The sequence below is a fragment of the Bufo gargarizans genome, chromosome 7 (genome assembly GCF_014858855.1).
Source record: "Bufo gargarizans isolate SCDJY-AF-19 chromosome 7, ASM1485885v1, whole genome shotgun sequence".
In the NCBI taxonomy this organism is placed as follows: domain Eukaryota; kingdom Metazoa; phylum Chordata; class Amphibia; order Anura; family Bufonidae; genus Bufo; species Bufo gargarizans.
The window spans coordinates 145,082,645-145,299,454 of record NC_058086.1 but is presented as its reverse complement, the minus strand read 5'-3'; the positions used below and the strand labels follow the sequence as shown (position 1 = coordinate 145,299,454).

Here is a 216,810-nt window from a genome sequence, read left to right as displayed (position 1 = left end):
GGCCCCGTGTCGCTAGACCACAGGTTGCGCAGGATCCGCTTCAAAGGCAGCAGAGTGGGGCTGGCGCTGTCTGATTACGTGGTGAGGCATACACCAGCAGTGCAGCCTATCCTGGACCTAGTACCAGCACTGCCGTACAACATGGTGAAGTGGCGAGCACCAGAAGGGCAGTTGAAGCTGGTACAGTGGCACGTGCAATAGTTACCCCGTCGCAGCCACCGCACAGACAGGCCCGTAGACCCCCTAGAATCCCTGAGGTGCTGGCAAATCCTGATTGGCAGTCCCCAACTTCAGCCGCACCATTAGTTCCCCCTTTCACCGCCCAGTCTGGAGTTCGGGTTGAGACAGCTCAGATCGGTTTGGCACTGGGATTTTTTGAGCTGTTCTTGACTGCGGAGCTCTTAGACATAGTCGTGGCAGAAACAAATCGGTATGCCACTCAATTTATAGCCGCCAACCCGGGAAGCTATTATGCCCAGCCTTTTCGGTGGAAACCCGTCCAAGTTTCCGAATTAAAAAAAATTCTGGGCCTTCTCCTTAACATGGGTCTAACCAAAAAGCATGAATTGCGGTCAAATTGGTCCACAAACCCAATTCATCACATGCCCATGTTCTCTGCTGCCATGTCCAGGGCACGATTTGAGGCCATCCTGCGTTTCCTGCACTTTAGCGACAACACCACCTCCCGTCCCAGAGGCCATCCAGCTTTTGACCGGCTCCACAAAATTTGGCCCCTCATAGATCACTTCAACACCAAATTTGTATACCCCTGAGCAAAACATCTGCGTAGACGAGTCCCTTATACATTTCCGGAAGTACCACACACAGGTACACTTAGCATAGGGATCACATCTCACAGGACAGGTACACAGGGCTATTAGGACCCATTCACACAGAGCTGCTGCAAACCTCTCCTTTCACCTGGGACAAAGTGCATAATGTATTTCGCCACATCTATGGGCGATTTGCGCTTTGCACATTGTCACATGGGGAAGGAGAGGTTTGTACTATAAAGGTAAAAAAATAAAAAATAAATCACCAGTAAGCAAAAAAGTTAACGTTCTGTTCAAAAAGTTAAATAAAGTTTATATGTTCTGTTCAAATGTTATTATAAAGTTAATAAATTAATTGCGTTGCGGCCTGGTTTTTTCTTTTTTGTTTTGTTTTTTTTACCTTCCAGGTGGACCAACCGATCGACTAGCTGTAGCACTGATGTGCATTCTGACAGAAGCATTGCGCTGCTGTCAGATTACACAAAAGTCGGTGTATGCGGCGCTGCAAGACATGATTTCTCCTCTGCAGTAAAAGATACGTTTGCCGAGGCATATGAGCTGAGGAGGCGGCGGTGTTCATATGCTTTGGCAAACACTTTGTATATAAAAAAATAAATAAAAAATCCTGGCAATGATTTATTCATCCACATCGATTGATGTGAATGGAGAAATCGTGTTTGCCAGGGCATACGAGCTAAGTGGGTATGGATGTTGGGCGGAGCTCCTATGTCCTGGCAGACGCCTTTCCCCTCCTTTTTTTTTTTTTTTTGGGCAGAGATTTTTTCATCCACATTAATCGATGCGAATGAAGAAATCTGTGCCGTTCATTTTTTCTTTCAGCCCAGAGGCTGAACGAAAAAAAAAAATCTCATTACCCGTATGCTCAATATAAGGAGAATAGCAGAAACTCCTAATGCTAACCATACATGTAATGATTGTGGAGACCCTCAAATGCCAGGGCAGTACAAACACCCCACAAATGACCCTATTTTGGAAAGAAGACACCACAAGGTATTCGCTGAGGGGCATATTGAGTCTATGAAAGATTGACATTTTTGTGCCAATTTTTTTTTTTTTCTATGAACTCGCCATGCCCCTCATTGAATACCTTGGGGTGTCTTCTTTCCAAAATGGGGTCACATGTGGGGTATTTATACTGCCCTGGCTTTTTAGGGGCCCTAAAGCGTGAGAAGAAGTCTGGGATCCAAATGTCTAAAAATGCCCTCCTAAAAGGAATTTGGGCCCCTTTGCGCATCTAGGCTGCAAAAAAGTGTCACACATCTGGTATCGCCGTACTCAGGAGAAGTTGGGGAATGTGTTTTGGGGTGTCATTTTACATATACTCATGCTGAGTGAGATAAATATCTTGATCAAATGCCAATTTTGTATAAAAAAATTGGAAAAGTTGTCTTTTGCCGAGATATTTCTCTCACCCAGCATGGGTATATGTAAATAGACACCCCAAAACACATTGCCCTACTTCTTCTGAGTACGGCAATACCAGATGTGTGACACTTTTTTGCAGCCTAGGTGGGCAAAGGGGCCCACATTCCAAAGAGCACCTTTAGGATTTCACAGGCCATTTTTTTACAGATTTTGATTTCAAACTACTTTGCACACATTTTGGCCCCTAAAATGCCAGGGCAGTATAACTACGCCACAAGTGACCCCATTTTGGAAAGAAGACACCCCAAGGTATTCCATGATGGGCATAGTGAGTTCATGGAAGTTTTTATTTTTTGTCACAAGTTAGTGGAATATGAGACTTTATTAGGAAAAAAAAAATCATAATTTTCCGCTAACTTGTGACAAAAAATAAAAAGTTATATGAACTCACTATGCCCATCAGCGAATACCTTACGGAGTCTACTTTCCGAAATGGGGTCATTTGTGGGGGTTTTCTACTGTCTGGGCATTGTAGAACCTCAGGAAACATGACAGGTGCTCAGAAAGTCAGAGCTGCTTCAAAAAGCGGAAATTCACATTTTTGTACCATAGTTTGTAAACGCTATAACTTTTACCCAAACCATTTTGTTTTAATAAAAGACATGTAGAACAATAAATTTAGCGAAAAATTTATATATGGATGTTCACAACTAAAAGTGAAAAATGACATTTTTTTTTTGCAAAAATTTCGTTAAATTTTGATTAATAACAAAAAAAGTAAAAATGTCAGCAGCAATGAAATACCACCAAATGAAAGCTCTATTAGTTAGAAGAAAAGGAGGTAAAATTCATTTGGGTGGTAAGTTGCATGACCGAGCAATAAACTGTGAAAATAGTGTAGTGCAGAATTGTAAAAAGTGGTCTGGTCATTAAGGGTGTTTAAGCTAGGGGGGCTGAGGTGGTTAAACCCTTAGTGACCACCCACCCTGTTTTGGGCCTTAAAGGAGTTGATTCACTTCACCAAATGGCATTTGCAGAGTGCACACCTTTTCCTATAGTGTGCAAGCACGACCACCGCTCCTGGATTACGGGGTGGTTATAACCATAGAAACGAGCAGTGTATAATGTGATGGAAAAATGATTACAGCCAGCAAAGGTGGCAATATGGACAATTACAATACATTAGTAAGTGCCTTATATTAACCCCTTAAGGACTCGGCCCTATTTCACCTTCTGGACTTGGCCATTTTTTGCAAATCTGACCAGTGTCACTTTAAGTGCTGATAACTTTAAAACGTTTTGACTTAGGCCTCTTTCACACGGGCGATGCGGGAAAAGGTGCAGGTGCGTTGAGGGAACATGCACGATTTTTCCGCGCGAGTGCAAAACATTGTAATGCGTTTTGTACGCGCGTGAGAAAAATTTGCATGTTTGGTACCCAAACTTCTTCACAGAAGTTCGGGCTTGGGATCGGGGTTGTGTAGATTGTATTATTTTCCCTTATAACATAGTTATAAGGGAAAATGATAGCATTCTGAATACAGAATGCATAGTACAATAGCGCTGGAGGGGTTAAAAAAAATAATAATAATTTAACTCACCTTAATCCACTTGCTCGCGCAGCCCGGCATCTCTTCTGTCTGTCTTCTGAGCTGTGTGCAGGAAAAGGACCTGCGGTGACGTCACTCCGGTCATCACATGGTCCATCACATGATCTTTTACCATGGCGATGGACCATGTGATGACCGGAGTGATGTCACCACAGGTCCTTTTCCTGCACACAGCACATAAGACAGACAGAAGAGATGTCGGGCTGCGCGAGCAAGTGGATTAAGGTGAGTTAAATATTTTATTTAAATTTTTTTAATGCTATTATTTTCCCTTATAACCATGTTATTAGGGAAAATAAAAATGATCGGGTCTCCATCCCGATCGTCTCCTAGCAACCGTGCGTGAAAATCGCAACGCATCCGCACTTGCTTGCAGATGCTTGTGATTTTCACGCAGCCCCATTCACTTCTATGGGGCCTGCATTGCGTGGAAAACGCACAATATAGAGCATGCTGCGATTTTCACGCAACGCACAAGTGATGCGTGAAAATCACCGCTCATGTGCACAGCCCCATAGAAATGAATGGGTCTGGATTCAGTGCGGGTGCAATGCGTGAAGTGAACGCATTGCACCCACGCGGAAATATCGCCCGTGTGAAAGGGGCCTTATCCAGGCCATTCTGAGATAGTTTTTTTGTCACATATTGTACTTCATGACACAGGTAAAATGAAGTAAAAAAAATATCATTTTTATTTATTAAAAAAAAATACCAAAGTTACCAGAAATTTGTAAAAAATTGGAAATTTCCAAGTTTCAATTTCTCTACTTCTGTAATACATAGTAACACCTCCAAAAATAGTTATTACTTTATATTCCCCATATGTCTACTTCATGTTTGGATCATTTTGGGAATGATATTTTATTTTTTGGGGATGTTACAAGGCTTAGAAGTTTAGGAGCAAATCTTGAAATTTTTCAGAAATTTTCAAAAAACCAATTTTTAGGGACCAGTTCAGGTCTGAAGTCACTTTTGAGGCTTACATAATAGAAACCACCCAAAAATGACCCCATTCTATAAACTACACCCCTCAAGGTATTCAAAACTGATTTTACAAACTTTGTTAACCCTTTAGGTGTTCCACAAGAATTAATGAAAAATAGAGATTTCAAAATTTCCCTTTTTTGGCAGATTTTCCATTTTTATTTTTCCAGTTACAAAGCAAGGGTTGTCCCATTTGAAGCCCCCCTGAAGCACCCCTAGAGTAGAAACTCCATAAAAGTGACCCCATATAAGAAACTACACCCCTCAAGGTATTCAAAACTGATTTTACAAACGTCGTTAACTCTTTAGATGTTCCACAAGAGTTATTGGTAAATGGAGATGAAATTTCTGAATTTCAATTTTTGGGCAAATTTTCCATTTTAATCCATTTTTCCCAGTAACAAAGCAAGGGTTAACAGCCAAACAAAACTCAATATTTATGGCCCTGATTCTGTAGTTTACAGAAACACCCCATATGTGGTTGTAAACAGCTGTACGGGCACACGGCAGGGCGCAGAAGGAAAGGAATGCCATACGGTTTTTGGAAGGCAGATTTTGCTGGACTGTTTTTTTTTACACCATGTCCCATTTGAAGCCCCCTGATGCACCCCTAGAGTAGAAACTCCAAAAAAGTGGCCCCATTTTAGAAACTACGGGATAGGGTGGCAGTATTGTTGGTACTAGTTTAGGGTATATATGATTTTTGGTTGCTCTATATTACACTTTTTGAGAGGCAAGATAACAAGAAATAGCTGTTTTGGCACCGTTTTTTATTTACAACATTCATCTGACAAGTTAGATCATGTGATATTTTTATAGACCAGGTTGTCACGGATGCGGCGATACCTAATATGTATACTTTTTTTATTTTATTTTTTTAATTTTTTTTTATTTAGGAATTAGACCAAGTTACCCCCGTCTCTTCACAGACTTTCTACATGATATACTTTTCTATAATAATAATCTTTCTTTATATAGCACCAACATATTCCGCAGCGCTTTACAATCTGATGTTTAAGAAGGCCCCGCCACTGAGGATGGCCATCAGTATTAAAATTTTTGAAAACCGCTTTAACCCCTTAGGGACCCATGACGTATCGGTATGGCATGGTTCCCGAGTCTTTAAGGACCCATGAGATACCGATACGTCATTGAGCAGGCACCTCTGCTAAATGTCGGCGATCTAAGTTGCGGCGGTGGTGCCATCGGGTCTCTATGGGGCTGTGGGGGGGGACCCAATGGCATGGAAGGCAGCACGATGTCTAAGGAAGGCATCGCGCTGCCTTCCGGTGACGAGCCTGTGAGATCCAGCCCCCTGGATTTCATAGGCCGGAAGCTGTATGAGTAATACACACAGTATTACTCATACAGCCAATGCATTCCAATACAGAAGTATTGGAATGCATTGTAAAGGATTAGACCCCCAAAAGTTCAAATCCCAAAGTGGGACAAAAAATAAAGTGAAAAAAAAGTTGAAAAAATAAAGTTTTCCCCCCCAAAATTAAAAGTTTCAAGTAAAAATAAACAAAAACGTCATTTTGCCCAAATAAAGTTAAAAAAAAATTGGTAAACAATAGGGGGGAAAAAAGTATACATATTAGGTATCGCCGCGTCCATATCGACCGGATGTATAAACATATCACATGACCTAACCCCTCAGACGAACACCGTAAAAAATAAAAACTGTGCTAAATAAACCATTTTTTGTCACCTTACATCACAAAAAGTACAACAGCAAGTGATCAAAACGGCGTTTGCCCACCAAAAAGTACCAATCTAACCGTCACCTCATCCCGCAAAAAATTAGCCCCTACCTGAGACAATCGCCCAAAAAATAAAAAAAACTATGGCTCAGAATATGGAGACACTAAAACATCATTTTTTTTTGTTTTAAAAAAGATGTTATTGTGTAAAACTTACATAAATAAAAAAAAGTATACATATTTGGTATCACCGCGTTCGTATCGACCAGCTCTATAAAAATATCACATGACCTAACCCCTCAGATGAACACCATAAAAAATAGAAACTGTGCTAAATAAACCATTTTTTGTCACCTTACATCACAAAAAGTGTAATAGCAAGCGATCAAAAAGTCACACGCACCCCAAAATAGTGCCAATAAAACCGTCATCTCATCCCGCAAAAATTATACCCTACCCAAGGTAATCGCCCAAAAACTGAAAAAATTATGGCTCTCAGACTATGGAAACACTAAAACGTGATTTTTTTTTTTTTTGTTTTAAAAAAAGAAATCATTGTGTAAAACTTACATAAATAAAAAAAAAGTATACATATTAGGTATCGCCGCGTCCGTGACAACCTGCTCTATAAAAATATCACATGATCTAACCTGTCAGATGAATGTTGTAAATAAAAACGGTGCCAAAACAGCTATTTCTTGTTACCTTGTACCCTAAACTAGTACCAACAAAACTGCCACCCTATCCCGTAGTTTCTAAACTGGGGTCACTTTTTTGGAGTTTCTACTCTAGGGGTGCATCAGGGGGGCTTCAAATGAGACATGGTGTCAAAAGAAACAGTCCAGCAAAATCTGCCTTCCAAAAACCATATGGCATTCCTTTCCTTCTGCGCCCTGCCGTGTGCCCGTACAGCGGTTTACGACAACATATGGGGTGTTTCTGTAAACTACAGAATTAGGGCTATAAATATTGAGTTTGGTTTGGCTGTTAACCCTTGCTTTGTAACTGGAAAAAAATTATTAAAATGGAAAATCTGCCAAAAAAGTGAAATTTATAAATTGGATCTCTATTTTCCATTAATTCTTCTGGAACACCTAAAGGGTTAACGGCGTTTGTAAAATCAGTTTTGAATACCTTGAGGGGTGTAGTTTCTTAGATTGGGTCACTTTTATGGAGTTTCTACTCTAGGGGTGCATCAGGGGGGCTTCAAATGGGACATGGTGTAAAAAAAAAAAAAACAGTCCAGCAAAACCTGCCTTCCAAAAACCGTATGGCATTCCTTTCCTTCTGCGCCCTGCCGTGTGCTCGTACAGCAGTTTACAACCACATATGGGGTGTTTCTGTAAACTACAGAATTAGGGCTATAAATATTGTTTGGTTTGGCTGTTAACCCTTGCTTTATAACTGGAAAAAAAATATTAAAATGGAAAATCTGCCAAAAAAGTGAAATTTTAAAATTGTATCTCTATTTTCCATTAATTCTTGTGGAACACCTAAAGGGTTAACAGCGTTTGTAAAATCAGTTTTGAATACCTTGAGGGATGTAGTTTATAGAATGGGGTCATTTTTGGGTGGTTTCTATTATGTAAGCCTCGCAAAGAGACTTCAGACCCGAACTGGTCCCTAAAAATTGGGTTTTTGAAAATTTCAAAAAAAATTCAAGATTTACTTCTAACTTCTAAGCCTTGTAACGTCCCAAAATGATCCAAACATGAAGTAGACATATGGGGAATGTAAAGTAATAACTATTTTTGGAGGTATTGCTATGTATTATGTAGAGAAATTGAAACTTGTAAAATTACAATTTTTTTTATAAATTTTTGATAAATTTGGTATTTTTTTTTATAAATAAAAATGTTTGTTTTTTTGTCACATATTGTACTTCATGACACGGGTAAAATGAAGTAAAAAAAATCTCAGAATGGCCTGGATAAGTCGAAGCGTTTTAAAGTTATCAGCACTTAAAGTGACACTGGTCAGATTTGCAAAAAATGGCCAAGTCCTTAAGGTGAAATAGGGCTGAGTCCTTAAGGGGTTAAAACTTGGAATGAGGGCCCTGCACAAGAGCTTACAATGTATGTAGGTTGGTGATAATTGTCTCAGAAGCATGGCTGGTGGTTTGGTCCTGAAGAGCATACAGAGACTACTTCTATTCACTGACAGCTAGCGAGGAAGGGTGTGGCTGCTCAGCCTATGTTAGGACAGACACCAGCACGTTCTTCCCGCCGTCCGATCATAGTGGTGACGTATACGCCCCGCCCCCGAGTCTGCATCTCCGCTCTGCACCGCCCCCTCACATGCGCCGACCCGAATCCGGATGTTGACGTGAAGCACACGTGATCAGCGGGTCAGCCAATGGGCGGGTCGCGCGATTTGACGTGAGAAGGTGGAGTGTACGCAACATGGCCGCTGCGTGAGAGGAACGGCGAGAGGGGAGAGACTGGAAGGTATGAAGGGAAATGGAAGTGGGAGACGGAAGACTGGTGTGAGGACGGTGGGAGAACTGGGAGAGGCATTACATGGCGGTGTGATAGGCGCCACCGCAGCAGGAGGTGGGACAGGTTGTTATGAGGAGGTAGCGGAAGCTGTGCTTACAGGCTGGTGTCTGTCTAGGTGAGGTGCCACACACAGCACTGCCAGCCCCCACTGAGGGTATCACAGCCTACCAGTGCCAACATAGGGAAGGCACTGCCCTCACACATTTATCAGGGATATGTTATTGCTGGTGGGAGAGCACCAGCCATGACCCTGCTGTCAGTGAGGGGACACAGGCTACATAACAGCTGCTGCTCTGCCAGGAGGCTAAAGGGAACGGAAGTATATATTAGGGAATTTAAAGGGGTTGTCCTGTGTTTGCATATAGATGGTCTATCCTCAGGACAGGTCATCAGTATCTGATCCCTGGGGGTCTGACACCCAGGACCCCCTCAGATCAGCGCAGCTCACCAAGCACAGCGCCCTGCAGTGGCTGTGCATAGTATTGCAGCTTGGGCCCATTCACGTCATATGACCAATGTACGCAATGTCACTGGCCTATGAGATGGCACACCACAGTCTCTTCAAACAGCTGATGGGCAGGGGTGTCGGGAGTCAGACCCCCCCCCCACGACTGGATATTGATTATCTGGACTTGGGTCATCAATATCAAAATCCCAAACAACCCATTTTAATATTTGTGTGAATTCCTAGTGTATCTAATTAGGGGGTAGGTTAATACTTCTGTTGAACCGATCCGGCAGAGAGCAGCCTAGCCGGATACTGCCGTTCTCTGCCGCCACATTTCAGTCAGTAGATTTTGGCAGGACATAAACGCTGCGTGCACTGGTTTGTCTGGTCCAAACGCAGCATTAATGGATCTTATTCTAGTCCGTATCCGGCTAGGCTAGATCCGGTGAACTCTGGCGGGCTCTTCTCTGCTGAAACTGCCTGCCTTATCAGACCCCCACCTCTCTGTTGCACCTGGAATTTCTGAGGCTCCAACCAAGTTATGCCTGGGGGCCCCCGTCGCACAGCCTGGGCCCTTCAGCTGGGAAGGGCCCCCATGCACCTGAACTGGCTGCACAGACTGTATATGTTTCACTTTACTTGTTTTTTTTAACCAACTACTTGTGACCAGAAGGGGATCCTCTGATCACTGGGGCCCCAAGCATTTGCTAGGTTTGTGTGGTGGTAATCACTCCCATGTTTGGGGCTCTTGTGTATTAGGGCTCATGCACACAGATTTTGATGGTTTAGATATGGACCCATTCACTTCAATAGGGTCACAAAAGATGCAGACAGCACATTGTGTGCTAGCCGTATGTCTGTTCGTGGCATCCAGAAAAACATAGAACATGTCCTATTTGTGTCCATTTAATGGACTGTTCTGTAGAGGCCATGATGTTCCGGTATCCGTGTTTTGTAGGCTACGGACGTGTACATGAGCCCTAAGGTAATTTGCTATGACGTCTCCGTATGTTCCAGTTTGCAGTGCAGGCAAATGACCTGAGCTTCCATCTCTCTGCTTTTCTGTATTAGAGTGTTTCCGTTCACTGACAGAAAACAGGGCTTTAAAAGGCAGAGTTTTTAATTTCATGTCTATATAGTACACTGCGTCTTTGCCCATGATCTGCCCTATTAAACCGTGTATATAGTGAGGCTGACTGGTCCTGTCAATCTCGCTAGGAGGGGGTGAAGATGGAGCAATGCTCCGAGGAGCTAGGCCAGTCCCTTGGTGCGCCACACATCTCATTTACGTAAAAGTAAGAATTTCTCTGCATCTGTATTACTAGTTAAAAAGTAAAGGGGCTTATTTTAGACACCATGATCAACCCTACTCTTTATAGGGGTTGTGTCACTTAAGCAAACTGCATTTATCATGTGGAGAAAATTAATATGAGGCACTTACTAATGTATTATGCATGAGTTCTAACATTGTACAGCATTTTCATGGCGGCAGGTCCCCTTTAAAGGGAACCTGTCACCGGGATTTTGTGTATAGAGCTGAGGACATGGGTTGCTAGATGGCCGCTAGCACATCCGCAATACCCAGTCCCCATAGCTCTGTGTGCTTTTATTGTGTAAAAAAACTGATTTGATACATATGCAAATTAACCTGAGATGAGTCCTGTCCCCGACTCATGTCACGTACAGGATACATCTCAGGTTAATTTGCATATGTATCAAATCGTTTTCTTGACACAATAAAAGCACACAGAGCTATGGGGACTGGGTATTGCGGATGTGCTAGCGGCCATCTAGCAACCCATGTCCTCAGCTCTATAGACAAAATCCCGGTGACAGGTTCCCTTTAAGATACTTGGCTAGTGTTTAGAGGGTCAGTTTTCCTTTGGATTTGGTTGCCGGTTTCTAATTTTCCTATTTGCGGCTTTGTCATTCTGAAAATCCTGCAGTCGCTGTTTGTGCTCCTGATAGTTTCTTGCCGTCTGCTGTATTGTCTTGCTGTTGTTGGACCTGTCAGTAGATAGATGCCTCTTTCTTTTGCGTCACCCTAGTGTCATTATTTATTTATTGTTTGTTTGTTTTTTTGTTTTGTTTTGTTTTTTGGTATTGATTTATGTTGAATAACTGGATCCTGTTGCTTTGGTGATTGGATGTTGTGGTGCATTTTAGGGCCCATTTTCATTGAAACTCTATGGCTCTTCTCTACCAGTGAGCAGTGTCATTGTGCATTGTAAAAGGGGTTGTTGTCCGGCCTAGGAGCTGACAATGTAAAGCGGTTGGAAGGTGTGCCCCTAAAAACACCTTTCCACATTCCCACTCTTCCTGGTCTCAGCGGCTTCAGATTCCGGTTGGTCCTGTGACCGCTGGAGGATGCGCCTAATTTATGACTTAGGGTACTTTCACACTAGCGTTTTTCTTTTCCGGCATAGAGTTCCGTCACAGGGGCTCTATACCGGAAAAGAACTGATCAGTTTTATCCCCATGCATTCTGAATGGAGAGTAATCCGTTCAGTTTGCATCAGGATGTCTTCAGTTCAGTCGTTTTGACTGATCAGGCAAAAGAGAAAACCGTAGCATGCTACGGTTTTTTCTCCGGCGAAAAAAACTGAAGACATGCCTGAACGCCGGATCCGGCATTTTTTCCCATAGGAATGTATTAGCGCCGGATCCGGCATTCAGAATACCGGATCCGTCGTTCCGGCATGCGCATGCGCAGATCGGTAAAAATGCGAAAAATGTACAAGACGGATCCGTCGGTCCGCATGACAAGCGGAGAGACGGATCCGTCCTTGCAATGCATTTGTGAGACGGATCCGCATCCGGATCCGTCTCACAAATGCTTTCAGGCAGCAGCAGATCGACGGAACTGCCCGCCGGATCACACTGCCGCAAGTGTGAAAGTAGCCTTAGCATCTTCTGTCAGTCTGTGCTGCTAGTGAGAAATCCACGGACGTCAGAACCGCAGTAGATTTCTGTCTCTATTTGGATGGTGGAAATGGAAATAAATTTGTTGCAGCTAAAGGTCACACTCCGTCGTAAAAGAGCTGGGGGTGGACAAAAAACTCAAGTTTCAGAAATAGTGTCACAATGGCATCTAAAAAGTTGTAAATACGAGACTTGTGACTTTTTTTAAAGCCTGAAAACAGGTGCAAAGAAGGTGATTAACCTCCCCATTTGTGTATACAGTACTTTCTGTGTGGAGATGGCCCCGCCATGTGGATTTTGCAATCTGCAGCATGGTAATTGTTTCTGCTGATTTTAATGCAAAGGGTAAGATTGGGGCAAATAAACATCCCGGGCATCATTACATGTTCTAGTAATGTTGCGAACATCAGTCATTTTTACAGTGACTCGATATGGAGAGAAATTGAAACTGACAATCGGACACATACGGATACCTCCACGTGCGGATAATTTGGTTGCAAAAATTTCTGCAACTGAAAATCAGTCCCTTTTCATCTGAATATGAGGGAATCAATGTCCTTGCCACCAAATCAGCCCCGCTCAGGTGAATGGAACAGATTTTGACCCGTAGAAATTTCTGTGGTGAAGAACAAGATGGAAATCACGGCAGAGGAGGCTGTTGTGGGTTTTGCCGTGGATCTGCGGTAAAAAACGGCATGTGTTATGTGCGGGTGTTTTTTTTTTTTTTTTTTGGGCTGTACAAGTGGCTGTGGATTTCACCATCTCCATTGCCAAAGGTAGAACTTGCAGTGGAGAACTGTTAGGCCTCTTTCACATGGCCGTTGCAGAAACATGTGCGGGTGCGTTGTGGGAACACCCGTGATTTTTCAGCGCGAGTGCAAAACATTGTAATGCGTTTTGCACTCGCGTGAGAAAAATCGCGCAAGTTTGGTTCCCAAACCTGAACTTCTTCACAAAAGTTCAGGCTTGGGATCGTTATTCTGTAGATTGTATTATTTTCCCTTATAACATGGTTATAAGGGAAAATAATTGCATTCTGAATACAGAATGCATAGTAAAATAGCGCTGGAGGGGTTAAAAAATAAATAATAATTTAACTCACCTTAGTCCACTTGTTCGCGTAGCCGGCATCTCCTTCTGTCTTCATCTTAGCTTTTTGTAGCAACAAGGACCTTTGGTGACGTCAGTCATCACATGATCCATCACCATGGTAAAAGATCATGTGATGACTGTGACGTCACCACAGGTCCTGTTACTGCACACAGCTAAGATGAAGACAGAAGGAGATGCCGGCTACGCGAACAAGTGGACTAAGGTGAGTTAAATTATTATTTTTTAACCCCTCCAGCGCTATTTTACTGTGCATTCTGTATACAGAGTGTTATTATTTTCCCTTATAACCATGTTATAAGAAAAAATGATAATGATAATGGTCGGGTCTCCATCCCGATCGTCTCCTAACAACCGTGCGTGAAAATCTCACCGCATCCGCACTTGCTTTCGGATGCTTGCGATTTTCATGCAACCCCATTCTCGTTTATGGGGCCTGCGTTGCGTGGATTATCGCACCGCAACGCACAAAGAGGAGCATGCTGCGATTTTCATGCAACTCGTAAGTGATGCGTGAAAATCACTGCTCATGTGAACAGCCCCATAGAAATGAATGGGTCCGGATTCAGTGCGGGTGCAATGCGTTCAACTCGCGCATCGCATCCGCGCGGAATACTCGCCCGTGTGAAAGGGGCCTTAGGCCTCTTTCACACGAGCCTGACTGATTGGCTCCGGATGCGTTCAGTGAAACTCGCACCATTTTGCAAGCAAGTTCAGTCAGTTTTGTCTGCGATTGCGTTTTTTTAGCGCAGGTGCAATGCATTTTAATGCGTTTTTTTTAACACTCCTGATAAAAAAACTGAAGGTTTACAAACAACATCTCTTAGAAACCATCAGGGAAAAACACATTGCATCTGCACTTGCTTGCGGATACAATGCATTTTTCACTGAAGCCCCATTCACTTCTATGGGGCCACGGCTGCGTGAATAATGCAGAATATAGAACATGCTGCGTTTTTCACGCAACAAAGAACTGATGCGTGAAAACAAACGCTTATGTACACAGACCTATTGAAATGAATGGGTCAGGATTCAGTGTGGGTGCTTTGTTTTCACGTGACGCATTGCACCCACGCGGGAAAACACGCTTGTGTAAAAGGGGCTTTTTGGGTAACTTGCACGTTTTCAGTGCTTTTTAAGACTGTTCACATCTGCATTGTAGCTTCCATGGCCATCTTTAAAGTATTCTCATCTCAGACATTTAGCCCTGTTTTAGACAAGCGTGTCTTGTGTGGAAATCGCGTTGTGTGTGTGTGTGGTTTCACAGGAGCACACACTGTTATAATGATTTATAATGCTGTGCGTCTCTTCATGACCTGTATCTACTGAATTAGGGCTCGTTCACACGACCGTTTTCAGTGTTTTGCGGGCTGTTTTTAACGGATCAGTTTTTTAGTTTCAGTAGTGTTTCCGCTTCTATTCCCTTTTTCCGTTCTGTTTTTCCTTATGGCATATACAGTATACAGTAATTACATTAAAAAAATTCGGCTGGGCATAACATTTTCAATAGATGTTGCCTTTTTTTTTTTTTTTTTTTTTTTGCGGACCCATTGACTTGAATGGAGCCACAGAACGTGATTTGCGGGCAATAATAGGACATATTCTATCTTTGAATGGAAATACGGAAATGGAATACATTCAGTTTTTTTGCGGAAACCATTGAAATGAATGGTTCCGTATACAGAACACAAAAAACGTTTTGGTGTAAACGAGCCCTGATACTGACATAATGCTGTCACTGTGGTTCTGTAGAAGTATGGTCATGCAGAGAGACACAGCATTATAAATCATTATAACAGTGTGTGCTCCTGCGAAACGAGCAGTGTCCATAACTGGAAACCACACACACACACAGAGCGCGGTTTCCGCACAGAACACACTCGTCTGAAACGGGGCCTTATGGCCTATCCACATGCCCCACCTATCTCGAGGTTTTGACCTATCCAGTTGGCCCCTTCATCTAGGCTGTGATTGTATGCAGAGGTGGTCAGGATTAGAGATTAGCGAATTTCTGCTTGTGAAATTCGTTTGCGTTTCGTTTACTGGTAAAAGTTGAATTGCGTTATGGATTCTGTTACCACGGACCATAACGGAATGCCTTTAGAGGAATTCTGTTATTCATTCCGTCATAATAGAAGTCTATGGGCTGCATAACTGATCCGTCCCGTTTTCGTTATGCAGGGGAGGACTCAGGATCAGGAGAGGACTCTCCTGCATAATGGAAACGGGACGGATCAGTTATACATCCCATAGACTTCTATCATAACGGAATGCCTCTAAAGGCATTCTGTTATAGAATTGCGTTATGGTCCATAACGCAATTCACCTTTTACCAGTAAACGAATCGCAAACTAATTTTAAAATATGAAATTCGCTTATCTCTAGTCAGGATTATGGACAGTGCTGAGCTTACTGTACCGCACTGTAACTGTCCAGCTATTTTCCACTGCATAATACGGCTCTGCATTTCTTGCCTCTACTTGGTTTTGTGTGGAACCCACTTGTTGGAGCAGTGTCAGCAGTGTGGTCAAGTGGCCTTCATCATACCAGTTTGGCGTAATTGCAACCTCCTAGGATGTGGTACAAAAACAAATACCGGGGACTAAGACCTCCTGCATACGACTGTAGGTGTCCCATTGCCGTATTGCGGACCGCATTTGCAGATCCGCAATACACGGGCACTGTTCTGTGTGCATTCCACATCACTGATGTGGACCCATTTTACTTAAATGGGTCAGCAAATCCAGAGATGCGGAATAGTGCGGAGCGAAAGCAGGGAACAGAACCCTATGGAACCACTACGGAGTGCTTCCGTGGGGTTTCGTCCCGTACTTCCATTCCGCAAAAAGATACAACATGTCCTATCTTTTTGCGGAATGGCCGTATCGCGGACCCATTAAAGTGAATAGGTCCGCTGCGGCTGCCCCACGGTCGGTGTTCATGCATGTTCGTTTGTGTGCAGGAGGCCTAACTAGTAGTAAAATGGAAAGTCCGAGTTGAGTGCAGTTGAGCTAGTTGTTGCAGTAGAAATTAATGGAAGTTACTGAGACTGCCTAAGGCCTCATGCACACAAACGTTGTTTGGGTCCGCATCCGAGCCGCATTCACTTCCATGGGGCTGCAAAAGATGCAGACACCACTCTGTGTACTGTCCGCATCCGTACCTCCGTTTCGCGGCTCCACAAAAAAATAAAAAAAATCACGGACAAGGATAGGACTTGTCTTTTTAGGACCAGACCTTCCTTTGCACATAATGTGGAACAGACATGGCCGGTATCTGTGTTTTGCAGATCCATGATTTTAGAATAGATATTTTTTGGGTAATGCAAGTAGTTACTAACAGACATGTCGGAAGAGCTGATGGGTTAGCGTACACTGCGGTAGCCTCTGGTGGGGTATATTCATACATGGCCGCTCCTGACCCTTTCATCTGAATGTGGCCTGCAAAAATTCAGACACTTGCCACTAAAACAACCCCAGTCAGATGAATGGAGCTGACTTTTAGTTGCAGACATTTCTTCAACTGTGAGTATACCCTATAGTTCAGAGCAACTTTCATAGTGCTGCCGGCTTCAGAGCAGAAAGCTCCCAGCAGTCTTTACTGGATCAGTCTCAGTACCGAGACAGATCAGAGTGGCTGAAATACGGGTTTGTCTGTACTGTGTAGTAGTTTCACCTGGGTAAACACTGCCTGTCCTAATGCATTTTAGGGGCACCGTATAAAATATGAGTTGACAAACTTGTAGACTGTTTCCAGTAACAATCAGCAGAATTTTGAATGCAGCTCTGGAGTATACAACAGATTGTAACACCTGATTAATAGTAGCGAAATGAATTGTATTTGCATAGTGACTCATCGGTAAATGTAGATCTAGATCAGTGTAAACTGTGAGATAGTGTTTAAATGTGAAACTCCTCTTAAGGGCTTATGCACACGAACGTATTTCACATTTTGTGAGGACCAATTCACTTCAGTGGGGCCACAAAAGATGTGGAAAGCACTCCATATGCTGTCTGTTCTGTGACATCCACAAAAAATTGATGTCCTATTCTTGTTCTATAGAGGCCAGAACGTTCCAGCCTGCAAAATATGTAACGCACACGGCCAGTATTCGTGTTTTGCATACCGTAAAACAGGTTATGGTCATGTGCATGAGCCCATAAATTGTGCATATCTCTATAATACAAGATATAGATAAATGAGGGATATTAGGTGTCTTCAGTTTACTGATTTGTTTTCTTATAGGTGAATGTCACCAGGACCCTAGTTATGTGAAAATGACTCAGGGCAAGAAAAAGAAAAGGGTGAACCGCAGTGTTCTTCTTGCGAAAAAAATCATCATCAAAGATGGCGGCTCTGTAAGTTCACCTGTTGTACGGTTATCTGTGGAGATTTACATCTTTAAAGCATTCTTACAAAAGTTGTCACAAAACTGAGAAACATTGAAGTATTAGGCTAATACTGTACATTTTCTAAAAGATTGTACATTGAAATGTATAATCTCCCAAGACTTGTTGTTGGCGCAGAGTAGGGAGGCCCCCATGAGACCTTTCACATTACACACTCAGCCTGATGTACCTAGGACAGCTCTTCTGATGCAAACTCACAGCAGCAATGTGATTTCTGATACTGTGGGTCCCTTTCTGACTGCAGGTCTCCTGTACTCACAATGCTTCAAGCACAATACAGTGACCCCCATTCAGGCTGGAACTCACAGCATCATAAGTCGTGATGCTATGACTACCATTCAGAAGAGCAGTGTTAAGTTGGGAAATACTCCCATGAAATAGAGCGTGTTTCCTGGACTGAACAACGCTTGTGTGAAAGAAGCTATACTCTTTAGATGGCCGATGGGTTCAGCCAACTTTCAAGGGAATCTATCCTCTGGATAGGTAATCAGCTGTTTGAGAAGGCAGCGGCGCTGGCAGAAGCACCGCAGCCTTCTTGCTCTGACGTCACGACTAGTATCAATGGCCCGGGCGGGGCTAAGCTCTGTTCACTTGAATGGAGCTTAGCCGCGCCCAGGCCATTGATACTAGTTGTAATGTCACTGGGTCTGCGCCTGTGCGGTAAACAGCGAGAAGGCTGCGGCACTTCTGCCAGCGCCGCTGCCTTCTATAACAGCTGATCGGCGGGGGTCCCAGGTGTCTGACCCCCGCTGGTCAGATGCTGATGATCTATCCAGAGGATGGATCATCAGTTTAAAAAAAACTGTAGAACCCCTTTAATATAATGTGCATGGCCAGCTAAAAGTGAGCAAGTATCTCATATAGACACCAGAAAACATTTTCTGAGCAGCAGAAGTCAATTAATTTGTTGAACAACCTTGTCATCACTTCCCCTGTTTGGGCTGGTGGAGCCACCTGTAATGTTTATTGCCCCCCCAGTTGGCAGGAGGCATTTTACATATTATCCCGATGTCCTCACTTTCCTTTTCTGAGAGTTGTCATTCTGCTTTATTGTAAAGACTGTAAATCTCTAATGCTGTCATTCTTTCTTCAGCCTCAGGGCTTTGGCTCTCCCAGTGTGTATCATGCTGTCATCGTGATCTTCCTTGAATTTTTTGCCTGGGGTTTGCTCACTGCTCCCACTTTGGTGGTAAGTTCTGTTTAATCGCAGCAGTACGTTTAAATAGTTTTTCCCGAGATATACTGATGACCTATCCTCTGGACCACCGCTGATCAGCTGTTTGATAAGGCAGCAGCGCTCACAGTAGTGCCATGGTTTTCTCGCAGCTTTCCCTAGGCCATGTAACGTCACATCCATTGTCACATGGCCTAGACGCAGCTTAGTCCCATAGACGTCAATGGGTCTGAGTGCAATACCAAGCACAGCCGCTGTACAATGTACAGAGCTGTGCTTGGTGAGCAAAGAGAAGCCGCTACCCTACTGCAAGCGCCACTGCCCTCTCAAACAGCTGATGGGTGTCGGACCCCCACCGATTTAGTAGGAATATCTCAGAAAACCTCTAACTTTGTGCATCAAAAATGTGGCAGAGAAAACGTAATTTTTTAATTAATTTTTTTATAGCACTCCCTTATTATAGGGCTACAGGCCTGGGTGCTCAATTTCCCCATTATTGCTAACATTGGCTAATAATAATCTAGTAGAGTATCGCCCTCCTTCAGGATGTAATAGTGTTGTATGTCCCAGCAGTATAAGACTCTGTGCACACGTTGAGCCTCAAGAATGGGCATTTCTATAATACCCAGAAAGCACAGGATTCACGCATTCATGGTATCCATATTATGCAGAACTGTAATTTGCAGACCGCATAAGGATACGGTCGTGTGAATGATCCCTTATGCTGCAAATTCACATCATTTTGCTGGTTTATGGTACGTGTGTTTCTGCAGCAGAATTGTGAGATGCTGAATCTGATTCAGTAGTATGATTCTTTTCTGCTGCTTGGCCAGATGGACAGTGACAACTGAAACTACAGTGAGGGGTCGGCCGCTGTTGAGTACATTTTGACCTTTTACATCTTTTACTCATTGGTGTACATGGTGGATAACATGATGCCTTAGTATCTTACATAGAGCATTTTTTTTCTGCAAAATTGTCTCATCCATATTCATTAGTTGATCATATTCTTCCAATGTAGATTGCTTCAGCAGGGCAGGGGCTGCATGGCTCCACCATTATTTCACATCACAGTGTGGGAGAGTAAAATCCTGGGCACTAGTTGTACTTCTTCAGTTGTAGCTGAATCCACAAGATGCGTCACAGCCTTTTCCTGTCTTAATAGCAGCAGGATGCTGTGTAAAACTGATGTATTTCACCATTTGTCTATTACTTGTGCAGGTTCTACATGAGACCTTCCCAAAGCACACGTTTCTTATGAACGGACTCATCCAAGGAGTGAAGGTAAAATAGGAACACTACTGAGATCTCTGTATTGACTCCATATAATCTTCAGCAGTTTTGGAATTACCTCGTTAGCGTGCCATTCTGAACTTAACCCTTTATCACACGCTGTTCATGTCCTTCAAGGCGTTAGAGGCCTGTACCAAGTAGTGTTTCTGTAAAGTGCTTTTCCTTTTGGCATGTTTCAGCTGAAATGTTCTGTAAAGCTTTCTCTATGCTGCCCTCATTAATCTCTGATTAGTGAAGCGGCCAGACAGACGTATTGCAGTCTCCTTCATATCGGCCATAGAAGATTTGCCACCCTTGTTGTAGTTACTGTATTTTTCGCGTTATAAGACTCACCTAGGTTTTTGAGGAGGAAAAATATTTTGAACCAAAAAGGGGTGCTTTTGCTGGGTTTTGAACTAAATTCAGTGCCAATATTTAATGGAAAAAGGAAAGTCGACTGCAGCTTCTTTGAGACACTGCCCTGTACAGCTTCATGAGACAGCTAAATCTAAGGATCTGACGCCCCCAGACTTACTGTCACAAGTGTCAATATGAATTTGATTGCACAGAAAGTAAACACACAAAATACATAAGAGGTAAATAAATGGATTAGGCATTTTTTAAGTTGGAGCCCAAGGCTAAGACATGACATGAGCCTCCCAAGTGCAGTCATATACAAAGATGTGCGGTAAAGACTCCTGAAGACAATGAAGAACTCACCGTTCTGTGCTCACAGCCCTCACAACCTGCTACAGACGACCAGCACTTGTCATCTACCGTCCCAGCTGCAGACAAGGACTCTCAAGTCAGAAGTCACATGCAAGGACCTGCTATTAATGCCTAGTCGGTAACAGCAGGGTAGAGGCCAATGGCCGTGTCATCTGCAGAGAGTCACTCGTATGCAGAGGGTGGCATCCTTGACACAATGGCACGAATACTGGTCATAAGACCAAAAGGGCAACTGGCATAAGACATTCATTCACAACCCTAGCTTTCTGCTGGCAAAGAATGTTAACCCTTTCCAAGCACAGTAGATGTCCGCTAGCCTACAGGAAGGAAAGTTCACATAATGACTATAAAAGCGGGGGGGCAGGCCGGCAGCGTAACGTCACCTACTCAGTCACGCTCCTGCTCCGCCAGCTTCATTAATGAAGTGGGAGGAGAATTATCGAGCGAGTGAGTGACGTTACGCTGCCTGCCGCTTTGATAGTGAGTACTACTACAGACGATTACGCTAGTTTAACAAACCAGAGCCACTGATTGAGCATTAAATAAACAAACTTTACATGTAAAGACTGGTGTGAGCGGGGCCCGGTGTAATGGAGTACAGTCACCGGGTCCCTCCGCAAGTGCAACAGCAGTTGCCGGCCTCCAGCCCCTCCTCCCACCCTGTGTGATAGGGGTTTACTGTAACTGATACATCGCAGGCCGCACTGTGCAGTATAGCGGCTGCGGTGATGTATCAGTGTTGGACAAATTGCACCATTTGCACCAGACACACTGCCATTCACACACACACACACACACACACACACACACAGTGCTCGTGCCAGAGCTTCCTCTCTGCACATTGTACATGATTATGCATCAGTAGACAGGAGTTCTTGCCTCTGCTTTATACAGTGTAGGAGCCATTGTACAGCAGCATCACTCATTCACATTTTACTTTCACCGAAGAGCATGCGTGGACAGGTCAGGGGTACAGATAACTTCTGAGGGAGGCGGTGCAGAAGGGACTGGGCTGTCCTAATATACTATCAGCAGAGCAGAAGCCACGTGTCCACTATCGGCAGCACAGACCGAAGGCATGGCGCAGGAGCCTTGTCTTTGATGCTGGTAAGTAATGCAGCTGCCCGGGGTCACCAGTTCTGTCCTCCTGCTACTAATAAGGTACTCAATAATAAAGGCACATCACAATTACAAAGTGTGAACAATTATGAGGGAGAGTTGTCAAAGCTCACTATCCCGTGCAGGTCTATGTAGAACCTGGTATCCAGTAGAAGGTGTCCATAGCTTTTAAGTTTGCATCCCGACCAATGTAATATGGGTCTGAATGGGAGTTGTATATTTCCGAACAGTGGAGAAACCTTTCCAAAACACAACCTTTGGGGAAGATTTTCTTACAGTGTCCTTAGTGAATCTGAGCTTGTTCTTGACACTGAATATTATACAGCAATCGCCTAATTAAACCTGACATGTGTGACTTAGAGTGTTTTATTAATAAGAGATTTTTATCTGTTTTTGTGATATGGCTTTAAAATGACATTTTTATCAAATATTAAATGTGACCTGATTTTGCTGTTCATAGGGGGGGAGAGTACTGTATTTACCTCTCTTTCTCTCACTTAGGGTTTGCTGTCCTTCCTCAGTGCACCTTTGATAGGGGCTCTCTCTGATGTTTGGGGAAGAAAGTCTTTCTTGCTGCTAACTGTGTTTTTCACATGTGCTCCTATACCACTGATGAAGATCAGTCCTTGGTATGTAGTGACTAGTACATTTTAATATGTCTACAGTATGTGTAATACACACACACACATTGCGACACCATAAAGGAGAAGCCGTAGGGTTATGCAAATTGAGGAAGTAGCAAGTGTCGCAAAGATCTGCAATTGATCAAGTTTTCAAGCACCCAGCTCCAATCTCTGGCATGTGAGAGGGGCATGAAAGCTAGATTTGTTTTCAAAGTGGTTAGTTTATTAAACAGAATGATGCTATATTAAGTGTAGAGCTGGCACAGATTGTGGCTCAAAGGTCCTTTGCGCCACAATCTGCGACTTCCCCGCTCTTGCCAGGTCTAATGAAGTGGTTGTGGTGGGGAAGGGGGATCAGCTGGCAGGCCCGTCTCTTTTACCATTTCCTACGCTTGGTGTAGGCGTGGAAAATGGTTTAAATGTAATACAACTACAGCATTAGGCTTTTCGCTCTTGAGGGTAGAGATTTTTATTTGACATGTGGCAATATTCATGTTACGTTTCAGCACGCAGGCCTTCAGACACTATCCCGCAGTAATGAAGGAAAAGATGGAAAGACGCAGTTAGGGTCCATTCACACGTTGGTAGAAATGGGTCCGCATCCGTTCCATAAATTGTGTAACTGGTACGGAACTATTTATTCTGTATGGAGATGGAATAGATAGTGTGCTCTCCGCATTTCCGGTGCGCGCCGCCGATCTTCCAGTCCGCGGCTCCGGAAAAAAATAGATCATGTTCTATTCTTGTCCGCAATTGCTGACAAGAATAGGCATTTCTTTGGGGGTGCCGGCCGGGTGTATTGCCGATCCGCAATGCACTACGGACATGTGAATGGACCGTTAAAAGGTAGAATGTGAAAACTCATATGGGAGAGAGCCTCTGACAGACGGCCTGCGTGCCGAAACGTAACATGAATATTGCCGTATGTCAAATAATGAAAATCTCTAACAACGCTGTAGTTTTATAAATTTTCATAAACTGGGTTAGAACCCTGCTTACAGCAAGTTCTACGGAGTGCGACAAAGATTTACTTAAATGTAAGACAGCTAGAAAGCCTCTTCATAACGCCGGCGGATCCACCACTGGCTATGGGGCATATGAAGTTTAAAACGGTGGTCTTAATAAATGTCCCCCAAAGTTTTTTAGCCACACGAAAACTCAAAAATCAGTTCAAGTTGTCTGTGATGCCTCCTGTTTGTAGGCATGAGTTATTGCCATTTGTCACAAACGGAGAGGGACAGAATCCTTGAACTGAGAGACCTTGGTTAATCACTGCAGCAGATCGCTACACGCCTAGGCTGAGATGTCAGCACTGTTCAACGTTGTGTGTCCCTGAGGTTGGTAGAAAAACAATGTAGTGTAATGATCGCAATAAGTGCACAGAGGCGACCCTCTGCATTCTGTACTGCAAGTGAAATTGGACGTCACATCCTAAGTCAAGAGTGAAAATTAGTATCTATATAAACCATCAGAAAGTGTTTGCATAACATTAGGCTACGAGCCAGACATCCAGCTACAGGTGTTACATTTACCTCACGTCACCACTCTCATTGGCTGTCATGTGCATGGCAAGATCTAAATGGAGGTTTATCTGCTTTAGCGATGAATCCCGCTTTTCTCTCAGCTACTGTGAGCAGCCTGCTTGGCCTAAACATGCAGTGTCTCTAGACTTGTCTCCCATAAAGCACACCTGGGACGTCGCTGATCAGCAATTGCAAAGGGAACTGCCAGCAGCGGATCTTGATGATGAATATTTTGTTTCCATTTTTATCATTTGCATATCATTAAGGCTACTTTCACACCTGCGCTAGGTGCGGATCCGTCTGGTATCTGCACAGACGGATCCGCACCTATAAATTCAAACAATGGTATCCGTTCAGTGCGGATCCGTTTGCATAACAGCTTTTTCAGATCTGAGTTTTCACGATCGTGAAAACTCAGATCCGACAGTGTATTCTAACACAGAGGCATTCCCATAGTGATGGGAACCCTTCAAGTTAGAATATACTAAGAACTGTGTACATAACTGCCCCCTGCTGCCTGGCAGCACCCGATCTCTTACAGGGGGCTGTGATCCGCACAATTAACCCCTCAGGTGCCCCCAGTATTAAATGCATTTGTGGTCAGTGCGGCCCCCTCCCTCCCCAGTATTAAAAGCATTGGTGGCAGTGGCCACGGGCTAACAAACCCCCCCCCCCCCCCCCCCAATCACTATGGGAACGCCTCTGTGGTAGAATATGCTGGCGGATCTGAGTTTTCACGATCTAACTCAAATCCGATGGTATATTCTAACATAGAGGCGTTCCCATGGTAATGTGGACGCTTCAAGTTAAAATATACCATCGGATTGGAGAAAAGTCTGATCCGATGGTATATTAATAGGGACTCTTGACTTTACATTGAAAGTCAATGGGGGACGGATCCGTTTACAATTGCACCAATATTGTGTCAATGTAAACAGATCCGTCCCCATTGACTTACATTGTAAGTCAGGACGGATCCGTTCGGCTCCGCACCGTCAGGCGGACACCAAAACGCTGCAAGCAGTGTTTTGGTGTCTGCCTCCAGAGCGGAATGGAGGCGGAACGGAGCCAAACTGATGCATTCTGAATGGATCCGCATCCTTTCAGAATGCATTGGGGCTAAACTGATACGTTTGGGGCCGCTTGTGAGAGCCTTGAAACGGACCCTGAAATGCGAGTGTGAAAGTAGCCTAACATGCCTATCGATCCTGTGATTTCCAGAATTACACAACTTTTCCTTTTTGGTATTGCAATTTCATTGTTGATGTTGATGTATATATAATTGCACCCCATAACTCCTATTTTAATTTTTATTTTTTTGTCTTTTTAGGTGGTACTTTGCGGTTATTTCTGTATCTGGTGTATTCGCTGTTACCTTTTCTGTAGTATTTGCTTATGTAGCAGATATTACCCAGGAGCATGAAAGAAGCATGGCATATGGATTGGTAGGTGGATCCTTCAAGACCACATTATAGTAAAGTACTAAACTAGTGACTAAAACTCCAATTTTATATGCAGCTGTAAAAGTTCGATTTTAGACTATTCTGCTGATTTTCTAAATCCATAATATCATTTTTAGTGCAGATATCCTCTTTTAACACTTGCAGAATTGTCCTGGATTCCTAGTAGGCTGGGGTAAAGTACAAGGCAGAAAAAAAAATGTCAGAACTTTCTCTTAGGCCGCTTTCAGACGAGCGAGTTGCACACTCCAGACTTGCAGCGCGAGTATAAGACTCTCGTACAGAACTCCTAGTACTGCCGGCTTCCGCATAGCATTATATTGATTTATGATGCTATGTAACCCTTAGAGGTCTGGAATGTTTTGAATAACACTGACCTAATGCTATCTGTGTTATCCAAAACATTCCACAACTGTAAGGGTTACATAGCATCATAAATCAGTATAATGCTATGTGACCCCGGCAGTGCTAGCAGAGCAGCTCCCGTCCTGACCTCAGAGTCCGGAGTGTGTAACTCGCTCGTCTGAAAGCAGCCTTTAGGGCCTTGTACGCTTCATGTAGCAGTTGGCCGATAGTGTTGCCTTTCTCCATTTACAGTTTACATTTCGTTTGATCAGTTTCTGTATGGATTAGTCTAAGGACTCAATCGTTATTGTTGCTCATCAGTGATTGCTAGCCCTCTTGACTGTACAGTATGTATAAAAAAAGGTTAAATCCTGTATTCTAAGAGGGCTGAGAGGGTGATGGCACCAGCAGCTGTTTGATAATGAAATCCAGGAGTAGATTCTATGGGTGAAATAATCCTCACAATATGTTTGTCCAATTCTAAAATATTATGATATTTTACATGTTCATGACATATCCACATGATATCTGATAGATGTGTCGTGCCTCCCAAACCAGCAACCTACATTTCTGTAAGAGACCATCTTGTGGCTGCTTTTTCTGTGCTTGTACAATGGAAACTGCACAGACTCTTGGTGACGTGTGGTCATTTCTATGTGAGGTTACCACCAGCCTTGGTTAATTATTTCCATAAACACCTTCACATTTTCTGGAAGGACAACAAAGTAAATCCCCATGTACACACAGGAGGAGATTTGGGCTTTGCAGAGATTCTGCTTGTGTAAATAGCGCCCAACAATTTCGGGGCATGAGTGGAATATGATATGTGCAATGCCATGCTATTTACAGAGGTACACCTCCTCACATCCCTATCTCACATTGATTCTTAAAGGCCCTCTGTCAGTAGATTTGTACCTATGACACTGGCTGACCTGTTACATGTGCACTTGGCAGCTGAAGGCATCTGTGTTGGTCCCATGTTCATGTGTGCCTGCATTGCTGGGAAAAATTTAGTTTTAGTATGTGCAAATGAGGATCTAGGTGCAACGGGGGCGTTGCCATTACTCCTAGAGGCTCAGCTCTCTCTGCAACTGCCGCACCCTCTGCACAGGACCAGGGGTGATGACGTTTACACTGCTTGGCCCTGTCAAAGTGCAGCAGATTCAAAGAGAGCTGAGACTCTAGGTGTAACGGCAACGCCCCCATTGCCCCTAGAGGCTCATTTTGAATATATTAAAACACATTTTCTCAGCAACGTGAACACATATGAACATGGGACCAACACAGATGCCTTCAGCTGCCAAGTGCACATGTAACAGGTCAGCCAGTGTCATAGGTACAGATCTGCCGACAGTGGGCCTTTAAAACAGATTTGTCAACATTTGAGCAAAAGTGATATTAGCTGAATTTATTTTTTTTTTTATAACACACACACACACGTAGCTTACAGACCACTGCTATATATGTAACTGCTTCTTTTTAACATTCCTTATCACTGCCATTTGCAGGTTTCCGCCACATTTGCAGCTAGTTTGGTCACTAGTCCCGCCATCGGGGCTTACCTAAGCCATGTGTATGGAGACTCACTTGTGGTGCTGCTGGCAACGGCCATTGCACTTCTTGACATCTGTTTCATCTTGGTGGCTGTTCCAGAGTCTCTTCCAGAGAAAATGAGGCCGGCATCTTGGGGAGCTCCAATTTCCTGGGAGCAAGCAGATCCATTTGCTGTAAGTGAAAAAATTACGGTGTATAAATTTGTAAAAAAAAATGAATTGTATAAATTCTTGGTTGTTATGAGTTTTAAAATGAGAGCAGATTAATTTGGTGTTGGCCCTCTGTGCATAGAATACAGCAGAATCCTAGCGACGAGTCCTCCGTTCTCATGGGGAGTACTTCCTGGCTCCGCTCAGCGGTGGCTGAAAGCCTTCTGTATATTGGTGCCTGTATCCTTTCAGCTGTTTCCCCTAATAGAACACACTTGTTCCTGTAATATATGGCCCTTACATAGGGTATATGGCAAATACACTTTAAAGGAGTTTTCCAAAATTTTACATTAAAGGCCAATCATTGAGGTGTCCATACACATAGGCACAAATTTTTGTGGGAGCCTCTTATGTGTATGGAGGTGTGCTGGCTCTTCCCCCAACAAGCGATGTCAAGGGAAAGATGGATCAGATAAACTAAATTTCAACACGTTCCTTTTTAATTATGAGGGAGATACGCCTCTGCTACACTTATTGGGGGTATATGGGCACCAAACAAAAGGGGCTTTTTGAGGGCTGAGCGGCACCACCACAAACAGCTGCCTGGAGAAGTGTCACTGTGGTGGTACTGCAGGATAGGGGTCTCAGCAATTGCCACTTCATTCTCTTGTTCTGTGGAGGTTTGGACCACCACAGATCTAATTCTAAGGATCGGCCATCATTCTAAAATTGAGTTTGTTTGCAGAATTGGTTCCATTTCTTATGCTTTTATCACAGTGACAATCCTGCTTCAGTGCGATGAAATTTAGATCCGTCTAAACTGTCCAAATTAGCTCATTGTGGAGATTTGTGTTGTGATGCACGGGCACTTTCTTTGCCTTTTGCATATCCCTTTGTACATAGACAATTAAAGGTTTTGGACACCTTTTGTGCATGAAAATTGTTACTACACTGCTGTAGGGAAAAAAAAAAAATGTGCATCTGTTTTTTTGCAGTGAGCTATCTTTTCTATGCACACAGCAAGCCTTATACTTGGTTTTCAACCACTTCTACACTCTGTTCTGGCTCTGCGGGCGTTCCCTCCAGCTCTGCTGTCCCCTTATCCTGCAGTATCTGGGCCCACATAACCCCACCTATTCTAGTCAGCCCTGTCCCCTTGCAGGTTTATGTAGAACCCACTCTTCTACATAGTCCTGCATGGGACCATTGCTCACGTTTTGTAAGTGTGATGTGTCTTCATTATTAAGTACCCCATTAGTAGCAGGAGGACTGAGTACTGGTGACTATCGGTAGTTGCATTACTTGCCAGTATTGCAGACAAGGCTCCTTCTCCATGCCCCTGGTATGTGCTACTGATATTAAAGACACAGCCTTCATCAGTACTGCTGATAGTATATTCATCTCCCATACAGGACTCATCTCGGGTTAATTTGCATATGTATCAAATTTTTTATTTTATTTTTTGACACCATAAAAGCACACAGAGCTATGGGGGCTGGGTATTGCGGACGTGCTAGCAGCGATCTAGCAACCCATGTCCTCAGCTCTATACACAAAATCCCGGTGACGGGTTCCCTTTAAGTTAGAAAAAGCAGAGAGTTTTTTACCAATTTATGTATTTTTACCCCACTTAAAATATATATGAATCTGCTCAGCTCCTCCTGCCCTGTAGCACGCTGCCCGCAGATTGCACTGCACTTTCATGGCGAAGAGTTCCCTTCATTAACATAATTTACTATCGATGGTAAATGACATCTTTTCCCATCCTTTTTGCCCACTTCCTTTGCCCGGCCCAGGGGTCTGATTGTCCTGTTAGCTAGCTATGTCATTACTTTGTCTAGCTGAGAAGCATTGGTTCTTATGTAAGGGTCCGTTTTGCCCAAAGCAACAAATCAGAGCTGAGCTTTCACTTCAGCAAAGCAGTTTGGACTGTTAACTCTTCTGCCTCCTTGGTTTCTTCTGCCATTTTATCGGATTTCTTGGTAGTTTGTGTTGGTCTCTATAAAGGACGCACCTAGATTTTCCCAATTTGCTTCTGTTTTTGGAAAGGCTCAATAAGCTTGAATATTTTTTAGTAGAGGGTATAACTTAGGCTACTTTCACACTTGCTTTTCTGGATCCGTTTGTGAGATCCGTTTCAAGGCTCTCACAAGCAGCCCAAAACGGATCAGTTTAGTCCCAATGCATTCTGAATGAATAAGAATCCGCTCAGAATGCATCAGTTTGGCTCCGTTCTGCCTCCATTCCGCACTGGAGGCGGACGCAGTGTTTTGGTGTCTGCCTGGCGATGCAGAGCCAAACGGATCCGTCCTGACTTGCAATGTAAGTCAATAGGGACGGATCCGTTTTTAATGACACAATATGGTGCATTTTAAAACTGATCCGTCCCCCATTGACTTTCAAGGTAAGTCAGGACGGATCAGTTTAAAAAAAAAAAAAAGTCTAAAGAATAATGCAAACGGATCTGTTCTGAACAGATACAAACGTTTGCATTATCGGTGCGGATCTGTCTGTTCAAATACCAGACGGATCCGCACCGAACGCAGGTGTGAAAGTAGCCTTACTTGGATTGATTTGTATGAGATGTAATGAGAGAGATCTCACACAACCTATTTTAGAAATCCTAGGTGGCTTACTTCCTTAATGGAGGGCTCGAAGGTCGGATTCTCCAGCAATGGAGCGTGGGTTGTCAATTTGTAGCCATCAAGCCGGCCTTTCTGCTCCATATAAGTCACTTCCCCCAGGCATTGAAGACGTGATGCAAGAGTCACATAGCCTATATGATTTATGTGAAGCTTGCTGCTCCTTTTGGAATAGGAAATGGAAACCCTTTACATTTTACTGTTCAGTAAGGGTAGCTTCACATGCAGAGGTAATTTTTTTATTTTTTCATAAAGGGTCACTCAGATTTCATAAAACTTTTGATGTCATACCAACATATGAAAGGTTTTGATTGCTCCTGGACTTAGTGCAAGGACCTGAGACAGACTCAGCAAAAAGTCTATGGGCCCGTATCGCCTTTGTCCCTTGCAGTGAAGAGAGAGAGCATGATATACGAGCACTTCTCTCTCTCTCCGTTCCAGCAATTTGTGGGGGGGGGGGGGGGGGGCTCTGCACTTAGACCCACACTGATCAACACCTTTGGTATGTCCCCACGACATATGAAATGTTTTGTAAAAGGCCAGTGACCCTTTAATGTTGTTCCTTCAGTTTTTTTTTAAACCAGAGCCAAAAGTGGATTAAAGAATAATGAGGGATATAAATGAAGAGGACTCCTCCTTCCTGCTGGATCCACTTCTTGATGTGGCTCAAAAACCACATCAAAAGCTGCACTGGCATTTTACCCTGACCAAGTATAATGTGTGATGAGGTTCCTGCACTGCTGCAGACAGTATCAACCCTGCTGCAATGTGTGAATGAGACTTCTAACTCTCCGACTCACTACATTGTAACGCCTCCCCACTACGGTCAGTGTACTGCAGTGGCCAAAGCAGAGAAATCTGTCAGTAGTGAGCATGGAACTGTAAGGGTACTTTCACACTTGCGGCAGAGGAATCCGGCAGGCAGTTCCATCGCCGGAACTGCCTGCCGGATCTGTTAAAACATATTCAAACTGATGGCATTTGTAAGACTGATCAGGATCCTGATCCGTCTTACAAATGCATTGAAATGCGGGATCTGTCTTTCTGTTGTCGTCTGGAAAAACGGATACGGCATTTTATTTTTTTTATTTTTTTGGTCTGCGCATGCGCAGACCAGAAGGACAGGTCCGGCATTGCGGTGTTTTGACTACCATATCCGGTACGAATACATTCCTATGGGGAAAAAAAGAACTGATCAGTTTTATCCCCATGCATTCTGAATGGAGAACAATACCTTCAGGATGCATCAGGACGTCTTCAGTTCAGTCTTTGAGATTTTTCATGACGGAGATAGTACCGCAGCATGCTACTGTTTTATCTCTGGCGGATCCGTCAAGTTGTCCGAATTTTTGGCCATTTTCCAGTATAGAGCCCCAAGGACGGAACTCTATGCTGGAAAAGAGAAACGCTAGTGTGAAAGTACCCTAAGACATGAGAGACGTTGCAATGCGAGATGTTAAACACTTTTATAATTCTGTTTGACAATGTGAATGCTGTTTTAGTGTTTATTAAACCTTTTCCAGGCCTAGTTTTACCAAAGGTAAGCCGCTTGTGGGTTGTGTAGCTGTGTGGACAAATCGGTGTGCGTGCAAATGAACCACTCCCCCACCCCCTTAATACAGATGGCACAGGCAGTGATTTAGATCAGAGCACCCTCACGCTGTGCACAGCCACAGAGCCTTCACCGCCTCGCGGTCCTCTGGTACTAATCAGTGCTTCCGTAATGGACGCGCTCATTAGTTTTCGCTCCATAAGTAAGATGCTGTGGCATTTTTCCCCCACTTTTTGTGTCTTAAGAGGTGAAAAAATACAGTGTGTGTGTATATATATATATATCTAAGCATGTTAATTAGTGTTTTTTTCACAGTATATTGACAACACTGCACAAGTTACAGAATCAAGGGAGTATTAGAAGCATAACCATAGAAAACAAAGCTCCCTAACCTTCCCATGATTATATCTGTCTTGTATGACACTATATACTGTGTATACCATTGCCTTTACTGTAACGCTGGTGGAGGCTAATACATATTCACAGTGGTTGGAAATGTTGTAAATGAAATAAAACTTCATAGTTTATTAGGTATACGTTAAAATAAAGGGGAGGGTATGCGAGGCCTACCTCAATGTGTACAAACAAACAAAAAATTGACAGTAAACTAGTCGATACTCTGAACTGTAGATGCGGACCACCAGGTATCCCCTCATAGTTCCCTTACGTAACGACAGTGTGATTGTTGGCTGTACACGCTGCGGTATAGAATAACTGGGATCTATTGATGAAGCTGCTGTGACGCAGTGTGTCTTCAATACATTACCAGCCACTGTCAGTTCAGAGATGGCATGTAACCAGACACCTAACTACAAGGCCGGGATCTACTTGACTTCAGTGGGTAACATAATGTTAGCCTCTCCACCAATATTATATAGTGCCCTCACTGCCTCTATTATTGTGCAGTAGGATTGTCTGGCTACAATACCTGCTACAGTGAATAGGGCACAGGTTTAGCGCTACCCCTTCATGGAGACATAGGGTAGATAGCCGCTATGTTATTTTGTGCCCTCGTTGAAATGAATGGATTCGCATTCGCATCCCTATTCATACGGTCGTGTGAATGAGCCTTAATATAAATACTTGCTCCATTCATGTCAATGGAGAGAGTGTTTGTAATTGCACTCCCCAGGAGACGACTCTGTGTCATGACTAGGAAGCTTTCACGCCTCCTCCTCATCAAAGAGCTGATCAGCGGGGGGTGTCCTGAGGATATGGCATTAATAGAAGTCGCCGCACAACCCCTTGCTTGGTCAGCCTATGTTTTGCTTCTGCATTGTTTGCAAGCTGCTGGACTTCATGCAGTGAAACTGATGCTTTCTGCTTGTACGCTAAATGTGCTTTATGATCAAGAGACACAAGCAACCTGTCCCAGGGTCCAGCCCCTATTCACACAGAGGAGCAGATACCAATCAGAGCATGCTGGGGGAGGCACAGGTTAGAGCCTTGCTTTCTAAAGAGACAAAGCATTTGTTCTTACATCCTGATTGACAAACTGGATTGTGCCCATGGGTTTAGCTTCACCTGATAGGGCAGAGTACCCGGGGACAGGTTTCCTTGTACCTCTGCTGTCTTACATGAATCTGACACTAGTTTTGTTCCTGTAATATTCTCTCGGCTGTTACTCTGTGCTGCCTGTACCTGCTTTAGCTGCTGTCTGTATTTAATAGATTGCTGTGTCTGAATAGTTTGTATTGTGTAGAGTTTTACAATTGCTTCTCTTCTCACTCAGTCTCTGAAGAAAGTTGGCCAAGACTCGATTGTTTTGCTCATCTGTATCACCGTGTTCCTCTCCTACCTCCCGGAGGCTGGACAGTATTCCAGCTTCTTCTTGTACCTTAGACAGGTGAGCATGTCCCAATGATGGTGAGTTGGTGGCAGCCAGTCATTTTTAGGTTTTTACTGATATTTATTTTCTCTTTACCATCAGATCATGAAATTTTCGCCAGAAAGTGTGGCCGCCTTCATTGCAGTTTTGGGAATTTTGTCCATTGTTGCTCAGGTGAGAAAATACAGATGAAACGTAAGTGTTCCGATCGGTTTCTCAAACTGCTGGTATGTCATAGAGACATGTCAGAAGTTTTATTGATTGGTCAAGGTCAAAGTGCTGGGAACCCCAACAGTTGCTAAAACAAGGGGCAGAAGCGTTACAAACCTCGCTGTGCTCACCGAGGAGCAGTAGACAGAGCTGGGCAGAACCAAAGAGGCAAAGAGAGAATCTTGATTTACAGATTGAAGGGGAATTTGGCACCTGCACCCACATCATGTATCTGTAGTATGACATATCAGTAGTTTATGAAAATGATATATACCCTTTCAACGCAAGTTATGGTTGCAACAGGTTATTGCTCGAAGACCCAACTCACTTGTCTCTAGCTAGACAAAGTTAACACAAGGCACTTACTAATGTATTGTGATTGTCCATATTGCCTCCTTTGATAGCTTCATTCATTTTTCTAGCACGTTGTACACTGCTCATATCAAGGGATTACGACTACCCTGCAATCATGCAATGGTGGCCATGCTTGCACACTGTAGGAAAAGGAGCCGCCTCTGGTGGCTGGGACCATGGGAACTCACATAGGCACGCTTGCACAGCAGGTTCCTTCTTTGCCACCTTGTATCTGTGCTGCAGCAGTGACCGTAACCCCTGGATATAAGCAGTATATAATGTAATGGAAAAATGAAGGAGGCAATATGGACAATATATTAGGAAGTGCCTTCTATTAACTTCGTCTACATGATAAATGCCATTTGCTGAACTGAGACAACCCCTTAAAGGGGTTTTCCCATCTTGTTAATTCGTCCTCACCTGCAGCCAGCTCTGCTGTTCACTTCCTGGATTCATGCTTCTAGGGCTGGGCAGGCTTAGGCAGTTTGAGTGAAGCCCTGCCACGCCTCTTTCTTACATCACACGCCTTGCGTGCTCGTTCATGCGTTTCCTATGGCCACCACTTCTCTCCCGAATCCCTGGGCTGCGCTTGCGCAGAAGACTATTTATTTTTCACCCAGCCGCATGCGCAAAGCATATTTCTTTAGTGCCGCGTCTCATACAGAGCTGCACTGCATACAGGGCATGCACGGCTCTGTGTGAGATGTGGCACTGAAGAAATAAGCCTTGCGCATGCACGGCAGGTTGCGCGTTCATGACTGCAATAAGCGGCCGGCTGGGTGAAAATAAAGTGTTTTCTGTTCAAGCGCGGACCATGAATTCGGGAGGCGAGCGGTGGCTGTATCTATGGGATACCATAATGACATGACAATACCATGACAACAATGAGGTAGGAGGGAAAGAATTTTATCAAGAAGGGTGGGAATTTGCCAATACAATATATTTACAAAAATGATCACTGGCACATCATTAAAGAGGACCTTTCACCAGAATAAAACATCTAAACTAACTATACAGACATGTAGAGCGGCGCCCAGGGATCTCCCTGCACTCAGAAGTTCTCCCTGCACTCAGAAGTTATACCTGGGCGCCGCTCCGTTCTCCCGTTATAGCCCCCGGTATCTTCATAGTTAGGCTCCACCCAGGGGAACCTGCCAGCGTCTACTTCTCCCATTCTGTAGCGCTGGCCAATCGCAGCGCTCGGCTTATAGCCCGAGAGGCTTTTTTTTCTCTCAGGCTATGAGCTGAATGCTGCGATTGGCCAGCGCTACAGAATGGGAGAAGGAGGCGCTGGCAGGTTCCCCTGGCTATAACGGGAGAACGGAGCGGCGCCCAGGTATAACAGTAAGTGCAGGGGGATCCCTGGGCGCCGCTCTACATGTCTGTATAGTTAGTTTAGATGTTTTATTCTGGTGAAAGGTCCTCTTTAACAGATTAAACAGTGATCATTGTGATAGGAATACCCCTTTAAGGATAGATAAACTGTGTGGTCATTGGGCTTAAAATACATTTAACACTAAAAGTACAATGTGTGGACAACCTGTTAGCTGTCCTCATATTTCTATGTTGGTAAATACTAGTATAACCCATGCATTAATAATGCTGGAGCATTCCTCAGTTATTCCTTCTGGAAGTGTATGAATAAATTGACCTGTGTGTTACAATTGTCAAAGCCCCTTTACAGATGAGCATATTGAAATCCGTCAGTATTCTGGCTCAGGATCCTGATATACCATCAGTATTGTCACCAGGATTGCTTCAGGATTTACATGGGCATTTCTTCCTTCCTTCCTTCCTTCATTATTTATGCACTGCACATACTGTAATGTGCGTATTGGGAAACAAAACCGCACAAAACTCGGACATGCTGCGGATTTCAAATACTGACAGAAATTATACGCCCATGTGAATAACTCATTCATTAACATTAGCAGCGGATTCTGGAACAAAAAATTCAGACTATATACGCATTGCTCGTCTGAAAGTGGCCAAAGGGTATGTCCTGACACTGCCCTGATTGGCCAGATTTAAGGGCCTATTTGAAAGTGATCATCGCTTGAATTCTCCTATAATGTTCAAATCTCAGAAGTTATGGTCACCTGTAATAGCATGCAGCAATCAAACGACTAACAATAAATAATTTAGTTTTCCAAGGATCAGACAAACCTGCCTGATTGAAAGATTATCGTTAGTCACAAGCAAGTCCTCTTATCTAATCCGAAACCTGCCAGTCGTTAGCAGTGTAAATGCTCTAGGGGCAAATGAGCAATAATCACAGTAAGGGTCCATTCACACGTCCATGGTGTGTTGTGGACTCGCAAATTGTGGCTCTGCAACACACCCGGCCGGCACCCCCTATAGAAACGCCTACTCTATATTTTGCGGAGCTGCGGACCGGAAGTTTGGGGCCGAAACCTGGAAGTTCGGGGCCACGCTCCACAAATGCTGAAGCGGAGAGCACATAGAGTGCTCTCCGCTTCACGTCCTCACCCATAGAGACTGAATGGGTCCGCACCTGTTCCACAAAATTGCGGAACGGGTGCGGACCCTAACGAGCAAATAGAGAAAAATATTTAGCAATTGTTTTGTGCTGAATACAAACGACTTGCTAAATTGTCGATCATTGCTTGTTAACTGAAATTATTTTTTATTTTTTTGTCTAATTGGACCCTTAGAGCGTGCAGGGAGACTTACTGTTGACAAAAAGAATCGTAATGTCCAGTTGTCATTCATACATTTCTATGATTAATAACAGTTATTTTATGGCGAATGGAAGTATTTATAATAACGGGAGAGTCGGCACCTCCTCTCTAATACATTGTACTGAAAGCTGGTTCATGATGATTTGCAATGTGCCCAGGGGTCTGTTTCTCTACAGGTTCCCTACTTAACAACGGACATGCGGCAAAATACCTATGCAACACACATACACATAAATACACCATATATACACTACACACACATACAACCCAACTTTTAAAAAGCCTAAGGAGCTAAACTATGGAATGGAAGTGCTCATCTCCAGCTGCCGCCGCCAGAGCACCAGACTGGGATTCAGCCGGTAACACAGTTCTCCGATCCAGCTGTAATTTTAACAACCGGATCTGGAGAACCTGAGGGAACTGGCTGAATCCCATACCTGAATGTGCCCCATCAGTATAGGGCTGCTTGGCTAGTCACCTATTTCTAGTATTTGAATACACAATTACTAGTACGCTTTACAATCATGTACGTGTCATATATCATTTTCCTTTGTTCTTTTGTACAGACGATTGTGTTAAGTTTACTCATGAGGTCAATTGGGAACAAGAACACGATTCTGCTGGGTCTCGGTTTTCAGATACTGCAGTTGGCCTGGTACGGCTTTGGATCAGAACCTTGGTAAGGGCATGGCTTATGATGGAGCAGGTGCTGCTGGATGCTTGTTTTGCACTGATTGCAGGGAAGGTCTTTCAGTGCTGTGTCCTGAGCTCACAGTCTGTTAATACAAATAAGCACATCCTGAAACTGGAGAAGGTGGTGAGTGAGCCGGCACCGAGTCCACGTGTTCCCTGAACAAGTCTGCCTTAGGCACATAGATAGAGGTGAAATCACCGTGTGCTCATGGAGTCAGCGTGTGCACTGCTGTCAGATATTCTGTCGCGAGTCAGTCTGATGGAATGGTATGATCTACTGTAAGGCCTAATGCACATGGCCGTGTTTCAGTCCATAAAGAGATTCTCTAAATACAGATACCTTCTTGATTCATTCCTTATTTATTGCACATCCATCTATAGAAAAGGCTGTTCTTGTCTACAATACAGACAATAGGACCAGCAGAACGGCCACCAAAAATATGGATGTTTGCATCGCCCCTTAGAAATTAACGGGTCATTATGCTATCGGCAGAAAAATACAGCTAACCATGTTTTCATCCGTGTGCTGTGTTCGTGGAGCCCAAATATCAAAGGGTTTGTTTGGTTTAGAATAGAGATGAGGGAATCGATTTGTACAGATAGATTTGTTCATCAAAAAGGCTTCTTGAGCTGTGAGGGTCTGTCCCTGCTGCTCAGGAGGCTCCCCCCGGCCACTTGATTGACAGGGCTGGTCACCTTGCCAGGTCCTGACAATCTCGCTTTTGTGCTGCCGCTCCAAGTAGCGGTGCAAGCACAGGGGGATTTGCTGCTCTGATGGTGATCGTAGCAGCCTAGTCTCTGCACTTGCCCGCACTACTTGGAGCAGAGGCGCAGGAGTGAGAGTATCGGGGCGTGGCAAGATATCCTGTCAATCAAGCGGCAGGAGGGACCCTCTTGAGTAGCAGGGACAGCCCTCACAGCTCAAGAACGCTTGGACGAACCCAGCGATTTGCACAAATGAATTCACTTATCTTTAACCCCAATTGTATATCTCCCAAATCCTTGATGATATTCCTGCTGTTGTAGCCCCCAAAGTTAGCTTTTTTTTTTGTTTGCAAATTGAGTCACGATTCTGGTGTGTTTAGTTTAGTAAATGTCCTCTGCTGTTATTTAGCACAGCCTCCAGTTGTAGTGTACAGGAAGTAATATACGGTTGGTAGGTCACACTGTACAACAAACTCTTCCACATTCATGGCTGAGATTAGAGAAGCTTCAGACTAATACCAGATGTTTAAAGGGATTGTGCCAAGAAAGAAACGTATCCACAGGATAGAGGATGAGTGTCTGGTCAGTGGGGTCCGAGCGCTGAAACCTCAGCGGACATAAGAACAGGGGTCCCATGTATGAATGGTGAGGCTGCCTGAGGCATGCTGCTCGGATCATTTTGGGGACTACAGGAGACTGACAAGTACAGCGTTCTGCTACCTCCGGCAGTCCCACAGAGTGGCATTTCTATCTTGGCAAAACCTCTTAACTGTTTAGTAGTACTTGCAGTATTTTTAAAGCAAGTGCAGTCCCTTTTTCTATTGTAAACCCCAGGAAATGAATTGTTACACTTACTTTTAGGTTTGAGGTCTTTGTTGCCTCTTGTAACTTTTTTTTCCATATGCTGTCACTTGCAGGATGATGTGGGCTGCAGGAGCTGTGGCCGCTATGTCCAGCATTACTTTTCCTGCAGTAAGTGCTTTGGTGTCTCGGACTGCCGATGCGGACCAGCAAGGTAAGTTGATTGGAATTCGGGTATACCAGTGGCATCTTCTGATTGGTTGCATGTGGTTGTGTTGCTGTTTGTACCTTCTGTATGTAGATGACACTGCCTGAATCATGAGCTCCCTGATGGTATTTTGACTGTACTGTACAAATATATTATCAGGAGTTTGCTGCTACTGTAAGACATCAGATATATATATATATATATATATCATAATAATAATTTTTTTTTTTAACAAAACACAATAGGAACTGACACGTGGGAATCTGAATGATGTGGACAGCAAACTGTTCCCGATGGTGGTTTTATCTCTCCACTAAATTGATTGGGAGATGGAGTCCACGACCTCCTTGAAATTAATGGGCTCTTTGCAGTTGGATTGACATCTCATAAATCTGACTTCCTTAGACAATTGTAGATAAAAAACAAAGTGGCTCTGGATTGTTTTAACCTGACTCAGGATATTAACTTTTAACAGGTCCTGGTTTAGCAGTTAAACAGTTATTCCCATCTGGACATTTATGACAAACCCACAGGATTCCCCCTCTGGAAACCGCACCTGGCTCAGACTTGGGGCCCCATAGTGCGCTGCTAGGAATAGAGAGGAGGCTGTGTAAGCGTGGCTTACGCCATTCACTACTATGGAACTTCCAAAAGTGGACGTATAAGCAGCTATTTTTGAAAGTTCCCTGCAGTGAATGCACTGCTTCCTCTCCACTCCTATGGGGCGCTATGTATTTAGACAGGTATGGATTCCAACTCTGTAATTCTGTCTGCTATTTATAGCCTCTGAATACTTCATCAGTGCCCTGATGGACAACCTCTTTAATGGAACTTTCTGTAAAAACAAAAATGTAAATGACATGCAAACATTTATTATGGTGCACAACCTTAGAGAACTATTCCAGTTGTATGAAGTTATCCCCTATCCACAGTAGGGATCGACCGATTATCGGTTTTACCGATATTATCGGCCGATATTCAGGATTTTGATCGGTATCGGCATCTATTTTGCCGATATTCCGATAACGTATGGGGAACACAGATCGCGCTGCTGACAGCGCTCTCCGTGTTCCCCTTAGCAGCACAGGGGAGAAGGAAGCAGTGTCTCCTCCCCCTGTGCTGCTGCCGCCAATGGGAGGACAGGGGACAAGAGAAGGGGAGGGGCTGTGGCCACTGCGCCACCAAAAAAGAGAAATCTCTCATTTATTCAAATTGAACAGGAGGCAGGAGTTGGCTGCAGAATCACATAGCTGGCTCACGACCTCTATAAGCAATAGCTGCGATCTGCAGTAGTTAACCCTTCAGGTGCCGCGGATCGCAGCTACTGCTCATAGAGGTTGGGAGCCGGCTATGTGATTCTGCAGCCAGCTCCCGCCTCCTGTATATGAATAAATGAGAGATTAATCTTCATTGGTGGCGCAGTGCGCCCCCCCCAAGCCCAGTATTAGACATTGGTGGTGCAGTCGTCGTTCCCCCCCCCCCCAACCCCAGTATTAGACATTTGTGGCGCAGTGCGCTCCCCCCCAGTATTAAGCATTGGTGGCGCAGTGCGCCCCCCCCCCACCCCACAGGATCCCCTCTCTCCTGCTCCTCCAATCGGAGCCCCAGCAGTGTCATGCTGGGGCTCCGATCGGTTACCATGGCAGCCAGGATGCTATTGAAGCCCTGGCTGTCATAGTAAGCTCCATGCTGCTGTGTGCACAAAGCACAGGGCAGCAGGGAGAGTGTAAGGTACTATTCACCCTGATAGATCTGGCTAAAAGTTAGTAAAAAAAAAAAAAAAAGTTACAAAAAAAATACCCTACACATTAACAATAAACATTAATTTTAAGCAGATTTGTGTAGGAATTTTTATTTTATTTTTTTAAATGAAAATTCCCAGAATATCGGTATAAATTATCGGCTATCGGCCTGAAAGTTCACAAATTATCGGTATCGGCCCTAAAAAATCAATATCGGTCGATCCCTAATCCACAGGATAGATGATGGCTATTAGATTGGTGGGGGTCCTACTTCTGTGACTCTCGGTAATCAAGAGAATGGGGACCCCTTACCCTGTAGAGCCAAAATGAATGGAATGGCTGGTCAAGCATGCCCACAGTCGCTTAATTATTTTCTGTGGGAGCTCCAGAGATAGCTGAGCTCTTTACCTGGCTATCTTTGGAGCTCCCATAGAAATAAATGGAGTGGTGGCACGCATGCTCGACCAGCCAATTCATTTATTTCAGGGAGCTCCACAGGGTACGGGGTCCCTGTTCTCATGATCGCCGTGGGTCACAGCAGTAGGACCCCCACCAATACCCTATCCTGTGGATAAGGGATAACTTCATATAACCGGGATACCCCTTTAAATGGAATCTGTCACTAAACCACTAAAAGATCCTCTAAGCTAAAGATTGAGTGACTTTCTTTAACAGACCCATCCATTTTGTAAAAACGGTATTGAACCGCTTCACCTACACAGCACAAGCCAACGATTTCTGATATTCATGAGGACTCGGCTCTCCCCACCCTCAATACTGATTGTTTTGGGGCCAAAATATGTTAATCAGAGGCTGAAAGGTGGAAAGAGCTGACTCCTCATGAATCTCGGGACTCATCCCCTCAGATACAGCTTTTAGCAAAACGCAATATGACGCAGTTTTATTATGTGAGTAAGGTAAGAATCATTAAGATGTAAGTTCAGGTCAAATGAGCCATGGTCAGTCCAGGACACCGGGCTGTCACATTTTTAACAGATGGCACACTGCTATCTGCCTCCAGCCGAAATGGGTGTCGAGATTTATGACTTTGCCGTTTGGGGGGAGAAGCCTGGTGATGAGCATGAAGCAGCAAACATATATATATTTTTTTTTTTCCCTTCCTTTTGCAGGTGTTGTGCAGGGAATGATCACAGGAATCCGAGGATTGTGCAATGGACTTGGGCCTGCTCTGTATGGTTTCATATTTTACATTTTTCATGTGGAACTAGATGAAAACCCTATAGGAGAATCAGAGCTGAGGGATAAGGTGACAACAACACATTTGCAACAGGTGCTTTACTGCTATTTCCACATTCACATATGTGAACACTGGTTTTATTGTATATATTTCTGAGAAATTTCTGTAAAAAATCTGCTGTCTGAACATACCCTAAAGATAATATACTAGTTTATATGGTCTGTCTAATTCGGGTCAGCCCTTTCAAAATGTATGCTCCGCATCGATCAGCTGATGTGTGAGTCCTGCTCCTGCCACCCCAAGCAAACAGCTGGTTTGCTAGAAGACGTGTCCCAACGGACATGCCCTTATGCAAAGCAATTTGCGGTAATTTAGAAGAATTGCGATCCATGTGATACAAGGATGGCTCTAGTGTGCAAGAACGGAGGATGCTCATATAGAATGGCTCTCATTTGTGGCTCGTAGGGAAAAGGGAGTCCCCTGTGGTCACTCTCCTGCTCAGGACTCCAGTTTTCTCACATAGGACATATGGACATAGGTTGTCTTCATATCTTAAAGGCTCTGTACACTTTCGGTATTGAATTTTAGGCTAAAAATTAGGAGATAAGGAGCCATCAGCTGAGCTGCCTGACAGAACACAGTGAAAATTCAGATCCTGCTACTAGATAAACTTAAGGTTGCACAAAGACAGTGGCTTAAAATTTTTAATAAAGGCCAGTTGTAAAAAATTTTTTTTTTTTGCTCAATACGAGTACAAAGCAATATTTAAACAAAAATTCCCCCAAAGGGTTAGCATTTAAGGCTAGATTGACACATGCAATTGTATGGTCCAAACAGAAGAGTGAATACGAAGGAGAGAAGCTGAAATCCTTTCTTCTTAGTTTCCTTAGTTTTTTTTATCCACCCCAGGTGTTGGCTAACTGCACTAAAAACGGAGCAGAACTATATTTAATACAGCTTTTCTTTCTGTTTGAGTGTTACGAACATCTGGTAGGAATGTAAAACTACTAAATTAAATTTCTTGACATCCTCATTTAAGTTTCTCTTTTTCCCTTTAGAACTCTATCATCCCTGGACCTCCATTCCTGTTTGGAGCCTGCTCTGTGCTTCTTGCTCTACTTGTAGCTTTGTTTATTCCAGAACATACCAATATGAACGTTCGCAGCGGCAACTGGAAAAAACATGGAGCAGGGCACAGCCATCCCCATAGCCCCCCAGCACCTGGGGAGGGCAAAGAACCTCTTTTGCAGGACACAAATGTATGACAAATGCCTAAAAGACTGGCTTCTGCTGCTCATGTAGATGCATTCCACTTGGTTATGAGCTGAGGCACCTGCAGGACCAATTTATTTGTATTAAAGGAAAGGTCAACCAAGAGTCCTCTTCACGGACAGGACCAACTTCTGGCCCAACATGACCATCTTGCGTCCTCTATTCAAGCAGGGCCAAATCTCAAGCCTTTTCTACTTACAAAGATATTGCAGGAGAGTGTGGATGTAAAGCTATTCCATCTTCTAAGTGCCAGATTGTTGTAGTTAAAAAAAAAAAAAAAATCTCTACGTACAGATGCAAATGGTGCAGGTCGAACCTGCTGGAACGGCACCGGATACGCGCTTCGCTTCTGAAGAGGCTCTGCAGTCAAAACTATTTTATTGGGCAACAATGTTTACATAAGGGCTAATAGCTGTGTTACTGCCCGCTGACCATGGTATATGATAGTCAAGAGGGTAGATAGCCCAAAGTGGGCCACATAACAAGTATACTAAGGCTACTAGCTGTTGTGTATGTGGTTGCTCAATCATTTAGTGCAACTTTGTGTTCTCTCCAGCATTTTTTATTTATTTTTAAGATTTGAAAGTACACGCATCTACTTTGCTTACTCCATTGTATTGCTTTTTTATGCCATTGCAAGCATTTATCTTCCTATTCCAGCTTATTGTAAAGGTAGGTGATTTAGAGCAAACCTTACATGTTTACAAAATGACACCACTTAAGATGTACCGAGAAACTAGTTCTACCAGTCTGGGAGCTCTGCTTCTCCCAGAGCAATTGGAATCTAATTAAATGCCGTTCAACAACTCGTCTTTTTATGTAAACCACTAAGCCTTAAAGGGAACCTGTCACCATGAAAATGCATTACAATCTGCAGGCAGCATGTTAGAAAGCAGGAGGAGCTGAGCGGATTGATGCATAGTTTTATGTGAAAAAGATTGTTAGGCTACATGCACACAAACGTATTTTTGTTTGTGTCCGTTCCGTGTTTTTTTTTTTTTTTGCGGCTAGGATGTGGACTGATTCATTTCAATGGGTCAGCAAAAAAAAATGCGGACCGCACGCCATGTTCTGTCCGCATCAGTATGTCTGTGCCGTAGCCCCGCAAAAAAAAATAAAAAATAGAACCTGTCCTATTCTTGTCCGTTTTAGGCATTGTTACAATGGATCCGCAAAAAAACGGATGTCATCCGTTTTTTTTTTTTAGTTTTTTTTTTTGCGGATCCGTAATATGCGGACCGCAAAACACATACAGTTGTGTGCATGTAGCCTTAAACTTGTAATATACATTTAAAACTGCTCTCCTCAGATCTGTCTGCTCTGTTGCAGATTGCACTGTATTTCGTGGTAACAGGTCCTCTTTAACTGAAGCCCAAGTGAACTTGTCAGCCGTAAGTTGTAAAAGCAGAACAATACTGTTGTATGGTGTGAGAGCAGGCAAACGTGGTGCCTTTAGTTCAGCAAGCAATGCTTCAACTCCATTTAAACGGATAAAACAATGGAAAGTTGGATGCTCTAGCTAATAAATTACAGTCTTCTTATAGGGAAGCCCTTCTGAAGGCTGTTGTACTCACTGCTTCTCAGTATGGCAAATAGATAAGAATATACATTGTCAAACCAAGCATTATGGCTACATAACAATAGGCAAAAAGTTATCACACACTCACAAACATATAACAGACTGCACCTCCTTCCTCTTCATTACTACGCAACGCAATGCAAAGCAAAAACGGACAAAAAAAAGCACATAAGCATAAGTCCTGATTCAGACAACAGTCCTTTCCTTCCATGGGCTATCCAGTCTGCACATCACCCAGACCCGGTGAAGGGTGCAATCCATACATTGACCCATGCAGGGAAGCTCACAACATGCACCATTCTTATCCATTTTCCGAGTCTCTGAGAAGCATATGGATGTCTACATACATACGTGTCCTAATGGCCACCTGAATTCAGCGATTGAGTTGAAGGACAAAGCCAGCAATGTAACAATCCATAGGATACTCTGTTGATGCAAACGAACACTAGATATATGCAAAAATGCACATAGTGCAAAAAAAAAAAAAGCAAATATATATAAACAATTGAATCTGAAATTAAAAAGGTAGTTCATAAGTAAATTATCTCGGACGTAATCACACATGCTGTATTGACACAGAACAGGCTTTCAGGGGTCAGTTTACTTACAAATACCTTTTTATATATTGAGATTGTTTAATTAGATTTTGTGCTATGTTTCTACTATATGCTTTCTGTATATGTAGTGTTAGTTGGGGTTAACAGAGTAGCCTATGGCTTATTACACTGCTTTCATGTGTGGCAGGAACAACCTTCTCCTGAACCAGGGTTAAGACTTGGGTTATGCACGTGTTGTTGTGGTCTGGTTTGGTTTTGTATCCTACTACGTTGCGTAGTGAAACAGGGGGTAATAAAAAAATTGCCATTGGCAGTTTGTATTGCCTTAGGCCTCTTTCACACGGGCGTCATGTTTTTTGCCCGGATAAGAGGCGGGTGCGTTGCGGGAAAATGCGCGATTTTTCTGCGCGAGTGCAAAACATTGTCATGCGTTTTGCACTCGCGTGAGAAAAATCACGCATGTTTGGTACCCAGACCCGAACTTCTTCACAGAAGTTCGGGCTTGGGATTGATGTTCTGAAGATTGTATTATTTTCCCTTATAACATGGTTATAAGGGAAAATAATAGCATTCTGAATACAGAATGCTTAGTATAATAGTGCTGGAAGGGTTAAAAATAATAAAAAAAAGTTAACTCACCTTCTCCTCTTTTTAGCGTAGATCCCGGTCTGTTCTTTAGCTGTGGACTGAATGACCTGAGGTGACGTCAGATCACATGCTCCAATCACATGGTCCATCACCGTGGTGATGGAGCATGTGATCTGACGTCATCAAAGGTCCTTCAGCCACAGCTAAAGAACAGACCGGCCTCTACGCGAACAGGAGGAGAAGGTGAGTTAACTTTTTTATTATTTTTAACCCTTCCAGCACTATTATACTAAGCATTCTGTATTCAGAATGCTATTATTTTCCCTTATAACCATGTTATAAGGGAAAATAATACAGTGAATAGACTGTCACCTAGAACCCATGCGTGAAAATCGCACCGCATCCGCACTTGCTTGCGGATGCATGCGATTTTCACGCAACCCCATTCATTTCTATAGGGCCTGCATTACGTGAAAAACGCACAAAGAGGAGCATGCTGCGATTTTCACGCAACGCATAAGTGATGCGTGAAAATCACCGCTCGTGTGCACAGCCCCATAGAAATGAATGGGTCAGGATTCAGTGCGGGTGCAATGCGTTCACCGCACGCATCGCACCCGCACGGAAAACTCGCCCGTGTGAAAGGGGCCTTACTGCTGCACATGTTTTTCTGTGAGTGTATAATGAGAAGAATGGAGTGTTACAATGGAAGACATTATAGCAGGGATGGCCAACCTGAGGCTCTCCAGCTGTTTCAAAACTACAACTCCCAGCATGCCCAGACTGCCTACAGCAGGGCATGGTGCGAGTTGACGTTTTACAACAGCTGCAGAGCCGCAGGTTGGCCATCCCTGCATTATAGGAAGGAATGGTTGTTTTTACATGTTCAACAATGTTCATCTGTTAATTCCCCTGAATAATATATTTTAGCCAAAAGGTTTACTCATAGTGAAATCTATTATTCTGAAAGGACCTGTAGTAAGTTTACACGACCTGATTTTTGGGCAGATTATCAGGGACAAACTTTTTATTTTGTCCTTTGACCATTTTATTCCTGATAATCTGCCCGTCTAAAGGTGCAGCAGCTTGCTCAATGAACGAGCGAAATGATTGTTTCTGGGCAGTAGATTGTGCTGGGCAAATAGCAACCTGCTGTCCAGAAACAACGCAGCTGTATGAGGAGGACCGATCACAGTAACCATTGATCACCTTCATACTTCATAACGCAGAGCTTCACCCCCACTGAACGAGCAGCCATTTGTCAGGAAGGAACGCTTCCTTCCCAGCAATCGGCTTCTCCTCGGGCCATGTAAATCCACCATTGGTCTCTTCTTTGGTTCTGTGTTCATATTTGGGCTACACGGTGAGACAAGATCCCTTACATTTAGGTGCTCAGTCAACGTAAGTTGTATATTTTTATTCTCATTAAATGATTGCACCATATAATGTTGAGCAACTTGCAAAATATTCATTTCTACTTAAAGGGGTATAAACGGGGACCCTCCTTAGTGATGTATATATGGGCAGGGGTTGTCTTCATGACGCAATCTCTTTTTAGGCTACTTTCACACTAGCAGCAGCCTGCCGGATCCGTGCTGCCACTAGTGCACGCGTGCTGCCGGAGGTCCGCTCCGGTCCCATTGACTATGACGGCGGGCGGCCGTACGGCAAACATGCCTAGAGGCGGCCGGAATAAAACTACGATATCTACGTTGTGTAGATTCAAGCTAAATAATGCTATATGGCAAAGATGTATTACCTCCAAGGGTTAGAGGCTATGCACACCTTCAGGGGCAATATTGTTTAAGATTTCATTTTGCTCATTTTGGGCAAAAATAAATAAATTCTGTTGGTCTTTAGTAAAAATATTGAGCCGTTCTGTCACAAAGATTTAACAGGTTTTTTTTGGGGTTTTTTTTTTCTAGCTGTGTGAGGTCATCTAATAACCCTAATCTCTAAATTTACTAAAGGGTCATAGGCCACATTATTATCAGAAGGATAAGAATTGAGCTCAGTGTTTATAAGGTCAGGGATAAGGAGTTGTCAGCTGAGCTGACAACAGGGTGAAAATTAGCATCCTGATACTAAAGAAACTCAAGGCTGCACAAAGACAGTGGTTCAAAATTTTTACTAAAGCAATTGAAAAAAAAGATTTTAGCTCAAAATGAGTACAATGCAATAATTAAAAAAATGCCCCAAAAGGTGTCATAGCCTTTAATTTTGGTTTTGTTTAGTGCAATATAAAGTTGTACTGTATCCAGGGAGCTGCTGATAAAAGATATGTTATGATGTCCATTGGTCCCTGGGCACAGAAGCCAAGACTGTGGATAACACTTCTTACAAGTGCATTCACAGGTTTAACCTGTCAGTGACTTATATTTTCCGGGTATTTGTTGTTGCTCATGTGATCATCCCAAATATGTTTATCAGAGACCATTTCATTCATTCATACCCTGAATTCCATAGTCAAAAACTTCAGACAGGTTGCCCTTTTATGTAGCAATTTAGTAAATTGCTCAAATAAAAGTTGCTAGTCTACAATAGTACAGAACGTTCAGCATGTTATTCTTTCCAGTAATGCTCTGTTCACATCACATTAAGAGCCTTCACTGGATGTAGCTATAGGACTCCAGTCACCTGATAGACGTCAAAAGAATGTCTTTTTGGCCTGTGTCAGGTAGGGTTCTATGAAATTAAAGCCCACAGATTACCATTCATCTGTATGAATAGGTATTTTAATAATATCTTAAAGGGGCATTCAGGGAACTTTACTATTGATGGCCTGTCCTCAAGATAGGCCAGGAATATCAGCAACCCTCGGCACTCCAGCTGTTCACAAACGATAACTCCCAGAAGGGTTAATTCACTTTTATGGGAGTTAAAAGAACAGCGAGCATGTTTGCATGCTGGAAGTTGTAGTTTCACCGCAGCTGGAGTGCTGAAATTTGGCAATCTCAGAGAGGCCATCACTATCAGATTGGTAAGGGTCCAGCACCCGGCTGATCAGCTGTGCAAGAACATAACTCCATCCATTATGTAATGGGTGAAACTGGTTACTATAGTGCTGCTTCCATTGATTTTGATGGCAGCAGCCCTGCAATAACCAGCTTCATCCACTGCACAATGGACGGAGCTGTTTAGTTCTGGAGCTACTCTCGAGAACAGCGATCGGCTGGGGTTCAGATCCCAAACTATTCTCCAGATCAGTAGTTAAATCCTGGAATATTTTATTTCTCCTTTTAGGGTCCATTCACACGTCCGTATGTATTTTGTGGATCCGCGAAACACTGACACCGGCAATGTGTGTTCCGTTTTTTTATTTTTTAGCGAAACAGAAGTGTGGATCCACAAATGCGGACAGCACATTCCAGCCCCATTGAAAATGAACGGGTCCGCACCTGTTCCGCAAAATTGCGGAACGGATGCGGACCCATTTTGCGGACGTGTGAATGGACCCTTAAATAAAAAATAAAAAAATAATATATATATATATATATATATATATATATATATATATATATATTTTTTTCAGATTACCACCAGGAAGGTATCCTTTCTTGCAGTATTATGGAATAATTTGGTACGCTATTCCATACAAAGGTATTCAGTGGAAAAAAAATACACTGCACAAGACGTTAATTCTACAATGGGACCCCATTGAAAGCGCCTCTTACTGTATACAGTGGAATGTCGCAGCAGGGGTGTATGCCATGAGATCCTCCTGACATATACCTCCACTGGAAGGCTCATAATGTGATGGAAGCATTATATGCTGTACCACTATCTGATGCATGTTTTTAATCTCCAAAACGTGAATATACAGCTCAGGAAGTGCAGCCTGGTATACTGAGACTGTACATTACTGTTGTGGCCTTTATTTCCCCCTCCCTTTACATTTGCCAGAAGCTGGTGTGTAAGGCTGTATTCACATAGCCATGTGCGGTTTGTGGGATGGCCACGTTTCCCAGACCAACCACGGCTCATGTGAGCTGAACCCGCTGCATCATAGTGATCTGGGATGGTGTGAATTCCAGCCCATACTCACGGTATTATGGGTTGGTATGAGACACCGCCATCACACCCCCATGGGAATGTAGCCCCCCCCAAATGTTTAAACAGTAGACCTTTTATGAGGATGAGCTCCAAAAAAATAAAAGCTTTATATAATAACGGATGTGAATTTCCTTTAAAATGATCTATACTTTGTATATATTTTTGCTTGGTTATTTAAAGTGTTTTCTTTGTACAGTACAAAGTGTTGTATAATTTAATAGAATCACTTTTGTTTTGCTTGGTAATTTGAACATTTCTTATTGGCTAAGATCTGAATGATGTACGTTTATGAATAAACCTAAATATTTTTATATTGAATCCTGAAATGGACTTCATTTTACCTTGAAAACCTCCTATTATAAGAGTTTACTGCCAGAACTTGCAGTTCTTTATTACAATGTTTCCTTTACTTTTTTAGACAATAATGGCAGTGTGTAATGGATGACATTATTGGAGCAGGAGATCCTGGCAACAAAGTACAAGTGTTAAGGAAATCAATTTGTGGGTCCCCTCCAGCGCTGATGGATATAAATGCATGGCCCATGATTTCGGTCATTATCCATTGCATCATTAAGAATAACCACCCTTTGATTAGCACATTATCACTTCTGCAACCCTTAACCACCTCAGCTCCCCTAGCTTAAACCCCCTTAAGGACCAGACCACTTTTTACAATTCTGCACTACACTACTTTCACCGTTTATTGCTCGGTCATACAACTTACCACCCAAATGAATTTGACCTCCTTTTCTTCTCACTAATAGAGCTTTCATTTGGTGGTATTTAATTGTTGCTGACATTTTTTGTTATTAATCGAAATTGACCAAAATTTTTGAAAAAAAATTACTTTTCACTTTCAGTTGTAAAATTTTTCAAATAAAACTACATTTCTATATAAATTTCTCTAAATTTATTGTTCTACATGTCTTTGATAAAAAAAATGCAATAAGTGTATATTTATTAGTTTGCGCAAAAGTTATAGCGTTTACAAACTATGGTACAAAAATGAGAATTTCCGCATTTAGAAGCAGCTCTGACTTTCTGAGCACCTGTCATGTTTCCTGAGGTTCTACAATGCCCAGACAGTAGAAACACCCCACAAATGACCCCATTTCGGAAAGTAGACACCCTAAGGTATTCGCTGATGGGCATAGTGAGTTCATGGAAATTTTAATTTTTTGTCACAAGTTGGCGGAAAATGATTATATATATTTTTTTTCTTACAAAGTCTCATATTCCACTAACTTGTGACAAAAAATACAATTTTACATGAACTCACCATACCCCTCACGGAATACCTTGGGGTGTCTTCTTTCCAAAATGGGGTCACATGTGGGGTATTTATACTGCCCTTGCATTTTAGGGGCCCTAAAGCGTGAGAAGTAGTTTGGAATCCAAATGCGTAAAAATGCCCTTTGAAATACTGAAAGTACTCATTGGAATTTGGGCCCCTTTGTGCACCTAGGCTGCAAAAAAGTGTCACACATGTGGTATCGTCGTACTCGGGAGAAGTAGGGCAATGTGTTTTGGGGTGTATTTTTACATATACCCATGCTGGGTGAGAGAAATATCTCTGTCAAATGACAACTTTGTATTAAAAGAAAATGTAAAAAGTTGTCTTTTAGAGATATTTCTCTCACCCAGCATGGGTATATGTAAAAATACACACCAAAACACATTGCCCTACTTCTCCTGAGTATGGCAATACCACATGTGTGACACTTTTTTGCAGCAAAGGGGCCCAAATTCCAATGAGTACCTTTTAGGAGGGCATTTTTAGACATTTGGATTCCTGACTTCCTCTCACGCTTTAGGGCCCCTAAAATGCCAGGGCAGTATAAATACCCCACATGTGACCCTATTTTGGAAAGAAGACACCCCAAGGTATTCAATGAGGGGCATGGCGAGTTCATAGATTTTTTTTTATTTATTTTTTTTTGGCACAAGTTAGCGGAAATCTTTTATTTATTTTTTTTCCCTCAGTCTCCCTTTCCGCCAACTTGGGACAAAAAGTTTAATCTTTCATGGACTCAATATGCCCCTCAGCGAATACCTTGGAGTTTCTTCTTTCCAAAATGGGGTCATTTGTGGGGTGTTTGTACTGCCCTGGCATTTGAGGGTCTCCACAATCATTACATGTATGGCCAGCATTAGGAGTTTCTGCTATTCTCCTTATATTGAGCATACGGGTAATAAGATTTTTTTTTTTTCCGTTCAGCCTCTGGGCTGAAAGAAAAAAAAAAACGGCACAGATTTCTTCATTCGCATAGATCAATGTGGATGAAAAAATCTCTGCCAAAAAATGTAAAAAAGAAGAGGGGGAAAGGCGTCTGCCAGGACATAGGAGCTCTGCCCAACATCCAATGCCTCGGCAAACGTATCTTTTACTGCAGAGGAGAAATCTCGTCTTGCAGCGCTGCATACACCAACTTTTGTGTAATCTGACAGCAGCGCAATGCTTCTGTCAGAATGCACATCAGTGCTGGTCCACCTAGAAGGTAAAAAAAACAGGCCCCAACACAATCAATTTATTAACATTAACTTTATATAACATTTGAAACAGAACATTAACTTTTTTGAACTTTTGGAACATTAACTTTTTTGCTTACCTGTGATTTTTATTATTTTTTTGCCTTTGGGACAATGTGCATAGCGCCCAGAGATGTGGCGAAGTACATTATGCACTTTGTCCCAGGTGAAAGGAGAGGTTTGCAGCAGCTCTGTGTGAAAGAGCCCTGTGTGCCTATCCTGTGTAATGCAATCCCTATACTAAGTGTACCTGTGTGTGGTACTTCTGGAAACACTCCCCTAAGTATAGGGCAGGGTGGTCAGGACAGAAATAGCGGTTGTCACTTTTTCCACTTTCACTAGTGATTGACAGGGGTGATCAAGGGGTTAATCTGGGGCTAAATGTGTAGTGTTTTGTGCACTTAGTTATCTGTGCTCTCTGCTGGGACCAACTGATGAAAAGGACCCAACAGGGAGCACAGAAGCCATTTAACACACTATATTTATAAATATAGTGTGTTATATGGCTTGTGATTTGATTTTTCAAACGTCACCAGCCTGCCAGAGATGATCATTGGCTGGCGACGAACTTCTACTGCGCCGATTCCCGCGAGATGACACACGGATGCGTCCAGGAGGAATAACCCGACCGCCCGCAGGATGCATCCATGTGTTAGGCGGTCGGGTAGCGGTTAAAGAGGACCTTTCACTACAGTAAAAGAAACTCTCAGGCTATGAGCCGAGTGCTGCGATTGGCCAGCGCTACAACCTGGGAGAAGGAGACGCCGGCAGGCTCCTCCCAGTTGAGCCGAAAATCTGTAGATACCGGAGCCTATACCAGGAGTACGGAGTGGCGCCCAGGGATAATAGTAAGTGCAGGGAGATCCCTGGGCGCCGCTCTCCATGTCTGTATGCTTAGTTTAGATTTTTTATTGTAGTGAAAGGTCCTCTTTAAAGCACATTCACAGGCCCAGATGAGCAACAGATTGTCGTGAAGGAAGTGTTCAGTGAAACTTGCACCATTTGTCAGTTTTGATGTGTGTGTTCTCCTCCACGTGTAAAAATTTTTTTTTTTTTTTACTAAAGCCCCATTCACTTCTATGGGGACAGGGCTGCTTGAAAAACCTCAGAATATAGAACATGCTGCGATTCTCACACAACGCCGAAATGATCTGCTACCTAGAAATTGTCATTTGCGCAGACACCTAAATTATAAGATCACCCGATTGAGCAAAAGACTCATTCAATCGGGTGATTAGTGCCACCTTTACATGGGCAGATTGTTGGGAAAGAGCATTCGCAGGAATGTTTGTTCCCAATAATCTGCCTGTCCTCAATGCACCTTTAACAAACACTCATCTGATAATTGGCCCATCTAAAAAGGTGCCACGGGTCACCCGAGAAATGAGCGAAACACTCGTTAATGGGGTGAAGTGACACCTCAATCATCGTTCCTGAGCAGCAGATTGTGCTGTCCATACAGCCATCTGCTGCTCAGGAGCAATGCTTGTGTATGAGGATGAGTGATAGCAGCAGCGATTACTTCCACAGTATGAGAACGCATAATAGCAGCAGTCACCTCCACTTAACGAGCAGCCAATCTGCTGCTCATCTGAAAGTTATGGGTTGTGAGTATTATTTTTTTTTCTGGATAGGTCAACAGTAGCCGTTTGGCGGAGCACTGACACAACCACCGATCAGTGCACAGGAGCACCACTGCCTTCTCTCTGCTTTTCCCTAGGCTGAGTGATGACACGTTCATGTGGCTTAGGAGCAGCTGAAGTGAATGGGGCTGAGCACTATACCAATAAAAACAAGAATGGATCTCAGACTGAAATGGCTAAAATTGATGCGCAGGTTTGTTTGCTCTTCTGAAGGATCCAAAGAACTGAAAATGAAACCGTGATGTGAATCCAGCCTAACCTGTCAAAAGTGGCTAAATTGTCACAATCTTGCTCCAATAAAGGATTGGTTTAGAAAGTGGAGTAACCTCAAGACTGAAGTGTTAAATTAGTGCATCTTGTCCATCAAACATTGTGCAAGATTTTATAAATTACAGGAACAGACCTCCAAAACTACAAATTCCCTTCATGATAAACTTACTTTAGTTCTAGACCATCTCTTGTGTGTTAGGGTAACTGTGCAGATTGAGAAAAACTGCTGCATGATACAGTACCTAAATCTCATACACTTTGTTTCTTAAGTGCAGAAATTGAAATCTTGTGTGGATTTCACCCTTTTTAATAGAAGAGCGAGATCTGTTAAAAATCCAAACCAATAACTGCAAAAGGGGGAAAAAAAAGTGCAGATTTTGTCCACTTTTCATCAGTGAAGGGACCATCTGTCCATTTATTTTTATTTTTTTCTGCTCTGTGTGTCACTCTTATGTGGACACTGCACAGATGAAAATGTATTTCAAATGCACTGATCCAGTGGTTATAAAAAAAAACTTGCCATCCATGTTGTGTCGGTGATTTTCATAGATCGATTTGACTTCAATGGGCACTTTTGGTAGTGCATGCCTTAGGCCTCTTTCACACAGGCGTCCCGGATTTGCTCCGTATGAGTTGCGTGTGCATTGCGGGAAACCCACGAGTAGGCACGCATTTGCAGTCAGTTTTGTCTGCGATTGTGTTCCGATTTTCAGTTTTTTTCTGTGCACGTGCAATGCGTTTGCGCATTTAGTCATTGGTGGTCCAGCGTTATTTACTGTAAAAAGTAATTGGTGCCAGTTTTTTAGCAAAAATAAATAAATAAAAATGGTTATGCATGTTTCTAGGAGTGCACAATTTTGCTAATGTACTGTGGCTTATATGTATGCATTCATTGGTGGCAGCAGAGCCCCTGCAGAAGGGAGCAAGCGCCGTGTGAGGAAGAGAGAATACTTACTGACCTTTCCATTCTGATGCCGGGCGCGGGCGCGTTTGATACAGGATGTCGGGCGCATGCGCAGTGCGGCGAAAGTAAGACGGCGCGTAGTACGCGCGGCAGCCGGGACCGCGCTCCTGCCGCCCTTTACTGCGCATGCGGCCGTTGAGCGCGGTCCCGGATTCGGAGTTCGGCTGTCAGTAACAGAGGCAGGGGGCGGGGAGAGGGCCATGTAAGACGCCGAGGCCGCTGCCCCCGTGACTTCAAGCCTGACTTGAAGCACGGGGCAGCAGCTGAATATAACATCGATTTCTGAATGAGCAGACATGCGGGAAAACGAACAAAAAGTGCATCAAGAAACGAGTATACAGCACTATAAGGTACTGTAAACAGCTTAATAGGCGATTTTTGGGTGACAGGTTCCCTTTAACAGACAGCAGAAGAGTACAGCAACTGGGAGGATAGAACGGTTACTAAGTATTCTCTCTTCCCCGCATGGCTGAGCCACAGTGCACCACTATGATTGACAGCCCTGTCTAAAAGGGGGGGGGTGAAGTATACTGAGCACCAAGAGCTACTCTGGCCTAATTTGCATAAGTATATAAGTCCACATCTCAGCAGCAATGTGTTTTATTCAGCATGATCAACCCTACCAGGTGATATTTGGTTTAATAGGGTCGACCATGCTGACAAAGGCTCTTTAACAATTGTATACAGCATTTTGTTTTCTGTATCTCAATTTTCATTTTGGTTCTAGATCCCTGGAATCCTGGTACGTTTTTAGTTTACATGTAAATGACCTGCTTGACAAAATTGTACAGTTAACTATGGACAGAGTGTTTAATGGATATATTACATACAGTGTAATTACAATCAATGAGCAGTCTGATCACAGCACAAATATACACACGAGGTAGTATAAGCATTTCAATATTTCTTTGGAATAAAAGTACTAAAATGTTAAATAGATTTGTCATGATAAGCAAAGTACAATATTAAAAGGGGTTGTTCCATCTCGCCATTTCCTCGACGAGAAAGGACTAAGCGCTAGCAGCAGGTGGTCGGGCTTAAGTAAAGGGTCGAGCAGGCTGGCGTTCTGCTGTTTCCGTCACTCCCGTTGCACAGAACAAGCTCCTTTCGAGTTATGGAAACAGCTTGCTGTGCTACGCTACTTGCCTAGCACCTATTCACTTCAATGGGAGTTACAAAAACATCAGAGTGAAGCCCGGCCAGGGCTTAGTCCCATCTCGCTGTGGAAATGGCGAGATAGGACAACCCTGTGTGCGATTTCAGATCTCTTAGAATTCCGCACAGACGCTATTTTTTTATACTCCTGTCCATACAAGATTCCTTGCTGAAAGAGCTTTAGAGGGCAGTGCGTGAAACCCTCATAGCGTTATTAGTACCACGCATCAATCACTGTTACAATAGAAATAAACAGATGTTCACACAAACATATCTGAACTAGCAACTGACCAAAACAACCATTTCCAGTCCTATGTGGTCCACACAGGAAGATGCTGTGGTCTGTTAAATATTTCTGGAGCGGCCATAAATGCTGTTCCCGTAGGCTCAGCCATTAACAAGATTTCCATCCCCCAGTTACAAGGGCTTTAGACATGAAACCATCCAGCTCGCCACAAGGAATCAAGAAGATGACACTTGTCCAGGAAAGTATGCAGATTGAATCGGAGGTCCAGTCTTTGCTTGTGTTACTGTACGCAAAGAGGCTTTATGAGGTTCTGTAACCGAGAAAGTACATAGATTTAAATCGCATTGGTAAAATACTGAAAAGGCATTTATACACAATGTCCAGAAAGCATCCGACACCTGAATGGGTGTCCTAGTAATACTGTCTTTTTTTCTCACTGACTTGAACGGGCAAGTGTAGCATTACAATCAGACCAAACCGTGCATGATGTGACTCTCTCAGGCCGGACCGATGGTTCAAAGAAAACAGGTCATGTGACTCAGCCCACTGACTCATGTTTTAGTGTTCAGTCCATAAGCTTTCCATTCTACACCCCATTTTAAATAAATGGATCTGAATAACCATTTAAACTTAAAGGGGTTGTCCAAGTTATAGTTATTGATGACCTATCTTGAGGATATCAGATGGGCTGGGGCCCAACAGCTGGCACCCCCGATCAGCTGTTTCAAGAGAAGGCGCGCGCCGTGCCAGCGCTGCTTCCTTTTCATTGTTTACCTGCTCGCTGTTGCATCTGCAGCTGTGAGCAGGTGTAATTACACCCAAGCCGTCCCATTCATTTATACACTTGTATAGGAGCGATCCGTACCATTGAAATGAATAGGATGGCTTGGGTGTAATTGCATCTGCAGCGGTGAGCAGGTGTAACGGTGAGCAGGTAAACAATCAAGAGGAGGCAGCGCTGGCTCTTCAAACAGCTGATGGGCGGGGGTGCCATAAATATAACTTGGACAACCCCTTTAATTGTCTCAGGTTAGTTTCACATCTGCATTTAACTGTTCCAGCAAGGGAACAGCATGCCACAGTTCACCGGATCCGGCCTACCTGGAAACCACCGTTCACTTGCAAATACTGGTGCTCCGATAGCCAATTGGGTCCGGAACAGTTAAAAGCAGATTCATGACTAGCCTAAGCAACAAAATCTGCCTGCCTCAAGGATCTGCATTTTGATTGACAGTGCCAAGCAGTGAAAACATCACCATGCCTGGCCCTGTCAATCAAAGAGACAGCAGAGCCTCTAGGTGTAACGGCAACACCCCCATTGCTCCTAGAGGCTCATTTGCATATATTCAAACATCATTTCTCTCAGTAATCCTCTCAGTGAACATATGAACATGGGACCGACACACATGCGCACCTGCATCAAGTCAGCCAGTTTCATAGGTACAAGTCTGCTGACAGATGCCCTTTAAGCATTAGACAGTTTCCACTGAAGTCAAGGGGCTATTTGTGTAATGTAATGATGTGCATGGACGCCCAGAACAAAAAAGAGACTGTTAGTAGTCATTCCACACCCCAGCATTTATTGAGTATAATTATATATGTATTGGTAAAGGGCTATACATTAAGACCTCTCACCTGGCGCAGTGTTTTGGCTAAGGCCTTGTAAAGGGAGGGCAGTCTCTCTCTTCTTCAGATACTTAAGATCCAGGCCTGTAGGTTCTCCACTGAAATAATAAATCATTGAGCCATCTGAATATAAAATTGGTATATTGAAATAAAGTATATTCCACATTCATACAAGACTGTGAAAGGCCTGGCATGTAAAGGATGACTTACTTCTCTTTATTTGCACCCTGAGGTGGTCCTGGCAAATTTGCCTTTGAGAGTGGATTATTGAACTGAACCTTTAGAAAAGGAAGTATTTGGAAATTAACAAAAAATGTCCATACATGAACACCAGAAGTCTAATATTTATACTGTATATAAAAAGCCTCCTTACCCGTGGACCTGGGCGAACTACCTCCGAGGGCTGGTGTAATGCAGAACGTGCCATGTGAGGTATGACCGAGGAAGGAAGTGGATAGTTAATCCGGGAGCTATGGAAAGGTATCCTGTTTTCTAGCTGCAACACAAAGAAACATTGTTAAATAAACATTATATAATTTAGGCTACTTTCACACTTGCGCTTTCCTTTTCTGCTATTGAGACCCATCATAGGATCTCAATAGCGGGGGGAAAACGCTTCAGTGTTGTCTCTATTCATTGTCAATGGGGACAAAACTGAACTGAACGAAACGGAATGCACCAGAATGCATTTCTTTCCGTTTGGTTACGTCCCCATTGCGGACAGAATAACGCTGAAAGCGTTACAAAATGTAAGTCAATGGGAACGGATCCGTTTTCTCAAGACACAATAGAAAACGGATCCGCCCCCCATTCACTTTCAATGGAGTTCATGACGGATCCGTCTTGGCAATGTTAAAGATAATACAACGAGATCCATTCAGAACGGATGCAGATGGTTGTATTATCAGTAACGGAAGCGTTTGCCGATCCATGACAGACCCAGCAAAAACACTGGTGGTAGTCTAAAAGATACTGACCCACATTAACTATGGTAAGCTCACCACTTTCTTGGCATTGCTTGCACCTTATTTTAGACTTAAAGGGGTTCTGCAGTTCTTTTAAATCGATGATCTATCCTCTGGATAGATCATGAGCATCTGCTCAGCTGGGGTTCGACACCCGGGACACCCACCAAATAGCTGTTTGAGAAGGCAGCGGTGCTCTAGGAGCGCCGCGGCCTTCTCTCGGTTTCCCTCAGGCCCAGCGACATCACGACTAGCATCACTGGCCTGGGCGCGGCTAAGCTCTTTTCACGTGAACAGAGCTTAGCCCCGTCCTAGAGCACCGCAACCTTCTCAAACAGCTGATCAGCAGGGGTCCCAGGTGTCGGACCCACGCCGATCAGATGCTGATGATCTATCCAGAACTGCAGAACCATTTTAATATACAAATGCACCATAAAATTGACACTTCCTGGTTTTTATGTGGGTATGGACAGATTTTGTCTACCTTTTGGTTAAATATATAAAGCTGAAATCCAAGATTCTGGCAAATAAAAGCTGCACAGATTAGACCAACTTAGAGTCTCTCTAAAGTTTTTTGGTGGATGCACTTTCGGTGCAAGCTAGGCCATGAAATAGGTGGTATAAACTGCATTAACCACTATGCTAAATCTGGCAGATTTTCAGACTCTACTTTTTTTTCCCAGCTACACATTAGTCGTGATTAGTAAATGTGGGCCACTGTATGGATAATGCAGATAGGGGAAAGAAAATTACCATTTGGTTGGGTGACACTGTTGTCTTGAAGGCAGAACTGCTTGAATTGGAGCTCACTGACTGGTTCTCATTCAGTTGCTTATTCAACCACGATATAACTGCAGGAAAACAAGGAAGAAAAAAAAAAATCTGTAAAATATTTTATCAAGCCTAGTATCTTTTATACTTGTGGCCTGTTTAATTTTATGCAATGGCGAAGGAGCCATCCTGTAGAGGAATTCTTAGCTGCCATTCATTAGTGAGCCGGTATTCAATATAAGTATTCATGCAATATCAAGGAAGCACAGTAACACCAACAGCTAAAAGAGAAGTTCTGGGAGAGCATTGCAAAGACCATTCTTTGTTCCTCACCATTCTCATTTGTCTTGAGAAGCTCTTTACTTTCTTCTAACTTCTTGTCTGTTTGCTGAAGTTGTTCTTGCAGTTTTTCTGCCTAAAAAAACAAACAAAACAAAAAATATTAAAGATTAACACCTTGAACCAGGACATTTTTTTGGAAACTTGACAGGTGTCAATTTATGTGGTAATAACTTCAGAATGGTCTTACTTATCCAAGCCATTCTGAGACTGTTTTCTCGTGACACATTGTACTTCATGATAGTGAAAAATTTTAGTCAATATAAAATCACCTTTATTTATAAAAAAAAACAAATTTACAAAGTTTTTGGAAAAATCAGCAATTTTCTAAGGCAGATCGTGATATATCATAAAAAAAAGTTATTACTTTACATTTCCCATATGTCCACTTTTACGTTTGCATCATTTTGCAAATGTAATTTAATTTTTTAGAATCTTATAAAGCTTAGAATTTTAGAAGCAAATTCTGCACCACTTCAATTCTGAAGTCACTTTGTGGGGCTTACTTAGTGTAAACCACCCATAAATGACCCCATTGTAGAAACTACACCCCTCAAGTTATTCAAAACTGATTTTACAAACTTTGTTAACCCTTTAGGTGTTCCACAAGAATTAAAGGAAAAAGGAGATTATAAATTTATAAATCTCAAATTTTTGGCAGATTTTCCATTTTAATAAATTTTCCTGTAACACATCAAGGGTTAACAGCCAAATAAAACTCAATATTTATTTACCCCGATTCTGCAGTTTACAGAAACACCCAACATGTGGTCGTAAACCCAGGTTTCACTGGGATAATTTTAAGTTGCCATATGACATTTAAAGACCCCTAGAGTAGAAACTCCCAAAAAGTGACCCCATTTTGGAAATTTTAGGATAAGGTGACACTTTTATTGCTACTATTTTGTGGTATATATGACTTTATTGCTCTATATTCAACTTTTTGTGAGGCAAGGTAACCAAAAATTGTGTTCACCAAACGGGTTGGGTCATGTGATATTTTTATAGAGCAGGTTGTTATGGACCTGGCAATACCCAATATGTCTGTTTTTTAAACAATAAAAGCATTTTTGAAACAAAAAAAAACTAGATTTTTGTACTTCCAGTAAAATATGTTTCTCTTCCGTTCATTGAGGGACACAGGCCTTGACCATGAATATAGCTGTTGCTGCTAAGAGGCGGACACTAAGCACACAAAGTGTAAGCTCCTCCCTCTACAACTATATCCCTTCCTGCAGGGACCAAGCTAATCAGTTTAGCGCAAAAGCAGTAGGATAAGCCCGACAAGAAAATCACATTATGTGCAAACGCAGAACCACATAGGCCCGAAAAGGCCCATTAACAAAAAACTGGAGGGGAGCCGTGTCCCCCAATGAACTGAAGAGAAACCGATTTTACGACAAGTACACAAATCTAGTTGTTTTCTCATCCGTCTCATTCGAGGACACAGGCCTTGACCATAGGACGTTCCAGAGCAGTCCCTGAGGGTGGGCTTACCTTCAACCACCCCCCCTGCCAATCAGAGAACCGCTGTTTGCAAAACTCTACGCCCCAAAGAAGCGTCAGAAGATGCAAAGGTGTGCACCCTGTAAAACATATAAAAGTATGCAAAGACAACCAGGTTGCTGCCTTGCACACCTGAAGGGCCAAAGCCCCATGATGCACCGCCCAAGAGGCTCCCACTGCCCGAGCCGGAAGTGCGGGGCTCGGTCCTTAACACGATACGCTTCCACAATAGCCAAACAAATTTATCAAGAAATGGAAGTGTTCGATGCTGCCAGCCCTTGTCTCGGCCCCTCTGGAATCATGAACAGGGAATCTGTCCGCCTAAAAGATGCCATCTGGGACAGATAAATACGCACTGCACGCACCAGATCCAGAGTATGGAGAGACTGTTCGAGGATGAGGCGGGTCCGGACAAAATGAAGGAAGAATAATCTTATTTAGATGGAATGTCGACACCACCTTCGGCAAGAAGGACTGCACAGGGCGAAGGACCACCTTATCCTGAACAGGAGACAGCCATCTCCGCTCGCACCAACTAAAGTAGGACTTCCAAGCCCGGTGGTAGATTCTGGAAGACGATAGCTTCCTGGCACGAATCATAGTCTGGACCACTGCATCCGAAAAACCCTGAGCCTTCAGCACGGCAGCTTCAACAGCCGTGCCGTTAAATGTAGCGACCCTAAATTTGGGTGAATGATCAGCCCCTGCGACAGTAAGTCCTCCCGAAGAGGAAGACGCCAAGGATCGTTGGAAGGAAGTGCGACTAGGGATGCGTGCCACACCCTGCGCGGCCAATCTAGGGCCACGAGAATGACGGGCAGTCCCTCGGATCTGATCTTCCTGAGAAGCCGCGGAATGAGCGGAAGAGGTGGGAACACGTAAGGAAATGTGAACCGACTCCATGGGATCACCAGTGCATCGCATGCCAGGTCCCTGGACCGTGAGACGAGGTTCTCGACCTTGACCTTGTTGTTGAAGCGTGAGGCCATGAGATCCACATCCGGCTGACCCCACCTCTCGCAGATGTCCCAAAAGACCTGCGTGGTATGTGAACTGCAGATAGCGCCTGAACCTGTTTCTCAGCCCAGCTGAAAATCAGCGCCATCTCCTCCATGACTGTTGGGCTCCAGGTGCCGCCCTGGTGAGGTCTAGAACGGGATGGACCAGTCCCACTCTTTTTTTGGAACCACAAAGAGATTGGAGTAAAACCCCTGAAAATGGTCTTGTGCAGGAACCGGAACAATCACACCTTGCTGCAGCAGCGTGTGAATTGCCAGAAAAAAAAATGAATCTGCGGCTGCCGGAGAGGTCGGAGGATATGACCGAATAAAATAAATAAATAAATAAATAAATAAACAAACACAGGCCTGAGGGGAGGATTTGAAATCCAGCTTGAAGCAATCTGCAATGACCTCCCTCACCCATGCATCTGAGACACGAGCCAGCCAAACATGCCAAAACACATGAAGCCAGCCGCCCATCCGAACAGAGGGCGCCGGGAGCTCTTAGGGTTAAAAGACTTGGAGCCCTGTTGACAGGAATGCCAGGAAGGCCGCGTCTTAAAAGGAAGGCTTTTTCCCTTGGGGCCGGAAAAACTCTGAAAGGGACGAAAAAAAGGCTTCCGCTTTTTTACCTTATTAGACTGCCCCCTGTTCTGTGGTAAATGGGTGCTCTCACCACCTGTAGCGTCCGAAATGATCTCATCCAGGCGCTTACCAAAAGGTCTGCTGCCGGTAAAAGGGAGGGCCATCAGGGGAGGCCTGGGTTGTAGATTTAGGAATAGACAAGTATTGATTATATAGTCCACCTTGACGAGTGGTTACAGATGAGCAGACTTTGTGCCTTATAGCCCTCATTTTGCCTCTACGCAATACTTTTTCAATCAGTTATCTACTTACCTACCACTTGTGCGAATGACTGGACTTCCTAAAGGAAACACGCGTGCTGGCAGATAACGGAGCTGGATCCTCAACCTGCAACGTCTCAATAACTGCTGTAATTAAATTGTCCACCATGGAGTTTCAACTGAGGACATGTTGAAGTGAGACTCTCTAGCAGGAGGAGAGGCTGAGGACACGGGAGACACAAAACCCCTTTTGGGGGAGGAAGTTCTGGCCTATCTTGTGGGGCGGTTGCGATGGGCACGAGCCCCATGATCGGACAGGTCAGAGGACTGCCTCAAAGTCTTCTGCCCCCCTAGCTCCAGCCGGATCACCACCTTCGGTGTGTGGCCCCTTGGTGAGGGATGCTACACCAAAACAGAGGGGACTTTCGCTGGGGCGGCCATGGTGATGCGATTGCTGGCAGGAGACAGAGGTTTTTACGGGAACCTCTGGTCCTCCTTTTCTTCCGGAGAGTGGAAACGAGCAGGGGGTTTGGGTCTCCCGTCTTCTGCCGACAACAGCCCCAATATATCCACAATAGCCCTGGTCTCCCGTCTTCTGCCGACAACAGCCCCAATATATCCACAATAGCTTCGTTGGTATTGGAGACATCCTATACCACCCAAGACAGGGAACACGCCCATTCCGGTTCTTCCGTAGATTGCGCAGTGGGAAGCAATGGGTCCAGAGCAGAACCACTTGATGGCGGCGCAGCACACGCAAAGCAGAAGGAGTCTGACTGAGGGAATGGAAATATCGCACGACATGATGAGCAAGCAAAATGACGCACCAAAGGGACCGCCTGCTTCGGGACCTGGGGCCTGACATAATGACACCCCTGTCACCCCGAAAAAGCAAATGGGAGGGTTAGGCCCTGCCAGAAGGGGAAAAACAACACTTACCCAGCCTGTGTCCCTCCAAGCAGCCAACACCATCAGCGTCCCGCCAGATGCTTTAAGTCCTGGAAGTGGGCGGAGCGCAATCTCCCTCTGCTGCCGGTGTGGGGGCAGGGCAATCACAAGCCCCTCCCCAAATGTCCCCTTGCTCTCAGGCCCCGCCCCCACACTCGCCGGAACACACGTTGGCATTTCCGGCCGAACCCAGACGCCAACCAGGGAAAACTAAGCCGCGGGGAAGCCCCTGCAGGAGTAGGCCGCACAGAAGCCGGGGCCTAAATTAATAATGGCCCCGGCTGCCCCAGCAGAAGATCCGACCAGAAAGTGGCGCTAAGGAGGAAACTCCGCCCCCTCTCCCCAGCGCGTTCAGCACCAGCCGGATCACCACCTTCAGTGTGCGGCCCCTTGGTGAGGGACGCTACACCGGAAACAGAGGGGACATTCGCTGGGGCGGCCATGGTGATGCGCTTTCTGGCAGGAGAGAGGTTTTTACATGGACCTCTGGTTCCTCTCCTTTTCTTCTAGAGAGCAGGAACGAGCAGGGGGTTTGGGTGACCCGCTGGTTTCCCGTTTCCCAGGTGGGAGTGCAGGCAGTTTTTACCTGGACTGCCTGAAGCTTCCTGCTAGACAAAAAAAAAAAAAAAAAGACTAAATTTGTAAATCAGCAGATCTGCAACGCAGGAAAGTCTGCTAAGCTAAAACTGATTAGCTTGGTCCCTGCAGGAAGGGATATAGCTGAAGAGGGAGGAGCTTACACTTTGTGTGCTTAGTGCCCGCCTCCTAGCGGCAATAGCTATACCCATGGTCAAGGCCTGTGTCCCCCAATGAGATGTATGAGAAATTAATGTTTTTTATGTCGCCATTTGCTGAAAGCCATATGTTTTAGTTAGGGTTTCATTTGTTGCGGGATGAGATGACTGTTTGGTATTATTTTTAGGTACATGTGACTTTTTGATCACTTGATATTACACTTTTTTTTTTTTTTCCCCTTTCATCACAAAAAGAAGACATTTTAGGCAGCATGATCAACCCCACCAGGGAATGTCTGGTTTAATAGGGTTGATCATGCTGACAGATGCTCTTTAAAGCACTGCTTTGCTTACCCACCTCTTCCTCTTTTAAACGTAGACTATGCTGAACGTCATGCATTTTTCTTTGCCCTTCTTGAATCAACTTCTCCTTCTCTGCAATAAGTTTCTCCTGCTGCACGGTCACTGCATTCTTCAGCTTCAGTTTCCCCATTAGTGTCTTTAGATCTCCTTGAAGTTTTTTTATGATATCATTGGCCTTTATACATTTAAGTGGGAGGGAAAACAAGGGAGATTTGAAAAAAAAAGGGCAGTTATCAGATAGGCCCAGCTCTTAAATGGGTTGTCAGAGTTCATTTTTTATTGTTATAAACTGATGTGAGCCTGCCAAGACAATAATGAAACATGAAGATTAAACTTCCCAAGTCCCCTTCCGATCTAGCATTGCTGCTTCATAAGCAGGACTGGAGGGGGCTTCGGGAGGTAAGATTTAAGCATTCATTATTTTAATAAGCTCCCAGCAGTTTGCAACACAAAAATTAAGATAACCCCTTTAATATTAAACATATTGCTTACCTTAAGGAGCTCAGCAGATAAGGATTTTATTGTTGCCTCTAACTTCCCAATCTGCACTTGCTTCTTCTCAGCACTCGCTTCTAACACCGTCTGTTGAAAAAAAAAAAACGTTTGAACTGTTGAAAAAAAAATCATAAAAACAACTTCGACACTGTTGTCTGCAGGTCTACCTTTTGTTCCTGAGTGGCTGTAAGAATTTCATTACTCCTCAGTACCAATTGATCCTTGTCTTTCAGCTCTTGCTCAAGAACAGCTAACCGTGTCTGAAGGCGATTAATGTCTTTTTCCTTGTCATGGCATTCTGCATCCAGTGCACTGTTCTCTCTGCCAAGGGATGTTACCTTCTGCTCTGCTCGCTGCAGCTCCTAGGAAGGGACATAAAAGCAAGATTAGAAAGAGACGGGACCCATTGTAACTGCTTCAGAAGTGCAGCTTATTCATTCCTGCAAAGTTTTAACCTTACAAAAACATCTTTGCCATAAATATCAGACAGGAGGGGGCCCTACCTCTAGAATCAGCCCCCAAAGTAGAGCATACTGTACATGCGCAGCTTGCTCTCAACTCAGTACTAAGTCAGCGCTTGGCTATTGTCAGAACTCAGAGCAGTGAATGGAGGGCGGCTGTGTATGTGTAGCTGCTACCCCCTTACTTTGGGGACCCTTTTTTGGAGAGAGGAGTGGGCCCCTCAACTATCTGACATTTGTGGCATCCATATTTTTGTAGCTTGGTATTACAGCTCAGACCTATTGACATGAAAGACTTAATTTTAACACCAAGCACAGCTGCTTAAAAATACGGAGAAGTGCTTTGCAATCAATCAGCTGATCGGGGAGAGGAATACAGAAAGAGTGACCCGCTCTGATCTCATATAAATCAATATTGTAGTACTAGATAACCCTTTTACTTTATTCCCATACATACTAGTGGCCAGCATATTTATACCTCTAGGGTAAATGCAAATGTTTAGGATTTATGTGCGAAGAATCCACACTGAAATTTACAAGTTTTCGCAGGGAGATCCGCCTCAATTGGTGCCGATTTACATGCAGATTTTATTCTCCCCATTGAAGTGAATAGATAAAATCTGGTCAGGAAAAATAAAGTAAGTTGACATGTTACGGATTTTAAAATCCGCACCGCAGATCAAGATCTGCACGGAAAAAAATTGACATTGTGTACATGAGGATTTCAAATTCTCACACAATACAATGTGCTTGACCTACGGCCGTGTGCATTTAGCCTTAGTTGACCTTAGAGAGATATGTGGATATTAGATATATAGAAAGATATTAGAGAGTGATAAAAGCGATAGATATATATTATATGATGGTGTGAACCTACCCTTAAGACCCTTTTACATGGACCAAAGATCAGGGCAATTGTGGGGGATGAGAGTTTGTATAAATGCTCAATACTGATAATTGCCCAGGCTAAAAGGTCCTTTTACATGTATAGATGATCTGGCAGATTACTGGAAACAAAGCAGACGTTCCCGATAATTGACTGATTATCAGCAGAGATGGGGGCTGCATTTACATGCAGCAATCATTGGGACAAGCGATCAATATAGTGATCCATTGTCCCCATAGAAATCATTTTTCCTGGGCAGTAGATAGATCTTCAGACAGAACGATGGGAACAATGATTTTCGGTGCACTTTTTACACAGGCAGATTACCGGGTACGAGCGTTTATACAAACTTTCATCCCCTATAATTTGCCAGATCGTCTTTCCGTGTAAAAGTTTTAGTTTTTTTTATTTGTAACCGATCACCTGACATAAGAGCGAAAAACTTGTCAGTGATTACATTTTGATGTGTGGCACATGAAATCAGTTACCAACCGCAGATTGTCCTGTGTTATCAGGGATCTGCTGCTGGCACACACTGAATCTAAATGGGGATGAGTGACCGCTACAAACAAAGGTGACTGGCGCATGTACAATCTCTGCTCAACGACCAGGCAATGACTGGGTACGAACAGTTGGTTCACGATCATTGCCTATGGCATCACCCTTCAGTCATTCTGCAAATACTACATCAGTCCATATGAATGACAAAGATGGGTACCTCCTCGAGGCTCTGGTACTTTGCTCTGAGCTCTCGGACCGTAGACTCTGCCTTATATCTTCTCTCAAGAAGATCCTTATTAGACTGTTCCAGCTCATTCAATCTGCTCTGCATCTGCTGGGTATTCTTCTGAAGACAGCTCTCAGACTCCTTTCTTTGTTGCTCACACTGTTGCATTAGCTGAGCATAAGCCTGAAAAGAGATGCCATCCATAGTTAATGCAGTTATATGGCCCCATATAGATCAGTAATGCAATTGGTGGAGTTAAACACATACTAATGTTTATCACAAACTGAAAATGGATCATTTTGCTTAGCAGGGGTTACTGCCATCAGCCGTCCAGCCACTCTCCCATGATACTCCGAGTGAAAGATGTTCTTTGTAGCAGTTCTCAGCTCTGGCTTATTGATGGAGCTCCCGAATGAGGAACTCTTCTAAGAAGATGATGGTACCGTAGGACATTCAAAAATAGGTATTTTCTAATTCTAGAAAGACTGCAGTTAAGCCTCATTCACTTGAATGGATTAAAATGGCACTACCATAAGTAGCCCACAGAGAAAGTGGCATCGTCCCAGGAACACAACAGCCACGTTTTTTTCAATTTCCTACAACCCATTTAGCCCTGAATGCACTAATTGGGTATTTGAAAATGTGTTTTCTCAACTGGTCAAGAAGAGTCTTCTACCTGCTGAGCCTTTTCCTTTTCACTTTGAAGCTCTGCTGAGTGCTGGCTCTTCAGTGATGTCATCTTGGATGAAGAGTCAGTTTTCAAATTCTCCAGTTCAATACTTTTGTCAGACAAACTCTATATAGAAGATAAAAAGCTGATCAGTTATAACCAATGTAGAAGTGATTTCCCCAGCACTCCTTAAAAAAAATAAAAAAATATTGAGAGTAAAATATCTTGTGAAAAAAACGAGATTTTTGTATAACTTACCAGTAAAATCTCTTTCTCGCTCTTTCCTTGGGGGACACAGAAGACCTTGGGTATAGCTCATCTCCCTAGGAGGCGTGACACTAAGAAAAAACTGTTAAGCCCCTCCTCCACAGCTATACCCTCAGCCTGGAGAGAAAGGCTGCCAGTTGCGTGTCCAAGTAGTGAGAAAAGGCAAAGCCCAAGAAGTGGAACCAACAAGCCAACTACCCAACGGGTAAAACAAACTCGGAAACTCGCGTAGATAAAAACAAAGAATGGGTGGGTGCTGTGTCCCCCAAGGAAAGAGCGAGAAAGAGATTTTACTGGTAAGTTATACAAAAATCTCGTTTTCTCGCCCAGTTTCCTTGGGGGACACAGAAGACCTTGGGACGTTCAATAGCAGTCCAAGAGGGGAGGGACTACAGCACCAAGGCGAAGCACCCGAAGGCATCAAGAAACCGCCGCCTGCAGACCAGGCAGCCCAAGACAGCATCCGCTGAAGCCCGAGTATGCACCCTGTAGAACTCGGTAAGGTGTGCAAGGAAGACCAGTGACCGCCTTGCACAAATGCATGGCCGAAGCCCAATGCCTCCGGCCCAGGGGACACCGACCGCTCTGGTGAAATGGACAGTGACACCAAAGGCAGAACCCTGCCCTTGTGCGGTAACCACAACAATAGCCACTCTGAGAAAGCGGAGGAAGCCACCCTGGAGGCCGCAACCCTTGCACGGACCTCCTAGAAACACAAGAGACCAAACGTCGACAAGAGCCGGAGATCTCCAAGCAAAAACGCAAGGCCCAAACAACGTCCAAACGGTGAAGTGTCCGTTCCCGGGGGCGGGAAGGGGAGGACGAATGCCTCGCGGAACTGAAAGACAAACACCACCTTCAGAAGGAAGGAAGAGACGGGATGGAGAACAGCCCTGTCCTATGGAAAGACAGAAGGCTCGGAACAAGAAGGACCGCCACTCAGGCACCCGTCAGAGACCCGACGGCTACGGAAACACAACCGCACAGGACAGAAGGAGTAGAGAGAACTACTGTAACGGCTCCAAAGGAAAGATAGGAGCGCCAAGAACCCAGTATGTAGATCCCAGGGCGGTACCGGAGGGCAGTACAAAGGGAACCCAAGAGCCGCTCCATGGAAGAAGGTCTTGACATGCCCAGAGGGCCGTGGAACGCTGAAAGAGGAGGGACAGCGCCGACACTTGAAGCAACAGGGTCCCAGTCCCAGGTCCAGGCCGGACTGGAGAAAGACAGAACCATGGAGAAAGAAAGGCAGAGAGGGGAAAACGCCCAGCTTCCCACAGAACCCCAGGTAAAAACCCTAAGTCCTACAACAGAACCTGGACGAAACACGGCCAGGAGCGAACACTAACGAGCCCGCTAGAGTCGCCTGGCAAGCGGGTGAAAACCCAACGAGATCATGCGCAGACCAGTAACACGGCCAGAACGGAAGCCGTTCTACAGTCCCAGTGTGGGAGATCCAAGGGCAACCCTGACCGAATGGTAGTCCTCCCAAGTTACCGAGAAGGTAAATCCATGGCAGAACCAGTGCCGAGAATGGAAAAAAACTCAATCTGCACCCAGCTGGAGGACAGAACGCGGCAGACCCGGTAAATAGGCACACAGCTAGTACAGCCAGTGCGAACAAGGGAAACAGTACGAGGCCAAAAGGAACACCGGAACCATCCACATGAACAACCATGCTCTCCCCAGAGGGGAGGGCAGCGAAGGAAAGCCTCTGAAGCATGGCCGGGACAGAAGCCACATCGGAGTGAACTGTACCGAGCGGGAGCCAAACAGAGCCGGCGAGAAAAGGCAGTCGAGACAGAGGCCGGCATAACACCCTCCAACCGAAAGGAGGGGTGGGCAACAGGGAAGCCATAGGACAGCTCAAGAGCAGAACCCCGCTACACCGACGCCCAATTCACCGCCCGCAGAAGGCGAATACCCTGAAGAACCCAAGATGGAGGTCCTCCAGACCTGGGTACGCGAGCACCCAAGAGAAGTTGGGTGATCTTCCCGAGAAGAGCGGCCCGAACCTGGTAACAGATCAGACTGAAGCGCAGAGGGCACCAACCGGAAGGACTCACACCACACCGCATCTGAAGAGGAGGAATGGTCGTAGGCGAGGGAACCGTAGTCCCGCCAGAGAAAACGCAGAATTCGAGGGACGCTGCAGACAGCACTCTCGACTATGTGACCACCAACGCAGGGAAACAATGCCGCGGGAGGACGAACGGTACGCATCTAGGGACCACGAACACACCCCGGGCGGAAGGGACGAAAGGAATGAGTACCACCCAGCTCGGTGCAGTAGCGAACAAGTAGAGCTCGTCTACTTATATATAAGGTATATATATATACCTTTGAACACATTGGGCATTCATTAGCTGTTTGTTGAACACCACCGTAGGCTCACACAGGTGGACAGAACGAGCTCTTTAGAGAGATAGCGCAAGGCTAGCTGCAAGCATCGTATCTCAAGAGAAAAAAGGTATGTTGCAGGAGAAAGGGAGGCATACGTACGAGTAGCCCCGTAAGCAGTGAGAAGACCAACCCACCCATGGGAGGAGAAGGCATACCCGGCCCAAACAACGGACAGAGCGCACAAGAAAGTCCGCTCACTGCAAAAAAATAGTCACTCAGCGAAGGATCAGCCAGAGTCCAACCATACCAACGGAAGTGCAAGTGCAACCTGAAAGGCAGTCATGCACAAGACCAGCACGGCATGCAATGGAACGCAAGCAGTCCGCCCAGAAAAGGGGGGAAATGTACCTGGCCAACACAGCAGTCGGCAAGAGTGCAGAAGCCCGCCCCAAAAGGGGGGGATACCAAGGCCAGTACCTACTATGGAAAAGTAGGACATACCATATTCCGCCCAGAAGGGGGCCATGCCCATGGCCGCACATGTCCAGCAGAACGCAGGAAGGTACACTTAGGGAAAGGGGGCATGCACAGGGTTATTCTATCATTAAGTGATTGTGCAAAAATCCACCCAACACCGAATTTCGTGAGAGTGCACCACTCCGCCAATGAAGGGGGACGTGTACCAGTTCAGCACCGCATAAACACGGACAGCCGTGGATCGCGTGAGCGTGCAAAATGCCGCCCATGGAATAAGGGGTGGCCATGCACAAGACCAGCACAGATTCCATGGGAGTGCAAGCATTCCACCCAAGTTAGAGGGCATGCTCATGCCCAGAAATGGGGGCCATGCACATGGCCAGCATCGCATCCAGTGAGAGTGCGAGCACCCCGCCATGGATGGGGCCATGCACATGGCCAGCAACGCACTGGCGAGAGAACAAACACAGTCAGTGAGAGTGTACGTATGTCGCCTGAGGAAAGGAGACATGTCCAAGGCCAGCAGCGAATCCAGTGAGAGTGCGGCACACCGCCCACGGAAGGGGGGGGGGGTCATGCACATGGCCGGCAACGGATCCAGTGAGGTTCAGTGTTCCGCCTATGGAAGGGGAACGTGCACACGGCCGGCACCGTATCCGTGGAGAGTGCAGTGTACCTCTTATGGGAGGGGTAAACGCACATGGCCGGCACCGTATCCGGTGAGTGCAGCATTCCGCCTATGGAAGGGTTCATGCACATGGCCGGCAACGAATCCAGTGAGAGTCCAGTGTTCCGCCTATGGAAGGGGAACGTGCACATGGCCGGCACCGTATCCGGGGAGAGTGCAGTATACCTCCTATGGAAGGGGTTCATGCACATGGCCAGCACCGTAACCGGTGAGAGTGCAGCATTCCGCCTATGAAGGGGTTCATGCACATGGCCGGCAGCGAATCCAGTGAGTGCAACGTCCCGCCTGTGGAAGGGGGTCGTGCACATGGCCAGCACCGCATCCGGTGAGAGTGCAGCAGTCCGCCTAGAAAAAAGGGGGGGTCATGCACAAGGCCAGGCCGCAGCCAAAGAGAGTGCAGTATTCCGCCTAGGAAGGAGGGCCATGCACCTGCAGCCACCAGAACTGGGTGACGCATACTGGCCCGAAAAATTTTTATGCATGCACTTGGCCAGCGCCGTATCCCGGGAGAGGGCAAGAAAACGCCTGGGAGGGGGAACATGCCCTGGCCAGCGCCGCAGCCGGGGAGCGCGACATACCGCCTAAGAAAGGGGGGCATGCCTACAGACAGCATACCGAATGATGAGGCTGCCGCGTCCTGCGCAGCCCACAAGACCAGTTATTCAAAACAAAATTATAATTTTTATTTTTATTTTTATTATATTATTATTATTATTTATTAATATTACAGCCTCCCTGAGGCAGAAAGGGGGGCAACCATACAGGGGCACAGGCCGTACAGGCCCATCCGGAGCCGGCCAGTACCCAAAGGGTTAACAGGCATCTGGCCTGTGGGGGGGGGGGGGGGGGGGCTCGGCGCTGTGAACTCTTGGGGGCGGGGGAACCTCCAGGCGGGAAGAATTCGCGCCTGGAGAGTTCCCGCCCCCCCCCACAGAGGCCTGAATTTGCGGCCTAGCAGACTGTGAAGCCGGGGCCTAAATTTTACCGGCGCCCGGATGACCGGGGCCGCAAGCATTTAAAGTACCGGCCGGCCTAAGCCGGCCGCGGGTGCCCACATACCGGCCGCGGGAGACCACCCCGAGTGCCGGAATTGCGGTCGGCAGGCCGCGAAGCCTGACAAACTATGCAGCGCCCGGCCGGCCGGAATGCACCGACGGCCGGCCGTGCCCACCCCGCGGCCGGAAGAATCAGGGACCCGAGAGGAGCGTGAGGTGCGGCCCAGCAGGCCGCGACGCCTGGGCCAAAATTTGCGGCGTCCGGCCGACCGGACCGAAGGTCGGCCGGGCCTAGTTGGAGCATAGCTCGCACATGTAACGCCGGCCGCGGGAGCCACCCCGCGGCCAGGAAGAGTCAGGGGCCCGGGAAGGAGCACCGGATGGTGCGGCCCAGCGGGCCGCGAACGTGGACTAAAGTTTTGCAGCTGCCCTGAGCACGCACCGGCAAGCGCCCCCTCTTTGCGCGGACCTCCATCCTGTAGTGAGGCTGCCGCGTCCCTTATGATCTATGGAGGGGAGAGAGGGAATGGGTGAGTGCTGTAGCAGATTGCCGCCTTGCGACACCCCAGGGACCAGCCTAGGTCCAGCCACCCAATAGCCACTCTGCTTGGATAGGCTAAAGTATGGGGGTCAGTCACGCAGGAGACCGGGGTGGGGGGAGGGGGTCGTAGGGCTGGAGAAGCCACTCTCTCACCATAGCCGTCTTCACCCTCGGTCTGTTCCAGCAGGGTCGCCCCTTCAGCTACTGGCACCGTAGTGGCAGGACGCTGGAAGAGGGGCTTGGCGTGCGGGCGACCCTTGCGCTGGCGGGATGCAGGGGAGCTGGGCTGCCCTGGTCCACCTTGCCTTCTGTGGGGGAGGCAGCAGTGCGGATGACCGGCACTGGCGCAGCTCGACCCCGGGAGAAACAGAGAGGTCAAGTGCGACTCTGTTGTCCCTGATTGTCTGGAACAAAAAGAAAAGAAAAAGTAAAAATCAAAATTTAAACAAGGAGAAAACAGGGAGTGTTTAAACAAAGGGAGTGTCTTGCCTCCTTGGACACTAAGCAAAAACTGGCAGCCTTTCTCTCCAGGCTGAGGGTATAGCTGTGGAGGAGGGGCTTAACAGTTTTTTCTTAGTGTCACGCCTCCTAGGGAGATGAGCTATACCCAAGGTCTTCTGTGTCCCCCAAGGAAACTGGGCGAGAAAAACAGCTTACACAATTCAAACATATGAAGACTTAGTCATGGTAGAAGGGTTGCACGGAATCCGGGCCCATTTATTTCAATGGGTCTGTGTACATGAGCGTTGGTTTTCACACATCACTTCTGCGTTGCGTGAAATATCACAGCATCTTCTATATTCTGCAATTTTCACTCAACACTGGCCCCATAGAAGTGAATGGGGCTGCGTGAAGATCCCATCGCATCCGCAGGCAAGTGCGGATGCCATGCATTTTACACGGTTGGTTGCCAAGAGATGTTCGTAAACATTCAGTTTTTTGTCATGCGCGTGCAAAACGCATTAAATCGCATTGCACCCGCGCAGTAACAACTGAACGTGATGGCAAACAAAACTGAATGGACTTGCTTGTGAAATCGTGCAGTTTTCACTGAACGCATTTGCAAAGCATCCGGATACGCTTGTCTGCAAGGGGCCTTAGGGTACGGCTACACAATGACAAAATCTAAGAATATTTCATATAATGTACTTGGCATACAATGGCGTTGCAATGCAACAGGTGCTAAAAATCAGGCATTGGCAGAATTTTTGCGACACAATTGAAATACATTGTGCCACACATGTGATTGTGTGGCCGTACACTTATACTGCACTAAGCTTTCACAGGTGCTAGTCACATTTCATTACAATCTTAACCCTGTGTGCACATTCAACAGAGCTGCCTTAGTCTTTATAGGTATCAGTTCACATTCTAGGTGTTCAACAAATCCAAAGCAGCTTGTTTATTAGATTGTCACAAGGAAAAAATATAAACGCTATATATAAAAATAGAAAAGATGATACTACAGAGTAAGGGTACTTTCACACTTGCGGCAGGACCGATCCGACAGGCTGTTCACCATGTCGGATCCGTCCTGCGGCTATTTCGCCGTGCTGCATTGACTATATTGGGGACGGGGGCGGAGCTCCGGCGCAGCACGGCGGTGCACGGCAAAAGCCGCTGGACTAAAAAGCCTGACATGCAGTCATTTTAGTCCGGCGGCCTTTCACCGTGCACCGCCGGAGCTCCGCCCCCGTCCCCATTATAGTCAATGGGGACGGAGCGGTGGTCCGGCGGCACGGTGAAATAGCCACAGGACGGATCCGACAGGGTGTACAGCCTGTCGGATCCGACCTGCCGCAAGTGTGAAAGTAGCCTTAGACATTACATTTTTTCTGCTTGCCTTATTAAGCCAAGTTATCAAATTGGTGGATTTTTTTAAAGAAAAATCACAAACAGTATGTATTTTGTGGTCCGCAAAAATTACGGATGACGTCTATGAGCATTCTGTATTTTGAGAAACAGAACAGCTGGACCCTAATAGACCAGTTCTATCCTTGTCCATGCAGACAATAATAGGACATGTTCTATTCTTTTGCGGAACTGACGTACGGAAACGGAATGCACACAGAGTAACTTTTTTTTTTTTACGGACCCATTGAAATGAATAGTTCCGCATATGGTCCGCAAAAAAAAAAAAAAAAGGAACATACACGGAAAGAAAATACGTTCACATTTATTTTACCTGCTGTGTGCAGATGAGCTGTCGGGTCAGGTCGTCTTCTGTTTTTTTCAGTTTGTGTTGCAACATCAGTTTTTCTTCCTGCGCAAGGAAAGACCAGTTCATTGTTACCTAATCAGAGGGCAGGAACACCATGCATATTACCCATGTGATAGGTACCTTAACACACTTTAAACACGTTGCCAGGTAAGTCTTTAATTCGATGTCATTTGCTGGTAAAAGTCGCAGAGAAAGATGTGTCAGATGCTTAAATGGATTAGTCTCAACCACATCTAACTGGACAGGGGAGCTCCCCAGGACTGTGCCCGAGCACAACTGTAAGAGGAATCTGCGGATAAAGACCAGGACAAGTCATATTAGATGCCGGGTTATTCTACTGAGTAGTCAAGAAACATGTTAAGGTCTGTTCCCAAGTAGCGATAAAAGGGACGGTGCAGCGATTTATATTGATGACCTATCCTCAGGATAGTTCATCAATATCTGATCAGTGGGGGACCGACACACCGCCATTCAGCTGCTTGACGAGGAGGCAGTGCTCCATGCGACTGAAGACCAGGAAGTAGCATACTACGCCTAGTCTCCTATGGAGCGGTGACATGGTGTAAATACAAGTGCTTGCCCCAATCCGCAAATCTGCACCAAATCACGTGGCTTTTGCTGCAGATTTTCCTTTTGAGGGGCAAAAAAAAATATGTGTCAATTATGTATAAACACCAATTCCTCTACAGTGGGTGCTAGGAATCAGTTATTTATGAGCACCAAATGCCTAAGAAGGTGTCCAACTGATTTGACCACTGAGACCTTTGACTGGCTGCAGCATTCATGGGACCCAACCAATTCCTGGTCCTGCAGGGAACAGACTCAGTCAGGGCCATGGGCAGGAGAGTCAGAGGCACAGGTCCATACAATTGAGGTTGTCAGCTCCGAGGCCCAACTACCCTTTTAAAGATGTGAATAGCAATGTTTTGTTTTTGTTTTGTTTTTTAAGACAATATCCCCACAGTCTGATTTTGCTGTGGACCCACAACACTAGGATTAGATTGTGGATTTCTTCTTTCATATAAAAACTTAACTGAGAAAATCCACAACAAATCAGAAATTGACGTGCTACGTGTTTAAAAACTCCAATGGTCAATTTATGGATGGTAAAATCTACAAAATGGAAATTAAAAGGAAAAGGGGTTAAAAGTCATGATGGCTTCTTACCGCGGCACCTCTCTGTTTTCTTCATTGATGCACTGATAAAGCAAATCTATAAATTTTTGAGGGAAAGCTGAAAAATCGACTAGGAGGCCCTGTTGTAGCTTCAGACTCTGGAAATCATCTTCTGATATCACAAGGTTGTAAAGAAAGAAAAGATCCGTATCATCAGTCATCCGAACCACCAGGTCCTGCAGGGAAGGCATCCCAAAAATAAATAAATAATAATGTCTTAACATGGCAACCGTATAGAAATACAGAAAAACCTGCATGAGTTAATTGCCGGGGTTCTTCAGCAATTAAGAAATGAAAATACCTAAATATTACTTTATTATAAATATATTCCCAAATACCCTTTATTAGTTATAATGGGTGGTTTTGTCTGGGGAGCAATCACTAGGAGAAATAAAATGGCTGCTGTTTTATTAGTAGACACAAAACCTGTCCTAATTACACAGTAGCACACGTTACTTCACAACACTGAGCTAAAGAGCCACCTTATCCTCCTCTCTGCTCGTCAGTGATTATGATCCTGAATACAGCTGGTAACATCTTCAGCTGAATCTCTGTAGGAATGAAGTTAATAAGGAGACATGAAGTACAGAGAGGGGGGGAGAAGGATAATTAGTAGCAGCACATGTATGCTGTCTCCATTACCACAGTCAGTCCTGTACGTCCTCTGTACTTCATGTCTCCTCATGAACTCCATTCCTACAGAGATTCAGCTGAAGATTTTTATTAACTGTATGCAGGATCATAATCCCCGACAAGCAGAGCAGAGAGGAGGATGAGGCAGCTCTTTAGCTCAGTGCTCTGAAGTAACTTGTCCTCTTGTGTGATTAGGATAGGTTTTGTGTGTAGTAATAGGATGGTGGCCATTTTATTCCTCCTAATAATTTCTCCCTAGACAAAAGGAGCCATTATAAAGTTTATAACTAATGAAAAGTATTTGGGAATATATTTATAATAAAGTAATATTTAATTATTTTCATTCATAAGAGATTGATTATTATGCTCTGAATTTATACCTGATCTGCTGCAATTGTTTCTCTACGGTAACACTATAACACTGTTGTATGGGACTACAAGTACCATCTTCTACCAGTCCTGCCCATTTACATCTGAGATAGCATATTCCGCCAGTGTAACTTCTGGTAGTCCGTTATCCCATCTACCTCTAGCAGTCATTTACTTGTTTCTACAGCAATGCTGAATATCAGGCATAGGGGCAGTGCCTTGTCCTAAACTCCAGGCATGCTCAACCTGCGGCCCTCCAGCTGTTGCAGAACTACAACTCCAAGCATGCCCGAACAGCCTACAGCAGGGCATTGTGGGAGTTGTAGTTTTATAACAGCAGGAGGGCCGCAGGTTGAGCATGCCTGATGTAGACTGATCAGCGAGTTTTAGAGAGAAACTAACTATGTAAAAATGAAAAAAGGAGAGACCTATATTATAATGAGAGATTGATCCTGAACCATTGACTGTTTTCTTACCTAGCATTTTTGAGGTTGACAGAAAAAAAAACGTTCCAATAGCCACAACTTTATTTTTCCGTTCCCATAGCTTTATGAAGTCTTATTTTTTGTGGGGCAAGATGCATTTTTTTAATGCCACCGTTTAATTTACCATGTCTTGTTTTAGAAAACAAAAAAATAATTGTGTGTGTGGCAAAATCAAAAAAAATTAAGTAAAAAATACAAGCAGAATTCTGCCATGGTTTTTGGGGATTTGACATCACAGCGTGACTGAATGCAGCGATACAAAGCTTGAGTAGTGTGTTTTTTTTTTTTGTTTGTTTTTTACACCACTTTAAAAAAATAGATATCAAAGTCTTTGCAAAAAATCTACATTTTCTTTGCATCGCTATATTCCGACAACCATAACTTTTAGATTTCGGTCTACAGAGCTATATAGAGGGCTTGTTTTTATTGGTGCCATTTTTGTAGTATGTAAGACTTTTATATAAAAAAAAAATTGGGGGGGTGGGGGGCAAGATGACAAAAATGGCAAATTGCGTGTTTTTATTTTTTTCTCCCATTTATTAATAGTTCAGACATTTTTAAGACATTTTAAGACACAATGTTTATTTTTTTATTGTTTATATTTTTATAGGTAAAATTGGGAAAGGGGGGGTGATTTAAACTTAATATATTGGTGGGTTTTGTTTTAGACTTTTTTCACTTTTTTATTTAATTTATTTTTTATATAACTATTAGGCTACTTTCACACTTGCGTTCAGAGCGGATCCGTCTGGAGTCTGCCCAGATGGATCCGCTCATATAATGCAGACGATGGGATCCGTTCAGAACGGATCCGTCTGCATTATATTGTAGAAAAAATTCTAAGTGTGAAAGTAGCTTCAGACGGATCCGTCCAGACTTTACATTGAAAGTCAATGGGGACGGATCCGTTTGAAAATTGAGCCATATTGTGTCAAATTCAAACGGATCCGTCCCCATTGACTTACATTGTAAGTCTGGACGGATCCGTTTGCCTCCGCACGGCCAGGCGGACACCCGAACGCTGCAAGCAGCGTTCAGGTGTCCGCCTGCTGAGCGGAGCGTACGCCAAACGCTGCCAGACTGATGCATTCTGAGCGGATCCGCATCCACTCAGAATGCATTAGGGCTGGACGGATGCGTTCGGGGCCGCTTGTGAGAGCCTTTAAACGGAACTCACAAGCAGAGCCCCGAACGCTAATGTGAAAGTAGCCTTAGCCCACTTATGGGCCTAGTACATGGGATCTTTTGATAACCTCTCCTATCCACCCTAATAGAGATCTATTAGGGTGAATAGGATTTTCACACTGTCCATTCTGAGCTATGCCTCGTGCACAGCTCAGCATGGAGAATGCCATGGCAGGCCTGGGTCACTTCAGCAGCGTCTAGGCTGCCATGGCATCCAATCGGAGCCCCGCGAGTTCACTGCTAGGGCTCCTATCGGAAGGAAGATGAAGCCGCATCCCTCTGCCTTTACTCACAGGTGCCACAATCAACACTGATCGTGGCACCTGTGAGTAAAAGGGTTTAAATGACAGTGGCAGCACGACCGCCGCCTTCTGCAGTGCCGGCGGGTTCCAGCTATATGATACAGCCTGCACCCGCTGTGTATGGAGCGGGCCTGCTGCAGAGGCCCGCTCCATACATGCACAGAAGCATAACGCCGTATACAGGTGAAACTCGAAAAAATTTGAATATCGTGCAAAGTTAATTTATTTCCGTAATGCAACCTAAAAGGTGAAACTAATATATGAGATAGACTCATTACATGCAAATCAAGATATTTCAAGCCTTTGTTATAATTTGGATGAATAGGGCTTATAGCTTATGAAAAGCCCAAAGTCACAATCTCAGGTACCCTTTGATCAGGGGGTATGGATTCATTAGCTGACTAGAGTGTGACACTTTGAGCCTAGAATATTGAACCTTTTCACAAAATTCTAATTTTAAGCTGCATTACTGTAATAAATGAACTTTTCCACGATATTATATATATAGCGCGTTATGGGTTAAGGGGTTAAAGAGATCCTGTCATCAGTTTTGTGCTGCCTTAGGCCTCCTGCACACAATCGTAGGTGTCCCGTTGCCATATTGCGGACTGCATTTGCATTCACTTAAATTGGTCTGCAAATCCGGAGATGCGGAACAGAAGCATGTAACGGAACCCTAAGGAGTGCTTCCGTGGGGTTTCGTCCCGTACTTCCGTTTCGCAAAAAGATAGAACATGTCCTATCTTTTTGCGGAACGGCCGGATTGCGGACCCATTAAAGTGAATGGGTCCGCGATCCACCGTGGCTGCCCCACGGTCGGTGTTCGTGCATTGCAGCCCGCATTTTGCGGGCCACAGCACGGCTACGGGGCACACACATTCGTGGGCAGGAGGCCTTAATCACAGGCTTCCTTATATCAAAGCTATACGTTTTACTCTGACAGTTTTAGAAGGAGGCAGGCATGGGTAGGCAGGTCTACTTGGTGGCTCCTCTCTGCCAGGCATCTCCCTACATGAAAAAAAGAGAGGCCTGTCAATCAAGGTGAGCATAGTGAAGCTAGACCAAAGTCACCCAGTAGACACTTCTGCTCATGCCAGGCTCTTTAAAACACTGGGGCAGACTTGCTGATCTTAAAGGGGTGATCGTGGGGGCCCGACATCCATCACCCCCACTGATCAGCTATTTCAAGAGGCCGTGCGTGGCACACTGGTGAGCGCTATGGCCTCCTCACAGCTTACCAAGCACAGTGCCGCACATCGCATAAAGGCTGTCTTTGGTACTGCAGCCCAGGCCCATTCACTTGAGCTGCAAACAGGCCATGTGACCGATGAACGGGATGTCACTGGCCAAGATAGAGGATGTGTCCCTCACCGGAGCACCGCAGCATCTTCAAATAGGTCATCAGATACTGATGACCTATGCCGAGGATGGGCCATCAATATCAAACTCCTGGAAAAACCTTTTAATAGTTAAAACAGTGGAATCTCTAAAGATGCACCAGATTTATCACAGGGGCTCAGGCTGGATGATACATCTGGTGCAGGGACACTTTTCTCCGACGTTGTACCAACTATTGGTTGACTTTTTAGGGACAGATTTTTATGACTGTATTTCGATTTAGGGGCAAAATGGAGAATATCAGACCCCATTCCCCATGAAGCCCCCTCTTGTAAAGCATATTGAAAAAAAAAAAAAAAAAAAAAAAAAAAGGATGTAAATCCTAGATGCCCCAAATTGTGCCACATTTTGGATTTTTGGCACAGACATTAGTAAATCTGGGCCATATTTCTTTGTAGGGCCCAATTCACACAAACACATTTTTTGTTCCATATCCAATTGGGATTTATTTGCGGATCAGATGTGGACCGATTCATTTCAATGGTCCCTCAAGATATACAGATGCAGTGTGCTGTCTGCACTCTGTACCGAAAGCTCCCCCCCCCCCCTCCTCCCCCCCAAAAAAGATACTTGTCCCATTCTCATTCATTTCAAAAGCAAGAATAGGCAGTTAGAACGAGTCCGCAAAAAAATTAAAAAATATGGATGAGGACTGCAAAATACATACAGTACTGTAAATGCACCCTTTAATTTGGAGAGCCTGTCAGTATTCTATGCTGAGTGTGGATGGGGCAGCATACATCCACTTGCAGATTCCCTTTAATTATTTGCAAAGTAACCAATAACTTTATCCGGTTACCACAGTATTCTAGGTGCCACCACATGACTGCACTAATACAGAGCGAATGTCTGAGCAGAATCCTCCTTAAAGTGTTGTCTCACTTCAGCAAGCGGCATTTATCACGTAGATAATACAAAACACTTACTAATGTATTATTATCCCTATAATTTTGTTCCTGGATTCATTTTTCCATCACATTATGCACTGCTTGTTTTCATGGTTATGACCACCCTGTAATTCATCAGCGGTGGTCGTGCTTGCACACTATAGGAAAAAGTCCCAGCCTCCCTGGTGGCCGGGACCATGAGAGCTCACATAGGCTAGTGCTTTTTTTCTATAGTGTGCAAGTATGGCCACAGCTGATGGATTGCAGGGTGGTCGTATCCTAGGCAACAAGCAGTGTATAATGTGATGAATCCAGCCAGCAAAATAAGCAATATGGATAATAACAATACATTACTGTCTTGTATTAACTTTCTCCACATGATAAATGCTATTTGCTGAAGTGACACAACCCATTTACGCTCCATCTCCATACACACCTTCTTATGGACGGGCGTTGATGATGTGCCTTGCTCGATGCATATCCGGATAATCTGCTTCCTGTAACACACACACTACAGGTTAGGATACAGAAAGTGAAAGAAGCAGGAATCAGAAGAAATCTGGCGGGTCTGGTCGAAAACCAATGATATAGTGACATGGTCTGCAGCTCTACGATATTTTTACTGATCCCAGCAATGGGGTGCACACATTCCATATTTAATATCCAAAGAAACATCCTACAATTATCATTCAAAAAAGTGTTTCTTCAGGGAGGAAAAAAATAATAAAAATACCAAACTTCAAAAAAGCTAAATTTAGCCAACTAAGAGTCCATAGGCCTAACTAATTGGGACAAAGTCCTCAAAAATAAAAATACAGCAACAAAATGGGATATTTTGGAAAGCATCCTAAAATCTAATTGTGAGAGGTACATACCGTATGGGAATAAAAGATAAATAAATGTGGAAGAAAGCATATAAATCACTAAAACAGGAGGGTTGCACGGAAGCACTGAAAAACTAATAGGAAAAAAAATAGAATATGTAAAAAACAAATAAAAGCAGCCAAACTAGAGACCGAGAGATGAATTGCCAAAGAGAACAAAGCTAGCCCTAAAATGTTCTACAATTATATAAAAATGGTAAAAAGTATAAATCTGAAGGTGTCGGCCCTTTACAGAGTAATGAGGAGGGAGTTGCAGAGAGCGATGAGGAGAAAGCAAAGCTATTAAAGGGGTTATCCCATCTTAGACAATGGGGGCATATTGCTAGGATATGCCCCCATCTGGGACCCACACGTACAAGGAGAACGGAGCCAGGGAGAATTGTGGCTGGAAGACTCTGGGTTTCCCGGGGTCCATCCACCACCAGGCGCAGCTCCCCACCTCTACCACTGAAGTGAATGGGAGCGCACCGCGCATGCGCAGCCACCACTCCCATTCATCTCTATGGGGGGCGACGGAAATAGCCGAGCCAGCGCTCAGCGGCTCCATAGAAAGGAATGAAGGGCGCCCTTCTCAAGTTTCTCCGCTCCGTTCTCCTTTTAGGTGCGGGTCCCAGACAACGGGGGCATATCCTAGCAATATGCCCCCATTGTCTAAGATGGGAATACCCATTTAAATAAACTGTGAATGTAAAAGTAAATTCCCCATTAAAAGTGCCCTGTCTGACCCAGGAAGAAGTACAGCGGTGTCTTCAAAAGATTAAAATAGACAAATCGCCAGGACCGAATGGCATAAACCCCTGTATCCTAAGATAATTAAGTAATGTCATAGTCAGTCCTTTATTTCTGATATTTGAAGACTCTATACTGACATGGAATGTTCCACAGGATTGGTAAAACACTAAATGGTAAAACACTGGGCAACACTGACATGGAAAAGGACCTAGGAACTTTAGTGAACAGCAAGCTAAGCTGTAGAAACCAGTGTCAAGCAGCTGCTGCCAAAGCCAATAAGATAATGGATTGCATCAAAAAGGGGCATAGATGCTCGTGATGAGAACATAATCCTACCACTTTACACATCACTAGTCAGACCACACAAAGTACTGTGTACAGTTCTAGGCTCCTGTGAACAAGGCAGACATAGCAGAGCTGGAGAGGGTCCAGAGGAGGGCAACTAAAGTAGTAACTGGAATGGGGCAACTAAAGTAATAACTGAAATGGGAGGACTAACAGTACCCTGAAAGATTATCAACATTAGGGTTATTAACTTTAGAAAAAAAATACGACTGAGGGGAGATCTAATTACTATGTATAAATATATCAGGGGTCAGTACAGAGATCTCTGCCATCATCTATTTATCCCCAGGACTGTGACTGTGACGAGGGGACATCCTCTGCATCTGGAGGAAAGAAGTTTTGTACACAAACATAGAAGAGGATTCTTTACGGTAAGAGCAGTGAGACTATGGAACTCTCTGCCTGAGGAGGTGGTGATGGTGAGTACAATAAAGGAATTCAAGAGGGGCCTGGATGTATTTCTGGAGTGTAATAATATTACAGGCTATAGCTACTAGAGAGGGGTCGTTGATCCAGGGAGTTATTCTGATTGCCTGACTGGAATTGGGAAATATATTTTTTCCCCTAAAGTGGGGAAAATTGGCTTCTACCACAGTTTTTGCCTTCCTCTGGATCAACTTGCAGGATAACAGGCCGAACTGGATGGACAAATGTCTTTTTTTGGCCTTATATACTATGTAATACCTGTGCTGGGGATCTACCTCATTCATGTTATTTCTCCTGGTAAAGTCTGAAAAAGGTTGTCTGGGATTTGGATATTGATGGCTTATTCTCAAGACAGGTGATCAATATCTGATCGATTGGGGGGGGGGGGGGGGGTCCATTCCCAGACCCCCTACCAATCAGCTGCTTGAAGAAACCATGGCGGCTCCCATGAGAGCACTGTGACCTCCTCACAGCATAGCAAGAACAGCAACGAACATTGTATACAGTGGCATCGCAGCCCATTCACCTAAATGAGACTGTGCTGCACCTAGACCACGTGACGCATGATTGTGATGCGTGCGCGTACATAATGCGATGCGTGCGCGCCTGTACATAATGCGCATGCGTGCGCGCGCCTGTACATAATGCGCAGCGCGCGCGTATAATGCGCAGCGCGCGCGTATAATGCGCAGCGCGCACGCGTATAATGCGCAGCGCGCACGCGTATAATGCGCAGCGCGCACGCGTATAATGCGCAGCGCGCACGCGTATAATGCGCAGTGTGTGCATATAATGCGCAGTATGGAATATTGATGGTGGTGGTAGTAGTATGAATTACATATACAGGGCCAGTATGGAATAATTATGGTGGTGGTGGTAGTATAAATGACATATACAGGACCAGCATGAAATAATGAGGGTAGTAGTAGTATGAATGACAAATACAGGACCAGTATGAATGACAAATACAGGACCAGCATGAAATAATGAGGGTAGTAGTATGAGTGACATATACAGGACCAGCATGGAATAATGAGGGTAGTAGTAGTATAAATGACATATACAGGACCAGTATGGAATAATGAGGGTAGTAGTAGTATGAGTGACATATACAGGACCAGTATGGAATAATGAGGGTAGTAGTAGTAGTATGAGTGACATATACAGGACCAGTATGGAATAATGAGGGTAGTAGTAGTATGAGTGACATATACAGGACCAGTATGGAATAATGAGGGTAGTAGTAGTAGTATGAGTGACATATACAGGACCAGTATGGAATAATGAGGGTAGTAGTAGTAGTATGAGTGACATATACAGGACCAGTATGGAATAATGAGGGTAGTAGTAGTAGTATGAGTGACATATACAGGACCAGTATGGAATAATGAGGGTAGTAGTAGTATGAGTGACATATACAGGACCAGTATGGAATAATGAGGGTAGTAGTAGTAGTATGAGTGACATATACAGGACCAGTATGGAATAATGAGGGTAGTAGTAGTAGTAGTATGAGTGACATATACAGGACCAGTATGGAATAATGAGGGTAGTAGTAGTAGTAGTATGAGTGACATGGAATAATGAGGGTAGTAGTAGTAGTAGTAGTATGAGTGACATATACAGGACCAGTATGGAATAATGAGGGTAGTAGTAGTAGCAGTAGTAGTATGAGTGACATATACAGGACCAGTATGGAATAATGAGGGTAGTAGTAGTATGAGTGACATATACAGGACCAGTATGGAATAATGAGGGTAGTAGTAGTAGTAGTAGTATGAGTGACATATACAAAACCAGTATGGAATAATGAGGGTAGTAGTAGTAGTATGAGTGACATATACAGGACCAGTATGGAATAATGAGGGTAGAGGTAGTAGTAGTATGAGTGACATATACAGGGCCAGTATGGAATAATGAGGGTAGTAGTAGTATGAGTGACATATACAGGGCCAGTATGGAATAATGAGGGTAGTAGTAGTAGTATGAGTGACATATACAGGACCAGTATGGAATAATGAGGGTAGTAGTAGTAGCAGTAGTAGTATGAGTGACATATACAGGACCAGTATGGAATAATGAGGGTAGTAGTAGTAGCAGTATGAGTGACATATACAGGACCAGTATGGAATAATGAGGGTAGTAGTAGTAGCAGTAGTAGTATGAGTGACATATACAGGACCAGTATGGAATAATGAGGGTAGTAGTAGTAGTATGAGTGACATATACAGGACCAGTATGGAATAATGAGGGTAGTAGTAGTAGTATGAGTGACATATACAGGACCAGTATGGAATAATGAGGGTAGTAGTAGTAGTAGTATGAGTGACATGGAATAATGAGGGTAGTAGTAGTAGTAGTATGAGTGACATATACAGGACCAGTATGGAATAATGAGGGTAGTAGTAGTAGCAGTAGTAGTATGAGTGACATATACAGGACCAGTATGGAATAATGAGGGTAGTAGTAGTATGAGTGACATATACAGGACCAGTATGGAATAATGAGGGTAGTAGTAGTAGTAGTATGAGTGACATATACAAAACCAGTATGGAATAATGAGGGTAGAGGTAGTAGTAGTATGAGTGACATATACAGGGCCAGTATGGAATAATGAGGGTAGTAGTAGTATGAGTGACATATACAGGGCCAGTATGGAATAATGAGGGTAGTAGTAGTAGTATGAGTGACATATACAGGACCAGTATGGAATAATGAGGGTAGTAGTAGTAGCAGTAGTAGTATGAGTGACATATACAGGACCAGTATGGAATAATGAGGGTAGTAGTAGTATGAGTGACATATACAGGACCAGTATGGAATAATGAGGGTAGTAGTAGTAGTAGTATGAGTGACATATACAAAACCAGTATGGAATAATGAGGGTAGAGGTAGTAGTAGTATGAGTGACATATACAGGGCCAGTATGGAATAATGAGGGTAGTAGTAGTATGAGTGACATATACAAAACCAGTATGGAATAATGAGGGTAGTAGTAGTAGTATGAGTGACATATACAGGACCAGTATGGAATAATGAGGGTAGAGGTAGTAGTAGTATGAGTGACATATACAGGGCCAGTATGGAATAATGAGGGTAGTAGTAGTATGAGTGACATATACAGGACCAGTATGGAATAATGAGGGTAGTAGTAGTAGTATGAGTGACATATACAGGACCAGTATGGAATAATGAGGGTAGTAGTAGTAGTATGAGTGACATATACAGGACCAGTATGGAATAATGAGGGTAGTAGTAGTAGTATGAGTGACATATACAGGACCAGTATGGAATAATGAGGGTAGTAGTAGTAGTATGAGTGACATATACAGGACCAGTATGGAATAATGAGGGTAGTAGTAGTAGTATGAGTGACATATACAGGACCAGTATGGAATAATGAGGGTAGTAGTAGTAGTATGAGTGACATATACAGGACCAGTATGGAATAATGAGGGTAGTAGTAGTAGTATGAGTGACATATACAGGACCAGTATGGAATAATGAGGGTAGTAGTAGTATGAGTGACATATACAGGGCCAGTATGGAATAATGAGGGTAGTAGTAGTAGTATGAGTGACATATACAGGACCAGTATGGAATAATGAGGGTAGTAGTAGTAGTATGAGTGACATATACAGGACCAGTATGGAATAATGAGGGTAGTAGTAGTATGAGTGACATATACAGGGCCAGTATGGAATAATGAGGGTAGTAGTAGTATGAGTGACATATACAGGGCCAGTATGGAATAATGAGGGTAGTAGTAGTATGAGTGACATATACAGGGCCAGTATGGAATAATGAGGGTAGTAGTAGTAGTAGTGACATATACAGGGCCAGTATGGAATAATGAGGGTAGTAGTAGTATGAGTGACATATACAGGGCCAGTATGGAATAATGAGGGTAGTAGTAGTAGTAGTATGAGTGACATGGAATAATGAGGGTAGTAGTAGTAGTAGTATGAGTGACATATACAGGACCAGTATGGAATAATGAGGGTAGTAGCAGTAGTAGTATGAGTGACATATACAGGACCAGTATGGAATAATGAGGGTAGTAGTAGTATGAGTGACATATACAGGACCAGTATGGAATAATGAGGGTAGTAGTAGTAGTAGTATGAGTGACATATACAAAACCAGTATGGAATAATGAGGGTAGTAGTAGTAGTAGTAGTATGAGTGACATATACAGGACCAGTATGGAATAATGAGGGTAGTAGTAGTATGAGTGACATATACAGGGCCAGTATGGAATAATGAGGGTAGTAGTAGTAGTAGTGACATATACAGGGCCAGTATGGAATAATGAGGGTAGTAGTAGTATGAGTGACATATACAGGGCCAGTATGGAATAATGAGGGTAGTAGTAGTAGTAGTATGAGTGACATATACAGGGCCAGTATGGAATAATGAGGGTAGTAGTAGTAGTAGTATGAGTGACATATACAGGGCCAGTATGGAATAATGAGGGTAGTAGTAGTAGTAGTATGAGTGACATATACAGGGCCAGTATGGAATAATGAGGGTAGTAGTAGTAGTAGTATGAGTGACATATACAGGGCCAGTATGGAATAATGAGGGTAGTAGTAGTAGTAGTATGAGTGACATATACAGGGCCAGTATGGAATAATGAGGGTAGTAGTAGTAGTAGTATGAGTGACATATACAGGGCCAGTATGGAATAATGAGGGTGGTAGTAGTATGAGTGACATATACAGGGCCAGTATGGAATAATGAGGGTGGTAGTAGTATGAGTGACATATACAGGGCCAGTATGGAATAATGAGGGTGGTAGTAGTATGAGTGACATATACAGGGCCAGTATGGAATAATGAGGGTGGTAGTAGTATGAGTGACATATACAGGGCCAGTATGGAATAATGAGGGTGGTAGTAGTAGTAGTATGAGTGACATATACAGGGCCAGTATGGAATAATGAGGGTGGTAGTAGTAGTAGTATGAGTGACATATACAGGGCCAGTATGGAATAATGAGGGTGGTAGTAGTAGTAGTATGAGTGACATATACAGGGCCAGTATGGAATAATGAGGGTAGTAGTAGTAGTATGAGTGACATATACAGGGCCAGTATGGAATAATGAGGGTAGTAGTAGTAGTATGAGTGACATATACAGGGCCAGTATGGAATAATGAGGGTAGTAGTAGTAGTATGAGTGACATATACAGGGCCAGTATGGAATAATGAGGGTAGTAGTAGTAGTATGAGTGACATATACAGGGCCAGTATGGAATAATGAGGGTAGTAGTAGTATGAGTGACATATACAGGGCCAGTATGGAATAATGAGGGTAGTAGTAGTAGTATGAGTGACATATACAGGGCCAGTATGGAATAATGAGGGTAGTAGTATGAGTGACATATACAGGGCCAGTATGGAATAATGAGGGTAGTAGTAGTATGAGTGACATATACAGGGCCAGTATGGAATAATGAGGGTAGTAGTAGTAGTATGAGTGACATATACAGGGCCAGTATGGAATAATGAGGGTAGTAGTAGTAGTATGAGTGACATATACAGGGCCAGTATGGAATAATGAGGGTAGTAGTAGTAGTATGAGTGACATATACAGGGCCCGTATGGAATAATGAGGGTAGTAGTAGTATGAGTGACATATACAGGGCCCGTATGGAATAATGATGGTGGTGGTAGTAGTATGAGTGACATATACAGGGCCAGTATGGAATAATGATGGTGGTGGTAGTAGTAGTATGAGTGACATATACAGGGCCAGTATGGAATAATGAGGGTAGTAGTAGAATAAGTGACATGCAGGACCAGTATGAAATAATGAGGGTAGTAGTATGAGACATATACAGGACCAGTATGGAATAATGGGGGTAGTAGTATGAGTGACATACAGGTGCAGCAGAGAATGATGGGGGTAGTAGTATGAGGCGCCTCACCTATCCGTGCAGTCCGGGTTCCGCAGCAGGACCTTCACCTCCCGGCTCAGCAGCTCATGGACCTGAGCCATCCTGCAGACGTGCCCTGTGCCGGGGACTCGTTACTGGGATACGGGCCAGTCCTGGGGGCAGCCGCACCAGTCTCCTCCAACTAACCGTGCGGCCACCTAGTGTTCACCGCCGGGGTCCTGTCTTCCTCGGTGACCGGACAGACCCCGCACTCTCTATGTGCGTCTTGTTGTCGCGGTACAATTTCCAAATCAACCGCCTGTAGCGTCCTGTACGAGGTGACGTCATGACGCATCACCTCAGCGACGCCTGTCACTTGTGGGAACGTGACGTGTTGCCTCCTCATCGGCCATGTTTGTTAAGGTCAAAAATAGTAAAGCAAAGGGGACGTGGAAAAGGTTGTAGAGGAGCAGTGAATACATCTCACATAGGACAGCATGGAGCAGAGGGAACCGTGCGCAGGTCCCGTGCTGGGAAGGTGCAGCCATTTCGTTCAGAGGAAGAAACGATATTGTAAGATGATCGTAGGAGAGGGGAAGAAGTTTTGCGGGGAGCATGCCGAAAATGGGGAGGTAATGTATGATATGGTATGCTTTCAGATGGGGGGCGTTGGGTAGTGACTAATTGGTGGCAAAGCAACATGGGCACAGGCTGCACTGCAGCCAGTCTTGTGGTGGATGGCAACATGGGCACCGGCTGGACTGCAGCCAGTCTTGTGGTGGATGGCAACATGGGCACCGGCTGGACTGCAACCAGTCTTGTGGTAAGTGGCAACATAGTCCCCGGCTGGACTGAAGCCAGTCTTGTATTAGGTGGCAACATGGGCACCGGCTGGACTGCAGCCAGTCTTGTGGTAGAGGGCAACATGGTCACCGGCTGGACGGCAGCCAGTCTTGTAGTGGATGGCAACATGGTCACCAGCTGAACTGCAGCCAGTCTTGTAGTGGATGGTAACATGGTCACCGGCTGGACTGCAGCCAGTCTTGTAGTGGATGGCAACATGGTCACCGGCTGGACTGCAGCCAGTCTTGTAGTGGATGGCAACATGGGCACCGGCTGGACTGCAGCCAGTCTTGTAGTGGATGGCAACATGGGCACCGGCTGGACTGCAGCCAGTCTTGTAGTGGATGGCAACATGGGCACCGGCTGGACTGCAGCCAGTCTTGTGGTAGAGGGCAACATGGGCACCGGCTGGACTGCAGCCAGTCTTGTGGTAGAGGGCAACATGGTCACCGGCTGGACGGCAGCCAGTCTTGTAGTGGATGGCAACATGGTCACCAGCTGAACTGCAGCCAGTCTTGTAGTGGATGGTAACATGGTCACCAGCTGAACTGCAGCCAGTCTTGTAGTGGATGGTAACATGGTCACCGGCTGGACTGCAGCCAGTCTTGTGGTAGAGGGCAACATGGTCACCGGCTGGACGGCAGCCAGTCTTGTAGTGGATGGCAACATGGTCACCAGCTGAACTGCAGCCAGTCTTGTAGTGGATGGTAACATGGTCACCAGCTGAACTGCAGCCAGTCTTGTAGTGGATGGTAACATGGTCACCGGCTGGACTGCAGCCAGTCTTGTAGTGGATGGTAACATGGTCACCGGCTGGACTGCAGCCAGTCTTGTAGTGGATGGCAACATGGTCACCGGCTGGACTGCAGCCAGTCTTGTAGTGGATGGCAACATGGGCACCGGCTGGACTGCAGCCAGTCTTGTAGTGGATGGCAACATGGGCACCGGCTGGACTGCAGCCAGTCTTGTGGTAGAGGGCAACATGGGCACCGGCTGGACTGCAGCCAGTCTTGTAGTGGATGGCAACATGGGCACCGGCTGGACTGCAGCCAGTCTTGTAGTGGATGGCAACATGGGCACCGGCTGGACTGCAGCCAGTCTGGTGGTAGATGGCAGTATGATCACACAACATTTCTTGACACATCCTTTAAAATAAACATTTGTGAAGTTTTGTGATGTATTTCTTTTAAATGTATTGCTCCTATCTCCCATTCTGCGTGGTGGAGAAGTGCATCATGGGTTTGGTTGGATACAGCAGCACAAAGTGCTACATACAGGATGAAAACAAACGGAGTAGTAGGAGCGTCTGTGTAGCAGTCCCAGAAGACCCCTTTAAAACGCTGTCGCCTAAACCTGATTTATTGTCTGTGCTTTTATTCCAGGAGCACAGCAGCAGAATCCGGATGCCTTGTCCTCTGGACCCCAAGCAGTGAGTGTCATGACATGATTACAGCAGCGCAGGAGGGCATCTCATTGCCTTATTTGATACAGTATTCCCTTTACTTCTCTTGTAGCACAGTTTATGAAGATCAGCTCCAAAAACATCTAAAGAAGTGCAACTCCAGGGAGAAACCTCCACCAGTATGTATACAGTAGGCTATTCACTCATGTACGTCATCCTCGATGTACAGAAGGGGTTGGGTTGTAGTTGGACAAGGATATAAATAACCTAAATTTCTTCTCTATATTCCTCCTGATGGGGCCAAAGATATGTGTCAATATGTAGAATGAAATGAGTATTTTCGGGTATATAACTGGAATATAGAAATGGTCCGGGTGTCAGTGCTTGTATTAACAGCTTGGAGCCTGCAGAGCTGTACTCCTGTGTCTTCATGAATATGTCACCATCCATGAGGCCATTCCTACCACCATCTCCATCACTGCTCACATCCTAACGGCTTGAACACTGCCCGTTTATATTGTGGGTTATAAAAGCTAGTACCTGAAAGTACCACAGTACCTCCACATTTTCTTGACACAGGTTGTGTAATGTTTAGAGACTACTAATGGGCCAGTGTTCAGTCGAGGAAACATACTCCATGTGTCAGCTGTATTTTCCAGACTGAACACTGTTTTACCATAATAATTAATAGTGCTGTGAGTTCCTACCTGACCCCAGGTCTATTGTACAGTACTTATATAATGCCGTGAGTACAGTATAGTAGACCCGCGGTCTGTATTTTCTGGACCAAACACTGCTCCTCTGACATGAACTCACAACATCATAATGATTTATGGTGCTGTGAGTTCCTTCCTGACCTCAGATCTGTTGTACTGTACTGACACAATGCCATGGAGGCAAGTGACCCCTTTCAGACTTAATAACTGAACCATAGTAATTAATAAAATAAAGACATGACACCTTGTGTTGGAATAAAAATGGCCGCAATGCTTTATTAAGGGTAAATAAATTAATAAATAATTAAAACTTCAAATTCATTAAATAAATAACCATTAAAAACTCCAATAATTACCAAAATCCACTCAGCAATAGCTAAAGTCATACAGCCCCTCTTATAAAGCAAAGCGACATAAAACATAAGAATAGGGAGGCAGGGCGACGATCCGGTCTTGATAAAGCTGGCCCAGAAGCGCCGCCGAAACCCTCTTTTTAGGGACCATACTTTCCCGCCGCTGGCATCCACACCAATCAGCTGTCCGGAAATCTCCCCCAGCAACCAGCTGCACCAATCAGAGAGGATCCCTGCTTGTCATCCAAGGCTCAGGTGAGACCGGCTCAAACCAGCTGATTCTGACAGAACTTAACCACTTGATGTAAACCTGAAATAAAAGAGCGGGAAAGCAAGGAAAAGGGTGGGGGAGAGATAAAGGAGAGCAAAACCATACTAAAATACAAACATTTATGGTGTCATGGCCCCCATGTGTCCCCCAAGCGAAACGCTCTGGGGGGGCCTGAACATGAGTGCAGTACAGTAGACCCGTGGTCAGTCAGGAACGCACAGCACAATAAATCTTTATGATGTTGTGAGTTCATGTCAGAGGAGCAGTGTTTGGTCTAGAAGATATAGACCGCGGGTCTACTGTACTGTACTCACGGCATTATATGAGCACTGCACAATAGACCTGGGGTCAGGTAGTAACACACAGCACCATAAATCTTTGAAAGGAGCAGTGTTCTCTCCAGGAAGTACACAGAGCATGTGTCATAGAATGAACACATGCGTAAAAGTGGCCGTAGTGTGGGGAGTTTACACAAAGTAGCTTTATTTCTGAGCAGTGCTGAAGAGTTCATGGCACAGGTATAAGCTCTTCAGGATGTGGGAGCCATCTTGAGAGCAAGACTTTGTCCAAAATTGTTCCCACGTAGATTTTTTTATTTTTACAGGTTTTTTATGTGCGTGATGTGAATTCTGGAGCCGTGGCGGCAGATAAAGGTCAGGAACAGGTAAGGTGTGTCATATCCTGCAGTTCCATTACTACCAGTGACGACTAAGGCCTCGTTCACACTTCAGTGTTTGGTCAGTGATTTCCATCAGTGATTTGTGAGCCAAAACCAGGTGCAACTCTAAACACAGAACAGGAGCAGATCTTTCCCTTCTACCTCATGTCTGTGGAGGCTCCACTTCTGGTTTTGGCTCACAAATCACTGATGGAGATCACTGACCAAACCCTGAAGTGTGAACGAGGCCTAAATCAGGAGGCCATTCTGATTTCCATCCACAAAGCACAGGGTATCTTGACATCCGTATGACGTCCAGGTTCTTCGTTTTTCTTCTTGACTCATTTGAATTAACGAGTCTCAGACAGTCCAGGTAGCAAAGGGAAGGAAATCACAGAATTAGGGCTCATGCACACAAACTTATTTTTTGCGGAACCATTCATTTCAATGGGGCCGCATAAAAAAGCGGAAACGACTCTGTTTGCATTTTGTATCCGCATGTCCGCAAGTTTGTTCCGCAAAAAAAAAAATGAACATTTCCTATTTTTGTCCGTGTTATGCGGACAAGGACAGGCATTGTTACAGTGGATCCGCAAAAAATATGGATGTCACACAGATGTCATCCGTTTAGTTTTTTTGCGTACCGCAAAATACATACGGTCGTGTGCATGAGCCCTTAGTAAGATGTTGTAGACATTTGGTGAGACTTCAGATACAGTCACATGTCTGCGTCGCTGTGCAGCAGAGAGGTGACTGTGCTTGTGGACATCTCGCTCCCTTCAGGTATGTGCGACGTGTAGAAACACCTGACCTGACCTGAATTTTCCACAGAATTTTCTTTTTTTTTTTTAGAACCTAGGTCACCACTCCTGACATCTGTTTTAATACATTCTTTTTTTCCCCATTATATAACTATTCTTGTGCATTTTTTTCTTATAAATCTACATTGTGCCATTCCTCGGTTATTCCTCCCAGAAAGGTATGAATAATTGACAACTGGGTGCTACCATTCCCCTTGTCAAAGGAGTGTGTCCCTACACATTGCGACAGAGTCCGCAGTGACTGGGCTGTGTTAAACTATGACGTGACACACCCCCAACTGGTAACACCTAGTTGACAATTTATTCTAGGAGGAATAGTAAAAGAATAGCACAATGCAGAGTTATAAGAAAGGGTGCTCCAGAATGGTTATGCCAAGAGTTATGGAAGTAATTACTAAAACAGACATGTCTGAAGAGGTGACAGGCCCTCTTTACATTGACGTTTAAAGGGGTTGTCTCACTTCAGCAACTGACATTTATCATGTTGAGAAAATTAATAGAAGGCACTTACTAATGTATTATGATTGTCCATATTGCTTCCTTTGCTGGTTAGACAAATTTTTCCCATCACATTATACACTTTTCGTTTCCATGGTTACGACCACCCTGTAATCCAGCAGTGGTGGCCGTTCTTGCACACTATAGGAAAAAGCACCAGCCTATTTGCGCTCCTATGGTCCCGGCCACCAAAGACTGCTTTTTTTCTATAGTGTGCAAGCACGACCACCACTGATGGATTGCAGGGTGGTCATAACCATGGAAAAAAGCAGTGTATAACGTGATGGAAAAATGAATCCAGCCAGCAAAGGATGCAATATGGACAATCACAATACATTAGTAAGTGCCTTGTATTAACTTTCTCTACATGATAAATATCATTTACTGAAGTGAGACAACCTTTTTAATCAAGGGTTGGGACACGCGCTGTGGTGGTTACTACACATGCCTTTGCCAATGGCTGCATCGTTTTCCAGGTAAAACTGAGGTAGTACCCTCAACACTTTGCAGTCACTGGCAGCCAAAGACGGAGTCCCTAGGCTAAGGCCCCATTCACACTAAGGTATTTTGTGTGGGTCAGATGTGGACCCATTCACTTCAATGTACACCGTGTGCTGTCCACAGCTGTATGTCTGTTCTGTGGCACCCACAAAAAAAAAAAATAGAACATGTCCTATTCTTGTCCGTTTTATGTACAAGGATAGGACTGTTCTAAAGAGGGCAGGACGTTCCTTCCCCCAAAATGCAAGTAGAAGAATCAGCACTCACTTTTTGATGCTAATAAATCTTCACTTCATTGCCATAGACAGGATACAGGCAGATGTGACGCGTTTCATCTAAACTGCCTTTTTCAAACAAAATGTGGAACGCACACACGGCCGGTACCTGTGTTTTGCGGACCACAGAAGCTGCTACAGATTTCATCTGACTACATCGCCTTTATTGATAAGTTTATATTTTTAGGTGAGCCTTGGTTCCTTGTCCAAAGAAGATCTGAGGAGGCTTACAGACACGCTGGTACAGGTCACTGCTGGTAAGTGAGTCAGGTTCAGGATCTGACAACTGTGACAGAAGACTACTGGTGGCATGAAAGATGGCATACGTTCAGTGTAGTGCCAACATGACACATCTCATTGGGTTCTTTCTCTACCTGTGAGAGTCATTCAGTTTGTATTGTAGTCTCCATCCCAAGGCCTGATTTTGATATTAGTTGTAAAGCTGTATTGTAGCTTGTTTTCCTTCAGAGCTGAATTCATAATATCAATGGTGTTTTGCTTATGCGGTTTGTCTCATTAACCACTTCAGCCCCGCTAGGTGAAACCCCCTTCATGACCAGAGCACTTTTTACACTTCGGCACTACACTACTTTCACCGTTTATCGCTCAGTCATGCAACTTACCACCCAAATGAATTTTACCTCCTTTTCTTCTCACTAATGGAGCTTTCATTTGGTGGTATTTCATTGCTGCTGGCATTTTTACTTTTTTTGTTATTAATCAAAATGTAACGATTTTTTTGCAAAAAAATGACATTTTTCACTTTCAGCTGTAAAATTTTGCAAAAAAAACGACATCCATATATAAATTTTTCGCCAAATTTATTGTTCTACATGTCTTTGATAAAAAAAAAATGTTTGGGCAAAAAAAAATGGTTTGGGTAAAAGTTATAGCATTTACAAACTATGGTACAAAAATGTGAATTTCCGCTTTTTGAAACAGCTCTGACTTTCTGAGCACCTGTCATGATTCCTGAGGTTCTACAATGCCCAAAGAGTAGAAAACCCCCACAAATGACCCCATTTCGGAAAGTAGACACCCTAAGGTATTCGCTGATGGGCATAGTGAGTTCATAGAACTTTTTATTTTTTGTCACAAGTTAGCGGAAAATGATGATGATTTTATTTTTATTTTTTTTTCTTACAAAGTCTCATATTCCACTAACTTGCGACAAAAAATGAAAAATTCTAGGAACTCACCATGCCCCTCACAGAATACCTTGGGGTGTCTTCTTTCCAAAATGGGGTCACTTGTGGGGTAGTTATACTGCCCTGGCAATTTAGGGGCCCAAATGTGTGAGAAGAACTTTGCAATCAAAATGTGTAAAAAATGACCGGTGAAATCCAAAAGGTGCACTTTGGAATATGTGCCCCTTTGCCCACCTTGGCAGCAAAAAAGTGTGACACATCTGGTATCGCCGTACTCAGGAGAAGTTGGGGAATGTGTTTTGAGGTGTCATTTTACATATACCCATGCTGGATGAGAGAAATATCTTGGCAAAAGACAACTTTTCCCATTTTTTTATACAAAGTTGGCATTTGACCAAGATATTTTTCTCACCCAGCATGGGTATATGTAAAATGACACCCCAAAACACATTGCCCAACTTCTCCTGAGTACGGCGATACCAGATGTGTCACACTTTATTGCTGCCAAGGTGGGCAAAGGGTCACATATTCCAAAGTGCACCTTTCGGATTTTGCAGGGCATTTTTTACACATTTTGATTGCAAGGTACTTCTCACACATTTGGGCCCCTAAATTGCCAGGGCAGTATAACTACGCCACAAGTGACCCCATTTTGGAAAGAAGACACCCCAAGGTATTCCGTGAGGGGCATGGCGAGTTCCTAGAATTTTTTATTTTTTGTCGCAAGTTAGTGGAATATGAGACTTTGTAAGGAAAAAAGAAAAAAAAAGAAAAATCATCATTTTCCGCTAACTTGTGACAAAAAATAAAAAATTCTAGGAACTCGCCATGCCCCTCACTGAATACCTTGGGGTGTCTTCTTTCCAAAATGGGGTCACTTGTGGCGTGAAATCCAAAAGGTGCACTTTGGAATATGTGCCCCTTTGCCCACCTTGGCAGCAAAAAAGTGTGACACATCTGGTATCGCTGTACTCAGGAGAAGTTGGGGAATGTGTTTTGGGGGGTCATTTTACATATACCCATGCTGGGTGAGAGAAATATCTTGGCAAAAGACAACTTTTCCCATTTTTTTATACAAAGTTGGCATTTGACCAAGATATTTTTCTCACCCAGCATGGGTATATGTAAAATGACACCCCAAAACACATTGCCCAACTTCTCCTGAGTACGGCGATACCACATGTGTGACACTTTTTTGCAGCCTAGATGCGCAAAGGGGCCCAAATTCCTTTTAGGAGGGCATTTTTAGACATTTGGATCCCAGACTTCTTCTCACACTTTCGGGCCCCTAAAAAGCCAGGGCAGTATAAATACCCCACATGTGACCCCACTTTGTAAAGGTATTCAATGAGGGGCATGGCGAGTTCCTAAAATATTTTTTTTTTTTGCATAAGTTAGCGGATATTGATTTTTTTAGTTTTTTTCTCACAAAGTCTCACTTTCCGCTAACTTAGGACAAAAATTTAAATCTTTCATGGACTCAATATGCCCCTCACGGAATACCTTGGGGTGTCTTCTTTCCGAAATGGGGTCACATGTGGGGTATTTATACTGCCCTGGCTTTTTAGGGGCCCTAAAGCGTGAGAAGAAGTCTGGAATATAAATGTCTAAAAATGTTTACGCATTTGGATTCCGTGAGGGGTATGGTGAGATCATGTGAGATTTTATTTTTTGACACAAGTTAGTAGAATATGAGACTTTGTAAGAAAAAACTAAAACTAAAACAAACAAAAAATTTCCGCTAACTTGTGCCAAAAAAAATGTCTGAATGGAGCCTTACCAGGGGGGGGGTGATCAATGACAGGGGGGTGATCACCCATATAGACTCCCTGATCACCCCCCTGTCATTGATCACCCCCCTGTAAGGCTCCATTCAGACGTCCGTATAATTTTTACGGATCCATGGATCAGATCCGCAAAACACATGCGGACGTCTGAATGGAGCCTTACAGGGGGGTTATCAATGACAGGGGGTGATCAGGGTGATAACCCCCCTGTCAATGATCACCCCCCCCTGTAAGGTTCCATTCAGACATCCGCATGATTTTTTACGGATCCATGGATACATGGATCGGATCCACAAAACACATGCGGACGTCTGAATGGAGCCTTACAGGGGGGTTATCAATGACAGGGGGTGATCAGGGTGATCACCCCCCTGTCACTGATCACCCCCCCTGTAAGGCTCCATTCAGACATCCGCATGATTTTTTACGGATACATGGATCGGATCCACAAAACACATGCGGACGTCTGAATGGAGCCTTACAGGGGGGTTATCAATGACAGGGGGTGATCAGGGTGATCACCCCCCTGTCAATGATCACCCCCCCTGTAAGGTTCCATTCAGACATCCGCATGATTTTTTACGGATCCATGGATACATGGATCGGATCCACAAAACACATGCGGACGTCTGAATGGAGCCTTACAGGGGGGTTATCAATGACAGGGGGTGATCAGGGTGATCACCCCCCTGTCACTGATCACCCCCCCCTGTAAGGCTCCATTCAGACATCCGCATGATTTTTTACGGATCCATGGATACATGGATCGGATCCACAAAACACATGCGGACGTCTGAATGGAGCGTTACAGGGGGGTTATCAATGACAGGGGGTGATCAGGGTGATCACCCCCCCTGTCACTGATCACCCCCCCTGTAAGGCTCCATTCAGACATCCGCATGATTTTTTACGGATCCATGGATACATGGATCGGATCCACAAAACACATGCGGACGTCTGAATGGAGCCTTACAGGGGGGTTATCAATGACAGGGGGTGATCAGGGTGATCACCCCCCTGTCACTGATCACCCCCCCTGTAAGGCTCCATTCAGACATCCGCATGATTTTTACGGATCCATGGATAGGATCCACAAAACACATGCGGACGTCTGAATGGAGCCTTACAGGGGGGTGATCAATGACAGGGGGGTGATCAGGGAGTGTATATGGGTGATCACCCGCCTGTCATTGATCACCCCCTGTAAGGCTCCATTCAGACGTCCGCATGTGTTTTGTGGATCCGATCCATGTATCCATGGATCCGTAAAAATCATGCGGACGTCTGAATGGAGCCTTACAGGGGGGTGATCAATGACAGGGGGGTGATCAATGACAGGGGGGTGATCAGGGAGTGTATATGGGTGATCACCCGCCTGTCATTGATCACCCCCCTGTAAGGCTCCATTCAGACGTCCGCATGATTTTTACGGATCCATGGATACATGGATCGGATCCACAAAACACATGCGGACGTCTGAATGGAGCCTTACAGGGGGGTGATCAATGACAGGGGGGTGATCAATGACAGGGGGGTGATCAGGGAGTGTATATGGGTGATCACCCGCCTGTCATTGATCACCCCCCTGTAAGGCTCCATTCAGACGTCCGTATGCTTTTTGCGGATCCGATCCATGTATCCGTGGATCCGTAAAAATCATACGGACGTCTGAACGGAGCCTGACAGGGGGGTGATCAATGACAGGGGGGTGATCAATGACAGGGCGGTGATCAATGACAGGGGGGTGATCAGCGAGTTTATATGGGGTGATCAGGGGTTTATAAGGGGTTAATAAGTGACGGGGGGGGGTGTAGTGTAGTGTGGTGTTTGGTGCGACTGTACTGACCTACCTGAGTCCTCTGGTGGTCGATCCTAACAAAAGGGACCACCAGAGGACCAGGTAGGAGGTATATTAGACGCTGTTATGAAAACAGCGTCTAATATACCTGTTAGGGGTTAAAAAATTCGGATCTCCAGCCTGCCAGCGAGCGATCGCCGCTGGCAGGCTGGAGATCCACTCGCTTACCTTCCGTTCCTGTGAGCGCGCGCGCGCGTTCACAGGAAATCTTGCGTCGCGCGAGATGACGCGTATATGCATCCAGGAGGAGTAAAGCAACCACCTCCCGGACGCATATATGCGTACAGCGGTCAGGAGGTGGTTAAGACACCCCGTATCTATGCACCCTGTTATGACATATGGGCGCCACTCCCGCTTGGTATTCCTCTCCATGAGCAGAGGAGACCGGATCCCACTGTAGTGGACGTGGCCTGTACTTCTGTTACAGTGACGGCCATTGATTTGGATGGGGGCCATGTGATACTAAATTTTCAGCCGCTGCAGAGGAAATGAGTGCCCAGACATGGCTTCCCCATGATAACAGGTGATCACTGGGTATTAGTGAAGCTGGTTTGGATTTACAAAAGGGTGAGACAACTCCTTAATAGGTTACCTATTCTCACCATGAAAATTCAATGCAATCTGCAGGCAGTATGTTATAGAGCAGGAGGAGCTGAGCAGATTCATATATAGTTTTATGGGAAAATATTCAGTATTTTCAGTGGGAAAGTCACTTATTCATTTAATAACCTGCTTTCTATGCTTAGGAGTCATGTGGGCGGTCCTAGTCGCTGATTGACAGCTGTCTCTGTATGCACAGTTAGCCTTCAATCACTGACAGCAGCACCTACATGACTGCTAGGCATAGAGCATGGAGTTAACAAAATAAATTACAAGTTTTACCGATTATTATTCCCACAAAACAATATATCAATCTGCTCAGCTCCTCCTGCTCTATAGCATGCTGCCAGCAGATTGCACAGCATTTTCATGGTGATGGGTAAGGTTCCTTTAAAGAAGTTTTCTGGGAGTTTAATTCTGAGGCCATCAATATCTGATTGTGAAAGGAGGGGGGGGGGGGGGGGGGGGTGTCCGACTCCTGGCACTTCCGCTTATCAGCTCTACATAGAGGCTGTGATGCTCCGCTGCTGCGTCTTCACAGCTTACCAGACGTAGCGCCGTACATGAATAGTGGCTGTGTTTGGTATTGCCGCTCGGGCTCATTCACTTCAATAGGGCTAAGCTGCAAATAGGCCATGTGACCGATTAACGTGATGTCACTATTGATGACCTGTCCTAAGGACAACCCACTTTAAGGGCTCATACACATATTTTCTTTCCGTGTCCGTTCATTTGAATGGGTCCGAAAAAAAACTGAACAAAATTGTGGAAAGGATGCAAACTCATTCAGACGGCCGTCTGAATGAGCCCTAACATTGAGGATGCTTCTCCCTGTATATTCCCTGGCTGTACAGAGCAGATTCTGGTTGCATTGTTGATGTAGGGCAGGGATAGGCAACCTCCGGCACTCCAGCTGTTGTGAAACTACAACTCCCAGCATAAATACTTGCTCTGAATGGAGCATGCTGGGAATTATAGTTTCCCAACAGCTGGAGTGCCAAAGGTTGCTGATCCCTGAGGTAGGGTGTATTCATAGATAGAGGTTGAGGTGCAGTAAAACCATATCATAATCACATCTGAAAAACCACGTGCACCTTTAGGCTACATGCACATGACCGTATGTGTTTTTGCGGATCCATTGTAATAATGCCTATCCTTGTCCGCAAACTAGAAAAAAATAGGACATGCACTATTTTTTTTTGCTATTGTCTTAGGTAGGGTCTAATTTTTTGCAGTATGAGATGACAGTTTGATTGGTACTATTTTAGGGTGCATATGACTTTTTTATCGCTTGGTATTACACTTTTTGACACTTTTTTTTTTTTTACTGTGTTCTCATGGAGGGTTAGGTCATGTGATATTTTTATACAGTAGGTTCTTACGGACATGGCGATACCTAATATGTATACCGGTACTTTTTTTTATTTATGTAAGTTTTACACAATGATATAATTTTTTAAACAAAAAGAAATCATGTTTTAGTGTCTCCATAGTTTTATTTATTTATTTTTGGGCGATTGTCTTAGGTAGGGTCTCATTTTTTGCAGGATGAGATGATGGTTTAAAGATAGTCTGTTACAAGATTGTGACCTAATGCACCGCTTACATAGCACTCTAGCATAGCAGTCTATGATTCTAATGGTACCTTTGATGTTTGTTTGTGAATTTCCCCCAAGGCAAAAACTGACTTTTATTCATATGTAAATTAGGGCTCACAAGTGCCCAGGGAGGGGTTGGAGCCCAGGCTGTTCTGCCTCTTTTCGTCATATCCCCGCCCCAGCCTCTTCCTCTGCCCGCCCCGCTCTTCCTTTGCGTCCTCCTTCTCTGCAGCGAGATCCCGCGCCTGCACTATCCATTGCTTGGCCGGGGCATGCGCACTGCGATGCCCATTGTGGGCACGGCATCGCAGTAGCTACTACGCATGCGCCAGCCAACGGCGAGAAACAGCGGCGAGGAGGCGGACCAGAGACACCCACAATGGGCATCGCAGTGCGCATGCCCCGGCCAAGCAATGGAAGCAGTCACAGATAGCTGGACCCCCACTGTATGCACCGGCATCAGTGAATTAACCCTTGATGTGCTGGGGTCAGCGCTGATAGCGGCATGGGGACAGGATGCTATGGAGGTCACTGTTAAAGGGACAGGCACTGTGGAGGTCTCTGTTGAAGGGGCAGGGAACAGTGGAGGTCACAGTTAAGGGGACGGTCAGCTATAGAGGTCAGTGTTAAGGGGCGGAGTGCTGTAGAGGTCACTGTTAAGGGGTGTTGTAACGGTCAAATTTTAAGGGAACGGAGCTCTGTGGTGGTCACTGTTAAGGGGGCTGGTTATTGTGTAAATCACTGTTAAGGAGATAGGGTACTGTGGAGGTCACTAATAAAGGGGCAGCCGCTGTGGAGGTAACTGTTAAAGGAGAGGGCGCTGTGGATGTTACTGTTAAGGGGCAGGCCTCTGTGGAGGTAAGTGTTAAAGGGGCGGGCACTGTGGAGGTCACTGTTAAGGGAGGAGGTGACTGTGGAGGCCACTATTAAAGGGGCAGTGGGGTACTGTGAGGTCACTGTTACGGCAGTGAGTGGGGTACTGTGAGGTCACTGTTACGGCAGCGGGGTACTGTGAGTTCACTGTTAAGGGAGCGGGGTACTGTGGCAGTCACTGTTAAAGGGGCAGTCGCTATGGAGGTCTCTTTTAAGGGGGCTGGGAATGGTGGAGGTCACAGTTAAGGGGGTAGGGTGCTGTGGAACTCACTGTTAAAGGAGCAGGCTGCTGTGAAGGTCAAAGTTAAGGGGGTGGGTTGCTTTGGAGGTCCCATTTTAAGGAGACTGAGCACTGTGGGGGGGGGGGTCAGTGTTAAGGGGTGGGGGGCTGTGGAGATCACTATTATAGTGGATACTGTCAATATCTTTTAACGACATACAAACACTAAATTAAATAGATTAAATATACTCCTTGGACAAGTGTGTTTGTGTCTCTTACACTATTATATACTCCCTTGTACATACAGGCTTAGACCCCCCTCGGCCAGACAAGAAACTTTGTCATCCAGCATTACACGAAGCTCTGAACGATCCAGCAAATGGAGATTCTGCCTCCAAACATCTCAAACAGCAGGTACAGCCTGGTACAGATTTCTTTATTATGGGCTTTATGCATGAAGACCAATGTAGCTGTATATAGAAATTATATTATAGAAAATGTACTCTTTTGGGGCAATTTTTTTTTTATCACTGCATTGTACTCATTTTGAGCTACAAATATATATTTTTCAGTTGGTTGAGTCTTTTTCCCTGCTTTGAGTTTATCTAGTAGTAGGATCTGGATTTTCACTCTGTTCTGTCAGGCAGCTCAGCTGATGTCTGATCTCTAAGGCTACTTTCACACTAGCGTTTTTCTTTTCCGGCGCTGAGTTCCGTCCTAGGGGCTCTATACCGGAAAATAACTGATCAGGTATATCCCCATGCATTCTGAATGGAGAGTAATCCGTTCAGGGTGCATCAGGATGTCTTCAGTTCAGTCATTTTGACTGATCAGGCAAAAGAGAAAACCGTAGCATGCTTTATCACCGGCGGAAAAAACTGAAGACTTGCCTGAATGCCGGATCCGGCATTTTTTTCCAAAGGAATGTATTAGTGCCGGATCCGGCATTCAAAATGCCGGATCCGTCCTTCCGGTCTGCACATGCGCAGACCTTTAAAATGAGGGAAAAAACAACAAATGGATCCGTTTTGCCTGATGACACCGGAAAAACGGATAAGCTATCGCAAAGCATTTTTCTGACTGATCAGGACCCTGATCAGTCAGAAAAAATGACATCCGTTTGCATACTGTTTGCCTGATCAGGCAGTCAGTTCAGGCGAACTGCCTGCCGGAATCAATCAACGCAAGTGTGAAAGTACCCTTAACACTCATTAAAGCTAAATTATTATCTTACTTATAGGAATGTGGCCTAAAAAGTGTTTATGACCTGTTAGTAATTTAGAGATAAGGGTTATTAGATGACAGGCACAAAATGAAAGTATCATTCACACAGCTCGGCAAACAGTTAACCCTTTGTGACAGAACGGCTCAATTTTTTAAATAAAGACCAATAAAAAAAATATATTTTTAGCTCAAAATGAGTAAAATGCAATCATTAAAAAAAAAATTGCCCCCAAAAGTGTCCATGGCCTTTAATGCTTTATTTAGCTTGTCTGCGCTGGAAGAAATCATTCAAAATCTAATGTGTCGGGGTGAGCCGATCTTTCATATCTTGTGCATTAGATTTCTTTATCTATAATGTTATGTTGTTATGCAGTTCATACACTGGTTTTAAAGAAGTTGTGCCAAGTTTTCAAGTTATCCCCCTATTCACGGGATTGAAGGTGACTAAATGATCAGTGGTGGTCCGACCGCTTAGACACCCACCGTTCCCGAGAACTGGGGTCCTGTTCTCCTGTCCTAATAGAGCGGCAGGTTGAGCATGCTCTCTGCCGCTCCATTAGGACAGTGGAACGTGACTCGCTTTTTTGGGATCAGTGAAGGTCGGTTAGACGCCCACTGATCAGTTAGTTCACCATATCCTGTGGATAGAGGATAACTTGAAAATTTGGCGCAACCTCTTTAATCTAGAGTAACATGAGCCAAAATTATTGAGGGGTGCACACATCTTAATAAATCTGGTGCATCTTTTTGTACCATGGAAAGCTAGTGTACAAGCTATGAACAGGCGCAGATTTACGTCACAATGTGCCTCAATTTCTGAGGCTAATAATGGTAAATGTGGTTGGCTACAGGAGCCACACCCCATCAACTACGCTTACTTTGCTCATCCCTATTGTAAGACTTGTCACTTCTGCAAACCTTTGTGGCTTTCAAATGACTTCTTGCTTACATGGGTTAATAAATTCACCCCTACGTCCCTACAGTCCAGTGAGGCACTAGGCCAGGGCTGGCCAACCTGCTCTCCAGCTGTTGTAAAACTACAATTCCCACCATGCCCTGCTGTAAGCTGATAGCTGTAAGCAATCTAGGCATGCTGGGAGTTGTAGTTTTGCAACAGCTGGAGAGCCGCAGGTTGGCCAGCCCTGCACTAGGCATTATAACAAGGGGCTATCCAACCCCTATAATGACACCCCCAATGCCTGGCCCCCTCGTATAAATTATACTTACCTGCTCCCCAGCACCCGCATTGCTCCAGATCCCTGCACGGCCGCCGCTGCATCTCCGATGTTTTGATCCGAGCGACGGGGGGAGCAGCCAATAGCAGGCTGCAACGGGGATGATCCTTTCTAGCGTTTCCCGCAATGCTAGGGAGGCTTGTCCTCATCGCGGCCTGCTATTGGCTGCTCGCCCCATCACGTGGATCAAAACATCTGGCGGCCATGTAGGGATCTGAAGCAACACGGGTGTCGGGGAGCAGGTGTATAATGTATACAAGGGGCCCAGGCATTGGGGGGGTCATTATAGGGGTTGGATAATCCCTTTAACTACTGCTGAACTGCAGCTCCCAGCATGCTCTGACAGCTTTAGCTGTTGTGGTTCTGGGGATCCACAGGTTTGAAGACCACTACATTATGGAATGCAGGACCTAGACAGTAAGATATACTAGCCAACAGGTCAGGACATTGTATATCTGTTTATGTCAAATCAATAAAAAAAACTCTCATAGGTTTACGATGCAGTCTTTTTGCGTGTACCTTTTTATTTGCTTCTATGTATATTGCTTACATGATATTATGACCTCTGAAGTGTAATGAAACCACATATTGAATTAAAGATTTAGTAGAGTGTTAGAAAAGACATGGCTCCTTTCTTCCAGAAAGCAGTGCCACATCAGTCCACAGTTTGTGTCTGGTATTGCGCAGATCATGGACAGGCTTGGGGCTGTTTTTGGAATACAGCACATGTTTTTCAAATCCAGTACAACCCCTTTCAGCTGTGAGCTAGAATGTAAGCGTTGTATGGATGTCATCAGGGTGCAAATGAATCTTTTCCTTTACACAGGGCTCTATTTTGGGTCATTTGGAAAGGCTGGGTTTGCTTGGTCAGTCTCGTTGTTTTGTAGAATTTGGAGCAGGCCGAGGAAAGTTGTCACACTGGGTGAACATCGCTACCGAAGATGCAGAAAATGTCCAGTTCCTGCTGGTAGAAAGAGCCACGACTAGATTTAAGGTGAGTGTCTGTATGCAGCCTACCCAACAAAACGACTTACAAGTTCATGCAGCTAATGGGATGCTGTCCTGATATATTCTGTAGAGAAAAAAGACAATGCAACAGCACTCTGCAAACCAGATAAAGTACAATAATGCCATAGTCACAAAAAACCTTTAAGTGCTAATGCTACGCTTATTTATAAAGTGAGATGCTGTACAAAACCATTTGAGCCCGTCTGCCAAACGTCAAGGTGATCTCTGTAAGACGGGAACCAAACACTAAATACAACCTGTTATTCGCCATAAAGTTCAGGAAGTGTTGGTTCCACATGCATGCTGGGTCCACTCGGCCTTTTACCATTTTAGGTGCCATAAAGGCCTCCATTACTTCCAGGGGATGCAGGTACCAACATGCATGCCGAGCCCACTCCATACCTCTCCTGTCGCATTGTCTTTTTTCTCTATGTTTCTAGCCATGGCAGCGTGCATCTGCGCATTGGGATGTGCTGACTAACCCACTTTTTTTTGCCGATATACTCTGTAGACATTGATTACAGCGGCAGGGGGCATGCTCATCTGCCACTCTAGTCTTCAGTGCTGGGAACCCCAGCCACAATTACTATCTGTAGTGTTCTTTCCTCCTGACATTGGGCGTATATCAGGTTATAGAACTATAGTAACAGTGATGAAAGGGCTTGGCTTTATATTCCTATGTTTATTGTCACATCCCATTTTATGGTCCCTGTTTTTATTTCATCTGCAAACCTTCCATTTTATTACATTGTCAACTACAATTTTTGCTGACACATGATGTTATTATTTTCGCCATATACTTCTATTATTTTTTTAGCAGCTGTATATGTGATGTTCTAACTATTTGGACTAAACCTCAACACAATCTAAATGAGAAAGGTTCCATGTAATATTACATTGCAGGGTAGACACTGTGGGATTATAAATGATGAAATAATATACCAGTTTCCTCTAAACCACATAGTCATGCATTTGGAGTGGTCTTCTGCACTAAAATCTGAATCATGCACATGGTCACGTTACAATACTGTTTTGTACAGAGCTGTAATGGGCTTTCATAGAGGTGCATGAGGCTTTTTCAGTACCCCTATATGCTTCCAATTTCATTCTATCCCAATACGTACAAATCTGACAGAATATAAAATGTGCTTAGTCTAGGGAGCTATATATGTCTATACGGCAGTGAGAGGAGGCTTTACCTATCCCTACTAATCCCTATAGGCTCCACACACTGCCGTACAGGCAGCATAAACACTCCTTCGCCGTGTGCATAGGCCCTTAGGTTTTGTAAATGCAGCTAACAATCGGGCCGTGATCTGGAATGAACAGTCCCAGTCATTGCCCAGTCTATCAGCCCATGTGAAGAGACTCTGTGTGGAGCTTATCACACCCCCTGTGTATTATATTTTACAATGTTATCTGGCACAGAATCCAGTATTGTAGATCCACAATTCATATGATGTGTTTTTTGGTCAACAGATGGATGGAAAACAGAGGAAGTCGACATTTGAGAGACTCCATATTGACATTCAGCACCTGTGTTTAGGTCGGTGGGGTGACCATTAGTGGAGGGGTGAATAATGAGAAGGTATAAAACATATTGCGGCTTACAATTTTTAGATCGAGTTCCCAGTCTTGTACAGAAACAGCTTCCTGTCATTGGAATTGGCAAACACCTCTGTGGAGCAGGCACCGGTAAGTCAGCTTTTGAATAATCATCATTTCGTTTTGTGCATCATTTTTACCTTTTTCCTGAAATAACTTCAGTTATTTGATCAGTCAATTCCATCAGTTACTGTGAGCCAAAACCAGGTGCAGGTCAGAAACGCGGAACAGGAGGAAATGTTTCCATTATTCCTGATCTCTGAGTAGGCTTCACTACTGGTTTTGGCTCACAATAACTGATGGAAATAGCTTACCAAATAACTGACGTATTGGCCTGGATTCTAGGCTGAGGGTTACCTAAAATGGGTGCAGTTGTATCAAGCTCTTAGTTGTGAGACGTGTTAGATCTATGATGGCTTCAGCTCCTGGATCTGTACAAGATTTTTTCAATTTGCTGACAGCGAGGCCATCAAGTAAACATTGAGGTATTGAAATACAAGGTATATTATGAAGTTGGAAAACTTGGTGATACAGCATTTACCCAGAATTCCAAACCTGTCTAAATTATGGTAGGCTTGTATAGTTGCAGGTTTGCCATTCTAACATCTTTCGACTATTTTCTTCTCTCATTGTGTAGATTTGGCTCTTCGATGTCTTGTTCATAATTACGTTAATCCAGAGGGAGAACCCCAGTCGAAGCGCTCCAGAACAGATGCAGAACAGTCAGTCAGTCTAGCACCCACAAATCACTGCAGTGTGGATGGAATCGTTATCGCCCTGTGCTGTCACCATCGCTGTGATTGGCAGCACTATGTGGGCAAAGGCTTTTTTGAAAAGCTAGGGCTTGGGCAGCAGGAATTTGGACTTTTTCAGCGCATGTCCAGCTGGGCTACATGTGGCGCTAGAAGACCATCTCAGGTAGAGAACTCAAGCGGAAAAGGAAACTTTGAGGATATAGAAGAGCATGACCTGGACCGGAAGAACAATGGCTGCAATGAAGAATCTGCTCAAGGGTGAGGACATGATAATGTTGATGTCTTCATATATCTTACTCCTTCGTGAAGCATGTTCTTGTCTGTTTCTCATATATAAATGTTGCCTCTGTTCTTTGTTTCCCTAGGTTACAACTTTCTGTTGAGGAGCGAGAACATTTAGGACGTCTTTGCAAGCTGCTGATAGACCGTGGACGTGTAGACTACTTGGAAAGAATGGGATATGAAGCCAGCTTAGAGTATTATACGGAGCCAGAGGTATCATTGGAGAATGTTATACTGACAGCAGTACCTCAGTTACACAAAGCAAACTCTTAAATTGTGAAAAGTGACTTCATCTTATTTACCAAGGTTTTTACTATGCTATGCAGCAGGAAACCAAGTCATCAGGAACAGAGTGGTGCAACGTTGAAGCATTGTGGCTGTGGTAAAAAGATTGTGTGCAACTTGCTCAGGAAACCCTGTTCTTCTGCTCCACTAACTGAATGACGCACATGGTTGGTGATGCATATTCCTACTTGTGCTTCTCAGGATTATAAAGGCAGATGCAATAAATGAAGGGCTCCATGATCTAGGGTTGTTCCACTATTGTAGTTATTTCACAGAAGCTCTCTTCCGAACCCTTTTGTCTGAAACACAAACAGTTATTCCAGGATCATTAATTGTGTTAATTATAAAATATATTGTTTTACTGTTTAAACAGGGTTGTCTGGCAGATACAAATTCCATAGAAAAGTGGTAGAAAGGGTTAAAAAAGAAAACACACAATACTCCTCTTATGTTCAGTCACTTCTCGGGTCCCCTGCTCATTTATAGTTGGTGGTTCTAGACATCCAGGAATTTACATTGGTCAGTTACTGGCTAAAGCAGGTCAAGGCCGTAGCCAGTAAATGGCTGAAGTGGTTATATCCTGCATATCACGAGGCACTGGTGGGAAGAAATGAGACTCAAGCAACTTTAAAAGGTAACTAACCTTTCAACAAACTTTACATTAATCAATAGTAAAGGTGAATATTAGAAACTTTGTAATATATTTTATCAGAGTAAATGCCTGCTTCTCCTCCTTCCCTCTCCATAGATTTCTGAGGGCAGCTCATAATCTGGTCCTTCAGTTGAGCTGGTAGTCCATCTCATCTCTCAAGACAGACTTAGCAGAGGATGTTAGTTTAGGAGGGAGAGAAAGACAAGTTTCTTACAAAGTTTCTCATATTTATCAGTTCTATTGATTTATGCAAAGTTTGAAAAATATCCAGATCTTTGCCATCCCCTTAACATACAACAGTTGACATCTTTTGCATTTCTACTTAGAAAAGTTACCATTGGGTTTGTCATGTGTAAATGCAGTTGCACTGAGTCTATATGACATTTATGGAGACCTTACCTGTTCCCAACATTTGTACTCTCTTGGATATAGGCGTGCATGAACTGTAATCCAAAGAGCTCTCTCTCCTCGTCTTCATCTTCACTTGGGGGTAGTGAAACTTCCAGCTCTAGAGGATTATCCCTGAAGTTTACAAACCTGTTAGAGAAGTTAATAACTAATCACACCAAGTCTGGATCTTTTTTCATTACTTATACAGATGTTTTGTACTCGGCCTCTTGTACTACGGTAAGGCCTCATGCACACAACCGTATGTATTTTGCGATCCGCAAAAAATACAGATGACGTTCGTGTGCATTCTGTATTTTGCGGAACGGAACAGCTGGCCCCTAATAGAACACTACTATCCTTGTTCGTAATGCGGACAATAATAGGATATGTTCTATTTTTGTGTGGAACGGAAATACGGACATACGAAAACAGAATGCACACGGAGTAACTTCCATTTTTTTTGCAGACCCATTGAAATAATTAGTTCCGTATACGGTCCGCAAAAAAAAAACCGAACGGTCCTGGAAAGAAAATACGTTCGTGTGCATGAGCCCTAATAGTAACATGACCTCAATAGATGAGATTCTAGCTGTGATTCTTAAAGGGTTTCTGTCAGCAGAAAAATGGGTATTAACCTGGCTGACATTAGTGATGTGCTAGTGTCAGCTGAACATAACTATTAGTCCCATGTCACTGTGTGCAAATGAGCCTCTAGGAGCGGGGGGTAGGGGGGACATTGCTCCTGCTCCTAGAGGCTCCGTTTTCCCACCTCTAGCCACGCCCTGCTACACTTGATCACTTGATTGACAGGGCCAGGCAGTGTTCACATCCTCCTGCCTGCCCCTGAGTTTGAGTGAAATCTTCAGCCATTTAGTATGCGGTACAAGCGTAATCAAGAAGAGATGCTCGCCGGCTGTGGACTTCCTTCCTTACATCATAGTACACCCGGAAGAAGAGCAATGCTGGCATCAATGGAGGAGAGGGTGTACTGTGATGTATGCGGCTGAAGATTTAGGCTAGGTCTACACGATGACATTTGTCGCGCAACATTTTGTTGCACTAATGTCGCGCGACAATTTTTATAATGGCAGTCTATGGTGTCGCACTGCAACATTCTGCGACGCAACAGTCACAGAAAACCTGTTCGTCGCAGTCTCAGCATGTCGCATGTTGCAGTGCGACACCATAGACTGCCATTATAAAAATTGTCGTGCGACATTAGTGCAACAAAATGTTGTGCCCTATCTGTCGCGCGACAAATGTGGTCGTGTAGACCTACCCTTACTCCGAACTCGGAGCCAGGCAGAAGGACGTGAACGCTGCCTGGCCCTGTCAATCAAGTGTAGCAGGGCGTGGCCAGAGGTGGGAGAACGGAGCCCTAGGAGCAGGAGCAATGCGCACCCCCTGCACCTATAGGCTAATTTGCATATTATAAGAGTTATATTTTCTAAATAACTGCGGCACAGTGAAATGGGACTAATATAGTTATGTTCAGCTGACACTAGCACATAACTAATGTCAGCCAGGTTAATACCCATTTTTCTGCTGACAGAAACCCTTTAACACCTTAAGGACCAGGCAATTTTTTGCAAATCTGACCAGTGTCCTTTATGTGTGAATAACTTTAAAACGCTTTTACTTATCCAGGCCATTCTGAGATAGTTTTTTCGTCACATGTTTTACTTCATGACAGTAGTAAAATGGAGTAAAAAAATAAGAATTTTTATTTATTAAAAAAAAAACAAATTTACAAAAAAAAATGAAAAATTAGCAAATTTCCAAGTTTCAATTTCTCTACTTCTATAATACATAGTAATACCTCCAAAAATAGTTATTACTTTACATTCCCCATATGTCTACTTCATGTTTTGGGAATGACATTATTTTTTTTTTTATTTTTTTTTTGGGGGGGGACGTTACAAGGCTTAGAAGCAAATCTAGAAATTTTTCTGAAATGTTCAAAAACCCACTTTTTAAGGACCAGTTCAGTTCTGAAGTCACTTTGTGATGCTTACATAATAGAAACCACCCAAAAATGACCCCATTCTAGAAACTACGCCCTCAAGGTATTCAAAACTGATTTTACAAACGTTAACCCTTTAGGTGTTCCACAAGAGTTAATGGCAAATGGAGATGAAAACCAACCAATAATGCAGAGGCCCGGATGATCTGGGCATGTGTCACACTGATTGGTGGTGTCCTTCCGTATCCCCCTCCTGTGACACACTCTGCACTTTTTTGGGGTCCGTCCCTTCTTTCCAGTATGGGGGAACCACACCTGGAAAGTGTTGGCCAGGGACGATCCGGGCGCCTCCAGTTCCCGAGGTACTCCGGCCTGCTCTTTCCCGGCCAGAAAAGATTAGGGCCTCGAGGACTGCCTCATAGAACTGAAGGAATGTACCTGTGTTGCCAGTGCTTCGGGATAGTACAAAAGCGTTGTACAAGGCAACCTGTACCAAGTAGACTGCAACTTTTTTGTACCATGCCTGGGTTTTGCGCATGGCATTATATGGCTTGAGGACTTGATCAGAGAGATCAACTTCTCCCATATACCGATTGTAGTTGACGACACAATCGGGCTTGAGGACCATTGCCGTGGTACCTTGCACAGGGACAGGGGTGATGCCGTTACCATGAATTGTGTACAGTACAAGGACATCCCTCTTATCCTTATATCTGACCAGCAACAGGTTTCCACTGGTAAGGACACGGGTCCCACCCCTGGGGATAGGTACCTGGAGGGGGTGGGTAGGGAGGCAGGGTTAATTTTTCTGCACGGTCCCACAAGCGGACATGGATCTGGCGGTGAGGGACTGGAACAAGGGGATACTAGTATAAAAATTATCTACGTAAAGGTGGTAACCCTTATCTAGCAGTGGGTGCATAAGATCCCACACAAGTTTCCAGCTAACACCCAGAGTGGGGGGACATTCTGGGGGATCAATAAAGGACTCTCGCCCCTCGTACACACGAAACTTGTAAGTGTACCCTGAGGTACTCTCACAAAGTTTGTACAGCTTCACGTCATACCTCGCCCGCTTAAAGGGAACATACTGGCAGAAAATGAGTCTCCGCTTGAAAGCAATGAGAGACTCGTCAACCGCGACCTCCCTTCCAGGTACATAAGCTTCCAAAAATGTGGCCCCAAAGTGATCGATAACCGGCCTGATTTTGTACAGGCGATCATAGGCAGGATCCCCTTGGGTGGGGACATGCTGCATTATCTGCATAATGCAGGCATTTCCAAATGGCCTCAAAACGGGAGCGTGTCATGGCCGTATTGTAAAGTGGGGTCTGGTAGAGGACGTCCCCACTCCAGTAATGCCTGACACAGTTTTTTTTTTACTAGGCCCATGTGCAGCACGAGGCCCCAAAACGTCCTCATCTCGGCTGCACTGACTGGAGTCCAGCCACCGGCCCTAGCCAAAAAGGAGCCCGGGTGTTGAGCAATGAACTGTTGGGCGTACAGGTTTGTTTGCTCCACCATCAGATTTACAAAGTGGTCACTGAAAAAAAGACAAAAATAGTCATATTCAGTGAAGCCCACTGTGGGAATCTGGATTCCTGGTTGGCCAACAAAATCAGGAATCGCAGGCTCAAAATACTCTGGGGCATACCATGCAAGTTCACCGGTAGGGACCTCCGATGGACTTAAAGAGGACCTTTCACCGATTATTACAATGTGAACTAAGTATACAGACATGGAGAGCGGCGCCCGGGGATCTCACTGCACTTACTATTATCCCCGGGCGCCGCTCCGTTCTCCTGCTATGCCCTCCGGTATCTCCGCTCACTAAGTTATAGTAGGCAGATATTTCAGTCACTAAGTTATGGTAGGCGGAGTCTGCCCTTGTTCTGCTCTAGCGCTGGCCAATCGCAGCGCAGAGCTCACAGCCTGGGAAGTTCTTTTCTCCCAGGCTGTGAGCTCTGCAATGCGATAGGCCAGCACTACAGCAGAACAAGAGCAGACTCCGCCTACTATAACTTAGTGAGCAGAGATACCAGAGGGCATAGCAGGAGAACGGAGCGGCGCCCGGGGATAATAGTAAGTGCAGTGAGATCCCCAGGCGCCGCTCTACATGTCTGTATACTTAGTTCACAGTGTAATAATCGGTGAAAGGTCCTCTTTAACTGGTGGGCCGGAAAACTAGTACAAGCCCCAGAGCTGCTAGTACTAGTGTGGGCCACAGGGTCCCTGACATGGCGGTCCCCTTGCTCCGCCTGGTGGCGTCTCCGCCACCTTGGGGGCTCATCATCATTGTTTTTTCCTTTTTTTTTTCTAGCGGGAGTCTCAGACAGTCCTCCCCAAGGGGGTTGCACGTGGTGATCAGGCTGGAGCCAGTGAGGCAGAAGACGTCGGACAGATTATAAAAGTGCTCTCCCTTTCAATTCCCTCCCCTCCCCAAGTTCCTGGTCCCTACGATGATGGGGCCCTTCAGGAGGTCTCTGCTGCAGTGTTCGTCTTTCTGCTGCTCCCTCGATGGCGGTTCTCTTTGCCGCGACTCTTGGCTTTCCTGCAGTCGGGCATGGACTTGGGGCTGGCTCTCAGCTCCCTCAATGGGCAAGTATCGTCTCTCTCCATTCTTTTTCAGCAGAATTTGGCTTCACTTTCGGCGGTTCGGACTTTTCTGCAGGGGGTGGCGCATGCTGCTCCCTCCTTTCCGTCCTCCGTTGGATCCTTGGGATCTTAATCTAGTACTCAACTCTCACCAGTTTTCTCAGTTTGAACCTTAGCAGCAGGTGTCTCTTCGCTTCCTATCTTACAAGGTGGCGTTTTTGGTGGCAATTACGTCCATCGTAGGGTGTCTGAACTCGCGGCTCTTTCATGTTGGTCGCCTTTCCTGATCCTCCATCAGGATAAGGTGGTCCTTCGCCCTGTGCAGTCCTTCCTGCTGAAGGTGGTGTCGGCATTCCATCTGAATGAGGAGATTATTCTCCCCTCATTTTGTCCAGACCAGTCTCATCCTCAGGAGCAGTCGCTCCACACTCTGGATTTGGTACGAGCCGTTCGAGTCTATCTGTCCCAGACGTCATCTTCCCAGCGGACGGATTCCCTGTTCGTGATTCCAAAGGGGCTGAGACGAGGGCTGGCGGCGTCAAAGTCTTCCATTTCCCGATAGATTCGTTTGGCCATTGTGGAAGCGTACCGCGTTAAGAACCGGGCACCTCATGCTCGGGCAGTGGGGGCCTCTTGGGCGGTGCATCACGGGGCTTTGGCCCTTCAGGTATGCAAGACGGCAACCTGATTGTCTCTGCATACTTTTTCCAAGTTTTACAGAGTGCACACCTTTGTGTCATCTGACACTTTTCTGGGGCGTAGAGTTTTGCAGACGGTGGCTCTCTGATTGATAGGAGGGTTGCTTGTTTTGCCCACCCTTGGGGACTGCTCTGTAACGTCCCATGGTCAAGCCTGTGTCCCCCAATGATACGGATCAGAAAAACAGATTTTTGTACTTACCGTAAAATCTGTTTCTTTTCCATTCTTTGGGGACACCGTTCCCACCCATTCTTTTGTTTATGGGCCTTTCAGACCTGTGTGGTTCTGGGTTTGTACATAGTTTTTCTCCTACTGCTTTTGCACTAACTGATTAGCTTAGTCCCTGTAGGAAGAGTGTAGCTGAAGAGGGAGGAGCCTACACTTTATGTGCTTAGTGTCCGCTTCCTAGCGGCAACAGCTATACCCATGGTCAAGGCCTGTGTCCCCCAATGAACGGAAGAGAAACAGATTTTACGGTAAGTACAAAAATCAAGCTTTTTTCAATTTTACCCTACAAAGAATTTTTTCCCGTTTTCCAGTACAAGACATGGTAAATTAAATGGTGGCATTAAAAAAATGCATCTTGTCTTCATATGGCTATGTGAACGGAAAATTAAAAAAGTTATGGCTTAAGTTATGCAAAAATGAAAATAGGCCTGGTCTTTAAGGGGTTAAAGAGCTTCCATAGGGTTTTACCTTACCGTTTCCTGAAAGAGAATATAACAATGTTAACTGGTACAATATTATGGCACTTCTCTGTGCCCTTACCTAAGATTTGGCAAGCTCTGCAGACAAGCTGGGATCCCTCTCATCCGATTATTGCTTAGGACAAGTGTGTTGAGACCCTGTAGGCTTCTGATTGAATCTGGCAGCTCTGAGATTTCATTCCGTTGAAGCCACAAGGTGTGCAAACACTGCATTCTGTATTGAGACAACCACCATGAGCCATCATTTCACAAAGAGGGCTATAACTAGGACTTAGCTGGCTGTACTCACTTGTCTATGTCTTGGGGAAGGGTCTTTAATTTATTGCTACCCATGTCCAGCCACTCCAGTGCAGGGAGCTCTAAGACCGCCTTCGGGAGGGTCGAAAACTGGTTCATGTTCAGGTCCAGATGTGTCAGATGGGTCAGTTTCCTGAGCTGGAGAAGGGACGAGACTTCTCACATTGAGGTCCTACAGGAACTGTGCTGCCATATCACACTGCTAGACAGCGGATTATTGTATGGTTATAACACACAGTATGATGGCAGAACAGCGAGGGTTTCTTGTTCTCTCACCTGAGCTGGGAGCTCTGAAATATCTTTGTTCACCGCAAGTTCCAATCTTTCTAGATTCTCACAGCCACTTATTTCCGCAGGGACCTCTGCTATTCGATTATAACTGAGGAGAAGTTCACGGAGCATAGTCAGCCTACCTGGAAACCAGACACAATTTAATTACATGTAATGCACATCTCCATATACGGCTGCCTAAAGTAGATCTATTCCTTAAATAACCAAGGCAACTTGGGCTTGATCTTAGTTGTTCAAGGAATAATGGTGGCATACTCTAAGGTTAGGACTACAAGGTAATCTTGGTCGTGCCCATATATCACAGTGTAGTAAGGCAACCTCATTTGCCATGACCGCAATCTCAGGTTCACAAAAAATCCAACCCTGATGGATTTTTTTGAAGCTCTTGCTTCATGGTCAACGTGCAAGTCAGGCTGTGACCCCATTCATGTCTATGGTTGCCCTGCTACACCGTGATACACGTGTCGATGAGTCCTATGCCGCTCGCGGCCCTCAGCCTCCCTGCCTCCGGATGATGAGGACAGTTTTCTGTCCTACGCACAACACATCGTCTAGGTGCAGGGGAGGGTGAGCGCAGATTGCAATATTGGACTAATATCAGTGCTAACGCTTGACGTGGGGACCTGTAGGCTGGTCAGTACTCTAAGACCATCTACACACAATGCGGTTGATCACACATAAGATCCGCACTCATTTCCCTGAGGATTTATGTGCGTTTCTGCAACATATCTGCAGCAAAATCCACAATGTCTAATTGCAAATTAGATGTGTTTTGCAACAGATCTTACGTTTCATTGGAATTCCACATGGAAACAATCCGCAAAGTGTACATGAGATTTGTCTACTCTTATACACTTTGCTGGTACTGTACTACGCTGTGGTTTTTCCACATGTGAATCCACGCAACCAGGTGGCAGCTCAAAATCTGCATGAATTCTGCATCAAAATCTCACAATAAGGCCCAGTTTACACAATTGTATTTTTGCTCCACATCCAATCTGCATTTTTTTTGCGGATTGGATATGAACCAATGGGTCCACAAGAAATACGGACACCACACTGTGTGCTGTCTGCATGCATATGTCTGTTCCACAGGGAATCTGCATGTTAATCCATACAGCGCTGTTTTTTTCAGCTTGTGGTTTTAAAAACCGCACTGCGGACAAAATTGAAAATGGCCAGGGATGAAAATCCTTGCCAAAACCACACCCAAAATCATGTTTAACAAAAAAACACATTAAGAAAAAAAAATCAGGAATAAAAACCTGATGCAGATTCTCATCAGGTTTTTTCCTTGTCCAAAATACTCTGTGTGAACCTAGCCTAAAAGTACTAAATGCCATCGCAGGAGTGACAGACTGTGCTGACCTCTATGAAGACAGCATACAGGTGCTAATAGGTTCCCTTTAGGGCTCATGCACACGACCATAATATATTTTGCGGTCCGCAAAAAACATCCACAAAAAACACGGATGACGTTCGTGTACATTCCGTATTTTGCGGAACGGAACACCTGGCCCCTAATAGAACAGTATTATCTTTGTCCGTAATGCGGACAATAATAGGACATGTTCTATTTTTTTGCAGAACGGAGATACAGAAACGGAATGCACATAGAGTAACTTCCGTATTTTTTGTGGACACATTGAAATTAAGGCCTCATGCACACGGCCGTTCCGTTTTTTTGCGATCCGCAAAACACGGAAGCCGCCCATGTGCCTTCCGCAATTTGCAGAACGGAACAGACGGCCCATTGTAGAAATGCCTATTCTTGTCCACAAAATGGACAAGAAAAGGACATGTTATATTTTTTTTTGCGGGGCTACGTAACGGAGCAACGGATGCGGACAGCACACGGAGTGCTGTCCGCATCTTTTGAGGCCCCATTGAAGTGAATGGGTCCGCACCCGAGCCGCAAAAACTGCGGCTCGGATGCTGACCAGAACAACGGTCGTGTGCATGAGGCCTAATGGTTCCTCATACGGTCCGCAAAAAAAAAAGAATGGACACGGAAATAAAATACCTTTGTGTGCATGAGCCCTTAACTGTATAGTAACTCACCAATCTCCGGAGGGATTTTATTTATTACATTTCGAGATAAGTCCAGGACCAACAGGTTATTAAAGTTGGCAATGAATGTGGGAATAGTGGTGAGACCTGTGCGGTGTAATTGCCATTCTTGAAGTTGTGGTAACTTCACCAGACATGCTGGAAGAGTCTGCAACAAGGAGAGAAGATGGTACAGTTATTCTTACCAAGTGGTGGTAGCTGTGGTGGAAGCATCAATCTAAGAGCTCATGCCCACGAACGTAAAGGGATCCATGCCTGTGCTGCCGGTCTGCAACGCATGGGCACAGGCTGTGTGCACTCCATGCTGGGGATGCAGACCCATTGTCTTGAATGGATTCGTGATCCACAAGATATGGCAAAATATAGGACATGCTTATCTTGCAGTGCAGAGGCATGGACCTGAAAGCCCACAGAAGTGCCTCATAGTGTTTCCGCAGGCTTCCGTTCTGTGCCTCTGCTCTGCCAAAGATAAGACATTTTGCGGTCTGCAATATGGGCACGGAGCCCTTACGTTCGTGAGCATGAGCCCTACAAGGGCGTTTGTAAGTAAAAGTAGATTGGATAACAAGAGAATTCTCTATTTGAAAAGTTAGAGATCAGCAGTGAGAATGATACAGCCACTAGATGCCTCAAATATATGCCTCACCACTAGAGAATATAGGAACGCTCCCATAGAAGTGACTGGAGAGAGCCACCACTCCACTGCTTCTCTCCCTGAATGCCATGACCAAAAGCCACCTCACCAGACAAGATAGGAGTCAGGGACCCCCATTCTCCACAAGGGTGCAGATCATGAAATTAGGACTCTCAGCTATTACACATCTATGATGTATACATGCCATAGATGTGTGAGTTACGAATAAGCCTCTAAGGGTATGGCTTCTGCATGCAGTTTTGAAAGCCAAAACCAGGACTGAATTCAATGAGAAGTCCTATATGTCCTGTATAGTTTATCTCCTTTCATGATCCACTCCTAAATTTGGCTTCCAAAGCTGCATGTAGAAATCTGACCGTGTGGCTGTACCCTTAAAAGGGTCATGTATCTGCTGTACAAGGTTAACAGATGCAGACTATGCAATATTTTTGCAAAATTTGTTTACCAGTATCCCAATTACCGTCTCACACTGTTGTGTTGCTGCGTGACTTTCCTGAGCGGGCATGTTAAAGATTTCGGCAATATACTGAAAACCATATATCCCATGATGCTCACGGAACATGCACTGCAGCTATACACTCACCTAAAAAATTATTAGAAACACCATACTAATACGGTGTTGGACCCCCTTTTGCCTTCAGAACTGCCTTAATTCTACGTGGCATTGATTCAACAAGGTGCTGATAGCATTCTTTAGACATGTTGGCCCATATTGATAGGATAGCATCTTGCAGTTGATGGAGATTTGAGGGATGCACATCCAGGGCACGAAGCTCCCGTTCCACCACATCCCAAAGATGCTCTATTGGGTTGAGATCTGGTGACTGTTGGGGCCATTTTAGTACAGTGAACTCATTGTCATGTTCAAGAAACCAATTTGAAATGATTCGAGCTTTGTGACATGGTGCATTATCCTGCTGAAAGTAGCCATCAGAGGATGGGTACATGGTGGTCATGAAGGGATGGACATGGTCAGAAACAATGCTCAGGTAGCCTGTGGCATTTAAACGATGGCCAATTGGCACTAAGGGGCCTAAAGTGTGCCCAGAAAACATCCCCCACACCATTCCACCACCACCACCAGCCTGCACAGTGGTAACAAGGCATGATGGATACATGTTCTCATTCCGTTTACGCCGAATTCGGACTCTACCATTTGAATGTCTCAACAGAAATCGAGACTCATCAGACCAGGCAACATCTTTCCAGTCTTCAACAGTCCAATTTTGGTGAGCTCGTGCAAATTGTACCCTCTCTTTTTCCTATTTGTGGTACCCGGTGGGGTCTTCTGCTGTTGTAGCCCATGCGCTTCAAGGTTGTGCGTGTTGTGGCTTCACAAATGCTTTGCTGCATACCTCGGTTGTAACGAGTGGTTATTTCAGTCAACGTTGCTCTTCTATCAACTTGAATCAGTCGGCCCATTCTCCTCTGACCTCTAGCATCAACAAGGCATTTTCGCCCACAGGACTGCCGCATACTGGATGTTTTTCCCATTTCACACCATTCTTTGTAAACCCTAGAAATGGTTGTGCGTGAAAATCCCAGTAACTGAGCAGATTGTGAAATACTCAGACCGGCCCGTCTGGCACCAACAACCATGCCACGCTCAAAATTGCTTAAATCACCTTTCTTTCCCATTCTGACATTCAGTTTGGAGTTCAGGAGATTGTCTTGACCAGGACCACAACCCTAAATGCATTGACGCAACTGCCATGTGATTGGTTGACTAGATAATCGCATTAATGAGAAATAGAACAGGTGTTCCTAATAATTCTTTAGGTGAGTGTAGTTGTACAGTGGTCTTCAACTCCCAGAATCCCCGCCAATTAGGGTCCGGCTACATGATGACATGTCAAGCAACATCAAGTCTCACAACACAAAAGCGTAAGGCTACATGGCGTCACTCAACAGGAAAGTCGTGCAACATTTGATATAATGTGTTTCAATGGTGTGGCAATGCGACATGAGACATGTTGCAACGAGACAATCTCAGAAAAATCCAATTTGGATGGATTTTTTGCGACTGTCGTGGCATTTACCATGTCCCATAGTGACACCATTGAAATTCATTACATGAAATGTCGCGTGACTTTCATATCGCTGTGTAGCCGGTCCCTTAGCTGTTTGAAGAGGCCTTGTGTTTGTGCACGCACCACAGCCTCTTCAATGTTTATCTGAATGCTGTCTACACAGTAGCGGTGGTATAGGGTGATTACAGCTTTCTCCCGTTCACTTGTATGGGATGAAGCTGTAATTACCCTTCACTACTGCAGGGGGAGTCAGAACCCCACCAATATAATATCAATAGTGTGAAGTCGGAATACCACTTTAAATTCCTACTTGTGACAAAAAATAATAGAAAAATAATAATAATTATGATCTCATTCAAACAAGTATTATTATGAAAGCTCCAAAAAAGGCCTAGAAATTACCTTCCACTCCTCCTTTTCTATCCTTAGGATTAATCTTCCGTCTTCATTGTAAACTTTTTCTTTCAGCTTAGATAACTGGATCCGACTTTCCCATACATTCGAGATCCTGTTCCACCAAAGTATGACACATATTACATTAGAGCACACATATTCTAAACCATTTGCGTAGCACATACACGTGTACAATACTATTACCACCTTAAAGGGTTTCTACCATCAGAAATTCTGTTATGTAGCTGACTGACATTAGCGATGTGCTAATTAATGTCAGCACTACATAACAGTGTTCTTTATACATTTGTCCCTGCGGCCGTTCTCCAAAAAAACACACTTTTAAAATATGCTAATGAGCCTCTAGGTGCTATGTAGGTGCTGATTCAGCACCTAGAGGCTCCATCTACTGACCATTTATCCCACCCAGGTCCTCCGTCTAGCCCGTCCCGCTCCTCTTGAGTGACGTCAGAGTTCGCAGCATCGCTGACGAAATCCCGCACCTGCACCGTCCACTTCTGTATTCGACGCAGGCGCAGTGAGTGGGACGGCGCAGGCGTGGGATTTCGTCAGCGATGCTGCGAACTCGGACGTCACTCAAGTGAATTTCCAACCTTGAATATCATTTGGTCTAAACAGGTTCACCAAAAGCCTTTAGCTTTGATTACGGCACACATTCTGCATTGTCACAAGATTTATTTCCATCCAGTGTTGCATTAATTTTTCACCAAGATCTTGCATTGATGATGGTAGAGTCTGACTGCTGCGCAAAGCCTTCTCCAGCACATCCCAAAGATTCTCAATGGGGTTAAGGTCTGGACTCTGGTGGCCAATCCATGTGTGAAAATGATGCCTTATGCTCCCTGAACCACTCTTTCACAATTTGAGCCCAATGAATCCTGGCATTATCATCTTGGAATATGCCCCTGCCATCAGGGAAGAAAAAATCCATTGATGGAATAACCTGGTCATTCAGTATGTTCAGGTAGTCAGCTGACCTCATTCTTGGAGCACATACTGTTGCTGAACCTAGACCTGACCAACTTCAGCAACCCCCGATCATAGCATTGCCCCCACAGGCTTGTACAGTAGGCACTAGACATGATGGGTGCATCACTTCATCTGCCTCTCTTCTTACCCTGATGCGCCCATCACTCTGGAACAGGGTAAATCTGGACTCATCAGACCGAATGACCTTCTTCCATTGCTCCAGAGTCCAATCTTTATGCTTCCTAGCAAATGAAAGCCTTTTTTTCTGGTTTGCCTCACTGATTAGTGGTTTTCTTACGGCTACACAGCTGTTCAATCCCAATCCCTTGAGTTCCCTTCGCATTGTGCGTGTGGAAATGCTCTTACTTTCACTATTAAACATAGCCCTGGGTTCTACTGTTGTTTTTCTTTGATTTGATTTCACCAAACGTTTAAGTGATCACCGATCACGATTATTCAGGATTTTTTTCCCGCCACATTCTTCCTCGAATACGATGGGTCCCCACTATCCTTCCAGTTTATAATAATGCGTTGGACAGCTCTTAACCCAATTTTTGTAGTTTCTGCAATCTCCTTAGATGTTTTCTCTGCTTGATGCATGCCAATGATTTGACCCTTCTCAAACAGACTCTTCCATGACCACCAGATGTGTCTTTCGACATGGTTGTTTGAGAAATGAGAAGCAACTCATTGCACAAGTTGGGGTTAAATAACTTGTTGCCAGCTAAAAGATAATCGCCCATGCAGTAATTATCCAATAGGAGGCTCATAACTATTTGCTTAGTTAAATCCAGGTGGCGACTTTTTTTTTTTGGACAGGCAGTGTACATTGAGCTTCATCATAACACTGCATACAGGAAACTCCTTTTAGTGGTGATTACAGCTTGCAGAAGGTTTTGAGCTTCTTATTGGAAAATCAGAGCTCTGTCTGATATAAAGATATATTAAAGGAAATCTAGTTTTCTGGGAAAGATTCAGTAAAACTTATAATTTATTCATTTAAAGGGATTGTCCCATGAAAAATATTCTACAGTTTTCAAACCGGCACCTGGATCTGAATACTTCTGTAATTGCATGTAATTAAAAATTTAGCATAGCCACTGAGTTATTCAATAAAATGTATCAGCCATCTGCTGTTTGTTTTTCTTTTCTTTTTTTGTCCGGCTCACTGAGATGGTCACACATGCTCAGTTTCATCCTTCAACTGCTTCCTGAGCTGTGATAGGGAGAGCTGAGACACGCCCCCTGAGCTGCAGCAGAAAAGACACTCCCCTTGAGCTGTCAGCTTGATATAAATACAGCAGAGCAATGAATGGGGAGACCTCTGGATCCATGTACTGTACAGGGCTGGTCCTAGCTTTGTTAGAAAGAGATTGTCATCTTTTATATGATGTCTGATTTCCATTTTTTAAATTAGTCATGAGATAATCCCTTTAAATCCCTGCTCATTCTGGACTTTGAAGTCAAGAAGGAGGTCCTATCAGTGATTGATAGGCTTCCTTCTATGACTGTGTATATAGAGAGAGCTGTCAATCACTAATAGGACCACCTCAGTAGTCACATACACCATTAAATATGCATATTCCGGTATGGTGTGGTGTCCTACTTACTCTCCCACAGAAGCTTTTCCTCTTCGGCTTCTCTCTGCTTTCAGCTCCTCCTGGTGTTTATGGATTCTACTCTCCCACAAAGCTTTGATATTAGAAATTGACCCTAAGCAAACCACAGCTGTCATGTTCCAGCTTAAGGACAAGGATCGTTCTTGTTCAGGTACCTATGGAAGACAGAAACATTTTAATAAAAGACCTGTCATCTCTCCTGACATCTGTATCTAGTAACTACTTAGGCTAGTTTCACACTAACGGCAAGGAACTGTTCCGGCGGGTGAACAGCCTGTCAGATCCGTGCTGCCGCTAGTGCATGCGTGCCCCCGGACTACTGCTCTGGCCCCATTGACTATAATGGGGGCAGGCCGGAGTTCCAGCGGCAAAGATGCAGAGAAGCGGATGGAATAAAAGTACGACAGCAGCTTTACTTGAATAAGCGCTCATCAGAAACAGTCTTCAAACTTTGTCTTGGTTCCAGCAGGCTTTAGCATTAAAACTGGCAGGCAAACTCATCTCTGCTACATCTGTTGCTCTCTGGCACTGCTGTACTAACAGACTTAAATAGAATCTTTGCTTCTGCAGGATGCTGCAACTTCTCTCTTTGTAGTCTGATTCTAGCTTAATCCAGGGAACTTTCTGGCTTCTGAGGCTCTAAGCTTTGGCCTCCATGTGCAGCTGAGCTTCGGGTGCTCTGGCTGGCTTGGTTTGGGCTTGGGTATGTCCCAAAGAGACGTGGCCCTGCACACCTTCACCTAGCTTGGGGTAAGCTAGGACTGACTTCTAACTAACTAGTCGCTTCCCTTCCTTAGAGAGAGCGTTAAAATGGAAAGAAAGGTTCCATTCTCTCTAACTGTAGCTCTGCCATGCTTGCTGCCACCTACTGGTGAACCAGGTACATTACATGAAATAAACAGCTACAAACATTATTAGGAATGCACATTGTGGTGAACCTAAAACAGAATGCATAGAAGACAATAATGTTAGCAGACACAGATAGAAGCAGGGTGTAGGAGTGGTAATGCCACTCGGGGGCGTTACAAATAATAAGTGATATGTCTATAACTCAATATTCTGGTGTAAAATCATAACCAGCATTTAATGTGGGCTCTAAAAATATATAAAATTGTAATTGTCATATATATTTTTTTCTAATATGTAGGGGCAGTGATAGGGAACATTTTTCTAACATACTTTACTTGGAGATTTTGCATATTTATAGTAGAAAACTTGCCCAGAAATGTCCAATAGCAGAGCCCTCTAAATTAATATTTCAAAGGCACATCTGTCGGAAGCAAAGATCCAGAAGGTTGAGCATGTGTCACCTTGGCACATACACAGGTAGTACAGGTTGACACATAGTCCTTCAAACACTTACGCCACCCTGGCCACCAGAATCTACGAGATATGAGGTTGGCAGTGGACCTACCCCCAGGATGTCCTGTAAGAACCGTACAATGATGTTCCTCCAATACCTTGTGATGCAATTTCGGTGGCACAAATAGTTTCCCAGAGGGACACGAGTCTGGTACGTCTCCCTGAGCCTCTAACACCTTCACCTCAGGGTAGAGGGCGGATATTACCACCCCTTTAGACAGTATGGGACTGGGGTTTTCAAAATCGCCACCTCCAGGGAAACTACGTGACAAGGCTTGAAGGGGTTCTGCACTTTCATTTAACTGATGATCTATCCTCTGGATAGATCATCAGCTTCTGATCGGCGGGGGTCCGACACCCGGGACCCCCGCCGATCAGCTGTTTGAGAAGGCAGCGGCGCTCTAGCAGCGCCTCTGCCTTCTCACTGTTTACCGCCGGGCCGCCCGCCCACTGACGTCACGACTTGTATCAACTAGAGTGGGCGCGGCTAAGCTCTGTTCACTTGAATAGGGCGGGCAGCCCGGCGGTAAACAGTGAGAAGGCAGCGGCGCTGCTGGAGCGCCGCTGCCTTCTCAAACAGCTGATCGGCGGGGGTCCCGGGTGTCGGACCCCCGCCGATCAGAAGCTGATGATCTATCCAGAGGATAGATCATCAGTTAAATGAAAGTGCAGAACCCCTTTAAGTCGTTTTGCCAACTCCAGATAAGCCAGATTTTTGTGATCAGTGAATACTGTGATCGGATGAATCGCCCCTTCCAACCAATAAGCCATTCCTCAAAAGCCAATTTAATGTCCAGCAGCTCTCTGTTACCCACATCATAACTTTTCTCAGCCGGGGATAGTTTTTTCGAGAAAAATGCACATGGTCGCCATTTACCAGGTGATGGACCCTGTGACAAAACTGCTCCTACCCCCACCTTGGATGTGTCCACTTCCACAATAAACGGTTGTGACGCTTCTTGCTGCACCAATATGGGAGCAGAAGAGAGGCAGAAAAGGCTTGCAACACCGAATCAGACCATACAGAGACATCCGTCCCTTTCTTAGGCTACTTTCACAGTCGCGTTTGGTGCGGATCCGTCATGGATCTGCACAAACGCATCCGTTCAGATAATACAACCGCATGCATCCGTTCAGAACGGATCCGTTTGTATTATCTGTAACAAAGCCAAAATGGATCCGTCTTGAACACCATTGAAAGTCAATAGGGGAAGGATCCGTTTTCTATCGTGCCATATCGTGTCAGTGAAAATGGATCCATCCCCATTGACTTACATTGTGTGTCAGGACAGATCCGTTTGGCTCAGGTTCGTCAGATGGACACCAAAGCGGAATGGAGACGGAACAGAGCCAAACTGATGGATTCTGATCGGATCCTTTTACATTCAGAATGCATTAAGGGCAAAACTGATCCGTTTTGGACCACTTGTGAGATCCCTGAACGGATCTCACAAACGGAAACCAAAACACCAGTGTAAAAGTAGCCTTAGTCATGTCCGTTAAGGGTTTTACTATTGTCAAATAATTCTTAATGCATTTTCGGTAATAGTTGATGAATCCTAAAAACCGCATAAGAGCCTTCAGATTTTCGGGTCGATCTCAGTCCAATACAGCACGGACTTTCTCAGGATCTATGCTCAAACCCGAAGATGACAGCAGGTAGTCCAAGAACTGCACCTCTTGTACCGCAAAAACACACTTCTCTAATTTTGAGAACAATCTATTATCCCTTAGAATCTGTAACACCTGTCTCACATGATTCTGATGCGTTTCCATGTCAGGAGAATTAATAAGCATGTCATCCAAATACACGATCGCAAACCTCCACACCAGGTGATGAAATATGTCATTCACAAAATGTTGGAAGACCGCCGGGGCATTGGTCAACCCGAAAGGCGTGACCAGGTTCTCAAAGTGCCCCTCAGGAGTATTAAAAGCAGTCTTCCATTCATCCCCTTCCTTGATCCTAACTAGTGTTGAGCGAACTTGTGTTTTAAGTTTGGCGTCTAAAGTTTGGGTTCAGGTTATCAAAGTATCCCCATACCACAGACCATAATGGGATACTTTGATAACCCGAACTTTAGACGCCAAATTTAAAGCACAAGTTTGCTCAACACTAATCCTAACCAGATTATATGCCCCCCTTAAATCCAATTTGGAGAACACCTTGGCATCATCAATCTGGTTAAACAAATTGGGAATCAAAGAAAGAGGGTAAGGATTACGGATAGTAATCTGATTGAGGTCACAAAAATCCAGACATGGCCAAAGACCTCCAGGTTTTCTTCTTTTTTTTTACATAAAAAGAACCCTGCAGCCACTGGAGACTTGGAAGGTCTTATGTACCCTTTCTTCAAACTCTCGGTAATATATTCTCTCATTGACTGCCTTTCAGGTTCAGAAATATTATACAACCTAGATTTAGGCAATTTAGCCCTGGGAATAAGATTGACAGGGCAATCATATTCCCGATGGGAAGGTGAATCCTGACATCCACTCTCAGAAAACACATCGGCAAACTCGGATATAAAAGAGGGTACAGCCTTAGTAGTAACCACAGAAAAGGATGTATTGAGACAATTATCAATGCAATAGTCCCCCCAATCCAGAATCTGCCTAGCTTGCCAATCGATAGTTGGATTATGCTTGGCAAGCCACAGTAAACCCAGAACCATAGGTGCAGGGAGACCTTCCAAGACAAAACATGAGATAACTTCTTGATGAAAGTCACCCACTCTTAATCTGATATCATGCAAAACTGGCGACAAGCACATCTGAGTAAGAGGGGCAGAATCAATAGCAAATACAGGAATGTCTTTTTTTTAAAATACTTGGTGATAACCTGTGCATGCAGACAAACTGAGCATCAATCAGGTTTACCCCGGCCCCGCTGTTGATAAATAAATTCCCACAGTTTTTTACTCTAGCGCCACCTCGGCAGTCAGGAGAAATGGGGTATTACCAGCAAAGGACATATGCACATTCTCTGACTCCTCACTCACACCTCCGATAGTCAGATGGGATTTAGACACCCCTTTTTGTTTCTCTTTTTGCCACTGAATGCTTGGACATACAGTATATTGACAAAATGTCCCCTTTGACTGAAGAAAAAACATACTCCCTGCTTGCGACTCCTACTTTTGCAAGCAGATCCCGGAGTCGCTCCCCCTAATTGCATGGGTTCATCCCCAGGTACTGTATAAGTTCAGAAGTCTCTTCACCCAAAGTCAAAGGAATACGGTACGTTATGTAATAGTACGTCCTGAGAGTGGGCCCTTAGATCTCTCTCTCTGGCGTCTATCAATACGTACAGCCAAAGACATAAGGGCTTCCATAGACTCAGGATTCTCATGAAAGGCCAAAGCGTTCTTCAGCCTCTAAGATAATCCCTGACAAAACTGGCTACGGAGAGCCGGATCGTTCCACTCAGTATCTCCTAAATTCGGAACAATAGATCTCCACCGAAAGCGGAGGTTCGGTCCGGGTCATCATAGAGACCTAAAGCTCCGAAAAATGCATCTACTGATCGGAGAGACTGTGATCCGGTCAGCAGAGAAAAAGACCAAGACTGGGCGTCCCCTTTAAGCAACGAAATAATCATACCCACTCTCTGGCTCTCGTCCCCAGATGAGTGTGGACGCAACTTAAAGTACCATTTGCACGCTTCCCTGAACCGAATAAAATTATCATTAATCACCTCCACCCTGACTTCTAATGAGGACATCTACTGTATATTTGATACCTTGCAGTTAATAAAGATGTCAGTGTATATTAAGTAGCGGTGTGTCTGAGCCTCTTTATGAATCTTTATAGTCAACCGGATGGGGGTGCAGGGTCTCGGACCCTTGCTGATCAGATAGTAATGTCCTTTCTTGGTTTTACAGCTCAGCTTATTTTTTTATCCCCTACCTACAGGATAGGGGATAAGTATCTGATCGGTGGAGACTGATGGGTCCCCCATGATCATGAGAATGGGGATCCTGTGTCCCCAAAGAAATGGAATGGTAGGTCAACCATGTTCCCTTCTGCTTCATTCAGTGTCTATGGGACTTCTGGAAATAGCTGAGCATTGTACTCGGCTATCTCCAGCAGTCCCATAGAGAGTGGACAGAGTAGCTATGTGCACACTCAACCTACCACTTCATTCATAAGGGGACACAGGATCCAGTTCTCATGATCAGTGGTGGTCCCAGATATTCTGTAGATAGGGGAAAGTTTTGTATTGACAGAAACTATCTCTGGACCACTGACCCATTGAAGTCAACCAAAAATGTGTATGTAACACGGACCACATCCAAATTTTTCGCAGATCCGTGATTTGCAGACCGCAAAACGGATATGGTTGTGTGAATGGGGCCTTATACAGATTGTACATTTTTTTTTTATTTTTTTTTAGGAGGTACAGTCAGCGGTGTACCTCCTACAGAGGCAGGCCATGCGGCTGCTATGGGGCCCCTAGAGGAAGGTGGTCCATTCTTGGACAAAAGGCCCCGCCTCCTAATTACACTTAATTATTGCTCCTGTCTTGAGTCCCTATCCAGGGCTCAGGCTATGCTTTCCAGCTCCCTGTTTCCTCTGTCCTGTCCTTGGGGCCCCCCTTTACTTAGCACATCATCAGTGGCTAGCGCTGCACCCGCTGGAGTCCCGAGTAGTGCTCTATTTTGTCTCGCTGCTGGGCGCTGGGCTGGGCAATCAGCATTAGCGGTGCTAGCAGAGTCTGCTGCTGATTGGCTTGCCTAGCACCCAGCAGAGAAGTTTTAGTGTCCTGTGCCACGAGTGTCTGGGTTTCATCCCTCTGCAAACAACTTGCAAGTGTAGAGAATGACGAGAGTGACTTCTGCTGAAACGATGACTTTAGGTGAGAAGCGGCTGTGCTGTCAGTAATATGTGTTTTGGGTGTGAAGTAAACCCCTCATGCCCTGCTCTGTGCACTCAGGTACAGTAAGTGTCTCTGTGTCAGTTTCATGCACTGATGTACAGACACATTGTTTGTCCTGCTTTACACTGCAGCTTAGCTCTGTAAGGGCATTACTATACACCCTAAATACAGGTGCATCTCAATAAATTAGAATATAATTGAGAAGTTCATTTATTTCAGTAATTCATTGTGTCACACCCTAATCAGCCAATCAATACAAATCATCTGCAAAGGTTTCCTAAGTCTTTAACCCCTTCTACCCCGGGCCAGTTTTTTGGTCTTCTGCCCAATGCCTTTTTTTTGCAAATCTGACATGTGTCGCTTTATGTGGTAATAGCTTTGGAACACTTTTACTTATCCAAGCCATTCTGAGATTGTTTTCTCGTGACACATTGTACTTCATGATAGTCATAAATTTGAGTCAATATATTTCACCTTTATTTGTGAAAAAATCCCAAATTTACCAAAAGTTTGAAAAATTCCAGAATTTCCACATTTCTATTTCTCCACTTTTATAATAGATAGTGATACCTCATATAATAGTTATTACTTTACATTTCCCATATGTCTACTTCATGTTTGGATCATTTTGAAAATTACATTTTATTTTTTGGGGACGTTAGAAGGCTTAGAAGTTTGGAAGCAAATCTTAAAATTTCTTGGAAAATTTCCAAAACCCACTTTTTAAGGACCAGTTCAAGTCGAAATAGAAACCACCCAAAAATGACCCCGTTTTAAAAACTACACCCCTCAAGGTATACAAAACTGATTTTACAAACTTTTTTAACCGTTTAGATGTTCCACAAGAATTCATGAAAAATGGAGATGAAATTTCAGAATTTCACTTTTTGGGCAGATTTTACATTTTAATCCATTTTCCAGTAGCAAAGCAAGGGTTAGCAGCCAAACAAAACTCAATATTTATTACCCTGATTCTGCAGTTTACAGAAACAACCCACATGTAGTTGTAAACTGCTGTATGGCCACATAGCAGGGTGCAGTAGGAAAGGAACGCCATATGGTTTTTGGAAGGCAGATTTAGCTGAACTGGTTTCTTAGATGCCATGTCCCATTTGAAGCCCCCTGATGCACCCTTATAGTAGAAACTAAAAAAAGTGACCACATTTTGGAAACTACGGGATAAGGTGCCAGTTTTATTGGTACTATTTTGGGGTACATATGTTTTGGCGCAGTTTTTATTTATTTATTTTTACAGAATTTACCTGAGGGATTAGTTAATGTGACTTTTTCATAGAGCAGATCATTACGGACGTGGCAATACCTAATATGTCTACTTTTTCTTATTTATTTAAGTTTTACACAATAGCATTTTTGAAACCGAAATAATGATATTTTAGTGTATTCATAGTCTGAGAGCCATAGCTTTTTTATTTTTTTACTAATTGTCTTAGTTAAGGACTCATTTTTTGTGGGATGAGGTGACGGTTTGATTGATACTATTTTGGGGGGTATATGCTTTTTTGATCGCTTGGTGTTGCAATTTTTGTGATGTAAGGTGACAAAAATTGCTTTTTTTCACAGTTTTTATTTTTTTTACAGTGTTCATCTGAGGGGTTAGATCATGTGATATTTTTATAGAGCTGGTTGTTACGAACATGGTGATACCTAATATGTATAATTTTTATTTATTTAGTTCACTTTAAAAATTAAGTTTTAGTGTCTCCATGTTCTGAGATCTATAGTTTTTTTTTATTTTTTGGGGCGATTGTCTTAGGTAGACGCTCAGTTTTTGTAGGATGAGGTGACGGTTTTATTGATACTATTTTGGGGGGTATATGCTTTTTTGATCGCTTGGTGTTGCACTTTTTGCGATGTAAGGTGACAAAAATGGCTTTTTTTTACACCGTTTAAAAAAAATATGTATGGTGTTTATCAGACTGGGTAGATCATGTGATATATATTTATAGAGCCAGAGCCGGTCATTACAGACGCAACGATACCTAATATTGGTGGGGGGGTTCTGTTTTTTTATTATAAAATAAGGGGAAAGGGGCGTTTTTTTTTCTTTTTTTACTTTATTAATTTTATTACTTTATTAATTTTATTAAAACACAATTTTTTTTACTTACTGTATTTTTCTTTACTTTATTTCTGATGTTCACTTTTGGGGGTCTGACCCCCTCTGCAATGCATTACAATACGTCTGTATTATAATGCATTGCCTGTTAGTGTATGACTCTGTGTAATACACTAACAGGTTGCCTAGGAGGCGGAGCCTGAGGCTGCATCTCCTCGGCTCCCGTAGAAGGCAGGTCCCAATGCCGTGCAAGGCATTGGGCAGCCTCTGCGCGGCATTGGGCTGCTTTCTGACACATCGAGTCCCCGCCACAGCACCTGACACAAATCCCTTCTATGTCACGGTCAGCGCGGACCGCAGCATAGAAGGGGTTAATCCGCCGGTATCGGCTTTTACAGCGATGCCGGCGGATATAGCAGGGGCCCGGCTACCAGGAACTGCCAGGCCTCTGCAATGATCTCGCGTGCACCGCTCTGGTGCCCGCCCGATCACCATGACGTACTATTACGTCAAATTGCGGGAATGCAGTTGCTTCCATATCGTAATAGTAAGTCATGTGTCGGGAAGGGGTTAAATGGTGCCTCAGTCTGGTTCATCATGGGGAAGACTGCAGGACTGAAGTCCTGAAGACAGTTATTAACACCCTCCACAAGGAGGGTAAGCCACAAAGGGTCATTGCTAAAGAAGCTGGCTGTTCACACAGTGCCGTATTCAAGCATATTAATGGAAAGTTAAATGGAAGGAAAACGTGGTAGAAAAAGGTGCACAATCAACAGGGATAACCACAGCCTTAAAAGGATTGCTTGGGCTGCAGATGTAGTCAGTGCTTCCAGAGCCACCACACATAGATGTATCAGAGACGTCGTCAGAAGTGTCTTACCTGGTCTAAGGAGAAAAATGACTAGACTGTTTCTCAGTAGTCCAAAGTTTTGTTTTCAGATGAAAGTAACGTTTTTCATTTCATTTTGAAACCAAGATCCTAGGATCTAGAGAAAGAGTGGAAAGACACACAGTCCAAGTTGCTTGAGGCCCAGAGTGAATTTCCCACAGTCAGTGATGGCTTGGGGAGCCAAGTCATCTGCTGGTGTTAGGCCTCTTTCACACTTGCGTTGTCCGGATCCGGCGTGTACTCCACTTGCCGGAGGTACACGCCGGATCCGGAAAAACGCAAGTGTACTGAAAGCATTTGAAGACGGATCCGTCTTTAAAATGCTTTCAGTGTTACTATGGCAGCCAGAAAGCTATTAAAGTCCTGGTTGCCATAGTAGGAGCGGGGAGCGGGGGAGCGGCATACTTACAGTCTGCACAGCTCCCGGGGCGCTCCAGAATGACGTCAGAGCGCCCCATGCGCATGGATGACGTGCCATGCGATCACGTTATCCATGCGCCTGGGGCACCCTGACGTCACTCTGAAGCGCCCCGGGAGCCGCACGGATGGTAAGTATGCTGCTCCCCCGCTCCCCACTACACTTTACCATGGCTGCCAGGAAACGTTGTATCCGGAAATGCGCCGAAACGACGTTTAGCTTAAGGCCGGATCCGGATCAATGCCTTTCAATGGGCATTAAATCTGGATCCGGCCTTGCGGCAAGTCTTCAGGATTTTTGGCCGGAGCAAAAAGCGCAGCATGCTGCGGTATTTTCTCCGGCCAAAAAACGTTCCGTTCCAGAACTGAAGACATCCTGATGCATCCTGAACGGATTTCACTCCATTCAGAATGCATGGGGATAATCCTGATCAGGATTCTTCCGGCATAGAGCCCCGACGACGGAACTCTATGCCGGAAGAAAAGAACGCAGGTGTGAAAGAGCCCTTAGTTCACTGTTACATGAAGTCCAAAGTCAGAACAGCCGTCTACCAGGATATTTTAGAGCACTTCATGCTTCCCTTTGCTGACAAGCTTTATGGAGATGTTGATTTCATTTTCCAGCAGGACTTGGCACCTGCCCACACTGCCAAAAGTATAGGTACCTGGTTTAATAACCACGTGCTTGATTGCCCATAAAACTCGCCTGACCTAAATTCAATTTATGGGGTACTGTAAAGGAGAAGATGAGAGGCACAAGACCCAACAATGCAGATGAGCTGAAGGCAACTATCAAAGCAGCCTAGGCTTCCATAACACCTCAGTAGTGCCACAGACTGACCTCCACCATGCCATGCCGCATTGATGCAGTAATTCATGCAAAAGGAGCCCCGACCAAGTATTAAGTGCATGTACTGTAAATATATTAAAAATCATTTTTTTATTGGTATTATATAATTTAATTTTCTGAGATACTGACTTTTGGGTTTTCATTAGCTGTAAGTCATAATCATCATTATTAAAAGAAATAGATCACTCTGTGTGTAATAAACCTATGGAATATATATTTCACTTTTTGAATTGGGAATTACTGAAATAAATGTATTGAGGAGCACTTGTATATATTCAGCTCTGTGCTATTTCTCACTGATCAGTGTGGCCAGCAAGTTAGCAGTAAATAGCATTTTCCTAGCAGCTGTCCAAACATAATTTATTATATAACTATTTTTATACATGTGCCATTTATATAGATCACTGTAATGTGACTCAGGACATATCCCTGCCTGCCTTGGGGACCAATTGAAGTGAATACATCTGGATTGAAAAATACATACGGTCGTGTGATTGTAGCCTTAAAAGTATATTAAATGGTCATTATAGGTTATGATCAGACATGGAGAGACAGCGACGCACGCTGTCGCCAGGCAGGACATTTGCAACACCCAGCAAGTATCAAATCAGAATGATCCATGCACAATACTTGCTGAGCGTCGCATGGTTGTCTTTGCACATATCCTGTCTAGCATCAGCAAATGGCACGCATTAGTGTCTCTCCACGTGCAAGATTAAGCCTTATTCACACATCTGTGTCCATGAGGAAATCCGTGACCAGATGGTCAGTGGTTCATCCATGACAAAACTTTTTGGGGTCTGTGTACACCCCTGGGCGCAATTATACGCTCCTTTTATGAACATACTGGTAATAATGCAGTGAAATGTGCTGAACTGCACAATTATAAAGGGAAGCAACATTGCAGCAGGTTTTTTTTAAAGAAAAATGTGCAATTCTAGCAAAATGCATGTTGCAGGTGCTTTAGATGCTGGGAATAAGTCTATAAAACACTTATGGACTGTAAAAGAAATTAGGCTGGTGCAGGATTTTGGTGATTGCAGTAAATTACATGAAGCTTTCCACTTGGTAGCAGTTGTCCTCAGTATAAAACACACACAGAACCCACCCATCAGAGCCGGTGACGACACCGAACACACTGCTGGGCAGAAGCCCTGCGATCCAGCGCAGGGCAAGGGAACGCATCAGAGCATGAAATGCTACGATGCTAGCCTCAGGGGGGTTGCCTGGGTGAAAATAAGGGTATGTCCAGGTTCAGCTCTGAACCCAGACAACCCATTTAACAAAAAAATATTCCTGGAGTGCTTTTTTTTTTAACTAGGACCTGTCATCTCTCCTGACATGTCTGTTTTAGTAACTACTTGCATTCCCAATATAATAAAAATTCTGGAGCATCCATTCTTATGGTTCTGTGGTGTGCCATTCCTGTATTATTTCTGTTAGAAGTTTACAAATAAATTGCCAGCCGTCTGCAGTAAAGGTACTGCTGGGTGTTACCAGTAATGGGTGTGTCTAACTCTGTCTGATCAGTGCTTCTAGTGTGAGACTGCACAGGGACACACCCTCAACTGGTAACACCCATCTGTATCTCTACAGCAAGCTGCTGACAATTCATTCAAACATTCCTAGTAGGGGACCGGTATATCATAGAGCCATAACAATAGATGCTCCAGAATTGTTATTACATGGGGAATGCAAGTAGTTACTACAACAGCCATGTCTGGAGAGGTGAAAGCTCCTCTTTAAGTGATATTAGAGAAGATTGTTATCATATTGAACCAGTACTTACTCTATTTAGTTATTACCTATTATTTATCCATTGCAAGTTCAATCATATACTCGTAAGTGTAACTCACCCAGATTTCTCAAATGACTATCAAGCTCAATGAGACGCTCCCACATCCAAGACTTCCATGCTCAGAATAGAGTTGTAGCAGAAAGGTTGAATATACCATCTCAAAGCAACATGCGATCATTTGCAGAAGTCTATAATAACACCTCAGAAGATATTTGTCCTCATTTTCATTACTATGTTCTCTACAGTGTAAAATGTTTCAGTATGAGTCCCTGTTGTAGACCTTGTCTTCAGTCTGTACATGAAGGAATGTCACCCATCATCTGAATGTGACACGTGACCAGCTGAAAATAACCTTCAGAGCATGAGGCCAGATACTGTGACAGGTGGGACGTCACTGGTGTCTGGTAAAGTGTTGTACACGCAGTGACATCATACACTGCAATATATTTCAAGAGAGCACAAAATCATATACACTGAAACTGCAACACAAAAAGGAAAAGTTGTGGAAATATGGGAATCAGAGGATTGATAGACATTAATCATTTGGATTAATAAAAAAAAAATTTAAAAAAATGTTCAAAATATCTTGATTATTAAGTATTTAGTATGAGTGCCACGTGCAGCAATACACGCACTTAAACGCCTTGGCATGCTATGAATGAGGCTGCTAACAGTAACACGAGCAACATGTGGGCTGGCGTTGTCCTATTGAAAAACATCTGGGACACATTGGAGAAATGGCCGTACCACTGGTTCCACAACCAAATCAATGTAACCAGGGCCGTTTCTAGGGGCGGGCGGGACGGGCGGCCGCCCGGGGCGCTGTCAGCAGCAGGGGGCGCCCGTTGAAGTACAAAAAAAAATAAAAAATCGTTATGAAGGTAAATGATCGGGCGGGCGGCCGGCCGGCGGCGCCCCTCATGCTGAGCCTCCTGAGCGGCCGGCTCAGTGCTGCGCAGCCTGCCTGCGCTGCAGACTGCTGAGTTATTAGTGTAGCGTGGCCGAGCTCTGTTCGGTCCGGCCCGGGGTACAGGAGCATTTGTTTCTTGTACCCGGCCGGACTGAAAGGAAGTGCACACTAAGTGAGCACTTCCTGTCAGCCGGGTACAGGAAACAAAAGCTCCTGTACCGCGGAGCGAACAGAGCTCGGCCACTAGGGTTGCCACCTTTTCTTCAAGCCAAACCCGAACAGAAGGGAGGGAGGGCCCCCTTCCAGGCCCCACCCATGTCCCACCTCCAGCCACACCCATGCCCCGCCTCCAGCCACGCCCATGTTCCACCTCCACCCCTGGTCGCTGTCGCACCGCGATCATTACGCCCCTGAAGAGGCTCATTAGCATATTATAAGTTTATTTTAAGAGAACAGCGGCAGGGAGTTATAAAACACACTATTATGTAGCTGACTGACATCAGCCCATCGCTAATGTCAGTCAGCTACATAACGTAACGTTTGTTCTGATGATTGACAGATTCAGAAACCTGTTTAAATGGTTTCTACCACCAGAAATACTGTTATGTAGCTGTCTGATATAGCGATGCGCCCATGTCAGCACTACATAACAGTATGTTTCTAACGTTAGTCCCTGCAGCCGTTTTTGCTAAAAAAGCACTTTTATAATATGCTAATGAGCCTCTAGGTGCTATGTGGGCGTAAAATCAGCACCTAGAGGCTCCGTCCACTCACCCATTATCCCGCCCAGGTCCAGTCTTGTGCCCGCCCCGCTCCTCTTGATTGATGCCACTGTTCCCTGCATCGATGGCGAAATCCCGCGCCTGCGCCGTTCACTTCTGTCTTCGGCGCAGGCGTAGTGAGTGAATGATGCGATCCTGGAAGTCGGCACCAGGAGAGTGGCCTTCACTCACTGCGTCGAAGACATAGTGAACGGCACAGGCGCGGGATTTTGTCAACGCTGCTGCGAACAGTGGCATCAATCAAGAGGAGCAGGGCGGGCAGAACAGGGGACCTGGGCGGGATAAATGGCGGAGCCTCTAGGTGCGGATTTTATGCCCACATAGCACCTAGAGGCTTATTAGCATATAATAAAAGTGCTTTTTTTTTTTGCAAAAACGGCTGCAGGGACTACTGTTAGAAACATACTGTTATGTAGTGCTGACAGGGGCGCATCGCTATATCAGTCAGCTACATAACAGTATTTCTGGTGGTAGAAACTATTTAAACACTGTTACATTTACACATTTCAAATGTTTTATATACCTTTTTAGAAGTGTCTATCTAGGACAGGTGTCAGGACTGTCTTGGTCACTGCAGGCAGGGCACAGTGGGCAGGGGCACTGCTGGAGCTGGGGCTTGAAGAAGAATAATTTCAATTCTCCCTCCCTGCCTCTCTCTCTGATGTCACTTCCTGTGTGGACCTGACTTATCAGAGAGAAGGAGGGAGGGACTGGGAGGCAGAGGAGGAGCGAGGGAGACTGAAGCTGCTGAACAGTGAGTGAACACAGCGCTGCCTGGCATCACTGTAGTGTGTAGACTAGAGGAGGGAGGCGGGAGGAGGGAGGCTCGGGACGCTGCGCTCAGCTGATCACCCGGCCGCAGTGAGTGACAGCTTAAATATGTGATCGGATCGACGGAGTTTCGGTCGGACGTCCGTCCACACACACTGCAGTTTACTTTGAATGAATAATCCTGTGTCCGGGTCTGAGAAAGTTTTGTACCCGGACACAGGATTACAAACCCGGACTGTCCGGGTCAATCCCGGACGGGTGGCAACCCTATCGGCCACGCTACATTAGAGGTGACAAGGGGGAGGAAATGAGAGTGAGGGGGGGAGTAGAATGAGACTGAGAGTGACAAGAGGGGGGGGGGGAGTAGAATGAGAATGAGAGTGACAAGAGGGGGGGGGAGTAGTAGAATGAGAGTGACAAGAGGGGGGGGGAGTAGTAGAATGAGAGTGACAAGAGAGGGGGGGAGTAGTAGAATGAGAGTGAGGGGGGGGGGAGTAGTAGAATGAGAGTGACAAGGGAGGGGGGGGGGAGTAGTAGAAAGAGAGTGACAAGGGAGGGGGGGAGAAGAGAGTGACAAGGGAGGGGGGGAGAAGAGAGTGACAAGGGAGGGGGGGGAGAAGAGAGTGACAAGGGAGGGGGGGGAGAAGAGAGTGACAAGGGAGGGGGGGGAGAAGAGAGTGACAAGGGAGGGGGGGGAGAAGAGAGTGACAAGGGAGGGGGGGGGGGAGAAGAGAGTGACAAGGGAGTCCGCAGAGCCAGACTGCAGCCAGAGACCAGATCATCTAATTGTCCTGGTGGTAAGTAGACAATGCAATATGTGTATTATTTAATTGTTTAGTTATTAATACTACATTTTGCGGACCACACATTGCCGGCACTAAGAGAATATGCCTATTCTTGTCCGTTATTGGGGACAAGAATAGGACATGTACTATTTTTTTTCAGGTTCGGAATTGCGGATCCGGGTCCGCAATTCCGGATCTGATAAGGGGGGGGCGGGGGTGCCAATTTTTATCTTGCCTAGGGCGGCAAAAATCCTTGCACCGGCCCTGGTCAGACTTACTGACGTCACGCGCCTGCTCCTCCCACTAGGCGGCGCAGGCGCGTGACATACAGTGACTGAGTGAGCGCCGCACTGCCTGCCTGTTACCGCCCGCCCTGAGCCCCTGAGCAGTGCTGATGCCTGCTGTGAGGCGAGTGATGGTCTGGGGGGGGCATTAATTACAATGGGGGGATAGGGGTTATTACAATGGGGGGAATTAATTACAATGGGGGGGGGGGCACTGTGGGAGACATGAAAATGGGGGCCACTGTCACTGTGGGGGACATTAAGTTTAATAAGGATCACTATGGACATTATTTAGAATGGAGGCTGCTGTTGGTGTCATTACTCATTATAACTGTATAATGTCTGATAGGCCTAGTCCTGAGCTGAGTTATATTACCCTGCCCTGTATAATAATGTACCCATCCCTGATACCCCTAGTTATATTACCCCGCTGGAGTAATATAACTAAGGGGTATCAGGGTACATTATTAGACAGGGCAGGGTAATATAACTCAGGACTAGGCCTATCAGACATTATACAGTTATAATGACATCCACAGCAGCCTCCATTCTAAATAATGTCCATAGTGATCCTTATTAAAAATAATGTCCCCCCACAGGCAGGCAGTGCGGGCGGCGGCGCTCACTCACTGTACCTCACGCACTGCGTGACGTACTGTTACCGGGGAGGGGGGGGGGGGAGTTTTTTTGACACTCGCCCTGAGAGAAATTTTACCTAGAAACTGCACTGAATGTAACATCGAGCTGTTAGTGTACCGGAAATGAAGACTAGAGGGGACTGGAAACCATATATTATGCCACTCCACACCAGGGAGTAGGACAGATGAGATGTTCTCTTGTGAAGGCCTCTTTATGGCATTGCCCATGTGGTCTCCAGACCTATCTTCAGCTATCATTGCATCTGAGACATGGTGAGGATGGTGAGCAATGATCTATTCAGAAGATAACCCCTATAATAAGAGACCTACTCCAAGCATGACCACCCATCAGCAACAGGAAATGAAAATAATTTGGGAGCTTTTAAAATAGGTTAGACTAATAGGCAAGTGTATTTAATGTTATATACAGACTGCATCACAAATTATACTCATTATAATAAGGTACTGTGCATAGGCAGCATTCACGCACATCACATAATGACCCCACTGGGGTTCACAATCTGGGTGCTTACAATATACGTAACTACAGTGGACACTCAGAAGCAGCGATGAAACAAAGTATTACATGGCGATTGTCTGCCATTATTACAATTTCAGTACTGGATTTTAGACATGTCATCAGATTATGGACATCTCATCAACGGGTTGTCTGCAATTATGAAGAAAAGGTAAATGGACTGTGTCATTCAAGAGAATAGAACTGAATTGCAATACTAGACACAGCCCATGGATAGCCAATTGCTCCTGATGAAAGGGAAACATTGATCCCCGAAACGCGTTGAGCCACATATCTGCTAATAAAGGTGATTTGATCAGAAGCACACTGCCTTGCTGCCATCATTCACTGAGACTCTACACACGATCCTGGCCAGGGGGGAATCGTCACAGGTGTTTTATGCTTATCCTGCTGACGACCCCCCAGTGAAGTAAGTGCCTCATTGGATGTCTGTTCATCCATTTTATTCCTTGTTTTTTACGTTGGTTTTTAACCTCCACCTTTAACCCTCTGTAGTCACCACAGCAGGGACTTCATTTTATCTTATTTCAACGATCTTTTTCTATTTTCCCTTTTTTTTATATATATATAGAAAAGGTTTTTCATTTAGATTTTTTTTTTTTTATTATTAAAAGTTTTTTATGTTTAATGTATAATATGCCAATATTTTAGCACCTTGATACAAAATATTTTTAGTGTATTTTTTGCTCGGTTTTGGCGCCAATCCTGTACCTTTCCCCCCACGACAATTTTTTTTTATTTTTATTTTTTTTTTTTTTAAATCTGCCCATGGATAAGGGTAGTGATGTTTTTGGAGAAGAGCAGACCCTTTTTTTCTCATCTCATATAACCCCTGAACCTTTGTATATTTCTTAACATAAAGGAACATTATTGTGGCTGTGGTCAAATTGATAGGAGGGGTTAAGGTGTAAGAAAGTTTGTTATTCCAAACCTGGGATATAAACCTGGATAAACATGAAAAATTTAATTGGTTATTGATAGGAGGGGTTAAGGTGTAAGAAAGTTTGTTATTCCAAACCTGGGATATAAACCTGGATAAACATGAAAAATGTAATTGGTTCCTATATGCAGATATTATTCTAAATCTGATCTGCACTGGAAGCTGGTACATCTTGGAAGGGCAGTGAGATGCCTCGAAAAAAAATTAATTATAGCAATGTTACCCATTATTTATACCTTTCCTTCCTACAAATGTGGTATTCTGCCACCAATGTATGTGAGAGATGTGTTTTAGTAGCAATCTCTTGTACAAGTAATGGAAGATAGTGAACTCACTATAATCATTCCCTAGTGATACCAATTGTATGTAGAGGGAGAAGGATATGCCATTAGGCAATTTATTAAATGTCGCTTGAGAAATAATCATAAAGGTCAAAGTAAAATCCTCTCTCCAGCTCTGTGATGGATGTCTGACAAACAGTAAAAGACTGCAGGACACAGGATGTGAACTCGCAGAAGAGGAGGAGTAACAATATGAATAACATGGAAATTACAGCATAGATAACATCATAAAACCAAATATAACAATGACCTTTACATTGCAGCAAAGTACACCAACATATAACGCAGAATACAATTAAATGAGTTCTAGATGGAAGCCATATCTGAAACAGCACATGTGGCCTTTGCAGTAGAACACACTATATTATCTATATTATTTGCATCAATTACTCATAATATCCAGCATACACGATGCACAGTGCAAACAGAGACTGATTTTGGAACACATATTCTGCATACGTATCTGATTTTGGACTCCACACACTTCGACTACAGCAGTTTATGTTCCCTCCTGATACTGGACCTAACACTACATAGCAGACAAGCTTGTACCTCTCATACCCAAGGTCCCTTACAGCTGCTTTAACTAACTCCGCAAGCTCCATTGCTCTCCTCTGACTTCCTGTAGCCTCGTAAGCACAACCCTGAAGCTCTTCATCTAAGATGGACTTTATAACTCTTGATGCTTCTTCTGAAGAAAAAATTCGACTAGGCTGAGGGTGCAGATCAGAGTCTGGATCAACAGGACTGTATTCTACAGCATTGTGTTTAGATCGGCTACTGGATTTAACATTCTCTTGAGTAACAATTTTTCTTCTCATCCCAGATTCTTGGCCCCTCTGGTAGCTGGCGAGGTGGGGGGTCAATGTTAATGATCGCAAGGCCTCACTTTCACTCCTCTTTTGGTGCTGCTTTGGCTTAGAACAAATCCATCGCTTTAGCTCACTTTCATGAGTTGGATCCATTATGTAACTGTAAAACAAAATTGTGAACAACGTGCTTAACTTAGCTCCTGTCAGTAATAATGTCTCAACAAGGCTGCACCCAATGGCTGCTAGATTTCATAATGAATAAAGAAACATCTCAATGAGCAATTGTGCCTTAGCATCAAATATGCAGAAGCAATAGACGTTCTTACACCAGTCTGTTAAAGAATTGCAGCAATAAACAATGACTCTACCTAGGGTTTTACTGGCCCATCAGTTGACCAGAGTATCCATCAGAGAGTCCAGGTTTTGACACAGTGGGGCCCTGCCACAACAAGGACCATAGAGTTCATCATAAGAAGCCTTAAATGGGTTGTCCCATCTGGACATTTATGGCATATCCACAATATGCCATAGATGTCTGATAGATGTAGGTCCAAACCTATCTCAAGAACATGGCCTTTAAAGAGAATGGTGAGGAGGCCATGCATGTGCTGCTTCTTCCATTCATTGCTATAAAACGTCTGAAAAATAGCCATGTAACCATTATCTCACAAAAGTGCGTACACCCCTCACATTTTTGTAAATATTTTATTATATCTTTTCATGGGACAACACTGAAGATATTACACGTTGATACAATGTAAAGTAGTCAGCTTGTATAACAGTGTAAATTTGGTGTGCCCTCAAAATAACTGAACACAGTCATTAATGTCTAAACCACTGTCAATATTTTGTGGGGCCACCATTATTTTCCAGCACTGCCTTAACTCTCTTAGGCATGGAGTTCACTAGAGCTTCACAGGTTGCCACTGGAATCCTCTTCCCCTCCACCATGCCGAAACGAGACGGTGAACTTTACGTCCAACGTATGGACCTTAAAAGGCGCACTGACACAACCGATCGTAGACAGTATTAGGGTTTCAGCTATTTTTTTGCTTTATTCATAGACAACGCGTTTCGGGGTACTAGGGACCCCTTTATCAAGTCTGAATCGGATCAGCAGAGCGGTGCTGCTGCTGAATCTGGGAAGCACGAGGAGGACGCTGACGGCGCTGGTGGATGTTAGAGACCTTGCGCTCCTCTTACTTCCATTTAAGGATGCCAAAGATGCTCAATAGGGTTTAGGTCTGGAGACATTCTTGGCCAGTCCAGCACCTTTACCCTCAGTTTCTTTAGCAAGGCAGTGGTCGTCTTGGAGGTGTGTTTGGGGTCGTTATCACGTTGGAATACTGCCCTGCAGTCCAGTTTCTGAAGGGAGGGAGTCATGCTCTGCTTCAGTATGTCACAGTACATGTTGGCATTCATGGTTCCCTCAATGATCTGTAGCCCCACCACAACTGGCAGCACTTTTACAGCCCCAAACCATGACACTCCCACCACCATGCTTGACTATAGGCAAGACACACTTGTCTTTATACTCCTCACCTGGTTGCTGCCACACACGCTTGACACCATCTGAACCAAATAGGCTTATCTTGGTCTCATCAGATCACAGCACATGGCAATCCTCGTCCTTAGTCTGCTTGTCTTCAGCAAACTGTTTGCAGGCTTTCTTCTGCATCATCGTTAGAAGAGGCTTCCTTCTGGCAGCTCCTTATAACAGCCATGCAGACCAATTTGCTGCAGTGTGCGGCGTATGGTCTGAGCACTGACAGGCTGACCCCCCACCCCTTTAACCTCTGCAACAATGCTGGCAGCACTCATATGTCTATTTTGAAAAAACCTGTCTTGTTAAACCGCTGTATGGTCTTGGCCACCGTGCTGCAGCTCAGTTTCAGAGTGTTAGCAATCTTCTTATAACCTAGGCCAGTGATGGCTAACCTTGGCACTCCAGCTGTGGTGAAACTACGACTCCCAGCATGCTCCATTTATTTCTATAGAGTTCTTAGAGCAACCAAGCAAGAGGGGCATCTTGGGAGTTGTAGTTTTACCACAGCTGGAGTGCCAAGGTTAGCCATCACTGACCTAGGCCATCTTTATGTAGAGCAACAATTCTTTTTTTCAGATCATCAGAAAGTTCTTTGCCATGAGGTGCCATGTTGAACTTCCAGTGACCAATATGAGAGAGTGTGCGAGCGATAGCACCAAATTTAGCACATCTGCTCCCCATTCACACCTGAGACCTTGCAACACTAATGAGTCATATGACACAGGGGAGGGAAAATGGCTAATTGGGCACAATTTGGCCATTTTCACTTTGGGGTGTACTCACTTTTGTTGCCAGCGGTTTAAACATTAATGGCTGTGTGTTGAGTTATTTTGAGGACACAAACTTACACTGTTATACAAGCTGTACACTGACTACTTTACATTGTATCAGATCTTCAGTGTTTTCCCATGAAAAGATATAATAAAATATTTACAAAAATGTGATGGGTGTACTCACTTTCATGAGATGGGGTAAGTGCGCTCAGCTATTTTTGGAAGTCCCATAGCAGTTAATAGAACAAACCATGATGACAGTAGACATCCACATGTCCTATATAATGTAGCTTAGTGTATCCATGGATCACCAGACGGACACAGACCTGTAGATGCCATATTCTGCAGTGTTCGGGATTACCTGAGGATCAATCTAAATGATATGAAACTTAAAAAGGTATATACAAATTTGATGTTAAAAAAAAAAAAAAAAGGCTTAAAAGGGGTTCTCTCACTTCAGCAAATAACATTTATTATGTAGAGAAAGTTAATACAAGGCACTTACTAATGTATTTGTATTACCCATATTGCTTCCTTTGTTGGCTGGATTCATTTTTCCATCATATTATACACTGCTTGTTTCCATGGTTACAGACCACCCTACAATCTAGCAGTGTTGGCCGTGTTTGCACACTATAGGAAAAAGCACTAGCCCATCTGCACTCCACACGGTCCCGGCCAACACAGAGGCTGACGCTTTTTCCTATAGTATGGAAGCATGACCACCACTGATTGATTGCATGGTGGTCATAACCATGGAAACGATCAGTGTATAATGTGAAAAATGAATAAAGCCAGCAAAAGAAGCAATATGGACAGTTACAATACATTAGTAGGTAGCTTGTATTAACTTTCTTTACATGATAAATGCCACTGGCTGAAGTGAGACAACCCCTTTAATCGTTGTATGATTTTACTTAAAGCCCTTTAAATTGGGTTTTGGGGTTCTTTTATAGATCCTTAGGATAGTCCATTAATATCTGATCAGTAGGGGCTCCACCACCCTACACCCCCACCAATCAGCTGTTATTTAGGAGCTCTGGTGCCAGAAGGAGAGTAATGTCTGTCCATTGTATGTTTGAGCCTTCTCCAAACTGTTCTTACAAAATTGTCCAAAATGTCTTGGTATGTTGAAGCATTAAGATTCCCCTTGACTGGAATTAAGAGGCCTAGGTAAACCCCTGAAAAAACAACCCCAAAGCATTATCCCCCCTCCACCAAACTTTACAGTTGGCACAATGCAGTCAGGCAGGTAACGTTCTCCTGGCATTCACCAAACACAGGCTTGTCCATCAGACTCTAGAAAAAGCTCAATAAGCAAACATGGGATCACTTTTAACCTCTTGGTATAGCATACGATACAGTGAGCTTCTTAATTCATACTCATGAACAGCAGGTAGTTCACCTTCATCTTTCTTTTATTGAGTATTTAAAATTGCTAAATGTTCAATAAACGTACACACCATGAGGGGCGCTGAGATGCACATCAGTCTATCCTCCTGCCCTCCGCCAGGATGGAGTTATGTGCACCTCTAATTACAAGTTTTCACTATATTTTTGAAAGTGGCGAACCTCATCAAATGAGCTTCGCCAGCAAAAATACATACAATGGAGGATGTCGGCAGCGGACCACATGCACCACAAAGGCATCCTACACAAGATGGTATGCGAATATAAAAATACATAAATCACAGTGAAAGGTGCACCACAATGATATGCAACTGACAACACTGGCTAATCCCTCAGGCTGATGTTAAGAACTGAGACTTTAGCCAATGTATTCCAGTCAGGAACACATCGGAGCTCTTTTTTCACCACCGTGAAGGTATCTCTGTGTGGCATGTGTCCTACCACTAGACTACCTATGGTGTCTGAACACGGTCTGAGAGGTGCTAAGATACAACTCACAGCCAAGCTCCCACATACCTCCATAGTGAGATCACTCAGGTAATGGGAGAGATGATAAGGCTGTAAGCCCCACCAATAACAGGCCATGTGAACAGAATGCTACCAGCAGTACGCGATGGCACATTCTAAACATATCAAGAAAAATAACTGAAATAAAGTGGCCTAAATGGGAGGAAATGCACAAAAACCCCAAACACCTTTCGCAGTGATTTATGTATTTTTATATTTACATCCACACATTATCCCATCTTGTGTAGGATGCCTTTGTGGTGCGTGTGGTCCGCTGCCGACATCCTCCATTGTATGCATTTTTGCTGGGTATTGCCATTAGCAACGGATCACATGCGGAGGAATTGCTCCCCCGATTATAAACACGCCACAGTGTTTGGGGTTTTTTGAGCATTTCCTCCCATTTAAGCTACTTTATTTCAGTTATTTTTCTTTATTGGTGGGGCTTACAGCCTTATCTCTCCCACTAGTGATCTCACTATGGAGGTATGTGGGAGCTTGGCTGTGAGTTGTATCTTAGCACCTCTCAGACCGTGTTCACACACCATAGGTAGTCTAGTGGTAGGAACCTATGCCACACTGAGATACCTTGACGGTGGTGAAAAAGGGTTCCGATGTGTTACAGACCGGAATACATTGGCTAAACATCAGCCTGAGGGATTAGCCAGTGTTGTCAGTTGCATATCATTGTGGTGCACCTTTCGCAGTGATTTGGGCAGTTAACCCCTACAAACCCAGCAGTGATATTAACCACTCTGTGACACTTGGTGACGTGTGTAAAACTGCAGCGCTGGTATCCTTGCATCTATATGCCATATACATTTCTATATCTGTGTGTGTTTATGGCCATGCTACTTCCTAATATAATATCTGCTTACATCTGTAATAATTATATTAATACCAATCCTCTAATACAGGTATAATTGATGGAATTTAATTAACAATAATTAACCATAAACTAAAAAAGAATTTGGATGAATACAAACAAGTAGCCATCTGAGGATGATGAACCTCTGCCCTCGCTGTACGACATCCTCGTGACATTGCTCATCTTCAGCTTTCATCCTGTGCAGTCAAGTGACGGTATTATAATAAATCATGATACAATAATCGCTAGTACTCATATTATATAACACCTACTGTACACACATCTTCCAGTTCTACATACCAATCTCATGCAATAATTGCCTTCCTTAAATCGGATGTGTTTTTTTTTTTTAGGTGCTTTGAGGTTACTTTCTGGTTCCTCTTCTCCTCAGTTTTTGTAAAAGTCCTGACATAACCTTTAGCCACCACAATCTTTTCTCTTTATGGTCAATCTATCTTCTCCTCGTCTGCTGGGTATGGGTAGCCCTATGTTTATCCTTTTTCTTGCCTTGTTGTTCTCACCCGGTCCTCTTCATCACTACATTCCATTGACTCCAGGCTGTTCGGTTAGCTAGAAATCAACCCGCCCTCTCCCACAACTGGATGTTATTCCAGCATTATGATGTTGCCAAGAGACCCAGTACCCTTCCTCCCCTCCTCTTACAGCCAGGGTATATATTGCAGTCCTGTTATTCCAGAATGCTCCAGTAATGCGGTATTGAGGAGACTCATCGTAAAGCGCCAGGGCCTCGTGGAAGTGCACCAAATCGCTTTCTGCCTCATCCTATGCATTCAGTAAACACAGTAATAATTTATTCCCAGACGCAACCCCACAGAGCCTCATTTACAGGACCATTTATTGTACTGTCTGGTTGACTTTGGCAGAGCCTGCACGCTGTCAGTCTAGGCAGACATTCTAATTACATGGGGAGAAAAAAACTGGATGAAGTGGGCAAAACGTTGTGTGCTTGTTTTATAAGCGTGGCCATGGTCAACATGCAGTGGAAATTTTCTGCAGCACAAATGTGTTACATGTAGATTTAAACAAATTTTACAGTAAAGACTGATTCATGTGACCATGTTTGGCCCGAGAAACGAAGCTTGTGTCTCGACCTGGACTGACTGAGGCTCCCTGACCGGATTTATGATAGTCAGTTCCTGGTCTGATCATGGCTCTATTGCACATCATCCTCTCAATAGCCCTGCATCAGATCGGAACTAACCGGATCATAAATCACTATGATGCTGTCAGTTTGGGTCATGGGAGCCATGCTTGGTCTGGGAGATGCAGCCAACACATGTTCCTTGTCTCCTGGACAGTCATAGGACAGGAGATAAGTGCCCGATTGGCAGGGGTCACACCGCTGGGGCCAGTTCTCTGGCAATCCCATAAAGTTGAATGGAGCAGCAGACACTCATGCGTTTCCACCGCTCCATTCAAGTGGAGTAACATAGGCCTCCATACTAGTGATCGGCAAGGACTCCAGTGGTCGGACCCCCGACGGGCAGGCACTTATTCTCTAACCTGTGCATAAGAAATAAGTTGTTTTCATGTTCATGGGACAACTCCTACAGGATGCACTCCTGTTATGGCTTAGAAAAACTTACCTAAATAGCATAAACTGGCAGTATATTTCATTCCCTCTTTTCTTATTCATTAGTTATCCCATGACTAATGTAAATAGTACATAGCATACAGTACATGACAATCTCTTTCTAACAAAGCTAGAACCAGCCCTGTACCCCACATGGATGCAGAGATCTCCCATTCATTGCTCTGCTAGATTTATATCAAGCTGACAGCTCAAGGGGAGAGTCTTTTCTGCTGCAGATAAAGGGGGCGTCTGCTGCAGCTCTCTCCTTATTACAGCTCAGAAGGCGGTTGAAGGATGAAACTGAGCATGTGCAGCCTTCTCAGTAAGCCAGACAACGGGGAAAAAAAAAAAAAAAAAAAAAAGCAGCAGGTGGTGCTATACAGAAACATTTTATTGAATAACTCAGCGGCTATGCAAATTTTTCATTACATGCAATTACATTCAATAAGCTTTTATTGAGTTTTCAAAACGACAAAACATTACAAAGAAATATTACAGAGGCATACATGTGGAGATACATAAAATACAGAGCAGCTGAGCTCAGGCCAATGGTACGAGCCTGGGACATGACCAAGCCCCGCAACTGCAGAGACAGCATTCCCAAGTGCCCTAGTATAGGCCCTCAGAGAAGAGTGCTTTCGGGGAAAATCCTCACACCACAGGATCTGGAAGAGGAGAAGCATAGGAACTTGAGATCCATGGTAACCACTGGATATGGGACTTAATCCTAGATTTTAAGGAAGGGGCATAAATTAATTTGAGCTGCTTATGTTGATCAAGTAGTTAAATGACCGCCGTTAATTGTGGAGTGACAGCTTGTTTCCAGTAGCAGGCTATGACCTTCCTTGTGGCAGTAATGATATGGGCAAATACCCACCCAACTCTATGAGGGATGTTGGTTAGCCCTATACATAAGACTGCTAATTCCAAAGGCAAGTCAGATATTTCTCTAACGAGGTTAAGCACATCCCGCCAGAGAGGCTTGACGAGCGGGCAGCACCACCACATATGAGCAGGTGTTCCCTTTTGTCCACATCCACGCCAACAAGATGCCGGGTAAGAGGGAATCACATGTGATAATCTGTCCAGTGTCAGATACCACCATATTTAGATTTTCCTATTTTGTTTGGTGTGATTTATACAATGGGAGGATTTTACTTCCCAATACATAGCTGAGTACCATTCAGACATAGAGAAGGTCTTTTCCAGCTCCACCTTCCACCTGAGCATGAAAGGAAGCTTATTTGGGGCAGAGAGTCTGGGTAGGCATGAGTAAAGGATGGATAATCCCTTTTAGGTCCAGAAAAAAGGATTTTTGTACTTACCGTAAAATCCTTTTCTTGTTGGATGCATTGGGGGACACAGCACCATGGGTATATGCCCAGCTGACACTAGAAAGGAAAAGTGTTGGCTCCACCCAGATGGGCTATATCCTCTGACACTAAACTAACCAGTTGGTACTAAAGCAGTAGGAGCACCAAAATCTAGAGCGAAAAATGAAGCCAACATGTCCTAAACCATAAAGAGGACCAATAACGAAGAGTCCCGGGAAACCTGGTAAACCTAACAAAGAGAAAAAAAAAAAAAAAAACAACAAGGATGGGATCTGTATCCCCCCAATGCATCCAACGAGAAAAGGATTTTACGGTAAAAGTACAAAAATTCTTTTTTTTCGCAAATGGCATTGGGGGACACAGCACCATGGGACGTCCCAAAGCAGTCCCTAAGGGTGGGAAGAGACAGCCATGCGAAAAAACTAGCGCACAGCCGCTTGCAGAATCTTGCGACCCAAACTGGCATCTGCAGGGGCCAAGGAATGGATGTGGTAAAACCTGGAGAAGGTGTGAACTGAGGCCCAGGTGGCGGCCTTGAAGACCTGGGAGATGCCAGATGCCCCGACCACCCTAGTGGAGTGAGCGGTCAACCAGAAAGGGGAATCACAACCCTTCGTCACATAGGCTTCCTTGACAGCCGACCGAATCCAACGGGAGATGGTAGCATTAGAAGCTTGTAAACCCTTACATGAGCCCTCAGGGACGACAAAGAGTCAGAACGACGGAAGGACTCTGTTAACTGGAGATACAGCCTGGAGCGTCCGAACCACATCTAGACGGTGGAGAGACTCCTCTCTGGGATGAGAGGGGTTGGGACAGAATAAAGGCAGGCAATCTAATTAATGTGGAGGAAGGAAACTGGGTGCAGGACAACCTTGTCCTGGTGAAAAAACAAAAAGGGAGACCGACAAGAGAGTGCTGCCAGCTCAGAGACTCTGCGAATGGAGGTAATCACGACTAGAAAGGCAACCTTAAAAAGAGACTTAAGATAGGGAGATCTCCTTCAAGGGCTCGAAGGGAGAGGACTAGATTCAAATCCCATGGTTCCACTGGAGAACGGAATGGAGGGACACGATGAGCCACCACCTGAAGGAAGGTTTTCACTTAATGAGAAACCAAGGGCCTTTGGAAAAGAACAGACAAGGCCAAGATCTGGCCTTTGAGGAAGGCCAGGCGGAGACCTTTCTCTAGGCCTGCTTGAAGAAAGGCAAGAATCTTACGGATGGAAAAAAGGAGTGGGTGAACCTCTCCAGATTCACACCAGGCAAAATAAGCCTTTCAGGTTCGATGGTAAATCCTGTCCGACTGGGGTTTACGTTGATGAAGCATAGTTTGGATGACTGACTCGGAGAGGCCGCGGAGCCTTAGGAGCACGGCTTTAACAGCCACGCCGTTAAATGAAGCAGAGGTAAACCTGGGTGGAACAGTGGACCTTGCGAAAGGAGGTCAGGAAGCAGTGGTAGCCGCCATGGAGCGTCGCCAAGCAGGAAGAAAAGATCTGCTCACCACGCCCTGCGGGGCCAGTCTGGAGCCACCAAATTGAGGCGTTTGAGTACCCGAGGAAGAAGCGGAAGGGGAGGGAAGAGGTACAGGAGACTGAATTGGGACCACGGGAGCACCAAAGCGTCTACCGCAAGAGCCTGAGGATCCCGAGACCTGGCGACAAAAAGCGTGATTCAGATGGGAGGCAAAAAGATCCACGTCTGGGATTCCCCAACGCTGACAGAGCTGTTGAAAAACCTCTGGATGGAGATCCACTCGCCTGGGTCGAGACGTTGGCGACTGAGAAAGTCGGCTTCCTAATTGTCGACTCTGGGGATGTGGACAGCGGAGAGAGCGGGAACATGTCCCTATGCCCACCGCAGATGCCAGAGGCTTCCTCCAGGACGCCCCTGTTGGTTCAAATAAGCCACTGCAGTGGAGTTGTCTGTCTGAATCTGGACAGGATGACCGCAGGAGGAGGGGAGTCCAACTGGAGAGTGCTAGGTAAATGGCCCTGAGCTCCAGGATATTGATCTGCAGGGAGCTCTTTCATGTCGACCACTTACACTGGGCTGTGAGAGACCCAAAGGCAGCCCCCCCGCCTGCCAGGCTGGCATCGGTGGAGATCACCTGCCAACGGAGGGGGGAGGAAGAATCTGCAAAGGGAGACTGTTAAGGGAATCAACCACCAACGTAAGTCCCGGCGGACCTGAGGGGAGAGGTAAATCAGGAGATCAAGGCCTGACGGAGACTTGTTCCACCGGGCAAGGTGGAGCCAACAGGTCGCTGAAGCGACCGGGTGTGAAATTGGGCATAAGGAATTGCCTCAAAGGCGGCAACCATCCGGCCCAGAACACGCATGCATGCCCTGATGGACAGAGGTGATGGAGACCCCTAACTGGAGAGCCACTACCTTGTCCTGGGGAAGGCACACTCATCCTAGGAGAGTGTCGAAGACCATACCCAGGAAATTCATCCCCTGGCTGGGAACAAGGAATTATTTGGAGTGGTTCACCAGCCACCTGGGGTTGTCCTCCCGGGACAAAGCCTTCACCAGAAGATTGTCCAGGTAGGGTATTACTGCAACTCCCCTGGCACGAAGAAGTGCGACCAGGGGAGCCAACACCTTTGTAAAGACCCTCGGGGCAGACGCCAGACCGAAGGGCAATGCAACAAATTGAAAATGCAGAGAACCTACCTCGAAGCGAAGGTAACTTTGATGAGACGAAGCTATGGGGACTTTCAGATAAGCATCCCGGATGTCGATGGACGACAGAAACTCGCCCACCTCGAGGGAAGCAATCAGTGACCTGAGGGACTCCATGCAAAAATTATGAACTCGGACTAAATAATTGAGAGCCTTCAGATCCAAAATGGGGCGAAAAGAATAGTCCTTTTTTGGAACAGTGAAGAGATTGGAGTAAAACCCCTGAAACGGTTCCGAGGTCGGGACAGGAACAATCACTCCATGTGTGTGAAGGGAATGAATGGCCTGAAAAAAAGCAGCCGCTGGGGAGGGGGACCTGGGCGGCGACGATTGGAAGAACCGGCCTGTGGGAAGGACAGAAAATTCTATTTTGTATCTGGAGGAAACTACCTCCAGAACCCAGGCGTCGTCCACGCTTGCACTCCAGAGATCCTGAAAGGAGAGCAAACGACCCCCCACTCGAGGAGAAACAGTCATGCAGATGATGGCTTTGCAGACTGAAGTTTGAAAGGCTAAGGGTGGGCATGCCAGGAGGGCTTGGCCGTGAAGGAAGGACGAACAGTCTTTTTGTCCTGACGGGAGGAGGAGTCCCGAAAGGAGCGAAAACACTGTGATCGTGAGGTAGGCACAGGACGGCGGCGGGCATGGTTCTGGGGCAGGAGAGAACTTTTAACACCCGTAACCTCAGAAATAGGCTCCTCCAAGCGCTTCCCAAAAAGCCTACCACCCAGGAAGGGGAGAGATATCAGCGCCTTTTTGGAGGTAGCATCCGCCGCCCAACCACGATGCCAGACCGTGCAGCGGATGGCCACAGAGTTAGCGGCCGTGCTGCTAGCGCGGCGTGCTGATTTCAGGGAAACATCACACAGATACCGGGATGCCTGGAGAAGATGAGAGGCAAGGAGATGGAGCTCCCCCCCCCCCCCCCCCCCCCGAGTAGAATCTGGGGGCAAGGACCGAACAAGCAGTTTGGCCCAGACAAAGCATGGCCTTGCCACCCATGACGCAGCAAAGACAGGACGTATAGCAGAACCCGTTGCCACGAACACAAGTTGGGCAGGCAAGCGGTCCAGCGACTTCACCATGGATTGGGAGAAAAGAGTAAGGTTCCCTATGGCTTGGGACAGATACAGAGGAGCTGGTCAGGGCATCCTGAGAGGGCCTGGGGGCAAGGCACTGCGCACAAACAGGGTCAGGCTGACGCATGGCAACTTCTTATTGCAACGGGTGCACGCAAAGTATGTGGCGACCCCGAGGGAGGGCTGCGAACGGGAATCTTCTCTGGAAGAGGACATGAGGGCTGGGTGGGAGCCTGAAAAAATAAATAAATAGAAAAGTAGCCAGCCAGAGCCTGTCCTACCGGACCCCAGGTGCTGTGTCCCCGAAAAGGAGCAGCAGTCGCAAAAGAGAGCAGGGAGATCTCAAGTGCTGGCAAAATGGAGGCCCGAAAGCAGAAGAAATGTAAACTCTGCCCTCAGGGCAAAAGCCATCGCTTGACTGGTATAGGAGGGGAAAGGACCCCTCCCAAGAGCAGCGAGGAGGGGCCAAGAAAAAAGCCCGGGAAACAAGGAGGGGGCGGGAGAGGATGCGGCCTAGGCGAGGTAAAATCCGGGCCTCAATTAATGAAGCGGCCAGAAAAGGGGGCCCTCCGGGAAAGACAAAACAGGTGGGGGAGCTCCTAAGAGGAAGCAACGCCCAGGGAGGGGAAAAACGGGGCAAAAGGAGCACCTGGGACCCGAGGACAGGCCAGAAAAGATGCGGTCTAGTCCCGGCAGAAGCCGGGGACTAAAGTAGAAGGGAAGGCCCGGGAGGAGGATGGATGGCCAGGGAGCCCAGGGGAGGGAGAGAAAGGCCCCCTCCACAGTGTGGAGATAATTTCTCCCCCCCTGAAAAAACAGGGGGAAAAAGGACGCTCCCCGGATAAAGTGAATCCCACCCCCTGGCAAAAAAGAGGGAACTAACCAGGAGACCCCATACTGTCCGACATCTTCAGGCGCCGCAGGGTCACCCATTCAGCAAGCTCACACTGAGGAGGGATTGCCGGCATACCACTGTGGATGCAGTAATGGGGGACTGGGTGACCGGCGAGGTACAATAGTATGCGCCCGCAGGGGGGCTACTAAAGTGGAGTCCACAATGCAGCCCCATCCTGCCGCAAGGCAGAAGCCTGTGGAGAAAAATAAAATCATAAAAAAAAAAGAAGAAGCAAGACCTGCGATAAAAACAGAGCAGGTCATGTCTGCCTCCTATGGACACTAGACTAAAATTGGTTAGTTTAGTGTCTGTGCAGAACGTTATAGCCCATCTAGGTGGAGCCAACACTTTCCTTTCTAGTGTCGCCTCCTAGTGGCAGCTGGGCATATACCCATGGTGCTGTGTCCCCCAATGCCATTCACGAGAAACTCTATTAAAAAGATTAGCAATTTCTGAGGATGGGTTCACTATTCCATTGCTTCCTAGGAAAGAAAGGAAATGCCTGATCAGGAATAAGGGAGGGTGAATGGAGTATGTAAAGTTTCAGATGGGTATATCCCATTCGATACCCAAGGAGAGAGATTAAGTCAGGGGATACGGAATACTGGTGCCACTAAGGAATTACATGCAATTACAATAGTATTCAGATCCAGGTGCTGGTTTGTAAACTATAGAATATTTTTCATGAGACAACCCCTTTAAATGTATTAAAAAACAAAACAAATTGGCCACAACTTCTGGTGAAGACATAAGGCAGCACAAGAGGTTTGAGGAACATGCAGGCGATGATGTTTTTCTATGGAATGCTGGGATTACGGGAAGCTTTACATTTTCCTACAGCTTACACAGACTAATCGTGAGGAACACAGCAAGTTCTATAAATTCCATACATACTCCTAGGAGCAACGACGTACACACTACCTGCATAGCAACAGACCTATACAAAGGTCCAAGCAGGGATTCCTAGGATGAGTGGAGTCATCCTCCCAAATCACCGAGGATACCGCTCCACGTGCAACTCACTCCAGCGTCTGCATTCTCCGATTGCTGCTTAGTCACCATCAGGATTTGCATTGAAATGATTATATCTGTCCAGACACCGTCTCAAGCCATGTTTGTCCAACGACTGGTCCTTGTGTCCTTTGCACTGATCAGCTGCACATGAATGTCTTCCTCCTCCTCGCTATTTCATAATTCATATGACATAATTACATTAGCATGTAGCATTAGATTGGACTTTGCCTGACTAGCATTAAATTGACCAGTTTTGGAGCTGGAATGATAATTGGTACATGTACACAGGTTCATAGGTTAGCCATGGAGGTTGTATAATGTAGCACTTGGAAAATCCAGTAGCTACAAGTCTTGGCTCCCTCATTTACGTACTGATTGGCCAAACAGACAGAACAATGTGAAAGAAGAAGACAAGCAGCTCTGACCGCGCGTATTTCTGATGAAAACAAAAAAATTTGATGGAGAGAAATTCAACCATTGGATGATTGTTCTCCGATGGCCCTTTAAAGATTTTGTCTGCAGAATATTCCAGGAACTGACTGCATCATAGTAATTTATGATACAATCAGTCTCTATCTGATCGCGGGTCTATTGTACATACATAATCACGTGAGGACAGTACAATGGGCCCATAAATCAGATAAGAACTGAATGTATTATAAATCACTATGATGCAGTCAGTTCGGGTCATGGGAGGCTTAGACAGTGTTCACATATGCGCTGTGAACCCCCGGCAGTCTGTTCCAGCGGAAACACAGACTGCTGGGGAATTCACTGTATGCTGGTTTTTGGTTGGACAAAAAAATAAAAATACTATACATAGCATTATTTGTCTGCCCGAAAGCCGGCATATATGCTGGAAAGCAGATGGATCCCAGTACAGTAAATGGGGATCCAGCAGTGCACGATGGTACCTGGCTATGCTGGACGCAGTGAACTCCAGCAGTCTGATCCTCCACCGGAACACACTGCCGGAGTTCATAGCACATATGTGAACCCAGCCTTACATGCAGCGATCTCCTCCACAGTATGTCATCCTTTGTCTCCATACAGAATAACGTTTTTTGCTGTTTAGACGACACAATCTACTGAATCATTTAGGAGTCTGCACCAATGATCTATTACCCAATGAACGAGCGTTTTGCTCTTTCATAAGGTAATTAGTAGCACCTTTAGGCCTCTTTCACACGGGCGTTGCGGGAAAAGGTGCGGGTGCGTTGCGGGAACATGCATGATTTTTCAGCGCAAGTGCAAAACATTGTAATGCGTTTTGCACGCGCGGGAGAAAAATCGGCATGTTTGGTACCCACGCGGTTCAACTCACGCATTGCACCCGCGCGGAAAACTCGCCGGTGTGAAAGGGGCCTTATATCGGCAGATCATCTTTAACGAGCATTCGTATGAACACTCATAATAATCTGCCTGAACATTGGGTGGTGTAAAGGGGGCCTTAAGTCACTGGCTTATCCTGCTAATTTTGTGACGCCTATTGAAATCAATGGAGAAAGTTGCACACAAGCGAGCCCACAACCCAATAAATTCAATAGTAAAGGCAGCTGTTGAGAGACGCTTTGACTCAGCTAATGAGGGTCACAAAGTCCACCTTATCCTCCTGATAGGTAAAGGTACCAGACATAGGACCTGCACCTCTCTGACATATATGGCCTATCACGTGGACACTCCAACATGGGAACACCCTTTAATGCAATATATATATCCACCTTAGTATTTCTGGCCAGCATTTAGTTTCATCTACTAGGTGATAGTATATTACAAAGAAAGTCATCAGCACTTACCACTTATTAGAATAGATGAACATGTAGACATTTCAGGAAAACAAGCGAGAGAAAACAGAATAGTTTCCAACAGTCCCATTTTTATTCATTTGCAGCCCTGAACGGTGCAAGGACATGGAGTGCGAGTCTCGTTTTATGACCATTTAAAACCAATGTACATATTTCCCACATTATATCAGACACAGGAATAATCAGCACAATCATTGTCTATTTAGATTGATCTGTATGTAGTGTAACAGTCTAGGGACGTTCTATAACCTCAGTGTCATATGCTGATCAGTCAGAGTTCCCTGTCAGTTTTCAGGGTCCGAATTGGCTCCAGCGCGTTTTAGATAATGTTTCTTGTAGTTTACAACACTTACTGTATACCCTTCAATAACCAGATCCCTATCAGAAGAACACAGATCTACTCAGCAGCCTAAAAAAGGGGAGACATAAATATCATGTTGTCGCTTTTCAGTTGGGCATTGTATGAAGTCCATTCCGCAGATGTCCCTTTAAACACCCTTCTACTGTAGGATGCAATAAAGTGATCCACACATGGGTCAAACCGCCCAAACCCAAAATGTAATAATACCTGAACAGCTGACCTGTAGTTGTGCTTGCACAATCCTTGCCCGCAAGGCAGGGACCAGGCAATTAGACTTAGGTGGTTCCCACTGGGTGGAAAAACAAGTTGAGGTTTTCTGTACTGGGAAGAGTACCTTGTACCTTGTTGATGGTGGGATAAAAGTGCCCCCTCCCCTTACTTTAGGATTTTTCATTTTAAATCCAGAAGCATGGAGGATGGATTCTCCAAGTATGATTTCCATAGGTTAGAAAATCGGGACATTGTTGCACCGTCAATAATTCTATGGTCTGCGGACCAGCTGATGTTGATGATTTGGGCTTTCACCACCTGCCCTCTGGAGTCAAACCTTGGTACTACCTGTAAATCAGAAGAGACAGGCGAGTTTTATCCTGAATTTATGTATACAGAGATGACCTATTGTCGGGATAAGTCATCAATATCTGATTGGTGAGGGTTCAACACCCCCGCCGATCAGCTGTTTGTAGAGGAGCTGGCAATCCATTTGAGCGCTGCTTCCTGTTCATTACACTGCACTTTGTCTTGGAAGTGCAGTGTAATACAAGTACCCGCTGCATTCAAGTGAATGGAGCAAGTGTATGTAATTACACTACGCAGCCGCTCTACAGGAGATGAGGCGTTCGCATGGAGGGCCGGTACCTCGTCTCACAACTGATCAGCAGGGGTGCCGGGTGTCAGACCCCCACCGATCATATATTGATGACCTGGAGAGAGGTGGGACCTGCATCTGTCAAATATTTATAGCTTATCCTGTGGACATTTGTGTTCTCTAGACAACCATCATGAAAAATTACAAACCTGCAGTTTTCCGATGGCTCCAATGGCCACTTCTGGGGGCAGAATAACAGGTTTTGCATATGTACCTCCAATCTACAAAAAGAAAACCATGACAAGAGAAGACCAACATAATATGTCAATACACGGAGCTAAGATTTAGCCATAAATAGGACCTTTCAGCAGGATCAACCTCATTAAACCAGGCACAATGCCTGGTAAGATTGATCCTGCTGAGTAAAAGCCATTCACGTGCAATTAAAGTTTTTATTAAGCAATTTAGGCCCCTTTCACACGTGCGAGATTTCCACGCGGGTGCAAGGCGTGAGATGAACGCATTGCAACCGCACTGAATCCTGACCCATTCATTTGTATGGGGCTGTGCACATGAGCGGTGACTTTCACGCATCACTTGTGCGTTGCGTGAAAATCGCAGCATGCTCCTCTTTGTGCGTTTTTCACGTAACGCAGGCCCCTTAGAAATGAATAGGGTTGTGTAAAAATCGCAAGCAAGTGGCGATGCAATTTTCACTCACTGTTTCTAGGTGACGATCGGGATGGGGACCCGATCATTATTATTTTCCCTTATAACATGGTTATAAGGGAAAATATTAGCATTCTGATTACAGAATGCATAGTACAATATGGTTGGAGGGGTTAAAAAAATAAAATAAAATAATTTTACTCACCTTAACCCACTTGTTCACGCAGCCGGCATCTCTTCTATCTTCTTTTGTGAGGAATAGAACCTTTGGTGACGTAGGTTCATCACATGGTCTGTCACATGACCCATCACCATGGTAAAAGATCATGTGATGGACCATGTGATGAGCACAGTCACGTCATCAAAGGTCCTATTCCTCACAAAAGCTGACAGAAGAGATGCCGGCTGCGCGAACAAGTGGATTAAGGTGAGTTAAAGAGGACCTTTCACCGATTATGACATTGTGAACTAACTATACAGACATAGAGAGCGGCGCCCGGGGATCTCACTGCACTTACTATTATCCCTGGGCGCCGCTCCGTTCTCCTGCTATGCCCTGCGGTATCTTCGGTCACAAAGTTATGGTAGGCAGAGTCTGCCCTTGTTCTGCTGTAGCGGTGGCCAATCGCAGCGCAGAGCTCACAGCCTGGGAGAAAATAACCTCCCAGGCTGTGAGCTCTGCGCTGCGATTGGCCAGCGCTACAGCAGAACAAGGGCAGACTCCGCCTACCATAACTTAGTGACTGAAATCTCCGCCTACTATAACTTAGTGAGCGAAGATACCGGAGGGCATAGCGGAAGAACGGAGCGGCGCTCGGGGATAATAGTAAGTGCAGTGAGATTCCCGGGCGCCGCTCTCCATGTCTGTATGTTCACATTGTCATAAATCGGTGAAAGGTCCTCTTTAAATTATTATTATTATTTTTGTAACCCCTCCAGCCCTATTGTACTATGCATTCTGTATTCAGAATGCTATTATTTTCCCTTATAACCATGTTATAAGGGAAAATAATACAATCTACACAACCTTGAACCCAAACCTGAACTTCTGTGAAGAAGTTCGGGTCTGGGTACCAGAATCAGTTTTTTATCACGTGCATGCAAAACACATTGGAACACAAACAACGGAACACAATTGCAGTCAAAACCGACTGCAACTGCATACCTACTTGCGCGGGTTTGCCGCAATGCACCTGGGACGCATCCGGATACACTCGTCTGCAAGGGGCCTTAGGCTTTAATGCACCCAGTGGTGGGCCCAAGCCCCTCTGTCTCTTAGCCCCGATGCCGTGTCTCAACTGTTACTCCCCCTCCCCTTGATTGGCAGAGCTAGACATCTATCTCATTACACTATCGGCACAAGCGCAGTACATTTTCTTCAGCTTCCCAGGCAATGCAGATGACCACTGTGCATGCGCCAATACTGTAAATCAAAGTGCAAATGTGGGATTACAGGGCCTTACTGGCCTCCTCAATTAATGGGAGCATCAAATGCAACACAGAGCTGGAAAGGAGGAGCAACAGGGCCTGCCCTTTGGTGCAAATACACCTAATTTGCATAACTATACAATAATTTGCGCAACCTATTTACATAAGAAATGTATGCTTTTACTCAGCAGACTCAATCCTACCTTTGTACCTGTTTTAATAGGATACGTTTTAATGGCTATGTATAAGTTAGGAAGCATTCTACTCATTTTGGGCTAAAATCTTATTTTTTTTTTAACTAGAAATTTCCAACTGTTTTTCCTCTACAGTTTTTTGTTTTAGTGTATCTATAGACTATTGTTCTCTGCCTCACACTCAATTAACCCATCAAGAATCTGCTCTGATGGCTTCATCTGTAGCCTCATTTAAGCCATATTCTTATCAGTTTCATACCAATTAAGCTAAGATGAGTGTTTATGAGCTGTGAGGAGTTCAGAGATGAGGGCTACACATCCAGATATCAGAGCAGCTCCCTGATGGATTCACTGTGAGGCAGAAAGCAACTAACAGTATATGCACTGAAACTGACAGCTGTAGAGGACAGACTGTCAGAAATGTTTAATAAAGACCAATTGAAAAAAAAATATTTAGAGCAAAATGAGTCAAATGCAATAATAAATACAACAGCCACCAAGAGGGTCCGAGCAGTTGGCTTACCGAACCAATGTTGGAGAGAGTAAATGTGCCTCCTGTCAGCTCTGCAGCCCCCAGTTGTCCTGAAGCCCCTAAGCTCTGCAAGCGGTTCAGCTCCGCAGCAATCTCAAAAATACTTCGGACCTGTACGTTCTTCACATTAGGGACAATGAGGCCCTGTTGAGTGTCCATAGCAATCCCAATGTTATGAGCAGCCTAGGAGAAACAATATCTTCTTTAATGCCTGGATACACACAAGTAAATTACATTTTTTGGAAAATCTGAATTGAATAGATACCTTATAGGTGATATTCTGACAATTGTCATCCAATGAGGCATTGAGTACTGGATGTTGCAAAAGGCCGAGGCTTGCTGCCTGCGGAAAACAATGACCAAAATGAAGATCCATATGTCTATGGGCGTCAGGTACCAACTCTATCAACAGCCGCTTTGCTGCCCAGTAACCAGTGTTCATTTTATAATATGCGCTGGTGGAGCCGTGAAACTCAATGGACAAATAGAAGGAATGAAAAATATCACTGCGAATGCGCCATGCATTCTTTTCATGTTATCTGTACTGCTATTGGCACATATTTATTTAGGACTGTTTGCTTGAAACTCACCTTGAGGAAGAAAGGCATAAATGACAATCGGACTCCACGCGCTTCAGCCATAGGCTTGAGCTCTTCTCTGAGCCTGACAAGTGTTGTCATATCCACTTCATCACAGTAACCAAAGTGGGGGATTTTTAGTGCTGCGGACATGGTTTTCACCATGGCTTTGTGGAAGCCTGACAATATAAGAAAATACATGGGAAGCATCGCAAAATGTAGCAGACAAAACAGGCTAATAGGTGGCACAAAACAAGGAGACCTAAGTGTGGTGCACATATCACAGTGGCTTTGCACTAGGTCCACTGGGGGGCAGATCAATGTGTCTCAGTGGTAAGGCTGTGTTCACATGGTTAAATCAGCACACTGAAAAAGTAGTCCCAGGAACTGCATCAAAATTCTGCGTGGTTTAGGTGCCTTGCTATATGGGGTTTCTGTTTTAACCCGTTTTTGGTCCGGAAAACGTGCCAAAATGGAAATTCTGACGTGTGACCATGGCCTAACAATAGAGGCCTTCCATGTACAGCTTTTATCTACCAAAATGCTGTGAGAAAGAATCACCAGAACAGCCAAATAGTGAAACAAAATGGCACTAAAAAACTTCTCATGTAACAATATCAGGGCAAGTTCACACAGAGTTTATCCTGCGCTAAAAAAACAAAACAAAAAGAAACACACAGACGTGGTAAGTACTTCAAAATGCCATATAGTTTTTGATCCTTCCCACTGGGAACAGCATGGTATGAAGATGTAATCTCCATTTCATGTGCTGTGGTTTTTAAAATGGCAACACCTATAGGAGTCTTGGACTGTTAGAAACAAGATTCTCTGGTCTGATGAAACAAAGATTGAACTTTTTGGCCTTAGTTCTAAGCGTCATGTTTGGAGGAAACCAGGCACCGTCCAATACCATTGCTGAAGCACAGAAGTGGTGGCTTCATGCTGTGGGAGTGTTTTTTAGCAGTTGGGACAGGAAGACAGGTCAGAGTTGAGGGAAAGCTGAATGGAGCAAAGTAAACAGATATTCTTAATGAAAACCTGATCTAGAGTGCTCTGGAACTCAGACTTGGCCGAAGATTCACCTTCCAACAAGGCAATGATCCCAAGTATACAACCAACACAACATAGGGATGGCTTAGGGACAACTCTGAATGTCCATGAGTAGCCAAACCAGAGCCCTGACTTGAACCCAATTGAACATCTCTGGAAAGCTGAGAAACCTAAAAATGGCTTTCTGCTGATGGTTGAATCTTTCTGAATAGGAATAGAAGCAGTAAATCTGCTATAAAAAGCTCTACACATTAATACGCCATTACCTTTCAAGGGCTCTGTGACATCCTTTCCTGAGAAAGTGATTGGTTTGGTGAAGGAAACTGGAATGGTAGGAGCCGTTTCCTTCTGAGATGGTTTAGAGATTTCTTTTTTGGGAGGTGGTGGTACGATCTCCATTTTGGGAGAAGGTGGTAATATGGCACCTGTCTGCTTCGCCAAAAAGTTAAGAATGTCTTCTTTTAGGATACGTCCATCCCGACCACTGCCCACCACTTCACTAAGCTTTATCTAAGGAAATCAGATTGCAAAGAACTTATAATACACAATGCATCAGAATTCCTCTAGATGTTACTCATTACCTTGAGCTGCCAATACTTTTGTCTGAGCCAACAGTGATCATGTCATACATGTGGATTGTTGTACATCTATCGGTGCAATTTTCTTTTTAATTTATCTCCATACATATTAAATTGGCAGCCAGTCCCACCTAAAACTGCGGGTTGTCCAAAAATAATCGAAGGGCTCTTTCACACTTGCGTTATGGTCTTCCGACATAGAGTTCCGTCGTCGGGGCTCTATGCCGGAAGAATCCTGATCAGGATTATCCTAATGCATTCTGAATGGAGTGAAATCCGTTCAGGATGCATCAGGATGTCTTCAGTTCCGGAACGGAACGTTTTTTGGCCGGAGAAAATACCGCAGCATGCTGCGCTTTTTGCTCCGGCCAAAAAAACTGAAGACTTGCCGCAAGGCCGGATCCGGAATGAATGCCCATTGAAAGGCATTGATCCGGATCCGGCCTTAAGCTAAACGTCGTTTCGGCGCATTGCCAGATACGTCATTTAGCTTTTTTAGAGTGGTTACCATGGCTGCCGGGACGCTAAAGTCCCGGCAGCCATGGTAAAGTGGAGCGGGGGAGCAGCATACTTACCGTCCGTGCGGCTCCCGGGGCGCTCCAGAGTGATGTCAGGGCGCCCCAGGCGCATGGATGACGTGATCGCATGGCACGTCATCCATGCGCATGGGGCGCTCTGACGTCACTCTGGAGCGCCCCGGGAGCCGCACGGACTGTAAGTATACTGCTCCCCCGCTCCTACTATGGCAACCAAGACTTTACTAGCGTCCTGGCTGCCATAGTAACACTGAAAGCATTTTGAAGACGGATCCGTCTTCAAATGCTTTCAGTACACTTGCGTTTTTCCGGATCCGGCGTGTAATTCCGGCAAGTGGAGTACACGCCGGATCCGGACAACGCAAGTGTGAAAGAGGCCTAAGGGTACTTTCACATTAGCGTTTTTCTTTTCCGGCATAGAGTTCCGTCACAGGGGCTCAATACCGGAAAATAACTGATCAGGCATATCCCCACGCATGCTGAATGGAGAGAAATCCGTTCAGGATGCATCAGGATGTCTTCAGTTCAGTCGTTTTTACTGATCAGGCAAAAGAGAAAACTGTAGCAAAAACTGAAGACTTGCTTGAATGCCGTAGGAATGTATTAGTGCCGGATCCGGCATTCAAAATACCGGAATGCCGGATCCGTCCTTCTGGCCTGCGCAGACCGGTAAAAATGTGAAAAAAATACAAGACGAATCCATCTGTCCGCATGACAAGCGGAGAGACGGATCCTTTCTTGCAATGCATTTGTGAGGCGGATGCGCATCCGGATCCGTCCCACAAATGCTTTCAGTCACATCCAAATCGGCGAATCCGGCGGGCAGTTCCGACGAAGAAACTGCCCGCCGGATCACACTGCCGCAAGTGTAAAAGTAGCCTAATGTGTATGGAGGTCTTATACATTAAAGTTCATCCAGGGCACATTTAGGCTCCTTTCACACCTGCGTTCAGGTGTCCACTCGTGAGCTCCGTTTGAAGGAGCTCACGAGCGGCCCTGAACGCAGCCGTCTGGCCCCAATGCATTCTCAGTGGAGGCGGATCCACTGAGAATGCATCCGCCTGCCAGCGCTCAGCCTCCGCTCCGCTCAGTGAGCGGACACCTGAACGCTGCAAGCAGCGTTCGGGTGTCCGCCTGGCCGTGCGGATCCGTTCCGACTTACAATGTAAGTCAACGGGGACGGATCCGCTTGAAGATGACACCATATGGCTCAATCTTCAAGCGGATCCGTCCCCCATTGACTTTCAATGTAAAGTCGGAACGGATCCGCTCAGGCTACTTTCAGACTTAGAAAATTTTTCTAAGTTATAATGCAGACGGATCCGTTCTGAACGGAGCCACCGTCTGCATTAATATGAGCGGATCCGTTCAGAAAGGATCCGCTCGAACGCAGGTGTGAAAGTAGCCTTATATACATTACAAAGATAGGTACTCAACAGTGTGTGCATACAATGTAACCTACAGTACTAGAGGGCTGGGTCACATATAGTCTAAGCTGCTAATTACTTTGTTTCCTTACTGCATCAATTACCTATTCAAAAGGGGCACTTGTAGTACTATGACAAAGAGTTAAAGGGGTTTTCCCATTTCAGACAATGGGGGCATATCCCTAGGATTTGCCCCCATTGTCTGATAGGTGCGCATATCTCGTAAATCCGTCGGTCCCACAGAAGTGAAAAGAAGTGGTGGCCTCGCAGGTGCAGTGCGATCCCATTCATTTATATGGGGATTCTGAAAATAGCTGAGCGTGCTAATAGGAACGATTGGTGGTGGGTCATGGGTAGTTCATGGGCAGAACACATACATGGTGCCCTCCTTTTCAGACTACCTGATGCATACTGTACATTGGCAATCCTCATGTGAGCAGTGGACAATCCAAGAGCAGCAGGAAGTGTCTTGGGCTACCATATGCACAGTATGCATCAAGTAGTCTGAAAAGAAGCGGTCATCTTGGGTAACGGAAGAGGAGCTCAGGAATCGGAAGATCTGTCGCTGAAAATATAAAAGGAAGGTCGTCATGTAAGTGTTCTGTTTATTCGCTAGTAAAAATGAATTTTGTTTCTCAACATGGGGGGGGGGGGGAATCACTTTAACTTTTATCCTATAGTTTAGGAAGTTTACAGTGAAATGATACAAAGAGTAAATGGGTTCAACAAGTGGGGAACACAGGCAGGCGAGCAGTGGACACCATGCCTATGTTCTCCTCTATTAATAATGGCGCCTTTCTAATAGAAACCAACACAGCTTACGTTGTTCTCCATTGCAAGGCGCCGGACGGAGGGAGTGGCCAGTGTCTTATGTCCCTTTATTTCTTGGTGTGTATGTTCCTGGGAAATTGCAGGAGTCTCAACCACATCTTCTTCCGATGCCACATCTGGGGAACAAATATATTTATATATATATTTTTTTTTAAGAGCGATGCATACAGAGAACACAGAGTCCTTACACATGGCTAATCCATCCAGAATTAAAGCCCAACTCCACCCATAACTAAGTATGCACTTTCAAATGCCAAAATATTGGTCTCCTTGTAACAAAACATTCTAATTATTCCTTGACAAAAATTGATATATTACTGAATTAATGAAATTTATCAAACACCTAACCACCAAAACCTGGATTAAAGAGAATCTGTCCCAGTAACAAATCTTTTTCAGTTGGGCCGGCTATCGCCACCCACAGAATGACCTTAAAATTTGATGTAGGAGATGTCAAAGGAGAAAGGTGGAGATTTATCATCTCCCTTCCTACAGAAAAGAGGCTTTAAAAAGTCGTAAGCAGTGTGTTTGTGACTTAAATTCGACTTTTTGACAAAGAAGCCTGTCCTCGATACTTCAAAAAGGGACGTGACAATGGTGGAAAAGGGGCATAGCCAGCAGCCAAGACAAATTTATCTTCATTTACACCACTTTTCTGGTGCAAATGAAGCCAGAAATCTACCGCAGCTCTGAGCGGCGATAGATTTCACTTTCACGCGTTCGCTGTAGCTCCATCACCCCTGAAGACGCCACGTTAGGTGCTAAAGAGGTGTGTGGATGCAGTAGAAATACGGAGTGTGCTGCAGGCACTCCGAGAGGTATGTATAAGTTGGATTACTAAATAGGCAGGGAAAATATGGATTAGGGATATCAATACTATAAATCAGGGATAGCTATCCTAAGCAAAATAAGTTACACATCCTATAATAGACTAACTACATTTACTTAGAGTATTATTCTGGCCAAGTGGCAAGCCACAGTAACATAGCGGCTCGATGTGAGCAACATTCTGATACTAATTCATGTTAACTCTCACTCTATAGTAACTGAGGGATAGGAAGTAAATAGCCCACAGAGATTTCCCCCCTAATGATTATATGTGGAGAATCTTCAGTAATTAATATACACACAGCTGCGTCTCGTGACCACTTTATTTTAAGCACAATATTATTTGGTTGTTTCTCTTAAGAAAAATAATAAATGTTACATTTTAAAATTAAAAAGACCAGAAACAGGAATTAGATAGCCCTAATAGGGCTATTGTACCACCTATCATTAATTAATCCTGGGTCCAAAGTGGGCATTCTGATTATTCAATTTTACTTTAGGTGCACGACCTGCCGGAGGATGCCCCTAAATTATGACGACGCCTGGGCTTCATCACAATCTAGGAACATCCTCAGGCAGAGCAGGGGATAGCAAGACCGGCAGTCTGGATAAATCTCCCCCAAAGTGTCTACTGTATGTTCTTCTCAGCTCATAAGCCAAGATGGATCTAAAGCACTTTTCTCAGTTTAAGGCCTCATGCACACGACAGTAGTGCGGGTCCGCATCCGAGCTGCAGTGTTTGCGGCTCGGGTGCGGACCTATTCACTTCAACGGGGCCGTAAAAGATGCGGACAGCACAACGTGTGCGGTCCGCATCCTTTGCTCCGTTCCATAGTCCCGCAAAAAAAATATAGTATGTCCTATTCTTGTCCGTTTTGCGGACAAGAATAGGCATTTCTACAATGGGCTGCCCGTTCCGCAAATTGCGGAAGGCACACGGGCGGCTTCTGTTTTTTGCGGATCCGGGGTTTGCAGACCGCAAAAAACGGAACGGTCGTGTGCATGAAGCCTAAGGCTACATGCACACGAACGTTGTTTGTTTCAGTGTCCGTTCCGTTTTTTTGCGGATAGGATGCGGACCCATTTATTTCACACCGTGTGCTGTCCGCATCAGTATGTCCGTTCCGTTGCCCCGCAAAAAATAATTGTGCATGTCCTATTTTTTTCTAGTTTGCGGACAAGGATCGGCATTATTACAATTGATCCGGAAAAAAAACGGATCTGCAAAAAATAAACAAACAGATGCCATATGGAACGTCATCAGTTTTTATTCTGGATCTGCAATTTGCGGACCGCAAAACACATACTGTCGTTTGCACCGTATGCGTTTGGCGGTCCGTAAAAAAAAAAAACAAAAAAAACGAATGACATACTTTTTTTGCGGATCCATTGTAACAAAGCCTAAAAACGGACAATAATAGGACTATTTTTTTTTGCGGGCTACGGAATGGACATACTGATGTGCACAGCACACGGTGTGCTGTCCGCATTTTTTGCCGACCCATTGAAATGAATGGGTCCGCATCCTTTCCGCAAAAAAACAAACAAAAAAAACCGACATGGAAACAAAATACGTTTGTGTGCATGTAGCCCAATTCTGTTCAAAAATTACTTAGATGGCTAGATGATGTCAAGAAACAGACAAGACAGCCCAGGATGGATAAGAAAACCCCTCAGAAGACAGTGATGCGGCTGCATCTTAGCATCTGTATTATGGCCACAGATGCTTCAGCTTCGTATTTGCACAGCAGCGCCGACAGCCACCTAGTGTGTAAGCGAGCAACTGCAACAAAACTGTATTTAAATGAATAAGGCCGTGTGTAGGTCGTTTCACAGTGGCTGGTCAGGAGAGTCTCTGTGCGCCTAAAGAGTTAGTCCAGTTTCAGAAACAAAACAGACAACCCTCAGGATCAGACTGCAATAAAGAACTGATAAGTACTTACCTGGCATCCAGAACCGCTACTCTGTTTCTTCCGGTAAGGGCTTCTGCAGCAGTTACATCACATCGACATCATGTGACCACTATAGCCAATCACTGCCTCATCAATGCACCAAAAAGGCCACTGATTGGCTGCATCGGGCACGTCACATGACATCATAGCTGCAGCCGGTCTGGCAAAGAGAACTGGAATGGGGGTGCTAGATCTCCCAGATAAGTACTTATTACTTGTTTACTGCAGGTATTGATCCAGAGGATTGTCTGGTTTTCTCCTGAAACCGAACAACCCCTTTAACTTGCAACGTAGCCCCTTCATTCTATGGACCAGTGGGGGTTTGGGCAGGCCATAGCAGTATGCCTACATTCATTAGTGCTGTATACCACGAAGGTCAAACCTTTAAAGGGGTGTCTGACTTCAGTAAGTCGCATTTATTATGTAGAGAAAGTTAATACAAGGCACTTACTAATGTATTGTGATTGTTCATATTGCTTCCTTTGCTGGCTGGATTCATTTTATCATCAAATTATACATTGCTCATTTCCATGGTTACAATCCACCCAGCAATCCATCAGGGGTGGTCGTGCTTGCACAATATAGGAAAAAGCACTAGCCTATGTGCGCTGCCCTGGTCCCGGCCACCATAGAGGCTGACGCTTTTTCCTATAGTGTGCATGCATGACCACCACTGATGGATTGCAGGGTGGTCTGTAACCATGGAAACTAGCAGTGTATAATGTGATGGAAAAATGAATCCAGCCAGCAAAGGAGGCAATATGGATAATAACAATACATTAGTAAGTGCCTTGTATTTTCTCTACATGAAAAATGCCACTTGCTGAAGTTAGACAACCCCTTTAATTATAAGGTTAAAGTTAAAAAGGAGAATATTTTTTTTAATTAAAAACGCCCTCGCTGAGAAGACTGAAACAAACCTTTCATAACAGCTGTTTCAATATCCACCAAAGGTTTTCCCACCAGAGCCGTGTCATCTACATTGTAATAGAGCTTCCTGACAATCCCGTCGTAGCGACTGGTGATGGTCACCGAGGCTTTGTCACTTTGAACCTCACAGATACTGTCAAACTGGGACACCGTGTCACCTTCTTTCACATACCTAAAGAAATGCAAGCAAAGAATATACGAGATGATTGTCGAGTCCACCCATACAAACCACTAGGACCCCGGCGTGGCAAGGCACCAGTGATAATGACCATGGAAATCTACCACAGCCCTACAGACACCAGGTCTTGGATGCTGGTTGAGAGCAATTCCACTCAGAAACAGAATCATTTCCCCAGCAGGACGTACTGGGGGGAAATTCACATTTACAGAACACTTACCTGGTGCCACTTTCTCATCTGTTCAGCTGCAGATCCGCCTATTCCCGGGCTCATCTTCTGTTAGCCAAGATGGCTGCAACGCTTCTCAGACTGCCTGGCGTATCACTGTGCATTTGGTAGCCCAACTTCCTGCTGCCTATGGACTGGCCAGCCCTGCTCACAATGCTGACCGATCCAAGAGCAGGGCTGGACAAGTAGGAAAGGCCTTGGACTACCAATGCACAGTGTACCTCAAGTAGTCCGAGATGCGGTGCAGCCATCTTGGATCCAAGACGAGGAGCCCGCCATGTGGCAGATCTGCAGCTGAAAAGGAGGTCATCAAGTAAGTGGTAAGTTCATTCCACAGTTTTGTTTCTTGAACTAGAGGGTCACATTTAGGGAAATAAGTCACCAGCGACCTCCCCATACAGCTGTTAGACACATAGATGTGGTTCACCTGATGAAAACAATGTTTTTCCTTTGTTGATCCAAGGCTTTGTTCCCGAGTTATGAGACTTTTTCTAAATATGCAAATTAGGCCTTTGGTGCAACAAAGGTGTAACCCCTGCTCTTGTTGCACCAAAGCTCCATTCATTTCTGTGAACAGCCCCTCCCTGGCTGCATCGATTGACAAGGCCAGGCCGTAGCAAAACAGCCACAGAGGGGCTGTTCACAGAACGGAGAGGAGCTTGGGTGCAACAAGAGCAATGGTGACGCCCTTGTTGCACAAAAGTCCCGATCTGCATATACAGAAAAAGGGTTATAATTCGGGAACGGAGTCTCAGATCAAGAAAAGAAAAACTGTGTTTTAATCAGGTGAACCCCAGCTCTGTGGCTGTACCAAACGTTTGATAGGGAGGTCGCTGGTGGCAGACTCGCTTTAGCATTTGAAATAGTTCAGTGTTCATTGCATTAACTCACCAGTCTTTTACTGTGACCTCTGTGATTCCCTCTCCGATGTCTGACAACTTGAACTGTACAATCTGTCCATTCAAGGCTGAACAATAGAGAAAAGTCAGAAGCTGCTCAATGGTGAACATAAACCGGGAAGGCAAGTAAGTAAAAGAGTGGACACTTTGTGGGTGACGACTAGGGGTGAGCGAATCGACTTCGGATGTTCGCATAAAACTTTGTTTCAATACTGTAAGGAGCAGGAGCGCTCCGTACAGTATAAGAATGTATTGGCTCAGATGAGCCAAAGTTATTACTTTGCGAAGTTGGGAAATGTTTTTTTCACAGTATAAATCAATTTCTGAAGTTATTATGCGAAGTCTCGCCAGACTTCGCGAAGTAATAACTTCGGCTCATATGAGACAATACATTCTAATACTGTACGGAGCGCTCGCTCCGTACAGTATAGAAACAAAGTTTTATGTTTCATCCGAAGTCGATTCGCTCATCCCTAGTGATGATAATAGGCGGAGGGTGGGCTTTACAAGGTCTAGTATTGACGCTGATGTTTTATGCACAATGGGGGTCATTTATCAAGCTGATGTAAAAGTAGACCCGGCTTAGTTGCCCATAGCAACCAATCAGATTCCACCTTTCATTGGAATCTGATTGGTTGTTATGGGCAACTAAGCCAGTTCTACTTTACACCAGATAAATCTCCCCAATATTTAAATGATCTTTACATCTATTAGAAAAAACCTTAATGACAATAGGTTTCCTGACAGAAGATAAACTGTCCATTTTTAACGGATGTTTTTTTCACTGATGCCTTTCCGAGAAAGGACGTGTGCTCGTGGCCTTACTCTCATCTAGAACGTTCAGCACAACAAACATACAACGCTGCTCCCATATATGCAATGGACGCTCACTTCTCCATGGTTCAGCAGATTTTCCGTATTCCATTATAAGGGTCACATGATGGATCTTGAAAATGCGCTGATTTTCTACGTGGTTTTGGTGCAGTTTTTAGTACGTTTTTTCAACTTCCCATTCATTTCAATGGGAGAATCAGCGCATATTCTGGTCTAAGGCCTCATGCACACGACCGTTGTTGTGGTCCGCATCCGAGCTGCAGTTTTTGCAATTTACTTCAATGGAGCTACAAAATCTCCCCCAAAGTGGCTACTGTATGTTCTTTTCAGTTCATAAGCCAAAATGGATATAAAGCAGTTTTCTCAGTTTAAGGCCTCATGCGCACGACCGTAGTTCGGGTCCGCATCCGAGCCGCAGTTTTTGCGGCTCGGGTGCGGACCCATTCACTTCAATGGGGCCGCAAAAGATGCGGACAGCACTCTGTGCGCTGTCCACATCCTTTGCTCCGTTCCGTGGCCCCGCAAAAAATATATAGCATGCCCTATTCTTGTCCGTTTTGCGGACAAGAATAGGCATTTCTACAATGGGCCGCCTGTTCCGTTCTGCAAATTGCGGAAGGCACATGGGCGGCTTCTGTGTTTTGCGGATCCACAATTTTTGGACCGCAAAAAACTGAACGGTCGTGTGCATGAGGCCTAAGACAGAACATGCTGCTTCTTTTTTCCACTACGTTTTTTTTTCATCGTGGAAAAAAATAAATAAAGTTCTGACTCCCATTGAAAAACAGCGCCAAATTTATTTGTGTGAACGGGCCCTAAGAATCATTCAGCTTTGTTGATGAGAGGTTATGCTGTATTCAGTGACGTCGCTGGTGCTTACCGGAGGCAGTTCTGAAGGTTCTTAGCTGCAGAGGTGGCAGGGTCACAGACGGAGGCTGCTTCTTGCATGACTTTACTAGTAAAAACCGGTTACATGGGATCCCTTGTCTAAAACTGACCTGAGCGCAAAAAGCAGAAGTCAGGGGTAAAAACATGAAACACCAAGATGTCAGGAGAGAAGAGCAAAGGTGACCTTTATACAGCTATGACACTGCTACTGTGGGATGAGAGCATTCTGTATGTGGGATCTAATGGCAGAACAGGCCGAGGAGTCCTGCAGAAGGGGCTGACGTTTCCAGCAGCCTGTACTCTGAAGATGGAGCAGCAGGTTTATCTCACTTACATGGTACAGAGAGATCAATAGTCAACGTAAAGAGAGCAGAGGAGAAGGAGTCACTTCTACCATATGATATCTTATATGGCCTCCTGCTCATTAAAGGGGGTTTCCAGGATTCATTTAAAATGGCCACCAGCAACCTGTCCTCGAATGTAAGCAGGACTGGTGACCTCCACTTGTAGAACTGCCTGGGGGTGCAGTTTGCTACAATTTTAAAGGTCATCTGTCACCAGATTATCAACATTAATCCAGCTGACAGGTGAAATATGAGCATATCAGCCAAATGTAGTGCTTTTAGTCCTAATTCTTTATGTCGCCTCAATGTATCTAAATTTCTATCTTTTATAATATGTAAATGAGCCACTGGGTGCAACTAGGGCGGTGTCATTGCACTCAGAGGCTCCGCTCCCTGCTTTGCTGCGTGCCCCCACCACAATGACTGACAGGCCAGGCAGTGAACATATATTCACACTCGTCCCTTTAAAAGGAACCTGTCACCAGGATTTTTTGCATAGAGCTGGGGACATGGGCTGCTAGATGGCCACTAGCACATCTGCAATACCCAGTCCCCATAGCTCTGTGTGCTTTTATTGTGTAAAAAAACGTTTTGATCGATATGCAAATGACCTGATACGAGTCCTGTATCCGGAGATGAGTCCAGCGGAAAGGAGCCCAGCACCGCCCCGCGTCCTCCGAATCTCCTCCATGCTGGCTGACGTCACAGAGCTGGAGCGCCGAAATCTCGCGATGCGCGAGCTAGCGCATGCGTAGTTCATTCCCTGTGCTGATGCCAGCACAGGGAATTAACATAATGCCGACGCTCTGGCATCGCAAGGTTTCAGCGCTCCAGCTCTGTGACGTCAGCCAGCAAGGAGGAGATTCGGAGGACGCTGGGCGGTGCTGGGCTCCTTTCCGCTGGACTCATCTCCGGATACAGGACTCGTATCAGGTCATTTGCATATCGATCAAAACGTTTTTTTTAACACAATAAAAGCACAGCGAGCTATGGGGACTGGGTATTGCAGATGTGCTAGTGGCCATCTAGCAACCCATGTCCTCAGCTCTATACAAAAAATCCTGGTGACAGGTTTCCATTAAGGGGTTGTCTCATCTCAGACAATGGGGACATATCACCCCATTGTCTTATAGATGCGGGTCCAACTGCTGGGACCCGCACCCATATCGAGAACGGAGTCCCCTGGTCCGGCCACCACCAAGCGCTCTCCCCATAGAAACGAACGGGAGCGCTCTGCGCATGACTGGCCCACGTTCCCATTCACTTCTATGTGCCCGACAGAAATAGCCGATCCAGCTCGGCTATTTTCGGGCGGCCCTATAGGAAATGAATGGAGGCCGGCTGCGCAGTGCGCTCTCCACCACTTTCGGGGCTTCATTCTATATATGCACCTATATATGCACCTATAAGACAATGGGGGCATATCCTAGCGATATGCCCCCATTGTCTGAGATGAGACAACCGCTTTAAGTCTCATCGTGAGAATGTTCAGCGCACACACTGTACAGGGATGGAGACCACCAAACGCGCTCCCGCGAGACTTCAGCCACATGGAGGCCACAAAATTAGGACTAAAAGCATCACATTCAGCTGTGCACATCCCCTGGATTAATGCTGGTAATCTGGTGACAGATGCCCTTAAAATTATTCCTGGAGAATTCCTTTAAAATGGGGAAATGGTGGAGGGTAAAGGTAAATGTACACTTTAAGGGCTCATGCACATGACTGTCTGCGCCCCGTATACCTGCTGCGGACTACAAATAGCGGGTCCGCGATCTGCGGGATTCAGTCCGCACCACAAAAAATAAATAAAGGAACATGGTACGGACCGAAGTCCCATGGTAGCGCTCTGTAGTGCTTCTGCGCCACTCCACATCTTATGGGTCCATTCAAGTGATAAGGGGCGCACACGGCCAGTTACAGTATATTGCAGACCCGCTGTTTGTGGGCTGCACATGTGCATGAGCCCTAAGGAGGGGTTGTCACCTCTCCTGACAGGTCTGATTTAGTAACTACTTGCATCTCCCATGTAATCCTGGGGCAACTATTCTTATAGCTCTATGTTGTGCCAATTCTCTATTATTCCTACTAGAAGTTATGAATAAATTATTAGCAGTTTGCAACGACGGTCCAGATGGATGTTACCAGGTGGAGGTGTGTCCCTGCACAGTCTGACACTAACCAATCAGTGCTGCCAGTGTCAGGCTACTTTCACACTAGCGCTAATATTTTCCGGTACTGAGATCCGTCATAGGGTCTTAATTTAATAACAGAAAAAAACGCTTCCGTTTTGTCCCCATTCATCATCAATGTGGACAAAACGGAACAGGATGGAGTGCACCAGAATGCATTCCGTTCTGATAGCGGAGAGTAAACTGCAGCATGCCGCGGTTTGCTTTCTGTCCCGGGATGCAGAGCAAGATGGACCCGTCATGACCCACAATGCAAGTCAATGGGGACAGATCCCCCTAGTAACACCTATCTGGACCTTCATTGCAGACTGCTAGTAATTCATTCATAACTTCTAGTAGGAATAATAAAGGAATGGCACAAGATTACAGGAGGATGCAAATAATCACTAAAACAGGGCAGAATAATAATAAATATATTAACAACTTATTAATTCTATACATTGAGGGGTAAGGCTCCAGCATGCAGAGGTGAAGCTGGGGGGCCGGACTCCAGGGCCCGGGGCACAGCGGCGCGGGGGGCCACACGTCTCATCAGCATGGCCGCCACATATCTCCGCTCTATCAGATATAAACAGCCGCTTCTCTCACCAGACGGCCCAATGACCGGTTGCAGCTCCTCAGTGCTCTCACAGCCGCCATCTTACCCGGAAAAGCTGGGCCCACCAATCCCGTTAGGAATCTGCCTCCGACGACCAATCAGCGGAGAGCAGGAGAAACACTGTGTCAATGCCAAGGAGAAGGGGGAGGGAGAGAGGCGTGCGAGGCCAGCAGCCAATCATTGCCGAGATAAACGCCTGCCTGGCTGTCAGGGTTTAGGGCGGGGCTTACAGGCACACGAGCCTGAGAAGTAGGCGGTGTCTTTCTCCAACATGTCGCTGTCCAGGGCAATGGCCGCCATGTTTCTGGTTATCTACAGTCGTCACTCTAATAAGCGTGTATTATTAAATAGTGAAGGCGCCGCAGTTTGTCTTTCGTGCAGTCAGACACGGCGGTCCGTGTTTGGTATTAATTCTACTGAGAGGTTAAACGCGTCCTCTCCGGTCACCTCAGCGTTAATGCTATCATTCCTGTGCACTTTTTAGCTGATGAAGCTCGGATTTAGTGTCGATATTTGTGAGCTGATATAATACAGCGGGGGTTCGGCACCCCTCCGGTGATGACAGGGTTAAGTGGCTGACAGGAAGGGGCGGGCCCTGCGTGTGTCAGGAGCGGCTGGCGGCTGTGGTGAGGCTGGCTGCTGGATCCCTAGGGAGGGTGTGTCTGAGCCCTGACTGTATCTTCATATACTGTATGTGTGATGTGCAAGCTGTGACTACAACTCCCAACATGACCTGACAACCCAAACTGTAGGCGTATGTATGAGCCCTGACTGTATGGCTGTAGGTGTATGTATGAGTCCTGTGTGTGTGTTCATATGTCTGTGATCTGCAAGCTCTGACTCTTTTAAAACTACAACTCCCAGCATCCTCTGTCTTAGGTGTGTATGAGCCCTTAGTGTAAGTATATCATCAAGCTGTGGCTGTTGTAAATCTACAACTCCCAGCATGCTCTGGCTTGGTTGTATGAGTATGTACGCTCATGAGTGTAGGAGTATTGCGGTTTTCATATACTTAAGATCTACAACCTGTGACGCTTGTGTAACTACAACTCCCAGCATGCTGGGACATGGCTGTGTATGTATGAGTCGTGAGTGTATTTCATCTATGAGGTTTAGCTTTTCAGCTGTTTTTTTTACTACAACTCCCAGCATTCTCTGACAGATCTGGCTGTACGAGCATGTGTATGGATATGATCTGCTCTGTAACTCCCAGCATGCTGTGACGGCCAGGTTATGGTGACATACATTTTCATTCAATCGCACCATTTGTATTAATATATTTCATAGTAACGTTTTTCACAGCTGTCGGTCACACCAGATGATGGGGGTGCGATTTAGCCCCATTTCTGGGGTGCGGCAGTGATTGAATAACTGACGCTTTGTCCTCCGGCCGTCCATTATGTCAGACCTACCTCTGCCGTCACATCATTCCAGGACCAGTGAGGACCGCGCAGGTAAAACCCTGAGGACTGTGCTGTTATCTCCTGACATTTCCCGTTCCATCTGCAGATATCTCTTGGAGCATCAGCGACACAACTCGGGACGATGGCAGAAGAGGCTGGACCCGTGGATGTTGATGGCAGCATTATGGAGGGGGTGAGGGCGCCATCTTAGTTTTTCTGTTACTAACGACTCGCCATTTTGTGCAGATGTCAAACCCAAAGCAAAATATATTATTTTTTAAATTTACATTTACAAAATGGCCTATATGCTTCTGACCACCTTGTGACTCACATACCGCCCCCTATACACGTGTAGGAAGAGATATGTCCAGCACAAGAGCTGGGTGGGGAAGGCCGGACCCTTTACATCTTAAAGGGGTTTGCAGGTTTCATGATATTGATGCCATATCCTCAGGACAGGCGATCAAGATCTGTGGGGGCCTGACTCCTGGCACCCAAAAAAAAAATAATAATCCCAAAACACTGACTTTACAACAGCGTAATTCGTAGCCTCCTTGTGCCGTAATCGGTCAAATAGTGTGGTGTTTGAGCAGCTGGCATTTTTAAAGGCATTTTGTGGCATGCGTTGTGTTTTTATATAGGAAAGTGCATATCACATGAAAAGCCATAAAACATGCAACCCACACTAGCGCTGGCAGTTTTTTAAGCAGGGCAGCACAAACCAATGGACCAAAAAACCCCAGACCCAGAGTAGGCTGTGATTTAAAACCAAAAAAACGAACACAATCATTAACCCAAAAAATGCACAAAGAGTGTAAAAAACACTGCAAAGAAATGCATTGTTTTTGTGTTTTAATAGTTCCCATTGCAATATCTGGAGCTGGTATTTTTTGACAAAAAAAATGATTAAAGGGTCACTGTGCTTTCAGAAAACGTAATATGTTATAGGGACATATTAAACATTTAGATGGGTGAGAGTCTAAGTTCTGAGACCGCCACCTATCTCTAGAACGCTAAGTATGTTCTCTCTTCTTGCTGCAGGACAGGAAGCAAGATGGACCCAATAGAAAGTACAGGCCCATCCTGAGAGGCGAGAGTGCGCTAAGCGAGCGCTTCTCTGCCCACGTTCTAGAGATCAGTAGGGGTCTCAGCACTTAGAGAAGCACAGGGGAGAAACGGGTAGTGAAGGGTGAGATACCCTGTGGGACGAGAACAGTCCGAACACGCTTGCTGGCCCCTGCAGTTTCCCGCCAGTCGGCCATTTTAGCTGCTCCCCTGCAGTGAGAGGAGGAGGGAGGAAGCTCCGCTAGCGGACGACGCTTGTGTCTGCACCACTGTCTAAACCTCCCTGCCTCATACAACAGCTATAAGCTCCTGGATTAAGCCACCAGAGTTACAATAGCATACTGTCCTAACATATATACAGACTGTTGGGGCATATATGAATGATCAAGACGCACCTGGAGCTGTATACTAGCATATTAGCAGCAGTCTCGCTATAAGAGACATCATATTGTGTGTCCCAGAGCCTTGGACTCAACTCTAGATACTGCATACCGATTGATATCCTGATATAACTATGGGGCCGCAAAAAACACAAAGTGACGCAGAAAAATGGTGAGAGTTTGCCAGGCAACCAGGGGAAGGTACGCGGTCACCTTTGCCGCACCGTAACGTTCATACTAGAGCAAGCACTGCATCAGAGGTAATAGCCCCTATAATACCCTCTGAGGAAAATAATGAAGAGATCACTCTTAAACAAGTATCCACCCAAGTCCTAGAAGCCATCACTGCATACAAGATTAGATGAGGTCAAGATTGATCTGGGACTACTGCGCCAAGACCTGCATGATCTGCAAGAGATAGTTCAACACGCTGAAGAACGTATATCACGCATCGAGGACACCACGGCCACTGTCCCTAGGTCTATTTCAGATCTTAATGCCAAAGCGGAGGCAGAAAGCAGATGACCTAGAAGCCAGACTCCGTAGGAACAACATCAGAATTATTGGCTTGCCTGAACGAGCAGAGGGACGCTCACCGGACGAACTTATAGGAAAATGGATGAAAGAACTTTTCCCGAATGCAAATCTCTCTCAGGCATATGCTGTGGAAAGGACTCACAGGGTCCCAGCAAAACCTCCCCCACCTGGGGACCCACCTCGGCCCATGCTGGCAAGATTCCTCAACTGCAAAGACACGGGCAAGATATTGGCCCTAGCTAGAAGACGGCAAGAAATCAAATTCGACAATACTAGAGTCTTCATCTTTCCGGGTTTCTCCATGGAACTACAGAAACAACCCGCCACTTTTATGGAAGTCAAGAGACGACTGAGAGGCTGACATCCCTTACTCCATGGGCTATCCTGCAAGATTCAGGGTGGTGGACGGCGACAGAGCGGTCTTCTTTACCTCACCTGGAGAAGTCTCTGAATGGCTGGCCCTGCAACGCAGATCTCCAAGACGCTGAGAGCATTGACAACTTCCAGGGACTGCTCATCTGACAGCGTCATCAGTCTGGTTTGGCTTAGTTGAAATATGTTAGAAACATTCAAAAGCAGCTTCTTGATAATACATAGATTAATTCTGATCTTGGTATAGGGCTTTAACAACGGCATGTATCTACTGTATGCTTCTGTCAATCATCACCAAAGACAGAGGCAGCCCGGTTCAACTGGCCTTTAGTCTGGATTAAGACACTGGTCCAAACTTATTTTCACATTTGCCAAAATGCAAAGTTAAGAAAGTTCTGTAAATTTTCAAGTTTGAAAATACCTATGTTAACTCAGTTACAGTTTTTCCTGTTGTGTTACTGTACACTTCTACACCCACTACATTAGGCTTCACTCCTGATTCTACATTTCCACCCTGGATTCTATGGCTGAACTAAAAATGTTATCATGGAATGTCAGGGGATTGGGTACGCCACAAAAAAGATCCATGGTACTAGCTTTTAGATTAATCAAGTTTTATTGAAGTTTTCATTTTAACTTTACAAAATAACAATGCTCCGGACGGAGCGTCATGACAAATTCTGACAGTATTGGTATAATAAGGCATTTATTGAAGTTTTCATTTTAACTTTACAAACCATGGTACTAGCTTTTATTAGGAATCATAGTCTGCAAATACTGTGCCTCAAAGAGACGCATCTTATAGCCAACACTTCTAAGGTCCTAAAAAAGCCCTGTGTTCAATGGGCTGCACATTCCCATCACACCTCCTCTTCTTCTAGAGGGGTGTCCCTATTGGTACACAAACGACTATGCTGGGAGGTAAAAGACCTAGTCACTGATTCAGGAGGCAGATATGTCTTTGTTCACTCTCTTATTGACAACGTACAATACACGTTATTAGGCATTTATAATACTCCCCCTGGCTCTATGCAGGTTTTACACCTGGCAGCCACCTTTTGCAGCTACGTATCCACATGCTAGGATACTTTGCATGGGAGACTTAAATATGATGATAGACCCTTTTTGGGACCAATTTTCAGATGCAGCTGACCGGAGGAGTGTTGGGGGCCCTTCCCAACTTAGTAGATTCCTGACGGAATTTAGATGGGCGAACCTCTGGAGAATCAATCATCCCAGAGACAGGGAGTGTCATAGTAGTAGCCACAGTTCTCTAACCCAGATTGACTACTTATTGGGCAATGGGTTAGTGACGTTAAACCTGCGATCCATAACATATCTTCCTAGGGGAATAACGGATCACGCGCCGTTACTGGGCACTTTGATTCGTAGCGCCCCCCTCAGTAATGTATAGAATGAATATACACCCGTTCTGGCTGAATCTTCTGGGATCGGCGGATGGGACTCCTTATCAATTAACTGAGTTTCTGGAAATACATAGGGAGGAATCTAACCTGACTCTAGTGTGGGACACCTTGAAAGCGTTCCTCCGCAGGTGCCTACATTCCAGCATCTCCTATATTGAAAACGATACCAAACGCTTGGAGCTGGAGCTTGAATTGCAGTGTACCACTCTGGAGCAGCAATATATCCCACACCCGACTGAATCCAACTGGATTTCTTGGCTCCAGGCGGGTAGATAAAGCAGATAGGAAACTCTTCTTTATAAAACAGACAGCGTTTGAGTTAGGAAACCAGTCAGCCAAACTACTGGCTCAACTAATTAGACATGACTTGCCCTCTTCAGCAACTTTAGCAATTAGAAACTCTGCAGGGCAGGAACTTCGCACGCAGGAATCCATCATTAGAACTTTTACACATTTCTACCAAGGTCTATATAGATCCAGCATAACAGTTTCTGAAACACAGCCATATATCTTGATGGTATAACTTTCCCTAAACTTACCACACTACAAAGTGCCCAATTAGATCAGCCAATCTCCCTGGAGCAAATAACACGGGCCATATCAGACCTTAATAATGGGAAGTCTCCTGGCCCCGATGGGCTCCCCCAAAAAGTATATGCCAAACGCTATGGAATGAATGGCGCTTAAATAATAAATAATAATAATAAAATGTGCAGAGGTGTTGGCATCTCAACTGCTAGCCACCCTTCACTCTGCCTTGGAGAAGGGGCATCTGCCAGATTCATTTATGGAAGCCACTATAATACTTTTACTCAAACCCGATAAAGAACCCCTAGATTGTAGCTCTTATAGGCCTATTGCCCTGTTAAATGTGGACTACAACATCCTAACTTGGCCACTCGTCTTAATCAGGTAATCCTATCTCTGATCCACCAGGACCAGACAGGTTTGACAAGTGGGCTATTCCCTGAATGTCTCGCTAGATGCCGCCAAGGCATTAAGTTCCATCAAATGGGCCTATCTGATTGGCTGCTTGCGGGAGTTTGGGTTCGGCCCACAGTTCCTAAGATGGATCAACATGTTATATAGTAGACCGGTAAGCAGACTGCTGACAAATGGGGAATTATCTGACAGCTTAACCCTTCATAGAGGCACAAGACAGGGCTGCCCATTGTCACCACTTTTGTTTGCTTTGGCAGTCGAGACACTGGCAATCAGGGTGAGGAGTAGTAACAACATAACAGGGGTGATCTTGGGAGAGAGAGAGGCCCGTACAGGATTATATGCTGACGATATGGTTCTATATATGTCTTCGCCTGACACGTCTTTTCGCGATGGCTTTGATGGAAGAGTTTGGTGGAGAATAAACTGGGAGAAATCAGTATACATGCCTCTGGGTAGGGCAGATTAGACAGGCCCTTCCCATATAGAATGGCTAAAAGTGGTAGACACATTTTAAATACCTGGGAGTAAATATTACTAAAAGACATACTCAGACCATGTCACTTAATATCTCACCCCTAACAATTTATATAAGGAACAAGTTTCAAAGCTGGAAGACTCTGCCTATTTCGGTGGCAGGGCGTATCAACTTAATTAAAATGATTATACTTCCCAAGGCCCTTTATGCTTTTTAACATTTAGAGGTACATATACCCAAATCGGTGTTCAAAGAAACCGACTCCTGGTCAAGGGCTTTTATTTGGGGTAGATCCCAAGGCAAACTTAGCTTAGACACTCTAAAACAGAGGGAGGTATGGCCCTGCCGGACTATGATTTATATTACCTGGCAGACCAGCTAAGACTCCTAAAATCCTGGTATATAGCAGAGGAACTACCCACTTCGGAAAACTTCTTAAAGTGTTACCTGGGATGTTACGCTCTTTGGTCAGTTCTGGAGTTATTCCCCCAAGTTCCAGAAACCATTAATACCGCTGCACAAATTAGCTCAAAGGGTATGGAAAGAGGCAAAGACACTGTCATATTTTAAAGACGTTATCTTGAACATCCCTCTATGGTCCAACCAATCGCTACTGCAGGGGGTTATGGGGGCGGACAGGTGGCAAGCGGAATGGGAATTGGAGATATGTATGATCGGGCAGTTCTGATGTTGTTCGAGGCAATCTCACAGAAATACAACATCCCCCAAACTCATTTCTTCTCATACTTACAGCTCAGACCGGCTATACAGAGTACATTCCCGAATATTAACTCTACGATCTCTAAGAACCTCCTCATAGGAGTAAAAACCCAGGGACCCAGAGGACTAGTATCGGTAATTTACTCACATTTAGTACAAGCAAAGGTCAGTGCCGATCCCCTCCCAGTATTAGACAAATGGAAATGATCGATACCCACACTTACGGAAGAATCTGATACAATTTTATTGGGATCACACTTATAAGTATCACCAGCAATTAATAATAAAAGAATTCAACTGTATTATACATTAGACCAGTGGTTCTTAACCTTGTTGGAGGTACTGAACCCCACCAGTTTCATATGCCCATTCACCGAACCCTTCTTAATTGGAAAAATTAAATATGATTTTTTCAAATTCAAAACATAGGTATATATTTATACATAGGTGCACAAAGTGAATAAAACCATTAAAGAACAAAACCATAAAGAACAAAACCATTAAAACATGATTTTCACACAAAAATAAAAACATAATAATGAATATTTACTGCAAATCAGTGTGACTTCTGCTGTTGTCTTTCAGAGACCAGGTCAGAAATGCGCGGCTTTACCTTGGCAAGTGCCACTCTCAGTGTCATTTTCGCAACAAAGTCTGTTCCTTTTCTTCGTTTTTATGTCCAGCATCCTTGAAAAGGATTGCTCGCAAAGATATGTTGTAACAAACGGTATGAAAAACTCCAGAGCTTTCTTAGCAATAACAGGGTACGTTACCATTTGTTGACACCAAAACGTTGAGAGCGTTGTTGTTCTGAAGAGTTGCTGTTGAACCTGGCTCTGCTGAAGTTCAATGATTTCATCGAGGTATTCATCATTGACATCTGTTGTCTCAAAACTAAATGTGAGCGGCTGTCTCACCCATGCTGGATATGACTCTCTTGTAGGGAAGTATCCATCAAGAGACGTTGCAAGCTCATCTAAGTGCGTGGCAATTGCTTGCTTCAGTTCCGTGGGTACAGAAATGTCTCAGATTCCAGATACATCTTCGATCTTACTTACACAGTCGTCTAGCAGGGGAAAGTTTGCGAAGTTATCGTTCTCTATTCGTCGTTTCCATAATGGTAGCTTTTTTTGAAAAGCCTTCAGGTTTTCTTCCGCTTCGATGATGTTGACTCCACCGCCCTGCATCTGTTGATTGAGATGATTTAGAGCTGCAAAGATATCAGTCATGTACGCTAAAATGAGAATGAACTCAGAATCTTTGAAGCAATCTGCATGACAATGTTGGTGCTCTTGCAAAAACAGGGCTAATTCCACCCGCACGGCAAAAACACGATTCAACACCTGTCCCCGGGATAACCACCGAACGTTGGAATGGTCCAGAAGTACCTCAAATTCAGATCCCATTTCTTTACACAGCTCCCTGAAGATGCGGTGCCTCAGAGCACTATTTCGCACATAGTTCACACATTCCACTACAATTTTTAATACTTCTGCCAGTTTTGGAGGCAAGGTTTTTGTTGCCAATGCATGCCTATGCAGAATACAATGTGTAACAATGATGTGTGGTGCATCGGCTTTCACTAGCGCACCAAAACCAGACTTTCTTCCCAGCATGGCTGGAGCTCCATCCGAACAAACTGCAGAAACCATATCCCACGAATATTCATCGAATCTGGCTCTCCTCACCTTGAATTCAGCGAGCGTTGTGTTCTTGTATTTTCCATCTCGATGCAGCTTAAGGAAGTGTTCTCTTAGTTTTGCCGATGCTAGACTAGAATTGCTCAACTTGGCATTGCAAATCATACAGTTAGGACGCTGACTCCCATCACGTTCCGTTATACATGTGAATCCATATTGTACATATTCGTCCGACCACTTTCTTTTTTTGCTCGACATAGTTAGTATGAAGGGATAGGCCAAGCGATGTTGCGTGATCACCTGCAGCCAATGATGGACAAGTGGGGCGAGTCGGGTGTGTGTCTTGACCTCCAGGGCCGGACTGGGGATACAAAGCAGCCCTGGAAAAAAAATCTATGTCAGCCCCATAAGTCACTGCGCCTAATATACTACTGCCCCCCCTCTCCACTATCTAATACACTGATGATCCCTCCTTTGCCTAATACACTGCTAACCCCCTTCCCCTAATACACTGCTAACCCCCCTCCAATACAATGCTGACCCCTTAAATACAATACACAATAGGTCCTCCAAGTCCCTTTACTCTTACCTGTACAACAGGTCAGCTTAGCTCAGTGATGCCGGTGTCTGTGTGCAGGAGGGACAGGATGCCGCCGCCGCCACCATGCTGTGCAGTCACTAGATCCGCCGCCGCGCAGCCGCCGGATATGACGTCATGTCGTCATATGCCGCTCACATCCGGCGGCTGGCGGAAGCAAAATCATTGCGCTCGCTCGGCTCTTCTGATCATGAGCCGCAGCGGGCGCAAAAGGAGTCTGAGTAACAGGAAATAAATATTTTCCTGTCTTGTGGCAGCCACCTATCAAAGCGGCCCCCCAGGGCCGGCGGCCGAACCCGCGAGACTGACTCACCGAACCCCTGGGGTTCGATCGAACCCAGGTTAAGAACCACTGCATTAGACATATCTTACACCAAATAGACTATATAAAATGGGAAGGGCGTCATCCACAGCATGTCCAAGATGAGGGGAACTGGAGGCGGACTTTTGGCACATGATGTGGAGATGCAGCCCAATAGCCACATTCTGGAAGGAGGTGACACATTTCTTATCTGATCTATTACCGGTTCAGGTGGCTTGCATTCCTGAGATTTGCCTGTTGGGAATATTCAGCGAGGATAGTTGGGATCATTACATGTCAACATTCTTAAGGGAAGTGCTGTTTATGGCACGTAAGTTTATCGCTCTGAGATGGTACAGCGTATATCATGGTATTTCATGGGCGTCACGTGTGCCACTGCTGCCACTGTGTCCCCCATCTGTCATATGACCCTTTGACATGACACATCACCGCTGCAGCCAGTCATTGGCTACAATGGTACATGTGACCTCCGTCAAACTGGATGTTGACAAGCAGGACCAGGGCACGGCAGCAGCAGTAGACCAAAGGAACTGCAATCCTGTAGTGGAGAGCAGGTAAGTATGCCTCCCTCTGCAAATCTGTTGAAGGGGTGGGGGCCCTGTAGGTGGATAACCCCTTTTAAATTAGAGCTGGTTGTGAAAAAAACTGCAAAGTGTGGACAGATCCTTAGACCTTGTTTCCCAAATAGCTCCCTGGGGAACTTTTGGCCAGACTCCCACCACCACATTGCCAGACCTGTGGAGGGAAGCACACTTACCAGCTCCCCACAGCAGAGTTCTGGCTCCTTCAGTTCCCTGCTGCTGCGCTCTAGTCTCAAGAGTCAACATTCAGTTTGACATCCAGTTTGTGCCGCTGCAGCCAACGTCTGCCTGCAGCGGTGAGGCACCATGCCTCATGTCCTTGAGTCATGTAAGTATGCTTCCCTCCGCAGGTGCATTGACATGGGGGTGTCTAGCTGAAAGACCCTCAAAGATGGATAACCCCCGTAAATTAGAGCTATTTGGAGGACAAAAAAAAACAGTAAAGCATGGACAGAACCTTACATATGTTGGAGTTTAAAAATAAAATTTAATGGTGTAATTGACGCTTGTATTATTACTTGAACGATAACTGATAATAATTTGATAATCAATAAAAACTTTGTGATTAAAAAAAATAAAAATAATTTAATGACCTGTACAGTCCGCTCTAAAAGTTTCCAAGATCTTCTGGCAGCTGGCTAACATCTTCTCACAGGCCCTGATTCCAGATGACACAAGTGTAGTGACAGAGTACTTGTATGTAACTGTAATAATCCATAGCTTTAGGATCTGTCAGGATGGAATAAGTAAGATTTATAATGGGTTACCTATATTTCTTCTCTTGGTGATGATCATGTTATAGGGAGGTCAGATCCTGCGTATCTGCACTGCTCTGAGCTGTCTTCTGGGAATTAGAGTCCGAGTGTTAAAGATACGAGCAGGACGAAGCACACCCGGCCTCAGGTAAGTCATACAAAGGCCCACATGTACTAATACCATGTAACGCTTAATGTGTATGTGTATTCTTTGGAAAGAGCTGAGAAAGCAGCTGCCAGACACTTCTGGTGGTGGCTTATCTCTCAGAAGAACAAAAAGATTTGGCAAAAATGTTACTCATTTTGGGCTAAAAATAATTTCTTCAATTTGTCTTTATGAAAACATTTTGGCAGTTTCTGTGATACAGGGGTTACATTTCAGTCTATTTGCAGAGCTCTTATCTCTGATCTCCTGACCTCGTAAACACTCATTATAGCTACATTTTTATCAGACTGATAAGAATATTGCTTAAATGAGTGTTGATGAGGTTAAAAAAAAGAGCTCTACAAGAGCCAACTAGACTTAGTGACAGGCTGCAAATAGACTGAGGTTTAACCCCTGTATCACAAAAAATTGCTGAAAATTTTTAATAAAGACTAATTGCAAAAATGATTTTTAGCTCAAAATAAGTAAATACAATAGTTAAAAAAAATTGTCCCCGACGCTATTCATAGCCTTTAAATCTACAGCATGTCATTTATACTACGGCTTTCCACCATGCATCTCACTCTTTGCAATGCAAAGGGGGAATTCAACGTTGAATTTTGCATGCAGATCCATGTGGATTTTGCCTTGGGTTCTTTGCGGATTTTCCACTGCATTTTATGTCCCCTGTGGACATAGCCGGAGACTGATATCAGCCTGCACATCTCTTTCCGTATTTATCTGTTGTCCATTTCTTGATAGGCCACAACATTTATCAGGGCTGGAAACTGTTCGAGATTTGTGTGCTGGCCAATTGGAAAATGCTTCAATTGGGTCTACAGAGATAAATTTTACCCCGGGAAGAATAAAAGGGGGCTCTCTGACTGCTGATACAAAGACTGCCGGGTATGTAAGCTGTTTTTTTTTCCTCCCAACAATTTAAATAATTGGTAATCTAGAATTATAAAATGTTTCCCTATTAGTAGTATTTAATTTGAAAGGTGTTGAATATTACTATTGATGGCCTATCATCCGGATAGGCCACCACTATCTGATCGGCACAAGTCTGGTACCTTGCTCCACAGCTTATCAGCTGTAATAGGCGAGCCATAATTACATACCTCCAGCACTACACCACACAGTGGACGGGGCTGGTTACTGCAGCTTGGCTCCCACTGAAGTGAATTGGAGTAGCGCTACACAATGGGCAGAGCTGAAACTGCTGTATGGCGAGCGATGTTCACCAATCCTGAGGAGGTCATTATTAGTGAAATCCTGGAGAACCCTTTTAAGGGGTTGTGACCACTTCCTGCAACAGGAGATGAAGTGGCATAGCGCTTTCCTGGCAGCACTGCCACTTTGCTCTAGCAAGTGGCAAGGGTCAGACTCAGCCGTCTTTGGTTGGGTCAGGTTCCTCAGCCATTGGTGGCCTCTTCTAGCAATGTACCACCAATGTCTGATGAGACAAGCTCTTGAACTGCTTTACTACTAACTTCTTCCACCTCTTGTCTTTGTAGGAGTGTGTGCTTATTACTTCAGGTCTCCCTTCCTTGCGTCCTCTTTGCTGAAGCACCTTCTGAACTGATCTTTAAAGGTGGCACAAATGCAGAGATGGCCCCGCAGATTGATTATACCACAATGGTTTGTATGCATCCTAAATTTGTAGCATTGCTCATGCATGTAAACTAATAATTTAACCACTTAAAGAGGTTGTCCATGCTTTTTCTGTTGATGAGCTATCCTCAGGATAGGTCATCAATATCAGATCATCGGGGGTCCGACACCCGGCACCCCGCCGATCAGCTGCATGAGGAGATGGTGCGCACTTGCCGTCTCTCTTTCTGCTCATTGCTGTATGTCTATGGGAAAGTACCGGACAGGAAGGGAGATGGCACGTGAGCGCTGCACACGCTGTCTCCTCATGCAGCTGATTGGCAGGGGTGCCAGGTGTTGGACCCCCGCCGATCTGATATTGAGGACCTATCCTGAGGATAGCTCATCAATAAAAAAAACAGCCGGACAACCCCTTTAAGCACCCGGCCAATTTTTGTTTTTGCGTTTTTGTTTTTTCATCCCCACTTTCCAAAAGCCACAACTTTTTAAATTTTCCATTCATATAGCCATATGAGGGCTTTTTTGTTGAACAAATTGTAATCTTAATGGCATCATTTCATTCACCTTATCTTGTACAGGAAAAAAAAAATTCAAACAAGTTTTTGTTATTATGGTGTTCAATATGTGCTAAAATTGACATGACAATCTTATTTTGTGGGTAAATACAATTTACAGCGTTACCAAATTTATGTAGTTTTGATTTAGTTTCACTACTTAAAAAAATAAAACATTTGATAAAATAAGTTTCTGTATTGCCCTATTCTGACAGCCATAACCTTTTTTATATTTGTCTACAGAGCTGTATTAGGGTATTAGTTTTTATTGGTACCATTTTGAGGGACTTACGACTTTTTGATCACGTTCTATTACATTTTGTGGGTGGGGGGGGGGAGATGATCAGAAAATGGGAACAGCGCATTTTTTTTTCTGATATGGCATTTACCACATAGGAAAAATATTTTTACATTTAATACTTTGAAAATTTTTGGCCGCATTTTTTATTTTATTACTGTCATTTTCGTCCCCGTTGGGACTTGACTATGCGATCGGATTGCTTGCACCATACACTGCAATGAAATAGTATTGCAATGTATTAGATTTTTACAGGCTGCCTGTCAGGTCGTACCAGATTTGCAAGCAGCTCACTATCAAAAGCTTGGGAACATTTCAAAAGGCCCTAGGTTGTCATACTGACCGATTGGGGCCCTGTCATTTTGCCAAAGGTGCACCAATCGCAGGACAGAGAAAGGGGTCTAACTGCTCAGATGTTGTGGTCGCTATTGACCGTGGCATCTGAGGGGTTAAATGACCAGGGTGTTATCCCTGATTCCGGTCATTGTACCTGGGTGTCTTCTGTATATGGACCGGGCTCAGCTCGTGCTCCCGATCCATACATCCCCTTAACGCCAATGACGTACGGCATTGTGTGGTAAAGGGTTAATTGATCAGATCTGAAAGAGTCTTCACCCTCTTTTTTTAGATGTGCGCCCTCTTACATGATAAGGATGTCCTTGAACAGCAATCCACTAAAGTCACATCACCTTCAAACTATACTACATAGGATTTACCGGGTAAATTCAAGTCAATGGGTCCGCATCCGCAAACTAAGTGCACCCGGCCGGTTTCATGACGCTCGTGTGCATGAGCCCTCAAGGAGGGTGAAATGCCATAAAAACTGGTGCAGTGCTGTGGCTATAAAGTGTGCAGCACCCTGCAGCGATGATGTCCACCTGACAGCTGCAGCCAATCACTGCTTTTATGTAAGGCTACAATGGCAATGATCTATGCCAAAACACAGGGAATTAAGGAGAGACACATACAACTGTACGGCACACTGTTGTATACGTGAGGCTAAATCCTCTGTATCTGAAAATCTATCCTAGATTTTATTTCAGTCATTGATGTTTTACTTGTTTTTTTTCTGCTTCAGGTTTTCAAGCCGATTGCTGAACATTTCTCCTTTAAATTAGATTGTGACATCAGGAGAAGGTGAGAAGAGATGAGTAAGACAGATTTGAACAATAACTGATATTTATTAAAGGGGTTTTCTGACTCTAAGGCCCCATTCACACGACTGTATTTTTGCTCCACTTCCGATCCACATTTTTTGCGGAATGGATGCGGACCCATTAATTTCAGTAGGGCTGCAAAAAATGTAGACAGCACACGGTGTGCTATCCGCATCTGTATGTCCGTTCTGCAGCCCTGCAAAAAAGATAGAACCTGTCTTATTCTTGCCCGTTTTGTGGACAAGAATAGGCATTTGTTATAATGGGTTTACACAAAAACGGATGCAACATGGACGTCATCTGTATTTTTTTGCTGATCTGCTTTTTGCAGACTGCAAAATATATGCGGTCATGTGAAGGCACCCTAAACGGTATCGGATTTGTGGGGGTCTAGTACCCAGGACCTCCTCTGATCAGCTGTTTGAGAATGCACCATCACTCCTGTGAGTTCCCTTGCCTTCTTCAGCTTACCAAGACCTATCCAGAGGGTATGGCCATCAGTAGAAACCCCTTTTAATTAGTGCACAACCTCTTCTGGTCCAGAGGGGCCACATTATCAGATGATACCACTCCCAAGAGCCACAGTAAAACTTAATAGGGTATTTATATCCATAGGTACTGTGAATGTCTGTCTGATGCCTTTTCTGGGTCTCCCACTGTCCAGGAGAATGGAGGTCCCCTATTCCCTCGTTGACAATCCTAAGACGAGGTGGCCGAGCATGCACACCACCATCTGCATTGAAATATCTAAAATAGATAGAACTTGTACGTCCACCTTGTCTCCTCTCTGGAGAGGTGAACCTGTGACTATGGCAGACCTTTCTTAGCTGAAAGTTTCCTTTAAAGAAAAAATCTGCTTAAAACGGATGCAGTATGTTATGCTAAGTGCATCACTCTGGGACCAGCTCCTATCTGACATTGGTTGGATATCCTAGCGATATGTCACCAATACAGGTGAAACTCGAAAAATTAGAATATCGTGCAAAAGTCCATTTATTTCAGTAATACACATTAAAAGGAATTTCATTAATGCAGCTTAAAATTAGAATATTGTGAAAAGGTTCAATATTCTAGGCTCAAAGCGTCACAGTCTAGTCAGCTAAATAATCCATATCCCCTGAGCAAAGGTTACCTCAAAATTGGGACTTTGGGGGTTCATTAGCTGTAAGCCTTAATCATCCAAATTATACCAAATAGAGGCTTGAACTATCTCACTTTGCATGTTTCCCCTTTTAAAGGGACACTGACAGGCAAAATTCAGCATATTGTGTTATATATCTGACATTACAGGTCTTATACAGTCTATTAAAAGCATGTAAGTATCCCCCCTGTCCACCTTCTAAATACCGAAATATAAAGTTTTATAACTTGCCTGTCTCCTCACCAATCTGCCCAAGGGGCGGCGTTTCATCTGAAAATGCGCCCAGCCAGCCGCTCCCAACTGCCGTTCTGTAGCCCCGCCCAGCTCATCAATATTCACTTCGCTGGGCGGGGCTACAACTCTCCCCAGTCCTGATCCTGCGTATGGTTGATAGAATCCTCTTGGCAGCGTCCGTCTAATCCTCTGCGCCTGCGCCCCGCCGTGGTTAGATCGCGCCTGCTGTACACACCCTGCCTGCGTTCCCAGAGGCAGCTGCAGCCTCTGCCTCATGCGCATGCCCCAGGCACTGTTCAAAGCAGCGCTTCAGAGCGCTGCTCACTCACATCTCCAAAGGGGTTAATGATAGTGCGGAGAGTTGTAGCCCCGCCCAGCTAAGTGAATATTGATGAGCTGGGCGGGGCTACAGAACGGCAGTTGGGAGCAGCTGGCTAGGCGCATTTTCAGATAAAACGCCGCCCCTTGGGCAGATTGGTGAGGAGACAGGCAAGTTATAAAACTTTATATTTCGGTATTTAGAAGGTGGACAGGGGGGATACTTACATGCTTTTAATAGACTGTATAAGACCTGTAATGTCAGATATATAACACAATATGCTGAATTTGCCTGTCAGTGTCCCTTTAAGTTGGATTACTGAAATAAATGAACTTTGCACAAGATTCTAATTTTTCGAGTTTCACCTGTATATGAGATGATACAACCCCTTTAACGTGTCCAAAATCCATTTCTCACATTTCTTGTGCTCATCCTTTTCAACGCATTTTTATATATATATTTTTTTATTCGCCTAGGGGTTACTACCCTCGTGGTGGAGGAGAAATCTTAGTCAGGGTTTCCCCTGTCAAATTCTTGAAGCCAATTAACTTGACAGATCGAGGATCGATCACAAAGATCTATGGACGAGCATTCGTGGCTGGTGTCCTTCCATACAAGGTAGGTAAGCACATGGTGCCACACACGTGATCTGCCAATGGTCACTTGTCTTTGCATGTTTTAAATGCAAATTCTACTTCAAGCGGGGTACCATGGATGTGAAATCTGGGTTGCTTAATTTTTGTTGTGGCATGAAGCTGAATGGCCCATAATTTCTACTGCCTGGCTATAAAGGGGTTGTTCAGGACTTGCATTATACAGGCTAGATCATCAGTATCTGATTGGTGGGAGTCTGACTTCCAGCATCCTCACCAGTCAGGTGTTGGAAGAGGCTGCAGCCTCCAGATGAGCTCTGTGGCCTCCTCATTCTGTACCAAGCACGATGCTGTACATTATATAGTGGCTGTGACTGGTATTGCAGCTGCGTCCTTTTCACTTCAATTGGACTGAGATGCACAAAGGCCGTATGAATGATAGATGTGACGAAACAGGCAGAAGAAGAGACTGCAGTGTTCTACCTTCTAGTACCTGATTGGCAGGGGCAGCAGGAGATGGACCCCCACCGATCAGATAATAATGACCTATCTTAAGGATAGGTCATCAGTATTTAAAGGGGTTTTCCCATGTCAACATTTGTGGCGTATTGGTGTGTAATGCCAGGCTATGAGCTGTGCGCTGCGATTGGTCAGCGCTGCAGCAAGGGACACGCCTCCTACAAAAAATCAGTCCAGTACAACAGACGGAGCCCAGGCATACTAGTAAGTGCAGGGGGACCCCTGGGCGCCGCTCTGCCCACAGGTATAGTTAGTTTTCAGTTTGTATAGGAGTGAAAGGTCCTCTTTAAGGGGCTAAGCTCATCACTCTGAGAACTTGTATTTGCTGTAATGGTTTTACTCATTGGAATATTTGCAAAAACGTTATATTTTAATTTCCTCAGATGGTGAAGGATATGATTTCAGCTGCAGTACGCTGCATACGACGGGAGCTCAGGGATCTTTATGTGAATATCCAAGGTGTTCAAGAACCTGGAGACAAAGCGGTAGGAAATGGCAGTGGGATCATGTAAGTGTTTTTTTGTTTTATTTTTTACAGTCCGCAAACAGCCCATTAACCAGCATACTATAGTAATATGAGAAAGTACTTGCTCTGCCTGCAGCCATTGACTGTATAGCATAAGGACCATGTGAGTGCCCCTTGGGCTAGTGTGGCCTAGGGCTACGGTGGACCTTTTTATCCAGAGAACATTTTTGGATATGATGTCTGCAGATTCAAATTCAAGTTGATCATGAGAAATGTAATCTATAGTAGTATCAGATACAGACTGACCTCAATTGTTCCTCTTGATGTCTTCTCTCGAAATGTCCAAAACCTTTTGGAGGGATGTGACATTGCTTTCCGAAAGGGAGACCCAGAGGAGTACAAAACAACCAGGTCCAATCCGAGGAGGGGCATTAAGGAGGCGAAGCACTGCTAGAAAGCAAAAATACACCATCATTTTACAAGCTCTGATTCCCGACGCATGTGGCAGGGTATCAAGTCCATTGCGAATTATAAGAGCAACACCTGTTCTATCAACACTGGAAATTCTTTCTCTCCTGATGACTTAATAATTTTTTTTGCACGATTTGACAAAGACAATGAGCTGCCCATCATCAGATTAGCCCAGCAAGAGGCTCCATCATGTTCCCTGATGCTGAGAGCACATGAGGTAGAATGGGCCTTAAACCACATTAATCCCCACAAAGCAGCTGGCCCTGATGAAGTTCCTGGAAAAGTCCTAAAAAACTGCTAAACAGCTGAAAACAGTGTTTACCAGTATGTTTAACAGCTCACTAGAGCAGGCCATTGTCCCCACTTGACTGAAGTCCTCCACAATTGTCCCTATTCCAAAACAGGCCAGGGTGAAGTTCTTAAGTGATTATCGCCCGGTGGCTCTCGCTCCTATTGCTATGAAGTGCTTTGAACAACTTGTCCTCGGGCACATGAAGAGCAAGATCTGCACCTCCATGGACCAAAACCAGTTTGTTTACAGAGCACATAGGTCAACTGAGGATGCTGTCTCACACTGCGCTGTCACACTGGAGCAGAGAGACCGCTATGTGCGGATGCTGTTCATTGATTACAGCTCAGCCTTTAACACCATCCCTCCCAACAAGTTGGCAACGAAACTGAACAACTTGGGTCTCAGCTCACACCTGTGCAACTAGATACTGGATTTTCTTACAAAAAGACCACAAATCGTACGCATGGGCAAGCACTTCTCTTCATCCTTAACACTAAACACTGGGTTACCGCAAGGCTGTGTGTTGAGCCCTCTCCTTTACTCCCTCTTCACAAATGACTGTAAACCTATTCACAATACCGTTATAAAATTTGCAGATGACACGACCGTGATAGGCCTAATCTCCAACAATGATGAAACAGCCTATAGGAAAGAGGTTGAGAACCTAGAGAGATGGAGTAAGAACAACAACCTCATACTCAATACCAAGAAAACAAAGGAGCTGATTCTGGATTTTAGGAAGAAGAAACTAAATGGACACCATCCCATTAGCATTAATGGTGGAAACGTGGAGATAGTTCAAAGTTTCAGATTCTTGGGAGTTCATATTAGTCAGGACCTGTCATGGATAAAAACACAACAGAAATTACCAAAAAAGACCTTCAGAGGCTTTATTTTCTGAGGAGTCTGAAGAAAGCACAACTCCCAAAACAGCTGCTTGTCACTTTTTACAGGTGCACCATAGAATCTGTTATCACATACTGCATTACAGTGTGGTACTCCGGCTGCTCGTCTGAGGACAAGAAGACCCTCAAGTGCATCATCGGAATGGCTGGCAGAATCACTGGTACTCAGTTACCATCACTGGATGACATCTTCACTGCTCGCTGCAGCAACAGGGCAAAAATTATCTGCGGGGATCCAACTCACCCCGGCCACAGCGTTTTCACTCCTCTACCCTCTGGTAGGCGTCCTAGAGCCCTACATGCCCGCACCACTAGGCTGAAGAACAGCTTTTACCCCAAAGCAATCAGTCTCCTAAATGCTCTGAGATTATTGCCCCTTCCTAGGATAGAAACTACCACAGACTGAAAGTGACTTCTGCATTCATGACCCCATGATGATCTTTTGTCTGCAGTGGTGTCTGAATCAGTGTATATATACTCACAAGCACTTACTATATATATATATGCTGTGAACTGTGAATAGTAATGCCTTCTAGTGCAATGTTTTTATTTTTTTCTAGTGTAATGCTTTAGTTTAAATGTCAGTTCTTGTTCCTCTGTCCATGGCATCTAGGATTGCTCCAAACAACATTTCATTGTATTGTACATTGTATTACATTGTATTGTACAGTGACAATAAAGGCATCTTATCTTGTCTTATCTTGATTCTGGTGGCAATAGAGGCAAAGCTTGTTAAACGCTCATTTGCTTCCCTTTCTTCCTTGTTTCATAGAATTGTTGCTGAGACATCGACAGGCTGTTTATTTGCAGGTTCATCTCTAGGACGAAAAGGTAATTCTGTTATTCTGTGGTGTGATTGGAACTTAGTCCCATTCTTCGTATGGAGGACTGGTCAGTAATATTGGATATCTGCAGTAGTTTTCAGTGATCGTCTACATTTCCTTGCGTGGGAAATTCTAGTGTTAGTTTTAGCAGAAGAAAAAAAATCCATTTAAATTAATAAAATGGTTTCCTCCAAAGGTCTTGATAACTTTTCTTACTTTTCCATAGGGGTACCCTCAGATCGTGTTGGTGCAGAAGCTGCAGAAATCCTTCTCCGAAACCTTCGTCATGGAGGCTGCGTCGATGAATATTTACAGGACCAGGTACACAACAAAAGCATTGTATAGAAAAGTATAAGGCAGTTATTACACAGTCAGTGTTTGATCAATGATCCGTGATGGCGAGCCAAAAACAGGTGCGGATCAAACACTCAGAGCAGTGCAAATCTTTACATTCTCTGTGTAGGAATCACTCCTGGTTTTGGCTCGCAATCACTGATGGAAATCTCTGACCAAACACTGAGACCTTGTTCACATTTCCTTGTCCGTTTGACGTCCGTGGAAAAATCTGTCTGTTTCATCCGTGAAGATCCGTATTTCCGTGTGTCCCTTTTTTGCCCTCTGTGTGTCCTGCATATCCCATGGACACTGCTCAGCTGAAAATTAATTTCTAGAGCATCTCCTACCACTGGTCAGTGAAAAACGGATCATAGACCAAAGTAATGTGTGTATCTGATTTATTTATTTTTTATTTTTTTCTCACTGATCCCCGGTCAGTGGAAAAAAAACTGCTGTGTGAGCAAACGCATTATAAACAATGGATACGTGTGCTGACTGCAGAAAATGCAGATAGTACATGTCCATGAATGAGGCCTGACTATGTGAAAGCAGCCGCAGAATACCTCAAAACAGATTGTAGACAAGGCCACTGCCAGTGGATGTTTTAGGATTCTAGATATATTGGATGAGATCAAAGCTGGTATAAGGAAAAGTAGCTTAGTCGCCCATAGCAACCAATCAGATTCCACCTTACATTTTTCAGAACTCCTTTGGAAAATGAAAGTTGGAATCTGATTGGTTGCTATGGGCGACTAAGCCAGTTCTACTTTACTCCAGTTTTGATAAATCTCCCCCATTGAGTGCTGTCCACTCTCTTATCGAACCCAATTTACACAAATAAAAAAATCAGTTTTAAAGAGTCATTGACTTTTCTGAAGTGCTCACCTCTTATGACACACCCCATTTACCGCAAACCCCCTCCCTTTTTGAGCAAGTTGGAAAAGGTTGTATAAGAAATAGTTGCGCAAAATTGTGCCACTTTTTAAACCGATTCTAGTTGCATACACATCTGGCCATACACGTTACCCTCAATTCCACCCCGGCAGCCCCCCTGATATGAGCATCGGAGGACTTCATGCTCTCATGGTCTCCTTTGCCCTGTTCTGAATCGTGCAGGGAAAAGGCATTTTATGGAGTTCCAGTGACTTGCTGGGCTCTCCATAGGGATTGCTAGGCGGAGGCAGCGCTAAAGCCTGCCCATCAAAGCCAGTGACGTCACTGTGAACATTGCTGGGCGGAAGCCTCCGCGTTATTACAAACACAAAAAAAAAACGCTATACTGCGCAGGGCAAGGGAAAGCATTGGAGCATAAAATGGCTAAAAATGTTAGTTTGTCCAGGTTCAGCCCTGAACCCGGACAACCCCTTTAAATGTGAGTTTCTGCTGTCAGTAGATATGGGGGGGGGGGGGGTTGAGCGTGTTGGATTTCAAGTTATCTCTTGTATTGCCTGTGTTTTATATCATTTTCCAGTACAGCCTGAAAATAAAAGCTGAACTCCATTTTTTTTTTATATTTTTAATTTCCAGTTGATCATTTTTATGGCCCTGGCAGATGGGGTCTCACGGATCAAGACGGGACCCCTGACCTTGCATACACAGACAGCCATCCACTTTGTAGAACTGCTTACCAAGGTACGAATTATTCAGCAGACCTGCCGCAGACAAAAGATTTGTTTAAAGGGGTTATCCCATCTTAGACAATTGGGGCATATTGCTAGGATATGCCCCCATTGTCTGATAGGTGCGGGTCCCACCTCTGGGACCCGCACCTACAACGAGAACGGAGCCGGGGAGAGTTGTGGCTGGAGGACCCCGGGTTTCCCAGGGTCCGTCCACCACCAGGCACAGCTTCCCGCCTCTCCCATTGAAGTGAATGGGAGCGCACCGCGCATGCGCGGCCAACGCTCCCATTCATTTCTATGGGGCCGAAGGAAATAGCCGAGCCAGTGCTCGGCTATTTTTGGCGGCTCCATAGAAATGAACGAAGTGCGCCCTCCTCCACTTTCTCTGCTCCGTTCTCCTTGTAGGTGCGGGTCCCAGCGATATGCCCGATTGTCTAAGATGGGATAACCCCTTTAAGTGCTATATTCAGGGTGGTTTCCCACATACCATTTTTAGGGAAATATGTGTGTTTTCTTAGTGTTTGTCCTGCATTTTTGGCACTGCACTACACAGAAGTGTCCCATGGTTAAGAATCACTAGAATTCCTGTTCACTTCCAACAGGCCAAATTTACAGTGACGAAATGTGAAGAGCCAGGCACAGACAACTTTATCATAGAATGTCAAGGAATTGGTCTTCAGAATAAGAACGTCTGACAGTCGCCTAAGAATCCCGGAGAAGACGGCAGAACAGCATGCAGTGAAGAAAGCATGACACCAGGGGGCAGTGCACATCTAGTGCTTTCTCACCATGTTTACAGCTTTACCTTCAGTCTGAGAGAGAATCAGATTGTGTGCATGAAACAGAGTTTAATATGTTACTGCTGAGAGAGTGATAAGCACCATGCCTCCAAATAAACCGGGGAAGCAAAGTGATGCTACATTTGGATTTCAGTTTATCAGCGCACTTGATTACTTGAATGCCTCTTATGTTGATATTTGCTCTCCTCTTTATAATTTATTTTTATTTATTTTACACACTTACATAGCGCTGACATATTCCGCAGCGCAGACATTGTAAAATATAAGAGTGAAACTGGATCGCACATCCTCAATATTATGCTTTTATCTAATAACGGCACTCAGCATCATTAACATCGCTTCTCAGCGCAATTTGTCGTATACCTACCCCTATGCTGCATGCTGCATGCTGTACATGAGGCATTAGTATACAATTTGATAAAAAAGCATAGGCCCACTCGCCACAACAAGGTTGCCTCTTTGAATGGAAACCTACTCTAAATTTGGCGCAGCGCTGTGTGGCGACCAGACATTAGCATTGGGCTGTTCCCAATAGGGCTCATTATCTAAGTACTGTAATATTATAATTTTTTTTACAGTTTGCAAGCAATGCCGTGTTGGGATTTTCAGAAAACGATGGTGTAAATTGATCCTGAGGCAGTGGGGGGGAAATGATCATGTACAGTGTTTTTGAATGTAGTTTTGCTGGGGGTGATATTGCCGTTATTCGTGGCAAATTTATCAAATTGTCGCGTAACGATGATAAATTTGTTGCATTTTTAGTTATGTCTAGGGATATTTCATTTTACTGTTACTAGAGATGTCGCAAAATGTATGTAAATCCTGGCCAGGCAGCAAGCTGCACCCAGTATTACTGACTGATCTGTATGGCACAAATGGCTCTAGTTTCTGGTGTAAATGTGTCCCACTGTAGATTGCCCACAATTTTTGTGTAAAATGCTCCAGAAAAAGGTGCAAATACATTTATAAATGTGGATCTTTTTTTTCCCAATCGTCCATGACAGCCCCGCGAGGGAGGCGCCTCTGGTTTCCTGTCCTAGGAAGTAGATCCTACAGGTGTGTCAGACATAGAGGGGAGTAGTTTCTCCCTGTGCAACTAAGGAGATTTTTATTTCAGCTGGGGGGTGTCCACACACCCGGAAGACGCAAGGCTGGGATTAGGAGCGGCACGGCGTTACTAGCGGGAAGCGCTTTACTAAGTATAGGAATTGGCTGTGTTCCCTTACTAACCGGTGAGCAGTCGGGACAGGTACCCATGCGGTAGAGGCTGGGAAGGGGCCGGAGCCACATTATAATAAAGGAGGACCGGCCTGGTGAGTTGCGTGCTTGCGAAACGCCGGGATAGCGTGTGACATCATAAGATCCTGCAAGATTTCGTCCCTGTATCCAGGAACTGCGGGAAAAACCGATTTAAATTCTAGTGCCCAGCTAGAAGCCGAGGATCATTGTTGGGAAAGGTCTGGATCCAGGCTGTTTAAAGGTCATGGAGAGTACTGATGACCAGAAGGAACAGTCTACCCCGGCGCCTGTGGTATGGATGGAGGGTATCTACGGTGATATGTTCTGTTCTATTAAATACTGGTTTTATGGCAGTTTTGTTTTTCAGGATAAACCTAAAAAGGCATCCTCTAAGGCTACTTTCACACTTGTGGCAGAAGATTCCAGCAGGCAGTTCCGTCGCCAGAACTGCCTGCCGGATCCGGCAAAACATGCAAACTGATTGCATTTGTCAGACGGATCCGGATGCGGATCCGTCTGACAAATGCATTGAAATGCCGGATCCGTCTCTCCGGTGTCATCCGGTATAAAAATTTTTTGCATTTTTTTCAGTCTGCGCTGGTACACTTAATGCTGGATCCAGCACTAATACACTACAATGTAAATGAATGCCGGATCCGGCATTCCGGCAAGTGTTCAGTCTCTTTGGACGGAGATAAAACCGTAGCATGCTGTGGTATTTTCTCCATCCTGAAATGGCAAAAAGACTGAACTGAAGACATCCTGATGTACACTGAACAGATTGCTCTCTATTCAGAATGCATTAGGATAAAACTGATCAGTTCTTTTCCGGTATTGAGCCCCTAGGACGGAAGTTAATGCCGGAAAAGAATAACGCTAGTGTGAAATTACCCTAAAACAAAATATAAAGAATTTGGAATGTGTAAAGCAAAGTTGGCTCCTACCCATACGAAGCTACTTTGTCGCCCTTGTATCGAGTCTACAATTGCATAAGAGTCGCCTTCCTTGATGAAATGCATGAAGAAGTTAATTAGAGAGGAAGTGGGAAACGCACTTAAATCTAAGAAAGTTCCTCATAAGTCCTAAGATAAATCTCTATCAGTTTACTCCGATATCTCTAGCTCAGAAGATGATGTGTTTTTGTTAGAAAGTGGGGAACTGGGCTCGGATTCGTCTTCTGAGGGGGACAGGGCTGGTAAACCCTTTTTTCCTATTCAGGATACGGATCACCTATTAAAAGCGGTTAGAGCTACTTTGAACATCGAGGACCAAAAATAAGTCCTTTCTATTCAGGATGTAATGTTTGAAGGGCTAGAAGGAAAGAAGAAACTGTGTTTTTTTCATTCATAAAAATGTATCTACTTTAATATCTAATGAATGGAAAAATCCAGATAAACTGTATCAGTCACGGTACCTGCTGTGACAGGTTAGAAGATCTGAGAGACTGACTGCACGTGAGGTTAATTGACAGTCTCTTGATTCTCAGGGTTTGTTTGGTAATGACCACACCTCTTGTCAGGTGCAGCTTGTGGTCATTACTGCTTCCCTATTTAGTTTGGTCTCACACTTCATACCATGCGGTTGATATTTCCTGCTGGAGTTGGTTGAGCTGGTGTGTTGTTCCTTTAGATCTCCTGCTCCTCCATTCTTCTTTAAGCTAAGTGCATTTTGTTGTTCGCTTGTATGTGTTGTTGTCTAGGCCTGAGGAAGACGCTGGTTCCTTCATCCCGGGAGGAACCAGTAGTCTTATTCCCTGCCACTACTCCTAGGGCCTTCCAGGGTCTCCAGGGCTTAGGTTCCGGTGTATGAGTATTTCCACCTGCAGGGTCTACTCATATTGGAACGAGTCAGGGAGAGGTCTAGGGATTCCTAGGAGGTCACCATCCCTCTCCCTTAGCTTTGAGGCCTAGACTCTGGTCTATTTTTTTTTTTTCTGTGTGTTATCTGGTGTTATCCCCTCCCAAATACCTGTGACAGTATCCCTTTGAGGAGTCGGATTGCCAATCTTGGGATTGGGCTCCAAAGATTTATGTACCCATAGCAAAAGTTTTCCGTAGATCCTCCCTTCCCTTTGACTATTTAGGCCAGTTAAAGGACATTATGGATAAGAAGGCAGACCGTTTTCTTAGACGTACATGGGAATCAGTGGGGGCCTCCTTTAAGCCCAATATTGCCGCTACTTGTACAGCCAGAGCCTGTATCTTATTGATTAAGCAGCTCGAGGCTCAGATCAAAGATAGAGTTTCCAGAGAGCAGTTATTGGAGAATATTCCAAGGATTAAGGCGGCAGACTTTTTAGTGGATGCCTCTGCGGACACTGTTAGAATAGGGCTGCAACTAAAAAGCTGTTTATGTAATTTCCATGTATTTTGGTGTGCTGAAAACCAAATAAAATATTGAAAAAACTCCTAGACGTCATGATTTGCTACAAAATGCAAAATTGTCTTCAAATTTATCAAATTTTTTAAATGTTTTTTTTTTATATTATGGGTTTTTAACCAAATGTAAAGTCCAAATTACTATTAATTAATTCACATAAGTGCATTTATAAAATGCCAAAAATATCCTAAAGGGGTTGTCCGAGTTATGTACAAACCGGATTCCAAAAAAGTTGGGACACTAAACAAATTGTGAATAAAAACTGAATGCAATGATGTGGAGATGGCAAATGTCAATATTTTATTTGTAATAGAACGTAGATGACAGATCAAACGTTTAATCCGAGTAAATGTATAATTTTAAAGGAAAAATACGTTGATTCAAATTTTCACGGTGTCAACAAATCCCCAAAAAGTTGGGACAAGTAGCAATAAGAGGCTGGAAAAAGTAAATTTGAGCATAACGAAGAGCTGAAAGACCAATTAACACTAATTAGGTCAATTGGCAACATGATTGGATATAAAAAGAGCTTCTCAGAGTGTCAGTGTCTCTCAGAAGCCAAGATGGGTAGAGGATCACCAATTCCCACAATGTTGCACAGAAAGATAGTGGAACAATATCAGAAAGGTGTTACCCAGCGAAAAATTGCAAAGACTTTGCATCTATCATCATCAACTGTGCATAACATCATCCGAAGATTCAGAGAATCTGGAACAATCTCTGTGCGTAAGGATCAAGGCCGTAAAACCATACTGGATGCCCGTGATCTCCGGGCCCTTAAACGACACTGCACCACAAACAGGAATGCTACTGTAAAGGAAATCACAGAATGGGCTCAGGAATACTTCCAGAAACCATTGTCAGTGAACACAATGCACTGTGCCATCCGCCGTTGCCAGCTGAAACTCTACAGTGCAAAGAAGAAGCCATTTCTAAGCAAGATCCACAAGCTCAGGCGTTTTCACTGGGCCAGGGATCATTTAAAATGGAGTGTGCCAAAATGGAAGACTGTTCTGTGGTCAGACGAGTCATGATTCGAAGTTCTTTTTGGAAATCTGGGACGCCATGTCATCCTGACCAAAGAGGACAAGGACAACCCAAGTTGTTATCAACGCTCAGTTCAGAAGCCTGCATCTCTGATGGTATGGGGTTGCATGAGTGCGTGTGGCATGGGCAGCTTGCATGTCTGGAAAGGCACCATCAATGCAGAAAAATATATTCAGGTTCTAGAACAACATATGCTCCCATACAGACGTCATCTCTTTCAGGGAAGACCCTGCATTTTTCAACAAGATAATGCCAGACCACATTCTGCATCAATCACAACATTATGGCTGCGTAGGAGAAGGATCCGGGTACTGAAATGGCCAGTCTGCAGTCCAGATCTTTCACCTATAGAGAACATTTGGCGCATCATAAAGAGGAAGGTGCAACAAAGAAGGCCCAAGACGATTGAACAGTTAGAGGCCTGTATTAGACAAGAATGGGAGAGCATTCCTATTTCTAAACTTGAGAAACTGGTCTCCCCGGTCCCCAGACGTCTGTTGAGTGTTGTAAGAAGAAGGGGAGATGCCACACAGTGGTGAAAATGGCCTTGTCCCAACTTTTTGGGGATTTGTTGACACCATGAAATTCTGATTCAACATATTTTTCCCTTAAAATGGTACATTTTCTCAGTTTAAACTTTTGTTCCGTATTTATGTTCTATTCTGAATAAAATATTAGAAGTTGGCACCTCCACATCATTGCATTCAGTTTTTATTCACGATTTGTATAGTGTCCCAACTTTTTTGGAATCCGGTTTGTAAAAAAATATATATAGCAATGTAAATCTAATGGTCAGCAATATATACATAAGCTAAGCAAGTTTTAGAGGAAAAAAAATAAATATATTTCCTCATTTCCCTAGTATCTTTTTGGCCCTTTTGTTGTTATTTGCAGGTAAACAATCTCTGCCCCTCCTCCACTGCAAAGGGGGTGAATACAAGGGCTGCTCTGAGTGACATGTCTGACTACTGGGATACTCAGCAGCATGCTGTATGTGTAAGCCTCAGCTCTGAGTCTGTGCTTCTAATGGTATTAGGGGGTAATCTTCCCTAAAAGAATCCAGTGGGAGGGAGACACAGGGCAGATAGCAGCAGCTCCGGTCAGTGCAGGGGGGGGGGCATGGCCAGCACTGTAATGTCTCGTGAACAGACACAGAGCTGCTCTCTCCTGCAGTCCACACTTGTGCACGAATCATCATCAGGTTCTTGGTTCTAGGCTGTTCCCACTTTTTCATCGCAGTTCGTGTTAGCTCGTCATTCTTCAACTGTTATGTTATGGCTCCGCGAAAGTGTATTAATTCGCCAGACAGTTTCTGTTTCATCTGTGGTAAATATACAGCAGAATATTACAGACTTTGTGAAAAAAGTATACTTCGCATACTTTGGACTAATTGTAGATCAAGATAAAGTTTGGGCGCCTCAAAGTGTGCAAACGGTGTGTTGAGGACCTCCAAAACTGGTTCAAGGGTGAAAAAAAAAATCTTTCTGTTATGGTATTCCTATGGTATGGCGAGAGCAAAAGATCCATAGTGACGACTGTTACTTTTGTTCATGCGATGTGAAAGGGTTTAATTCCAAATGGAAGCATTCCATTTCATACCCTAATCTTCACTCAGCAATTCGTCCCATCCCCCATGGCACAGATATATACCAGTACCTAAGTCGTACCTGAACCAGATGACGAATGAAGTTCTGACTTTGAAGATGATACAAGACAAAAATTGTTTTCTCAGGAGATGAATGATTTGGTAAGAGACTTGAATCTTCCCAAAGATGCTGCTGAGTTACTCAGATCAAGGCTGAAAAGCAGGAATTTATTGTTGCCAGTAGTGTCATCTTCATGGTTTAGACATCGTGAAAAGGAGTGCGTTCCTTACTTCGCCCAGGAAGACAAGTTGGTTTATTGCATAGATGGCGAAGGTCTGATGGGTCAATTTAAAATCCAATATGATTCAGAGCAATGGCGTCTTTTTATAGATTCTTCAAAAAGAAGTCTCAAAGCAGTTTTACTCCACAACAGTGGTTTTTATGCTTCCATACCTGTAGGTCATTCCGTACACTTTTAAAGAAACCTACAAGAACTAGATATTGGTTCTTTGTAAACTTAAATATGAAGACCATGGTTGGCAAGTGTGTGGGGACTTGAAGGGCTTGTGCATGCTGCTCGGGCAACAAGCTGGGTATACCAAATACCCTTGTTTTCCGTGTTTATGGGACAGTCGAGACAGACAATCACTGGACCAAGAAGAGTTGGCAGCCGAGGGTGCTAACAGTCGGTGAAAAGAATGTCCTCCGAGAAACTTTGGTACCTTCCCATAAAGTTCTTCTACCACCTCTCCACGTAAAATTGGGATTGATGAAGCAATTCGTAAAATCACTTCCAAGAGATGGAGAATGATTCAAATACTTGGTCACCAAGTTTCCAGGCCTGTCGGAGTCAAAATGGAAGAAAGGTGTGTTCGTCGGACCAAACATTAGAAGGCTTATAGTTGATCAAGAGTTTGTCAATAACATGACGAATCCTCAAAAAGAAGGGTGGATTGCATTTAAAGAAGTCGTGCAGAAATTTTTAGGCAATAACAAAGGTCCTAACTACAAAAAGATTGTCGGACGAATGCTGAAAGCATTTCAAGCTTTAGGTTGCCTGATTAGTTTGAAAGTGCATTTCCTCCAGTCTCACCTTGATTACTTTCCTGAAAATTTGGGAGCTGTGAACAAGGTGAACGATTCCACCAAGACATTAAAGAGATGGAAAGGAGATACCAGGGAAAATGGAGCATTACAATGATGGCAGACTACTGTTGGATGCTTCAGAGAGACATTCCAGATGCTACTTACAAGCGTAAATGCACCAAGAGGAGCCTCACAGGGAAGAAGAATCGAGTTTAGTGTGTAGGTGAGCTCATTTCGGTTCAAAAAAGGATTTTCATGAAAAAATTGTAATAAAACTTTCATTTTATAAGTCTATTTCCATTTATTTTAGGGTATTGCCTTATTTAACATAGTTACCTAAATTTTCTGGAAACGTGATGTCCTATGACAAAATGGAGGTCATTTTCGGATTCAGCGCACTAAAAAAACATAGATTACGTGAAATAACCAAAACGGCTCTTGAGAAACATTTTTTTGCAGACCTGTTATCAGCCACAGCCGCTTCATTATCTAACTGGTTAAAGAATTGGTCAAGATGTGGCATCTAAAAACCTCCTATGTAATATTCCTTGCGAAGGCAAGTATTTATTTGGTTCAACCTCAGATGATATTTTGGAAAAAGCTGGGGATAGGAAGAAAGGGTTCCCCTCTGGTTACCGCAGGCAATATAATTCCTTTTGTCAGAATAAAAGATTCCCCGGTAAAGATGGAGCCCGGGTAGGAAGAATAACAGGTGGAAATTCTCCTCTTCTAAATCAAAAGGCTTCCTGTTCAGGGGTCAAGGCTCTGCCCCCAAGAAGGATAATGCACAATGATGACAGGGTGGGAGGAAGATTGTCAAACTTCCTCTGTGCCTGGTTGAGAATTTCCAACAGCAGTTGGATTTTAACCTCTCTAAGGCCCCTTTCACATGGGCGAGTTTTTTCCGCGCGGGTGCAATGCGTGAGGTGAACGCATTGCACCCGCACTGAATCCGGACCCATTCATTTCTATGGGGCTGTGCACATGAGCGGTGATTTTCACGCATCACTTGTGCGTTGCGTGAAAATCGCAGCAAGCTCTATTTTGTGCATTTTTTACGCAACGCAGGCCCCATAGAAGTGAATAGGGCTGCGTGAAAATCACAAGCATCCGCAAGCAAGTGCGGATGCGGTGCGATTTTCACGCACGGTTGCTAGGAGACTATCAGGATGGGGACCCGATCATTATTATTTTCCCTTATAACATGGTTATAAGGGAAAATAATAACATTCTAAATACAGAATGCTAAGTAAAATAGGGCTGGAGGGGTTAAAAAATAATTAAAAATAATTTAACTCACCTTAATCCACTTGTCTTCTTCTGTGAGGAAAAGGCCCTTTGATGACGTCACTACGCTCATCACATGATCCATCACCATGGTGATGGACCATGTGATGAATGAAGTGACGTCATCAAAGGTCCTATTCCTCAAAGAAGATATTCTGGCTGCGCGAACAAGTGGATTAAGGTGAGTTAAATTAGTATTTTTATTTTTTTAACCCCTCCATCCCTATTTTACTTAGCATTCTGTATTCAGAATGCTATTATTTTCCCTTGTAATATTTTCCCTTATAACATGGTTATAATCTACACAACCTTGAACCCAAACCTGAACTTCTGTGAAGGTACCACATTCATTTTTGCGCGTGCAAAACGCATTGCATCGGGACGCATCCGGACCTTATCCGGACACGCTCGTGTGAAAGAGACCTGAGAGAGGGGTTCAAGTTGGAGTTCAGTTCTTCCCCGCCAGAAAAATGTTTCATTTCAGAAATAGGTAAAAAGAATTCAAGGAGAGCTAGAAAGGGAGGTGAATATGTTGTTAGGAAAAGGTGCTCTTATCTCTTGCCCTCCTGGAGAAGAAGGTTCAGGTTATTATTCCAATCTCTTTCTAGTAAAGAAGCCAAACGGGGATTACAGGACAATTTATAAATTTAAGAGGTTTGAACAAATTTCTGAAATACAGGAAATTCAAGATTGAGACGTTCAGATCTGTAATAGATCTTCTTTACAAAGATTGCTTTATGATAGTGCTGGATATAAAGGATGCATATTGCCATCTGCCGATTTTATCCTGGCCATCAGAAGTTTCTGAGAGTGTTACTGTGATTGAAGGGGAGAGTAAGACACTTTTTAGTTCCAGGTGCTTCAGTTTGGGATTTCTACGGCTCTCCATATATTTACCAAGCTGGTGGCAGAGAAGGCGGCTCACATAAGAGAGGACGACATCTTATTTGTCCCATACCTGGACGATTTTTTAATAGTGGCCCCATCCAGGCGGAATTGTCTTTCACAAGTAAATCAAGTAACTGAGATCCTGGAATCATTGCGTTGGATAGTGAACAGGAAGAAATCCAGAATTATCCCCCCAACAGACGCAAAGGTTCCTGGGGAAATTGTTGGACTCGACCACTGAAAGTAAGGTGAGTGGTGAGGGATCTGATGCTGTGTCCTTATGTTTTAGTCAGGAAAGCTATGTCCATCCTCGGTACCTTAACTTCTTGCATTCCGGCAGTTCTGTGGGCACAGGCTCATTCCAGGTGTCTCCAGTCTTGGTCAGGGAGACTGGAGGAGCTGGACAACAAGATTCTCATCTCCAGGAAGACCTGTCGGTCACTGGAGCGGTGACTGGTGCAGGAGAATCTAGATCAGGGGGTCCCGTGGAAGGTGGTAAACCCTTTAGTAGTTACTAGAGATGCCATTCTGTCTGGGTGGGGGGGGGCCCATGTTCTGGACAGAGAGTTTTTCAGTGATCCTGGGACAGCTCAGATTAGGAGATTTCTTCCAACGCTAAATAATTGACGGCGGTTCTGAAGACTCTCCGGGAGATTCCTGAGTGTGATTTCGTGGGAGTGATAGCAGGTAGCTGAATTTGGTTTGAAGCAGAGATCCTTGAAAGTTCCGTTTTTGCATTTTAATACTGCCATTTAAAACTTTTTTTTTTTCTCTGCTGTGTATTGCCATTTAAACCCATTTTTTTCTCTGCTTGATTAAGGGGAATGGCTTGGGCAACCAGGTGCTATAAATTGAACCACTGAACTCTCCCAGAGCTTGCTCTTCCTGAGGCTTGCTGTACCAAGTGGCTTCTGATTAAGTGGAGTTTAAAGAACCGGAGTTTAAGACAAGGCCCAAGAAACTAAGGTTGGATAGAATTTCCTTGTGTGTTGTTGGCTTGATTCTAGCTAGTCCTTCAACTACAGCAGACAGGGTCTAATTCTAACTCATATTTACTGTTTTCCTTCTTTACTGTTCATCTCCATTAAACATGTGCTCCATGAACAATGCCACTAAGTGTGTGTCCTGTGCAATGTATGCATGCCTTGAAGAGCTGTTCGAGGGTGAATACATTTGCACTAGATGCAATCAGGTTGCATATTTGGAAGCCCAGATCTTGGCTCTAAATAAGCAGCTTGAAATACTTGGGGGCATTGCAAAACTGGAAAGAGGCTTAGACCTCACTGTGCAGGCACTGGCTGGGGTCAGTGAAATAGAGGTGGGTGGAGGAGGGCAAGATCAGGACTATCAGATCAGCAGAGGAAAGAGGGGGTAGAGGGAAAAGTGCCAGGGAGGCTAGTCCTGAGCTGGAACGCCCTAGTAAATATGCCTGTTTGGCACAGGACCAGCAACACTGCAGCAGGGCGTTTCTCCTAGCAACCTGGAGGATGACCGCTGCAGGAAGGATGGGAAAAGGAGTGCAGCAAAGGTCAGACAGATGCTGGTGGTAGGGGACTCTATTATTAGGCAGACAGGGTCATCTGTCGCCAGAAACCGTGACTACCAAACAGTGTGTTGTCTGCCGGGTGCTCGGTTTTGGCATATTGCGGATCGGATTGACAGATTACTGGGTGGGGCTGGGGATGACCCGGCAGTCATGGTACACATTGGCACCAATGACAAAGTCAGTGGGAGATAGAAGGTCCTTAAAAATGATTTTAGGGAACTAGGAGTTAAATAAGTGGCTCAGAAGCTGGTGCAGGAAAGAAGGGTTTGGGTTCATGGAGAACTGGGACGACGTTGCGGTCGGTTACTGGCTCTACAGTAGGGATGGGCTGCACCTCAATGGGGAGGGTGCAACTGTCCTGGGGGAAACAATGGTTAGTCGGCTGGAGGAGTTTTTAAACTAGGATCGGGGGGGGGGGGGAGGTGTCATACTAATAAGGTGGTAGAGAGTGGGTTATAGAAGGGGACAGTGGGGATTTAGTGGGGGCTGGGGTTAGCAAAGAAAATAGGAAGACTGGGCATAACTGTAAATTTATTTTAAAAAATGGAACTGCTGGTAACAAGAACCTGTTACATACAAACATTAACCAAACAATCCTAGATAATCACTTTACAGGTAATAGTAATTTAATATGTATTTTCACAAATGCCAGAAGTCTAGCTAGCAAAATGGGGGACCTGGAGGCTATGGTACTAGAACATATAGATGTAGTTGGTGTGGCTGAGACATGGTTGGACTCTTCACATGACTGGGCTGTTAATATTGAGGGTT

The 216,810-nt window shown here is 44.7% G+C and overlaps 7 protein-coding genes across 14 annotated transcripts; 3 read left to right on the top strand and 4 right to left on the bottom strand.

Annotated features, from left to right (window-relative positions):
* The first annotated feature begins 8,801 nt into the window (after positions 1 to 8,801).
* Positions 8,802 to 43,986, top strand: MFSD14A (major facilitator superfamily domain containing 14A). Of its 2 annotated transcripts, none has more exons than XM_044301129.1 (13): positions 8,802 to 8,903; positions 17,680 to 17,792; positions 18,937 to 19,032; positions 20,239 to 20,301; positions 22,639 to 22,766; positions 25,614 to 25,728; positions 27,597 to 27,815; positions 33,718 to 33,831; positions 33,916 to 33,987; positions 37,646 to 37,758; positions 39,395 to 39,492; positions 42,359 to 42,495; positions 43,485 to 43,986. In XM_044301129.1, the coding sequence occupies exons 2-13, from the start codon at positions 17,712 to 17,714 to the stop codon at positions 43,689 to 43,691; spliced, it is 1,443 nt and encodes a 480-aa protein (XP_044157064.1). In that variant the 5' UTR covers positions 8,802 to 8,903; positions 17,680 to 17,711; the 3' UTR covers positions 43,692 to 43,986. The 2 variants fall into 2 exon arrangements, with proteins under 2 accessions (XP_044157064.1, XP_044157063.1); XM_044301128.1 differs by having other exon boundaries at positions 42,359 to 42,519.
* Positions 43,987 to 56,673: 12,687 nt separating this feature from the next.
* Positions 56,674 to 92,176, bottom strand: SASS6 (SAS-6 centriolar assembly protein). The gene is made up of 16 exons (XM_044301045.1): positions 91,905 to 92,176; positions 84,024 to 84,084; positions 78,320 to 78,504; positions 77,273 to 77,441; positions 77,117 to 77,194; positions 69,627 to 69,746; positions 68,942 to 69,133; positions 67,044 to 67,238; positions 66,874 to 66,963; positions 66,377 to 66,556; positions 60,979 to 61,060; positions 60,628 to 60,725; positions 59,283 to 59,405; positions 59,120 to 59,187; positions 58,919 to 59,007; positions 56,674 to 57,593 (listed from the first exon to the last, which is right to left on the bottom strand). Exons 1-16 carry the CDS (start codon positions 91,973 to 91,975, stop codon positions 57,499 to 57,501), a joined length of 1,896 nt encoding a protein of 631 aa, XP_044156980.1. The 5' UTR covers positions 91,976 to 92,176; the 3' UTR covers positions 56,674 to 57,498.
* Positions 92,177 to 92,248: 72 nt separating this feature from the next.
* On the top strand, positions 92,249 to 112,911 carry TRMT13 (tRNA methyltransferase 13 homolog). Its single transcript, XM_044301812.1, has 11 exons — positions 92,249 to 92,485; positions 94,079 to 94,125; positions 94,211 to 94,277; positions 96,043 to 96,102; positions 98,379 to 98,448; positions 106,583 to 106,689; positions 109,561 to 109,728; positions 111,222 to 111,288; positions 111,363 to 111,437; positions 111,985 to 112,360; positions 112,468 to 112,911. Exons 1-11 carry the CDS (start codon positions 92,351 to 92,353, stop codon positions 112,655 to 112,657), a joined length of 1,362 nt encoding a protein of 453 aa, XP_044157747.1. The 5' UTR covers positions 92,249 to 92,350; the 3' UTR covers positions 112,658 to 112,911.
* Positions 112,835 to 140,583, bottom strand: LRRC39 (leucine rich repeat containing 39). The gene is made up of 9 exons (XM_044301813.1): positions 140,351 to 140,583; positions 128,012 to 128,175; positions 125,421 to 125,526; positions 122,325 to 122,481; positions 120,249 to 120,385; positions 119,965 to 120,110; positions 119,737 to 119,889; positions 113,721 to 113,858; positions 112,835 to 112,968 (listed from the first exon to the last, which is right to left on the bottom strand). Exons 2-9 carry the CDS (start codon positions 128,134 to 128,136, stop codon positions 112,911 to 112,913), a joined length of 1,020 nt encoding a protein of 339 aa, XP_044157748.1. The 5' UTR covers positions 128,137 to 128,175; positions 140,351 to 140,583; the 3' UTR covers positions 112,835 to 112,910.
* Positions 140,584 to 146,667: 6,084 nt separating this feature from the next.
* On the bottom strand, positions 146,668 to 147,102 carry LOC122944201 (dynein light chain Tctex-type 5-A-like). Its single transcript, XM_044302427.1, has one exon. The coding sequence runs from the start codon at positions 147,100 to 147,102 to the stop codon at positions 146,668 to 146,670; it is 435 nt and encodes a 144-aa protein (XP_044158362.1).
* A 15,556-nt stretch (positions 147,103 to 162,658) lies between these two features.
* On the bottom strand, positions 162,659 to 181,583 carry DBT (dihydrolipoamide branched chain transacylase E2). Its single transcript, XM_044300945.1, has 11 exons — positions 181,462 to 181,583; positions 178,330 to 178,447; positions 176,608 to 176,683; positions 175,300 to 175,481; positions 171,591 to 171,715; positions 168,494 to 168,737; positions 167,190 to 167,356; positions 166,865 to 166,942; positions 166,591 to 166,782; positions 163,986 to 164,057; positions 162,659 to 163,526 (listed from the first exon to the last, which is right to left on the bottom strand). Exons 1-11 carry the CDS (start codon positions 181,510 to 181,512, stop codon positions 163,359 to 163,361), a joined length of 1,473 nt encoding a protein of 490 aa, XP_044156880.1. The 5' UTR covers positions 181,513 to 181,583; the 3' UTR covers positions 162,659 to 163,358.
* Positions 181,584 to 182,057: 474 nt separating this feature from the next.
* On the top strand, positions 182,058 to 206,712 carry RTCA (RNA 3'-terminal phosphate cyclase). 7 transcript variants are annotated; one of them, XM_044302103.1, is made up of 12 exons: positions 182,058 to 182,097; positions 182,981 to 183,067; positions 192,739 to 192,839; positions 193,599 to 193,742; positions 194,354 to 194,477; positions 196,381 to 196,439; positions 198,630 to 198,771; positions 199,649 to 199,773; positions 202,172 to 202,230; positions 202,450 to 202,544; positions 204,087 to 204,191; positions 204,784 to 206,712. In XM_044302103.1, the coding sequence occupies exons 2-12, from the start codon at positions 183,017 to 183,019 to the stop codon at positions 204,874 to 204,876; spliced, it is 1,098 nt and encodes a 365-aa protein (XP_044158038.1). In that variant the 5' UTR covers positions 182,058 to 182,097; positions 182,981 to 183,016; the 3' UTR covers positions 204,877 to 206,712. The 7 variants fall into 7 exon arrangements, with proteins under 7 accessions (XP_044158038.1, XP_044158037.1, XP_044158044.1 ...); XM_044302102.1 differs by having other exon boundaries at positions 182,066 to 182,161; XM_044302109.1 differs by lacking the exon at positions 182,058 to 182,097 and adding an exon at positions 182,098 to 182,127.
* The last annotated feature ends 10,098 nt before the right edge of the window (positions 206,713 to 216,810 follow it).

Bases quoted from the DNA above. Each gene is read 5' to 3' on its own strand.
- TRMT13 (XM_044301812.1), top strand. From the start codon at position 92,351: ATGGAGCAGAGGGAACCGTGCGCAGGTCCCGTGCTGGGAAGGTGCAGC. The intron at 92,486-94,078 runs GTAATGTATGAT...CTTTTATTCCAG, and splicing joins AGCATGCCGAAAATGGGGAG to GAGCACAGCAGCAGAATCCG. The intron at 111,289-111,362 runs GTCGGTGGGGTG...TACAATTTTTAG, and splicing joins CATTCAGCACCTGTGTTTAG to ATCGAGTTCCCAGTCTTGTA.
- RTCA (XM_044302103.1), top strand. From the start codon at position 183,017: ATGGCAGAAGAGGCTGGACCCGTGGATGTTGATGGCAGCATTATGGAG. The intron at 193,743-194,353 runs GTATGTAAGCTG...TTGTCTTTGTAG, and splicing joins GCTGATACAAAGACTGCCGG to GAGTGTGTGCTTATTACTTC. The intron at 204,192-204,783 runs GTACGAATTATT...CACTTCCAACAG, and splicing joins TTGTAGAACTGCTTACCAAG to GCCAAATTTACAGTGACGAA.
- LRRC39 (XM_044301813.1), bottom strand. From the start codon at position 128,136: ATGACAGCTGTGGTTTGCTTAGGGTCAATTTCTAATATCAAAGCTTTG. The intron at 122,482-125,420 runs GTAATTTCTAGG...TCCTTGTTGCAG, and splicing joins TAGAAAAGGAGGAGTGGAAG to ACTCTTCCAGCATGTCTGGT. The intron at 112,969-113,720 runs GTAAGGTCTCCA...TTTGTGTTTCAG, and splicing joins AGTACAAATGTTGGGAACAG to ACAAAAGGGTTCGGAAGAGA.
- SASS6 (XM_044301045.1), bottom strand. From the start codon at position 91,975: ATGGCTCAGGTCCATGAGCTGCTGAGCCGGGAGGTGAAGGTCCTGCTG. The intron at 77,442-78,319 runs GTAAGAAGCCAT...CTTTATCCGCAG, and splicing joins GAAAACAGAGAGGTGCCGCG to ATTCCTCTTACAGTTGTGCT. The intron at 61,061-66,376 runs GTGGGTAAGCAA...TTGTTTTTTTAG, and splicing joins TACGTTTAAAAGAGGAAGAG to GCAGAAAAACTGCAAGAACA.
- LOC122944201 (XM_044302427.1), bottom strand. From the start codon at position 147,102: ATGAGAAGAAAAATTGTTACTCAAGAGAATGTTAAATCCAGTAGCCGA.
- DBT (XM_044300945.1), bottom strand. From the start codon at position 181,512: ATGGCGGCTGTGAGAGCACTGAGGAGCTGCAACCGGTCATTGGGCCGT. The intron at 164,058-166,590 runs GTAAGCCAACTG...TTCTTTTTGTAG, and splicing joins CTCTCTCCAACATTGGTTCG to ATTGGAGGTACATATGCAAA. The intron at 163,527-163,985 runs GTTTGTAATTTT...TCTGATTTACAG, and splicing joins GAGCCATCGGAAAACTGCAG to GTAGTACCAAGGTTTGACTC.
- MFSD14A (XM_044301128.1), top strand. From the start codon at position 17,712: ATGACTCAGGGCAAGAAAAAGAAAAGGGTGAACCGCAGTGTTCTTCTT. The intron at 20,302-22,638 runs GTAAAATAGGAA...TCTCTCACTTAG, and splicing joins GACTCATCCAAGGAGTGAAG to GGTTTGCTGTCCTTCCTCAG. The intron at 33,832-33,915 runs GTGAGCATGTCC...CTTTACCATCAG, and splicing joins TCTTCTTGTACCTTAGACAG to ATCATGAAATTTTCGCCAGA.